The 288,358-nt window shown below is 43.3% G+C and overlaps 1 protein-coding gene across 1 annotated transcript; it reads right to left on the minus strand.

The window, feature by feature from the left end:
* Positions 1–36,800: 36,800 nt before the first annotated feature.
* Positions 36,801–224,638, minus strand: BMPR2 (bone morphogenetic protein receptor type 2). Its single transcript, XM_056534226.1, has 13 exons — positions 223,476–224,638; positions 149,214–149,387; positions 146,358–146,537; positions 98,883–98,993; positions 93,017–93,108; positions 91,071–91,301; positions 85,709–85,823; positions 84,883–85,043; positions 72,679–72,826; positions 61,956–62,092; positions 46,278–46,450; positions 44,076–45,328; positions 36,801–38,397 (listed from the first exon to the last, which is right to left on the minus strand). The coding sequence occupies exons 1-13, from the start codon at positions 223,546–223,548 to the stop codon at positions 38,147–38,149; spliced, it is 3,099 nt and encodes a 1,032-aa protein (XP_056390201.1). The 5' UTR covers positions 223,549–224,638; the 3' UTR covers positions 36,801–38,146.
* Positions 224,639–288,358: the final 63,720 nt, after the last annotated feature.

Consider the following 288,358-nt stretch of genomic DNA (forward strand, 5'->3'; position numbering starts at 1 on the left):
TAGTTCTATGGCAGAGACGGAGATTGCCGAAAGCAGCGCTCCGGCTCTCCAATAGAGCTGTATGGACAGGGCATGTCGGCCGCCGCTTCATGCGGTGGTCAACATGCCCCATTCATGCTGAGAACCGGTGTGCCGTTCGGGAGATCGTGGGGGCCCCCAGCAGTCGGACCCCCCACGATCTAACACTTATCCCCTATCCTTAGGATAGGGGATAAGTTGTACATCCCGGAGTTATCCTTTAACCTCTTCATGACCCAGTGAATTTTGATTTCTGGCTCACCTTTTCTTCCTCCTTACCTTCGAAGACCCATCATTTTTTTTTGGTACCGATAAAAACTTCATATCACGGCGCAAAAAATGAGCCCTCATACTGCCCTGTACGTGGAAAAATAAAAAAGTTATAGGGGTCAGAAGAGGACATTTTTAAACGTATAAATTTTCCTGCATGTAGTTATGATTTTTTTCCAGAAGTACGACAACATTAAACCTGTATAAGTAGGATACCATTTTAACCGTATGGACCTACAGAATAATGTCATTTTTACCGAAATATGCACTGCGTAGAAAGGGAAGCCCCCAAACATTACAAAATGGCGTTTTTTCTTCAATTTTGTCGCACAATGATTTTTTTTTCCGTTTTGCCGTTGATTTTTGGGTAAAATGACTAATGTCACTGCAAAGTAGAATTGGTGATGCAAAAAATAAGCCATAATATGGATTTTTAGGTGGAAAATTGAAAGGGTTATGAGTTTTAAAAGGTAAGGAGGAAAAAACGAAAATGCAAAAACTGAAAAACCCTGCGTCCTTAAAGGAGTACTCTAGTGTAGAGTATTCCTGCTCCGTCCTGCCCGGGCTGCAAAATAAATGAAAATGAACCATCACTCACCTCCATGGGTTCCCGTGGAGCGCCACTACAGCTGATCGATCCTCCAGTCCATCTCCTTCATACTTCCGGGTGTAACGAAGCATCACATGGCGCTCAGCCTATCGCTGGCCGCCGCAATGTTCTGCCTCGGCCGGCGATAGGCTGAGCGCCATGTGATGCTTCGTTACACCCGGAAGTATGAAAAAGATGGACCGGAGGATCGATCGATCAGCTGTAGTGGCGCTCCGCGGGAACCCATGGAGGTGAGTGATGGTTCATTTTCATTTATTTTGTAGCCCGTGCAGGACGGAGCAGGAATACTCTGCACTAGAGTACTCCTTTAAGGGGTTAAAGAACATGGAATTGCACGATTTTGTGGGGCAATTATTTTTTCTGGCTTTTTGATCAGAAACATAATAATTTAATAGTTCAGACAATTACGCAGGGGAGGTACCAAATATGTGTATTTTTTTCACTGTTTTCACTGTTTTATTTTAAAAAATGACATTTTTATTAGGGAATGGATTTTGTATTATTTTTTATAAAAAATGTTGACTTTTTCTACACAGTTTTTTTGCCCCAACCCAGGGGAATGTAATAAGCCATCATTAGATGGCTTACATAGATCAATGCATAGCTATTACATTACATTGATCCATGAAATCTGTGCTTGATTGCTGAGCCATCACAGAGCCATGGAAGACGCCAAGGACCAGGTAAGGCCTCTGGCTTCTCTAGCAATGTGATGGGGGGGATGCTATGAGACCACTAGACACCAGGGAATAGCGACATTTAATGTTTAAATGCCGTCATCTGTATAGACTGTATAGATTGCAATTTTTAACCAGTTAAATGACAGACATCAGGGAGATCTCCGATGTCCGACAGCAGATGCAGGCCGTCATTACCAGCAGACGTCGACCCGCGTCATGACTGCTCACCCGACCCATGACGTACATGTATGTCATGGGTCGGGAAGAGGTTAAAGGGGTACTTCTGTGGAAAATAAATGTTTTTTAAATCGACTAGTGCTGGAAAGTTAAACAGATTTGTAAATTACTTCTATTTAAAAATATTAATCGTTTCACTACTTATCAGCTGCTGTATACTAAAGAGGAAGTTGTGTAGCTCTTTCTAGTCTAACCACAGTGCTCTCTGCTGACACCTCTGTCCATGTCAGGAACTGTCCAGAGTGGAAGCAAATCTCCATAGCAAACCTATCCTGCTCTGGACAATTGAGTCAGCAGAGAGCACTGTGGTCAGACTGTAAAGAACTATACAACTTTCTCTGTAGTATACAGAAGCTGATAAGTACTGGAAGGCTTGAGATTTTAAAATTGAAATAATTTAATAATCTTTTACTAATAATCTTTTTATTTTTCTACCTACAGACCCATATGAGGGCTTGTTTTTTGCACGACTAATTGTACTTTGCAATGACACCTTTTATTTTATCATAAAATGTAGGATGAAACCGAAAAATTATTCTATGTGAGCGAAAAGAGAACAGCAAATGAGCAAATTCTGTTTTTTACGCAATGCACATTATAGTAAAAATGTTACATTGTTCCTCATTTACTAAGAGTGTAGGGTTTTTACTAATGTGAAATGTTGTTTCAGACTTGTAGGATTCCTCTCTTTTTACAATGGCAATTCACGGTCGGGAAAACTTTCTGACTAGCTTTTTCTAGGTGTAAATTTACAGCCATTTATTCACAGGATTTTCTGTGAATTCAATAGTAAATAGTTCCGGTTGTGAAACCACTCCCCTTTTTGGAATGGCCACACCCCCTTTGCGACAGACCACGCACCCTTTTCGTCTTTTCAGGATGCAGTGTCGGGTTAGTTGGATTTTTCTGGTGCACACTGTCTCACACTGTCTCAGACAGTTTCAGACATGTCTCAGACAATATGCACTAAAATAACTTGATAAAACCCGACAAAAACTAACGGGTTTTAGCTTAGTAAATGAGGGCCATTATCATTATTCTGTAGGTCAATGAGATTAAAATGATACCCAATTTATGTCGTTTTTCTATTATTGTACTACTTAAAAAAAAAAAAGCAAACTTTTTTTTTTTTTTACACAATTGGTTTGCATAAAATTGTAATTTTCTGACCCCTATAACTTTTTTATTTTTCCGTATACAGAAAATTTGGTGCCATTTTAGTTTGGATGGGGCTTTTTGATTGGTTTTTATACATTTTTTTCTGATATATGATGTGATTAAAAATCTGTATTTTTGGTGTTTGGTATTTTTTACTTTTACGCCGTTTACCGTTCAGGATCATAAACATTATATTTTAGTAGTTTTGACAATTATGCACGCGGGATACCAAATATGTGATTTTTTTATTTTTAAATAATGGTGATTAGATTTTTTATCAGAGGAGGGGTTTTTATATAGTGTTACAAACACTCTTTTATTTTTTATTTTATACTTTTTAACCCCTTGGGGTTTTTCCACTTTCGTTTTTACATCCTCAATTTTGCACCTACAGACTCATATGAGGGCTTTTTTTATTTTGCGCCACCAATTCTACTTTGTAATGACATCAGTCATTTTACTCAAAAATCTACAGCGAAACCAATCATTGTGTGACAAAATTGAAAAAAAATACGCCATTTTGTAACTTTTGGGGGCTTCCGTTTCTACGCATTGCATTTATCGTAAAAATTACACCTTCTCTTTATTCTGTAAGTCCATATGATTAAAATGATACCTACTTATATAGGTTTGATTTTGTACATGCACGAAAATGAATATGTTTAAAAATGTCCTTTTCTGACCCCTATAATTTTTTTTTTTCCGCATTCGGGGATGTATGAGGGCTAATTTTGTGCGCCATGATCTGAAGTTTTTATCGGTACCATTTTTGTTTTGATCTGACTTTTTGATCGCTTTTTATTCTTTTTTTATGGTATAAAAGGTGACCAAAAATACTATTTTGGACTTTTTTTATGTGTACGCCATTGACCGTGCGGTTTAATAAATGATATATTTTTATAGTTTGGACATTTACGTATGTGGCAATACCACATATTTTTTTATATTTATTTTTATTTACACAGTTTATTTTTTTAAATGGGAAAAGGGGGGGGGGGGTGATTCAAACTTTTATTAGGGAAGGGGTAATTAACTTTTGTTTCACTTTTTTTTGGCAATGTTATAGCCTCCATAGGGGACTATATCATGCATTACACTGATTGCCAGCACTGATCAATACTATGCCATAGCATTGCATTCATCAGTGTTATCTGCAGTCGATTCTAAAGGGTGATGTCCGGTATTAGCCACAGGTCCCGGCTACTGACCCGATATGACGTGGGGTCACCGTACAGGTACGCCCTGCGTTCCCAAGAGATTAAGTACCCCATAGGGGACTTTTATATGTAATCATTAGATTGCATTCACTGTATAATGTTATCCCTATGGCATAGCATTACACAGTGAGATTGGCGATCCACTGATATAGCCTGGCTAAGCTAGGGTACATCATTGGATTGGTGGCAGGTGAGGGGACCCTCCTCTGCCATTTTAGCCCACCGAATCCCTGCGATCACGTTGCGGAGGTTAGGTGAGCTCCACTGAGCTTTCGGCAACTTTCATTTTCACTTTAGATGCCTTGATCGGCATTGATCACGGCATCTAAAGGGTTAAATGCCAGGCAACAGTGGGAATCGCCATTGTCTGTCATTAACAGTGAGTGTCTGGCTACTGATAGTAGCTGACACTCACTGCTATGAAGCGTGTGCAACTTCTGCATTCGCCTCAAACCCTGGGAGTACAGAGAGTAGCAGGGCACAAAGGCGTACCTGTACTTCTGATGTCCTGAACAGGATAAAGGGTTAAAAACTGTTCAAGAGAGAAGTGTTTTTTAAATAAGAAACCAAACACAAAAACAAGGGGGCACAGTATGAGATTAGTTGAGGGAAGTAATTTCAGAAAATATATATTTTTTTCGTATTCAAAAGCTTTATTAAACAAAGAAATGTCATACAGGCAAAGACATTGCAGAATGGATATGCAAATGGGAAAGTCACATTATCAAAACGATGGATGAGACAATATGAAACAACAGTCATCTCAATGGTGGTGACAACAGTAACCAACACAAAGTATCATAGGAGGAGAAGAGAAGGGGCTGGGCTGGATAGACCACTAAAGGGAGGGGTTGGGGGGAGGAGTGGGAGGGAGGGAGGGGTGGCGGGGAAGGGAGGGGGTTTGAGATTTCAGGGAGGTGGTTGCGAGTTGGAGGCTAGACCATATTGTAGAAAGCGGGGGTTGGGGGCGTAAAGTCCAACCAATGGCGCCAGCGAAGTATAAATTTATCTGAAGTTGCATTATGATCGGCCAAACACTCCTCAAGGCCCTGTATATGTAGGACCTCGCAGAGCCAATCAGTGGTGGTGGGGGGGTTGTAAGACTTCCAACGTCTCGGTACAACCCTTCAAGCAGCCGCCAGTAAAAGAGCAGTGAGACCCTTACGCAGTGATTCTGGGGAACCTTGTAACATAGAGAGAAGGAGAGATTGGGGAGTCATCTCAAGTGTAGTGCCCGTGATTTCCGCAATTAGATAGCAGACCGAGGACCAGAAGGGAGATATTAAGGGGCAGGAAAGCCAGATGTGGACAAGAGTACCCCCGGCTTGGCCGCACCTCCAGCAGACATCCGGGACTGACGGATAATAACGGTGGAGCAGGGAGGGGACCCTGTACCAACGAGAGAGCAGTTTGTAGTTCGTCTCCTGCAATGCTACAGCTCTGGAAACTTTATGACACAGCAAGAAGGACATATCCCATTCAGATCTGCCGGGTGTGTAGCCAAGGTCTCTGATCCAACCCTGTTGATATGGTCATAAATCAAAAGGGGACTTCCCGTTCAACATAGAGTACAGGAGGGAGACTGTGTGGGACGGGGCGGTTGAGGATAAACATAGGTGGGTGGAGATCTATGGAGATCCCCAGTAGTCCGCCATGTGTCATAGAAATGCCTGAGCTGAGTATATTGACATAAGTGACGGGGCAATTGAGCGGCATCTCCCAGGATGTCCGACAGAGTCATCAAGGAGGAGGACTGGAGGACTCGGGTAATGGGTAAAGGGGATGCAGCGGGAGTTAGCAGAAAGCCAGACGGAGAAGATCCGGGGGGGAAATCCGGGTTATTAAGGACTGGGGTTAGGGGTCCGAGGGGTCTCAGTAAACCAGCCTTCGGAAGATGGTGCAAGCAGACAGACAGGACTACCCTGGGTACAAAGGGAAGAGGGGCTCGAGTGGCCGTCGTCCAGTAGGACGGATGTATCCAAGGGAGAGAGGTGAGGGGAAGGGAAGAGAGCATAGTTTCTAAGCGTACCCATAACTTAGACCGGGTAGCATGGTACCCGTCCAGTATACGGGTCGCCACGGAGGCTTGATAATAGGTATAGGGGTCCGGGAAGGCCAAGCGACCATCTGATTTAGACCCGGCCAGTGTACCCCTCGAGAGCCTATGACGCGCGGTCAGGGGTTTAAAGAAAGCATGGGACAAATACACTGGAAGGGTCTGAAAAAGATACAATAGTCGTGGGAGCAGATTCAGTTTAAGGATATTGACACGGCCTATCCAGGAAAAGTCCTTGCGGTCCCATTACGTCAAGTCACCCTTAAATCTAGAGAGTAAGGGGGTTAGGTTCAAATCAACTATTTTAGAGAGGTCCCTGGGAATGAGTACTCCCAGATAGCGGAAGGAAGAAGGATGCCAGGAGAAAGGGTACATATTATGAAGTCGAAGGGCCGTCGCCGAGTCAAGAGAGACATTCATGGCAACACTCTTGGAGTAATTAATCTTGTAGTTGCTGAGGGCACTGAAGTCGTCCAGGACAGACAGCAGAGCCGGGAGCGGTTGCTCTGGAGAGGAGATATAAAGTAAGAGATCATCTGCAAAGGCAGAGCATTTAAAGTGGACGTCTTTCACTGGGATGCCACGAATGTCTCGGTGGAGTCGGATAGCCTGCAGGAAATGTTCCATTACTAAAATGTACAGCAGAGGTGACAATGGGCACCCCTGTTTGGTGCCATTGCGAATAGACAGGGGCACGGAGAGATCCATTGATCCGGATTCTAGCAGAAGGGTTGCGATATAGGGCCATTATTCGACTGAGGGCCAATGGGCCAGGCCCAACTGCCGCAACACCCCTCCCATGAAGCCCCAGCCCACATGATCGAATGCCTTTTCGGCGTCTAAGGACAACACCATGCATGGGAATTTAGTTGATTGAGCGTAATGAAGGAGAGAGAATGTCTTGAGGGTGTTGTCGCGGGCCTCCCTAGAAGGGATGAAACCCACTTGGTCTAAGTGGACCAGGGACTCCAGGAGAGGGGTGAGCCGCAGCGCAATAATTTTGGCATAGAGCTTGGCGTCCACGTTGAGTAACGAGATCGGCTGGTAGTTCTGGCAAAGATTGGGGTCCTTGCCCTCTTTGGGAATGACTGTGATATAGGCGGCCTATATTTCTTTTAAATTTAGATACGTTTATGCGGAGGACTATGTCAGATTTTGAATTTTCAGGCTTAGTAGTGGAAGGCGTCTTGTAGACAGAATCCATCACTAAGCCGGGGCTTAGCATTAGCCCCAAAACTGCTAGTGCTAACCTCCAAGACCATTGTTGCTGGCCCTCCCCAGCCTAAATAACGCCAGCCTGTTACCGCCTAGGCCCAGGAGCGCCATTTTTGACACTCCGGGCCTGTTGGTAGCGGCTCTTCCCAGCACCCCTGTGGCGGTGGGTACTGGAGTAATAATTGGGGGTTAGCGCTAGCTGATTTTTGGGCTAACGCTAAGCCCCGGCTTAGTAATGGATTCTGTCTATAAGACGGCTTCCACTACTAACCCTGAAAATTCAATTATAAAAAACACAACACATTGAAAAAAAATGTTTATTAAAAAAAATCACTCCCCCACAGCCCTCGTTAACCATTTTATTGAAATAAAAAATGCTGGTCATCGTCGCAGTCCACCGAATCCGACGTAGTCCTCCGCATTCACGTATCTGAAATGAGAAGAAAAGAAAAACAAGAAATATGGGTTAGTACATTTTTTGCGCTCTCCCCTGGGAAGCGCACATAATGCAGCATGTTCCTAAACAGGGAGCCTCCGATTGTTGCTAAACTACAACTCACATCATGGGGGGCTGTAGTTAAGCAACAGCTGGAGGAACACTGGTTGCAAAACACTGAGAATTTGTTACTTAACTCAGTGTTTACCAACCCGTGCGCCTCCAGCTGTTGCAAAACTACAACTCCCAGCATGTACGGTTTGTCAGTGCATGCTGGGATTTATAATTTTGCAACAGCTGGAGGCACACAGGTAGGGAAACACTGAGTTAGGAAACAGACAATGTTTCCCAACTAGTGTGCATCCAGTTGTTGCAAAACTACAACTCCCGGCATGCCCAGGCAGCCGAAGGGCATGCTGAGAGTTGTAGTTTTGCAACAACTGGAGGAGAACAGTTTGGAGACCACTGTGTAGTGGTGTCCAAATTGTAGCCCTCCAGATGTTGCAAAACTACAACTCTCAGCATGCCCAGACTGCCAAGGCATGCTGGGAATTGTAGTTCAGCAACATATGAAGGGCCAGATGTTACAGAACTACAACTCGCAGCATGCCTGACCTGTCTGGGCATGCTGGGAGTTGTAGTTTTGCAACATCTGGAAGAGCACAGATTACAGTGGTCTCCAAACTGTGGCCCTCCAGATGTTGCAAAACTACAACTCCCAGCATGCCCAGACAGCCAAAAGGCTGTCTGGGCATGCTGGGAGTTGTAGTTTTGAAACTACCAGAAGCAGCAGTGAAGAGCTTCACTGCTGCCTCTGATGCAGATGCCGCCGCCGCTGATCCACATGTCCACTGATCCACATGTCTGCCTCATGTCAGTCTTTCAAACAACAAATGACCTGCTGCGTTCTGCACCTCAGCCCCTGGACTACAACTCCCATCATGGGCAGAGTCTGTCCATGATGGTAGTTGCAGTCCTTACTTTGTGAAAATACACACTTTGGTATGTGTCCTCCGAGGTGTTGTATATTTGCGCAAAAAATTATACTTGCGTTCTTTTTGTGCGTCCCAAAAAAAATGCAGTTAGTAAATCAATGCCTACAGGAAAAATAGCTCTACGTACACGCGAAGGGTGACATCTTTAGAAAAAGTTCCACCAAAAAAGATGCACAAAAAGAATGCAGAAAATATAATTGTGCAATATTTTGCGCAAGAAAATACACTTAAAATTACTCTATATAGGTTGATGAATCCCCCCATAATGTGTAGCCGAGTAAATTTGGCGATATTTATTATGCTTTTTATCAATGAGGACCTGGATGTCCCCTCGAACCCTAAGCAGTTCCCGGAAATCTTCCTCCGCCAACGTCCGTTTATGACGGACCTCGAGGGTATGTAGATGTGACATGAGGGAGGAGAGTTTAAAGGATGCTTCCCGCTTGCGTCTGGCACCATGTCGGATCAGAGTTCCCCGTAGAACACACTTCAACGCTTCCCATTGAATCTGTGGTCGAGTGGTGTCAGGGGCATGCGTGAGCGCAAAGGAACTGACAGCTGACTTTAGGTCAGCAAGGCAGAGGGGGCCCGCAAGGAGCCCCTCGTTTAGGTGCCAAGTGAATTCCACCCGGGTAAGAGCTGGAAGGTGAAAAGAGAAAGAAACTGGAGAGTGGTCCGAGTGAACCATTGGTGCAATCGACGCAGAGGTAAGGGTGGGAAGAAGATGGTGTGATATGAGGACATAGTCGAGTCTGGAGTACACTCCCCTCACATGCGAGTAAAAGGAGTAATCCCGATCAGTGGGGTGTAGAAGACGCCAAGCGTCACACAATTGATGCAAGTGTAGGGATCTCTTGATGCCCCTCAACGCAGCAAAAGGGAGTGAACTCGAGCCTGAGGACGTGTCTAGAGGGGGGTTAAGGGCCACGTTGAAGTCACCACAGACGATAAGTTCGCCCTGCGAGAAAGAAGCTAAGTCCTCCAGTGCCCTCTCCACGAACGACCTCTAGCCATGGTTCGGGGCATAAATTGAGGCCACAATGTATGCACGACCCTGGATAGTACATTTCACAAACACATAGCGGGCGTCCAGATCGATTCGGGAATCCAATATTCTAACAGCTAGGGATTTGTGGAAAAAGATAGCTACGCCTTTAATTTTCTGGGAGGGGGAGCTACTATGAAACCAGGTTGGATAATAGCGATTATGAAAGCCTCCCAACTGATCCCGACGGAGATGCGTCTCCTGGAGACAGACTATATGGGACCTCAATATATGGAAATTGTAAAGGATTTTAGCACGTTTACCAAGGACATTAAAACCTTGGACATTAAGGGAGGTGACCTTTAGGGAAGCCATCACAGAGGCAGGGCAACAATGCAGGGCACCACAGGGAGGGAGTGGGTAAACCGAGTGGCTGGGCAGGAAGAGGGGGCAGAGGGAGAGGCACTAGGCAGGGAGGGAAAAGAGGGGGGAGAGGAGGAAGAAAAGAAACAATAGCGCGATAAACCAAAAACAATGCGCACAAACTAAATAGTGAGCCTAAGGCTAGAACGTAGTAGACTACAAATCTACACACAACCTACTTGGGGCGTAGGAAGAACACTAGGTGATACGGATAATGTAAGCCACGGGCAGTGGAGGAGCACAGAGTGAAAGGGGAAGAAGGGAGAAAAAAGAGGGAAAGGAAAAAAGGTCAGTAGAGGCTTAGAGTATCCGTATGACCGCCAATAAGCTAGCACCTGAAATATAAGAAAAACAGGGAAAATTGACAATAAGCAAATATTCAATGTCAGAGGCACAGAGGGCACAAATATACTCATCGATCTCGACTGCAGGTGGCAGGAACAGTCCATGAGAGGTCAGCAAACTGGTATCATAGTCCACAGGAACCGACTGTTTCCGGAGGGCAGAAGACAGGACCAGGTCCATAGGTAGTCCAGTGGAAGCTGAGCTGCAATGGAGAGCCCACAGTCAACAGATCATTGGGAGCGCTGGGAGCCCCTTCCGGAACGGGAAGAGCTGCGTGGACTCTGGCGGGATCTCTGCGGGTGAGGGGTCACCGGTTTCAAGGAAGAGACAATTGCTGGGGTTCCATCAGATGCGAGTTGTAGTTACGGGTTCCTCAGGAGTTCAGCCCATTGGGGCAAGTCCACAGGGGGTAGCCCTAAAGTATGTAGGAAAAGTGGCAAATCCGAGGGATGACGGAGGGTCACCAGCTTGTCATCCATGCGGACCGATAGAGCGAACGGGAAGCCCCAGAGGTACGGTATGTTTCGGTCCTGCAGGATAGTGAGTAGGGGTTTCAGAGAAGCAAGTTGCCTGAGCGTAAAATGAGAGAGGTCCGGGAACAGCTGGAGGCGCATTCCGTTGAACACCAGATCTCGTGTCTGACGGGCTTTCCGCATAATGTCCTCTTTGATCGTATAATAGTGCAGGCGACATATCACATCCCTCGGTTTCATAGGGTCATTGCTCTGCGGGCCCAGAGCCCGATGCGCTTTGTCCATTTCAATAGGGGTGAAAGGCGGATGGCTCAGAATGGAATTGAAAAGTTCCGTGAGGACCTGCAGAAGGTCTTGGGGCTGGACAGATTCAGGAAGGCCCCTCACGCGGATGTTGTTCCGCCTGTTGCGGTTTTCCAAGTCATCAAATTGGGAGTGAAGTAACTGCTGGTGCTGAATCTGGGTGTCAAGGTCCGAGCGGAGAGAGTCCACAGCCCCCTGGACTGAAGTTTTGAGCGGAGAGAGTCCACATCAGTTTGGACCTCCTGGAGGTCCTGACGCCAGGAGGTGTGCAGGTTTGTCGCCAGAGAGTAGAGATCCTGCTTGGAAGGTAGGAGTGTCAGGAGCGCCTGAAGCTCCGGGTGACCTTTCAGTATATGGTGCGCAGTTGCGGGTGGTAGGATAGGTTGCGCCGGATCCTGAGCGGGCAGAGAAGGTGCCACATCTAGGTGTTGTAGCTGGGCACCCTCATGTGAGGAGCTGATGGCACGCACAGGGGTGAGTGGTGCCCGACGGTCATCACCCCCATTTAGGGGCCAGGAGGAGGGGCTGGAGGACCCCCAGGAGTGGGCTGGGGAGGCAGCAGGACCCGCAGGTGGAGACTGTGGAGGAGCAAATGGATCCATGGAGGTGGGGCCCAGCAGGGAGGGGAGTCCAGGGCCAGGTCTCAACAGAGAACGGAGTTCAAGGGGGTCCATAGTGGGAAACAGGAGCAGGGACCCCTGTGAAGAGGCCTGGGGACTGGGTGGGGGCTGTGTCACAGGGGAGTCAGGGGCTACTGCAGCAGATTCGGCCTGGTCCTCACCCTCTAGCAGTGAGGGAGATAGAGGCACAGAGTCCAGCTGAGAACCCAGAGAGGGTGGTCCGGGAGCAGGAGAGCTCGATAGGAGCTGTGACGGAGCCCCAGCTGTGAGCACTGGCCCTGAAGATGGCGCCTGAAAAGCCCGGGATGAAGGGGGCGTGGTGAAGAGCGCCTGGCCTCATGGGGAAGAAGATGGCGCTGGGAGACATTGGAGGACCGGGGCCAGGCACACGGGGGACTCTACGTCCAGGAGGGAGATGTCCCGTGGGGAGCACGGCAGCCCCGACTCAGCCTGGGAAGATCGCGGCTCCGGGATGGCAGGTGAGTCACAGCGCACAGCTTTCTTTGCGCTCGTCGGCAGCAGTGGTGTGGGAGGACGGGAGTCCCGGGGCAGGGCCACAGCGTTGAGGGCTGGTTTGCTCCGACTGGAGCACGGAGAAAAAGTTTGAGATGGGAACCCCCGAGGCAGCAGGGGTTTCCCTTGCCTTAGAGGACTTTCTGTGCCCCTTATACCTCATGAAAGCGGCTGTTTTCCCCGTAGGAACGGCGGTAAGGGACGGAGCTCAGCAAAGCAGCGTCCTCACGGCAGCATGGCAGGTCACGCCCCCCTCAGAAAATATTTTATTCAAGAAGTAATAGATGCTTTCAAGAAACTTTCAGCAGATGTGATTGGTAAATCCACAGTAGGTAAATTTAACGTCTTAATGACCACTAATATGCCTTTTTACAGTGGTCATTAAAGATCCTTCTTCTAGTTTGCCATGTTTTTAAGACAGTGCAGTAATCATGGAAGCTCAGCTGGGCTCCAGCTGTAACTTTCAGGAGCAGAGAAACCTCCACTCCCGGTAGAGTAACCCTATTCATGCTACATGCATCATCTCATGCAGAATACATGTTGAAATGCCTATAATAAATGATCCTTGTGAGCAAAGGCTTTTATTACAAAATAAATCAATAATATGGCCATGCAATGTACTAAAAACGGATTAAGGCTGCTTTCACACTATAAAATACTTCCGTTATAAACGCCTGTCATAAAAACCTTGAAAATCCGCCGTTAAACGGCAGTTAGAAAATCCCTAACAGCCGTTAGAAAATCCCATTATAGTCTATGGAATTTTTCTAATAGCCGTTTTACCATTACCTATTAACATTTTAACTATTTCTCCCATTACTATCACCCGTCACTAAATAATGGCTGTTAATAATAACGGGCGATAACGGGTTAGAACGGCTATTAGAAAAATCCCATAGACTATAGTGGGACATTCAACCCCTAACGGCCGATTTTCAAGATTTTTATGACGGGCGTTTATAACGGAAGTATTTTTATAGTGTGAAAGCAGCCTAATCTGTACTCTTTGGGGGTAATTTATCAACCAGTTTACAACACATTCTGGGCATATGGGGTGGGGGGGATTTATCAAAACCTGTTCAGAGAAAAAGTGGAGAAGTTGAGAAGTTGCCCATAGCAGCCAATCAGATTGCTTCGTTAATTATTAATTGCTTGGTTGCTATGGGCAACTGATCAGTGTTTCCTGTGCACAGGTTTTGATTAATCTCCCTCATAATGTGTACAATTGAACAAAATAATAGCATACATCATAGAGATTTCTGGCATATATTGTATAATCTGTGAACAGGACAGGTTTAATATGCGGCAATACATAATACTGCCACATAATAAATATATGCGTGACAGTGGACTAAGGGAGACCCTTTATTACAAGGAATTAGATCATTTAAAATGGCCTGACGAAGCGCTGCGGCGCGTAAATGGGCTGTCTCCGTTCTATGTACCCCCGCATCTTTTCCATCCTGCTCCCCTGCATGTAACTTGTAAGAACACTACAATAAAGAAGCCTCTGACTGAACATACTCGGTGAGTGCTCCACAGTTCTTTTTCTTCTTGTTCAGTATTCACTTGCTGTTGTGTGGATAGCACCGAAGAGGTGTCAGGTACGGCTTCAAGGAGACTGTGTGAAGCAAGTGTGGTTGTTTGCCGTATACCGTGCAGCTTAGGGAAGGTACCGAGACCACCATCTTCTTTGCATAGATCATTTTAAATCATTAAATGTCATCGTTATCCATGTAGTTTGTGTTTGTACACCCAGCATTGCTTGCATACATTGATACAGGAAAATTGGCATGTATAGTAAGGGACACATATGCACCTTCAGTACTGATCTGATCCATGTATGTATAGCACACAACAGCCCCAAGACATCTTATCCCCTATCCAAAGGATAGGGTATAAGATGTCTGATCGCGGGGGTCCTGCCGCTGGGGAGCCCCGCAATCTAGCATGCAGCACCCACCTGTAAGTACTGCCGGAAGCGCTGCAGGTTCTCAGTCTTTTGCCTCCCGACCATGGGGACGGATTATCGTGACGTCACGACTCCGCCCCCATGTGACGTCACACCCCGCCCCCTCAATGCAAGTCTATGGGACTCCTTTGGATAGGGGATAAGATGTCTTGGAGCCGGAGTACCCCTTTAATCACAAGAGGAAATTTATTTATTTAAAAATAACAAGAAAGATACATCCACAATGTTTTTCTGCAATAACTTGACTGACAAAAGTAATAATGAATAAAAATGTAAATGAAAATTAACTGATGAAAATCAGACATTGCTTTTTAACAGAATCATTTTGAAAAAAAAAAGAATAATGAAACTGGACAAAAATTATAGTTCCTAAACTTAATCTTTTGTTGCACAACCTATTGAGGCAGTCACTGCAGTCCAGCGATTTCTGTAACTCTTATATTCTATAACTCTATGTTCAGATGTCAGAATGTCCGCTCGGAAAATCACAGTGTGGACTGTGGGTGCCAGCAGGAGATGCCGGCACAAGGACCACTCGGGAGGGTTGTAAGGGGTTAATGTCTATCCCTGGTGGTCTAGAGCAAGGAGTTAAAGGGGTCCTTTAGGGGTCAAATATGTTAATATATATATATATATATATATATATATATATATATATATATATATATTACATAACATGTTAACATAGGTAAGATAATTTTCCATAACCAATAATACCAGTATACAAGGAAGAAATATATAGCACCACAACTGGATAATACCACCATACTGTACTAAATAAAACCACTTTACACAGACCAGTATTCATACAGTGATCATATAGAGGTAGATACCAGCTGTACACAGGATCTGTATACCTTATAAGTAATTATATACAGGACAATATAGAGGTAGATACCAGCTGTACACAGTGTCTATATACCATATAAGTGATTATATACAGGACCATATAGAGGTAGATACCAGCTATACACAGGATCTGTATACCATATTAGTAATTATATACAGGACCATATAGAGGTAAATACCAGCTATAGGCAAGATAAGATGATTACATCCAGGGACTCACAATTACGTCTTTTCTTATCGGCACCATCCTCTTTTCTTCTCCATCCGGATCAGACCACCATGTTGACTTTTTCTAGCTGAAACATATCTTTTAACATCTGCAAGACAAACATTTTTTTAAGTGCCCTCCCCTGCTCTACACAATTTCTCCATCTATAGTTCCCCAAACTGTAATAATGCCCTCCTAGGTGTCCTGCACAGTAAAAGGACAGGTAGGTAGGTAGCCAGATAACAAGGTAGGTAACCAAGCAGGTAAGTAGCTAGCTAGAAAGTTAGGTAGCCAAGTATGTAATCAGGTAGTTAGGTAGACAGGCATGTCAGTATCCATGTAGCTAGCTAGGTAGTTAGGTAACAAGATATGTAGGTAGGTAGATAGATATCAATTTAGGTAGCAAGGTCTGTAGGTAGGTAACTAGGTAGGTAATTAGGTAGCCATGTATTTAGGAAGTTTGGTAGACAGGTATGTAGGATGGTAATTCTGTAGCCAGGTATGTAGGTAGGTAGTTGGGTATCCAGGTAGTTAGATAGGCAGGTATGTAGGTAGATAGTTAGGTAGCCAGGTATGTAGGTAGGTAGTTAGGTAAACAGGTGTGTGGGTAGTTAGGTAGCCAGGTTGGTAGGTAGTAAGGCAGTAGGTAAGGTATGTAGGTAGATAGGTAAACCCCCAACCCCTTTTGTGCCAGGTTGAAGTAAAAAAAAAAAAAAAAACAGATACTTATCTATCCCACGCAGCAATCTCCTCTGCACTACCACCGGGCGTACTCTTCTTTTACAATGCAGGCATCGATGAGTGACGTCATTGGCGCCTGCACTGCTCAGTGGGCATGGAGGTCACATCTCCTCTCAGTGTAGGTCGCAGATGCGGCTCACACTGAGAGGAGGCTTACAACTGAGCCATGCATACAGCTAAAAGTGTTAGCCTGGCGATCCGGGACAAGTGTCCTGGATCCCCAGTAGCTGGGGTGGATGTGGGTGTAAATTAAGTACTTTACTGAATATTCTCTCCATGGTGTCTGTGTGCCTCTGACCAGGTGCACAGTGCACGAACAGGAGCTGTCATGCTGCCATTACTGCTTACTTCCAAGCTGTGTCTTAATTTTCCCCTTAAAGGGGTACTCCACTGGACAGCGTGTGAAACATTTAGTTCCAAATGCCAGACTATTAGCGGGGGGGGGGCCAGGGGAGCTGTAGCTCCTTTTACACCCGAGGCAAGCCCCAAGCCCAGAAAAGTCTAGATATAACTTTTTGATCACCTTATAAAAAATTTCTCATATGAAGTGACCAAAAATGAGCAATTCTGGACTATTTTTTACATTTACACCGTTCACCGTACGGTTTAATTAACATTATATTTTAATAGTCTCGACATTTCCACATGTAGCGATACCACTTATGTTTATTTTTGTACATTATTTTTATTTAAAGAAAATTGGAAACTTTTATTAGGAAAGGGGCTTATTCACATATATACGCACTTTTTAAAATATTTTAATCACTATTTTTCAGTCTCAATAGGGACTTATGTGTTACTGGGGGGTGTTCTACTTCTCCAGTTTATGTGGTGCATTTTGTGGTTGGGGATGGAGCTGTGTACCGAGCTGTGGACGTCCTTTCTCTCCCCCTGCTGTGTCTTCTGAGCTGCGTTCTCCATCCCCCGGGAGGGGAGATAAGGGGGCGTGGCTTAATTATGTTATGCAAACGTGCGACCTCGGGCTCTGCTGTCAGCTGGGGGCCGCCGCCCCCTCCATACACCCTGAGCGCCGGTGTGAGGTGCAGACTTGCATCCGCTCCTGCGCCTCACACCGCCATTAAAGAAAATAAGGGGGAAGTCGGTCTGTCCCTGCTTGCCCGATACAGAGCTATATCTATAAAAAATTCACCTGCCCGGCGCCCGAAACTACTTGTCCCGGGCGTCGGGTTATAGGATTTCCACATCCCTGCCCTAGTGATGTCACGCCACACCCCCTCAATTCAAGTCTATGGGAGGGGGCGTAATGGTGTTGCCAACTAAATGTTCTGAATGCTAGCCAGTGGAGTACCCATTTAAATATAACAGAATCTGCAACAGAGGCTTATTGTTACGCCGAGCGGTCCTGGTCCCCGCTCCTCCCCGGAGCGCTCACAGCGTTCTCCTGTTCGCAGCGCCCCAGTCAGACCCGCTGACCAGGTGCGCTGCGATAATGTCCCCAGCCGGGATGCGATTCGCGATGCGGGACGCGCCCGCTCGCGGTGCGCGCCCGCTCGCGGTGCGCATCCCGACCCGCTTACTATACTCGCTCCCCGTCTGTGCTGCCCCGGCGTGCGCGGCCCCGCTCCCTAGGGCTCGTGCGCGCCGGGTCTTTGCGATTTAAAGGGCCGGTGCGCCACTGATTGGCGCATGGGTTTTAATTAGTGTGTTCACCTGTGCATGTTCCCTGCATCTGGAGATGATGTCGGACCAGTTTCCAACTGAAAGGTCAAAGGTGGCTTTCGTGGTCAGCCTTCTGTCTGGGAAAGCCCTGTCATGGGCCACACCGCTCTGGGACCACAATGATCCTGTCACTGCCTCTGTACACTCTTTCTTCGCGGAGATTCGAAGTGTCTTCGAGGAACCAGCCCGAGCCTCTTCTGCCGAGACTGCCCTGCTGAACCTGGTCCAGGGTAATTCTTCTGTTGGCGAGTACGCCATCCAATTCCGTATTCTTGCCTCCGAATTGTCCTGGAATAACGAGGCCCTCTGCGCGACCTTCAAAAAAGGCCTATCCAGTAACATCAAAGATGTGCTGGCCGCACGAGAAATCCCTGCTAACCTGCATGAATTTATTCATCTGGCCACCCGCATTGACATGTGTTTTTCCGAAAGGCGTCAGGAGCTCCGCCAGGATATGGACTTTGTTCGCACGAGGCGGTTTCTCTCCCCGGCTCCTCTCTTCTCTGGTCCACTGCAATCTGTTCCTGTGCCTTCCGCCGTGGAGGCTATGTAAGTAGACCGGTCTCGCCTGACACCTCAAGAGAGGACACACCGCCGCATTGAGAACCTATGCCTGTACTGTGCCAGTACCGAACACTTCTTGAAGGATTGTCCTATCCGACCTCCACGTCAGGAAAGACGCACTCCGACTCCGCACAAAGGTGAGACAGCTCTAGGTGTGAACTCTGCTTATCCACGTCTTACTGTGCCTGTGCGGATTTCTTCTTCTACCTTCTCCTTCTCCTTCTTGGATTCCGGATCTGCAGGAAATTTTATTTTGGAACAGGTTCAACATCCCAGTGATCAGCCTCGCCAGGCTACTCTACATCGCCTCTATTAATGGTGAAAGATTGGACTGTACTGTGCAGTACCGCACGGAACCCCTCTTAATGTGCATTGGACCCCATCATGAAAAGATTGAATTTCTGGTCCTCTCTAACTGCACTTCTGAAATTCTTCTTGGACTACCTTGGCTTCAACGCCATTCCCCTACCCTCGATTGGACCACCGGGGAAATCAAGAACTGGGGTACTACTTGCCACAAAAAGTGTCTTATGTCTGCTCCCAGTCCTGTCAGTCAAAACCCTATGGCTCCTCCGATACCAGGTCTCCCCAAGGCCTATCTGGACTATGCTGATGTTTTTTGCAAAAAACAAGCAGAGACTTTGCCTCCTCACAGGCCTTATGACTGTCCTATTGATCTCCTCCCTGGTACTACTCCACCCCGGGGCAGAATCTATCCTCTGTCTGCTCCGGAAACACAAGCCATGACGGAGTACATCCAAGAACATTTTAAAAGAGGATTTATCCGCAAGTCTTCCTCCCCTGCCGGAGCTGGATTCTTCTTCGTCTCCAAAAAAGATGGCTCCTTACGACCATGCATTGATCACTGCGGTCTTAATAAAATCACTATAAAAAACCGCTATCCCCTACCTCTTATCTTGGAACTCTTTGATCGCCTACGTGGCGCCAACATATTTACCAAATTGGATTTAAGAGGTGCATATAATCTCATCCGCATCAGGGAAGGGGACGAGTGGAAGACGGCATTTAACACCAGAGATGGACACTTTGAATATCTGGTTATGCCTTTTGGGCTTTGCAACGCCCCTGCCGTCTTCTAGGACTTTGTAAATTAAATTTTTCGTGATCTATTATATACCTGTGTTGTGGTCTACCTGGACGATATTTTGATTTTTTCTTCTAACCTAGAAGAACACCGCCGGCATGTCCGCATGGTTCTTCAGAGACTTTGGGACAATCAGTTATATGCCAAGATGGAAAAATGTCTCTTTGAATGTCAATCTCTTCCCTTCCTAGGATATTTAGTCTCTGGCCAGGGACTCCAAATGGACCTGGACAAACTATCAGCCGTGTTGGATTGGCCACGCCCCTCCGGACTCCGAGCTATCCAACGTTTCTTGGGGTTTGCCAATTACTACAGACAATTTATTCCACATTTTTCCACTATTGTGGCCCCAATTGTGGCCCTAACCAAGAAAAACGCCAACCCTAAGTCCTGGCCTCCTCAAGCGGAAGAGGCGTTCAACCGTCTCAAAACTGCCTTTTCTTCTGCTCCCATACTCTCCAGACCTGATCCATCTAAACCCTTCTCTCTGGAGGTAGACGCCTCCTCGGTGGGAGCTGGAGCTGTACTCCTACAGAAAAATTCTTCCAAACATGCTGTTACTTGTGGTTTCTTTTCTAGGACCTTCTCTCTGGCGGAGAAAAACTACTCCATTGGTGATCGAGAAGTACTGGCCATAAAACTGGCTCTCGAGGAATGGAGGCACCTGCTGGAGGGGTCCAAATACCCAGTTATTATATACACCGATCACAAGAATCTCTCTTATCTTCAGTCTGCCCAACGGCTGAACCCTCGCCAGGCTAGGTGGTCGTTGTTCTTTGCCCGTTTTAACTTTGAGATTCATTTTGGCCCCGCTGACAAGAACATTAGGGCTGACGCTCTCTCTCGTTCCTCGGATGCCTCTGAAATGGAAGCCTCCCTGCAACACATTATTCCTCCTGACTGTCTGATCTCCACTTCTCCAGCTTCCATCAGACAAACTCCTCCAGGAAAGACCTTCGTCCCTCCACGCCAGCGCCTCAGGATTCTAAGGTGGGGACACTCCTCACACCTCGCCGGCCATGCTGGCATCAAAAAATCCACCCAACTCATCTCTCGTTTTTATTGGTGGCCTACCCTGGAAGCAGATGTTGCTGATTTTGTTCGGGCTTGTACAGTCTGTGCCCGGGACAAGACTCCTCGCCAGAAGCCTGCCGGTCTCCTCCATCCTCTGCCTGTTCCCGGGCTACCATGGTCTCAGATTTCTATGGACTTTATTACAGACTTACCTTTATCCCATGGCAACACAGTTGTTTGGGTGGTCGTTGATCGTTTCTCCAAGATGGCACATTTTATTCCTCTTCCAGGTCTTCCTTCTGCGCCTCAGTTGGCGAAACAATTTTTTGTGCACATTTTTCGCCTTCACGGGCTTCCTACGCATATCGTCTCGGATAGAGGCGTTCAATTTGTGTCGAAATTCTGGAGGGCCCTCTGTAATCAGCTTAAAATCAAATTAAGCTTCTCGTCTTCTTATCATCCCCAATCCAATGGGCAAGTGGAAAGAGTTAATCAGGTTCTTGTTGACTATTTGCGACATTTTGTTTCCTCCCGCCAGGATGACTGGGCCGATCTCCTACCATGGGCCGAATTCTCGTACAATTTCAAAGTCTCTGATTCTTCCGCTTAATCCCCATTCTTTGTGGTGTACGGCCGTCACCCTCTTCCCCCCCTCCCCACTCCCATGCCTTCTGGTTTGCCCGCTGTTGATGAGGTGACTCGGGACTTCTCCACCATCTGGAAAGAGACTCAAAACTCTCTCATACAGGCCTCATCCCGGATGAAGAAACATGCCGACAAAAAAAGAAGAACTCCTCCTGTCTTTTCTCCTGGAGACAAAGTGTGGCTCTCCGCCAAGTATGTCCGCTTTCGTGTCCCCAGTTATAAACTGGGACCACGTTATCTTGGTCCTTTTAAAATCAAATGCCAAATCAACCCTGTTTCCTACAAACTCCTTCTTCCTCCTTCTCTCCGTATTCCTAATGCTTTTCATGTCTCTCTCCTTTAACCACTCATTCTTAACCGCTTCTCTCCTAAGGTTGTTGCTCCTACTCCTGTCTCCGGGTCCTCTGACATCTTCTCGGTTAAAGAAATTCTGGCATCCAAGACGGTCAGAGGTAAAAAAAAAATTCTTTTAGATTGGGAGAATTGCGGCCCGGAGGAGAGGTCATGGGAACCCGAGGACAACAACCTTGACAAGGACCTTATCCACAGATTCTCAGGTTCTAAAAAGAGGGGGAGACCCAAGGGGGGGGGTACTGTTACCCGGAGCGCTCACAGCGTTCTCCTGTTCGCAGTGCCCCGGTCAGACCCGCTGACCTGGTGCGCTGCGATAATGTCCCCAGCCGGGATGCGATTCGCGATGCGGGACGCGCCCGCTCATGGTGCGCATCCCGACCCGCTTACCAGACTCGCTCCCTGTCTGTGCTGCCCCGGCGTGCGCGGCCCCGCTCCCTAGGGCGCGCGCGCCAGGTCTTTGCGATTTAAAGGGCTGGTGCGCCACTGATTGGCGCATGGGTTTTAATTAGTGTGTTCACCTGTGCACTTCCCTATATTACCTCACTTCCCCTGCACTTCCTTGCCGGATCTTGTTGCCATTGTGCCAGTGAAAGCGTTCCTTGTGTGTTCCTAGCCTGTGTTCCAGACCTCTTGCCGTTGCCCCTGACTACGATCCTTGCTGCCTGCCCTGACCTTCTGCTACGTCCGACCCTGCTCTTGTCTCATCCCTTGTACCGCGCCTATCTCAGCAGTCAGAGAGGTTGAGCCGTTGCCGGTGGATACGACCTGGTTGCTACCGCCGCTGCAAGCCCATTCCGCTTTGCGGCGGGCTCTGGTGAAAACCAGTAGCAACTTAGAACCGGTCCACCGACACGGTCCACGCCAATCCCTCTCTGACACAGAGGATCCACCTCCAGCCTGCCGAATCCTGACACTTATGACGGTAGTGATAGTATGAACAGAGCCTTTACCTGTATGATGGGAACTATTAAGGGGTTATCCAGCATTTAAAATACTGCTGATTTATTTATAAAACTGTACCACAATTGTCTACAGTCTTGGTTGGGTGTGAGTTTGCAGCTCAGCTGTATTGCAATGAATGGAGCCAAGTTCTAATACCACACACAAGCTGTGGACAGATGTCAGTAATTAGTTCTGTTTTGCTGTTGCATGATAACCCCTTTAACATTAATATTAAAGGGGTATTCCAGTTAAAAACTATTTTTTTTTTCATATCAACTGGCTCCAGAAAGTTAAACAGATTTGTAAATTACTTCTATTAAAAAAATCTTAATCCTTCAAGTACTTATCAGCTTCTGAAGTTGAATTGCTCTTTTCTGTCTGACAACAGTGCTCTCTGCTGACAACTCTGTCTGTCTCAGGAACTGTCCAGAGTGGGAGCAAATCCCCATAGCAAACCTCTCCTGCTCTGGACAGTCCCTGAGACTGACAGAAGAGTCAGCAGAGAGCACTGTGGTCAGATAGAAAAGAACAACTCAACTTCTGCAACTGATGATCGACGGAGGAGCACGTGACGACAGGATGTGAGGTCGTCAGCTCCTGAAGGGTCCGGGGCTTCGCCGCTGCCCCACCGCCGTGCCTCCCCGCCAACCCCCCCCCCCCCCCTACGCCGGCAGATATACAACAGCCGGCCCTAAATGATAACAGAAGATCTCTATACTTACCCCCGAGCTGGAAGGTGGGTACAAGGTACCTGGGAATATGATGAAGGTTCCCAGGGAAGACGGGGAACCGTTACCTGGACGGGTCCACTCCGGGTTTTCATCCTCGCCAGCGCTGTCCTCCAGGACCAGAGAGAGCGGACTGCAGAGGGGCTCTCAGGAAGCAGTCACGTGACCGGCCCGACAGGAAGTGTGTCCGGCCTCACTCCACAACGGACCCGGCGGCTGTATGGATCCCGGCAGCTACGGAACTCCCCTTGACACCATGGCGTGAAGTCCACAAAGTCTGGGTATGTAAGTACCCTTAATAAGAACATGTAAGAGGGGGAATGTTGGACTGTAATATGGCCTGACACCTCGGAATATCAGGTGGAATAATGGGTGGACACGCTCTCTCTCTATCTTGAAGCGGTATATGAACGGAGCGATATATTAGAAAAATGATCGCTTAGCTTGCTATTGGGCTTAAGGGATGGAAGATGGCTGGTCTGTGGAATCATTAGGGGGAAATGCAAAAGAGTCATGGTGTTGCATCTGAAGTGGAGTTTGGTTATATGTGGGAAAAGGGATGCCATTTGAAAGATTGTATGTACCCACCTGCCTTTTTTGTAATTATACAATATGTGAGGCAGCCAGAAGCTGTAGTAAAGAAAATGTAATGCTCTGAATATAAGGACTGCAATTGGAGGAAGAGAATTCTGCATTACTGTCCTGGCGAGCCTGAATGAATCCTGCAAGAGGCTGAGTGATAAATCAATCTTCACGATATTCAAGGTATGGCATCGCACCACGCTGAGATACTAGGGGGGGGGAGGAAGAAGGAGTAATTCAAAAAAAGTGTAACTACTGCCCCCCAATAATCAGTATCTGCAGGGGAGCAAACTAATAAAGATGCCACCAAACCCAATCAGAGGAAATCTGGCAGGGGTGGAATGGAGACGGCACTGAGTTCTAAAATGGATAAATATTTAAAATCCCCACACAATGTAATGAAAACAAGGACCCAGAAATTAATAAACCATGACCCTGAGGATAGCGTGGGATCCAGATATGTACCCCTACATATAGAAGGAAGTACTCAGGAAGATCTAGAGAGAGAAGGGCAGAACCCGCAAGTGTTAAGTACAATCCTGGCCGGAGTGGACAGATGTAATAAAGCCCTGGAGGACTTGTCAGGCAAATTTTGCTCTATGAGCTCTGATCTGGCTTCTATAAGAGAGGACACGGTTAAAATCAAAGACAGAGTAAAATAAATTGAAAAAGCGGTCCCCCGAATAGAAAAGGAAGTGGGGGAAATGAAGAAAGAAAGGCAAGAGGTTTTTGAAGACAACAGACTACTGAAAGACAAAATTACTGACTTGGAGGATCGGTCGCGCCGAAACAATCTGCGGATTGTCGGCTTTCCCGAAGGGGAAGAGAAGGGGACAGCACAGTTTTTTGAAGATTGGCTTAAGGGGGCATTTGGAACAACGGAACTCTCTGCGCTCTTCCATGTTGAACGAGCGCACAGGGTACCAGGAAAACCCCCACCCCCAGGCATGCCTCCTAGAACGGTCCTGATTAAAATTCTTAGTTCACGGTACAGGGACGGGCTTTTGAAACTATCTAGGGAGAAAGGTGCAATTACAGTGGGGAATTCTAAGGTTTACTTATACCCTGATTTCTCCAAGGCTACACAACAGAAAAGAATGTCCTTTTCAGCATACAGTTTTCCCTACTGTTTCCGGCAAGGATGAGGGTCACCTATGAGGGGCGGACCCTCTTCTTTGATTCCGGACCAGAGGTTTTTAACTGGCTGGAGGGGCTGGGTCTGAATCAAGGGAAATAGATGGGTTGTTGGCTTTCCTCCTTTCTTTTATTCTTTTTTAGGGTGGTGGGGCAGGGGGGGCAGATACCCAGACGTGTAGGGAGTAAGTGAAGTTAGGAGATTCATGCGTAATACATGGATCTGTATTGTTAAGGGGGTGGGAGGGGAAACCAGCCGTTGCACCTGACCTAAGTGTTCTGCTCCTGCTTAGTGATAACTATGGGGGCGAAGGTTCAACCTCAGTGAAAGGGGAAAGAAGGTGAGAAAGGAGAACAAAATTATAGTCTGGACTATACGAGGGGTTAAGGAAAAATGTAAAAGGATAGCAATGTTTGACAGGATTAGGAACTACCTTCCCGCATTAGTGTGTATTATTGAGACACACCTTACAAGAGAAACGGAAAATCTTCTTACACGTAGCTGGGCAAAAGAGATTTATCACTCCACCCACTCAAACTTCTCCGCAGGGGTGACAGTAATAATTCATAGGGGGATTGATATACATGTTACAAGGTCTGTAAAAGATGGAAGTGGTAGATATATATTCTTACAAGCTATTTGGGAAGAAAGGAAGGTGGTCCTTGCATTCGTATATATATCCCCCACCCTTTACAGCTGAGGTTTTTGGGAAGCTATTAGAATTTGTCGGGGATATGGAGAGTTACAGTTTATATGTGCTGGGGGATCTAAATGGAGTGATGGACAAACAATTAGACTGGCAGGGTAGGGAACTACCAGAAAGAGAAACACAAATGAAAAAATGGTGTAGAGAGATGGGGTGGTTAGATGCCTGGCGGGAATTGCACCCAGCAGAAAAAGTATATTCATGCTTTAATAAAACACATAAGACAGCCTCCAGAATAGATTATGTATTGGTTTACAGCGAAGCGATGGGGGAAATTAGTGAGGTAATAAATGAACCTAAAAGTCTTTCAGATCACACAATGGTGGTTTGTTCCATAAAAAGAAGGGTAAATGAGGAAGGGGTAGTAAGGAGTATGTACATTAACCCCCACTGGCTAACAATAGAGGAGGTGGTGGGAGGAGTGAAAGAGGAAATTATTTCCTTTTGGGAAATCAATAAGGGGTCGGCGGACCTACTTGTTGTCTGGGGGTATACTATGCAGAAATATTGCAAGATTCAAGAAGAAATGTAAACAGAATGAAATAGAGTTAAAGGGAAAAAATTAGACAAGCAGAACAAGAATTCACAAACTCCCCCTCCAGAGAGAATTGGGGAAAACTTAGTCAGGAACAGGACTTATGTCAGAAAATGTTGTTGGAAAAGGCGCAGCATGCTCTTTTCTTTAAGGGTTATAAAACGTACTCAGAAGCGGGGAAACCAAAAAAGTTAGTATTAGGCATGATTAAAAATAAAAAATAAATCCTAGGAGTATTCATATTTTAAGAAATAAAGAGGGAGTGGAAGTTAGGGACCCTGTGGAGATGGAAAAAACAGCAGTAGAATACTATCAGAAACTATACTCGAATGAAGGATAGGCTTCGGAGAGGGAGATACAGGAATATCTGTCGAAACTTAATTTACCAGTCTTGGAGAAGGAGGAAAAAGATATTATGGAACGGGATGTCGGCCTGGAGGAGATCAGAGAAGCACTTAAATCTTCCCCGCGTAACTCTGCGCCAGGATCAGACGGTATGGTTTTTGAAATCTACAAAACTTTTGAGGATTCGCTACTTCCTTTATTACACAAAGTTTTCAGTGAATCTTTAGTGAGAGGGGTGATGCCCCTATCAATGTCTGAAGCAATCATCTCCCTGATTCCAAAGAAGGGGGGGGGGGGGATGGTGATGATATGGACTCCTTCAGGCCGATGTCCCTCTTAAATACTGATTTAAAGATTTATGCGAAGGTATGGGCTAGACGTCTGCAAAAAGTAATTACCAGTCTGATAGGTGAAGAACAAAAAGGATTTATCCCAGGGAGAAGTATGTATAGTAATATTAGAAGAGTCTATTTAAACATGCAATGTGCAGAGGGGGGGGGGACCCCACTCCATCCTGTCGCTTGATGCGCTAAAAGCGTTCGACAGGGTGGAGTGGGATTTCCTCCTCGGTGTTATACAGGGAATTAATCTGGGGAAATTTTTATTGAGGGTAGTGGAGATGCTATATAATAAACCCAAGGCAAGGATTAACCTTAATAATAGATTAACTAGTAACATGGTGGAAATGCAAAGGGGCACAAGGCAGGGGTGTCCATTGTCCCCAATGCTATTTGCATTATGTGTAGAACCACTGGCGCAAAAATTCAGAGAAAGGGATTTGGTCTTGGAGGGAAGAGCGAAAGCATTGTACTCTATGCAGATGACATAATTCTGTTTATTAGGGATTATGAAAAGAAAATAACAGGAGTAATTAGTATGGTAGAGGAATTTGGCAACCTATCTGGATTTAGAATTAACTGGGGGAAATCAGCAGTATTGCAGTTATCTGAAAGAAGAGTAGATGATAGAGATGAAACATTGATTATACAGAAGAGGGACAGAATAGAGTACCTAGGGATAAAAATCACTCGGGAAATATAAGATTTTACACAATTAAATATAGTCCCCCTAAAAAATAAGATCAGAGGGAAAGTAACGATCTGGAAAAAACTTCCCCTGGGTATGGCAGATAGGATATTAATGGCGAAAATGATACTATTGCCAATGGCTCCACATGTGATCCGAGCAGCACTGGTATGGGTTAGTGATAAGTATTTTAAACTGCTACAAAAAGAAATAAATGAGTTGGTATGGGGTCATAAACAAATTCGTATGAAAACAGAATTATTATGTTCCCCAGTTCAAATGGGAGGTTTGGGTATCCCTGTATTTAAATGGTACTATATAGCGTCACAGGTAGAGTTTATGCAGAGGGAATCGACACAACTCGCTGGGGACAGGCCGTGTTGCGCAGTCTCGCGAGACCCTGCGTGCTCACGTGACGCACTGACCTAGCGTGTACGAGAAGCGCGCAGGGAGCGAGAAGAGGGCGGAGACGACCGGCGTAGAAGAAGCGCCGACATCACCGCAATGGCAAAGGCTCAGAGAAACGGGTAGGTTAGAGGAAAACGAAAGGCGGGACGCCCGAACACCGGCAGGGGCCGGGAGGGGTGGGAAAGTCGGAAAACAGAGCACTAGCGCCAGGGAAGGAACAACTGCTACAAGAGTGGGAAAATACAATAGAAAAAAAAGACAATAGGAAATGGAAAAAACACAGGGCCCGGCGTATGAAGTATCTACACCGGGTACAGAAAAAGAATATAGGGTGACATAAGAATATGAAACAGTTATCTCTGTCACAAGATCTAAGATACTGGAGCAATACTTATCTGATGTTACCACTGCTACTGAGCAGAAAGAAAGAGGAGGAGGTGGAGCTGGATTCGGTTAATATGGAGCAAGGTGGAATAGAATTGGTCGGAATGTAAAGGGGGTGTAGGTGGTTGCTAGGTGACCAGCACTTACCCCTTTTTTTTTTCTCGTGTTATTACATTACATTGCATTTCTTTCTGCTATTGGGCTGAATAAAGAAGGATAATGCATTTGATATGAGCCGCCTGTCTGCCATAAAATCGATAAATATTAAAAAGTTTTTAGATAAAGGGGAAGTCACGGAGTTGAGCGTATTTGAATTAGTGGAGAGTGGTAGAGTGAAACACTATGAAAAAAATTAAGTATATTTGGTAAGATTACTTATTAAGTCATGGGATTAGTTGAGGAAAGCACTAGGGATAAAAGGTAGTTTATTGTACACAGGGCTCTGGGAAAATTTTAACTTCCGAGAACTCAATAAAATAAGTCATTATGTAAATTGGGAAAAATTAGAAATTAATCGAGTGGCACAATTAGTTTTGGATAAAATAATAATTGGGTGGGACACATTGGCAGGAAAATATAGATAAAAAATCCTTTTTTGAATACACACAAGTAAGGGATGCATGGGTTAAAGATAGACACAATCCAAGATGGTTAGTGGAGGAACACATAATGATGGACACTATTTTTAGTTTACAGGATAGCACGAAAAAAATAATGGGTAAAATATACAAGGGAATTGTAGAAGCAGTATCTAGCCGTAAGACCTCAAAAAGGAGAGATAAATGGATGGGAGAAGTAGGTGAGATTTCTGATGAAGAATGGAGAGAAATCTTTCATAACATTAACCTTGCATCAGCAAATGGAAATCACAAAATATCCTTAATAAAAATAATTCACAAATTACCATATACACCGAAATTTCTGCATAGTATGGCAAAAAGCGGGGACTCTGACTGCCCCAAATGCCTAGCACCTGATGCAGATCTGATACATATGCTTTGGGGCTGCCCCCAAGTACAGAAATTATGGGAAGAGATCTTTAATAAAATAGACCAAAACTTTAAGACCCAACTCCCCAGGGATATTAGAACAGCTATCCTAGGAATAGGACTGAGTAAACAAAAAAGTAAATTGATAATCAATAAACTGTTAGGTATTACGAAAATCTGTATACTTAGGAAATGGTTTGCCCCTGAAGGTACGAATATAAAGGAATGGAGCTGTGTTGTGGAAAAAATTAAAATTTACGATATAAAATATAATAAGAACAGAAAAAAAAGGCAACAGAGTTTGTTTAGAATGGAAAGAATGGAAGGGTTAGGGGAAACGGCTGGTGTGAGGGGGGGGGGGGAGGAGGTGGGAACTTGAGCAGGGTTCGTTGTTTGTATTTGAATGCAATTTTGTAACTGTAATGTAAAGAATTAAATTTTTGAAAAATAAAAATTTAATATATAAAAAAAACTTCTGCAGCTGATAAGTACTGGAAGGATTAAGATTTTCTAACAGAAGTAATTTACAAATCTGTTTAACTTTCTGGAGCCAGTTCATATGAAAAAAAAAAAGTTGTTTACTGAAATACCCCTTTAAAGGGGCATTACAGCATTTAACAAATGATAATATATTTCTGGGGCTGCATAAAAATAGCAAAACTACACATATCTACCCCCCCCCCCCCCCCAGTCCCCATAGTTCCTTTTTGTCTCTTTCCAGTTCCAAATGCTTCTGTCTTCTTTATGCTTCCAAAAAGAGTGCTTGGAAGAGGGACCTTCCCAATCACTGACTGCAGGGATGTCCAATTTCGGTCAGTGACCTCTATACTTGTCAAAAAGCAATATACAGTTTTGATATGCATTCTGTTCTACTGCTGTCACACACACACGTTTTGCAAAGGAAAGAAGGCTTTATGTGTGGTGTCCCGGCTCCCCTTTGCGTCCCCCTGACTCCGAAATTGTGATACAGACAGGCATGATGACATGCATATGGTGATCTGTAACCATATTAAGGAGACGAGACACAAGATTGGGAGTCAGGTTTCCTTTACCACAGCCAATCTGAGGTCAACATAAGCCACTGGTCAGAGGAGAATGCAAATGGTAGTCTGTACCCAACATGTGGCTGCCCCTCCCTACAGTTTGGCAACTGGCTCACTTTGTGACTAGACAGGCTGTGCATAGCTTAGACTGGCCATACATCTGACTCTCTGCACCTCAGTGAGCACCACCATTGTGCCTGATAAAAAATAAAGGTGGCATGGCCCTTTCAGTCATTTAATTGGTCAGTGTGTCAGTAGCCAGCCCCTTACTGATTTCACATTTATGGCCTATTACAAGGATAGGTCATCATGTGCCTAGCCCAGGAGAACCCTTGTAACCTGTTTACACCAAGCTTCTGTACACACACAGCAGCTGGGCATAGGGTGAGAATATAGTGGGCTTAGGAGCTGCTACCTGCAGCTGACAACTGTCAGTAATGTCTGGCATTGGTGATCACTCCAATGAAGGTCATTTAACTGTTTAAATTCTGCAATCAATAGTAATCATGACATTTTAACAATTTTGGCATGCATCATTGATGCTTAGTGTGTCCAATGGCCCTGATTGGTTGCCAAGGCAGCCCGAGGCCTTGGTGCCTCCCATGACAGATCTATAGATTGCAGATTACATAGATCAATGCAATGCATATGTATTGCTTTAACCCCTTAAGGACGCAGGACGTACTCAAACGGCCCCTTTTCCGAGTCCTTAAGAACTCAGGACGTTTGAGTACGTCCTGTCAAATCCCGGCCCCCCGCCGCTAGCTGGAGGGGAGCCGGTGCCCAATGCCTGCGGAAATCGTTCAGCAGGCATCGGGGCATATCGCCCAGGGGGGTCATTATGCCCCCCCCATGTCGGCAATGGCCGCAGAGCGCTGGACAATTCAGTCCAGCGATCTGCGGCAGATTCCGGGTCAATCGGGTCTCCAGTGTACTCCCAGCATGTACGGTGCATGGTGTACATTGACTGCTGAGAGTTGGAGTTTGCAACAGCTGGAGGCACACCGGTCGTGAAACACTGAGTTAGGTAAAAAAAAAAACTCTAAGTTTCACAACCAGTGTGCCTTCAGCTGTTGCAAAACTACAACTCTCAGCAGTCACCGACAGCCAACGGGCATGCTGGGAGTTGTAGTTATGCAACCAGCAGATGCACCACTACAACTCTCAGCATGCACTTTAGCTGTTTGCGCAAGCTGGGAGTTGTAGTTATACAACAGCTGAAGGTACACTTTTCCATAGAAAAAATGTGCCTCCAGCTGTTGCAAAACCATAAGTCCCATAAGGCAATGCTGGAAGTTGTGGTGGTCTGCCTCCTGCTGTTGCATAACTACAGCTCCCAGCATGCCCTTTTTGCATGCTGGGAGCTGTTGCTAAGCAACAGCAGGAGGCTGTCACTCACCTCCAACGATCCACGCCGCGCAGGTCAGTCCCTCGTCGTCGCCGCCGCTGCTCCTGGGGCCCCGATCCCAATATTGACACCAGGGATCGGGGTCCCCAGCACCTGGGGTGCACGTCCCGCACCCGCTCCCGTCCTCCGGAAGAGGGGCGTAGCGGGTGCGGGAGTGACAACCGCAGCAGGCGCCCTGATTGGTCGGCCGGTAATCCGGCCGACGAATCAGGGCGATCGTGAGGTGGCACCAGTGCCACCTCACCCCTGCAGGCTCTGGCTGTTCGGGGCCGTCAGAGACGGCCCCGAATAGCCAGTAATTCCGGGTCACTGGAGACCCGATTGACCCGGAATTGCCGCAGATCGCTGGACTGAATTGTCCAGCGATCTGCGGCCATCGCCGACATGGGGGGGCATAATTACCCCCCCTGGGCGATATGCCGGGATGCCTGCTGAACGATTTCAGCAGGGATTCGGCTCCGGTCCCCAACCGGCTAGCGGCGGGGACCGGAATTCCCACGGGCGTATGGATACGTCCTCGGTCCTTAAGGACTCGGAATGTATCCATACGCCCTATGTCCTGAAGAGGTTAAACTCACCTGGGGCAAGTGACAAGGGTGGGCAATATAAAAATCACACCTGAAAGCAGATACAAAGGAGAGAATTACAATTAGTTTTTGCATTGTTTGTGTCTTTGGGGGAGATTTATCAAAACCTGTCCAGAGGAAAAGTTGCCTAGTTGCCCATAGCAACCAATCAGCTAGCTTCTTTAATTTTTAACAAGGCCTCTGCAAAATGAAAGAAGGGATCTGATTGGTTGCTACGGGCAACTGAACAACTTTTTCTTTGCACAGGTTTTGATAAATCTCCCCCGTGTGTGCCACACTAAGCATGGACAACAGAAAGAGGAGAAGAGAACTGAGGACTTGAGAATCAAAATTGTGGAAAAATATAAACAATCTCAAGGTTACAAGTCCATCTCCAGAGATCTAGATTTGCCTTTGTCCACAGTGCACAACATTATCAAAAAGTCTGCAGCCCATGGCACTGTAGCTAATCTTCCTGGGCGTGGACGGAAGAGAAAAATTGATGAAAGGTGTCAATGCAGGATAGTCCAGATGGTGGATAAGCAGCCCCAAACAAGTTACAAAGATATTCAAGCTGTCCTGCAGGCTCAGGGAGCATCAGTGTCAGCGCAAACTATCCGTTGACATTTAAATGAAATAAAACGCTATGGCAGGAGACCTAGGAGGACCCCACTGCTGACACAGAGATATAATAAAGCAAGACTACATTTTGCCAAAATGAACTTGAGTAAGCCAAAATTCTTCTGGGAAAACAAGAGCAAGATAGAGCTTTTTGGTAAAGCACATCATTCTACTGTTTACTGAAAATGGAATGAGGCCTACAAAGAAAAGAACACAGTACCAACAGTGAAATATGGTGGAGGTTCATTGATGTTTTAGGGTTGTTTTGCTGCCTCTGGCTCTGGGTGCATTAAATGTGTGCAAAGCGTCATGTAATCTAAGGATTACCCAGATTTCTGACACTGGCCTGTACAGTGCGAACCAAAACAGATTTTGGTTCCCACTGTACAGGCCAGTGTCAGAAAGCTGGGTTTGCGTCCGAGATCTTACGTCTTTCAGCAGGACAATGGGGGAGATTTATCAAAACCTGTCCAGAGGAAAAGTTGCATAGCAACCAATCAGATCGCTTCTTTCATTTTTGAAAAGGCCTCTGCAAAATGAAAGAAGCAATCAGATTGGTTGCTATGGGCAACTGAACAACTTTTCCTCTTGACAGGTTTTGATAAATCTCCCCCAATGACCCTAAACATACGTCAAAAAGCACCCAGAAATGGATGTCAACAAAGCACTGGAGAGTTCTGAAGTGTCCAGCAATGAGTCCAGATCTAAATCCCATTGAACACCTGTGGAGAGATCTTAAAATTGCTGTTGGGAAAAGGCGCCCTTCTAATAAGAGAGACCTGGAGAAGTGTGCAAAGGAAGAGTGGTCCAACATTTCAGCTGAGAGGTGTAAGAAGCTTATTGATGGTTATAGGAAGCGACTGATTTCAGTTATTTTTTCCAAAGGGTGTGCAACCAAATATTAAGTTAAGGGTGCCAATAATTTTGTCCAGCCCATTTTTGGAGTGTGGTGTGACATGTCCAATTTGCTTTTTCCCTCTCCGTTTTTTGGTTTAGTTCCAATACACACTATGGAAATAAACATGTTTATAGCATTTCAGGGGTAAATATCATGACTGTAAATATTCCCTAGATGGCCTAAAGTAGTATAAAATAGAAAGTAGAAAAATTATTTTTAAACATATAAAAAAAAAAACATCCCTAATAACTCTCTTTTTCCGTTTTCCATTTACATAGTTATTGTTGTGTGTTAAGTTTTCTGATGTAATATAATATATACATACTGTTATTGATCCTGCACGGTCAACGGCGTAAACAAAAAATGTTACTAAATTTTTTTTTGGTAACATCAAATCCCAGAACAATGTAATAAAAAGCGATCAAAAAGTCTCATCTACCCCCAAGTAAAAAAAAGAAAATACAAAAATAAATATTTTCATGGCCTATAACCCCTTAACGACGCAGGACGTATATTTACCTGCATCATATCGCTTCGGTCCCGGCGCTCATCAACGGCCGGGACCCGCGGCTAATACCACACATCGCCGATCGCGGCGATGTGCTGTATTAACCCTTTAGAAGCGGCGGTCAAAGCTGACCGCCGCTTCTAAAGTGAAACTGAAAGTATCCCGGCTGCTCAGTCGGGCTGTTCGGGACCGCCGCGGTGAAATCGCGGCATCCCGAACAGCTGATCGGACACCGGGAGGGCCCTTACCTGCCTCCTCGGTGTCCAATCGACGAATGACTGCTCCGTGCCTGAGATCCAGGCAGGAGCAGTCAAGCGCCGATAATGCTGATCACAGGCGTGTTAATACACGCCAGTGATCAGCATAGGAGATGAGTGTGTGCAGTGTTATAGGTCCCTATGGGACCTATAACACTGCAAAAAAAATGTAAAAAAAAAGTGTTAATAAAGGTCATTTAACCCCTTCCCTAATAAAAGTTTGAATCACCCCCCTTTTCCCATAAAAAAAATAAAACAGTGTAAAAAAATAAATAAACATATGTGGTATCGCCGCGTGCGTAAATGTCCGAACTATAAAAATATATCATTAATTAAACCGCACGGTCAATGGCGTACGCGCAAAAAAATTCCAAAGTCCAAAAAAGCGTATTTTGGTCACTTTTTATACCATTAAAAAAATGAATAAAAAGTGATCAAAAAGTCCGATCAAAACAAAAATCATACAGATAAAAACTTCAGATCACGGTGCAAAAAATGAGCCCTCATACCGCCCTGTACGCAAAAAAAAATAAAAAAGTTATAGGGGTCAGAAGATAGAATAGGGGTAGAAACGGAAGCCCCCAAAATTACAAAATGGCGTTTTTTTTTCGATTTTGTCGCACAATGATTTTTTTTTCCGTTTCGCCGTGCATTTTTGGGTAAAATGACTAATGTCACTGCAAAGTAGAATTGGCGATGCAAAAAATAAGCCATAATATGGATTTTTAGGTGGAAAATTGAAAGGGTTATGATTTTTAAAAGGTAAGGAGGAAAAAACGAAAGTGCAAAAACGGAAAAACCCTGAGTCCTTAAGGGGTTAAAGGGTTAAAGCAGCAATGTCACACCATAAACCCTTTAGGTTCACATATCATTACTGTGAAGTTGTAGGGTAGGGTCCTAGGTGCTCATAGGAGTGCCGGAGATCCCAGATCGCTGTACTCTGCTATCTTGGTGTGTGTGCTTTTAAGGGGAGGGTTACAGGTGCTGTATTCTGTTGCATATTTTCTGCAGTTGATTTTTCTACTCATTGACTTCAATAGGTAGAAATACACAGTAGCAAATATATAGCTAAATACAGCACCTGTACCCTTAAAAGGGTTCTCCACTGCCCTGTTTTCCGGAGCTCCGCTCGCAGCATCCGGAAGTTTATTACTCCGGACGCTGTGTGCGGGCTTCTGTGTTCGAGGCCGCCCCCTCGTGACGTCACGCCTGCCCCCTCAAGGAAAGTCTATGGGAAGGGGGCGTTAAAAGCACACCCTCCATGCATTGTCATTGTGAGTACCGAAAATAGCAGCGTGCAGCACTCTGGGTGCAGATCTCGGGCGCTCCCATGGACAATGCATGAAGCACATGTCAATTCACCACTCCATGAAGCAGGCAGTGCCAGGGCCCTTTTTGGTAATCTTGGATGGATTGCATTTGTGTGGATTGCACTAATACATAATAATAAATGTATGTAATAATACACTGAGGTAAATTTATCAAAACTGGTAAAAACAAAAGTGGAGGAGTTCTCACAGCAGCCGATCAGATTGCATTTTCTATATTCAAAAGGACCTCTGGAAGAGAAGACCTGGAATCTTGTTGCTTTTTTAGATAACTGCTCCACATTTTCTTTGCACAGTCATTCTGTACTGTGTGTGTGTGTGTGTGTGTGGGGGGGTGGGGGGGGGGGGTGGGGGGAGTGTAGGGGGTGGGGGGGTGTATCCTCAATCTGCATGACTCATCTTCTTCCCTGGGTCTGCTGTGCTGTGCTGTGTCTCTTTATCCAATTACTGCAGGCTGCTATGAAACTCCCTATGTTTTCATGCTGCAGTCTAATAGGACAAGAGTTAGCACAGAGGTCTGCTAGTCCAGCCCTCACTTACTGGACTTTGTCCATGGCTGTGATACAGCTTGGACACAGATATATTCTAGATGGTATGAGGACCCCTAGTGGTGTTTTTTTGTATAAACCATGACTAGAAATAACATTTTCTCAGGAAGTATATTAGAAAGTTAATGTATTGCCAAGATGTACAGTGCCCATTAAAAGGTATGAGGATAGACCTGGGTTTTAGAATCTGCATTTTGCATACATTTATTCTGTATATATTAAAAGTACAAAGTAAAGCATATTCACAGGACAAAACCAGCAACGGGCGGCTTCCAGATACAAAGAGCAGCTCGTGGGAAATGATTCAAGAAACAAAAATTTCCACAGAAAAAAAATCACAAACATGACAGAAAGTGATTTAGTGTTAGTGAAGTGTATTTTCCAGTAAAGCGTGGCAAAAAATATATAAACCATTGCACATTTCAACCAAGTACATCAAAAGCCAGAGCCGAGAAATCCACTCAGTTAAACAAGTGTTTCACTCTTGCACAGATAGGCTAAAATATCACTTTTATAAGCTCTTTTCTTGTTATAATCACTTATATATATATTTATATAATCTTTTAATCTATTTCTTTTTTTTTTTTAACATATGCTTTAAAGCCTTATGCATCCTTCCTCTCCCTCTATGTGTTTTCATCTAAGAATGGTTGTCCAATACGCAAATAAGCCAGATGAAAGGAAACATGTTGCTCAAAAGCCCAAAATTCATGAACTACCGTACATTGTCTCATGTTGTGCCTCTGTTTCTCCAATTCCTGTGGCTCTTTATAACAAATGGCTAAAATCTTTCATAGGTATGTAAATGGAACATAGAGGATTTGGAACTGGAAAATTTTGGGGAGGCAGCCATTATACTTATGACTTGTAGTGCTTTCACCTAAAAGTGCAAAGTCTTTGCTACTAAAAGAAAAGGCAGAAAATAAGCATTTCTTTGTATACTTCTCCTTGAACGAATGCACCCTCAACACATCAACATACAGACTAGACACAGCTTAGAAATAAAAATTGCGTGCACAAGACTGCTGCAGTTTATCCTGTCTCACAGCTTTCATTTTAGAGACCACAGTGGTCAAAGGTATCATCTTCTTTGTCATTTTAACAATAGAGATATCAGGTGCTGTTTCGTGTTTTTTCTCTTTCTTGCTTTTTTCATCTAATGTTCATACATATAACATGATGTTCTGGGCAAACAACATGCAGAAATGTTCCAAAAGTTAACAGAACAAAAATGGTCAAAATAAAACCATGGAAGCATAAAATGTTTATCTGTGTGTTTAATCTGCATAGCTGAACCTTGTGGCTTTGGAGGGACTTGAACCGCAACTGCATGCAGTTTTCTCTAGATCCATGAGAGTTATGTAAAGTCCTTTTTAGATTTGATGGTAGAAATAGGTTTTCCGTGTCTTCTTTCCACTTGATGATACAAAAAGAACTGGATTTGGAGGCATTCAAAATTCAACATAAAAAAAGAACAAGGGAAAAAAAGAGATGATTGGTTATTTACAAGCAGCTCATTCTGGCATCCTTAGAAAGGGCAGCAGTGGCAGTGCCACCATCTATAAGGTATACAGCTGTGCTCGATTTTGAGTGGCTGAAAGATTCACTGCCCCCATTATTGTTGACCTCACAGTCCTGGCGTTCAGTGGGGATGACCCATGTAGAAGGGCGCCACCTTTTAAGGGAGTAAGGCGTCTTCACTCTCTTCTTAATCTTCTCCCCTGAGCCAGCCCGACTGTCAGATAGTGTCTCACCTAAATATGAAAAAAGAAATTCAGTCTAGCAGATGGATGTGAGCAAATAACATTGTTTTAGCTGTGCCTGTCTCAGTCTATTCACAGATAAATATAGAGATAATCTACTGGTCAAGTAAATTTCTCGCATAGAAAAAAAGCTTTCAACCAAAAATCCAGTCAATAAAGATTTATGTCAAAAGGTACACGTACAGTGGGGCAAAGAGTATTTAGTCAGCCACCAATTGTGCAAGTTCTCCCACTTAAAAAGATGAGAGGCCTGTAATTTTCATCATAGGTATACCTCAACTATGAGAGACATAATGAGAAAAAAAATCCATAAAATCACATTGTCTGATTTTTAAAGAATGTATTAGCAAATTATGGTGGAAAATAAGTACCGTATTTATCGGCGTATGACAGCATTTTTTAGGCAAATTTTTTTAGCCTAAAGTCTATCTGCATGTTATACGCTGATAAGCCACTGCAGTTCAATGATTTAAAGCGGGCGCTTTAAATCAGTGAACTGCAGCGGCTTTTGCAGGTCCAGAGACCTGAAGTTTGCTAGAGAGCATTTGGATGATCCAGAAGAGGATTGGGAGAATGTCATATGGTCAAATGTTACCAAACTAGACCTTTTTGGTCAAAACTCAACTTGTCGTGTATAGAGGAGAAAGAATACTGAGTTGCATCCAAAGAACACCATACCTACTGTGAAAAATGGGGGTGGAAACATCATGCTTGTAAAAGAAAGAATGAGGGGCCATGTATCGTGAGATTTTGAGTGAAAACCTCCTTCCATCAGCAAGGGCATTGAAGATGGAAGTGGCTGGGTCTTTCAGCATGACAATGATCCCAAACACACCGCCTGGGCAACAAAGGAGTGGCTTTTCAAGGTTTTGGAGTGGCCTAGCCAGTCTCCAGATCTCAACCCTATAGAAAACCTTTGGAGGATGTTGGAAGTCCGTGTTGCCCAGCGACAGCCCCAAAACATCACTGCTCTAGAGGAGATCTGCATGGAGGAATGGGCCAAAATACCAGCAACAGTGTGTATAAACCATATGAAGACTTACAGAAAACGTTTGACCTCTGTCATTGCTAACAAAGGGTATATAACAAAGTATTGAGATGAACTTTTGTTATTGACCAAATACTTATCTTCCACCATAATTTGCTAATAAATTCTTTAAAAATCAGACTATGTGATTTTATGGATTTTTTTCTCATTATGTCTCTCATAGTTGAGGTATACCTATGATGAAAATTACAGGTCTCTCTCATCATTTTAAGTGGGAGAACTGCACAACTGATGGCTGACTAAATACTTTTTTGTCCCACTGTACAATGACATTGGTGAAATCTGTAATCCTGCACCACAACCAAATTCTTTAGGCATGGCTAATAGATTTCTGCTACAACTTTTTAACCATCAAATGACCATTTAGATTAATGACAGTTTGCTAATAAGGTGTGTCAGATTTCCATTTACAAGTCTACAGTCATGGCCGTAAATGTTGGCACTGAAATCTTTCTAGAAAATTAAGTATTTTTCACAGAAGAGGATTGCAGTAACACGTTTTACTATACACATGTTTATTCCCTTTGTGTGTATTGGAACCAAAAAAGGGGAGGAAAAAAAGCAAATTTGACATAATGTCACACCAAACTCCAAAAAGGAGCTGGACAAAATTATTGGCACCCTTTCAAAATTGTGGAAAAATAAGTTTGTTTCACGCATGTGATGCTCCTTTAAACTCACCTGGGGCAAGTAACAGGTGTGGGCAATATAAAAATCCCACCTGAAAGCAGATAAAAAGGAGAGAAGTTCACTTAGACTTTGCATTGTGTGTCTGTGTGTGCCACACTAAGCATGGACAACAGAAAAAGGAGAAGAGAACTGTCTGAGGACTTGAGCATCAAAATTGTGGAAAAATATCAACATTCTCAAGGTTACAAGTCCATCTCCAGAGATCTAGATTTTCCTGTGCACAACATTATCAAGAAGTTTGCAACCCATGGCACTGTAGCTAATCTCCCTGGGCGAAGAGAAAAATTGATGAAAGGTGTCAAGGCAGGATAGTCCAGATGATGGATAAGCAGCCCCAAACAAGTTCCAAAGATATTCAAGCTGTCCTGCAGGCTCAGGGAGCATCAGTGTCAGTGCAAACAATCCATTGACATTTAAATGAAATTAAACGCTATGGCAGGAGACCTAGGAGGACCCCACTACTGACACAGAGACATAAAATAGCAAGACTACATTTTGCCAAAATGAAGTTGAGTAAGCCAAAATCCTTCTGGGAAAACGTCTTTTGGACAGATGAGACGAAGATAGAGCTTTTCGGTAATGCACATCATTCTACTGCATACTGAAAATTGAATGAGGCCTACAAAGAAAATAACACAGTACCTACAGTGAAATATGGTGGAGGTTCAATTATGTTTTGGGGTTGTTTTGCTGCCTCTGGCACTGGCTGCCTTGAATGTGTACAAGGCATCATGAAATCCGAGGATTACCAACGGATTTTGGGTCGCACTGTACAGCCCAGTGTCAGAAAGCTGGCTTTGCGTCCGAGATCTTGGGTCTTTTAGCAGGACAATGACCCCAAACATACATCAAAAAGCACCCAGAAATGGATGGCAACAAAGCGCTGGAGAGTTCTGAAGTGGCCAGCAATGAGTCCAGATCTAAATCACATTGGACACCTGTGGAGAGATCTTAAAATTGCTGTTGGAAAAGGGCGTCCTTCCAATAAGAGAGACCTGGAGCAGTTTGCAAAGGAAACACTCGTCCAGCATTCTGGCTGAGAGATGTAAGAAACTTATTAATGGTTATAGGAAGCAACTGATTTCAGTTATTTTTTCCAAAGGGTGTGCAACCAAATATTAGGTTAAGGGTGCCAATAATTTTGTCTAGCCCATTTTTTAAGTTTGGTGTGACATTATGTCCAATTTGCTTTTTCTCCTCCATTTTTTGATTTAGTTCCAATACACACAAAGGAAATAAACATGTGTATAGCAAAACATGTGTTACTGCTATCCTTTTCTGTGAGAAATACTTCATTTTCTTGAAAAATTTCAGGAGTGCCAACATTTACGGCCATGACTGTATGTAAAGAGTAGTATTAAGCTTTATATAGAGTCATTTGGTGGTCTGAGATCACAGATTCACCAATCTGATCTTCTTCTTTTGACTGGATTATTTTGACTGGATTTTTTCCCTTTAAGACCACATGGTTAGTGTGTCACTTTGTTATCTTAAGGCTAGGTTCACACTACGGAATTTCTGCCTGCAATTCCGCTTTTAAATTGCAGGCACAAATTCCGCTTACTAAAATGTATAGTAAAGTGAATGGGTTTCCTTTCACAAATTCACACTTCGGAATTTGTGAAGCAGAATTTGTGAATGGAAAATCCGCTTGAAAATTTCCGCCTGAATAATGCCATTGCTCATTCTTCAGGCGGAAATACTCGCGGAACACATTGCAGTCTATTGCAGTGGCCGCACTCAGAATCTCCGGGTGGAGATTCCGCAGTGTGTACCTAGCCTAAATGTGCCCCAACTTTATTTATTATTTAGCTTTGAATTCCAAGTCAGCAATGCACCCCTTCATGTTTTCTTGACTTCTCTGGTGGTTTAGTATTGTAAACAGTACATTGTTAAATACTGGTTGTAAAACAACTAAAGAAGACTGTTAACTATAGAAAAGTATAAGTGGCTTTCCAGTTGTTACCTATAATATAATTGTATCAATATACATAGCATGATTTGTGGATAAAGAGACTGGCCGCAGTGTTTCGAACCAGAATTAAAAACATCACACTTGAAAAAACTATCCCCCCCCCAATCAAAAACTTGTATAAAATGTATAGTTTATATTTGCTAAAAGCTTTCCTTTAGGCCCCTTTCAAACTGCCGTTGTGCCCCGGTGGCAAACGCCCGTCAGGCACTTTTCTTTTTTTGTGCCTTAACGGACGTTATTTTTGACGGGCAACAACGGGTCCTCACAGATCCCATTTACTATTATGGGGTCTGTCGGGCGCCGTTGTTTTCTGACGAGAGTAGCGGGAGGAAAAAATTTAGCATGATGTATTGTTTTTCTCCTGCTATTCTCCAATAGCTACACAATATTACCAGTATCTGCTACATGGGATTATGCCTTAAAAATGTAAACTGGATTTACTATACACAAAATGTAGCTGGAAATCCATCTTTCTTTCTGTTCATATACATTAAAGAAGACCTATAATGCAGGACAACTTATACCCTATCCAAAGGATCTGATCACATGAGAACTGACTGCTGAGACCCCCCGTGATCTCCTCTATGGAACCCCAGCTCTTCCCAGGAACAGGGCTTGCTGACCCCCGCACAAAGCGGTGGCCGATATGCCCCATCCATGTATCTCTGTGAGAGCCGGAGATACAGCGTTCGGTATCTCTAGCTTTCCCATACATGAAGGGGAGATCAGGGGGGTCCCCACGGAGAGGGGATAAGTTGTCCTGCATAATAGTTCTCCATTAACAACAATAATAAAAATGCACTAACAGTGAAAAAGAAAACGTCACAGTACTTCTGTATACTTCTCTATTCACTCTTAAGTTTTTATATTCCTGACATATACCTCTGACATGTCCCAGTATACACTTTCTGCATAGGAAAGTATAGTAGATTATGATTTTCTATACATAAAATAAAAGATAAGCTGCTGGATACTGGTCCCACATATAACAAAAGGACACTCTTTTGGCTGTGTGCATTAGGGCCTATATTGGACACACATGTCGATTGTGTAAGCAAAGAACAGAGTGTGGACAAAGGCCTAGATTTATAGTACATTTATGAAGCCTTTAGGGGAGATTCATCTTGTGAAGAGGAAAAGTTGACCAGTTGCCCATAGCAACCAATCATATCACTTCTTTTATATTTGAAAAGGCCTCTGAAAAATAAAATAAGCACATGTCTTGATGCATCTCCCCTTTGTCTCTATTTGCTAACAACCTATAACATGCATGCAGTCCCTCAAAAAATATTCCCTCATATGGCTCTGCAGATGATAAAATAAAAATGTTACGTTAGACATATAAATGAGTCATACTCACCTTTCTTGATCTCCTGAAATTATCTGACCCTGCCTATCAACCCTTTGTCCTGGTTCTGAGACAATCACAGCCAATTACTGACTAAAGCAGGACACTGCTGCTACCAATGGTTGGCTGACCTGGTATTACTTTTTTTTTTTCCTTTTAATGTTTAACATTTTTCTCAGCCATATATTAAATATAACTTATGTCCGCAGTGAATCCCTTTAGTGGGTTAAAATTCAGCCAGCTCACAAACAGAAAGATAGAATCTTTGTCTGTCATGTTCCATACGCAGTGGGTCTATTCACATGTACAGTATCCTGTGCATATTCAATGTGCAGGATTTGAAGCTTCAGATTTCAGTGTAAACTGATTGAACACAGCTTCAAATCTGAAGCATAGAATATGCACAGGAACCTGTACATGTGAATACACCCTTAAAGAATAGACAAGTACATAACTTGACTGTTGTTTACTATGTGCATTGTTGTAATTCTTTCTTTAATGAATCAAAATGAAAATACCACAACTGAGCTAATCAAAGGAATATATAACATTTCTGTTGATTAATATGTTAGAAAACTGGTTTGCATATTACAATATATGATACTTACTCTGCATGCAGCAGTTATCCGTAATACTGGTGGTGGACAAGTCTAGAGAGTTTGGTCTCTGTGCTCTTCTTGTGTGACGCTGCCTAGATTCTACAGCTACAGCTTGTGTCCCTGGGTCTTGAAGAATACACTGGCTGCTGTTATTATTGTTATTTGAGTTCACCCTGCTCTCCGAAGGGCAATCCCTTCTTTCCACCAGTCGGTCCAGCACAGACTCATCCTGTCCAACCTGCTGCTCTCGTCTCAATAACGGCTCATTCTCATCAGGGCTGGAGTTGATATTCAGGCGGCTGTCCTCACCTCTAAACTGGCTCTGTAGCATCTCCTGGGCCCTTTGAGCCATTGAGTTTGTACTGGGTCCTAAGGCTGTGTTAGAATTTGGAGCTAAAGGACCTTGAGTGTTCCCATAGCCTGTCCTGCCCCCGATTGTTGATGTAGTGACAGTGACCACATGAGGTTCTGCAGCACTCACTGTGTTCATTTTGGCTACTCCTGTTTCAACATGCTTCAAGTTAGATTTGTGTTTGCTGCCAAACTTGAGCCTCGACTCTTTACCAGAGGATTTCGTGTTAAGTGGGAGGGTGGTAGGTCTCTTAGGAAGGTTTTGTTGCTTAGGAAGAGGATAAAGTTGTGCAGGGTGAACATCCTGAACTAAGCAAACTTGACCATTCCCTGATTGGGTAAAGTCCTGTTGTCCTGTGGACTCCACAGCCAGCTTTATTAGTGGGTAAAATAAGTTGGAGCTTGTGCTACTCAGAGGATCAGACCCGCTGAACTGCTTAAGGGAATGTTCCATAAGGTTCTCATCTGAACTTTCCTTTAGATTTTTATCTACCTCTTTTGGGTCCAGCTTGTTTGTCTCTAAATCTTCCTCTGTCAGCTGCAGACACACAGGAGTAGGCCCATTGGGCGGTATGCCATGCATTGTTTCATCTAAGTGCTGAATCTCAGAAATTGTAGTCATACCAGTACTTGGTGTGAGTCCGGTGGTGTTGGTAGTGGTAGTGTTGGTTGACAAACTGGTAACACTAGTCTCTGGGCTGGGAAGGCGAGCCTGAGCCTGCTGACGCTCATAATTTATGGAGTTCCGGTTCTTCTCACCAGAGGTAAGAGGAGTGCTGGACATGGAGGTCTCAGATGAGATGTTCTTCAATATACTGTCAGAATTGTGCACAGAGTCTTCAATAAAAGAGGATGACGAATAATCAGGGTACGGTCCAATCTTTGGGATTCGCCTGCTTTGTGAAAGATTGCTGGGATGGAAGAAAGAGGGAAAAAATGTTTACTCTTAAACAAAGCAAAGCAAATATACCATAATATCTAGCTGGAAAGATGGAACAACAGATGCATAGATAGATAGAGAAACCTAAAGAGCAAAATTGCTGGGTAGCAGTGGCAATAACCATTTGATCCCAGGTCCATGGTTCACATACAAAGATACAGTATGGACCACAGCACTACGAAAATAGTGTTCAGAAAAGTGATTTATTTATCCAGGATGGTGCATCAACTGCATTATCATTAACATTAAGCACCATTATCTTGGATGAATTAATCACTTTTTTTAACGACATAACGAAATACGAACTGCTCACAAGCGACACACGTTGGAGCCACGCTAGAGACAATTAAAACATTTTTTTTGCCTGTTTCTACTGGGAGTCAGCCCATGATTTACTGGTCTGTCATGCTTTCTTAAGATGCCCAATATTCCCCTAAGGATCTTCCTGTACATAGCAGTGAGCTGACCGATGTTTTGTCTTTACCTTTCTAAACACCATTTTTAGGAATGCTGCATCAATACTTTCTTAGATAAGTAGGTAGATGTATGGACAGATAAATAATAAATAAATAGTCACACACAGATGTATAGATACAGCTGGTTAAATAGACAGAGATAATTTTACTTTGTATAATTATGATCACACAGTATTTAGTTAAAATATTTTGTATATTATGTCATGTATCTTATATGTTGTTTATACTTTTAAATCATTACACATATACAGTACATGAGAAAAGACTTGTTTCCAGTTGAAACATGTGTCATATTCTATTCGCCAGAGATAGTGGCAACACACTGTGACACAACGTGTTTAATAGTTTACTGCCAAAAAAAACATATCAGTGTAGGAATTTCTATTGAATACAACAAAAGGAACAGCTCTGTCCTTGGCACCAGTTCAGTGACAGTGCACGTACCGTTCATTCTGAACTGCCGTAGATGTTGGGTTGATGGTTGGGCTCACTGACTTGTTCCTTTCCCAGATCATCATCAGCTCAGCCATTCTCTCTTCTGCACATTGAGCTGTCAGACGGGCCTCTGCATCTTGATCCCAACAATCATCAATGGTTTCTTTTAGTGACCTGACAGCCTGTGGAAAACAAAAAAATCTGATAAAATATAACTAAAATAAATCAAGTCGATTAGGAACCCAGTGCAAACACCTATTGATTGGCACTAGGAGATTCCTCATGAGTCAAGTTCTTTAAAGAATAGTAAAAGTGTCTCCCCTAAACTGTGCTGTATGCAGTACAAGTTATACCTTGCCACAATAATGGTATACCAAAGTCCCTTCTACCCAACAGGCCAGGCACTTAATATAACATTATAGGAATTTGATAATTGCATCAATGACAGAATCTAGCATCAGAAGGTAATAAAACATGTTCTTATTTGCTTTTCAAAAAGCGAAATCACGCTCCTTTGTTTTGCCTCAGGCAACATTTATACTGCTACATAACCTAGGTCCCTTCCCTGTTTATTATAGGGTGGTGTGACCCAACCTACAGAACTTTAGTACTGACAATGTGCATGGTGGAGCAAGAACCAGAAAGACTACTGTGACGGATCCTAGAGTCACCCTACCTACTTGGATGGACTTTAGGACATCACTATTTGTACCCCTCAGTTGATGTCCAGTGACATAAAGCTCAGAGTTAAAATACTTTTATTTACTGTTTTCATACACTTTCTGCATACGGTCCACTTTCTGTGCACAATACACCTTTTGCACTCAAGGCACTGTATAGGGAGAGCTAATCACCTTTGTTGGATTATCTCCCAGACTACCTGTCACCTGTATTACCTTTATTGGATTATCTCCCAGACTACCTGTCACCTGTATTGCCTTTATTGGATTATCTCCCAGACTCACTGCCACCTGTATTGTCTTTACTGACCCTTCCCCCTGTGATGTCCTTCCTATAAAAGGAGACACTTGTTCCACAGTTCTGATTTTATACCTGAAGACTGGTGTTGCCTGGTTCTTTGGGTACAAGGATGCAATAATCTCTAGTTCTGCCTGGGGATATTGCTTGTGATATGCTGGGGCTCGTCATCTGGAAGGTGAAGTCACATTTGGCGGAGTCAGTCCGTCACAACTACATATATATATATATATATATATATATATATATATATATAAAACTCAATGGCCTTCATTTACTATTGCAAACCTGATATGTTTTTTTCTGTGCCAGAATTTGTGCCAGAAATGAGAAAAACCTGACTAACTCTCCATTTTACTGAGAGAACCCAGGGCGTGGCCGTCGGGAAAAGGGGGGTAGCCACAGAAAAGGGCAGTGTTCCCAACATTTTCACAAAAACCCAACATATTTACTAAGGTTTCCACAGAAAATGAAGTGGATTTGAGCTGAGGAAAACCTGACAGATCAGAGCATGTGTCAAAATGTGTAAAAATGTAGGGAAACCTTAGTAAATACTGTGGAAAAAAAATGTAGGATATTAAAATCCACAAAGAAACCTACAATCTGTTATGTTATGCGCTCCAGCTGCACATGCTGGCCGTGAGCGCATGGTCCCATTACCTGCTGCTGCCGCGCCTGCTTGCGAATCCCAGCCCGTCACTCCCCTGGTGCTTCTCCTGCCCCCGTCTATTCCTCTTTGCTCCGGCACGCGTGTCCCTGTCCCCTAGGGTGCGCGCACGCCGGAGCTTTAAGATTTAAAGGGCCAGTGTCCCCATTAGTGAAGTAACACCTGTGGCTCATTGATAAATTCCTCCACCTCCCACACTTCACTGCTGGATCTTTATTGCCCTAGTGCCTGAGAGAAAGCGTTCCTGAGAGTTGCCTTGCCGTGTATCATACCCTTGCTCCGTGACCTGACCTTGCTCCTTTGCCGCCTGCCTACTGACCACTTGCTAAGTTCCTGACTACACTACTGTGATGCCAGCCCTGACCTTCTGCTATCCTGACCACGAGTTGCCTTATCCCACCTGTGCCTCGAATCTTCTCAGCCGCCTGTGTGATCGAGCCGTGCCAGGGGTAACGACCTGGGTGCCGCCTGCCGCAGTAAGTCCATCCTGCTTTGCGGCAGGCTCTGGTGAAAACCAGCGGCACCTTAGACTGCACTCCCTGGTATGGTCCGAGTCATCTACCACACATGTCCAGCGGATCCACTATCATCAGTGTTCCAGTCTACTGAAACGTGAGTGTTTCAGTAGGATATGGCCATGGATCCCGCTGAGGTACCCCTGCCTGAAGTTGAGGATCTTTCCTCCGTTGTGGTACGTCAGTCTCAGCAATTGGCGCGACAGGCGCAGCAACTTACCCAACTGTCTGCTATGATGCAACAGCTATTGGCCTTGCAGCAACAACTGCAGCAGGTACCGCAACCTGGCCCACTCCCACCACCAGTTCCTGCAGTGTTTCCTGGCTCCCAGCTACGTCTGCCTTTACCTAAATATGATGGTGATTCCAAGTTATGCAGAGGCTTCGTCACACAGTGCTATGCACTTGGAGCTCATGTCTGAACAGTTTCCGACAGAACGTGCGAAGGTAGCCTTTGTCATTAGTCTACTGTCCGGAAAAGCCTGGGACTGGGCTACACCCCTTTGGGACTGTGGTGATCCGGTATCCTCCAATTTGTCGGCTTTCTTGGCAGAATTTCGCAATGTCTTTGAGGAACCCGCATGTGCCTCTTCTGCTGAGACGGCTTTGCTGAACTTCTGACAAGGGAATTCTTCCATTGGTGACTACGTGGTTCAATTCCGCACTATAGCCTCAGAACTTGCATGGAATGATGAAGCCTTGTGTGCCACATTCAAAAAAGGACTGTCAAGCAGGATTAAAGATGCCCTCGCAGCATGTCATACTCCATCTTTTTTGACTGAACTTATCCGCTTGACCACACGCATTGATGTGCGTTTTGCTGAGAGACAGGAGGAACTGAGCTTAGAGAGGGAACCAGCCCGGACACGGAGATATCCTCGCCTGGCACCCGTGTTTCAACGTCCACCTCTTCAGTTTCCTGCGCCTCTTGCATAAGATGCTATGCAAGTGAATCGTTCTCATCTTACGTAACAGGAGAGGTCACGACGACACTGAGAATTTGTGATTGTATCGTGCTAGCCCGAAGCACTTACTTAAGGACTGTACAGTTTGCCCACAGTGTCCGGGAAACGCCCGCACCTAGGGTTCGTGGGAGAGTTGTCCCTGGGTGTGAATACTACCTCTCCACGCTTAACTATTTCTGTACAAGTTTTCGCTTCAGCCATGTCTTCCTTCAGTGCTAAAGCATGTTTGGATTCTGGATCAGCAGGTGACTTTATTGACGCCTCTTTGACAGTGGCGTTGCGACCGGGGTGCGGGGGGTGCGGGCCGCACCGGGTGATACCATCCTGATGGGGTGACACCAGGTACGCCCCCGGACCTCAGTTGCGCTGTCTCTGTACTAGTAGGACCATCCCTCCCCCGTCACCTGCACAGTGAACCGGCATGCACCCCCACGTCTTCTGTTGCGCCAGCCCGACGTGCCTCCACAGGGCCGCGCAGGAGGACGTGACGTCACTCGCAGAGCGCCCGGAGAAAGGAGCGCTGTGCTGGATGGGTGAGTGAGTGTGTGTCTGTCTCACACTATCTCTGTTTGTGTGTCTCTCTGTGTGTGTGTGTGACTCTATGTGTGTGTGTGTGTGTGACTGTGTGTGTGTGTGACTGTGTGTATCTCTGTGTGTGTGTGTGACTGTGTGTGACTGTGTGTGTATGTGTGTGACTGTGTGTGACTCTGTGTGTGTCTGTGTGTGTGTGACTTTGTCTGTGTGTGTTTGTGTGTGTGTCTGTCGCTATCTCTGTCTGTGTGTAGCTCTCTGTCTGTGTGTGGCTCTCTGTCTGTGTGTGACTCTCTGTCTGTGTGTGACTCTCTGTCTGTGTGTGACTGCGTGTGACTCTGTGTGTGTGTGACTGTGTGTGACTCTGTGTGTGTGTCTCTCTGTCTGTGTGTGTGTGTCTCTCTCTCTCTCTATCTATCTATCTATCTATCTGTGTGTGTGTCTCTTTGTTGTGTGTGTATGTGTTTTTTTTGTGTGTGGGGGGAGGGGGATTTGTTTGAACCAGCGATCTAATGTGGGGAGACTTTGACCTATTGTGGGGAACATGCAAGGGAACCTGCGGCCTAATGGGGGGAAACTACTACCAAATGTGGGGAATCTATGCTACCTAATGTGGGGAAACTGCTACCTAATGTGGGGAAACTGCTACCTAATGTGGGGAAACTGCTACCTAATGTCGAAAGCTGCTACATAATGTGGGAAAACTGCTACCTAATGTGGGGAATCTGTGCTACATAATGTGGGAAAACTGCTACCTAATGTGGGGAATCTGTGCTACCTAATGAGGGGAAATTACTACCTAATGTGGGGTAACTGGTACCAAATGTGGGGAATCTATGCTACCTAATGTGGGGAAACTGCTACCTACCTAATGTGGGGGAACTGCTACCTACCTTAAGTGGGGGAACGGCTGTCTACCTAATGCTCCCCCCCTGGCAGTAGCACCCTCATCATCCACCAGCAACCCCCCCCCCCAGCAGCAGCACCTCCATCAGCAGATCCTGATGTGGATGATGGGGGTGATACTGCCAGGGGGGATGGCCAGTAGCACCCTCATCATCCTCCAGCAACACCCCCCCCCCAGTACTAGCACCCCCATCATCCACTAGCAACACCACCAGATTTATATTCAGAGGGTACAGTATGTGGCAGATTTATATTCAGAGGGTACAGTATGTGGTAGTATGCTATTCAGAGGGTACAGTGTGTGGCGGTATTATATTCAGAGGGTACAGTATGTGGCAGATTTATATTCAGAGTGTACAGTATGTGTTGGTATTATATTCAGAATGTACAGATGTGTGGTAGTATTATATTCAGTGGGTATGGTGTATGGAAGGTTTATAATCAAAGAGTGTAGTGTATAGTAGTATTATATTTAGAGAATACAGTGTCTGGCAGGTTTATAATAATACTTGTTTTCATATAGAGGATGAGAATGCGCTGACATAGTGAGGAGACGTCTGGGCGTCACATTCTACAGACAGAAGTTATAGCTGGACCAGGCGGTATGTACCATCTGAATTAGATAAGGAAAGACTATATAGAAGACTTCACCTGTAGTCACTGATATAATTGTGTATTCTCCACACTATAGAGAAGACGTCACCTGTAGTCACTGATATCATTGTGTATTCTCCTCACTATAGAGAAGACGTCACCTGTAATCACTGATATCATTGTGTATTCTCCACACTATAGAGAAGAGGTCATCTGTAATCACTGATATCATTGTGTATTCTCCACACTATAGAGAAGACGTCACCTGTAGTCACTGATATCCTTGTGTATTCTCCTCACTATGTCCTATCAGAGCTGTAGTCACTTGTAAGTTCTACAGTTATGGTGAGTGAAACTACAACTCCCAGCATAACAGAGCTGTAGTCACTTGTAAGTTCTACAGTTATGGTGAGTGAAACTACAACTCCCAGCATAACCTTACCACTGGATAAAGGGGTACTCTACTGGAAAACATTTTTTTTTATCAACTGGTGCTACAAAGTTAAACAGATTTATAAATTACTTCTACTTAAAAACCTTAATCCTTCCAGTACTTATTAGCTGCTGTATAAGTGATTCACAGGAAGTTCTTTTCCTTTTTAATTTATTTTCTCTCTGACCACAGTGCTCTGTGCTGACACCTCTGTCCATGTCAAGAACTGTCCATAGTAGGAGCAAATCCCCATTGCAAACCTATCCTGCTCTGGACAGTTTCTAACATGGACAGACAGAGCAGTGGACAGACTGGAAAGAACTACACAACCTCCTGTGGAGAATACAACAGCTTATAAGTACTGTAAGGATTAAGATTTTAAATAGAAGTAATTTAAAAAATCTGTTTAACTTTCTGGCACCAGTTGATATAAAAGTAAATGTTTTCCAGTGGAGTACCCCTTTAAGTAATTCTGGGAGCTGTATATTTAAATGGTGAAAATTTCTTTAACACTTTCCCATTCTGTGGCAACTGGTATATCTGATTATTATACTGGAATTTCTCACAATGCGCTACACCAGTGGTGTCTGTCACAACAGGCTAAAAACTTACTGGGGGGGGGGGAGGTATGGGGTGACACCATTTTCTACCGCACCGGGTGACACCAACGCTAGCAACGCCACTGCTCTTTGGTCCACAAATATCATCTTCCTGTCACTCGGCTTGCCAAGCCCTTGTTCATCTCCTCTGTTAATGTACAAAATCTGGACTGTATGTTTCACTTCTGTACAGAATCTCTTGTCATGCAAGTGGGTGTATTGCATAAAGAAAAGATTGAATTCTATGTTCTGCCACACTGTACTTCTGAGATTCTTCTTGGCCTTCCTTGGCTGCAACGCCATTCTCCGGAACTGGATTGAAGAACTGGAGAAATAATTTGCTGGGGACAAAATCTTTGCCTCTAACCAGTTCAGCCTAAAGTTGTTTCTCATCTTCCTCCTTTACCTGGCCTGCCGCCACTAACCAAGATTTCTCTGATGTATTCTGCAAGAAACAGGCTGAGTCTCTGCCTTCACATCGTCCTTAAGATTGCCCTAGTGATCTTCTGCCTGGTACCACTTCTTCTCGTGGAAGGATATACCCTCTATCGGTTCCTGAGACCAAAGCTGTGGCTTTTTATAAGTTTATCCAGGAGAATCTCCAAAAGTGATTTATCCGTAAGTCCTCTTCTCCTGTTGGAGCTGGTTTCTTCTTTGTAGGGAAGAAGAATGACTCATTCCGTCCATGCATTGACTACAAGGGACTTAACAAAATCACGGTCAAAAACCGTTACCCACTACCTCTTATCTCAGAACTTTTTGACTGCCAAGGGTTTTTCCAAGTTAGACTTACGTGGAGCGTATAACCTCATTCGTATCCGCAAGGGAGATGAATGGAAAATGGCCTTTAATACTCGTGATGGACATTTTGAGTACCTTGTTTCTGCCGTTTTTCAAGAGTTTGTCAATTATATCTTCTGTGATTTTCTCTACACCTGTGTTGTCGTATACCTAGATGACATCCTGATCTTCTTTTCCAACTTAGAGGAACATCGCACTCATGTTTGTCTGGTTCTTCAGCGACTACGGAAGAATCATCTCTACGCCAAACTGGAGAAATGCCTGTTCGAGAAGTCTAGTCTTCCGTTTCTTGGCTCTCATCTGGACCTGCAGATGGATCCAGATAAATTGTCTGCAGCATTGGATTGCCTCGTCCTTCGGGCCTACGCGCTATTCAACGCTTTCTGGGATTTTCTAACTATTATCGTCAATTTATCCCACATTTTTCATCCTTGGTTTCTCCAATCGTAGCTCTCACTAAGAAGACTACTAATCCTATATCGTGGCCTCAAGAAGCTGAAGAGGCCTTCTCCCATTTAAAGTCTACGTTTGCCTCTGCTCCTGTGCTTACAAGACCAGATCCGGAGAGGCCCTTTGCTTTGGAGGTTGATGCCTCATCTATTGGAGCGGGTGCCATTCTTACTCAGAAAAATGCCAAGGGCATTACTGTAACTTGTGGGTTCTTCTCCAAGACCTTCTCTCCTGCTCAGAGGAATTGCTCCATTGGAGATCGTGAACTCCTCTCTATCAAGCTAACCTTGGAGGAATGGCGACATTTATTGGAGGGTTCTTCTCATCCGGTCAGCATCTACTCCGACTATAAGAATCTTCTATACCTTCAGTCTGCTCAACGTTTGAACCCCCGCCAGGCAAGGTGGTCACTGTTCTTTTCTAGGTTCAACTTCTTCATCCACTTCTGTCCGGCAGATAAGAACATCAGGGATGATGCTCTCTCTGGGTCCTCTGACGTCATTGGTTTGGACTCCACGCTTAGGCATATTATTCCTCCTGAACATTTGATTCCTGCTGCTCCTGCTGAAATTCTGCAAGTTCCTCTGGGAAAATCCTGTGCGCCCAGCAGATTGAGATGCAAGGTACTGAAATGGTGTCATTCTTCCTTGACAGCAGGACATCCTGGAATAAACAAGACTCTACTTCTAATCTCCCGTCACTACTGGTGGCCCCATCTTGAACGTAATGTTTCTGATTTTGTTTGTTTCTGTTAAAATTGTGCCCATGACAAAACTCCTCGACAGAGACCTGCAGGACTCTAACAGCCTTTACCCATTCCGGAGACTCCCTGGTCCCATATCGCCATGGATTTCATCACCTATTTGTCACCATCTCATAATAACACTGTCATTTGGGTAGTTGTAGATCAGTTTTCCAAGATGGCCCATTTATTCCTCTACCAGGTCTTCCTTCTGCCCCACAGCTGGCAAAGTACTTCTTGTTGCATGTCTTTAGTTTACATGGTCTTCCTCTGCATATCGTTTCGGATCGTGGTGTGCAGTTTGTCTCTAAGTTCTGGCGAGCCCTTTGTAACTGTCTGGACATCAATATGGACTTCTCCTCGGCCTACCATCCTCAGTCCAACGGTCAGGTGGAGAGGGTTAATCAAATTCCTGAGGCTTATCTTCAGCATTTTGTTTCAGCTCGCCAAGACGATTGGGTCGACCTTCTTTCCTGGGCTGAAGTCTCATATAATCATAAGGATTCCAAGTCCACGAGGTCGTCTCCCTTTTTTGTTGTCTATGGACTCCATCTCCGTTCTCCTCTTCCTCTCCCAATTTCCTCCGGTGTTCCTGCTGTTGATGAGCTGGTCCGTGACTTCTCCACCATCTGGCAACAGACCCGACAGTCGTTATCCCAGGCTCCTTCACACATGAAGGCGCAAGCTGATAAGAGTAGAAAACCTGCTCTGTCCTTCTCTCCTGGTGACACGGTGTGGCTTTCATCCAAGTACATCTGCTTCAAGATACCCTGTTACAAGCTTGGTCCTTGCTACCTTGGTCCCTTCCAGATTCTACAAAAAAATTAATCCTGTCTCCTACAAACTGCGTCTACCTGCTACGTTACGTATTCCCAATTCCTTCCATGTCTCTCTCCTTAAGCCTCTTGTGATAAACCGGTTTTCTAAAAAGAATTTTGTCCCCACACCTGTCTCCATCTCTTCTGACGTCTACAAAGTTAAAGAGATTCTTGCCACTAAAACCGTGAGAGGTAAACAATTTTTTTTGGGAGGGTTACGGTCCTGAGGAGAGATCTTGGGAGCCTAAGGAGAAATATCCTGGACCGTGAACTTCTCAGGAGTTTACTGAATCGTAAAAAGAGGGGGAGACCAAAGGGGGTACTGTTACTTTATGCGATCTGCTCCTTTTACCTGCTGCTGCCAGCAGGGCTGGGACTCGCATCGCGGGACACACCCGCATGCGAATCCCATCCCGTCACTCACCTCGTGCTTCTCCTGCCCCCGTCTCTGCCTCTCTGCTCTGGCACGCGTGTCCCCGTCCCCTAGGGGGCGCGCATGCAGGAGCTTTAAGATTTAAAGGGCAGTGCGCCCATTAGTGAAGTAACACCTGTGGCTCATTGATAAATTCCTCCACCTCCCACACTTCTCTGACGGATCTTTGTTGCCATAGTGCCTGAGAGAAAGCATTCCTAAGAGTTGCCTTGCCGTGAATCATACCCTTTGCTCCGTGACCTGACCTTGCTCCTTTGCCACCTGCCTACTGACCACTTGCTACGTTCCTGACTACGCTACTGTGCTGCCAGTCCTGACCTTCTGCTATCCTGACCACGAGTTGCCTTATCCCACCTGTGCCTTGAATCTCCTCAGCTGCCTTTGTGGTCGAGCCGTGCCAGGGGTAGCAACCTGGGTACCGCCTGCCGCCTGCCGCAGCAAGTTTGTCCCATTTTGCGGCGGGCTCTGGTTAAAACCAGCGGCACCTTAGACTCCGCTATCTGGTACGGTCCGAATCATCTACCACACAGGTCCAGTGGATCCACTATCATCAGTGTTCCAGTCTACTGAAACGTGAGTGTTACACAATCCACTCTTAGTAAATCAAAGCCAATGTGTGCGTGTATGTATGTGTACAGTGTCCATTTTAGGACATCGTCAGTCGTCAGACGTAACTCTGTCCTCTGTCAGGTGAAACGCTGTCCCGCCTCCTCCCCCGGGCCAATCTCTGTCAGGCGTCAGGCGCAACTCCCTCCACCCTCTTTTGTCATCCTAAAGTCTCTCATCCAAAACTTTGTCATCCCTCAGACTAAAAACTTTCCTGCTGTGTAGCAGAGCCGAGTCAGTGTTGGCTCTCTGCTATACGGGTTCTGCTGTACACGCTATTCAATGTCAGCTCTGCTATACAGACTCTGTAGCACATGTAGTGTCTGTAGTATACACATGTGCAAGTTTCACAGTTTAGACTCTGCTATACAATGCTGTGCAGCGTCGGCTCTGCTATGCAGCAGGAAGTTGCATCTGAGGAAGAATCGTCTGAGGAAGGACGGCGATTGGTCCGAGGGAGGAGGTGGGACGCCATTTCACCTGACATGACGGAGTTATGTCTGGCATCTGACGATGTCCTAAAATTGACACGTATATGTGTGTTTGTTCCAGCATCACTTCCAAACAGTTGAAGATATTAACATAAAACTTGGCACACATGTTACTTATATGTCAACAACAAACAGGATAGGTAATTTAACCCTTACCCACTCCAATTTGCGAGAGTCTGGGTTTTTGTTTAAAGTCCAATGCAAATCTATGGGAAATGTATGTTCTACATAACTTCTGTACGGCTGGAGAAATTTCGATAATACTTGGTCACGTTACTTATATGTCAAACATAAATATATATTAGTTAAATTAACCTTAACCTGCCCCATGCAAGTAGGACTTCTGGTACCTTACTCACCAAGCTCCGCCCTGCATCTCCTGGTGAATGTGCAGTCCGGCTGGCAAGCCACACCCTCCCCGCATTCCATACCCCATCTTGAAAATACACGCCCACCCTTAAAGCCACACCCTTTTATGGGATATGGGGACGGGATGCGGGAAAGGGATATGAGGTCGGATATGGGGACGGGATATGAGGTTGGGATATGGGAACAGGATATGGGGACGGGATATGGGGATGGGATATAGGGACGGAAAATGAGGTTGGGATATGAGATCGAGATATGCGGTCAGGCTATAAGGAGGGGATTTGGGAGTCTGGATATAAATATAGCATATGGGGTCAGGATTTGAGGACTAGATATGAGGACAAAAGTTTTCTCCTTTGTTGCTTTTCCTCCCCCAGGGTTAGGTAGGAAAAATTGGGCAGCGCCGATAACTGGCTGGCTACACTTTGTTTTCATACTTCAGCGGTGTCTTAGTGTCTCTTACAGGTATCAAGTAAAATATTTGAATTAGTACAGCAAAGGATGAACCCATTAGGGCCCATGCACACTGCCTTGAAATTCTGCTTGGAACGTTTGGTGTAGCAGAGTCTCATGGCTGTCATTGGGATTCTGCTACCCAATGCACACTAAGGTATTTCAGCGATAGAGTTTTCTGCTGCTATAATTCATCTGCAGAAAGAATGAACATGTAAATTTTTTTTTGAGAGGGGTAGGGGAGAATACCGAGAGAAATGCATTGCTAGCTATGAGGACTGGCAATGTCTACGTGGTACCCTAGTGAACTGATTTAGTCGGCGTTGACCTCCCCCAAAATTTTGTAGTGTGCATGGACCCTAACACTATATGGTAAAACACTGATGAGAAAGCACAGTTTCTCAAATATTTATTTTTCCTTTATTATTGCTTAGGCTGCTTTCACACTATAAAAATACTTCGGTTATAAACGCCAGTTAGGAAATTGGCAGTTATACGGCCGGTACAAAATCACTAACGCCCGTTAGAAAATCCCATTATAGTCTATGGGATTTTTCTAATAGCCGCTTTAACCCATTATCGCCCATCCTTAATAACGGCTGTTATTTTGTGACCGGCAATAGTAAGGGGAGAATTAGTGCATGCATTATTTCTCCCGTTCATTCGCCCGTCACAAAATAACGGCGGTTATTAATAACGGTGGATAACGGGTTAAAACCGCTATTAGAAAATCCCATAGACTATAATGGCATTTTCTAACGGCTGTTAGTGATTTTGTACCGGCCGTATAACTGCCGATTTCCTAACGGGCGTTCATAACGGAAGTATTTTTATAGTGTGAAAGCAGCCTAAGAAATTATTTCTACACCCAGTGGTGGAAGAATAACGTTACTACTAAATAACTTTAAAGGAGTACTATCATGCAAGAAAATGTATCACTTATCCGAATGATAGGTGTAAGTTTTCCCACCCGCAATCACCTGCGCGGAACCCGTCTCTCCCCAGGAACAAGGCGTGTCACCCCTGCACAAAGGGGCAGTTGACACGCCTCTCCATATATCTATATATACAACATTCAAGTATCTCCGGCTCTCCCATAGAGACACATGGAGGGGGCGTGTGTCTCTATGGGAGAGCCGGAGATACTTGAGGGGGCGTTGGGCAACTGGCCAACTTTTCCTCTGGACAGGTTTTGATAAATCTCCCCCTCTAAGTACAATATTAGTATTTGTTCTGCCTCATGTGGATTGGGTCCAGGCAATACATTCAAAATGGTTTTCCTTACAATCTGTCAAGATACGTCACATTTACTCAAAGCTCATAATACAGGTTTTGGCTGTCCAGTCAGGCTGGGAGTTGTAGTTTTGCAACATCTGGAGGTTCACAGTTTGAAGAGCACTGATATCTTATTTTTATGTACTGAAGAATTATCCGGCTATACTATATTTCACCATTCATCAGCAGATCTGATACTGTTTAGTGTTGGTTTTGTGCCCAATACTTAGGAGACCTTTAAAGCAGATCTGTCATCAGACTATACTGCCCTATGTAAAGCCCTTGTACAGTAGTAGTGTTGCTCGCGAATATTCGCAATATGAATATTATTCGCGAATATCGCATATTCGCAAATTCGCGAATATTCGCGAATATAGCACTATAAATTCGTAATTACGAATATTCATTTTTATTTTTTTTCACAGTACACATCACAGTGATCATCCCTCTCTGCTTCCAGCTTGTGTGGTGTAAAGAAGGCTCTAATACTACTGTGTGAGACTGGCGAGCGAATTTTCGCACATGCGAAAATTTGCATATGCAAACATTTGCATATGTTAGTTTTCGCATATGCGAATTTTCGCTTACGGTAATTTTTTTAATGCTAATTTCCGCATATGCTAATTTCCGCATACGCGAATGTTCGCATATGCGAAAATAAAACGCAAATATTACGAATATATATTCGCGAAATATCGCAAATTCGAATATGGCCTATGCCGCTCAACACTATACAGTAGTTTGGGGACAGATCCACTCTGTTACTAAAAAAATGGATATTAACATATTCTTTTTTTGGTATACACAATTGCGTCACAGGCTAAGGCAGGCATCACTGCAGACGATAATTGGCTGAGAGGGCCGTGAATTGCGTTCATCCGCACAATTTTTCACTGGTCTTCCTACAATAAGAAGTGTAACCTGAGGGGTCCATTATGCATTTTTTATAGCTCCCCCTAAATAGAACTTTTTTACCTGTATTTTTTCCCTTTACAAGACATGTGATTATGTGGGGTATTTATCAATTTTGCCTGTTGACAGTTTCTTTTTACCCTTCTTTTTTTCACTTTGGTTTTCGTGGACATGCACCAAATTTATCATTTGGTGCAAGTTGTTAGTAATTTTGGCTCAAATGTTGAAATCAGCTGTTCACAGCGCCTTTTACACAGAACTTACCACCACAGAGGATGCGTATTTTACCCTGTAGAGCAGCCATTTCGGGGTCCCTCCTGCTGTATATCAGCAAGCGACATGAATTATTTTCTTTTGTGGGGTTTATAGCCACCATGTGAAATGGATTTTATTTTCAACTTGAGAAGTTTTTTTTTGGTTACTTTAGTGCAGTGGTCTTCAACCTGCAGACCTCCAGATGTTGCAAAACTACAATTCCCAGCATGCCCGGACAGCCGTTGGCTGTCCGGGCATGCTGGGAGTTGTAGTTTTGTAACATCTGGAGGTCCGCAGGTTGGAGACCACTGCTTTAGTGCTTACCTTTCCTGAACCTGTGTGGGCATGTCCAATGCTGGCTCAACGGAGGGTGAAGGTCCCTCAGAGACAACTATGTCGCAGTATAGTATTAAGCAGCCCTGGAGGCGTTGCTGCTTTCACACAAAAAATGTTTAATGTATTTTGACGCCGGTACATTTTCTGACATTGCTAAGTGTGTTTTCCATGAGCAAAATTTCTTGGCGGTGATTTGCGCCCAAAAAAAACTAAAGACGCAAAATTGCGCCAAAGATCGATTGATGAATTACTGACTAAAGTTAAAATCACACACAGGACCGTGTGATTTTGAGAAAGTTGTAAAAATGACAGTGGAGAAGATGCGCCAAACTTTGGTGCAAAAAAACACTGCGCCAAAGTTACGTGAAAAAAACCCCACATAAATCCTTTGATAAATACCTCCCTATGTCATTTAAGGATTTCTATTAACAATTTTAAGAAAAAATGCCAAAAACACCACTCATCCAACAAATAAACACACACACATTTTTAATGCATTGTTTTCCAGCCTATAGAGGTCTATAGGAGGAAAAACACCACAAACTAGGTATAAAAATACAAGATACAGAGTATACAGCATTTTGTAAAAACTGCTGACTCCCATCTGACAAAAGGGGAATGGTTTAGGTAAAAAAGAGGTGTGGCCATGTAAAAAGAGACATGGTCTAAGTTAAAGGGGTACTCCGGTGAAAAGCTTTTTTCTTTTAAATCAACTGGTGGCAGAAAGTTAAACATATTTGTAAATTACTTCTATTAAAAAAATCTTAATCCTTCCTGTACTTATTAGCTGCTGAATATTACAGAGGAAATTATTTTCTTTTTGGAAATCTCTCTGATGACATCACGAGCACAGTTCTCTCTGCTGACATTATTATAATAATAATAATGCTTTATTTATTGTTGTCCTTAGGGGGATTTGAACCCAAGTCCCCAGCTCTGCAAGGCAGCAGTGCTAACCACTGAGCCACCATGCTGCCCTTAGCATACATCTGCCATACATCTGCTATGCATCTGCTATGCATGGTTGCTAAAATGGACAGAGATGTCAGCAGAGAGCACTGTGCTCGTGATGTCATCAGTGTTCCAAAAAGAATGGAATTTCCTCTGTAGCATTGAGCAGCTAATAAGTACTGGAAGGATTAAGATTTTTTAATAGAAGTAATTTACAAATATGTTTAACTTTCTGCCACCAGTTGATTTAAAAGAAAAAAGGTTTTCACCGGAGTACCCTTTTAAAGCTGCCATCATGGTTGCTTGATCCCGGTTTGCAGTAAGCCAACCAACAGTTGCTCTAAACATAGGCTAGACAGTCTTCAAATGTATTAGCCTGATACACCTTGATAGATCTAGCACATTTATAGACTATACATTTTTTGTAAATCTGGGTCTCTGTGTGAACATTGTCTTAGTAAGGGTGCAGCTAATAAGGCCATTCTGAGAGATTTATTTAGTTCCCTTATTTTACACTGACTGGGGAGATATACAGTCACCTAAAAGCCGTGAACAACTATAAATACATTGATACATATAAATATCATGTCTCCAGATTTGAGCTTACCAGGCTGTTCTCCTTCCATGCCTCTGGAAACTTGGGCCGTTGTTTCTCTCTGGAAACCAATACCTGCATATCTTCAAATGTAGGGTGGTTACCCGCTTCTGCCTGAAATGCCATCTGATATTCGGGCACAGATTCACCTATGCAAAGATCATTGTATTAGTCATAAAGTACTGTGCTGTTTAACACTTACATAAAGGTAACATAGTCTGCATTCATGAAACTATTGTATATTTCCTTTAGATATTTTCATTTAAACATACTGGCTAGAGATGAGTGAACTTACAGTAAATTCGATTTGTCACAAACTTCTCGGCTCGGCAGTTGATGACTTTTCCTGCATAAATTAGTTCAGCTTTCCGGTGCTCCGGTGGGCTGGAAAAGGTGGATACAGTCCTAGGAGACTCTTTCCTAGGACTGTATCCACCTTTTCCAGCCCACCGGAGCACCTGAAGGCTGAACTAATTTACACAGGATAAGACATCAACTGCTGAGCCGAGAAGTTCGTGACGAATCGAATTTACTGTAAGTTCGCTCATCTCTAATACTGGCCATTACTCTAATTTCTAGGTTCTCGTTCATTTGTGTATTAAAGGGAACCAATCATCAGATTTTTCCCTATATAACCCTTGGCAAAGCGTTATATAGGGTAAAATCTTTATTCTCCCCATCCCCGGGGGACGTTCCTGTCCCCAGGGATGGTGAGGATATGAACTTATAAACTGCTCACCACCGCACCCGTAAGTAGTCCCCTGGGCGGGGAGCTCCTCTCACCTAGTCCCGTTACTTTGGCCAGCAGCAACTCCCCCTCGGCTTGATTAACAGGCCGCGTCATCGCTCTGCTCACTGAACAGACTGAGCATAGCGATGACGCGGCAAGTGAAGCAAGCTGAGGGGGCGTTGCTGCCGGCCGAAGTAACGGGACTAGGTGAGAGGAGCTCCCCGCCCAGGGGACTACTTGCGGGGCCGGCAGAGCCTAGTTTATAAGTTCATATCCTCACCATCCCTGGGGGGCAGGAGTGTCCTCTTGGGATGGTGAGGATAAATATTTTACCCAATATAACCCTTTGCCAAGTGTTATATAGGGAAAAATCTGATGATTGGTATAGTGAAGTATATTGGTATAGTGGTATATATGAAGTATAGTGCTATATACATGATTCTATCATTTGCTAAAGAAAGTCCAGATGGCTTCTACTGTAAATTACCAGGACTCTAGTGAGGCTGGGTTCACACTTACGAATCTCCAGACTGAAAACTACCATCTAGAGCAGTGTTTCCCAACCCAGTCCTCAAGGCACACCAACATTCCGGGTTTTTTCAGTTACTCCATTGGAATAGAACAGGGAAAAATTAAAATCCTGGACTGTTGGTGTGCCTAGAGGACTGGGTTGGGAAACACTGATCTAGAGCTTTCAAGTGCAGCCAGCACCGACTGAATCAGTCTGCCCTAGGACCACACGGACATTGCCGTCCTGACAGCACGGATTCCGCCAGAACATTGAGCAGGTTCAATGTTCTGGTGGAATTATTTAATCGGAAATATAATGAGAGGTTTGCTATGGGGATTCGCTCCTGCTCCGTATAGTTTCTGGCAGGGACAGAAGTGACAGCAGAGAGCACTGTGGTCAGACTGGAAAGAACTATACAACGTCTTCTGGAGCATATAGCAGTTTATGAGTACTGGAAAGATTAAGATTTTTAAATAGAAGTTATTTACAAATCTGTAACTTTCTGGCACCAGTTGATTTGAAAACATTTGTTTTCCACTGGAGTACCCCTTTAAGCACTTAGTGGCATCCGTCATACAGAGGGTCCCATAGTAAAAACATGTATTCCTTGCATTATACATCTTTTTCCTGTATATAGCTCAATGGAATAGCATTGATGTCCACATTATTCCATCCAGCAGACCCTGCCGCATACAACCCAAAGTGAGGACAAAATGACACACTTTTGGTCTGCATCTGACATGTTGGGGTCTACAATGTGTTAAACGCATGCGCTGGGACCTATTCTTTTGCTTACATTAAAGGAGTAGTGTACTGAAAAGAATTTCCACTCTGTTGTGCCTGGGCTGCAAAAAAAAGAAAAAGAAAAGAAACTTTAACTCATTTTCTTCTGTTCCCCCATTAGCGTGGCTACAGCTGTCGTCATGCTGCACTCAGCCTATTACTGGCTGCAGTGATGTCCCACCTCGGCCGGTGAAAGGCTGAGCACAGTGTGAAGATCCGTGCACACGGAAGAAGGAAGAAGACCGGAGGACCGAACAGCTGTAGCGGCACTACGGGGGAGGAGGAAGGTGAGTCAAAGTTTTCTTTCCTTTTTTCATGCAGCCTGGGCACAATGGAGTGGAAATTCTTTTAGTACACTACTACAGTACTTCTAAGACAGTTTTCCTGATCACTGGCTTAGAGGCTGCATGTGGTCTCTTAGCTGTTGGCAGCTAAAGATATCATAGAAATGCTGTAACCTGGCACCAGGATCAGAACCATGTGATTGGCAGCTGAAAACAGGCTACAAACCATATCACTGTCTCTTGGCTCTTGGCTCGAGATCATGTAACAGGCACTTGACATTATACCTAGCATTGTAGAACTGGACTTTGCACCAGTACTTGCTAATGTTTTTAGTTTGGTTGTTTCTAGTGGTTGCTAACATACCATTTCTTTGTTTTAGTCACATTATTTGTATTATATACTATGGGGGAGATTTATCAAAACCTGTCCAGAGGAAAAGTTGCCGAGTTGCCCATAGCAACCAATCAGATCGCTTCTTTCATTTTTGAAAAGGCCTCTGAAAAATAAAAGAAGCAATCTGATTGGTTGCTATGGGCAACTGGGCAACTTTTCCTCTCAACAGATTTTGATAAATCTCCCCCTAGATACAAAAAAAAAAAACCATTGAGAAGATTTACTGACATACCAGCCCATAGCTGGCTTTTGCATTGTAGCATATACCATGTCCCACAACAAGGTGCACACCAGCTGGGGAATACTGCACACAATGGAAGGAATTTATCATTGGTTTTACACAGTTTTTTTTTTTTTGTGTCAAACAATTTTTTGCGCATTGGGTCAAAAGATGCAACCTTGTGAAATGCATGGCCAGGTTCTTGCAGTGTTTGGGAATTTATCAACTACGACTTTTTAAGAACTTGAGTTACACAAACAATGATACATTCCCCCAATATAAACAATGCAAACTTTGAAAACTCAGCAATGAGTCATTACAAAAGTCAGTCAATAGTCATTACAGCAGCACGGCATCTGCAGGGTTAATGGTGATATCAGGGATTGCTAATGTGTGCCGTTAGCAGGGAGTCTCTGCTGCTCATAGCAGCTGAAACGCACTGTCTATGAAGTGAGCGCTGCTCCTGTGCAGGTCGTAAATATACATCATGGTGCACTAAGTAATAAAGGACCATGACGTACATTTACATTCTGTGTCCTCTTGGGCTTAAGAAGGGCCAGATTGTGATGGCAAGATGATGAACCAGAGCATCTCTAAAATGGCAGGTCTTGTGTCTGCAAAAAGTGGTCCAAAAAACCACAACGGGTTAACTAGTGACAGGGTCATGGGCACCCAAGAATGATTAAAATGCATGAAGATTAATGGATAGTCCATCTGGTCTGATCCCACTAAAGAGCTACTGTAAAAAAAGTTGCTGAAGAAGTTCCTGCTGGATATGTCAGAAAGCTGTCAAAACCCACAATGCAATGCAGTGCAGTGTATAGAGCTGTGTAGCCCCATATTACATAATATTAGGCAGGTGGTTTTAATTTTATGGCTAATCAGTGTATTCCAATAATATATATATACAGACATGCCAGTGTTCACATGGTTAGAGAACGCCCAAAACGGAGGTTCAGTGGCCTGTATGCATAGAGCTGTTTTTCTGATGTTTACCACTAGATGGCAGTACAATATTAGGTCTCGACACTTTGAACTGTCCATATAGTGTTATGCAAATTTCTCTCTGAAAGATACTTGTTTTTATTCATGTAATGTATCAGTACAAATGGTTGCCGGACATTTTTTTTTTTCATTCACTAGTTGCATTTGGTTTATTTAAAAATAAAAACAACAGATAAAAAGAATTTATATTTGTGTGAAGCTGAGGGTTCAGAACACACCGTTTTTAGCCCCCTCAAAAAAAAATGTGTGTATTAGTACAGGTGTTTTATTTGGTATTTTATACCTCCTGCTAATTTCTCATCACAAGTCATGTGATTCTATTCACCTGAAAATACTCCAATGCATAAGCACATGTGATGTTTTTTTTGAATTTTTTTCCTCCTATAAGGCATCTTCACATACTGGAATTTCTGACCGGTCCTAGCACTGGCAGGACATGCAGATTTGCAGTACGTATGCATGGGCGGACATGCCACACATTTTCTGCTGTGTGAATGTGGCTATAGAAGCCTGAGAGAAAAAAGTCAAAATTTCTTAAAAAACTAAAAAAAAAACTGTCAAAAAGGGCACTTAAGGGTGAAAAAATGAATTCATTAATTAATTTTAAAAAAACCACCACGTGGGTATGGCATTTTTTTATATTTCCCTATTGAGTCCCAGCTAACATCTAACTCTTGAATTGAGATAGACCCACTTGGACAGTTTAACCTTTACAGGAGGTAGCCTTTATACCTGCCTTTATGGACTACTGTGACCAGTGCATATCAAACAAGCATAAATGTACACTAATAAAATAAAAAAACAGCACTCCAAAGACACTTCTTTGAGTTTTATTCCATTTTGTGCATTAAACAGACCTGCAGTGGGGAGCTGCCACAGACAAACAGGGAAGTACAATCATTAACAACTGTTTCATATGTATCCACATCCTTTGTAATGCTTGACAAGGTTTGTGGTTATGTACGAAACTGCTGTCGCTGATTGTACTCCCCTGTTTGTCTGTGGCAGCTCCCCACTGCAGGTCTGTTTAATGCACAAAATGGAATAAAACGCAAAGAAGTGTCTTTACAGATGGTGAGTGCTGTTTTTTTCATTCTTCTTCAAAGATTGTTGGATATTGTCAATGGCTTAACAAGCAACTCCATAAGAGTGATTATCAGTGCACGCTCAAGGTAGCGCACCACACCTATTTGTGTGAACAGAACCTTAATCTTAAAGGACAACTGTAGTGGTACACATTTATATATGCCCGTGCCTAAAAAATATACAAAATAAACTCATACATACCTTCCAACGAGCCCCCGTTGGTCCGGCACTGGCAGTGCTGATGTAATTCCACTTCCTGGGGACGGGGACGCCGCAGAACCGTCGGTGTATCACCGGCTGTAGCGATGTCCCGCCCAGGTTGGTGATAGGCTGAGCCCACTGTCATGTAAGGAGCTCTGGCCGGCTTCAGGGGGGCCCGGCCGTCCCTGGCCCTTTTTTTTTGGTTGTCAGTGTCAAGTCAGCAAGTCAGTGAGTGGGCCACCACCACCCATGACTGATAACTTACAGGGATCATGGGACAATTCTGCGCTTACATGCAGGGATACCTCCGGGCCAGCCTGTCTCTTTAAATTTGCAGTGGCCTGCGGGAGGTACTACTTTCCCCTGCACGCCTGCTGCGCATTGATACAGCCGCCGTGCCACCTCACAGTAGCCCTGTGGCGGAGGCTGAGCAGAGGGGAGTCTCTCTGCTGCCTGCTGAGTGAGGAGGTCAGGTGCGCTGCAGCTCCGCGCTCCGCTGGCTGAGGTGATTGGTGAATTTAGCAGAGCGCCGGCGCAGATAAATATATATAAAAAATAATATATATAATGGTTATTTGGGGCTGGGGGGTGGGGGCCGGAGGAAAGCAGTTGCAGAAGTTACTATAGCGCAGGTGGCAGGCAGCTGAGCTGCGGCCTGCTGCCTGTGCAAAAGATTTGATGAGGGCTCGGAGGCATTCTGCACTAGAGCGGCGCCGGCACTATAACTGCATATAAAAAATATGAGGTGTAGGGGGGGTTATGGGGGTGATAAGAGATGCAGGGGGGGGGGTGTTATGGGGGTGACAAGAGGTGCAGGGGGGTTATGGGGGTGATTAGAGGTGCAGGGGGGGGCGATTATAGTAGTGATTAGGAGAGGTGCGGGAGGGGGGTATAGTAGTGATGAGGAGAGGTGCGGGGAGTATAGTAGTGATGAGGAGAGGTGCGGGAGAGGGGGTATAGTAGTGATGAGGAGAGGTGGGGGGGTCAGCAGTCGGACCCCCACCAAAAGAAATGGGCTGCTTATTATAAAATGCCCGGGGGGGGGGGGGAAGGCAGGGGGGCCCTGGCCTTGAGCTGGGTAAGGGGCCCCATAAATTTCTGATGGCAGCCCTGACGAAGAGAGAAGGACGGAGGAGATCTTCTACATCAGCTTGTGCCTTCATGCGTGTGGAGGCTTGAGAAAGACATTGTCGAGTTGTTGGAGTTGTTCCTTTCAGCAGGAGAGAAAGTCTTGGAAAAGAAACCACAAGTTACAGTATTTCCCTTGGCGTTTCTGTTGGCACCGGCTCCAACAGAAGAGGCATCAACCTCCAAAGCGAAGGGCTTCTCCGGATCAGGTCTAGAAAGCCCTGGAGCAGAGGAAAATACAGACTTTAAATAGGTGAAGGCCTGTTCAGCCTCAGGAGGCCATGACTTGGGATTAGAGACCTTTTTAGTGAGAGCCACAATCGGGGCAACTAAAGAAGAGAAATGTGGGATAAATTGACAATCGTAGTTAGCGAATCCCATTGAATAGCCTGTAGGCCAGAAGGACGAGGCCAATCCAAAACCACAGACAATTTATCTGGATCCATCTGCAGGCCTTGATGAGAAACAATGTCACCGAGAAACGGGAGACTTGATTTCTCGCATAGACATTTCTCCAGTTTGGCATAAAGATGATTTTTCCAAAGGCGTTGAAGAACCTGACGAACATGAGTTCAATGCTCCTCTAAGTTGGTAGAGAAGATCAAGATGTCATCTAGGTATACAACAACACAGGTGTAGAGAAGATCTCGTAAAATGCAATTGACAAATTCCTGAGGAGATTCGAGGTACAGAAGAAGAACAGCAACTCATAGTCAGGATAGCAGAAGGTCTGGGCAAGCGGCACTGGTGCGTGGTCAGGAACGAAGCAGGAGGTCAGTAGGCAGGTGGCACAGGTGCAAGGTCAGGAATGTAGCAGGAAGTCAGTAACAAGGAAAGGCAAAAGACAGTAACGCTTTCTCAATGGCACAGGGCAACAAAGGTCCAGCAGTTATGTGGGGTAGGAGCAGGAACTTATGGAGAAGGCACAGGTGAACACATAATTAAGGGCGTACTAACCCTTTAAATCTTAAAGCTCCGGCGCTAGGAGACGGGGACACACGCGCCGGAGGTTAGAGGCAGGAGAGGAGGTGGCAGAGGACCGGTGTGATTGATGGGCTGGGATTCGTATGAATCGCGATGCGAGCCCCAGCTGCACCAACAACAGCAGATGACATGGAAATGCGCTCACGCACAGGCAGCCAAAGCGCAGACCGTAACAAGTACAAGGCTTATACAGTAACCTGACCTCTATGACAGAGGTGACTGTGGAACTTTAGTGCAGCTGACAGAGAAACGAGAAGGAGATTACATCTACATCTTCCTTATCTAAGTCCTTACAGTTTACGTGAAATGTAAGGACTTAGATAAGACTGCTTTACAGATCTTCACAGGGAAGAAAGATGTACATGCTGTTGCAAATACAGAAGATATGCAGGTACTAAAGTAAAAGGTTATGTTATGGAACATGTACTTGCACATTGCACACGTGCTCATTTCCTAAGTGGGAGTGATCTTCATTATAGGCTGCACAAACTCCCTTCTGGTGATTTGTGAGCCTCCTTTTTATTCTGCCTAAGGGTCTATTCACACGGGTGGAATTTTTGCACCCATTCCACTTCCTTGGGTGGTTTCTGGCTTGTGCAGATTTTGTGTGGAATTGGTGCGGAATTTGTGCTGAAATTCCACATGCGGAAATTCAAAGGTTTGTAATCCTATAGAAGTCTATTGGGCTTTCATGTACGGCGGCATTCAGCAGGTGGAAATTCTGCTGTGTGAATAGGCCCTAAAGGTCTATCCACATGGCAGAATTTCCACTTGCAGAATTTCGCTTCAAATAAAAGGCCAATAGATTTCTATGGGATTCCGCACTCCCATTCACACTTCTGAATATCCGCATGGATTCCGCAGAAGCCAGAAACCGCCCAAGGAAACCAGAATTGGTGCAGAACCGCCCAAGGAACCAGAATTGGTGCAGAAATTCTGCAGTGTAAATAGACCCTAAGGGTCTATTCACATGGCAGAATTTCCGCTAGTGGAATTCTGTCTAAAATTAAAGCTCATTTATCAAAATGTTATCAAAAAGATTTATCAAAACCTGTCCTGAGGAAAAGTTGCCCAGTTGCCCATAGCAACCAATCAGCTCACTTCTTTCATTTTAAACAAGGCCTCTGCAAAATGAAAGAAGCAATCTGATTGGTTGCTATGGGCAACTGGGCAACTTTTCCTTTGCACAGGTTTTGATAAATCTCCCCCATAGACTTCTATGGGATTCCGCACTCCCATTCACATTTCTGAATTTCCACTTGTGGAATTCCGCAAGCGGAAATTCTGCTGTGTAAATAGACCCTAAGGGCTTGTCCACACTATGGACATTCAGCCAATGGGTCATTCCACTGGCTGCATTTCTCTTCTGCAGGCACCGATGAATACTTTGACGGTAGGACCGCATGGACAATTTTGCTGCTGGAAGTCTGTGGTCCAAACAGAACAACAGAATTTCATTAAAAACAATGGGATTCTGCTGCAATTTGCAGAATGTCCGCAGTGTGAAAGAGCTCCGAGGGGCAGCAATATACAGATAGGCCCCATTCACATAGTGAAATTGTTCTCATTACTGGTAAGCATTACTGGTAAGCATTACTCAGTAAGCAAGGGCCAACAGAACAAGCCGATGTTAGGACCGCCAACTCAATAGAAGGCAATGCATTTTTGAACGGATTCTGCAGAAAGAATTGTCATATTAATTTTTTCTGTGGAATCTGGAGTCCGGAACTTTTTTAGTGTGAATGGAGCAAATGAATCCCATTGGAAAGTCTTCTTCAACTGAATTTCTGAGCAGAATTTTTTTGTCGGATTTCGCTAAGAAATTCTGCAGTGTGAATGGGACCTTAGTCAGCAGCTTCTAACACAGTGAAATAAATGTGACAGTTTGCTCCAACTACATTGCAGTAGCAAACTTGGCCCAGATGTTAGCTTGGAATTTGGCGTTTTTTTCTTGAAATTTTGACTTTTTACCTCCCATAGATTTCTATGGGGGCTATACAGTTTACAGTAATCTAAAGAGATAGCTTTATATTGTATACAGTGTGGACAGATGTCCACTTACCGTACCCTCCTGGTTCCTGTCTGTACTGGAAGGACTGTAGAAGTATGTGACAGACAAGAACGAGGAGGGTGAGAATAAGGCTGTGTTCACATAGTGAGTTTTTGACATGCCTTTTTGGTTAAATAAAAGACATGTTAAAAATGTAATGTGTGAACACAGCCTTCATGCACTTTATGGGCGCTCTTCCCTGGGGAAGTGCATGAAGGCTGTGTTCACAAAAATGGCGCACCGAGCCTGGGCTGTAGCAGGCTGACGTTATTTAGGCTGGGGAGGGCCAAAATAAATGGCCCTTGCTACCCTGGTACTGATACTTGTTTTGTATCTGGCTGGTTATTGTAAATAAGAGGAACCCCACAGATTTTTATTTTTTTTATTTAGAAAAATGCCAAAAAGGCCAATGTTAAAACCCCATGGTGTTTTTCGTGACTTTTTTTTTTTCTCGTATAGAAGCCTATGAGAGAAAAAACACCAAGATTCTGAGATTTTAGGAAACAGCCAGTTGGCCAAAAAGCAACAATGAGCAATGAAAAAATGCCAACGGAAAAAAACATGGGTTTAATGTTTATATTTCCCTACTGACTCTCATCTAACTTCTGGCTGTAAAATTTGACATTTAAGTTTTTTTTTTTTGGCATTTTTTGTAACAAAAAAAACAAATGGAAACCTAGCTTTAGGGTCTATTCACACGTACAGTATTCTGCGCAGATTTGATGCGCAGGATTTCAAGCTGTGTTCCGTCATTCAGTTTACATTGAGATCTGCAGCAGAAAATCCTGTGCATCAAATCTGCGCAGAATACTGTACGTGTGAATAGACCATTAAGCAGGTTCTTACCTTCCCTGTGGCTTTTTTGCAAGTCCAGAACCACACAAAGTCACACAATTGGATGACAATTAGAGTATCATTCATTTAGCAGTAACATAATTACTTGACTTAAAACAACTTAAATATTCCAGGTTTGCCCTATTTTGCCGTCTGACAGTGTTATATGGTCTTTTTGGGGTTTTCTTGTCACAAGAAATTGCTTTCATTATTAGTAATCCGCTACTATCTCACCATTTCAATTAAAAGTATATATTATAGAATTGCTCTGTATGCAGTCCTAAAAGAGAACTTACAGTGTAAAAGCATACTACTAAGTAGACAGCTATTCTAAGGTTCGAGAGGACTTTGCTGAAGGAGATTTCCGTAGATAAAGGCCTTTCCTGGTATTAGTAGTTGCCTATACACATCCATCAGCGCTGTGCCATCACATTTACACCTTTTTATCATCACGGCATTGCAGTAAACGATACTAGAAATAACACCTGCCATATCCATTCCCAATATCTCAAGAGAATATCTTACCTGGGAAAAGGTCAGTGCATCTCATGAAGATCTCCCAATAGATCAGACCCAGAGCGTACATGTCCACTTGTTTCAGTGCAGACTCACAGTCTCTCAGGTTCACCGCCCCTTCTAAGACCTCGGGCGCCATGTAACGGATAGTGCCAACCTGCAGAGGAACAACGCATTGTCATAATCCGACTACAGTGAGGAAGATGCTGTGTCTAGTATAAACCCAGGACTAGATAATGATTCTACTATGCCCACAACATTTGTGTTAGGGCAGTGGTCTCAAACTGTGGCCCTCCAGATGTTGCCAAACTTCAACTCCCAGCATGCCCGGACAGCATGCTGGGAGTTGACATTTGGCAACATCTGTAGGGCCACAGTTTAAGACCACTGTGTTAGGGTATATTCACACTTAGCAGTTGTTTAAGATGTTATGCATGTGCAGCCAGTCATTCCAAGACTACACCATGGATAATAGTAGAAGTGAATTCAGCTTTTTTCAAATGCAGCTTTTACTGACTCTCAAATGCTACATGTGAATACACACTTATCATACTGTGGTAACGGGATGTGATGAGGTCAGATGTTGTTACCCTAGGGGCAGATGGCATTAACCCCTTGTATTCGTGAGGCCAGGGCATGGTTTATCCTCGATACCACCTGAAGGTATACCGCTGGATCCTGGGCTAGGCACGGGGGGCAATAATGACTCTGACGCCAAGTTACGGATAACTGTAGCTTTACTGAGGGTAGACAGATGGTAAAGTCTATACAGTTCAGCCATTGCCCACGGAGGTGACCAGTGACTCAGAGACCTTAAAGGGGTACTCCACTGGAAAACATTTTTTTTTTACATCAACTGGTGTCAGAAAGTTAAATAGATTTGTAAATTACTTCTATTAAAAAAAATCTTAACCCTTCCAGTACTTATCAGCTGTTGTATGCACCACAGGAAGTTCTTTTATTTTTTAATTTCCTTTCCAGTCTGACCACAGTGCTCTCTGCTGACACCTCTGTCTATTTTAGGAACTGTTCAGAGAAGGAGAAAATCCCCATAGCAAACCTCTCCTGCACTGGACAGTCCCTGAAATGGACAGAGGTGTCAGCAGAGAGCACTGAGATCAGACAGAAAGGAAATTCAAAAAGAGATTAACTTCCTCTGGAGCATTCAACAGCTGATAAGTACTGGAAGGATTAAGATTTTGATATAGAAGTAATTTACAGTAAACATCTGTTTAACTTTCTGGCACCAGTGGAATACCCCTTTAAGGGCTTGCTGGGACTTGTAGTAGATATGGTCAAATTAATGCAGGCCATGTTGACTTATCAAATGATGACTGTGACTGATGACTGATTGACTTGACTGATGACTGACAATACTGAGACTGTGGTTACTTGTAGCTGCTTGTAGCTGCATACTGCATACTAAGACTTAATGTTTTTGCACCCACCGAATAGGGTACATTCCGTTTAACATGTTTTTTATTGTTTTTTTTCAAGGAGTTAATTAAAAGGAACAATGTAACAATGAGGTTGCAATGTAATATATAACAAATAAGTATGCTTCGTCCATATAAAGACAATAGGGGACATTCCCAATAGCGGATGCGGACACACCCGATAGGGGACAATAGGTCACAAAACATTCCTATTAGGGGACAATCAGGCTTATGTGCTGGCCCTACCTTGTACACAGGGCCGCCATCAGGGGGTACAGTCAATACCTCAGTAAGGGGCCCAGACCCCCACTGCACCCCCATGCGGAAGCCCCAGCATAGAAGCACAAGACCGATGTTTAAACAGTGGTCTCCTGCTTCTGTACGTCCGCCGGCCACATCATTCACCCCCCTCCTCCCCTGATCCCCCCCATGCCACTTTATTCCCCTGTGCCAAATCACCCCCCCTTTTATTACCCCCCTGTGTCAAATAATTTCCTCTTGATCCCCCTGTGCTATTTAATTCCCCCTCTATCCCCCTGTGTCACTTAATAAAGAGGGGGTGATGAATTTACACAGAGGGTAATAAAGGGGGAATGAAATGTCTCAGGGGGATCAAGAAGAAATGATATGGTACAGGAAGTAAGGGGGGGGGTAATTTGGCACAATGCACAGGGGAATAACATGGAAAGGGGAAATAAAATGATACGTGGGAGGGATAAGGAGGGATTCTACTGTAATATTTCATTTTATCATGTTTTATAGGTAATTACACTCTGGAGTGGGTACAGTACACTGTCATTTAGGAAGATTTTTAAGCCTTTTTCCCCAATAAGGGACATCTCTCAATAGCGGCACTTTTTTATTCCCCGTTAGTGTCCGCTATTGGGAGGTTCTACTGTATATACTTCTGTTTCTGGTGCACATGTCAAGTATTAAAAAGTGTTGCAAAACATACAGAACACACTACTTGCAAAATCTTTCAGAAGCATCTTAGTCACATTTGGAGATTAATGAATTAATCGAATTCACCAATACACCTTCACTGTGTAATACTTAGGGGGGTAGTTATCATCTGAAATTTTTTTTTGAACTGGCGAAAATGGTAAATTTTGCGATTATTTGTAGTTTTCCCAGGCACTCATAAAAGGGGCATGTCCGATTATATCTCAAAAGATTTATGGCTGTCTATGCTGGCAAAACAGAGTAGACTGCTGTCGAAATTATGGAGGCACAGATTCTGGATTTATGTAAATGCTCTTGGGGGTCCTGTGCGCCAAGGGAGGCCCCCTCATTGTAAACTTAGAATACCAGTCTATAGGTATGTTTACACTGAGTAAAGTTGTCTAGCTGTTTTAAGAACAACAATAAAACTCCATTCACATAGTGCCAATGTTTTTTCTTCTTCTTTCTTTTAAGTCTCTTTGAAAAAGTACACCAAACTGCCATGTGTCCTCCACAGGCATTAATCACATATTTATCATGCATTTTGGGAATATGTTGCAGATAGTTTTTGGTAAAGTGACCTTGTGTGTACTAAACAGAAGGCAAGCCCTCCAAGGACAACATGTTCTCAGATGATATCCTAATCTTAGTGTATAAGAATGTTCAGACTGAGAACTATATGACACTTAGGATTTTATCTATAGTATTTTAACCCACAAAATTGAGATATAATTGTTTTCATTTTTAACATCATCCCTAGAGATAGTTAAAGGGGTACTCCAGTGGAAAACAACTTTTTTAACCCCTTAAGGACCGGAGGTTTTTCCGTTTTTGCATTTTCGTTTTTTGCTCCTTGCCTTTAAAAAATCATAACTCTTTCAAATTTACACCTAAAAATCCATATGATGGCTTATTTTTTGCGCCACCAATTCTACTTTGTAATGACGTCAGTCATTTTGCCCAAAAATCTATGGTGAAGCGGGAAAAAAAATCATTGTGCGACAAAATTTAAAAAAAAACGCTGTTTTGTAACTTTTGGGGGCTTCCGTTTCTACGTAGTACATTTTTCGGTAAAAATGACACCTTATATGTATTCTGTAGGTCCATACGATTAAAATGATACCCTACTTATATAGGTTTGATTTTGTCGGACTTCTGGAAAAAATCATAACTACATGCAGGAAAATTAATACGTTTAAAATTGTCATCTTCTGACCCCTATAACTTTTTTATTTTTCCGTGTATCGGTCGGTATGAGGGCTCATTTTTTGCGCCGTGATCTGAAGTTTTTAAAGGTACCATTTTTGCATTGATAGGCCTTATTGATCGCTTTTTATTCATTTTTTCATGATATAAAAAGTGACCAAAAATGCACTATTTTGGACTTTGGAATTTTTTTGCGCGCACGCCATTGACCGTGCGGTTTAATTAACGATATATTTTTATAATTCGGACATTTCCGCACGCGGCGATACCATTTATGTTTATTTTTATTTTTATTTACACTGTGTTTTTTCTTTTATGGGAAAAGGGGGGTGATTCAAACTTTTAATAGGGAAGGGGTTAAATGATGTTTATTCACTTTTTTTTGCACTTTTTTTTTGCAGTGTTATAGGTCCCATAGGGACCTATAACACTGCACACACTGATCTTTTACATTGATCACTGGTTTCTCATAAGAAACCAGTGATCGATGATTCTGCCGCATGACTGCTCATGCCTGGATCTCAGGCACTGAGCTGTCATTCGGCGATCGGACAGCGAGGAGGCAGGTAGGGGCCCTCCCGCTGTCCTGTCAGCTGTTCGGGATGCCGCGATTTCACCGTGGCTATCCCGAACAGCCCACTGAGCTAGCCGGCATGCTTTCGGTTTCACTTTAGACGCGGCGTTCAACTTTGAACGCCGCGTCTAAAGGGTTAATAGCGCGCGGCACAGCGATCAATGCCGCGCGCTATTAGCCACGGGTCCCGGCCGTTGTTAGAGGCCGGGCCCGAACCGCTATGACTCGGGGCCACGCCGTGGCCCCGCGTTATAGATCGGGAGTGGACACATGACGTTCCAGTACGTCATGTGTCCTTAAGGGGTTAAATCAACTGGTGCCAGAAAGTTAAACAGATTTGTAAATTACTTCTATTTAAAAATCTGAATCCTTCCAGTACTTATGAGCTGCTGTATGCTCCACAAGAAGTTCTTTTCTTTTTGAATTTCTTTCCAGTCTGACCACAGTGCTCTCTGCTGACACCTCTGTCTATGTCAGGAACTGTCCAGAGTAGGATAGGTTTGCTATGGGGAATTGTTCCTGCTCTAGACAGTTCCTGACATGGACAGATGTGTCAACAGAGAGCACTTTGGTCAGACAGAAAAGAAATTCAAAAAGAAAAGAACTTCCTGTGTAGCATACAGCAGCTGATAAGTACTAGAATGATTAAGATTTTTAAATGGAAGTAACTGACAAATCTGTTTCACTTTCTGGCACCAGTAGATTTAAAAAATATGTTTTCCACCAGAGTACCCCTTTAAATTTTGACTACAATTTACAGGTGTATTCCCAACTTGCAAAGTTACCTCATATACAAAGGTGAACAGATAATAAGCTGATTGATCATAAGAATGGAGGAAAATTATGCCCGAAATTAATGGTCCACACTGTGCTTGTGCGACCATCGCTCTGTTCATTCTCTATTGGGTTTTCTAACATTGTCAAGCACTGAGCTAAATTAATTTGGGGGACAGTTTTCCTTTATTCTCATGATTAGTGGGTGTCTTAGGCAAAGTTCACATCAGCATTGTGCTCTGTCCCATTCAATTTTATTTATTTTTTGCGCCAAACAAAACCTGAGCACAGTGGGCAACATCGGGTGCCAGTGAGTCCCATTTAGCAGAGAATTTTTTTTTGCTTGCAGTCCTGTAATTTAGATGGACTCAATGACGGAGCTCTTTACAACAGAGGACAACGCTGATGTGAATGAGGCCTTAAGGCTAAGTTTTCCGAGCGGTGGAAACATGTTGCACGGAAATCCTGATTGAGGCATCCGCAGACACAATGAACTTGTTCATTTGTTTTGCGGATTTCACTCGATATATTGATAAGTTTGAATAAATCTGTTTACATCATTTTTTTGTCCCTTTTCTTTCTCCTAAGCATGCTCAGTTTGAAAACTGGATATAACCATAAAGTAAAAAATCGGATGTGAACCGATGCATACTGAGCCCATTTCAGCACCATAGACAATAATGTTAATTGTTATCGTACGTTAGAGTTCCCTTTATAGTAAGGTTGTTTGACTGGACACAAAAATAGTTCATGCTATGGTTTTTCAGGCAAAATTTTTTTATAAATTACTGTGAACTGAAGCAAACTGAGATGACCTGATCAGAACAATGCCCTATAGACATCAATGAGATCACTTCATGTCAGTTTTTTTTTCTTGGTCGTTTCACTCAGAACACAGCAGAATACCAAAATGCTGATGTCAAACTAACCTTACTGACTCTTATTTGTCTGATCGGTGGGGGTTCTGATTGTTGGGCTATGTTCACAAAACGCCATAGTTTCAGCATCGGAGGGAAGTAGGGATGCATAGAATCTCTACTTCCCTCCTCCGCCATACAGTATCCAGTGCAGCATAGCTGTGCTGGAAACTGTCTTTGCCAACATTGAGACTGAGCTGTGCTTGCAGCTATACAGTTCTGCGCACTGCTGATGCTGACCAGGAGATATACATCGTATATCTCCTGCCCAGCAATAATTTAGTGTGAAACAGCAATGTGTATATATTGCTGGTTCACTGTAACCCCTTGCAGGACTGAGCGCCATGCGCCAGCCCAGCAGCTAAAGAGTTCACCAGCACTGCAGCACTTTCGGGCTATACAGTATATCCAGCTACTCTGTTTCCCCGAAAATGCACCCTACCCCGAAAATAAGCCCTAGCTGGATTATTGGGGTGGGCTGCAATATAAGCCCTACCATGAAAATAAGACCTAGGGCCAGGGGTACTCAACTGGTGGACCGCGGCCGCCAGTAATGCGATGCGGACCCCCCCCCCGCCCCCACCTTTGGCTGGTCCCTTGGTAAGTTAAATGAGCCGGGGCAGGGATGCTGTCGCTTTAAAATGTCTACGCGTATGCACGCCCGACGTCACGGATGTGTCCCTGCCCCGACTGCTACCGGTAAGCAGCAGGGAGCTGCAGCTTCAGTTGCGGACGCTATGAAGGTGGGGAAGTGCTGGTTTATTATGGCAGAGGGGTGGGGGGCACTGTAGGAGTGTGGAGGATAATGGGGGAAGGGGAGGATGGGGGGCTGTAGCAGTGTGGAGGATGGGGGGGGGGGGCTGCAGGAGTGTGGAGGATCGGGGGGCTGCAGGAGTGTGGAGGATGGAGGGCTGCGGGAGTGTGGAGGATGGGGGGCTGTATAGCAGTGTGGAGGATGGGGGCTGTGGGAGCATGGGGGGCTGTGGCAGTGTGGAAGATGGTGGGGGGGTGTGGCATCCTCCACACTGCTACAGCCCCCCATCCTCCACACTCCTGCAGCCCACCGATCCTCCACTTACCTCCCTGGCTGCTGCATAATGTGAACAGACCCTTCTGGTAGTGTTTTTCCAGCCACAGGCTGTCTGGGAATGATGGGGGTTGTAGTTTAGCAACAATTGGAGGCTCCCTGTTTAAGAAGACACTACATTATGGGCACTCTCAATTTTTCAATGTGTCATGTTTTTTTTATAATTGAGTTTTCAGGCTCAGTAGTGGAAACCGTCTTATAGACTGAATCTATTACTAAACCAGGGCTTAGCCCCCAAAACAGCTAGCCCTAATCCCCATATATTACCCCGGTACCCACCGCAACAGGGGTACTGGGAAGAACCGGTACCAACAGGCCTGGAGCATCAAAAATGGCACTCGTGGCCTTAGGAGGTAACAGTCTGTCAATATTTAGGCAGGGGAGGCCCAATAACAATGGTCCTCGCCCACCCTGGTAACGTCAGGCTGTTGCTGCTTGGTGGTTTCTGGCTGAGAATGAAAAGACCGGGAACCTTTTGTGTTTTTCGAATGAATGAATGTATTTATTTATTTTAAAAAAACGCAAAGGGTTCCCTGACCAGAGCCACTAGCTGCAGCCTCTTCAATGTTAACATGGGCTGTAGGCTGGCTTCTACTTTGCAAACATCATACAGAGGAAATGATTTTCTTTTTGGAACACGGTGCTCTCTGCTGACATCACGAGCACAGTGCTCTCTGCTGACATCTCTGTCCATTTTAGGAACTGTCTAGAGCAGCATATGTTTGTTATGGGGATTTTCTCCTACTCTGGACAGATCTTAAAATGGACAGAGATGTCAGCAGTGAGCACTGTGCTCGTGATGTCAGCAGAGAGCTCTGTGTTACAAAAAGAAAATAATTTCCTCTGTAGTATTCAGCAGCTAATAAGTACTGGAAGGATTAAGATTTTTTCTTATAGAAGTAATTTACAAATCTGTTTAACTTTCAGGCACCAGTTGATTAAAAAAAAAAAAAAAATTCCAATGGAGTACCCCTTTAACCCCACGGCTCCTGTGTGAACAGCTTATCTGTAATCTATGGCCTATTCTAGGAATTTCAATTTTAAATAAAAATAATGGCACGATAACTATTTAGGGGAAGTCTTGAGCTTACAAGAAAAAGAGACAGCCCAACATTTATAGGGGATTTTAGGTAGCATAATATTAATTGAAACAAATAGAAATAGTTTGTAACACAAAGTTATTGAAACCTATCAGAGAATGTTTCTTTACCACCTGCTGTGGAAACACAAATCCAAACAGTTACTCAGTCTGGTGGGACACATGCATAGACTTTAACCCCTTAAGGACTCAGGGTTTTTCCGTTTTTGCACTTTCGTTTTTTCCTCCTTACCTTTTAAAAATCATAACCCTTTAAATTTTCCACCTAAAAATCCATATTATGGCTTATTTTTTGCATCGCCAATTCTACTTTGCAGTGACATTAGTCATTTTACCCAAAAATGCACGGCAAAACGGAAAAAAAAATTATTGTGCGACAAAATCGAAAAAAAACCCCCGCCATTTTGTAACTTTTTGTAACGTTTCTACGCAGTGCATATTTCGGTAAAAATTACACCTTATCATTATTCTGTAGGTCCATACGGTTAAAATGATACCCTACTTATATAGGTTTGATTTTGTCGCACTTCTGGAAAAAAATCATAACTACATGCAGGAAAATTTATACGCTTAAAAATGTCATTTTCTGACCCCTATAACTTTTTTATTTTTCCATGTACAGGGCGGTATGAGGACTAATTTTTTGCGCCGTGATCTGAAGTTTTTATCGGTATGATTTTTGTTTTGATCGGACTTTTTGATCACTTTTTATTCATTTTTTTAATGGTATAAAAAGGGACCAAAATACGCTTTTTTGGACTTTGGAATTTTTTTGCGCGTACGCCATTGACCGTGCGGTTTAATTAATGATATATTTTTATAGTTCGGACATTTACGCACGCGGCGATACCACATATGTTTATTTATTCATTTTTTTAAACTGGTTTCTTTTTTTTATGGGAAAAGGGGGGTGATTCAAACTTTTATTAGGGAAGGGGTTAAATGACCTTTATTAACACTTTTTTTTAAAAAATTTTTTGCAGTGTTATAGGTCCCATAGGGACCTATAACACTGCACACACTGATCTCCTATGCTGATCACTGGCGTGTATTAACACGCCTGTGATCAGCATTATCGGCGCTTGACTGCTCCTGCCTGGATTTCAGGCACGGAGCAGTCATTCGTCGATCGGACACCGAGGAGGCAGATAAGGGCCCTCCCGGTGTCCGGTCAGCTGTTCGGGGCGCCACGATTTCACCGCGGCGGTCCCGAACAGCCCGACTGAGCAGCCGGGTCACTTTCAGTTTCACTTTAGAAGCGGCGGTCAGCTTTGACCGCCGCTTCTAAAGGGTTAATACCGCACATCGCCGCGATCGGTGATGTGTGGTATTAGCCGCGGGTCCCGGCCGTTGATGAGCGCCGGGACCGACGGGATATGATGCAGGATCGCGGCGCGATCCCGCTTCATATCGTGGGAGCCGGCGCAGGACGTAAATATACGTCCTGCGTCGTTAAGGGGTTAAAGGGGTTATCCAGGATAATTTTTTTTTATATATATCAACTGGCTCCAGAAAGTTAAACAGATTTGTAAATTACTTCTATTAAAAAATCTTAATCCTTTCAGTACTTATGAGCTGCTGAAGTTGAGTTGTTCTTTTCTGTCTAAGTGATCTCTGATGACACGTGTCTCGGGAACCGCCCAGTTTAAAAGCAAATCCGCAAAGCAAACCTCTTCTACTCTGTGCAGTTCCTGAAACAAGCAGAGATGTCAGCAGAGAGCACTGTTGCCAGACAGAAAACAACAACTCAACTTCAGCAGCTGATAATTATTGAAAGGACTAAGATTTTTAATAGAAGTAATTTAAAAATCAATGTAACTTTCTGGAGCCAGTTGATATAAAAAAAAAAAAAAAGTTTTTTCCTGGAATATCCCTTTAATGTACAGTGGGGATCCAAAGTTTGGGCACCCCAGGTAAAAATTTTTATTAATGTGCATAAAGAAGCCAAGGAAAGATGGAACAATCTCCAAAAGGCATCAAATTGCAGATTAGACATTCTTATAATATATCAACAAAAGTTAGATGGATTTTGAGGTGTGTTTAGGATCATTATCCATTTGTAGAAGCCATCTTCTATTTAACTTCAGCTTTTTCACAGATGGCATAAAGTTAGCATCCAAAACTTGCTGAAATTTTATTGAATCAATTTTTCCTTCTACTCGTGAGATGTTCCCTGTGCCACTGGCTGCAATCCAGTTTTGATTGATCCACCCCCATGCTTAACAGTTGGACAGAGGTTTCTTTTCATTAAATTTGGTTCCCCTTCTTCTCCAAACATACCTTTGCTCATTCCGGTCAAAAAGTTCAATTTTAACATCATCGGTCCACGGAACTTGTTTCCAAAATGCATCAGGCTTGTCTATATGCTCATTTGCAAAGTGCAAGTGCTGATTTTTGTGGTGAGAACATAGAAGATGTTTTCTTCTGATGACTCTTCCATGAACACCATATTTGTACAAGTATCTCTTTATAGTGGAATAGTGTACCACAACTCCAGTGTCTGCCAGATCTTTCTGGAGGGATTGTACAGTCAAACGGGGGTTTTGAATAGTTTTTCTCACAATCCTGCGAGCTGTTCTGTCTGATATTTTTCTTGGTCTTCCAGATCTTGCTTTAACTTCCACTGTTCCTGATGACTGCAATTTCTTAATTACATTCTGAACAGAAGATATTGACATCTGAAAATGTTTTGCTATCTTCTTATAGCCTTCTCCAGCTTTGTGAGCGTCAACTATTTTCAGTTTCAGATTTCTAGACAACTGCTTAGAATAACCCATGGTGCTGATTGTTGGGGCAAGGTCAGATGAGTCTGGGCATTGAAAACCTTTGAGATTGACATCCCCTGGTCTTCCTAGATGATGATTGAGAACAATCCATTACACTGGCAGGTCTCAGCTTTGCAAAGAGGGCAGTGCATGCTATAAATTCTGCAGGGTGCCTAAACTTTTGCAGATGCCATTTTTTTGTTTTCTGTTATTTTGAAAGTGTAAATGATGGAAATAAAATCGAACTTTTGTTGACATATTATAAGAATGTCTAATCTGTAATTTGATGCCTTTTGGAGATTTTTCCATCTTTCCTTTCCTTGGCTTCTTTATGCACATTAATACAAATTTTTACCTGGGGTGCCCAAACTTTTGATCCCCACTATACACAACCTGTTCCTGCAGAACAGCTTCCTGAAGAAGCTGCAGTTTGAGCAGGCAGTAAGCATTCTCAGGGAACACTTTTCCTCAATATCAGCTTTTTAATTTACAATACCTTGCACTATATGCATTCTATAGCTGCATTGACATGGAACAATTTTTCACACAACCATAGACTCGTTCTAAGTATCTGGAATATTGGACTTTCCCAGTCCCAGTTTTAACATACAGTATGCCATCATTTTAAAATGTAAACTTAAAGGGGTACTCCGGTGGAAAACATTGTTTTTCAAATCAACTGGTGCCAGAATGTTAAACAGATTTGTAAATTACTTCTATTTAAAAATCTTAATCCTTCCAGGACTTATCAGCTGCTGTGTATTACAGAGGAAGTATTGTAGTTCTTTTCAGTCTGACCACAGCGCTCTCTGCTGACACCTCTGTCCATGTCAGGAACTGTCCAGAGTAGAAGCAAATCCCCATAGGAAACCTTTCCTGCTCTGGACAGTTCCTGACACAGAGAGCACTGTGGTCAAACAGAAAAAAACTATACAACTTCTTCTGTAGTATACAGCAGCTGATAAGTACTGGATGGATTAAGATTTTTATATAGTAGAAATTTACAAATCTGTTTAACTTTTTGGAACCAGTTGATTTGAAAAAAAAAAAAAAAAAATCCACAAACGTACCCCTTTTAATCACATATTCTAGGCTATAAGCTGCATTTACAGATGCAGACCATCACTTAAAATGTTTTTGTCATTATACAAAACTTTTGACATGTGGCAGAAGCATGTCAAAAGTCTGAGTGTACAGACCCCAACCGTTCACTACATACACCCGGCAATATTTAAAGATCTGTAGGAGTCTGAACTCTCAGACAATGACCAATCAAAACTTTTGACATCAAAAACATTTGATGTAAAAAAAAAGAGACTTTAAAAAGAAATTGACAGAAAATAGCACTTCTTATAGTTGACGCACTTACACTAGTATTTATTTATCTATCTATCCATTCATTGAAAGTCTCACCTCACTGATGGCTGCATTATCTTCATCTCCAGGCCTCACCAGCCTGTTTCCTGTCAGGCGCATGGACAAGCCAAAGTCACTGATAACACAGGAGCCATCACTTTTCACCAGAACATTGCGGCTGTTGAGATCACGGTGAGAAATAGCAGGTTTATAGTGATCTGTTTAGGAAGAGATTGACAAAGAATTGTTATATGCCTCCATGTGCATCTTATAGGTTTATAAAAGATTATCCATGATCATATATACCAGCCAATATTTATTCAATAGGGCTGTTTAATAAATCAGTTGCATGTTAAGACTGTCTAGTCTAAGTTTGCATCTTCTATTAGTTGGCAGACTTTCATGGGAAAAATATTTGCAAAAAGTGGGAAATGTTTGTTTCATAAGACCACCCGTTTCAATAAGACCACACCATTTTCCGGTAAATCAAGCCTCCTTTCAAGTGTGGCAAAAATGTGTCTATAAAATGTCACATTAAAAAAAATGTGGTGCAAGTCATGTAAGCTAGTTTTTATTTTTACGTGGACAGCTTTGATTAACTTCTTCTTTACCACTATTGCCACTTATGTAGTGACTGGGAAAAAACATGTGACCCAGAAATGTATATTATTGAAACAGATTAGTTAATTTTTATATAATCCAGATATTATTGTTTTTTACATTTGGGTACTGATGAGAATGATTTGCTATCTCGCTTTCACACCAAACTAGTATCCAAGTATGTACCGTACTTACATTATACCTGTAGACTAATACTGCTATTCTTACTCACTATGTGACTTTTCCTTCTTTGTATCTATTACAATCTGAACTCAGTACTCACCTCCTCGTAATAACTCTGTGTGCATATACGCCAGTCCCCTGGTAACCGAGTGTGCCAGGCGACAAGAGCCAAGCCAGTCATTAGTGTGAACACTTAAATACTTGCACAGAGATCCCTACGGACAACAGAAGAATTCAATGTATTTGTAGCTCATATGATTGCAGGAAAACATATTAGTAATGTTATTCATAAAGAGGCAGCAAAACAACCAAACTTTCTATACTACACAAAAAAGAGTAATATTTTACAATCTAGGAACAAAGCAGCATCTTCTATTATCTAAGCTTTGTGAGATTAGAAGAAAAACTGTCCCTTTTAATTCTGTTGCCATTGTCTTCTGGCTAACTTAAAAAAACAGTGTCCCTCGAGATCCTGTCTGTAAACAGGACAGAAAAAAGAATGTGCAACATTGTGGTGTCCAGTTGCATCCTGTTTTATTGGTTAATTTACCCATCAAATAAAATAGCATCTTTCAATGGGATGCAAATACACAGGATGAACCCAGCCTAGTTGTGTTTAAAGGGGTACTCCACTGGTCTGCGTTTGGAAGTAAATGGTCCGAACGCTATTTTCGTGCTGTGGGGGTCGGCTGTCATGCCCCCTCCCATAGACTTGCATTGAGGGGGCATGGCCGTGACGGCACAATGGGTGTGGCCAACCGCCGCAGCACGAAAACAGCGTTTGGAACATTTACTTCCATATGCTGGCCAGTGGAGTACCCCTTGAAAGGCTGGTGTGAGCATAGTCTAACTGAACAAAAGCGATGCAGGAGTTAGGCTGGGTTCACACCACATTTTTGCAATACAGTTCCCATATCAGGTTTTTGATTAAGGAATGGATTCCTCAAAACCTGACTAAACTGTACAAATGTTAATCCGTATACGGTTTAAGAAAAAAAAAATTCTACGTTTTTAACTTTTCACTCCATTATGAATAAAGTTTCGCTTGTTTGATTGAAATTCCAAGAAAAAAAAACTTTGCAAAGTCAAAACCCGTATGGTGAAAACCGGATGGAACCATACGCACATACGGTTCTGTATGGTTCCCCTTGACTCCCATGTTGAAAAAAAAACGTATACGTTTCAATAAGGTTTTTCACCCAGACCAAAAACCGTGGTAGGCTACGGTTTTGGGTACGGGAAAAAAAAAGACAATATGGGAACTGTATTGCAAAAACGTGGTGTGAACCCAGCCTTACTAAAGAGGTAGTATGGGAATCCCAGTTCCCTTTATTAATTATAATACATGCAGACTTCTGAAATGTATCAGTATCCTGAAAGTGGTGATCTTGGTTTATTTGCATACTAAAGGTATGTTGACACAGAGTATTTTTCAAGTGATTTGCGGTGTGGATTCCTCTGCTGGTGAGTTATGTTGAGATGCAGCATGCCCAATCTTTTTTTTTCCTGACATAGTTGTGATGATTTGGGAGACCCCAATACTTATTAAAGGTTTCGCCTACATATGTCTATTAGGGGGGGGGGGGGGGGCTTTCATCTTGACCCTGATATTGTAAACATAATATATATAATGTACCTCCCAACAGTTTGGTTGTTCAAAAAGAGACACTTATGTTTTGATGTGTGATGTCCCAGTACGGGATATGCATCTCACAGTCCTATCAGCTTGAGTCCTTGCATGTCCCCAGGGCTCACCTGCATTGTACCCCTATAATCTGTATAATTGTATATTGTGTGTAAAGGACCTTTGATATGGTCACATGGTTATTAGTCACATGATAATGGTTGTCACATGTTAAAGTCACATGTTTTGTTACCCAGAGAGCACCAGGTGACCCGTAGCTAGCCTATGGGCTCCGTGCTCAGCCCCCCTTTATAAGAGGGGGAGGTACTACAAACTCTCTCTTCCACCACACTTTCTGCTGAGGTCAAGTCCAGTTCAGACGTCTAAGAGCCAGTGTTCAGCACATCTGGAGGCCTCAAGCCTAAATTACAGCCACAAGTCAGTAAGTCAAGTCATCTATGTCTGCTGTCACTATCTTCAGTCAAGTCTATTATAGTCAGCGTGGCTGTGCTAAAGTCTGTCAAAGTCACTGCAAGTCCCAGCAAACTGCGAGGTCCCCTGTGTTACTGGTCACCTCTCTGGGATCCTGGCCTAGCTGTAAAGACTGTACCATATGTCTACCTCAGTAAAGATACCGTTAACCCTAACCTGACCTTGGACTATTATTTGCTCTGCGTAAACTAGGACTAGCGGTGCTACCGTTTGGGTGGTTCTGGGTAAAACCACGCCTTGGCATCACAAACATTTAGGGCCATCTGCCCCAGGGCTACAACATCTGCCCCATACACCTCACATGATGGCACCCCCGTGGCTCACCACAGATATACGAAAGGTCAATTATTTTCATTATTTTTATATTTATACACAACCAATAAACATATGTAAATGGTGCAAAATAGTAAGGGCTGTTCCCCAAGAGAGGGTAACTATGCAAATATTCACTGACATATAGGGGAAGATTTATCAAAACCTGTCCAGAGGAAAAGTTGCCGAGTTGCCCACAGCAACCAATCAGATTGCTTCTATCATTTTTTAGAGACCTTTTCAAAAATGAAAGAAGCACTCTGGTTGCTATGGGCAACTCAGCCACTTTTGTTGGTTTTGATAAATCTCCCCCATAAAGGTTGTTCTTTTCTGTCTAAGTGCTCTCTGATGACACCTGTCTCGGGAAACGACCAGTTTAGAAGAGGTTTGCTATGGGGATTTGCTTCTAAACTGGGCGTTTCCCGAGACAGGTGTCATCAGAGAGGATTTAGAAAGAAAAGAACAACCTTAACTTGAGAAGCTCATGAGTACTGAAAGGATTAAGATTTTTTAATAGAAGTAATTTACAAATCTGTTTAACTTTCTGGAGCCAGTTGATATATTAAAAATTTTTTTTTTCCTGGATAACCCCTTTAAGGCTTGCAGAGTAGGGAGCAGTCTTGGAAACCTCCCTCTGTGACTACTTCCCCTGGTCCCAGCGGCTATTTAAAACTATGATATCTCTGAAATACCTGAGCATCTTGGAGTAAATCATAATGTCCCGGCATCCCACTGACTGTATCTATTTTAAGCTGAACTTGGTTTGGGCAGCATGAAACAGGTGACGGGTTGTCTTTAAAGGGTACCTCTCATCAAAAAAACTTTTGATATATTATAGATTAATGTATGCAGAATAACTTTACAATTGCATGTTATTAAAAAATATGCTTCTTTCTATTTCATTTTCCACTTTGAAGAAATGACCACTAGGGGTCTCCCTACCAGTCCTGGCAGCAAGCATTTCAGACTCATGCTGGAGTCCTAAACACTACGAGCGGCCAGTCTGCTTTGTTCACAAAGGAGAACACTCAGAGGTGCCAGCCTGCTTTGTTCACAGCCTGTTTGGCCGTGAACAAAGCAGGCTGGCAGCTCTGAGTGTTTAGGACTCCAGCATGAGTCAGAAATGCTTGCAGACAGGACTGATCGGGAAAAATACAATAGAAAGAAGCATATTTTTCCTTAACATGCTATTGGAAAGTTATTCAACATTCATTAATCTAAAATATATCAAAAGTTTATTTGATAAGAGGTACCCTTTTAGCCCAGATTTCTTAAATCTCCTCATTATGGGTTAACATTCGGCACAGAAGGTTAAAAAGTAAGTAACACAAAGTGAAAAGTCTTATCTTTCTTACTATTTTCCAAAACAAAATGGAACAGCCATGTTCTGTAAGTTTTTGTCAAACGAGCTAAACTCCGCAGCAGACTGGCACCAGTATATAAACAGAACACATGCCAAATGTGCTTGTTCTCAGTATTTTTCTCCTTATCTGTACAATGGATTTTTAAAAGTCTATGCACTGAGTACCATTGTGTATACAGGAGCTTAACAATATTTTTGTGTCTGTCATAAACACAAACCTCTAGTAAGATGCTGGCAATCCATTTAGTGAATAGCACGTGTATGAATATTATGTTTGGCACGATCTAAGGCTGGGTTCACATCTGTGCTGGATGCTCTGTTCTGTTTTTAATTCAACAGCAGTAAACACAGTACATTAATGGGGTTCATCAGATTTCTGGTATAGTTAGAAGAAAGATGATACCTAGCACTCACCAGTAATGCACAGTGAAGATGTATTATGCCATAGTGTAGTACAAGGACGCGTTTCAGCGTGGGAGCCTTCCTCAGCTGTCTGCCTAGGCAGACACCTGAGGAAGGCTCCCACGTCGAAACGCGTCCTTGTACTACAATATATCCAGACCAATTTCCTCCAAAATGGGCAGAGTCAGGAAGGCGCTTGAAACCAAAGTGAGGGTAAAACTTCTACTTTATTCCCATAATCCAATGCGTTTCACGGAAGTTCCGCTTCATCAGGCATTCGTTGCCTGATTAAGCAGAACTTCCGCGAAATGCGTTGCACTATGGGAATAAAGTAGAAGTTTTACCCTCACCTTGGTTTCAAGCGCCTTCCTGACTCTGCCCATTTTGGAGGAAATTGGTCTGGATCTGTTGTCTGTGAAAGTTCGAGCGGCTGCTGAAACCCCACATTCTATGCACTTTTATCCATGGTTGTACTTGGACGTAGTACAACCCGACTTGGTAAGCGCACATTCACACTTCTGCGTTACCTTTACTCATTACGGTATCACACTAGGGAGCATCAGAACAGTAGCTGTGGATAGTCGAGAAAGGTGAGTGTACTTTGTATTTTATTTTTTAAACACCCTGAGTCAGTTATAAATAAAATGGTATTGTCGGAATAGCCCTTTAAAGGGGTACTCCAGTGGAAAACTTTTTTTTAAATGAACTGGTGCAAGAAAGTTAAACAGATTTGTAAATTACTTCTATTTAAAAATCTTAATCCTTCCAGTACTTATTAGCATCTGTATGCTACAGAGGAAATTCTTTTCTTTTTGAATTTCTTTTTTGTCTTGTCCACAGTGCTCTCTGCTGACACTTCTGTTCATGTCAGGAACTGTCCAGAGCAGCATAGGTTTGCTATGGGGATTTTGTCCTGCTCTGGACAGTTCTTGATACGGACCTCAGGTGTCAGCAGAGAGCACTGTGGACAAGACAAAAGAGAAGTTCAAAGAGAATTTCCTCTGTAGCATACAACTGCTAATAAGTACTGGAAGGACAAATATTTTTTAATAGAAGTAATTTACAAATTTGTTTAACTTTCTGGCATCAGTTGATTTAAAAAAAATGTTTTTCCACCGGAGTACCCCTTTAAAGATTGGCTCTTAGATGCAGTCATCATCCATCCTATATAACAGTAAGAAGCACCGGTCATTTTAAAATCCAGGACAGTTCTCATATTACACAGCTGCATTAAAATAGGACAAATGATGAAGACTAGACAAGACTTACATTTGCGTAATACTCCATTACTAGAAGGTATTCCAGACGCCCATCTGAAGTCACTCTCTCATCAGCCACAATAAAATGAGCTATGTTATCATGTTCCAGCAAAGGAGTGCGGTAAATACTCCTTTCATTGATGAAGTTCTGACGGTTGTTGAAAGAGAAGACTTTTACTGCCACTGGACGCTCATCCAATGATCCTTTGTACACCGAGCCATATCGGCCACGGCCAATGAGCTAAGGACATTAAAGAGAAATAAATTTCTTATTACTTCTTTGGTTAATTGTTTGATAATCTCATTGCTTAGTAATCTACTGAAAGCAATCACTCTTGTGTGACTAACCAATTACTAAGATTTAAAGAAATAAGTGACTGAACAAAGATTGACTGAAACCTGCATTAATAGCCGTGAGTGGTCAGTATCATCGTATGATAGACAGAGTAAGCATGTGGCAGACATTTCTATATATGTATAGTTCTTTTGTCTCAATGGTGGCCACAACATGAAATTTATATTTTTCACATTGGTGATTATTCACTTAAAGGAGTACTGCAGCCATAGAAACTTATCCCCTATGGGATAAGTGTCTGATCGTGGTGGTAGTGGTGGTGGTGGTGGTGGGGGGGGGGTCTCCCGTACGGGGACCTGGCATTACAACTGCTCTGCATGGCTAATCTTGCGCATAGGGGATTAGTGTCTATGGCTTACCTCTATCCTTACCTCTCTGATAACACAGCCGTCTAGTGCAGAAGCTCCAGTGGGCACCCTGGTCTCTGTTTACTAGCCACCAACATGTGACCACTGCAGCCAATCGGTCACCTCAGAGGTCACATGCAGTACAACTAGCAATGAAAGTAGTGTCTACAGCATAGCTGATGAATATAAGATTGCTAGGGGCCCCACTGCTAGGACCCCTGGGATCATTAGAATATGGATCCTGAGTTACCCTGTGTTGAGGAGGAGTTTGAATGTCATCTTTAAAATTATGTCACCAATACAGTGATCAAAACGTTTTGCTGGGTCTCATTTTGCTATGATGGGAACAATTGTTCAAATGACTGTTGTGATAATTAATAGTAATTAATTGTTGTACATGTTGCCTGTAGTTTGCAAATGGTGTTGATAACACAGCAGCGGGGACTAGATTTTCCCGCCCCACCCTATTAGTGAAATTGGAAGAACTCCAGTAATATGGAAAAATTGAATTTGTTATATTAATTAAAAGACTTTAGGAAAGTGTGATGTACTATTATACCAGTACAACAATATTGTTACAACTGATGCTTCTTTCAATGCACCCAATTGTGATATGTAATATGACTTCAGTTTGGCATCTAGTGGTTATAAGACTAAATAGGGCCACACCTGTCTATGGGTTGTATCTCTTATTGTATTATAAATCTATTGAAGGGAATGAGGCTGAGCTGCAATACCAAACACAACCTGTGGAAAGTTGTGTCACTATTCTTTGGAAGTGGACAACCATCTTGAAATCGCAAAATTAAACAGTGACTGACCTAAAGACCTTGTTCATACAGAGTTTTTTCTTCTGCTGCTCTGGAATACACATGAATTCCATATTGGTCCAACTTCTCACTTTTTGTGATAAGGAACTGAAATCCGCATCACAAAAACAGAACTGTCATTGGCATTGAGTAGAGCAAACCCATATCCTAAACAAGCATACAAATTAGAAGTCCACAGTAGAAATCCGAAGGTACATTATGTCTTGGGTTTCTCCCATGGATTCCAGAATAGATCATGTTGTGTAAACATACACTTATTCATAGTATGAGCAATTGGGTGTTTTACATTTTTTTATTCAGAGAAGAGAATGGAGTTCTCTATAAAACAATATAGGTTTTTTTTTTTTTTTTTAATCAGTCAAAATCTTCCAACATGACAATAAATTTATAGATTTTTTTTTATTTTTATTTATTTATTTTTTACCTCCAATAGCTTCAGGTTGTCCAGGTCCAGGGATGGCTCTGAGGTTGCAGCTTCCATCATATTCATACTGTGAAGACTTTGTTTACGGTCGTCTAAAGAAATGAAATAGAGGAGTCAAGAATCAGAGGATGAGTCCACTGAACTTACTGTGAAATTGGCACAATACCATTACATGTCTATCTTGATCATTGTAAGATCTGATAGATTTAAACCATGTATGGCTCTTAGTCTGCTTTACAACAACAGATATTTGTAAAAAAAAAAATAAAAAATCCATGTCACATATTGTCTGCACTTGTCAACTGCAGTTTTTAGCAATACTTTAAGTGCCCACTTTAAGGCCACTGATGTGCACCCAATCAATAAAAGCCTAACCCAGGCTACAGATCAAGGCAGAGTTTAATCTACAATTTGCCATTTTAATTATGACAATAAGCAACAACCTACATTAGCCAAATGACAAAATCTTTAGAAAAACCACATTTTGGAATTCCCATTGTTTGGTCAGCTTAAAGAGGTTGTCCAATCTTAAAAACCCATTTTCTAATATTATACATTAGGTTATAGATGGGGGGTCCCTTTTTCTGGATTTTCATCTGATGGCCATGTTAGAGAGCAGTTACAAACACAATTTCTCGCTCTGGAGGACGTGTCCTGCATTACACAGGCATCCTGCTGTATTGAATAGACACTGTGTAAGGGTACATTCCCACACGGCGTATTTGCTGCGTATTTGCTGCTGCGTATTTTATTTTCTCTGTTGAAGTCAATGGGTAGGAAAATACACAGCACCAAATACGCAGCAAATACGCAGCAAAATAAGCCGTGTGGGAACGTACCCTTATGATACATTTTCCCTGTCTTGGCACTGCAGGAAAACAGAACACTGCCCCACTGAAAATAACAACCGGGGTAAACCTTGTGGTAAGTTTACTGTAATGGGGCCTTCTATCAAGTAAAACTGCCAAAAATTGAAAAAATGACCAGCACTGCCACAGGTCATGGAGTGAGGGGACATTCACATTACAGAATTTCCGAGCGGAATTCTGCTCAGCAATTCCACTGCAGCAGCCTCGAACAAAGAACAAGGTCCAGCGCTGCTCCCTTTAAAGCGTAGCTTTTTACTGCATAAAACACCACAGGTACAAAAACGTAGTAGTCACAAGTGACGCGTTTCAGCTCGTCAAAGAGCCTTAGGCACTGCAGCAGCCTCATATTTTTTTAATGGGATTGTGCTGCACTGTGCACACTGCTGAAGTTCATAAAAAGAAAATTCCATGGGAGAGCATGTTCATTCTTTTAGCAGATCCGCTTGGATATTGTCACAGCGAGCGCTCCGGTCTTCACCTCCGGACCGGAGCGCCCGCTGCCTCTGTCCTCTGCTCCGGGGCCTCAGCGTCTCCGGGAGCGCAGGTCTCACAGTGGCAGGGACGCGGCTAGCGTGGTGGCTGGTCCCCGCTCACGCGCCGCGTCCCTGTTCGACTTACCTGCTCTGCTCTCCTGGATCCCGGCGCTCTCTAGGGCGCGCGCGCGCCGGCTTCAGTAAATTTAAAGGGCCAGCGCACCGGTAATTGGTGCGCTTGTTCCTCACCTCCTACTGGCCCTTCCCAATAAAAGGCACCTGTCCCTTCCTGCCCTTTCCGGATCTTTGTGCCTAGTGCCTTTGAGAAAGCATTCCCTACTGTGATATTGCCTTGCCAGTTGCCGAACCCATTGCTACTGTATACTCGCCTGTGAACCCTTGCTGCCTGCCCTGACCTCTGCTACGTCCGACTACGCTCTTGCCTGCTCCCTGTGTACCACGCTATATCAGCTGCCAGAGAGGTTGAGTTGTTCCTGGGGGATACGACCTGGTAGTTACCGCCGCAGCAAGTCCATCCCGCCTTGCGGCGGGTTCTGGTGAAAACCAGTAACTGCTTAGAACCGGTCCTCCAGTACAACCCGTGCCATCGCCTCTCTGGTCCAGAGGATCCACTACCTATCCTGCCGGTATGTGACAGATATGCATTGCCGTAAATGGTGATGGCCCAAGTCCAAGCAATCCTAGCTCAGATGGCACTGCTGTGCTCAGAATGTCCACCCCTAATACCAGCCCATTTGTATTCCGTAGTGTGAATGTGCCCTTTGGGTGTTGGTTAAAAAGACAGTATTTATTTCCAAGTTGAATGTTTCAGACAATTTATTTTAACAATGTTTTGTGGACATTGATATTAAAGGGGTACTCCGGTGGTCAATGTGTTTTTTTAGTTTCTACTTACCCTTGCAAGTGAGTTTTCTTGTTATCTCTGGTCTTGTGCTTGCTCTTTGTTTGTCTCTCTTTTCCTTTTTTGCACAAGTGTGTCTATGTAGTGTAGCATCTATTTCCGTTTTGCCTTTGTTTTAGAAACTACAGCTCCCAGCATGCCTTGTAGCCTGCCCAACTTGTTTTGCGTTGCAGCTTTTTTTTTCTTTCCCCTTTAGCACTCCCTATCCCCGCCCTGCTCATTAGTATAGTCCTCCCACCCACTGTCACCCCACAGTCCCCACATCAGGAAATGAATGGTCAGAGGGGGGAACTGATCTTATCTGACCCGCGGGGGCTGCTCTCCCCCGCCCCCTCCCAATGAATTGTCAGCCGCAGCGCTGTCCCCACATTAGGGAGCTAATGATATGTGACCCGCGGGCACTGCACTCCTTCTCCCCCCCCCCCAATGAATTGTCATCCGCAGCGTTGTCCCCACATTAGGGAACTAATGATATCTGACCCGCGGGCGCTGCTCTCATTCTCCCCCCGCCCCCCCCGCCCCAATGAATTGTCAGCCGCAGCGCTGTCCCCACATTAGGAAACTAATGATATGTGACCCGCGGGCGCCTCTCTCCTTCTCCCCCCCCCCAATGAATTGTCATCCGCAGCGTTGTCCCCACATTAGGGAACTAATGATATGTGACCCGCGGGCGCTGCTCTCCTTCTCCCCCCGCCCCCCCTCCCCCCCAATGAATTATCAGCCGCAGCGCTGTCCCCACATTAGGGAACTAAGAATATATGACCCGCGGGCACTGATCTGATTCCTGCCCTTCCACTACTCTCTCCCAAAAGCGATGTCCCTGCAAGGGTTAAAGGACACCTGTACTGCTAAATTTTCCATTTTCCTGTGCCCGGCTGCAAAATAAACTAAATAAACTTTGACTTACCTTACAGCGTTCCCCCGTTGCTACGGAAACGGCCTCACGGTCACGGGAACGTCACACAGCCTGTCACCAGCCGCAGAGATGTCCCGCCTCGGCCGATGATAGGCTGAGCACACTGTCATGTAAGGAGCCAGCCGGCTCCTTACATGACAGTGCGCTCAGCCTTTCACTGGCGGAGGCGGGGCATCGCTGCGGCCAGTGATAGGCTGACAGCTGTGTGACGTTCCCATGACCAAGGAGGCCATTTCCGTAGCAACAGGGGAACGCTGGAAGGTAAGTCAAAGTTCATCTAGTTTATTTTTGCAGCCGGGCACAGGAATATGGAAAATTTTGCAGTACAGGTGTCCTTTAACTCTAGCGGGGACATCGCTTTGGGGGAGGGGGGGGGTGTGGAAGGGCAGTAATCAGATCAGCACCCGCGGGTCACATATGCTTAGTTCCCTAATGTGGGGACAGCGCTGTGGCTGAAAATTTATTGGGGGGGAGGAGAAGGAGATCGGCACCCGCTGGTCACATATCATTAGTTCCCTAATGTGGGGACAGCGCGCTGCGGCTGACAATTCATTCCCTGATATGGGGACTGTGGGTGAGAAGCTGACAGTGCGCCAGAGGGGGGAATCATGATAGCTGATACCCCTGATTCCCCCTGCGGGCGCACGGTCCTCATGGCGGGGAAGGGGTTACGTAAATTGTGACCCAGACGCAGGGCAGGCTGACAGCGGGAGGAGACATCCATCCTCCCCAACAATTCAATGAATATTCATTACAGGGGTGTGGAAAAGGGGCGAAACCATTGCAGGAGAAGAAAAAACAGCAACGCCTGCAGCAATTACGTCTTGTCCACAACAGTGAACAAACATGGCTGCAGGTGTGCACAACAGTCAAAAGCAACCAGAAAAACGACTGAACTTCCTTCACAGAAAAGAGGTCAGTAAAAAACATATATGCTGTGGACAGATGTATAACATGTGAATTACCAAAGTGCTAAACTTGCTACAAACACGCTAGATAACCATGAAACTGTGGTACCGGAGTACCCCTTTAAGGGATTACCCTCAGGATGTGCCATCAACATCAGACATCAACCCCGTTTAGGTTAATGGAACTGTAATGCAATTCCATGCATAGCTGCTAAAATATTGTAGGCAACTATTATTTCACTGGATGCCCAGGGTCCTCCAGAACAAAGAGGTAGGTTGTGTCTAATGTTGCCTAAGGCTTATAATGTTGGGGGAGTCTTCCTGATCAGTTTATTATGCTCTTTAAAGAAAATCTGTCACCAGTGTCACCTGCACTAACCTGTCGGTACAGACAGGTAGTGTAGGTGACACTGATGACAACAATACTTATCTGGTCACATTCCATGCCGTGGGTCTCCGGCTACCCTTTTCGGTATCTTCCGTTAACCCCTTCAGTATCTTCCGACTTGGAGTATGTGCGGAGCTTAGTGGGTCCCACTGCTGGGTCCTGCGGCTAACATAGAGCAGTAATGGCATCACTAAGCTCTGCCCTCTGAAGTGGAAGATACAGATGATGATAGCCAGAGAACCACGACATGGAACAGGTAAGTATCATTGTCATAATTGTCACCTGCACTACCTGTCTGTACTGACAGGTCAGTGCAGGTGACACTGATGACAGATTTCCTTTAAGGGAATATAGAAATAACTTTAGGTTGGCATTTTCCTAACTCATAAACCTGACAGCATATTACCAGGATATGCCAGGTCTTTATGATTGGTGAGGGTGTGACCTTTGGGACCTTCACTGATTGTAAGAATGATGGGGGAGCAGTGCAAAGGAAATACAATGAAATGGATAGGTATACAGCTTTATGCTGAAAGATGAACCAGCTTGTGTTGTCAAGAGATAATGTTTTAGAGACAAACTTGTGATGTAAACTCAAGACCATTGCAATACAACACTATTTTAGACATAACAATATCAAATATTTGATAGGAGATAAACATGTAGCCTTGACAATTCACAGAGGAAAGTTCTGTATAAAAAGAATGATGTAAACACAAGTGCTGTATGTAACTCTTTAACTAAAGTCTGTGCCTGATTAACCTTATAACTAGCCATACTTTTCCATCTTGTCTTTTAATTTCATTTTTAATTTGCATGTTATCTAAGTTAAATTTGTGTTTTAGTTCTTTTGCAATAATAGGGACTGGAATTTGCAGAACAATCTAATCCAGAATCTGTATTTTAGAATGATGACATTGTGTAGTACAAATAATAAAATATGGTATATACAGGTATATCACATTTTTAATTTTCTTCTAGAATCACTTTATTCATTTTACTTTTAAAATAAACATTCCCTTAGTTTGGAATACATTTAAACATCCCTATACAGAGATAATTTTATGTGTTGATTGTTGAACAACACAGGGTTTATCTCTGAATACATTTATAGCTGTTCAGTTAAGGCCCCTATACACACAAAAGAAAAGTCATTTGAGCCCACAGATTTCAGCAGCAGAAGAGTGTCTAATGTTTATGAGGGTTTCCCAACGTGCACCAACTGATTTTGGCATGTCTGCTTAATGTTTATGGGGCCTTCCAACCAATGATATTGGAGAAAGAGTAGGATCGGGCATGTTGAAATAATTGTTATGCATTTAGTTATTATATAATGACACAGTGAACCATGTACATTATTAATTAAATGAAAATATTGGGTGTTACATACCTCCAAATATTCTGTATGTGAAGAAGAAGACAGCAATGAGTACAGCCAGGACTGATACAGAAGCGAGAGCAATGATGACTGTCAACTCACGATGCTCCCAACCTGGACGAGCTGAAAAGAGAAAAAAGATACTGTTATTCTACTCTGTAAACACTGCAACATTATTTCTGCAATTAAACCTCAAGCTCATTGCATGTATAGCTTTTTTAGATTTTAATGGTGTAGAAATATTATTTACCTCTTTTTGGATTTAGTTACTATTTCCGACCAGGAATTCGATAATAAGAATATAATAATAAGAAATAACTCTGCATATAGTCACAATAATACAGTGTCACAGCGTGCGCTCCGGTCCCCTTCCCCGGACCGGAGCGCCCGCTCCCTCGGCCTACTGCCTCGGGATCCCGGCGTCCCCGGTGTGACTGACCGGGTTCCGCGGCTGCTGTGACGGCTGGTCCCCGTTCACGCGCCGCGTCCCTATTCCACTTACCTGGCTCCCCGCTCCCTGCGCCGTCCACCTCTGCCTCCCGGCGCGCACGGCCCCGTTCTCTAGGGCGCACGCGCCCCCGTCAATAAATTTAAAGGGCCAGCGCACCGGTAATTGGTGCGCTGGTTCCTCACTTCCCCTGTCCTTCCCAATAAAAGGCACCTGCCCCTTCCGGCCCTTGCCAGATCTTTGTGCCCTAGTGCCTCTGAGAAAGCGTTCCCTATTGTGTGTATTGCCTTGCCTGTTGCCGAACCCGTTGCTACCGCCTACTCACCTTTGAACCCTTGTCGCCTGCCCTGACCTCTGCTACGTCTGACTACGCTTCTGCCTGCTCCCTGTGTACCACGCCATATCAGCCGCCAGAGAGATCGAGTTGCTACTGGAGGATACGACATGGTGGTTACCGCCGCAGCAAGTCCATACCGCCTTGCGGCGGGCTCTGGTGAAAACCAGTAACCACTTAGAACCGGTTCTCTGGTACAACCTGCGCCATCGCCTCTCTGGTCCAGAGGTTTCACTACCAGTCCTGCCGGTACGTGACATACAGTATGTCATGAAAGCAGGGCTAAACTAATAACCGCAAGTATAAGGTTATATAGAGATACTGCCTATCTGGTTATTTTGTAAATACATTACCTTCCTTATCTTGTGCTGTGTTTAACCTTATCAAAAGATATATCCCTGACAGCTGAATTCCTATAATTCAGAGCTCTGTGCTGCACTACATCTAAGAAGTATTATGGCCATAGACAGAAATCTATTATAACACAGAAAACTGAAGAAAAACTGCAGAAAAAGTTGAGTTAGCTCACAACTTCTGATTTAATCAAGCAATAATCTATTTGGCTGAAAAAAATCCAACACAGATTGTAGCTGTATGCAAATTGTCTAAATTATTTAATGGATCTGTAAAATAAAAAAAGTCTATCATTTCTATATATATTACATGTAATTCCGGTTTCTTCCTTAGTTTATCTAATAGTTATACAGAGTTACATCTCTAGGAATAAAATGTGCTATTGCAGACATCATCACCATGGTCCACCATGGCTAACTGGTTGACATAAACCACTGTTATATATTCAATAAGCAAATATGTCCAGATAACAGCTCCAGGAGGGACATAAACATATAGGGGGACACTTATTAAGGTATTTAGAGCCTTTTTTGCTTACAAAAGTCGCACAAAAAGTCGCACATGCACCTAAGCACTTTTTTGTGTGACTTTTGTGGGTAAGCAAAAAGTCACAAACAGCCTTACAGGAATGTGTTCTAAAAAAAATGGTATTCAAAAGTGATTTATTGGTTTTTGCTTATGTAGGTTACAGTTATCAACCCCTTGTGATAGTATGATAAATATGTCACACATAAGCAAAAACCAAAGCAAGAAAGAAATGGCTACAGAATTTACTTACCAAAGCAACAATGATAAATGTCCCGATTATTTCTAAAAATCCCAAATAATGCTTGAAATGCTAAAATGAAGAATCTACGCTAGGGTGTTTTGACAATGGAGCAACTATGTTATAAGAAGTACAAATAACAGAACTAAAGTTTTCCTGGCTCCAGACTGTTCGACTTTTCCCCATACCAGGAATCCCAAATAATAACACAAAGGAAGCAGCCAGGAAGGAAATGTGTTAATGAGGATCTTTGTGTGTAATTATCTGATGATCTGGCATTGAAAAATAACACTGACGTAGGCAACTAAATATTTGCTGGTATAAGATCGGTGAAAGCCCCCATGTAAAACAAGTCATCCTCTCCTGTCAAAAATTATAAATTATGTGCAACTGTTTCTATTCCTGGTAGACTGGGTAACAACCATCACAACTTCCACAGGAGATGTCACCCATATTTCCCACTGTCCCTGTCATTTAACAAAACTTTTCACATATGACAGAGTCACTCCCTGTGATCTCCATTCAGTTACAGGAGACAGGCTCCACTATGAGCCTATAAAGCCCGTTTCCTGCAATTGAATAGCTATTGCACAGAGTCCGGAGTGAAGTGCTCAGCCGCACACTTTGTTCTCATGATCATCTGAACACCCAGGCTCTGACTGATCAAAATGTTTGACATGTCTCTCTGACTTGTCAAAAGTTTTGTTAAATGACATTTACACTTTTAATCATAGAGCATCAGGCTAGTGAAATTGTATTGGATTCCCTACTTAATCCCTTAAGGACAATGGGCGTACAGGTACGCCTTGACGTGCGGGGACCGGACCGGGATGACTGCTGATATCTATCAGCAGGCATCCAGTGCCAATGCCCAGGGGACCAATGCCCATGCCTGTGCCAATGCCCAGGGGACCCCCACACCGGTGATTTGCAGCGATACCGGATCATATGGGTGTCAGGTGACCCGAAAAATAAGGGGGATCGGGTTGTCCAACCCTCCTATCCCTGCTATTGGTCTGTCAGAAGCGACAAACCAATAGCAGATTGGGGGCGGGGGGTTAAAGTATGGTTCTGCCCACCCACAGCAGTCCGGGCAGAACATGGGAACCAACGGCGACCGGCGACGGAGGTCCATTTACCATCGGCGATCGGTGGCGGGCGGCAGATGACGGCGATGTGGCTCCCTGGTGCGGCGATCCTATGGAAGCTGTTTGCTGTTTGGGCATGCTGGGATTTGCAGTTTTGCAACAGCTGGAGGGCTACAGTTTGGAGATCACTGTGCAGTGGTCTCTAAACTGTGGCACTTCAGATCTTGCAAAACTATAACGCCCAGCATGCCCAAACAGAAAACAGCTGTCTTGACATGCTGGGAGTAGTAGTTGCATACCTCCAGATGTTGCATAACTACATCTCCCAGCATGCCCTTCGGCGATCAGTACATGCTGGGAGTTGTAGTTGCGTGTCTCCAGCTCTTGTATAACTACATCTCCCAGCATGCCCTTCGGCGATCAGTACATGCTGGGAGTTGTAGTTTTGCAACAGCTGGAGGCACACTGGTTGGAAAATACTGAGTTAGGTAACAGAACCTAACTGAAGGTTTTCCAACCAGTGTGCCTCCAGCTGTTGCAAAAGTACAACTCCCAGCATGCACGGTCTGTCAGTGCATGCTGGGAGTTGTAGTTTTGCAACAACAGGAGGTTTGCCCCCCCCCCCCCTTCATATTAATGTACAGGGTTTACAGTGAGTTTCCTGCTTCAAGTTTGAGTTGCTGCAAACTCCTAGCGTGAAACTTACTGTAAACCCCTGCCAGTGCGAATGTACCCTAAAAACACTACACTACAATAAGTTGGGGTCTACACCAGCCTGTTAGTGTAAAAAAATAAAAAATAAAATACATGGGGGTTGCCCCATACTTTTTATTTTCACAAGAGGTAAAAGAAAAAAGAGACCGCAAAAATTTGTAACACAATGGGGGAGATTTATCAAAATCAGTGCAGAGGAAAACTTGCCCAGTTGTCCATAGCAACCAATCAGCTTGCTTCTTTCATTTTTATGAAGGCCTGTGAAAAATTTAAGAAGAAATCTGATTGGTTGCTATGGGCAACTGGGCAAGTTTTCCTCTGCATAGGTTTTGATAAATCTCCCCCTATGTCTATTGAGTAAGGAAATACCCCATATGTGGGCGTAAAATGCTCTATGGTCGCAAAACAAGGCTCAGGAGTGAGAGCGCACTATGTACAATTGAGGTCTAAATTTGTGATTTGCACAGGGGTGGCTGATTTTACAGCGGTTCTGACATAAACACAAAAAAAATAAATACCCACGTGTGACCCCATTTTGGAAACGACACCCCTCACAGAACGTAACAAGGAGTATAGTGAGCATTAACACCCCACAGGTGTTTGACGAATTTTCGGTAAAGTTGGATGGGAAAAATGCTGGTGTTACCCTACATTTTTCATTTTCACAAGGGAAAATAGGAAAAAAGCCCCCCAAAATTTGTAACCCCATTTCTTCTGAGTAAGAACGTACCCCATATGTGGATGTAAAGTGCTCTGCGGGTGAACTACAATGCTCAGAAGAGAAGGAGAGAAAAAATGTCCGGAATTGAAGACCACGTGTGTTTACAAAGCCCTCATAGTGCCAGAACAAAGGACCCCCCCCCCCATTTTGGAAACTACACCACTCACGTAATTTAATAAGGGGTGCAGTGAGAATTTACGCCCCACAGGTGTCTGACAGATTTTTGGAACAGTGGTCCGTGAAAATGAAAAATGTAATTTTTCATTTGCACAGCCCACTTTTCTAAAGATCTGTCAAACGCCAGTGGGGTGTAAATGCTCACTGCACCCCTTATTAAATTCTGTGAGGGGTGAAGTTTCCAAAATGGGGTTACATGTGGGGGTCCACTGTTCTGGCACCACGGGGGCTTTGTCCCTGACTTCCATTCCAAACAAATTCTCTCTCCAAAAGCTCAATGGCGCTCCTTCTCTTCTGAGCACTGTAGTGTGCCAGCAGAGCACTTGACATCCACACATGGGGTATTTCCATACTCAGAAGAAATGGTGTTACAAATTTTGGGGGGCATTTTCTCCTATTACCCCTTGTAAAAATGTAAAATTTGGGGAAAAAACAGCATTTAAGTGAAAAAAAGTTTTTTTTCATTTACACATCCAACTTTAACAAAAAGTCGTCAAACACCTGTACCCCTTGTTACATTCCTTGAGGGGTGTAGTTTCCAAAATAGTATGCCATGTGTTTTTTTTTTTTGCTGTTCTGGCACCATAGGGGCTTCCTAAATGCGACATGCCCCCCAAAAAACATTTCAGCAAAATTTGCTTTCCAAAAGCCAAATGGGACTCCTTCTCTTCTGAGCATTGTAGTTCTAACATGGGATATTTCCAAACTCAGAAGAGATGGAGTTACACATTTTGGGGGGCATTTTCTCCTATTACCTTTTGTAAAAATGGTACATTTGGGGAAAAAAATGCACTTTAGTGGAAAAAAAAAAGGTTTTCATTTACACATCCGACTTTTAATGAAAAGTCGTTAAACACCTGTGGGGTTTTAAGGCTCACTGGACCCCTTCTTATGTGCCTTGAGGGGTGTAGTTTCCAAAAGAGTATGCCATGGGGTTTTTTTTTTTTTTTTTTTTTTGCTGTTCTGGCACAATAGGGGCTTCCTAAATGCGACATGCCCCCCAAAAACCATTTCAGAAAATTTCACTCAAAATCCCATTGTCATTCCTTCCCTTCTGAGCCCTCTACTGCGCCCGCCGAACACATGACATACACATATGAGGTATTTCCTTACTTTTTTCCTAATACCCCTTGGAAAAGTTCAAAAATTGGATCTACAAGAACATACGAGTGTAAAAAAAAGATTTTGAATTTTCTCCTTCAATTTGCTGCTATTCCTGTGAAATACCTAAAGGATTAACAAACTTTCTGAATGTCATTTTGAATACTTTGAGGGGTGCAGTTTTTATAATGGGGTCATTTATGGGGTATTTCTAATAAGAAGGCCCTTCAAATTAACTTCAAAACTGAACTGGTGCCTGAAAAATTCCGATTTTGGAAATGTCATGGAAAAATTTGAAAATTACTGCTATACTTTGAAGCCCTCTGATGTCTTCCAAAAGTAAAAACATGTCAACTTAATGATGCAAACATAAAGTAGACATATTGTATATGTGAATCAATATATCATTTATTTGGAAGAGAAGATCCTGATCCCCTATATTTATATAGCACACTCTTAGAAGCAACAGCATGGAGGACATTATACAGGAGTACTAAGTAGTGTAGGCTATAAATCAATACTGGGAGAACATAGAACACCTTATACAAGGTGCTACAGGGTCCTCATAAATATGGAAGAAACACTGCATATAAAATTCCATCTTTAAGGCTGAAAAGACTGTAATATCTCAAAGTAAAACAATTCACGGTGTGCTTAAAATAAAAGCAGAACAGAACAGAGAAAAAGTAGGGAAGCTCCTGTGAATGTTAATTTGAGTCATTTAGGCTGGCTTCACACCACGATTTGACCTTCCGATGCATAGATACGATTTCGGAAGCTCAAATCGCCTGAAATCGTATCTGTGCAGGGACAGGTACTGACAGATACGGAGCCATTAACTATTATGGGGCTGCGGACCCGATCGTAGTCTGCTAGTGACTACGATCTGGTCATTTTCTCAGCATGTCAGATTTTTGACACGGACTGAAAATCATGGCAGACCACAATTTTCAGTCTGTGTCAAAAATCTGACATGCTGATAAAATGACCAGATCGTAGTCACTAGCAGACTACGATCGGGTCCGCAGCCCCATAATAATATATATATTATATTTATACAGCGATGCTTGTCCAGATGGAGAAGTCTATGCATGAATCTTTTCCAGGCAGCCTTTGTATTTGTATGAAGTCTAATAAAACAAGCGCTGTGTTTGCTCATACATTCTAACATAGATTCTGAAATTATGAACTAATTTCATTACAAGAGCATGACTCCACATTGCAGTGCAAGAAGATAATCCCATATGTGTGCATGGTTTCGTCTGAACACAGTATTCCCATCATGCAAGCTGACCCTTATAGTGACAGGTACACATGGCTCACCTAGCCTCCTTATCCCAGCCCTCCTCACCATAATGACAGTCTCTGTGTTTCTGTCACTATATATGGTAGCCATCAGATAACAGTGAAAGGGAGATAGGAGGTAGGGTTAGACCCTACCTCCTACCCTACAGAGTCTGCTGTACTCAGTTTCTGGTGCTATTAACAAAATGGCACCAAATGGCCTGGTTTACCAGTCTCTTTGAAGTTCTACAGTTTTCTATGTTTTATTGGCCAATATCTTGCGCACTCACCATTACTAGTCATAAAGTGCCATGTGTTTCATTTCAGGACAGCTGCAGCCATGGGTTTTATTACTGTAACTGGGTCATGCAATCACCAGCCTGACACACAGAATATTACAGTGTTTATATGAGGAAGTGGTCAGTCTTGGGTCAGCAGACTTTCTTTTAACTACAGTATTACATCATCATCTATTAGATCCCTTCGCACCAATCAGAAAATATGAAAAATCTTTATCACATGTCAGAAGTCTGTAAAATTGGTATCCTTTAATCACTTATTCCAAAACCCCAAAATACATTACCCTTCAGGTGCAGAAAACACATCAATCCAGAAATATTTCCATGAAATTGGCATGTTACGGTGTTTTATATTGGGACTCATTCCACTTTTGTATAAGCAAATTCATCCATTCACAATACGTAATAAGTCTTTCTGCAAGCATATCAAATAGACAATAACCGGTATGATGTCTGGACAATACCCACACATATTGGCCCTGATTTATAAACTATCTGAGAGAAAAACTGGAGAGATTTTCCCATAACAACCAATCACAGCTCAGCTTTCATTTTACCACAGCTCATTAGCTGAGCTGTGATTGGTGGCTGTGGGGAAATCACTTCAGTTTTTCTCTCACACAGTTTGATAAATCAGGGCCATTAAGTGCAATCTTCTATATTCCGGCTGATTCACATCTTCACCAATCTACCTTCTACATAACCTGTATTCATTTCAATAACAGATGGTAAAGGGCTTTAGGCTTTTTCTCACATATCACTGCACACATATCTCATAAAGAGAGGTATGTGATACATTTGAATTCTGCAAAGGATCTGTTAAAGTGTACCTGTCGTCAACAAAACCTTTTACATAATGTAGATAATACCATTATATGTATATATGTATATTTGTAATAAACATTGGTTATTAAATATGTATATTTTTTCCCTGCATCCTGTGTGTCTCTATGAGGAGTCCAAATACAGGAAGTGAGGGTGGACAAGCAGGGCTCTGTGCACTGAGGACAAGCAGGGCTCTGTCCACTGAGGACAAGAAGGGCTTTGTACACTGAGGACAAGCAGGGCTCTGTACACTGAGGACAAGCAGGGCTCTGTACACTGAGGACAAGCAGGGCTCTGTACACTGAGGACAAGCAGGACTCTGTACACTGAGGACAAGCAGGGCTCTGTACACTGAGGACAAGAAGGACTCTGTACACTGAGGACAAGCAGGGCTCTGTGCACTGAGGACAAGCAGGGCTCTGTGCACTGAGGACAAGTAGGACTCTGTACAGTGAGGACAAGCAGGGCTCTGTACACTGAGGACAAGCAGGGCTCTCAGCACTGAGGACAAGCAGGGCTCTGTACACTGAGGACAAGCAGGGCTCTGTACACTGAGGACAAGCAGGGCTCTGTACACTGAGGACAAGAAGGACTCTGTACACGGAGGACAAGCAGGGCTCTCAGCACTGAGGACAAGTAGGGCTCTGTGCACTTAAGACAAGCAGGGCTCTGTGCACTGAGGACAAGCAGGGCTCTGTACACTGAGGACAAGCAGGGCTCTGTACACTGAGGACAAGAAGGGCTCTGTACACTGAGGACAAGCAGGGCTCTCAGCATTGAGGACAAGCAGGGCTCTGTACACTGAGGACAAGCAGGGCTCTGTACACTGAGGACAAGCAGGACTCTGTGCACTGAGGACAAGCAGGGCCCTGTACACTGAGGACAAGCAGGGCTCTGTACACTGAGGACAAGCAGGGCTCTCAGCACTGAGGACAAGCAGGGCTCTGTACACTGAGGACAAGCAGGGCTCTGTACACTGAGGACAAGCAGGGCTCTGTACACTGAGGAAAAGCAGGGCTCTGTACACTGAGGACAAGCAGGGCTCTGTACACTGAGGACAAGCAGGACTCTGTGCACTGAGGACAAGCAGGGCCCTGTACACTGAGGACAAGCAGGGCTCTGTACACTGAGGACAAGCAGGGCTCTCAGCACTGAGGACAAGCAGGGCTCTGTACACTGAGGACAAGCAGAGCTCTGTACACTGAGGACAAGCAGGGCTCTGTACACTGAGGACAAGCAGGGCTCTCAGCACTGAGGACAAGCAGGACTCTGTACACTGAGGACAAGCAGAGCTCTGTACACTGAGGACAAGCAGAGCTCTGTACACTGAGGACAAGCAGGGCTCTATACACTGAGAACAAGCAGGGCTCTGTACACTGAGGACAAGCAGGGCTCTCAGCACTGAGGACAAGCAGGACTCTGTACACTGAGGACAAGCAGAGCTCTGTACACTGAGGACAAGCAGGGCTCTATACACTGAGGACAAGCAGGGCACTGTGCAGTGAAGCTCTGTGACATGCTACGGGCTCACACATGAGGATGATTGACAAGCCAGGAGCCTGCACAGAGCCCTAATTGTCCTGTCCTCACTTCCTGTATTTGGACTCCTCACAGAGACACACAGGCAATAGCTGCAGGGACAGCTTTTTATACCCCAAAATATACACATTTATTAACCAATGTATATTACAAATATACATATAATGTTACTGTTGACGACAGGTACACTTTAAGGATTCTTCTTCACACAACCACTCTGACCATTATTATTGTATAAAGACTGGCAATAATAATAAGAAAACAACTGGTCCTTACAAGTCATCAACTGTAACCAAAATTGTCTGTAAGGCTCAGTTCACGTTTTCTGGTTGCCAGATATACATATACTCGAGTGTTACATCTATGAACCCGATGTATGTTCCAAGAGTGTCCTATAGGCCACATTCACATTGTTAAATCTTACATTTGTTTCTTGCTTTCTGAAATACAGAGCAAATGGGGTTATTCACATGAATGTATAAAATATGTGCAAATGTTTTAAAGGCTATATACTACTTTCTTTGTTTTGCTTAGGGATGCCATGGACAGTGATCGGAGAACATTCGGACCCAGACTGATCAAAACTTTTGACACATTTTAGGACATGTTCAATGTTTTTTAAAGCAGCAGGTACACTTTGAGGTAAAGCCATCCAGTTGCAGACATCAGCAGCATACATTCTTTTTTACAAATACTTTTGTTGTGTTTACCAAAAGGGGTAAATCTCTTGTGCAGAAAGCGCTTGGTGTGGCTTATAAGGTCAGAAATACAGGGAAATAGGTACAATTATATGCAGAGCAGGAAATACATTGTTAACTGATTGTATACTGATCCAGAATAGTGCTCAGCTGGAATATTTCCAACCAAGGTAAGGTTGCTGGGATATACTGCATGCATAAAAACACGTCAATGTCCCTTTAAGTTATTTTTTTTTCACGGTACGTGGGACTGCCCTTTAAATAGAACTGAGAGCATATTTTATTCCGGATGCAGACATGGAGTCCACTTTGTCTGGAAGGGTCCCAACACCACAGCCCTTCTTTGGAATGAAGGGAGGGCTGCGATTGTCTGATTCCCTTACAGACAGCACAGGATGGACTTTTATGAAAGATTGGCATGAGGCGCTTTCTTTTAAGCCGCATGTAAATGACAAGAATTCATAGCTAAAAAGCTTAAGTGGGAAGCCAGACATTTTACCCGGTTAAGCTGCATTTCTGTTGTGCTTCCACCATGAAAGGTTTCCTTTATGCTTCAAAATAATGTCAAACAATAGTGGAAATGTTTACATCCAGAATGACATTTCTGGCACAGATAGGGAACGGAGGATTGTGACTCTCTATAACCAGAGTATGTTATATAAGGCAACATTATTTCCTCTTCAGTAAGAAAATTGAAAGAGAATTAGCAATGCTTAAGGAAAAAAGAAAGGCGGTGAGATAACCCTTATTTTTCACTACTAAAACTGACACTTAACATTTAATAAAGAATGTCAAAAACAGCTAATTCCTATAAATACTTACAGCTCATAACAATCCTCATGGTTTACAAGTCACCAGAGGACAGATTGTGTTACAAAGCCTGTGTTTGCTGCTCTCCAGGCACAACATACTGCTCCATATATGGCAACTAGTGTTCTGCAAAAGTGAGCCTATATTTTACAGTATATCTATTTAAATATATATATATATATATATATATATTAATTATATACTATACTATAATATATATATATATATATTAATTATATACTATAATATATATATATATATATATATATGTCAGATCTTAGCAAATTCTCACAATGTGTCCACTATTTAGATAAGCTCAATGATCTCCAACATGCCTAACAACTTCCTCGTTACTATCCCCAGATAACTATCATCACAGATATCCTCAGACAATTATAGAATGCTGATTTTAACAACTAGGATAGGGAAGGGGTAATAAGGCACCTACATGACTATGCAAAATAAACACACAACACAAACTACTTTGTGGGTGGGGGTCAGCCACAGTTTTATTTTATTTATTTATGATATATGATACTTTTTGATGTTGATATTTATGATATATTTATGATGTTGATATTTATGATATATGATATATGATACTAGCTGAGTACCCGGCGTTGCCCGGTTTTTCCTTCCCAATCCTTGTTGGGGAGGAAAATAAACAAAGGAGGAAGCTTTTGACTTCATATCCCGTCCTCATATATTGTTGTCATATCCCGACCTCCTATCCTGACCTCCTATCCCGACCTCCTATCCAGACCTCCTATCCCGACCTCCTATCCCGTCCTCCTATCCCGTCCTCCTATCCTGTCCTCCTATCCCATCCTCCTATCCCGACCTCCTATGCTAACCTCCTATCCCGACCTCCTATCCCGTCCTCCTATCCCGTCCTCCTATCCCGTCCTCCTATCTCGACCTCCTATCCCGACCTCCTATCCCGACCACCTATCCCGTCCTCCTATCCCGTCCTCCTATCCCGTCCTCCTATCCTGTCCTCCTATCCCGTCCTCCTATCCCGACCTCCTATCACGACCTCCTATCCCATCCTCCTATCTCGACCTCCTATCCCGTCCTCATATCTCGACCTCCTATCCCGACCTCCTATCCTGACCTCCTATCCCGTCCTCCTATCCCGACCTCCTATCCCGTCCTCCTATGCCGTCCTCCTATCCCGACCTCCTATCCCATCCTCCCATCCCAGTTATTGAAATATCTCCAGCCATACGGAAGTTATGTGACAACATACATTTCCCATTGATTTGCATGGGACTTTAAACAAAAACCCCGACCCTCACAAATGGGGGTGAGTAAGGGTTAAATCACCTATCCTATGTTTGTTGTTGACATATAAGTAACATGTGTGCCAAGTTTCATGTTAATATCTTTAGCCGTTTGGACGTGATGCTGGAACATACATACATACATACACACACACACACACACACACACACGTTGAGTTTTATTTATATATATATATATATATATATATATATGTATATCAATGTGTGTGTATATATATATATATATATATATATATATATATATGTATGTATGTTCCACAAAAACTATATTATATATATATATAGATATGTATATATATATATATATATATATATATATATGCTGAGTACCCGGCGTTGCCCGGTTTTTCCTTCCTAATCCTTGTTGGGGAGGAAAATATACAAAGGAGGAAGCTTTTGACTTCATATCCCGTCCTCATATATTGTTGTCATATCCCGACCTCCTATCCGCGTCCTCCTATCTGCGTCCTCCTATCCGCGTCATCCTATCCGCGTCCTCCTTTCCCGCCCTCCTATCCGTGTCCTCCTTTCCCGTCCTCCTATCTCGTCCTCCTATCCCGGTCCTCCTATCCCAACCTCCTATGCCGTCCTCCTATCCCGTCCTCCTATCCCATCTTCCTATCCCGTCCTCCTATCCCTTCCTCCTATCCCGTCCTCCTATCCCATTCTCCTATCCCGACCTCCTATGTCGACCTCCTATCCCGACCCGTAATATGTGTACCAGTTATTGAAATATCTCCAGCCGTACGGAAGTTATGTGGGAACATACATTTCCCATTGATTTGCATGGGACTTTAACCCCTTAAGGACTGAGCCCTTTTTCACCTTAAGGACTCAGCCATTTTTTGCAATTCTGACCACTGTCACTTTAAACATTTATAACTCTGGAATGCTTTTAGTTATCAATCTGATTCCGAGATTGTTTTTTCGTGACATATTCTACTTTAACTTAGTGGTAAAATTTTGTGGTAACTTGCATCCTTTCTTGGGGAAAAATCCCAAAATTTGATGAAAAATGTGAAAATTTTGCATTTTTCTAACTTTGAATCTTTCTGCTTGTAAGGAAAATGGATATTTCAAATAATTTTTTTTTTATTCACATATACAATATGTCTACTTTATGTTTGCATCATAAAATTGACAAGTTTTTACTTTTGGAAGACACCAGAGGGCTTCAAAGTTCCGCAGCAATTTTCCAATTTTTCACAAAATTTTGAAACTCGCTTTTTTTCAGGGACCAGTTCAGGTTTGAAGTGGATTTGAAGGGCCTTCATATTAGAAATACCCCATAAATGACCCCATTATAAAAACTGCACCCCCCAAAGTATTCAAAATGACATTCAGTCAGCGTTTTAACCCTTTAGGTGTTTCACAGGAATAGCAGCAAAGTGAAGGAGAAAATTCACAATCTTCATTTTTTACACTCGCATGTTTTTGTAGACCCAATTTTTGAATTTTTGCAAGGGGTAAAAAGGAGAAAATTTTTACTTGTATTTGAAACCCAATTACTCTCAAGTAAGCACATACCTCATATGTCTATGTTAATTGTTCGGCGGGCGCAGTAGAGGGCTCAGAAGGGAAGGAGCGACAAATGGTTTTTGGGGGGCATGTCACATTTAGGAAGCCCCTATGGTGCCAGAACAGCAAAAAAAAAAACACATGGCATACCATTTTGGAAACTAGACCCCTCGGGGAACATAACAAGGGGTAAAGTAAACCTTAATACACCACAGGTGATTCACAACTTTTGCATACGTAAAAAAAAAAAAACAACAATTCCCTAAAATGCTTGGTTTCCCAAAAGTTTTACATTTTTAAAAAGGGTAATAGCAGAAAATACCCCCCAAAATTTGAAGCCCAATTTCTCCCGATTCAGAAAACACCCCATATGGGGGTGAAAAGTGCTCTGCTGGCGCACTACAGGTCTCAGAAGAGAAGGAGTCACATTTGGCTTTTTTGAAGGAAATTTTGCTCTGGGGGCATGCCGCATTTAGGAAGCCCCTATGGTGCCAGGACAGCAAAAAACCCCAGATGGCATACCATTTTGCAAACTAGACCCCTTGGGGAAAGTAAAAAGGGGTAAAGTGAACCTTAATACCCCAAAGGGGTTTCACAACTTTTGCATATGTAAAAAAAAAAAAAAAATTACCTAAAATGCTTGGTTTCCCAAAAAATTTACATTTTTACAAAGGGTTAAAGCAGAAAATACCCCCCAAAATTTGAAGCCCAATTTCTCCCGATTCAGAAAACACCCCATATGGGGGTGAAAAGTGCTCTGCTGGCGCACTACAGGTCTCAGAAGAGAAGGAGTCACATTTGGCTTTTTTGAAGGAAATTTTGCTCTGGGGGCATGCCGCATTTAGGAAGCCCCTATGGTGCCAGGACAGCAAAAAACCCCACATGGCATACTATTTTGGAAACTAGACCCCTTGGGGAACGTAACAAGGGGTTAAGTGAACCTTAATACCCCACAGGTGTTTCACGATTTTTGTATATGTAAAAAAAATAATTTTTTTTTTACCTAAAATGCCTCTTTTCCCAAAAATTTTACATTTTTAAAAAGGGTAAAAGCAGAAAATACCCCCCAAAATTTGTAACACAATTTCTCCCGAGTACGGCGATACCCCATATGTGACCCTAAACTGTTGCCTTGGAATACGACAGGGCTCCAAAGTGAGAGCGCCATGCGCATTTGAGGCCTAAATTAGGGACTTGCATAGGGGAGGATATAGGGGTATTCTACGCCAGTGATTCCCAAACAGGGTGCCTCCAGCTGTTGTAAAACTCCCAGCATGCCTGGACAGTCAGTGGCTATCTGGCAATACTGGGAGTAGTTGTTTTGCAACAGCTGGAGGCTCCGTTTTGGAAACAGTGGCGTACCAGACGTTTTTCATTTTTATTGGGGAGGGGGGCTGTGTAGGGGTATGTGTATTTGTAGTGATTTTTACTTTTTATTTTATTGTGTGTTAGTGTAGTGTTTTTAGGGTACAGTCACATGGGCGGGGGTTCACAGTAGTTTCACGCTGGCAGTTTGAGCCGCAGCTCAAACTTGCAGCCGGATACTTACTGTAATCCTCCGCCCATGTGAGTGTACCCTGTACGTTCACATTGGGGGGGGGGGGGAACATCCAGCTGTTGCAAAACTACAACTCCCAGCATGTACGGTCTATCAGTGCATGCTGGGAGTTGTAGTTTTGCAACCGCTGGAGGCTCCGTTTTGGAAACAGTGGCGTACCAGACGTTTTTCATTTTTATTGGGGAGGGGAGGGGGGTTGTATAGGGGTATGTGTATACGTAGTGTTTTTTACTTTTTATTGTGTGTTAGTGTAGTGTAGTGTTTTTAGGGTACAGTCGCACAGGCGGGGGGTTCACAGTAGTTTCTCGCTGGCAGTTTGAGCTGCGACAGAAAATTTGCCGCAGCTCAAACTTGCAGCCGGATACTTACTGTAATCCTCCGCCCATGTGAGTGTACCCTGTACGTTCACATTGGGGGGGGGGGGGGGAACATCCAGCTGTTGCAAAACTACAACTCCCAGCATGTACGGTCTATCAGTGCATGCTGGGAGTTGTAGTTTTGCAACAGCTGGAGGCACACTGGTTGTGAAACACAGAGTTTGGTAACAAACTCAGTGTTTTGCAACCAGTGTGCCTTCAGCTGTTGCAAAAGCTACAACCCCCAGCATGTACGGACAGCGGAAGGGCATGCTGGGTCTTGTAGTTATGCAACAGCTGGAGGCATACTACATTGGCTGGGGATGCTGGGGATTGTAGTTATGCAACAGCTGGAGACACACTGGTTTGCTACATAACTCAGTGTGCCTTCAGCTGTTGCAAAACTACAACTCCCAGCAGTCACCGACAGCCAACGGGCATGCTGGGAGTTGTAGTTATGCAACCAGCAGATGCACTACTACAACTCCCAGCATGCACTTTAGCTGTTGGTGCAAGCTGGGAGTTGTAGTTACACAACAGCTGAAGGTACACTTTTCCATAGAAAGAATGTGCCTCCAGCTGTTGCAAAACTACAAGTCCCAGCATGCCCATAAGGGCATGCTGGGAGTTGTGGTGGTCTGCCTCCTGCTGTTGCATACCTACAGCTCCCAGCATGCCCTTTTTGCATGCTGGGAGCTGTTGCTAAGCAACAGCAGGAGGCTGTCACTCACCTCCAACGATCCTCGCCGCACAGGTCAGTCCCTCGTCGTCTCCGCCGCCGCCGTCGCTCCTGTGGCCCCGATCCCAACATTGACGCCGGGGATCGGGGTCCCCAGCACCCGGGGTGCACGTCCCGCACCCGCTCACGTCCTCCGGAAGAGGGGCGGAGCGGGTTGCGGGAGTGACACCCGCAGCAGGCGCCCTGATTGGTCGGCCGGTAATCCGGCCGACGAATCAGGGCGATCGTGAGGTGGCACCAGTGCCACCTCACCCCTGCAGGCTCTGGCTGTTCGGGGCCGTCGGAGACGGCCCCGAACAGCCTGTAATTCCGGGTCACCGGGTCACTGGAGACCTGATTGACCCGGAATCTGCCGCAGATCGCTGGACTGAATTGTCCAGCGATCTGCGACAATCGCCGACATGGGGGGGCATAATGACCCCCCTGGGCGATATGCCCCGATGCCTGCTGAACGATTTCAGCAGGCATCGGGCACCGGCTCCCCTCCGGCTAGCGGCGGGGGGCCGGGATTTGACAGGACGTACTCAAACGTCCTGAGTCCTTAAGGACTTGGAAAAGGGGACGTTTGAGTACGTCCTGCGTCCTTAAGGGGTTAAACAAAAACCCCGACCCTCACAAATGGGAGTAGTTAAGGGTTAAATTAACTATCCTATATTTTAAGTGGACATATCAGTAACATGTGACCAAGTATTATCGAAATATCTCCAGCCGTTTGGAAGGTATGCAGTAACATATATTTCCCATTGACTTGTATGGGACTTTAAACATAAACCCCGCCCCAGGCAAATGGGGGTGAGTAAGGGTTAAATCACCTATCCTATGTTTGTTGTTGACATATAAGTAACATATGTGCCAAGTTTCATGTTAATATCTTTAGCCGTTTGGACGTGATGCTGGAACATACACACATACATACACACACACACACGTTGAGTTTTATATATATAGATAAGATAATAACAGTACAAATGCAGGCACACAGCGTTATACACCCCATACTCCGGGGGTGCAAATCAGCCTAGGTGCCCCCTCAAACAAATATTTACATAGACCCGCCATGACTTCAAAATTAACAATTACAACCTGGGAGGTAGGGAGGGAAAACAGGTTGAGGAGAGACATAAAAACTGGGAAACAAGGAATAATATACCGTATTTTTTGCCATATAAGACGCTCCGGCATATAAGACACACCCAATTTTAAAGGAGGAAAATCTAGAAAAAAAAGATTCTGAACCAAATACTGTAGTAAAATATTTTATATTAGTATAGTTCCCTCACAATAGTTGGCAGTATAGTTCCCCCACAATAGTTGGCAGTATAGTTCCCCCACAATAGTTGGCAGTATAGTTCCCCCACAATGGTAGGCAGCTCCTCCCCCCTCCCCCCCACAATGGTTGGCAGTATAGTTCCCCCACAATAGTTGGCAGTATAGTTCCCCCACAATCGTAGGCAGCTCCCCCCCCCCAATGGTTGGCAGTATAGTTCCCCCACAATAGTTGGCATTATAGTTCCCCCACAATGGTAGGCAGCTCCCCCCCCCCCAATGGTTGGCAGTATAGTTCCCCCACAATGGTTGGCAGTATAGTTCCCCCACAATGGTAGGCACTGGCAGCTCCCCCCCACAATAGTTGGCAGTATAGTTCCCCCACAATGGTAGGCAGCTCCCCCCTCCACAATGGTTGGCAGTATAGTTCCCCCACAATAGTTGGCAGTATAGTTCCCCCACAATGGTTGGCAGTATAGTTCCCCCACAATGGTTGGCAGTATAGTTCCCCCACAATGGTTGGCAGTATAGTTCCCCCACAATGGTTGGCAGTATAGTTCCCCCACAATGCCACAATGGTTGGCAGCATAGTTCCCCCACAATAGTTGGCAGTATAGTTCCCCCACAATGGTAGGCAGCTCCCCCCCCCCACAATAGTTGGCAGTTCCTCCCCCCCCCCCCCCCCACAATAGTTGGCAGTATAGTTCCTCCACAATGGTAGGCAGCTCCCCCCCACAGACATACAGCTTCCAGCCATATACAGTGTATGGCTGGAGGCTGTATGTCTGTACTGCTGCCCCCACAGTGTTCCGGTCACCGCTCCTCTGGCCCGGTGTCACAATCTACTGCTATGGCCTATGGACCATAGCAGTAGGTGACGGGACCGGAGGAGCGGTGACTGGAACACTGAAGATTACGCGCCGCCGGTCACTCACCAGGCCCCGGTCGGCGCGCGTCTTCCTCCGGTCCTCCGGCGCCTCTATGGTTGTACGCACGTCGGGACGTCACTGACGTCCCGTGCGTACAACCATAGAGAGGCGGAGGATCGCAGGAAGACCGCAGGAGGGCACGCATCGGCCGGGGAATGGTGAGTGACCCGAGGACATCCTTATGTCCCGAAAAGATTTTTCGGGACATAGGGATGTCCGGCATAGGAATACCTATGATTTTATCTGCCCGGGCCGGCTCCTGTGTGTGGCTGCAGGCGGGGGCCGGCCAGAGCAGGTAAAAACTAATACTGTACAGTATATTAAAAACCAGGGGGCCTCCAGCTGTTGTGAAACTACAACTACCAGCATGCCTAGACAGCCTTTGCCGGTCCGGGCATGCTGGGAGTTGTAGATTCAGAACAGCTGGAGGCACCCTGGTTTTTAGTATACAGTTATTAGTAATTCACCTGCCCGGCGCCCGGAACTGTATGTTCCAGGCGTAGGGCAATAAACATAGCCGGTGTGAGGGGAAAAATTCACCGGCGGTCATGAGGCTGCTGCGGGCGGGAAGCGGGTAGTCAGCGCTGTACCGCACTGCCGCAGCCTCTGTACTTACAGCTGACTTCCCGCTCTCGCCTGCAGCAGCCTCGGGCGTATATTCGCCGTATAAGACGCACCAACTTTCCCCCCCACGTTTTGGGGAAGAAAAAGTGCGTCTTATACGGCGAAAAATACGGTACATTTGGGTGACAGATGATTGGCTAAGGATGATAAAACCTGATAGGTCACTGTAAATTAACAACCAGTAATTGGCCAAATTGACCTGCACAGCAAAGGGGTCATGCTAAGGTGGCAACAACAATAACTAAAGGAGGGAGGGGGAGACCACAGCTGTCTCCAGTTTCCTGCAGTCCAGTGCCCAGCACTCACAGCTATCCTGAGACAACTATACTCACAGCTATCCTGAGACAACTATACTCACAGCTATCCTCAGACAACTATACTCACAGCTATCCTGAGACAACTATACTCACAGCTATCCTCAGACAACCATACTCACAGCTATCCTGAGACAACTATATTCACAGCTATCCTGAGACAACTATATTCACAGCTATCCTCAGACAACTATACTCACAGATATCCTAAGACAACTATACTCCGATATCCTCAGACAACTATACTCACAGATATCCTAAGACAACTATACTCTGATATCCTCAGACAACTATACTCACAGCTATCCTCAGACAACTATACTCACAGCTATCCTCAGACAACCATACTCACAGCTATCCTCAGACAACCATACTCACAGATATCCTAAGACAACTATACTCCGATATCCTCAGACAACTATACTCACAGCTATCCTCAGACAACTATACTCACAGATATCCTCAGACAACTATACTCACAGCTATCCTCAGACAACTATACTCACAGCTATCCTCAGACAACTATACTCACAGATATCCTCAGACAACTATACTCACAGCTATCCTCAGACAACTATACTCACAGCTATCCTCAGACAACTATACTCACAGCTATCCTCAGACAACCATACTCACAGCTATCCTCAGACAACCATACTCACAGATATCCTAAGACAACTATACTCCGATATCCTCAGACAACTATACTCACAGCTATCCTCAGACAACTATACTCACAGATATCCTCAGACAACTATACTCACAGCTATCCTCAGACAACTATACTCACAGCTATCCCCACAGACAACTAGAGTGACTACATTCCCCAGAAAACTATACTTGCAACTCTCCCCAAAAATCTATAGTTATAATTCTCCCCAAATAACTATACTCACAGTTATCCTTAGACAACCATACTTACAACTATCTCCACAGACAACTATATCCACAACTATCGACATACAACTATACTCACAGCTATCCTCAGACAACTATACTCACAGCTATACTCGGAAAACTATACTCACAGCTATCCTCAGACAACTATACCCACATCTATTTACATACAATTATACTCACAGCTATCCTCAGACAACTATACTCACAGCTATCCTCAGACAACTATACTCATAGCTATCCTCAAGCAACTATTCTCAAAGCTATCTTCAGACAACTATACTGCTGTAATGTCTGTTTTGGGTTATTTTCAGACTGCCGTTTGATTTTGGTGGTCTGAACAGTTTTATGTTCCCTGGCCAGGGAATAGTTAAAATCTTTGGCTTTTTCATCCAATAGCTCTTTGAGTGTGTCTAGATATGGCCAGCTCAGTCTAGCTTCTGAGCTAGTGATTGACATCCTTTCATGCTTGACATGCTGCTATGGAGCTCTTGGTGAAACACTCTTTGTTTGAGTTTTAATCTACTATTTTTTCTTTAGCACGCACTTTGTATGTTCTGGTTTTAGCCATGCTTATGTAGCATGCTTATAGTAGATTTTAATCTGTTTGTTTAGTCGATTTTAGGATTTGTATATCCTTTCTGTTATGTATCTGTTCACACTGTGTCTGAGTCTTGCTTGTTACCTGTACTTGTTCCTGTTTGGTATTCTGGAGTCTATTCAGACTCATCCGGTTCTAGTCTAGTGTTTCATGTATTATATTTCTGTTTCCTACTGGAGTGTGTCCACTAGCAAGTAGCCTATTTGGCTTTATTATTAATGGTTACTCCTTTTGTGGAGTGTCCAGTTTGTTTGTTCTGTGTCCCAGTGTGAACAGTATCCTATATTTATATACTGTTTGGTTTATCTGATCTTTGTCCTTTGTATTTGTACCTGTTTGTGAACAGTGTCCTATGTTACGGGACACGCACGGGACATCAGTGATGTCCCTGCTTGCGCTACCTCCCGGCGGCCCCTGCGTTTTTAAAGTTAACGCAGGGCCGCAGAGAGGTAACCGGGGCATCCTTGTGTCCTGAAAAGATTTTTTGGGACACAGGGATGCCGTGCCGCAAAGATATTCATTGTGGGCCACATGCGGCCCGCGGGCTGCATGTTTGACACCCATGTTCTAGATCCATACGTGCTTCATACTATAAAAAGACCAAAATATATAGTGTAAACCTGGCCATGAGAACAGGAACTTTAGAAATTAGATATCCAGCAGGAATCTGGTTGTCAGAACAGTAAATGTTATGCAGATAGGGCAGAAACTGACTATCAATATTATTGTGGTGGCCCAGTACAGGAGTTAAAACAGATCCCTCCAGGACAGCACAGGATAGAGCTGGCGCACAAGACTTCAAGGTAAAAGTAGATTTATTTTACCCGGCATGCAACGCGTTTCGCTGGATAACCAGCTTCATCAGGCATGCCTGATGAAGCTGGTTATCCAGCGAAACGCGTTGCATGCCGTGTAAAATAAATATGCTTTTACCTTGAAGTCTTGTGCGCCAGCTCTATCCTGTGCTGTCCTGTAGGGATCTGTTTTTGCTTCACGTTGTGTTGCCAGGATCGGCTGCCGAGTTTTTGCCCGAACAGGGTCTATGCCTACACCATTGTTGTACTTGGTGGTAGTACAACCGACATCGGTGAGCAATATTGCTTAAATCCTGTGTGGCGGCTTTCATATTAGTGTTCCCCTGGGTCTACATCCCTCCTAAGAACTAAAAAGTGTCATAAGTTTTCATGTTATATGCTGGTTAATCTTTTGAGGCATTTGTCTCTTTAAATCTTGGTTGTCAAGGCCTATGTTACCAAGGAAGGTGCAATGTGAAAAGGTGACTTGTTGGTGACCAATGGGAAATCTCTAAATTGTCAAGTCACTAAAGTCAGCACGGGTTCCACAATTCAGTCCAAGTCCACTACAAGTCCCAGCGAGCCAAAAAGCTCCCTAAAGTTCACTGAGCATCTCCTTGGGCCTAAACTGAGCTGTAAAGACTTTAACACCTTGTCTGCCTGGGTAAAGTGCCGTTGTTCCATAACCTTGTTATTATGATTAACCTTATGATTATTTGCCCCATGCCTGGCCCAGGAACCAGCGGCCATACCTCGGGTGGTGTAGAGGATAACCACGCCCTGTCATAACGAACACAAACGGTTAATGCCATCTGCCCTAAGGGTTAATACCATCTGCTTTTCCAACACCCTCACCACAACATGAGAAAAAAAAGCCCAGTATCATACAGAAAAACCTTCTGCTTCCCTTTCCCTATGCCCGGTATAAAATGTTACAACTGAGAATTCAGGGAAATAATTCAGTCTATCTCCATTTTATTCAGATTTCTGGAGTGGCAGTGGTATAAGGTTTCACAAATCAAGATATCAATGCATTATTCATTCTGTCTTGACATTTACTATCCAGGTCATATTGATGATCTCAATTTGTTTTCCTGGACACTTCCAGAAAATGATGCTGTAGATAATATTATTGTCAGTTCACTTAAAGAGAACCAGTCATTACATTTTTAGCCCCTAAACTGCCACCATAGCGTTTAACATGAATGTGTTAGGCTTCTAAAGATGACACAGTCTGACATGTCCCCCGCAGCATAAATCAAAAAACTTAACATGTCAGTTTCGGTGGTCTCTAGATCCTACAAGATACACAGCACCTCATGACTCTTCAGGAGATCAGGACTACCCACTTGACTCTTAAAGAGTAGCATGCCTATTTTGTAACTTTATTTATTTCCTATATGCTGCAAGAAACATTTCAGACAGTAGGATCTACAAACCTATTACCATCAAAAGGTAAAAATGCTTAGGGCAGTGATTCCCAACTGGGGTGCCGTTTGACAGTGCCGCGGTCTCCGGAGGGGAAAACTTTTTTTTTCAATTCGAATTTCCCTCCTGGCGGAAGCGTCATACGCTAAACCCTTCCACCAGAGAGGATCCTGCGTCGGGACGCCGGGCGGGGAAGCGTCCACGTCACTGCAGCGATGGCACTTCCCCAGCATCCCGTGTACCTTACATCGCACATTCCAGCGCACAGGTGAGTGTTTGAGGAGCGGGGCTTTTTGCTGAACGGCACAAGGGAGGGGAATTGAATTGTAAGCAGGGGCAGGGACAGAAGCAGGGAGGTGGTTTGAATGAAAGCAGGGGCAGAAGCAGGGGGTTGAATGAAAGCAGGGGGGTTTTAATGAAAGCAGGGGCAGAAGCAGGGGGGGGTGGAATGAAAGCAGGGGGGTTGAATGAAAGCAGCGGCAGAAGCAGGGGGGGTTTGAATGAAAGCAGGGGCAGAAGCAGGGGGGGTTTGAATGAAAGCAGGGGCAGAAGCAGGGGGGTGTTTGAATGAAAGCAGAAGCAGAAGCAGGGGGGGGTTGAATTAAAGCAGGGGCAGAAGCAGGGGGGTGTTTGAATGAAAGAAGGGGCAAAAGCGGCGGGGGGGGGGGGGTAAATGGAAGCAAGGGCAGAAGCAGGGGGTGAATGGAAGCAGGAGCGGTGGGGTGAATGGAAGCAGGGGCAGAATCGGTGGGGTGAATGGAAGCTGGGGCAGGAGCGGTGGGGTGAATTAAAGCAGGAGCGGTGGGGTGAATGGAAGCAGGGGTAGGAGTGGTGGGGTGAATGGAAGCAGGAGCGGTGGGGTGAATGGAAGCAGGAGCGGTGGGGTGAATGGAAGCAGGAGCGGTGGGGTGAATGGAAGCAGGGGCAGGAGCGGGGTGGTGGATGGAAGCAGGGGCAGGAGCAGTTGGGGTGAATGGAAGCAGGGGCAGGAGCGGTGGGGTGAATGGAAGCAGGAGTGTTGGGGTGAATGGAAGCAGGGGCAGAAGTGGTGGGGTGAATGGAAGCAGGGGCAGGAGCGGTGGGGTGAATGGAAGCATGGGGGTGAGTGGAAGCAGGAGCAGGGGACTGAATGGAAGGAGGAGCAGGAGCGGTGGGGAAGCAGGGGCAGGAGCAGGGGGGGTGAATGGAAGCAGGGGCAGGAGCAGGGGGGTGAATGGAAGCAGGATTTTTAATGAAAAGCAGGTGGGGTTTGAATGAAAGCAGGGGCAGAAGCAGGGGGGTGTTTGAATGAAAGCAGGGACAGAAGCGGCGGGGGGTTAAATGGAAGCAAGGGCAGAAGCAGGGGGTGAATGGAAGCAGGGGCAGGAGCAGTGGGGTGAATGGAAGCAGGGGCAGAATTGGTGAGGTGAATGGAAGCAGGGGCAGAATCGGTGGGGTGAATGGAAGCTGGGGCAGGAGCGGTGGGGTGAATTAAAGCAGGAGCGGTGGGGTGAATGGAAGCAGGGGTAGGAGAGGTGGGGTGAATGGAAGCAGGAGCGGTGGGGTGAATGGAAGCAGGGGCAGGAGCGGAGGGGTGGATGGAAGCAGGGGCAGGATCAGTTGGGGTGAATGGAAGCAGGGGCAGGAGCGGTGGGGTGAATGGAAGCAGGAGTGGTGGGGTGAATGGAAGCAGGGGCAGGAGTGGTGGGGTGAATGGAAGCAGGGGCAGGAGCGGTGGGGTGAATGGAAGCATGGGGGTGAGTGGAAGCAGGAGCAGGGGACTGAATGGAAGGAGGAGCAGGAGCGGTGGGGAAGCAGGGGCAGGAGCAGGGGGGGTGAATGGAAGCAGGGGCAGGAGCAGGGGGGTGAATGGAAGCAGGATTTTTAATGAAAAGCAGGTGGGGTTTGAATGAAAGCAGGGGCAGAAGCAGGGGGGTGTTTGAATGAAAGCAGGGGCAGAAGCGGCGGGGGTTAAATGGAAGCAAGGGCAGAAGCAGGGGGCAAATGGAAGCAGGGGCAGGAGCGGTGGGGTGAATGGAAGCAGGGGCAGAATTGGTGAGGTGAATGGAAGCAGGGGCAGAATCGGTGGGATGAATGGAAGCTGGTGCAGGAGCGGTGGGGTGAATTAAAGCAGGAGCAGTGGGGTGAATGGAAGCAGGGGTAGGAGAGGTGGGGTGAATGGAAGCAGGAGTGGTGGGGTGAATGGAAGCAGGAGCGGTGGGGTGAATGGAAGCAGGGGCAGGAGCGGTGAAGTGAATGGAAGCAGGAGTGGTGGGTGAATGGAAGCAGGGGCAGGAGCAATGGGGTGAATGGAAGCAGGAGTGGTGGGGTGAATGGAAGCAGGGGCAGGAGTGGTGGGGTGAATGGAAGCAGGGGCAGGAGCGGTGGGGTGAATGGAAGCATGGGGGTGAGTGGAAGCAGGAGCAGGGGGCTGAATGGAAGGAGGGGCAGGAGTGGTGGGGAAGCAGGGGCAGGAGCAGGGAGGTGAATGGAAGCAGGGGCAGGAGCAGGGGGGTGAATGGAAGCAGGATTTTTAATGAAAACGGGCAAAAGGGAAGGGCTTTGAATGTGAGCAGGGGCAGAAGCAGGGGGGGGGGGTTTGAATGAAAGCAGGGGCAGAAGCAAGGGGGTTTGAATGAAAGCAGGAGCAGAAGCAGGGGGGTGTTTGAATGAAAGCAGAGGCAGAAGCAGGGAGGGTTTGGATGAAAGCAGGGGCAGAAGCAGGGGGGTGAATGGAAGTAGGGGCAGGAGCGGTGGGGTGAATGGAAACAGGGGCAGAATAGATGAGGTGAATGGAAGCAGGGGCAGAATCGGTGGGGTGAATGGAAGCTGCAGCAAGAGCGGTGGGGTAAATGAAAACAGGAGCGGTGGGGTGAATGGAAGGAGGGGTAGGAGTGGTGGGGTGAATGGAAGCAGGGGTAGGTGAGGTGGGGTGAATGGAAGCAGGAGCGGTGGGGTGAATGGAAGCAGGAGCGGTGGGGTGAATGGAAGCAGGGGCAGGAACGGTGAAGTGAATGGAGGCAGGGGCAGGAGCGGGGTGGTGGATGGAAGCAGGGGCAGGAGCGGTGGGTTAATGGAAGCAGGGTCAGGAGCAGTGGGGTGAATGGAAGCAGGAGTGGTGGGGTGAATGGAAGCAGGGGCAGGAGTGGTGGGGTGAATGAAAGCAGGGGCAGGAGCGGTGGGGAGAATGGAAGCATGGGGGCGAGTGGAAGCAGGAGCAGGGGGCTGAATGGAAGGAGGGGCAAGAGTGGTGGGGAAGCAGGGGCAGGAGCAGGGAGGTGAATGGAAGCAGGGGCAGGAGCAGGGGGGTGAATGGAAGCAGGATTTTTTTATGAAAACAGGCACAAGGGAAGGGCTTTGAATGTGAGCAGTGGCAGAAGCGGGGGGGGGGGGGGTTGAATGAAAGCAGGGGCAGAAGCAGGGGGGTTTGAATGAAAGCAGGAGCAGAAGCAGGGGGTGTTTGAATGATAGCAGAGGCAGAAGAAGGGGGGTTTGAATGAAAGCAGGGGCAGAAGCAGGGGAGTGAATGGAAGTAGGGGCAGGAGCGGTGGGGTAAATGGAAACAGGGGCAGAATAGATGAGGTGAATGGAAGCAGGGCAGAATCGGTGGGGTGAATGGAAGCTGCAGCAAGAGCGGTGGAGTAAATGAAAACAGGAGCGGTGGGGTGAATGGAAGCAGGGGTAGGAGTGGTGGGGTGAATGGAAGCAGGAGCGGTGGGGTGAATGGAAGCAGGGGTAGGAGTGATGGGGTGAATGGAAGCAGGAGCGGTGGGGTGAATGGAAGCAGGAGCGGTGGGGTGAATGGAAGCAGGGGCAGGAGCGGGGCAGTGGATGGAAGCAGGTGCAGGAGCGGTGGGGTGAATGGAAGCAGGGGCAGGAGCGGTGGGATGAATGGAAGCAGGAGCGGTGGGGTGAATGGAAGCAGGAGAGGTGGGGTGAATGGAAGCAGGGGCAGGAGTGGTGGGGTGAATGGAAGCAGGGGCAGGAGCGGTGAGGTGAATGGAAGCAGGGGGGTGAATGGAAGCAGGAGCAGGGGGCTGAATGGAAGGAGGGGCAGGAGCGGTGAGGAAGCAGGGGCAGGAGCAAGGTGGTGAATGGAAGCAGGGGCAGGAGCAGGGGGGTGAATAGAAGCAGGATTTTTTATGAAAACGGGCACAAGGGAAGGGGTTTGAATGTGAGCAGGGGCAGAAGCGGGTTGGGGGGTTTGAATGTAAACAGGGGCAGGAGCAGTGGGGTGAATGGAAGCAGGAGTGGTGGGGTGAATGGAAGCAGGGTCAGGAGCAGGAGCAGGTTTAAATGGAAGCAGGGGGGGAGTTGAATGGAAGCAGGGGCAGTGGAGGTTTGAATGGAAGCAGGGGTGGGTGGTTGGGTGGCTGTGGGTGAATGGAATCAGTGGCAGGGGTGGATGGGTGGCTGCAGGGTGAATGGAAGCAGTGGGTGGCTGAGGGGTGAATGGAAGCAGTGGCAGGGTGGATGGGGGGTGAATGGAAGCAGGGGTGGGTGGCTGAGGGTGAATGGAATCAGTGGCAGGGGTGGATGGGGGGGTGAATGGAAGCAGGGGTGGGGGGTGAATGCAAGCAATGGCGGGGGGGGGGAATAGCACTAGGAAGCAACATGGGAGGCTGAAGGCAAAATGTGTGAGTGGGTGGGTGGCTGGAGGCACTGTGTGTGTGTGTTTGAGGCTGCTGGGGACATTGTGTGCATGTGTCAGGCTGCTGCGAGCATTGTGTGTGTGTGTTTGATACTGCTGGGGGAATTGTGTGTGTGTGTGCGTGTGTGTGTGAGGCTGCTGGGGGCATTGTGTGCATGTGTCAGGCTGCTGCGAGCAGTGTGTGTGTGTTTGATACTGCTGGGGGAATTGTGTGTGTGTGTGTGTGTGCGTGTGTGTGTGAGGCTGCTGAGGGCATTGTGTGCATGTGTCAGGCTGCTGCGAGCATTGTGTGTGTGTGTTTGATACTGCTGGGGGCATTGTGTGTGTGTGTGTGTGTGTGCGTGTATGTGTGAGGCTGCTGGGGGCATTGTGTGCATGTGTGCAGCTGCTGGGGGCATTGTGTATGTGTGAGGCTGCTGGGGGCATTGTGTGCATGTGTGCGGCTGCTGGGGGCATTGTGTGTGTGTGAGGCTGCTGGGGGCATTGTGTGTGTGTGAGGCTGCTGGGGGCATTGTGTGTGTGTGAGACTGCTGGGGGCATTGTGTGCATGTGTGAGGCTGCTTGAGGCATTGTGTGTGTGTGTGTGTGAGGCTGCTGGGGGTATTGTGTGTGTGAGACTGCTGGGGGCACTGTGTGTATGTGTGAGGCTGCTGGGGGCATTGTGTACGTGAGACTGAAGGAATTTGTGGGAAAAAAGATAGGATGATGCTGGAAAAGTACGGAGCCTAATAGATATATATATATTTTTTAAAAAGTTCTGTGGTGAAGAGTTGTGACAGGAAGAAAACATCATGACGGTCCGGGCCAGATGGAAAGAGAAGTGAACGATCAGAGAAGACATCACCTGTGAGTCCTACATATAGCAGCACTGTAATCTACATAGCTAACAGATATATATAGGTGGTGTGTATTGCTTCTTTTTAGCCATTTTTTCTCGCAAGTTGAATATTATTTGGTAGGGGTGCCCCACGGAAATTTTGTTTAGTGAGGGGGCCCCGAGCCGAAAAAGGTTGGGAACCACTGGCTTAGGGGTAAAAATGTGATGACAGGTCACCTTTTAGTCAGAAGGAACCTTCATAGTCCTATATAAATATCTCTGGCTGATCTTTTCTCCCCAGACATGATAACAGACGCCCTTTCCTGATGTGTCTCATATTTGTGGTTTTCCTGACCTTGTGGCTTGACAAGTCTGTGAACACAGCAAACCGAATTATTCCTCAGTGCTCAGCACATCGACTTTGAAATGAATAGTGGTATCCAATTTCTGCAGTGACTAAATATCATTTTACGCTCACAAGCTGATTCATAGTAAACCAACATTCACACTACTATCTGTAGACAGATACAGCAGAGCTGAACTGGTAATTTAGCACAACTCATAGGAATCCTCCGAGTCACAGCTCACTGAGTTGCTGTATTGCACTGAGAGGGACAGTTAAGTAACAAAATGCATGGAGACAAAAGGGAAAAGTAGAGGAATGCACTCACCCAAGACACAATCTTGCTTCAATCCGCTTTATTCTTCAATACACGGGACATACAGTGCAGTGCAGGTACATCGCAGAGCGAGCGGGGAAAGTTCACCTGGCCACAGCAGCCGTTTCACGCTACCTAGCGTTTTATCAGGCCCCGTGGCCTGATAAAACGCTAGGTAGCGTGAAACAGCTGCTGTCACGAACGTCCCCTGCTCCCTCTGCGATGCACCTGCACTGAACTGTATGTCCCGTGTATTGAAGAATAAAGCGGATTGAAGCAAGATTGTGTCTTGGGTGAGTGCATTCCTCTACTTTTCCCTTTTGTCTCCATGCATTTTGTTACTTAACTGGTGAGTGCATTTTGATTGGGACTTACGTCTGAGAATTGGGTAGCACACCGACACATTTAGCCAGCACAGTCCTCCCATTGCCTGCCAGAGCATATCCCCAGTACATGAGCAGTGCCGAGTCCTACGTTTTTGTCATAGCTTACACTTAAGTAACAAATTAAACTCTGCTGCATCATTAAGAATAAAATTGGAATCTTAAGGGTTAAAAAGAGACATAGGGGGGGGGGGGGGGGGGGGGGAACTACATTTTCTCCTTGTTCTGGATGGCTTCCAGTGTCGTCTGTCTGTTTCCATAGACTGTGTTTTTTTCAAATAAATTCCTGAGCTTTGTGTTTAAAAGAAAAACCTCTTTCATCTGTCATCCTCCCTATCAAAGAAGAGACTTCATGCAGAATAGAAATAGAAATGTGCTGCAGCAGGCCGTGGACAGGGAAGGATGGACTCAGTTTGTTGCAACGCGCAGAAACCACATTTAAAAAAAAACTAAACAAATACCAAGAGAAAATAAAGGATACATTTAAAGCAAATTTGGTTTCTGAGAGCAGAGCAGGAGCAAATCCCCATAGCAAACCTATCCTGCCCTGGACAGTTCCTAACATGGACAGAGGTGTCAGCAGAGAGCACTGTGGTCAGACAAAAGAAATTCAAAAAGAAAAGAACTTCCTCTGGAGCATACAGCAACTGATAAGTACTGGAAGGATTTTTAAATAGAAGTAATTTACAAATCTGTGTAACTTTCTGGCACAAGTTGATTAAAAAAAATGTTTTAAAGCTTAATGATGACATAGTTCTCAATAAATGTATCTACAATTAGCTCTGTCCCTGGAGACATCATTAACAGTCACATGTGAATTATCAGATTGGAGCTGTATATTAATAATGGGCTAAAGAGATCTAATACAGCGATCTGGTGTTATAAGAAACGCATAGGCCATAATGCTGCTGTGGAAGGTTGGTTATGTATCTTCTCCTTTATCAATGTTTACTACATCTGGCATTCACTTCATTACTGGGGCAGAGCAAGTTTTAACCCCTTAAGGACCAGGCCATTTTATACCTTAGGACCAGAGCGTTTTTTTGCACATCTGACCACCGTCAATTTAAGCATTAATAACTCTAAGATGCTTTTACCGAGACCCCCCTAGGCATTTGCACGGCATGCCTGCTGAACGATTTCAGCAGGCATGCCATTCCGATCTCTGCCTGGCGAGCGGCAGGGACCGGAAAACGCCATGATGTTGTGGGACGTCATTGGTCCTTACAGCCCAGGGTGCCATGACGTTCCACAACGTCATTGGTCCTTAAGAGGTTAATGGGTCTATGAAAACTGATGTTAATTATTGCTCAAAACTGAGTTTCCTTTTTTTATTTAGTTTAGAAGTAGTACATGTTGGGCCTGGTAGATGAAATGTGATTAAGTAAAGGTTGGACTATATTTTTTCTGCTAATACAGGTCCACACTTCTTTGACTGTAACACTATAGACATCTACACTAACTGGTCAGTTGTAATATGGATGTTTCATGAAACGTTTGTCGCTTTGGTCCATTCCAAAAATAGTGATGTTCTACCTTAGGCAAGGGGGGTACCTGAGCGCTACAAGGTTAGTGCTCATGTCTACTTCTTGTCTGGGCCATGTGTAAGTAGATCTACATTTGCCCTTTGCCCAAGGTTGGACTAACAGATTTTTGTGACCTTTTTTAAGGAATTTTTCTATTATGTACTAAACTCAATAAGAAGACAGTAAGCTCTCTTTCTCCACCTAGTGGAGGCTTCAGGCAGCCAGTACATTACATTTAAAATCATGCCTGTGCAAAATATATATACTTTGTATTAAATAAACAAAGCTTTAGAAACACAAAAGTATAATAAGCAAATGATGAACGCATAAAAATAGTATTAGAAAAGATGGAAATTGAAGAACTTTAAATGGGCACTGTCACCAACTTTATTGTTTGATATGTTGTAGTACTTATGTACTACAACATATCTCTAATATACTTTTATTATTATTTTTTTTTTCGTTAAAATGGTTTAATTTACATTTAAAAACCGGCCACTAGGGGTCTCCCTCCTAGTGGCCGGCTGCAGCCTGGCGTGACGTCACGCCTGAAAAAGGACTGATTTTGGAGTGGCAATCAGTCCTTTTTCAGTTAGGCTGCACTCGCTCCCAGCCTGTCAATCAGACAGGCGGGAGCGAGCGCATTGGCTCCCCGGCCACTGGCTGGGAGGCCATTCCTCCCGCACATCACCGCCGCCTCGTCGCCGCCGCTGTCCCTGCACACCCGCTGCCTGACTCTGCAGTAACTGCAAGTGTAATGAGGGAACGGGGTATGCAGGAGGGGGGTTTGTGATGGAGGGAACAGGGTATGCGGGGGGGGGGGAACGGGCTAGCGCCGTAGCGAGGGGGGGAAACGGGCTAGCGCCATAGCGCCGCAGCGTAACTAATAGTTTATCTATATATGCCTCCAGCTGTTTCAATACTACAACTCCCAGCATGCCCTGACAGCCAATAGATGTCAGGGCAAGCTGGGAGTTGTAGTGGTGAAACAGCTGGAGGCACCCTGTGTAGATGAACTAAGGGCGGAAGTCGCCCCCAGCAGGCATCAGTGACGTGGTGCCTGCTGGGGAAGTCTGCTTGGTAGTGAGCACACTGCCAGGCAGACAAAAGGCATTTTTTATATAGTAAAAATAAAAATTAAAAGCAGGGAGGGGGTTAGGGATAGATTGGCAATAGGCAGGGACAGAAAAAAAAATAGGATGGTGGGAGCTACCCTCTAAGGGTATGCACACACAACTGACAGGGGGTGTGTGCATACCCTTAAAGTTCTTAAATTTCCATCTTTTCTAATACAATTTTTATGCGTTCATCATTTGCTTATTATACCTTTGTAGAAAACTGAAAAAAGAAAATACACATGGAAATGGAGCAGATTATAGATCCACAGCATGACAATTTATGCAGCAGATACTCTGCAGATTTATTGAGAGTTTACCCCACTGAGTTCACAGGAAAGTCAAAATCCACAATAAATCCCCCATTATTTTCTTTGAATCCCCAGCAAAACTTGCAGCTGCATAATTCCAATGCACTGATTTTTTTTTATTTTTTAAAGCATTGACATATTCTGTTCTCAGATCTCCAGTGATGGTTCCGCAAAAAAACAATAAAACCACATGATTTTGGTTCAGAAAATCTGCAGCTTTTCTGCTACAGAAAATCCACAGTGAACCTGCCACATGTAGCCTTACCATTTACCTAAAAAATATTATGCACCCTAAGTAATATGTCATCAATAGATTTTAAAGACATAACTAGAAATACCCTTCATAATAACTTTACTACTCAGAAGAGTCAGTATTCATCTGGACTGGATTAGAGATTGAGGGAGGATTCAGCAGAATGGCACATGTGTAATTACATATTTACTACATCTCATCCTATGGTGAAAAGGTTAAGGGAAACAGGTTTTGATGCAGCTATACAGACTCCATCCATCATCACACAGAAATAACCAGCAGGGACTATTCATAGCTCTGTAAATCCCTTCAATGGTTTTCGGTGCTGCCTGCTGATTGCAGTGTTGGTGCAAAAACAAAATGGCTCAAAAGGAGGCCGAAAATAGCGCAGCCACTCCGCGAAAAGAGAACATTTTCAGTATTTCCAAAATATAAAAATATTGATAGAAAGAAGAATTAATTTTTAGCATGATTAAAAAATGTAAACTGTAACGCAACATTTCAACAAAAAGGCTATGTACACACTATGTTCATCATATTTTTTCATTGTATGCTTGGAGAAAGCTCCCGGCACATGTTCTAAATGCAAGTGTAGGGGAAACCGATAGCCTCTATTGGGTAGTATGCCTTGGTATGTTTTCTGTTCCGGAAAGCACAGCAGTCTGAATTTTCCTAAACAGCCTGCCACTGCAACAAAACTAAACAAAAAAATACTGTACAGTGTACTTGTATTTTCTTTGCATAATGGGCAATAGCAGATGTATGCCACTCTATGTCATCGCTTCTGTAGACTCCCCCCCCCATACACTTGGATTGGCTGAACATGCATGTGTTCTGAATGGAGATTGGGTGAGAAAAGGATAGGCTAATCTCCTGAAAAGCAAAAGGGTCGGGCAGTTGAAAACCACAATGTCTGATCTAATGTATGCCATTTGGGGACAGTCGGACAGGACGGCCTCTATACACATTTGGCCCTTTTAATGGTGCGGTGCTCTCACTCTCAATGAGCTCCAATCTATGAAGGCGCCTATTACACAGCCAAGTTATCATGCAGGCAGGAGTGCACAAGCGATTGTTGGATCATCTGTGCCGTCCTTCATTTCTATCATTTGTCAGCTTCATGCAGGGTGATGTTCAGCCGGAAAATTTGATTATTTGACTTGTCAAAACAAGACTATGTGATCAGCCAATGAGTAAGCATTTGCTTGATCATTGGCTGATCACTGTGCCTATTTGGCAGATCCACATTGACTAGTTCGATGTGAAAACCCACCCATGTAATATGGCCTGTAAATGGCCAATCCTACTGAAGCCTGTGGGTTTGACCAATATATACGGTATCTACTGTGTATGGCCTTCTTTACACTCCATTCACTCAGCATGTACACCAGCATATGGAATCCCTATTACAGACACATAGATTATCACACAATGGGATATTATGGAACACATTTACTAATAGTATCCTAATTTGTAGACAATGCAAACCTTGACTACATGGTCTAATAATTCTCATGGCTGTTTCCATAGGGTTGTGTGTCACGCCATACATCTTTCCTATTGGTAAGGAGAAATAGAAGTCCCTGCTGTAGGACCCCAGTAATCTAACAACTTTATTTAAATAGGAAAACTCTTAAAACCGTGACTTTTCTAAAAGACATTGTCATAAGTTGTACCTAAATTTAAACAACAGTCTCAGGAATCCCCCTTGGTATAACTATGGCTCTCACAATGCTAGGTAATTGCCTCTCCTCGTGGAGATCCCGGGATTACTGAGCTCCTTCACACAAGGGTTAATTCATTTTCCTCCTCTCCTGTGACGTGGAACAGATAGAGCCACTGAGGAAGCAGACAGCCTGCCTCCAGGCTGGGCCATATCCAGGCTCCAGTGTTCATAAACATCCCAGGCTCCAATAAGCTAAGGAGTGATACTCCCCCACACACTACTATTTCCCCCACTGCCATCCTCACCTCCCCTCCTTCTGCCTTCAGGAAACGCTAGCTCTGTAGCAGCTTTACACCACTCTTCTAATAAGTTGGTCCGAAAACATAAACTACAGAGACCTAGAAAGACCTCACGTAAGCCTGTTTTAGTGAGGCATCTGGTAGCTTTATTAAAAGTTTAGACACCTTTATATAACCATGCAAATTCTTCAGACAACCCTGCACATGAGGGTCAATGGCTATCAATTCCTATACGTTGCTTTTAGTTGATGTATCCAGGAAGAAATGAACGAACCCTTATGTACCCCCAGACAATTGTTATGTGTATGGTAGGCTATAAAACAAGATTTCACAATGCTTTTCCAGGAATTATGAAATCGCTAGAAAAAAACACTCCATCTCAAAAGTGTTTTAGGGTACGTTCACACCTGCCTATTTTTCCATATCTTGCTACAGATTTTCTGCAGCAGATTTTGCTACCCATGTCTGAGTTGTTTTAGCAGCCTTTGGATATATGCTTTACAGTAGGCCATATGGACATTGGCACAGTGGTCTGGAGCAGACTCTATTCTTTAAATGGAAGTGTTTTCTAATAATGCTTTGCAACAAGTCATATCACAAAGAAGAAAGCTTATCAGCTACAGTTAATGGTGTGTTATCTATCTACCGGTGTCACCTATCTACTGGTATCACCTTTTACTGTAATCCTGCCAGTCACAAGGAGGACACTGTACAGATCAAGAAATGTCACCTTATTATGAGAACCAGTGGCCAGTAGTAGTAGAATGACAAATAAAATATAAAAATCCCTAAAAATTGTTAAAATATATATTTAACAAAATAACTTGATTTGAAAAGTAGGTCATTATCTGATGCCCAATTTCCTCTCTAAGAGATGGAATTCTATTAGTTTTGTAGAAAACATATTTGCTCAGAATAGCGGGTATAATAATGTTTCCAGTCATGTACATTGCAGGCTGGATAAGTCACGTTGTGTAGAAGAAGCCATTCAATTTACTATATAAAAGACTGTTTTGGGAAAGAAAAAGAAAAAACAGGCTGTCCCAGAAAGTCACACTTACTATTTTGCATGCTTACAGGCAGTTTAATGCCTTCTGAAGCTTTTACTTGTTGCTTAGATATTCAGCTCATCCATTCCAAAAATGACAAGGAACATTAGCATGGGGTTCATATTAACGTGATCTTTGTCCTGGATCCCCTAATATTGCTCCGGTCAAGGCACATTTACCATATATATTGAATGCACTGGTTATGAATGCATTTAGTGACTGTGCTTTGCATTTCATTGTGTGTTCATGAACTTGACCTTACTGGTTCAGTGAACATTAAAACTGCATAGTTAACCACACTTCTAAAGGCAGGGCGAAGGCATTCAGAACACACACAGCCATGAATATGTGCCACATTCACTGCTGTGTTTTTTCAAAGAATGTTAATCAGTCTAAGACAGGGCACACTGTGTCTATGCAGACACAGGCAAAGCTATGTAAAGTAAATGGCTTTACAAAATCTGCCATATCACTTTAAAACTTCATTAAAACCCCATTAACTAGCATAGCCTACTCTAAGCTCTCTGTGCTCCTAAAACAATCACAAAATACATATAAAATATTGCCAACATCATTATATTCAAAGATGTCCTTAACTTATTCCAGTGTGCAAATATAATTATATAACAAAAGGTGCCACTGCCCATATTATTCCAGCATTGCAAGTAAGTGGGGGAGTTCGTGGACATCTTCCTAGGTTGCTTTTTGGGTCATCAGATTATCAGCTTAAAGAGGAAAAAGTATACTTAAAGGGGTATGTCCAAATAAAGAAATGCAAAAGAATGGAGCACTCACCAGGTCCTTTATAGAGAAAACTTCTTTATTTCATCCAGACATAGTTGGTGTTCTCGTGGAGTGCGGGAGAGCGGACAGGAACAAGGGGGGTGGGGGAGTGGGATGGACGATGGTCCATATCGCGCAGTCAGCGCTTCGTCAGGTCCCTCAGTGGGGCCTGACAAAGCACTGTCTGCGCGATACGGACCGTTGCCCATCCCACTCCCCTACCCCCCTTGTTCCTGTCCGCTCTCCCGCACTCCACGAGAACACCAACTATGTCTGGATGAAATAAATAAGTTTTCTCTATAAAGGACCTGGTGAGTGCTCCATTCTTTTTCATTTCTCTATTTGGACATATATCTTACCTTTGATGTGAGCACCGGAACTGTGTATCAGCTGCAGGAGTTACATGTTTGGTCCCTTGTTATAGTCACAGTGCCGGGTAACCTTTGTATTGGACTGTTTATACTTAAAGGGGTATTCCACCCCTAGACATCTTATCCCCTATCCTTTGGATAGGGAATAAGATGTCCGATTGTGAAAGGTCAAGCTGCTGGGACCCCCGGCGATCTCCAGGCTGGCACCGTGGCATTCTGAACATGGAAGCTTGGGGTTTCCGTGTTCGTGACATCACACCATGCCCCCTCCATTCACGTCTATGGGTATGCGGCTATTACACAGCCATCACGCCCCCTCCCATAGACATGAATGGAGGAGGTGTGATGGCTGTGGTTGCTCCGTGCAGCGGATTTCTGGGTACCATGCTGGAGATCGCTGGGACCCCAGTGGCCAGACCCCCAGCAATCAGACATCTTGTCTATTATCTTATCTCTTATCTATTGGATAGGGGATAAGATGTCTAGGAACAGAGTACCCCTTTAAAGGAGATAGAGGTGGGACCCCTCGCAATCTCCCATGCAAGGCCCGGCTTGGCCCCGGCTCTGCTCCTCCATTCATCTCTCTGGGAGAGGTGGAGACACACTGACGCTGTGTCTCTGCCTCTTCCATAGAGATAAATGGAGGGGGGGAATGTTTCGACCAGCTTCCGTGCTTGGTACGAAACGCACATTAGAGGAGCAGAGCCAGGGCCCTGTATGGGTTATGCGGATAAGAGATACGTTTTCTTCTGCTGCATATCTCCTTTAATTCTTATTATATGATTTTTAAGCGAAGGGCAAAATGAAACACTGTTGTGAAACCAACTTGGCATAGTCTTTACTGGGTACAATTGGAGCCAGAATCACAATCATCCACATTACTTGGAAATGTAAAATATGTGTAGCTCACTTAGGATAAAAGAAAGATTTAGGATAAAAGAAGACTCTGCCATATTCCAATTGCAACAGCTGGATGCCCGCGATTCCGGGACCACTGCTGCACGCGCGCTGTTAGCACCTTATTCATACGTGCAATCCGCACCACCTGTTACCTGCATCCACTCACAGCCCCGGTCCTCAGAGTTACTCCTGGACATCATCCTCCCCAAGGCCGGACGCCTCCCGTGCCAGCCCAGGACACTTGGACCCCCGGAGATTCAGCCACTCACCCAGCATACCACCCAGGCGGGCATTGATATCCAGAGTGCCGGACTCAGCCGTGCCAGCCCGGACCTGAGGACTCCAAAGGAGGGTGAGTGGTGCTGTGCACCGAGACTTGACATCCTCATCGCTGACAGTGTTTGCCACATTGTCTGCATTACCTGTCCATGAATTTCCTATTGTAGCTATTGTGGCTACACTCACTACCATATACCGTTACTCCGGATACACCCAAACTAATTGTGACTTTTCATTCTGGACATTTCTTGTGGATTTTTCATTGAAATATCCCTATGAATTATATGGACTGAGAACGTTTTCTCCTGATATATGCAGCAGATATTTAATTAATGATTTTTCTTTGGTGCTACTTACCCATCATATTTATTTCATTTTAATCCTACTATATTCTGTATTTTTTATTATATCTATTTTTTACCCAGTATATTCCATTCGCCTTTAGCAAGGGCCCTGCTGGGCGATTGGTCATATATATCCTTTTTATATAATAAAGACCATTTCTTGGATCCCATCTCCACTAGTCTTTTCCTTCTTCTCTCCCCTGTGCTTTTGAGGACTGGTTCACATAAATATTTTATATTTATAATTTCTACATCCACATTACTTGGCTACATGTATCAGGGCAGCTCACACAAACCCTGCATAGAGTGCCCACAAAGGATGCCAACAATCTTCAAAGTACAATCCATCACCAGCAAGTTGGCACAATAAGGGAAATAGCACCAAACCATCAGGGCCAATCAAAAATCATATTAAAATGCACTGTCAGCAGGCTTTTAGGGTATAACATAAGGGCAGGGCTGTATAGGGCTTTTAACACTGAATCCATATATACCCCTCATTACTTAATTGACTCCTCCAGAACTGTACAGATTTAGGATCAAAAGACCTATGCAATCACACCCTTACTATACCCCAGGTACACTGTCAGCAGGTTAAACCAGGGGATAAAGGCTTAGAGGCCTTCCATCTACTCTGAGCAGGACCTGTACTTCACATGTCTTTTTGGGTTGTTGCCATTGGTATCCCAGAACATGACTGAGGTGAGGGACATGAAAATGAGTCATCTCACTGAAGGGGAAGGTAGTACTGTAGCCTTAAATGTTTATTACCAGTAAAAGCAATGGAGAAGACAAAGCTGTAACAATGGTGTTAGCTTGCAACATGATAGGAGTGCCATCACTGCCCATTCAGTCAGGGAGATCACCGGTCCTACCTCCACACCCTTGTCCACTGTGACCTTACCTGCATTTCCTACTACAGTACCTACCTTCATACCCTAATTGCTTCCTATCATTGTCATCCTCTCACTTTTCCCTCCATTGGCATTTATGCTGGCCGCTCTCTAAAACCCTCAAACCTTCAAAGAAGTGATACATTTCAGGTATGTTCACACGTGCATGAAATAACTTTCCTCCTCAAAAATCTCAATTGGTATCTCTGACATGCCTGATACCTATCTGTTTGCCTTTTCTGTCCACTATTCTTCACAGTGAGAACAGTACAGGATGATAGGAATGTATTCATATTAATGGTGGATCGAGACACATCATAAAGCATGTGTTTTGAATTATCTAGGCATGGGCCCAAATGGAAACATAAGGGAATGATTTATACAGACAGTCTAGAGACGGCACAAATTAGCTCTCCATGGGGAGGAGGGTACATAAAAAGACAATCCGTGGTACCAGAGGAAAAATTCTACCAAAAAGGCAAAAACATCTCTCTTGCGACACCAATCTAACAGAAAACAAAAAAACCTTTAGAGATTTCATTACCTTAGCAAGATATAAAATGTTACAAACTGAGAAAACTTTATTTGAATTGAGCATTAAAAGTCCAGCAACATTTGAACTGTGAAAACTTCTTCCCAGAGTTAAGATCTCAGGGACCGCTGCTACAGGAGTGTACTGCAAACTCATTTCTATGGGCCTCTGCATACATACATGAAAGCATTTTTATTAAACCCAGAGAACCACCTTAACACATATCCGATATAATATATTTAGGTCAAATAGTAGTAGTAGTGTAAATGAAGTGGTTATAACTAAGACACATCTGTTTTGCTGTTAGTAAAAAAGCATAGTACTTATCTAATAAGCAGAAAGAAACATTTTAAGATCATATACAACCCCTGTAAAGCTGGTAATGCATTACATAACTGCCAGCCAAATTTGACTGACATACACATGCATAAGTGTGTATGTACACTGCTCAAAAAAAAATAAAGGGATCACTTAAACAACACAATGTAACTCCAAGTCAATCACACTTCTGTGAAATCACACTGTCCACTCAGGAAGCAACACTGATTGACAATCAATTTCACATGCTGTTGTGCAAATGGAACAGACAACAGGTGGAAATTACAGGCAATTAGCAAGACACCCCCAATAAAGGAGTGGTTCTGCATGTGGTGACCACAGACCACTTCTCAGTTCCTATGCTTCCTGGCTTATGTTTTGGTCACTTTTGTATGCTGGCGGTGCTTTCACTCTAGTGGTAGCATGAGCTGGAGTCTACATTCCACACAAGTGGCTCAGGTAGTGCAGCTCATCCAGGATGGCACATCAGTGCGAGATGTGGCAAGAAGATTTGCTGTGTCTGTCAGCGTAGTGTCCAGAGCATGGAAGCGCTACCAGGAGACAAGCCAGTACATCAGGAGACTTGAAGGAGGCCGTAGGAGGGCAACAACCCAGCAGCAGGACCGCTACCTCCGCATTTTTACAAGGAGGAGCAGGAGGAACACTGCCAGAGTCCTGCAAAATGACCTCCAGCAGGCCACAAATGTGCATGTGTCCACTCAAATGGTCAGAGACAGACTCCATGAGGGTGGTATGAGGGCCCGACATCCACAGGTGGGGGTTGTGTTTACAGCCCAACACTGTGCAGGACGTTTGGCATTTGACAGAGAACACCAAGATTGGCAAATTTGCCACTGGTGCCCTGTGCTCTTCACAGATGAAAGCAGGTTCACACTGAGCACATGTGACAGACATGACAGAGCCTGGAGATGCCGTGGAGAACATTCTGCTGCCTTCAACATCCTCCAGCATGACCGGTTTAGCGGTGGGTCAATAATAGTGTGGGGTGGCATTTCTTTTGAAGCCGCACAGCCCTCCATGTGCTTGCCAGAGGTAGTCTGACTGCCATTAGGTACTGAGATGAGATCCTCAGACCCCTTGTGAGACCATATACTGGTGTGGTTGGCCCTGGGTTCCTCCTAATGCAATACAATGCTAGACTTCATGTGGCTGGAGTGTGTCAGCAGTTCCTGCAAGAGGAAGGCATTGATGCTATGGACTGAACCGCCCCTTCCCCAGACCTGAATCCGATTGAGCACATCTGAGACTTCATGTCTCGCTCAATCCACCAACGCCATGTTGCACCACAGACTGTTCAGGAGTTGGCGGATGCTTTAGTCCAGGTCTAGGAGGACATCCCTCAGGAGACCTTCCGCCACCTCATCAGGAGCATGCCCAGGCATTGTGGAGAGGTCATACGGGCACGTGGAGGCCACACACACTACTGAGCCTCATTTTGACTTGGTTTTAAGGACATTATATCAAAGTTGGATCAGCCTGTAGTGTGGTTTTCCCCTTTGATTTTGAGTGTGACTCCATATCCAGACCAACAGGGGTTGATAAATTTGATTTCCATTGATAATTTTTGTGTGATTTTGTTGTCAGCACATTCAACTATGTAAAGACAAAAGTATTTCATTCGATTAGTTCATTCTTTCAGATCTAGGATGTGTTATCTTAGTGTTCCCTTTATTTTTTTTGAGCAGTGTACATCTATTGTTATCAGTGTTTTCCAACCAGGGTGCCTCCAGCTGTATAGGCTGTTTGGGCATGCTGGGATTTGTAGTTTTGCAATATCTGGGGGCATCTTGATTGAGAAACACTGATTTATGCATGTGTGTGTGTGTATATATCAATTTTTCGCAACCAGGGTGCCTCTAGCTGTTGGAATACTACAAATCCCAGCATGCTGAGAGTTGTAGTTTTGCAACAGCTGGATACACTGTGGTTGGGAAATATATATATATTATTTTCTTTCCTATGATACACACACACACACACACACACACACACATGCACAGTAGTGTATTTCAGGGGGTGTAATCCAAACTTCTCTCTCCGGCGTGTCCAACTATCTGGCGTCATATATGTGAGAATATTGGTTTATGTATCGTGGTTTTTATTTAGGAACAATATAGCGGTATTGTGTGTCTAGCAAATATTGTGTGTCTACAGGGACATAGAGGCTTCCGTTTCTACGCAGTGCACTTTTCGGTAAAAGTGACACATACTGTATTTATTCTGTAGGTCCATATGGTTACAAGGATACCCAATTTATGTAGGTTTTATTTAACTATACTAATTTTTTTTAAAATACAACTACATGCACATATATTAACCCTATAACTTTTTAATTTTCCGTATATGGGGATGTATGAGGGCTAATTTTTTTTGCGCTGTGGTCTGTAGTTTTTATTGGTAAAATTTTTGTTTCGATGGAACTTTTTATTAGCTTTTTATACATTTTTTTAAAGGTATACAAAATGGCCAAAAATACAAAATTTTGGACTTTGGAATTTTTTTTTTTATGTATACGCCATTGACCGTGTGGTTTAATTAGCATATTTTTATAGTTCGGACATTTATGCACGCGGCAATACTACATATGCTTATGTTTATTTTTGTTTACATATGTTTTTTTAATGGGAAATAGGGGGTTGATTTAAACTTTTATTAGGGAAGAGGTTAAATCACATTTATTAACAATATAATTTTTTTTACAAAATTTTTTAGTCCCCATAGTGGACTATTACATACAATCTTCTGATTGCATACACTGTTCAATGCTATCCCATAGTATAGATCAGTGTTATCGGCGCTCTGCTGATCCAGCCGATTTCACCGCGGCAGTCCCAAACAGCTTGACTGAGCTGCCGGGAACAGTTTTACTTTCACATTAGAGGCGGCAGCTCAGCAGGGGAGTGGGCGCAGGGCATACAACCTACATACTTAAGAGGTTAATAAACTTGCAACACTCTTGGCATGTTACATCCTGAATTAACTAAATGTGACTGACATGTTCGGCTTTTGGGGCCCCACTTAAAATTTTGCCCAGGGCCACATTAAGTCTAAAACCGGCCCTGCTTGCAGCAGAAATTCTGCTGTGTGAATGGAACAGCATTTCCCATTGAAGTGTATTGGCTTTACATGCATGCAAAATTTTCATGCAGAATTCAGTGCAGAAATTCTGCTGTGTGAAACCGGTCTCTGGGGACAGCAATGTCCATGTGGTCCTAGCGCACTAGGACCTGGGCACACTCTGAATCTCTGGACGAATTTTGTATAGTTAAAAATTCCAAAGTGTGAACTCAGCCTTAGAGTTCCAAAAATGTTTTTAACTGCTTATGCGGCAATACGTTACCATTTAGAAGTCTGGAAAACTCAATGATAACAGTGAAAATGTCTTTCAGCTTCTTCAGAAATAAAATAATTATCGCAACAACATTCTGTAGTAATTTTACTATTGTGGAAATGTTACTTTTGGCTTTTTAAGAGAGCATGCAAACTCTCTTAAATATACTACTATCAGTTGCCGAAACTCCTCTACTTGTTTAGAACTTTGCCGATTGCCATCCCAAAATCCTTTTTTGCCTCCCTAGACAAGTCACTTTTTAAGTACGTTTGGGCAGGCAAAAAACCCAGGATTGCCAGGAAACTTTTGATGTCCAATGTTTCTGCTGGCGCTTTAGGCTTCTGCCATATTGAGGACTACTATAAAGCCTGCATCTTAGACCAGCTCCAACATTGGTGGTCAAACAATAGATCCAAACTTTGGATTGGGGTCGAAGCAGCCTCTTCACGCTCAATTCCTCTTAAGTCATCTTTTTGATGATCGGCGTACCATTCACTTTCCCCACTTCAGAGTGAAGTACGATCTACCCCATGCAGATTTCTACAAGGGGCTTCAGATCAGGAGTTTGTTGACACCAGATTTTTTCCATGACTCTCATACCACCACGCATTCTAGCCTTTTTCCAACAATCGTCCTCCAACAAGAAAGGAATTGCTCAATTTTATGATCTACTTAGCGACCGTTGTGACAAGGCTAGACAACCCTTTATGGACAAATGGGAAAAAGACTTGGGGGAAACCTTCACTGTTGACCAGTGGCTTAGCGCACTGGAGAGCTCCCGCACACTATTACGCTCAACCAACCATAGAGAGGCGATTCTGAAGACCATCTACAGATGGTATTTCACACCCTCCAGGCTCCACTATCTTAACCCGACCTGTACTGACCTCTGTTGGAGAGGGTGTGGTCATAGGGGGACCCTCCTTCATGTTCTGTGAGACTGCCCGAAACTAAGGCCTCTATGGCAGGGGACACAGCTCCTTGTACAAACCTCCTGGGTGTTCCCTTTACCCTACAGCCTAGCTTGGCTTTATTACTAATCAATGTGGATCGATTGCCGGGGGGACTCCGTTCGCCCATTGCCCATATCCTCATGTCGGCTAAACTCCTTATAACTAGAAAATGGCGATCCCAAGAAGTACCCACGCGGATCAAAGTGGTCAATTTGGTGAACCTCATGTGTGGCTATGAGAGATCCTTTACGTTCACCCACTCCCATTATCCCTCTTTTTTGAAACGCTGGGGACGGTGGCTTGCAACCCCCGACTGCCTATATCTAGGGGCGGAGTACGCCTTTAAAGACAATAAGACAGTGCAGCTTCTCTTTTCTCTCTTGTCCCCTAAAGCTTTAGTAATGCAAACCACAAAAATGTGGAACGTCATCAATGATGTTTCTATTATTTAGCCTGTGTTGAACTGATATTTCAGGCTACAGCTGCCTTTACTTTACATCCGTGTTCCTATGAGTAAAGCTGCATCATGCAGAGCGTATAGTTTTAAAACGAGTAGAAAAGTATACAAGTCATACTTGGAAAGCCAAGGAAGTAGACAGAACCTACTCATAAATCAGAATTGTTTCTACAGAACTTTAAATGTTCCAAGCATGAAACTTTTATGCCTTTTTCAGACTGAATAGCAATGTTATACTTCACATAATAATATTTATTTATTCTGCATACAACATTCAAGAGATGAACAATAGATTCCTATGAAAGTTAGTCACTGGAGGAGCAGTGGATGCCTAGCTATTGGCACAGTGTAAAGGAGGTAACAGCAATAGATTTCTTTACTCTCTTGTTGCCATCTTAGAGAAGGTGGAAAATAATGCAATGTCATATGCATAATAAGAATCCTCCCAAGTAAACTGGAATAAGGACTTTAAGGTAAGCACAGATTTTTTATTTTTTTATTTGGACTGTTCATTGGAAGGTGTATGTTGACCTAAACAACATCATGTACAAACACAAAGCTCTACACCATAGCGTCTCGGTAGAGCTCTGCTAAGTTATACACATTACAGTTCATCCATCCTGCAACCACAATGGGAAATAATACTTGAGTTCACAACCTGTCTATATCAGGTACAGGTTTTTCCAGAAAGAGGAGCCAGATGGTATTGTCTCAGATGACAATAAAGCAGGCAAAAAGGGATGACTGAGCATTCATGTCTCTACAGAGACAACTGTAAGTTATGGGTTATATAAATGCAGTGCCCCGGTACCCATACAACATATAAGAAGTTGTCATGTGGCTGAAAACCCTTTCCAAAATCTGTGTATGGAGTATTGTGAGCTCTGAAAGTGTAAGGGATGAATACTTGCATATGCTGTACAAGATGAGTGAAGTATTGGTCACATGACACACTCCCCAGCCAGCTTCTATGAAGAATTTTCCAGAAAGGCTATGAGAAGAATCCCTAGTCCAACATCCTTACCCCCAAAGGCTGGACCCAATAACCAGTTAAATGTTGTCAAAGTCTGGCTAAGGCCAGGGAAGAGTAAATATCTGTCCTAGCTCTACTCCTGCTAGGCAGACAAGTCAGACACAGTAAAGTATATACACCTAGTTAAAGTGTATGCTTTAGGATTGGTACAGTTCAAGCCTATACTATATTATGTTCAAGCCTGCTTCAAGCAAGTCTTAAGTCCTGTTCCAGTTGCATGTACCATCTCAATTAAGACAGACCTGGTCTGTGTGTGCAGTGATTATGGTAATGCAAGGAGTTTGGGGGATTTCACCCACAAGGTCATCTCCAGTCCACACTGTAAGCCAACCTTCTTCCTGTATCCTGTCTCTATCCCCAAGAAGGAGTATATGCTAGCAATAGGAAAAGGCCCTTACTGAACAAGACCCCCTCTGTATACAGTAATCTCTTTGTGGACCTACGGTCTGAGTTAGTGCTGTGTGGCTAACAGGACAGAGAAGTTTCTTCTGCGTATACCCTGCATGAGAGGCGTCTTGCTTCACTTCCATGAGGAAAGTACAAGTTTGTGTACCACAGTGAGCCAACCTGTATAGAAACTTTGCAGGGGAGAGTTTCCATTTCAATTGCTCCTGTATTATATCTGCAACTGTATTTTTTTAGTAATAACACTACCTATGCAAAACATATTAGAGACTTTCCATTCAGTATGTCTACCATTTAAAAACTCTTAAAGGAACAGTACCAACTCTTCACTTGTGTTCTTAAAAGGAAACTGACTGCAGGTTAGAAGAATCTATCCTGTTGATATTGGCTAATAGGTCAGAGGACACTTTACAAAGTACCTTTATAATCCATGCCATTTTTGTGTAACATAAATATTTAATAATATGCAAATTAAGGCGTTTGGTGCACTGGGTGTTACTTTACCCCTAGGTGCACTGATCCGCCTGCCCACTGCTGGTTATTGACTCAGCGCTCAGCGGCCAGAGACAGTCACAATCTGGAGATTGCAGAGTCCCCCTTTAATAAATGAGGTAACATACAAATTCGTATTACATAAATCCAGTGCTCAACAAAAAATTAACTTTTTACTTACTGATGGGTGTTGTGTCTGGAGGATCTGGTGGTGTGAAATTCTCTGTAAAGTTGACATTGCACATGTCTGCACTACAGCAACAAAAACGATAAGTCCCATTTTGGATGAGTGGTGGGTTGGTAGTGACCACACATTCTTCATGGTTACAATCATGTGGGTCACCTATATATGACCAGCAACCTGAAATAATTTGAGTAAAGTTAATGTCTTGCATAAACATGTCTATATGCTCCTAAAAAAATTATTTATTGTACAATCCCTAAAACTGCTTTGGCTAGGCCATATTACAGTATATTTTTAGAACTTTTAATAGAGGCACAACACCTGAACCTCCTGTGGTTCATCAGAACTGGAGTGTGGGCGCTGTCAGTTTCTGTGGTGGGTTAAAGGGGTACTCCAGTGTTTTTTTCAAATTAACTGGTGTTAGAAAGTAAAAAAATTTGGGAAATACAACTATTAAAAAATCTTAATCCTTCCAATACTTATCAGCTATTGTATGCTACAGAGGAAGTTGTATATTTCATTTCTGTCTGACCACAGTGCTCTCTGCTGACCACTCTGTCCATGTCAGGAACTGTCCAGAGCAGGAACAAATCCCCATAGCAAACCTATGCTGCTCTGGACAGTTCCTGACATGGACAGAGGGGTCAGCAGACAGCACTGTGGTCAGACAGAAAACACATTCAAAAAGAAAAGAAAGCCCTCTATAGTATCCAGCAGCTGATAAATACTGGATGGATTAAGATTTTTAAATAGAAGTAATTTACAAATCTGTTTAACTTTCTGACACCAGTTAATAATAAATAAATTTAAAAAATCCAATTTCTACAGGAATACCCTTTTTAAAACTAATTTCATGCAGTTGTATTTCAGTTAGTATTTTGCATCAGTAAGCCAGTGAGGTCAGATCCAAAATGCCAGAGATACAAATCTGTCCATTATAGTTTTTCTCTATGTAGCTTCTATGCTTAGTGGCCTAACTCTGGATGTGATGAACTGCGGGAGGGCACAAATCCCAGTTCACTCCCCCATCATAATAAACCACATCCTGTCTTTATTTTTTTTTATAATTTTTTTATTTTCTATCTTGATATTGTGCTGTATTTTCTGCTCCGACTCAGTCAGCTCCACAGACTGGGAAGGGTCGTTCCTCAGCAGGCGTGACATCATCTGAAGCCCTGCTGGAGAGAATTTCCTGCCCTCTCTCTGCTATGCTGCTCTGAACATACAGACTAGAGCAGTTCAGTGTGTCATAAGCTGTGATTGGCTGAGACCACACACACACCCCCTGCTCCGAACTCTAACTGAACTCTACAGTGTGCTCAGATTTGCTCAGCAGCTGCAAAAGGGAGCAGCAATATCCTGCACAGTGGCTGGCATTCATCATTGTAGGTGCGAGTGAAGCATTTTTCTACACCTTTTTTGTGTGCTGGTAATGTGCAGGAGATCCACATTTATTATATGGTCACAGAGTATTTGATACATTTTGTGCAGGTCACATTTTCTGAAATTTCTCTCTTCACATACAGCAAAAAGCTACACCATGTCTGGGCTTTTGTAGTTTTAGAGACTTTTCAGTGGCTTTGTACCTTTTTTGCACCTTTTCACAAAAAGGTGCAGTTCATAAAACCCTTCTATATCATGTGCATTGCCAAAATCAGTGGATTGCAACTCAAAATCAGCAGAAATCAGTAAACCAAAAGGCGCAAAAAAATTGCTAATAAACCCTGCTTGTGCCTTTTTTGTGCCTTTTGTAGACACAAAAAATGGTCTAAAGACAATGATAAATGTCGGGCAATGTTTAGCACAATTTTTAGCACTAGGCACTGAAGGCATCATCACTCTACAGCAATGTTTCCCAAGCAGGGTGCCTCCAGCTGTTGCAAAACTACAACTTTCAGCCTTTGACTGTCCAGGCTTGCTGTTGGGATTTGTAGTTGTGCAACAGCTGAAGTCATCCTGGTTGGGAAACCTTGCTCTACAGTCTAGCTCAGCTCAAAGGGAAAGGGAGCAGAATATTCAGCTCTATACACTCTATACACTGTTCTGAGCTGAGGTCCCACCTGCATTTCCTGACTTTTGTCTCTGCCAGGCTGCTGCATGAGACAATCTGTTTGCAGGACCAGAAGGAATTTTATTAAGAATTTTATAAGTAGTATATTAGCAAAGTAATTCAAAAGGGCTAATTTATAACATGTTAAGTTTCATTGGTAACAGGTATTTTGTAAAGAGCTTTTGGGATCCTTTTACAAAAAGAGCCAGCTAGCAGAGAATGGTAGAAAGTGTGTCAGAGTGATTTCACCAAACACTGTGCAGTGTCTGCTGCAGCCAACCACTGGTCTCAGAGGTCCAATGCATGTCCTTTTGCATGTGACCGCTGAGGTCAGCGATTGACTGCAGCATCTGTACATAGTGTATGGCTCTGCAGCCAATCACTGCACTGCACTGTACCATTGCCAATAAGCCCATTGCAGCAGCAGCACAGGAGTGGAAAATTGCTAACAAGACAAGTTTTTAATAACATTTAGAAATGTTAAATACATAATAATAAAGGGGTATTCCAGCCTTAGACATCATATCCCCTATCCAAAGGATAGAGGATAAGATGTCTGCTCTCAGGGGTCCCGCCGATAGGACCCCTCGATCTCTGTGCAGCCTGCATTCTGTGCCAGGTGCTGCCCCGAGACGTGATGTCACGGCCACTCCCCTTTCATTCATGTCTATGGGAGGGGATCCTTTGGATCGGGGATAAGATGTCAAAGGCCGGAATACCCCTTTAAGTATATAAATGCAGATCTGAATGAAGCTTTGTACTGTTTGTATTTAGTTCTAAGTTAATAATTCCATTTTACTTGCCTTGTTTGACAAGATTGATTTCACCATCTCTTGTTTTTTCCCATAATCCAAAGCAGGTACTGCCCTTAGAACATTCCACTGTGCCGTTCTCTGGGGATATTTGGCTTTCACTGACCCCATGGTCCATATGATTAGGATCTTTGTAGGCACACAAACGCTCTTCATTCTGAGCCGCTAAAAGAAAAGAATGAGAGAGGGGGTCAAAGAGGAATTTTGGTTTCAAAATGTTTTATTTAAATAATAATAATAATATCAACCTAGACATATAACATACTAATATAGTCCTATCAAAAATTATATTGGCTTTAGCATGCTTTAGCGTGATTCAAATGTGACAGGAAGTTGTGTAGTCCTTTTATTTTGAGCGTGATATTGACTGATTCTCCCTATCATATATACAAATTAAAGGGGTTGTCCAGGAGTAGAAAAACAGAGATAATTTGTAATGTCCCAGTACAGGTACATGGTCCTATACTACCTGTAGGTCCTGTCCGGTTGAGTCGCTCAGTGACCTGGGGGCTCCCCTGTAGGGTCTCCCTTTGCTTTCTCCCTGTTGTTTTATATGGTGTATGTATCCCTTTAATGCATAGACAGGATCCCTATGTATAGATAGTCTACAGGACTTGTGGGAGGTCTCAAGGACCTGTGAGTAAGCCTGTCAGATGTTATGTTATGCAGTCACATGATCTGTTGTCACATGTATTCCCAGAGAGGACCAGCTTTAACCTATGACCCACAGCTTGACCAATAGGCTTTAGTCCAGCCCCACTATAAAAAGAGGCGGCCATTGCAATTAGCTCTCTTCCCTCAGACTCTTCTAAGAGTAACATCTAAATCTTTGCTGAGGCAGCAGCTACCAGAGATCTCAGGACAAGTGTTCAGCGTCTGGAAGGCCACAAAGCTAAAGTCTATACAGTAAGTCTCAAGTCTATGTCTGCTCTCACTACAAATAGTCAAGTCCTGCACACAGTCAAGTCAAGTCTAATTACAAGTCAAGTTTATTACAAGTATTGGTCCAGCAAGCTGGGAGGTCCTCTCGGTCCTGGCCACCTCTCTGGGAAATCTGGTCTTAGCTTTGAAGATAATTACATCTGTCTTCTACTCAGTAAAGCCTCCATTTGACCTGAACTGGTTGTGGACTCTTTATTCACTACTAGCCCGCGGGATAAGGGAGAAGCCGGGCGTGTGGTGTACCGGAACCCGAAAATCACACTGGTGTCACGAACACATAGGGATTAATACCATCTGACTCCCGGGGTTATTAAAATCTGATCCCACCACTCACACTGCAACACCCGTGGTCCCGCCATTTACACCGGTTATTACCACAAATGTCTTTCAAAAACAGCTCCATGTCTGTCCCCAGGTTGTGTGTGGTATTGCATCTTGGCTCCATTCACTTCAACAGAACAGAACTGCAGAACCACACCCAACCTGGAGACAGACCTGGAGTGTTTTTATTTTATTTTTTTCTAAAGAAATTAGCTTTGTTTTTCTATACCTAGACAACCCCTTTAATCTTTTGACTCACTAAGCAATAGTCTTCTGTGATATGAGATGCTTTGCAATAACTCTGGGCAAAGAACTGACAGGATTTCTGTGGGAGGGGAGTAGGCAGGTTGGGAGGGCTGTGATGAAGAGTTGAGGAAAAGCAATGGATTCTGGGTATTGCAGTAGTAAGGAACTGCTCAATCACGAAGCACAATCAGGAAGTACAGAACTAAGACCCCCCAAAACAAATGTTTATTGGTTTAAAACTGGGGAAGACAGATAAGCAATGCTATATGCCTCTGCAGCATTTGTATTTATTTATCTTTTACCTTCTGTTGGAGTAGAATATAAAGGTGTAGACAATAAGATAAGCATTCTCCATGGAGATCTTGTAGTGGCTGCCCACGTGAAATGTAAGCCCTCATTAGATATCAGGCACTGGTACTAATGGCACTGCTAGCTAGTAATCGGGGGAAATAGATAATATAAAGCAGCAACTTTACATGGAAGATGACAGGTGACATTTTTAGGCAAGCAAGCATTTGGCATTGAGAAGATTTGGTTTAAGCAACCAAACAGTATTTTGTTTGCAAATATCTTAAGTTTTTGAAATGATTTATAGTGGGTGTGAACTAGCCAATAATTCATGTAAGAGAGAAGAAAACTCTTCATGTAAGATTTAAAAAATAAAGAAATGTTGTGACTTTTTTGCTTTCACACCACTTTTTTTATTTTTAGAACTCCTAGAAGGATGAAGTCAAATTTATGTAGTGGTAGATGATTTATCAAATGTGATAATTTTAAATTGCTGTCTCGCTACAGCCAGGACCACACTTTGAAACTTACTTAAAGGGGTATTCCGCCCCTAGACATCTTATCCCCTATCCAAAGGATAGGGGATAAAATGTCTGATCGCGGGGGGTGCGGCCACTGGGACCCCTCACGATCTCTGCCCCCCACCGGCATTCTGAACATTAATGTTTAGAATATTGCTTCAGACATCTGTGGTCGTGATGTCATGCCCCCTCCATATATATCTATGGGAGGGACGTGATGGCTGAGGTTGAGCGAGAAGATATGAATGGAGGGGGCATGACATCACGACCATGGCCGCCTGAAACCAGTGTTATGAACATAAATGTTTAGAATGCCAGGGTGCTGGGCTGGAGATCGCAGGGGATCCTAGGTGTCTAGGGGCTGAGTACCCCTTTAACCATTTAGCTGAAGAACATGTGCCATTTTGTTAAATTTTAGTGCAGGTACACATGATGTATAAGGGGCAAAAAAGTATAAAAAAAACAAAAACACTTCAAATACACAAACAATGATAAATTATTCCCAAAGATGTTACAGTACCCCTTCTCTTGACTACTGTACTTTCTCTGACCGCTAGCATATGGCACATGTAAACAATATGACCCAAGACAAAACTATGTAAACCCTACTTTAATTTCTACTTTATTAAGTGCAAAAATACACATGGCTATCATCTAAAAATATTCAATACTTGATGATTTATATGAAAGTAAGCCACAGTCAGACACCATACTGTGCGCAGAAAGTCACATGATGATATTTCACCCTCAGTGACAGATGTATCAGCTGGAATACTCAGCTGTTCCTACTACTATGACAGGTCACTACTCCAACATGAAAGACCTCAGGTCTAAAGCCTATTAAAATCATCTTTAATTGTAATTTGAAGTCAAATATTACATCTATCTGAACTGAAAGGATGCAGACCAAAGTAACTGAATACACCAAATGTAGTAACTTTTCCCAGCACGTTCAAGCAGTCGTGTTACACTTCTGCAGTGGATAAATAGACAAGATGTACTGTGCAAAACAAACAGAATCAGGCAAAAGTTCAAGTTAACAAAAAGGCACTACCCTATGTAGAGATGTTAGGAGATACAGTTCCTAGTAATACCAGCACGTGTACAAAATGAAGCTGAGATTTTCCTATATTTGAATATAGGTTAGTAGCATATTTTGTGCATATTTTGTTTTTGTTACCTTTTTCCACTAGGCAAGGTATTTATTTATTTTTTGTAGTTTTTGAAACCATGTGTATTTAAAAAGAATGAGAGGACTAATACTTCTCATTCCTGCTGTATCCACTACTGGCTTTAGCTCAAAAACTGCAGTCATAGGCCCTCATTTACTAAGCCAAACCCAACATTTTTTATCGGGTTTTGCGGACTTAATTTAGGCGTAGGCCTAAATGTCAGAAATCACTCGGAGAGTTTTAGAAAATCCTACTAAGGGGCATGGCTTCTCAGAAAATGGGCAGAACACAACATTTTCCCAAAACCCCAAATTTTTTATTTTATTTTTTGTCCAAAACCCGACAAAAAAGCGGAGAAGCGTGGATTGTGAAAACCCCATTGCCAAAGGCTGGTGTAAAAACAGGTAAAATGGTGAGGACTTTCCAAAGCATGGTTATTATGGCCAATATGCATAACTAAGGTAAACCCAAATTAGAAGACTTGTTCACTTAACTTGCCTTTCATCCTGATATATCTTCCTGAGTTTATAGTATATATGGACAAAACGGTGCAACCAAATATAAAGATATTTTCACTAAATGTGTATTTTAAAGGGGTACTCCGGTGAAAACCTTTTTTTTTTAAATCAACTGGTGCCAGAAAGTTAAACAGATTTGTAAATTACTTCTATTAAAAAAATCTTAATCCTTCCTGTACTTATTAGCTGCTGAATACTACAGTGGAAATTCTTTTCTTTTTGGAACACAGAGCTCTCTGCTGACATCATGACCACAGTGCTGTCTGCTGACATCTCTGTCCATTTTAAGAACTGTCCAGAGTAGGAGAAAATCCCCATAGCAAACATATGCTGCTCTGGACAGTTCCTAAAATGGACAGAGATGTCAGCAGAAAGTACTGAGCTCGTGATTCAGCAGAGAGCTCTGTGTTCCAAACAGAAAATAATTTCCTCTGTAGTATTCAGCAGCTAATAAGTACTTGAAGGATTAAGATTTTTTAATAGAAGTAATCTACAAATCTGTTTAACTTTCTGGCACCAGTTGATTTAAAAGAAAAAAGTTTTCCACCGGAGTACCCCTTTAAATGCTGTTGTCTTTGATGTTTACATTGTTTCATGGTAGTACTTTTTAAACATTATCTGTGGTCTATTAAATAGGTAGTTTAAAGGGGTATTCCAGTAAAAAGCTATTTTTTTTTATAGATATAGATATATATATCAACATGCTCCAGAAAGTTAAACAGATTTGTAAATTATCGTGCAAAAGAAGAGGAGCCAATGTCCGGCACTGCAAAGGGTACTATATTCGGATGCAGGATATAATGGGCAACTTGTGTGAGAACTGAATACAGGTGCAGGGTTGTGCTCAGGTTTAAAATATGCAGCAAATAATCCAACTTCTCAATCCAAGGATAATGATGAAAAACCGGCACTCACCCTTCTTCTCTTTAATTTTCTTTCTTTATTGCAAAATACTCACAGGTAAAAACGTAGATGGGGGAGAGGGATCGACAAGGGGGGGGGGGGTACACAAACAGACGACAGACTCTGTTTCACTCGGCTAGCAAGCTTCTTCATGGCCAGAAGAAGCTCGCTAGCCGAGTGAAACAGAGTCTGTAGCCTGTTTGTGTACCCCCCCTTGTCGATCCCTCTCCCCCATCTACGTTTTTACCTGTGAGTATTTTGCAATAAAGAAAGAAAATTAAAGAGAAGAAGGGTGAGTGCCGGTTTTTCTTCATTATCCTTGGATTGAGAAGTTAGATTTGTAAATTACTTTTATTAAAAAATCTTAATCCTTTCAGTACTTTTGACAATCTGAAGTTAAGGTTGATCTTTTCTGTCTGTGTACAGGAGATCCCGGGGGGTCCCAGAGATTAGACCCCACGTGATCTATAATTTATCCCCTATCCTTTCACTGCACTAATCCTTTAAGCCTGCTGACAGCAGGACCCAGCAGACTGGATAAAAGAAGATAACAGATAAACAGTACCACGGATAAGGGGTAGGTAAGTATCATTATAATGAGTGTAAGCCGCACTACCAACCAACAGGTTAGTGCGGGTAAACCTGATGACAATTTTCCTTTAATGAATGCTGTATAATATAAAAACTCTGCAACCTATAAGCACCTTCCAAACCTTCTCTAATACCATAAATTTGCATATCTTTCTACCCATTGAAGTCAATTGGTAGGAAAATCAGCCATAGGAAATCTGCAGCAAAATACGCACATGTGAATGTACTCTTTTATATGACCCTTAAAATGAGTTTTATAGTTTTAAGAATTATGTTTATTTTGCTTGTAATATTTACCTTTTGCTGTATGGCTACCTAACAACACAACTTGATTTCCCTTTTATATGACCTTCACTTGAATACATAAAAAATGCATGGGCATTGTCATATAAAGTTCTACCTGCTTCTATCCACAATACACAGGTTGCCCCCCCCCCCACCCCCTTTTATTAGAGAGAACAGGGCAGGACAAGGATTGCACAAGAAATTAAAAATAAGAAGCCAGAACAAATGCTTTGTGTTTTTATTGGACAACGGAAGGTTTGGAATCCAATTTGTAGCATATTAACATTTGAAATGGTGGAAACAAATGTCATTGAGAAATAGTGGCTTTCATTCATAAGCATTTCACTGGAAATTCAATACCAACCTCTTCCTACCTTTTACAGGAATAAAACAACAGAAAATATCTGTTAGATTTCCCATGAGACCCAGACTATATCTCTTATCGGCAGACCCATTACTAGAACATTTGTAGACATGATAATAATGTTAAGATAAACGGATGTACTGTGGCAGTGAAGTCCTGAACTACATCAATATACTATGTATGTAAAAGATGTCTATGCCTTTCAGTTTTTGCAAAAATAATATTGTATTTTATTGTACCTTTTTGAAAAGTTTAATTCATTACATTGTGATTCTTAGTAAGGTCAAAATCTCAGTACAAAATCTCAATACAAGAAAAGACAACTCCAATAAATAACAAATAAAATCAAATATCAACAAGTGAAAGGGAATCTGATTGTAGACAGATAATGAAATGTTCTTTTTTTCTAATCTGTTTCTATTTTCTGATTGTATTTTTTTCTATTTGTTGTACATTATGGGTGCTGCATCTTGCCTGAGCTGTTTTTAACAGCATTTGGTGATATGCTTTACAGCAGGACCCATGGACATAGACAATAATGGACAGGACCTGTACCATTCAGATGAATTGGAGACACTACTGAGCATGCTCTGTGACCTTTTCAGAGGTCAGTCTACAGGGAGGTTGAGGCTGATCTCTGCTGTGAATAGTGGTGGATCCAGTGTAATTTCTCAACCGGTGACACCTTTTTCCGCACTCTTTGTCTGCTCCTAGAAGAAGTGCATTACTGGGAAATTATATGAACAGAACAGGAAGTCTCAGCTTAGTTTAAGCCAGATTGGAAACTGCAAGATTTCAGGATTATTTTATAATATAGATAGAAAAATGGAAAATTAGAACAAACCACCCAAAATTCCTAAAAAAAAATATGGTTAACATAAAAACTTGATTTAAACTTTAGGGGGGGGAGATTTATCAAACCTGTGTAGAGGAAGAGTGGGGATGTTTCCCATAGCAACAAATCAGATTGCTTCTTTCGCTTTTAAACAGGCCTCAGAAAAATGATATAAGCAATCTGATTGGTTGCTATGAGCAACCGCATCACTCTTGCTCTACACAGGGTTTGATAAATCTCCCCCAAGATCTTTTTCTGATGACACCTTTAAAGTACAGGTACTGTAGAAATTAGGTTTAGGTGCTTAAATAATGAGGTAGGGATTCTTTTTTAAGGGCCTGGCTAAGTTAAAAATAGCACTACTCAATCCCCCAGCACTGCCTTTCCAATGCTCACAGGTCACTGCTGATCTTCATTTCCCGGTCTTGTCTGGATACATGGGACATGCCTGCTCACAGGGCCAGTTTTAGGCTTAGCGTGGCCCTAGGCAAAATCAAAAGAGGGGCCCCAAAAGTCGTAATAGTGAACTAACCAGATTTGCACATTTTTGGTCACTTCAAATACCATAAAAATATCTAAAAAGCAATTGAAAATTCCCATGAAAACAAAAATGGTACCAATAAAAACTACAAATCACAGCGCAAAAAATTACCCTCACATCCCCATATACAGAAAGATAAAAGAGTTATAGGGATCAGAATAGAACAATTTAAATTTTTTGTATAGTTCCCCCACATTAATTAGGTTGGCAGTATAGTTCCCCCACATTAGGTGCAGTATAGTTCCCCCACATTAGGTTGGCAGCATAGTTCCCCCCACATTAGGTTGGCAGTATAGTTCCCCCCACATTAGGTTGGCAGTATAGTTCCCCCACATTAGGTTGGCAGTATAGTTTCCCCACATTAGGTGCAGTATAGTTCCCCCACATTAGGTTGGCAGTATAGTTCCCCCCACATTAGGTTGGCAGTATAGTTCCCCCCACATTAGGTGCAGAATAGTTCCCCCACATTAGGTTGGCAGTATAGTTTCCCCACATTAGGTGCAGTATAGTTCCCCCACATTAGGTTGGCAGTATAGTTCCCCCACATTAGGTTGGCAGTATAGTTCCCCCACATTAGGTTGGCAGTATAGTTCCCCCACATTAGGTTGGCAGTATAGTTCCCCCACGGCGACAGGGATGTCACTTATTATTTCCTGCAGCCGCGGCGGGACTGCTAAACTTAAGCAGCCGGCACTGCAGGGAATTATAAGTGATGTCCCTGACGCCGCGCAGAGGAGCCGCAGGAGGCGACACTCGTCATATTATCCACACAGCCCACAAGACCCCCCGCATTACCTAAGCCTGCCGAGCACCCTTTTTCATCTCCCCCAGACCCCTCTGCACCCTTCTTCATCTCCCCCAGACCCCTCTGCACCCTTCTTCCTCTCCCACAGACCCCTCTGCACCCTTCTTCATCTCCCCCAGACCCCTCTGCACCCTTCTTCCCCTCCCCCAGACCCCTCTGCACTCTTCTTCCCCTCCCCCAGACCCCTCTGCACTCTTCTTCCCCTCCCCCAGACCCCTCTTCACCCTTCTTCATCTCCCCCAGACCCCTCTGCACCCTTCGTCATCTCCCCCAGACCCCTCTGCACCCTTCCTTATCTCCCCCAGAGCCCTCTGCACCCTTCCTTATCTTCCCCAGAGCCCTCTGCATCCTTCCTTATCTCCCCCAGAGCCCTCTGCACCCTTCCTTATCTCCTCCTGAGCCTTCTGCACCCTTCTTAGCCTCCCCCAGACCCCTCTGCACCCTTCTTCAGCTGCGAGGCCCCTTTAGTGCGATCTGACTGAAAAGGGGACCTTGCGCGGGGGACCAGGGGCCGGACAGCGGCCCGGTGCACCTGATGACGGCCGTCTTTGAACTGTGTGCGTGCATGCGCACACAGTTCAAACAGGCTCTGCAAATAGCCAGCGGTGCGTGACCGGCAACGGATGTTCCCTGGGTTAAATGGACCCAGGGAGCATTTAATTCGATACGCCCCTGCGCTGGTCACTGTTTTAAAGTTGCAGTGGCCGGGCTGCAGCGGGCTACTGATCCACTACTGAGCAGCCGGCAATGGGCCCCCTGGGGGATGGGGGCCCTAGGCAATTGCCCGGTTTGCCCCGCCCTAATGCCGGCCCTGCCTGCTCAGCCAATCACAGGCCACAGTGGTGACTCTATGATTGGCTGTGCCAGCATTTCTCCTGTGCCCAGATAGGATTTGAAAGTGGAGATAAGAGGGAACACTATAATAGTTGGAACAGCAGCAACAAGGGATACGGGCAGGTGAAAAGTATCTTTTTTTATTCTTTTCACGACTGACCGCTTAAAAAAGGACATATAACCGATCTAATTAAAACTGGTGTCATTTAAAAGTAAAAAATACGATCATTAGAATTTCTGAACCAAAGGATTATCAATAGATTTGGTAGAAATTTCTAGGTGTCCCAAAGAAACTTTTCGCCAAATCACATTGTATACTATGCAATGACATGCAATGAGAGCATAACAACAAATGAACATGTAGAATCACTCTTGGGTTCCAAGAGTTGTCATTCATTTTAAGGTTATGATAACACCTGTCGGACTTAATCTGACACATACTTACTGCCATCACTCTGATTTTTGCAATACATGAGCCGTGGGTGTGTAATCTGACCTGTGTGAACTGACTCTAAAGGTAAATTCTGTGAATTGACAGGCCGCTGCACTCCAGGTTTCACTAATGTTTACACTTTAGACTACTGTGTAGTGACCTGTAACCTTTCACCTTCTCTTACATGTGACCTAGATAAAGAGTACAACTATTCCTGGAGAGATAATGCTCTGTTTGCTCAATACACGTCAATAGTAGAGTCTGACTGTATATTTCTGACCTGCTAGTTACACTTCTTTATGCCCATTCAATTGCACAAGTAACTTTTACTTACCTTACCTGTTCCGGTCCCCGAGTATGCTCCCCTTCCAGTCCAGAAATCGTGACGCCCGGGCCCTGAGTGACATCAGGGCTCAGAGTGTCACACAGCACCTGAGACAATCACTGGCTGCAGCGATGTCCCACCTCACCAGTAATTGGGGGCAGTGTGACACTCCACATAAGAAATAGTCTATGATGCAGTGACAATACTCTGGATGCACTTAAATGGGCACTGTCAAATCTAAAAACTTTTTATTGTACATTTCACATTTTATTAAAGAAAACTGCCTTCGAAAATCCCACCACTAGGAGTCCCCATACCTCTTGGGACACTGATGAGTCCCACAGAAGCATCAGCTTGTCCAAGGGTCATGGACACGAGATGGCTGCAGGAGGAACATGGCTTGCAGGAACACTGCTGTAACGCAGAGTTTTACCAAGCATGGGCCTCCAGGTGTAGCAAAACTACAACTGCAAGCATTACAGGACTGGCAGAGGATGATACAATTGGGTTTGTGCCAGTCTGTGAATGACATAGAAACTTATAGAAAATGTATGCATAAAAAAACACTGTATTTTTGGCACTAATCCTTTGCACTAAATTAAAATGGAAAGCAGAGGCACTCCAATGTGAAAAGCACCACCGTACAATGGTAAGGGAAATTATTAACCCTTTAAGGACTTTTTTGGCCTTAATGGGGCTGGAGCATTGTGACATCACGGCCCCACCCCCATTTGATGTCATAGGCTTGCATTGAGGGGGAGGAGCGTGACGTCACACGGGGGTGGGGCTGTGATGTCACAATGCTCCAGCCCCCCGTGATCGCCAGTAATCAGACCCGGAGCGAATGTGCTCCTGGGACTGATTCTAACGGGGTGCTGCGTGCAAGATCACGGGGGTCCCCAGCAGCGGGACCCCAGCAATCAGGCATCTTATCCCCTATCCTGTGGATAGGGGATAAGATGTCTTAGCACCGGAGTACCCCTTTAAGGACTCAGCAAATTTTATTATTATGTTTTTGTTTTTTCCTCCTTGCCTTCTAAAAATCATAACTCTTTTATATTTTCATCCACAGACGAGTAAGAGGGCTTATTTTTTGCACGACCAGTTGTCCTTTGTAATGACATCACTCATTTTACCATAAAATGTATGTCGTAACTAAAAAAAAATACTATTTGTGTGGTGAAATTAAAAAGAAAACCACAATTTTGCTAATTTTGGAAGGTTTAGTTTTCACGCTGTACAATTTACGGTAAAAATTACCGTATTTATCGGCGTATAACACGCACTTTTTAGGCTAAAATTTTTAGCCTAAAGTCTATGTGCGTGTTATACGCCGATACACCCCCAGGAAAGGCAGGGGGAGAGAGGCCGGCGCTGCCCGCTTCTCTCCCCCTGCCTTTCCTGGGGTCTAGAGCCCTGCTGCCGCCCCTTCTCTCCCCCTAGCTATCGGCGCCGCTGCCCGTTCTGTCCCCCTGACTATCGGTGCCGGCGCCCCATTGCCGGCGCTGATAGCCAGGGGGAGAGAAGCGGCGCCAACAGCCAGGGGGAGAGAAGGGGCAGCGGCACCGATTGCCGGCGCCGCTGCCCCGTTGCCTCCCCCCATCCCCTGTGGCATAATTACCTGGGTCGGGTCCGCGCTGCTGCAGGCCTCTGGCGTGCGTCCCCTGCGTCGTTGCTATGCACGGCGCGGCGCACTGAAGTCATGCGCCGCGCCGTGCAGCGCATAGCAACGACGCAGGGGACGCACGCCGGAGGCCTGCAGCAGCGCGGACCCGACCCAGGTAATTATGCCACCGGGGATGGGGGGAGGAAACGGGGCAGCGGCGCCGGCAATCGGTGCCGCTGCCCCTTCTCTCCCCCTGGCTGTTGGCGCCGCTTCTCTCCCCCTGGCTATCGGCGCGGGCAATGGGGCGCCGGCACCGATAGTCAGGGGGACAGAACGGGCAGCGGCGCCGATAGCTAGGGGGAGAGAAGGGCCGGCAGCAGGGCTCTAGACCCCAGGAAAGGCAGGGGGAGAGAAGCGGGCAGTGACGGCCTCTCTCCCCCTGCCTTTCCTGGGGGTATATCGGGGTATACACGCGCACACACGCACCCTCAATTTACCATGCATATTTGGGTAAAAAACTTTTTTTACCCAAATATCCTTGGTAAAATGAGGGTGCGTGTTATAGGCCGGTGCGTGGTATACCCCGATAAATACGGTACATGTTTTCTTTATTTTGTGGGTCGATATCATTAAAATGATACCCATGATTACATACTTTTCTATTATAGTACTGCTTTAAAAAAATAACAAACTTTTTAACCAAATTAGTACATTTAAAATTCCTCTATTTTGCTGACCTATAACTTTTTTATTTTTCCGTATAAGCTGCGGTATGAGGGCAAATTTTTTTGCGCCATGATCTGTACTTCTTATTGATTCCACATTTGCATATATAAAACTTTTAATACTTTTTTATAAATTTTATTTGGAATAAAATTTTACAAAAAAGCTGCAATTTTTGGACTTTTTTTTAAATGCTTTTAAGCCATTCATCGTACAGGATGATTAACATTATATTTTAATTGTTTGGATATTTACACACACGGCGATACAAAATATGTTTATAATTTTTTTTTACACTTTTTGGGGGTACAATGGGAAAAAGAGACAATTTACATTTTTATTGGGGGAGGGGATTTTTCTAATTTTTTTAACTTTTTTAAATTATTTTTTTAAATTTTATTTTTACACTTTAATAGTCCCCATAGGAGACTAGCTATAGCAATCACTTGATTGCTAATACTGTTCAATGCTATGTTCGATCTCAGACCTGAGAAGAAAACCCCTGGAGACGGCCGGAGGCAGGTGAGGGGACCTCCGGCCGCCATGCTGGATGATCGGATCCCCGTGGCAGCGCTCCTGGTGATCCGATCATCCATTTTAGTGACCGCACTCTAGCAGATGCCGTGATCTGTATTGATCACGGCATCTGAGAGATTAATGGCACACATCAGCGCGATCGCTAATGTGCGCTGTTACTGGCGGGTCCCTGGCTGCTCATAGCAGCCGGGACCTGCCGCGCAAGACCCGAGCATCGGTCCGATGCTTGGGGTCATATACAGAACGTAAATGTACGTCCTGGTGCGTTAAAGAGTACCTATCATGATCTAAACTCTCCCTAATCCCCCCCATCTGTCCCTTACTCTCACTGACACTATCCCTGTGTTTCTTTTCATTCAAAACCCCTCAATCTTCTTGGCTGCTCATTCAGCTGTCCTAGTATGAGGGAATAAGCGGGGCATGGCCCAACATAGAGGCTATGAACACAGCAGCCGGCAGCTCTGAATCTTCTCTCTGTTTACAACTGCATGTGCAGAGAGAAGAAAGATTGGAGCTCAGATTGTAAAATGAATAAGGGCATGCAGTAAGGCAGATTCAGGAGTATGCCCTGCTGTGCTATAAACACAGTGCTGGCTCCTGCCTGTCTGATTGACAGGCAGGGAGCAGTGCTGAGCTTGTCTGTGTCCCAGCTGCAGTCTGAGATTTAGGACTCCAGCCTGAGTCTGAAATCTATAAAAAGGGCTTGTGGCCAGGACTGGTAGGGAGACCCCTAGTGATCATTTTTTCAAAGTGGAAAATTAAATAGAAACAAGCATATTTTTTAATAACATGCAATTGGAAAGTTATTGTGCATACACTAATTTATAGTATATCAAAAGTTTTTTGATGAAAGTACCACCGCACCAGGAAGTACATTTACGTCCTGCGTCGTTAAGGGGTTAAAAAACTTACCGAACGGGATTGTGTAGCCACATACACAACAATGGATTACATATGTATTCGTGAAGGAGTGCAGTCTGCAGCCTTCCTGCATGTGAACAGAGCAATAGAAGAACTTCAAAAAAGGGAAGGAACCAGGAATTCAAACGGCGCTGATGAGGAACAGGACATCAGCGGTGATAATGGTAAGTACTTTTATTAACCGACATGTCGGTTAATAAAAGTACTTACCTTTATCACCGCTGATGTCCTGTTCCTGGTTGGCGCATTTTGAATGACTGATTCCTTCCCTTGTTTGAAGTTCATCAATTGCTTTGTACTAAATTAGGAAGATGTGAGTTATACAGTCACCATATTGTCTTTGGTGGTAGAGTACAGACAATCTTCAATCATCATTGTGTGTGTGTGTGTGTGTGTACAGCATAAAACCGGGGAGGAAAGGCTTAAAGAGCAGTGCTTCCAGGCTAGCTCATCAGGGCAGTGAGTCAGCAGAGTGAGGGCGGGGGAGGAGTCATCACAGTGCCAACCAGAGAAGGACACCCCCTCCCTCTGGACAGTAGGCATCTGTAATATGCTATTTTTTTTTAGTGAAATATTGGTTATAGATACATAAAAATTACATGTATGATCAGGATTAGGTATTGAGAAACATATAACAATATTTTTTGTGGGATCTGACAGATATACTTGAAAAAAATAAATAAAAAAAACTATAATCTGCAACATTTTGTATACACACAGAGATAATAGGACTAAAGGTGCTAGTGGTGGAAAATTGGCCATAAAATGTTTCCGCTCCAGAAACTTCTTGACTGATAAATATTATAACAATAAAATCACAGCCAGGAAATAGTGTTAGCTTTGAAGACCATGTATATGAGGAAAGGAAGTGTTTTCTGTCTTGTTATGACACTTTTATTATTGCAAGGTCACATTCATCTTCCTAGATTAAGAAAAAGGCATATCTTCAGACCTCAGCATGTAAAAAATGGCAAGAGACATAATCCAGGAAATAGATATGCATTTGCTGACTCTAAGGGTCTATTCACACGGCGGAATTTCCGCTTGTGGAATACCCTTTAATTAAAGCCCATAGGCTTCTATGGGATTCCATAATCCCATTCAACCTTCTGATATTCTGCTTGCGGAATTTCGCTAGCGGAATTCCTCAAGCCGAATTTCAGAAGGTTGAATGAGAGTGCGGAATCCCCTAGAAGTCTATGGGGTTAAATATGAGGCAGAATCCCGCAAGCGGAAATGCCACCGTGTGAATAGACCCTTAGGCTGTATTCACATCACGATTTGTTCCTCGATATCACGAATAGGATATCTGAAACTAAAAAAATAATCTGCAATCGTATTCATGCATGGACTGGCACAGACCCCATTCAATCTCATGACCTGAATGTAGTCAGATAGTGACTACATTTGGGTAATTTTCCGTGTGCATTCGACTTTTAGATTGGAGTAAAAATTGTGGTCTGCCATGTTTTTCAGTTTGATCCAAAAGTCAGAAAATGACCTGAACGTACTAACTCGCTGACTACACTCAGATCTTAGGATTGAATTGGGTTTGTGCCAGTCTGTGAACAGATATGACTGTAGCCAATTTTGAGCTTCAGAAATAGTATCTGTGCCACAGAGACATAAGTCATGATGTGAATGCACTGTTATAAAGACTTACTGTCATACTGAGGCTAATTTCACACTGTCAGCAGTGTCCCCGATGTATATTTCCCATGTTCCTTATGATGGGTCATATGCTCAAGAAAAGTATACCTTGTGTAGTATACATTATGTTACAGGATAAGTCACTGTATGTGATCCTATTATGTGTGATACTGTCTACTGAATTGATGTATGTAATTCTATCACGTGTGATAATAACCAATGAGTTGCTGTATCTAATCCTATCAAGTGTGATACAGTCTGCGGAACCTATATTTGTTCTTTGTAACTTACATTGGTTTTTACATCCATAACAATTATCACCCAGCTTTCTACAGATCCTGAATGTAACATACATACAAAAAAAAATTGTAACATAGTTGGTATCAAAGAGTGCGGAAATGTGCAACCTAAATGTGCGATTAAACTATAATATTATTTATCTCACTTAGTGAATGTTGTAAATGGAAACAATACCAAAAGCTGGGATTGTGGTTATTGTTCACATCACATCCCACAAAAGGTGTAATAAAAATTCATGAAATCCCATCAACCCCTGGCTGGAATTTCTTCTTAAAGGGGTACTCCGGCCCTAAGACATCTTATCCACTATCCAAAGGATAGGGGATAAGATGTCTGACCGCGGGGGTCCCGCCACTGGGGACCCCCGCAATCTTGCATTCGGCACCCACCTCTTTGAGCTGCGTGCGGAATCGTGATGTCATGATACTCCGGCCCTGTGGTTGGCACCCGGCAGTTTGTGAGCTGGCAGCGTGGCGTGCAGCTCCTTTGGATAGGGGATAAGATATCTTAGGGCCGGAGTACCCCTTTAACAAGCAGGATCTGTAGGAGCCGTCCTAGGACTGTGGGACATCACCCCCAATAACAGGAATGTCCTGCTGGATCCAGGATGGTTGGGAGGTATGGACACAGGTGTCCCCTTCTTTATGGAGTATATGAAATGATTTTGAAATATTTATATAACATGTATAGGCTATGAAATAGTTAAGCTTGCAGACTGAATGAAATGCTTATAAAATATGCATTGCTTTGCCCAGCTTCTCAGCTTGCTCCGAGCAAACATCAGAATGACAAACTACAATATATGGGAACATGACAAGATCTTAATGAACCTGCTGTCTGTTCACCTTGATGTGTACATACTGTATATCTGAAATCACCTTGTGTAGCCACAAAGTGCTTTGTATCTGTGCAACAGATTCCTTCCAAGGAAAGTGCTAGGTTATTCACTGACGTTGTGCCCCAGAACATCCGTCAGACACTTTTTTGTGTGCCTTAACGGACATTCTTTTTGACGGGGCACAACGAGAAACTAAGGGTCACTCCGGACCCATTTACTTTTATGGGTCCCTCAGTCGTTTTTCGATGGGTGTAGCGGGAGGAAAAAACATTGCATGATGCATTTTTCCTCTCGCTATTCTTCATGGCTTCCCCAACGGACATCACACTGCTGTGTCGGAACGGCAGTGAGAAAGAAGCCTAAACTGGTAATAGAATACCAAAATTGTAGCTATGTCTGTATACTCTATGTGCATTAAAGCAAAGCAACATATGCAGACAACCGAACAGAACAGGCAAAAGTCCATGATCTGCTTTGATGACCATGATCTATGTTCTACTTTCTGCCTTACAAGTATGAATGTGTGAATCAATTACCCCAATGCCCATATATTTTCGAAAAATAGACACCTAGAACATTGTTAAAATGCCACCCAGCACTTTGCTGCCACAAAGATACAAAGATCTGAAGTCTAGTCCTTATATTCGGACACAGCTAGCATTTATAGTCAAGACATATTACAGGCACCTTCGGAAGTGAAAGGGTTAAATGATAAATTCAGATCTGTATACACAATCCACTTTTCCATATTGGGATTCATGCATATTCTTATTTCCCTAGGATTCAAAGCTATTGCAGCCTATTTTTGGCTTGTAGTAGTTTGGGGGCAGGCAGGAAGAGCAGACAGAATACGTCTCATTACTGTGACAACCTCCAGTGTTCTGGCACAATGTAACAGCAGTAATCTCTGTCCCGGAGGCTACAGCCTGTTTTTCCAGTAGCAAATTAGGTTCATTAGTAAGGGTTGGAGGAGGACTGGTCTTATCTTCTTAGGATGCTGGAGTCCATGGACTTTGCTACACTGACCGTCTCCTGGGCATTCCCATATCTAAATGGTAGAATTAACATGTCTGCTCTGGAGGAAGTCTGTATCCTGGAGAATGGAATGATCATTTAGACAAAGCAAGATAATGCATTCATATGTTAGATGTAAATAGGGAGGAAGTGACAGGAGCCACATTTCGCTTTTTTTGGGTCATTTTCTTTATACCACCCACAGCACTATGTTTCTAAGATTTCATGCACTTTTTACTGTGCAAATAAATGGTCCTAGTAACATCTCAGAATAATAAGTATTGAGATGGTCGATGGCTTATCCTCTACATTGGTGATGATTGGTGGGGTGATCAGTTGTTCAGCACCCACAATGCACAGTGAACCGGGCTGCAGTTGGCTCTATTCATTGTGTAGTGGTGGTATATGTAACTGCAGCTAAGCTCATATACCAGTAAATAGGAGCTGGGCTGCAGTAACCAGGCCCAACCACTATACAGTGGACAGAGCTAACAGAGCTAAGGGGGGGACCTGTGGTTGGCATATAAAATGTAGTTTTATGTATAATTTTGTAGCCTCTGGTGCCCTAATTCCAGTGCTGTGTTTTGTTGCTACACCCACCCCCATTCCTGAAATATAGGGATTTTACCATTTGGTTGACTCTCTGCATTTTTCCCTAGTCAGGTGGGCGTGAACTTTCTTTCAAAAAAAGAGTGTGAATGTAAGGCAGAGGGGAGTTTGCATATGAAGCTGTCTAAGGGGGCAGTGAATCAGGCTCTTGGGTGTTAATAAGGCTAGGTCAGAGGGTGTGAATATGAGGCTGAGGGTGTGTGAATCAGGATCAGAGAGTGTGGATATGAGGCTGAGGGGGTGTGAATCAGGATCAGAGAGTGTGGATATGAGGCTGAGGGGGTGTGAGTTGGGATCAGAGAGTGTGGCTATGAGGCTGAGGAGGTGTGAGTCAGACTCACCACCCCTGAGTCAAGCAAATCAGGGAAAATACAGATAATCAATCAAAGTGTTTAAAGGAAAACTGTCAGATATTTTCTCCCGCACTATCCACAGTACTTGTGGATAGTGAGGGAGACGCTGATTAAAATGAGCCCTACCTTACCTGGATCCGCCTGGCCGTTCGCCCACAATTGTAGTTTTATTCTATGTGTATATCTTGCTGTAACTGGCATGGACGGGGCTTCTGCAGGTTAACTGGCACTGACGTCAGCGCCACTTATGAATATTCATCCCCCTTCCCCCCAGTTAGGAGCGGCGAAGAGAGGGAGAACTGGATGGAGGAGGGATGAATATTCATAAGCGACAATGACGTCAGTGCCAGTTAGCTGCAGAAGCCCTGCCCGTGCCAGTTACAGCAAGATATACACATAGAATAGAACTGCAATTGCAGGCGAACGGCTGGGCGGATCAGGGCAAGGTAGGGCTAATTTTACTCAGCGTCTCCCGCACTATCCATCAGTACTGTGGATAGTGCGGGAGAAAATATCTGACAGTTTTCCTTTAATCTCTAGACTGTATATTGGAAACAAAGGTGGAGCGACAAAATAAATTCACCATTGGATCAGGGCATCAGAGGCTAGAAAATGATTTTATTCATGTGTATTATTCTGTCTGATTTAAGTTTCTTAAGAGTTTGTTTACATGTTCAGGTTTTTCATTGCAAGTATTGAACACAAAACAAGGTACATATAAACTAAGGCTTCCCATTTCAGATCCATTCCTGCCTTTGTATTTAATCATTGCAATTTAAAACCTGAACATATGAACACAGCATAGGGGCTTTTTACAGAGGGTGATTATTAGCCAAACGAGCCAGTTATTACCGTGTGTAAGAAACCCAGTGATCAGCTGACAAACAAGCACACAGATTACTGAGATTGTGTGGCCCTAATAATCATTGTTAGTCAGTAACCCATCTCTCTGTGTAAACGGGGTATGCTGCCGATAATAACGTAAATAAACAGCCTTCATTTACAAAAACTGGTCATGCAAGGCTACTTTCACAGAAGCCTTTTTGTATCCTGGCAAAGAAACAAAAAAACTAACATGAACAGATCCCATTGATGCCAATGGGTTATTTTTGTGATCAGGTCATCTGTTTCATTGGCAGTCCGTTCCAAACGTACATTAAAAATAACTTTACAGTCCATGGTGCCGGATGTGACCAAAATGGGTCCATTTTTAGACATTCCAGTTTTTAAACTGAGCATACTTAGATGTAATCTGATTGAAAAAAACTGAAGCAAACTAAAACAAATGTTACTTTTTTTTCCAGAACATGCAAACTTTCTGTTTTTTTAAGCCCTTCACAACAAAGCGAATTTTGATTTTTGGCTTATGTTTTTTTTCCCTCCTTACCTCCTAAGACCCATAACTTTTTTATTTTTCATTGACAAAGTTGTATTAGGGTTCGTTCACACATGCATATTTTCTGCTAAAGATCTGCTGTAGCAGATTTTGCTATACATTGGTCAAGTCAAAATGCTGACCAAGTCAATGGCCAGCAAAATCTGCTGGAGCAAATCTGCAACAGAAAATACGAGGTCAATGGGCGGTAAAATCTGCAGCAGATCCTAGACACTAGGGAATAGTGGGGTTTAATGTCTAAATGCTGTTATTGCTATTTATCACAGCATTTAACCAGTTAAATGAGGGACATCAGAGCAGTCTCTGATGTCCTTCATTACTGGAAGATTCAGCTGCTGATAGCGGGCCCGCACCATATTCCCCTCACCCTACCTATGATGTCAGGAAGGGGTTAGTGGATCAGTTTCAATCAAACTGCATCATTTTATCATCCATTCAAATATGATCTGTTCAACTACATAAACTGATCATGTCTGCACAGATCACAAAGGCTACTTTTATTGTGCGCTGAACACAAAAAAAAAGGATTTTCCCAGCATACTTAAAATAATTCTGCAAAAATCATGCGCAAAGGAGAGCTAGGTGTCTTGCCATCTCTAAAAGAGACACTCCCTAGCATTGCAGGTGATACCAAAATGGTCTCATTTCACGAACCAACAAGCAGACATGTTTACACCTGTGGAGAACTGAGGGAGATTATGCGCCAAAATAAATGCATTCTTGTGTCTGAACGCCCATAGTGAAGTTCCAAATATGTGAATTGAGGACATAAAGCATTGTGAAAGTATCTTGCTGTATTTTTTTTTGTAAATTCTTGTTTGTTAGTTTCTCTAAATATTGCAGCATTTTTCTCCTCAAAACTCTCCCTATGGATGGCCATATTGGGGGCACATTTTCTGTTTTTAAATAGCAAATACAGCATTCCAGATTAAAAAGGGTGACAGCAGACCCCTGTAATCAATAATGAGAGGGTTTATCCCTTAATAGACCTTTACTTCTGGAGCTGTTTTGCTGGTTGTCACTGTTATCTTAATATAAGTATAATAAAAGCTACATTTTAAGGGGGGGGTTCACGAAAGGGATCTTGTGCCCTGGGTTTTGGTAAATTCAACATGAGACAGTTTACAAGTCTGTTTGCCCAGAACTATGTTTCCAAACTGTATCAAAGGATTAGTGTACTAGTGTGTTTTATAGAAAATGCCATCTGGTTGTCCCACACTCTTACTACTTATACAGATATAGAAATGTCATCCAGACTGACGTAGACAATGCATTATGTTGTAACTAGAGACACTGTTGTGTGTTGTGTAGGTGATCGTTTGTATTTCCCTTTCATGGTAATTAGCGCAATGTGTTGGCATATGTAGTAATGCAGGAGTTAATGAGACTTCAAGACTGGTAAGAAGCGACAACCCAATCATAATCTCACAGAGTCAGAGCTTGTTTTCTCTCATCCAAAATCTTCTCATAGGAATTTTTTTTTGCTAATAACATAGTAACAAAATCCAAAGGCAGAATACAGGGGAGGTGTTGCAGCCCTAAAAGAATCAGCAGAAAGGAGGAGGAGGCAGAGGAATTGGCAGTGGGTAAAGGGCAGTGAAGAAAGGGGGGGACATCTAGCACTAAAACCCAGGGGTCAAACCTGGAGCATCAGGCATGACAAGGATGCAGCAGTAAAGGAATGCCGGTGTGAGGTGAAAATTTGCGCCCCCGTGAAGACTTACATCCGCTCCTCCCCCAGCCGTCCGAAGATTTCCGAAGCTAGAGCTGGGGGATGGCAGAGCAAGGGGAGAGAGGAGGTTCACGCCCCCTCCCTCATCTCCCTTCCCTGAGCGCGCAAATTTTCACCTCACAGCGGAGGTATAATCTACTTAACAGGTACTCTGAACACACCCAAGTTGTTATTTGGTCAAGAAGTGAGTACAATTCAGGGTATTTGAATGGTCTCATTATTTCTTGGATTTGATAGCGTATAGTGGCATTTAGCATCAATCCTGTCCACATCTAGAAATGTTTTAGATCCACAATTACATCCTTGAACTCATTTCACATCAGCTTTGCCACTAATTAAATGGTGGTTTTGGAGGGTCAGAGGCCAAACGGACAGCCAACATTAGAAAAAGCATTGTTTGTGGTTCTAAGGGCAATTGCAGATGCGAGAGACCCTTATTGGATCGTTAGCCAGTCTTGCAAAATGCTTGAGTTTTCTCACACGGCCATATTCCGTGCCATAGATATGTGGCACTGTCTTCCAATTCAGGCAATGCAACATTCTGTTGTGGAAATTCGCTGTTCTCAGAAAATTAAGGAGTGGGATTATTTAAGTGCGGTAGAGGAAGCCATATCCCTAAGGATAAGAGGGGTAAATGCACATACTGTGTCAAATCAAAGAGAATCTTGTCTACAAGGGGCAAATAATTGAGCTGGTACAGAGAGGCAAAGTCCACCCCAATCTTGATTCCCCAAATAGGTGAGGCTAGGTTTGGCAACTCCTTCAGTTAGTCCAACCTCCTGCCAAAAGTAAGACGGCAGTGTTCTGCCCAATTCCACAACATCAGAATTCAGATCAAATGTCCAATAGCTCAAGAACAAATCATAATGTGAAATAGCAGATAACATTGGACCCGATAAAAACAGAAGTGTGTCTTCAGAAAACATGAATAGCTTAATTTCCTGCTTATATATCTTAATCCTGGGAATCCTGTTTCTGACTGTGGCACGGTAGATAGCAGACCATAAGGTGACAGACTAGGTTTGTAGCCACCAGGCAGCATAAAATGTAGCACCCGAGGGGTTGGAACAGATAGCTGTAATGCTTTAGGGCAGTGGTGGGCAGGAGCTCCAGAGCTTGGGGCTTTACATGGCAGCGCCGGAGCCGGAAGTCCCAAATATTCCATTCATCTCAGTTTGTTAATCTCAGAGGTGCTGGATTCTATAAATATTTGTGAGTCAAAAGCATGTTCATTTCTCAGAAAGCACGAGGACACAGACTTGGCTTTAACCACTGGTCTGGAAATAGGGCAACAACATAATATAACTCCAGCATTGTACAAATATATTAGGATAGGGTGAGAGGTTTGTCTGGCACCCAGAGCAGCCAAGCTGCAATGTCTTTCATGCAAGCAATTGAAGTAGCAGTTAAATAGCAGTAGACAGGGGATAGTTAAGGGTGCAGCATATAAAGCAGTCATAGATACACAGACAGCTTGCACGTAGAACAACAAACAATATAAAATACTGAATGTTAGGTCAAGATACCAAGGAATTAGATAACATGCTTTTGTATCTCTTAGGCCACATTTATATCGCAGTGTGAGGATCCGTGCACATGGAAGCAGGAAGGAGACCAAGACCAGAGGACCGAAGACTGATATTGGCGGAAGGTGAATTATGTTTAGTTTTTTTTTACTTTTTGCAGCTCGGCACCATGAAACCATAACAATTCCACCTACACTACTCCTTTAACTTTAATGGGCACTTGTTGTTACTGATATATATTTTTTTAATTTAATTTAAAAAAAAGCAGCTCCTGAAATGAGTCATGGGCAAGTGAGGACTCATGGACTAGGCTGCATGAGCAGCCACACCAATCACCTCCCACCACAAGGGAGGGACACACCCCCTTCCTCTAAGAGGCTTTCTAACACTGTGAGCAAAGGAAAAGAGGTATTTTTATAATAAAATAGCTGAGTACCCGGCGTTGCCCGTTTTTTCCTTCTTAATCCTTGTTGTGGAGGAAAATCAACTAAAGAGGAAGCTTTTGACTCCACATCCGATCCTCATACATTGTTGTCAAATGCCAACCCCATATCCCGTTCCCATATCCTTTCCTCATATCTCAACCTCATATCCCCTTCTCACATCCCGACTTCATATCACAACCTCATATCCTGTCCTCATATCCAGACCTCCTATCTCGACCTCATATCCCCACCTCATATGCCGTCCTCATATCTCATCCTCATATCCCATCCTCATATCCCGTCCTCATATCCCCACATCCTATTTCAACCTCATATCCCGTCCTCATATCCCAACCTCCTATCCTGTCCTCCTATCTCGACCTCATACCCCAACCCCATATCCTGTCCCCATATCCTGTCCTCATATCCTGTCCTCCTATCCCGTCCTCCTGTCCCGCCCTCCCATCCCATCCTCATGTCCCTTCCTCATATCCTGTCCTCAGGTGGGACTGATTTGTGATGAAGATATTGTAAGCTGAAAATAGAAGGGGATGTGGCTTTGTGGTACTGGGCGTGATTTGCAAGCCAGACCGATGCACAAAAAGGGTAGATAATAAAAGGGGTGAGGCTTAAACAGTGGGCGTGTGTGTGTGATGGAGTGTGGCTTGCAATGGGACAGACACATTCACCAGGAGATGCAGAGCGGAGCTTGTGGAGTAAGGTACTGGAAGTCCTATACTTTTATATAAGGGTGTAGGTAAGGGTTAATTTAACTATCATATCTTTTTATTTGACATATAAGTAATATATGTACCAGGTATTATTGGAATATCTCCAGCCGTACAGAAGTTATGTGGGAACATACATTTCCCATTGATTTGCATGGGACTTTAAACATAAACCCCTACCCTCACAAATGGGGGTAGTTAAGGGTTAAATTAGTGGGCATATAAGTAACATGCAAGAATTCTCGAAATATCTCCAGCCGTTTGGAAGTTATGCAGTAACATGTATTTCCCATAGACTTGTATGGGACTTTAAACAAAAACCTCGACCCTGGCTAAGGCTGGGTTCACACCACATTTTCAGCCATACGGGACCGCATACGGCTGGGGGGAGCTAAAAACGGGCACTCCCATATCCCTGCCATATGCATTTCATTTCAATGAGCCAACTGGAGTGAAACGCTGACTCTGGTCGGCTCATTTTTGCCCCGTATGCGGTTTTCCCATCGGACCTAGAACTGTGGTGGACCACGGTTTTACGTCTGGTGGAAAACCGCATACAGATCCGGTGAAAAACCGCATACTCTGTTTTCCAGCAGAGTACCCCTTTAACCCCTTAAGGACCCAGCCCATTTTCCCCTTAAAGACCCGAGCATTTTTTGCACATCTGACCACTGTCACTTTTACCTTTCATTCTGATTCCGAGAATGTTTTTTTGTGACATATTCTACTTTATGTTAGTGGTAAATTTGCGTCAAAACGTTTGCATTTTTTTTAACTTAAGAAACTCTCTGCTTATATGGAAAATGGATATCCCAAATAAATTATATATTGATTCACATATACAATATTTCTACTTTATGTTGGCATCATAAAGTTGATATTTTTCAAAATCTGTATTTTACAAAGACCAGTTTAGTTTTGAAGTGGATTTAAGGGGCCTTCATATTAGAAACACCCCATAAATTACCCCATTATACAAACTGCACCCTCAAAGTATTTAAAATGACATTCAGAAAGTGTGTTAACCCTTTAGGTGTTTCACAGAAATAGCAGCAAAGTGAAGGAGAAAATTCAAAATTTTCATTTTTCACACATTTTTTAGACCCAGTTTTTTAATTTAGGGGGTAAAAGGCGAGAAATCCCCCTAAAATTTTAAACCCAATTTCCCTTGAGTAAGGAAATACCTCATTTGTGAATGTCATGTGCACTACAAGGCTCAGAAGGGAAGGAGCGACAATGGGATTTTGGAGAGTGAGTTTTTCTGAAATGGTTTTTGGGAGGCATGTCACATTTAGGAAGCCCCTACGGTGCCAAAACAGCAAAAAAACTAAAAAAAAACACTAAAAAAAAACACATGGCATACTATTTTGGAAACTACACCCCTCAAGGAACGTAACAAGGGGTACAGTGAGCCATAACACCCACAGGTGTTTGATGACTTTTTGTTAAAGTTGGATGTGTAAATGAATAATTTTTTCACTAAAATGCATTTTTTTCCCCAAATGTTACATTTTTACAAGGGGTAATAGGAGAAAATGCCCCCCAAAATTTGTAACCCCATCTCTTCTAAATATGGAAATACCCATGTGTGGACATCAAGTGCACTGCAGGTGCACTACAATGCTCAGAAGAGAAGGAGTCACATTTGGTTTTAGGAAAGCAAGCTAATTTGGCTGTGCTCGAATGTTGTTGTTTTTTTTTTTGTTTTTTTGGTGGTGGGGGGGGGGGATGTTGCATCTAGGAAGCCCCTATGGTGCCAGAACAGCAACAACAAAAAAAGCCCCACACGGCACACTTTTTGAGAAACAACACCCCTCAAGGAATGTAACAAGGGGTACAGTGAGCCTTTACCCTCCATAGGTGTTTGACAAATTTCTGCTAAAGTTGGTCGTGAAAATGAAAAATTTGATTTTTTTCACTAAAATGCTGGTGTTATCCCAAATTTTCACAAGGGCTAATAGGAGAAAAAGCCCCCCCCAAATTTTTAACACCATTTCTTCTGAGTATGGAGATACCCCATATGTGGATGTAAAGTGCTCTTGGGGTGAACTACAATGCTCAGAAGAGAAGGAGCACCAATGGGCTTTTGGAGAGAGAATTTGTTTGGAATGGAAGTCGGGGGGCCATGTGCATTTACAAAGCTGCAATGGTGCCAGAACAGTGGACCCCCCCCCCCCCATATGTGACCCCATTTTGCAAACTTCACCCCTCACAGAATTTAATAAGGGTGCAGTGAGCATCTACACCTCACTGGTGTCTGACAGATGTTTGGAACAGTGTCTGTGCAAATGAAAAATTACATTTTTCATTTTCATGGACCGCTGTTCAAAAAATCTGTCAGACACCAGTGGGGTGTAAATGCTCACTGCACATTTTGTTACATTCCTTGAGGGGTGTAGTTTTCAAAATGGGGTCACATACTTTCATTTGGGTGGCAGGCCTGGTGAGCAGGTGGAGCATCATGAACCAGAACAAGCGAAGAAGCAGCAGCGGTGATGTCATTGTGCTCCTGAAGCTCCACTAACGCGCCTAGCCTGCCACCCAAACAAGAAAGATAGTGGGCCAATGGGAATATGGATCAGGGACAGGTAGGTATCGTTAGCCTTATAATCAGTGTCACCCGCATTACATGCCTGTACCACCAGGTTAGTGCGGGTGAAACTGATGACAGTTTCCCTTAAAAAATATATAATCATTTCAGTTTAGTACAAGTATCAGCTTATTTTTTAATTTGCTTCACCAACAATTTTTGTATATCACCCTCTGTATCATCCTCTATTTCACCCTCTGTATCACCCTCTATATCACCCTTTTTCATGGTTCACAGAGCTGATGAACCATGGAGAAATTCTATCTCATGCATGTAGCACTTTATGAGTGCAGCCTTTAAAAAGAAAGTATTCATTTTGGCTGCCATTCACATTACGTGTTCTTTAATATGCTGCATGTCGTAAAAAACACGAACTCAGTGCTTTCTTTTTTCATGACATCACTGAAAAATGCCTGGGGAAAAAAGATCGGTGACTTGCCAGTTACTAAATGAAGCTATGAGACTGGGATCAAGTGACAGGTGGCAGGACTGAAGGAAAGGCTGCATATTTCTCACTACTTTTAGACAAAACACAGACATTCCAGCCAGGAGGTAAAAGCTGGCTCCATCCTATAGAGCAGCCGCAACAGTGGAAGAAACATTAACACTTCCATTGCCATCATATGACACATAAGCACAAGGCCAGTATTGCTTATGAAAGTATATTCCCCAATTGGAAAGATCTGTAAATTATCCTGAAAATTTTTGGCAATTATGGGGACAAGTTTCTACAGGTTATTATATGGAGCGGTTATCAGCAGAACGCGGTGATATCGCCCTTAGGATCAGCAATCAGCTTTTTCATTGGCTAAACAATAATGTTTTTTAGTTTCACATCTTTTCATGTAATAGGGGATTTGTGGCCAATAAGTGAGGGAAGCAAAGGGCTAGCCAAAGCAATCGTATGTGGGACCCTGGTTGCCCGTTTCTGATAAACTAGCACAGATCTACAAGAATAGCGCTGGATTATCCAAGACATGCGCTGGATTGTGGGCGGCAAAATTAGCTTTTGCCGAGGGTGGCAAAAATCCTTACACCAGCCCTGTTTGTGAAAGTTTTCTTCATGTTGATCTTAAACTCATAGGAAAGCTTTTACAACTAATCTAAAGGGTCTTACATGTGTGCATTCATATTTTTCTAACATATGTTACAAAACAAGATACAGTGGGGATCAAAAGTTTGGGCACCCCAGGTATAAATTTGTATTAATGTGCATAAAGAAGCCAAGGAAAGATTTAAAAATCTCCAAAAGGCATCAAATCACAGATTAGACATTCTTATAATATGTCAACAAAAGTTAGATTTTATTTACATCATTTACACTTTCAAAATAACAGAAAACAAAAAAATGGTGTCTGCAAAAGTTTGGGCACCCTGCAGAATTTATAGCTTGCATTGCCCCCTTTGCAAAGCTGAGACCTGCCAGTGTCATGGATTGTTCTCTATCATCATCTAGGAAGACCAGGGGATGTCAATCTCAAAGGTTTTAAATGCCCAGACTCATCTGACCTTGCCCCAACAATCAGCACTATGGGTTCTTCTAAGCAGTTGTCTAGAAATCTGAAACTGAAAATAGTTGTCGCTCACAAAGCTGGAGAAGGCAATAAGAAGATAGCAAAACGTTTTCAGATGTCAATATCCTCTGTTCGGAATGTAATTAAGAAATGGCAGTCATCAGGAACAGTGGAAGTTAAATCAAGATCTGGAAGACCAAGAAAAATATCAGACAGAACAGCTCGCAGGATTGTGAGAAAAACTATTCAAAACCCACGTTTGACTGCACAATCCCTCCAGAAAGATCTGGCAGACACCGGAGTTGTGATACACTATTCCACTATAAAAAGATACTTGTACAAATATGGTCTTCATGGAAGAGTCATCAGAAGAAAACCTCTTCTACGTCCTCACCACAAAAATCAGCATTTGAACTTTGCAAATGAACATATAGACAAGCCTGATGCATTTTGGATACAAGTTCTGTGGACAGATGAGGTTAAAATTTAATTTTTTGGCCAGAATGAGCAAAGGCACGTTTGGAGAAGAAGGGGAACAGTATTTAATGAAAAGAACCTCTATCCAACTGTTAAGCATGGGGGTGGATCAATCATGCTTTGGGGTTGTATTGCAGCCAGTGGCACAGGGAACATCTCACGAGTAGAAGGAAAAATTGATTCAATAAAATTTCAGCAAATTTTGGATGACATCTGTGAAAAATCTGAAGTTAAAGAGAGGATGGCTACAAATGGATAATGATCCTAAACACACCTCGAAATCCACGGAGGATTACATCAAGAGGCGTAAACTGAAGGTTTTGCCATGGCCTTCACAAACTTCTGACCTCAACATAATTGAAAACATATGGATAGACCTTAAAAGAGCAGTGTGTGACAGACAGCGCAGAAATCTCAAAGAACTGGAAGACTTTTTTAAGGAAGAATGGGCAAAGATACCTCAAACAAGAATTGAAAGACTCTTGGCTGGCTACAAAAAGCATTTACAAGCTGTGATACTTGCCAAAGGGGGCAGTACAAGATATTAACTCTGCAGGGTGCTCAAACTTTTTCAGACGCCATCTTTTTGTTTTCTGTTATTTTGAAAGTGTAAATGATGGAAATAAAATCTAACTTATGTTGACATATTATAAGAATGTCTAATCTGTAATTTGATGCCTTTTGGAGATTTTTCCATCTTTCCTTGGCTTCTTTATGCCCATTAATACACATTTTTACCTGGGGTGCCCAAACTTTTGATCCCCACTGTATTATAACATATTCCTATAGTCTGAGATGTCAGTATTTGGGTTTGGGGTGGCACAGCATGTACTAATACAGAGCATAGTTTACGTGTTGAGTCATTTTGTGACACGAATAGATTGATGCATGTGTCTTATTATTTGCTTCCTTTTAGTCACATACAAAAAAAAAAAGTAAAATCTGCTGCGGCCTCTTTCCCTGAACACATGACATAATCTTTCCCAGATGTGGTTGTAATTCTGCCAGGCTCCTGGACCATTCACATTTCAACAAGGAGAGCACTATCTGCCTGCTACCCAGTCTCTGCAGAGAGTAGACTTCTGTCTAAGGCCAGTGTTTTGACTATGACGGGATTTCTAATGGGTGTTGGAGCCAAAATATAGTCACTTTACCCTCATTCAGTCTGTTCTCTTGTTCCTCAGATGCAAAGCTTCATTTTTAACTATTGTGTTGCCGAGGGATAACAAGTTACATTATACAGATAGAGAATACATGCTTATAAATACAAAAATAATACAGCCCATTACAATGTGTGCAGCATGGTCAGATTGTACTGTACAAATTAACAACATACAAAATAACGCATCAAATGATCTACACAATCATTATATCATGGAAATTCACTTTAAACACATAACAAATATATATATATATATATATATATATATAAATATATATGTCCCCTGTCAGTCGTGGATTGTGTTATAAGGAGCTTTATGAATACATTCAGACCACTGTACTAGTACTAGGACCTTTTCACTAGCTCTAGTTACTCCAGGGTAAAAGCTATATCCTTCAGTCATTTATTTCCGTTTTTTTTTTTTATGTAGCTTCTGAATTCAAGACTGGGAAAGGATTTTTAGGAAGAGAATTAGAACCTTTCTATAGATGTGCTCAGATGTTGAGGCTCCTCAATACAGGCAGAATTGTGCAGCCATGTGGGAGAGGTTTTGTCGGCATGAAACTGCCATAACAAGAGAGGCACCCTATATATACCAGTCCTTCATTTACAGGACACACCTGGGATTGGCTTAGAAAACTGTAATAGACCTCATCACTTTTATGCTCCCACTCATTTGTTTGGTCTGTATTTTCAGCCTTATGTTTAGTTGTTTATTGTATGAGGCTATGTACTCACAGAGTTTTTTAAGAAATTTTTTTGGTCAGTTTTTTTTTAGATGGCTAAAAAAAAAAAGCCCAATATACAATATGGCTCACCTTTCACAAGTAATGGGGTACAGATGCTCTACATTATGCTAATCATATGTTGAAGCAGTGTTCTCCACCTAGTGGCTTGGGAGTTTCATGTGGTTCTTGAGCCCCATGCATGTGCCTCCCCAGTCATTGGCAGATTTTGTTGTTCACTGGCGACACAAGGGAGGTCATTTCAATGCTAGAGCTACAGCTGTGTCCTCAGGATGCAGATATAGTTGAATACTATGGCAGAACACACTCTTGGAGGTCACAGTCCATCATGATGCTGTGACATAATTGTGCCAACCTGCACTATGCCACTTAAAATGCAGGCCATAGGCCAGGGAGTTCTATGACTTGACCTTATCTGCTCAACGCGATAGTGGAGGCTGCGTAGTTACAGTTTTCAGGGCCATACTAAAGGGCACTATTACTATGTAGGGGCAGTAAAGAGGCACTGCTACTGTTAGGAGGGCACTAAGGGGCATTGCTGCTGTGTAGAAAAAATCTGCACCGGTTATGGCCAGAAATTCTTCTAGACATTCTGGGCCAGTTGAAAATGGAAAATGGAATGTGAATGACTTTGATCAGTTTTTGGAGCAGTTTAAGCTATGTTGACATCAGTGTGCAGAACTCCATTTGCTGATTCCACTGAAATAATGGGACCCTAACAAAGAAAAATATTTGGACCCCATTTAAAATGAATGGGACTGTCGAGATGTTGGTGTCCGGTGTCACAACCTCCATCTAGCCCTGTTTTAACGGTGATGTGAACATAGCCCTACAGGAGTGGATACAAACAAGAGGAGACATAAAAGTCTTTCCACATGTCCTGGCCTGGCCACAGGTTTATTGATCTGAACTGAAAGGATCATAAGGTTATAAGATAACTTCATTTCAGGTCAGTAAACCTATGGTTGGGTCAGGACACTTATCTGGAATACAGGTACTTATGTACATCTGGCCTAAATGCACCCTACATATCGGTAAAAATGGTTTCTTTGTTACTCTAATTTTTCATTGACAAAATGAACAGGCACTGAACTAAGAAAAGATCTATCTGATATGTATAAATTCTAGACATTGTTTATGTCAAAGTATCTACAAAGGGCTCATAAAGTCCATTTCTGAATGTAGCAGAAGTTCATCCTTCCATGCTGAGTGATGTAATGTACAGCTTTTATCTTCAACCCAAAAAAGAGCGTAAACACCTAATTCAGTGCCCCGAATTGTTGGATGAGTCTTCAAGTTCAATGCAAATTACAAATATTGAGGTTAAGTCCATGTGTTTTATGTTTCTTTTTTTTAAACCAAGTCTTTGTCCAACCAACGATAAAGCAATGTGCCATGACAAATTCGATTTGATGTATTCAACAGTCAAACAGAACCCTCTGGCAGGGGGTTGGACTGACATGGTGTGCTATTGAAGAGGGGCAGAGTATTTACTGTCTACCTCTAATTCCCAGAAACACAGCGGTGCTGTCATATTGCTTTGGCAGACAAAAAAATCAAAGACAATCTTCCTCTGCCTCAAGATAATTCACTTGAGCTTTAGGAACAAAACTCTTTACAGTCCATTAATGACAAAATGTAACCCGTTCTTTCTTATTTGTTTTGTCTCTCTAATGGAATAAAGCATGGGTTAAAAATGATTGTGCCCACTGACTGACTGTTCTCTTGATCCCATAACTGGTGCATAACATTTTGGGAAATGCAAAAGTTAAGACCGATAACAGGCAGACATTTCTATATAATATTAAAGATGAACAATACTGATACAGGTGCCCTGACAATTCTAGGCTGTCATCGCGAGTCTCATTGGTATATACGTTCACAAATGCCCTGCAATGAATATGGTTGTGTCAGTGGCATACATAGTATGCTTCATAGCAAAGATCAAAATGGGCTCCTCTTTACAGTGCTTGGTTTTGCCCCCCATGACTGAAGGGCATGGAATTTATTTTTTTGTTCCATATATATTGCCGACATATTCTGCATTGCTGTATAGAGTTTGTCATTGCTCACTTAAGCCTCCCCAGTTGGCACCCCAGTCATCTGTGCACGGAGCGAATTCTGCTCTGTTCTGGGTAACTGGTGAGTGGCGACTACAGCTTAGTACTAGCCTTCATGCCCCCTCCCATATACATGAATGGAGGGGAAGTGGTGTGACATCACAAACGCGGAAGCTCCAAGATTCCTTGTTCTGAACGCTGCCGCTGCCAACCCAGAGATCCCCAGTGACGTGACCCCCGTGATCAGTACCTGAAGGAAATAAACACAGGGTACTCCAACACAAACTCCAATGCAAATGTTGTCCTTGGATAGCTCTAAACCCAGGCATCACTGCTTATTACTGAGTCGCTGTGTTTACCTAAGATTCATGGCTGGTAGTATGTCATTGGGCTGTGTAACTAAAGCCATTCCTGAACACATGGCACAGTGTCTGAATTTTAGCACGTTGAGCGTTGAGCTCTTTACTTTGCTTCACTTCATGTTTTTTTCCTCTGATTTACAAAGCTAAGAAAAAAAATAGAAACTATTACATTGTCTTTAGGGGCTGTCATAGTTTTTTTTAATTCTTGAATGGCACATACAGCTATGTTGAGGAAAGCAAATATGTTTGTATGGTCAGATTGGTATGGAATCTAACAATGACAATTGACTTTACTCTTCCGTAGCATTGTAATATGGTGCCATATTTAACACCATATGGCAGCTTATCGAGTGCCTAAGGCTTTGTACTATGGAGCTGCAGTGACTCTGTCTGCCTTCATACAGCCTCCATGCATGTAAGCCCTGGTCCTATGCATGAGGCCTAAGAGTCTAGGACAAATGAGATTACAAATAGTTAGAAATCTCTAAAGAAAAATGCTAAAACTTATATTTACTAGGGATTTGTTTGATTTTTGGAGGGAAACTTCTTTGTGTTTTGACTGAAATACAAACGAACACTGTTAGATGTAGGTTTACGGCCAGCTGTATTGGCAGGCCAAATAAAGCTAAACCTCGAAGCTGAACTGTGCTCACAGTGTATAGAGGTAAAGGCTTCAGGAATCAAGAACAATTCTTGTTGTGACTCTGTGGTGTTGACAACTCTCCTGGACGTGCCCCAGCACAGCTTGGCTTTTAATCTTACCATGTGGGAAGGAGCCTGGAGGATTTTAGTGTGAGAGACTCGCCTGATGAATGAAATGATTACAAGCCTTCACAGTGGCTGCTTTCAACAGGCTTTGGGGGTGTAAGGTCTTTACTGATCTGTACTTTATAGCAGCTACAACTAAGTGTTATTTGCTTATTTACTTTAGTAGGCCTTAATATAACTAAATGACATTATGCATAGTCTTGCCTTTTAGGGCACTTTCTCACACTAATATTTTGCATCAATAGTTGTATCTAATTGTAGTGATTGTGGTTGTGCAGAAATCTGGCAGGTTTGGCTCTGATAACTATTGTGTTGCAGTTATGGTAACTTACGAGCCCCAATGCTATCACATGCATCTTTAGTAGCAATGTAGCAGAGAAACATTGCAATGTATTGTTGTGCCTCTAAATGCTTCAGTTGTGCTCAGTTTTTGCCCCAAAACACTGAACCTGATGTACTGGATATATGTGAACCAAGTCTTGGTGATTGTTTTAGTTATTTATGTTTTAATGCAATAGTGTTTACTGTTTATCTTACTATCAATGATTCATCCCAGTAACCATATTGTTTGCACTTAAGTTATATTTAGTGCAGGGCATTGGGTACATATTAAAGGAGATATCCAGTGCTGAAAAAACTTATCCCCTACCCCTATCAGATCTCAGGGGGTCCAACCCCAACCACTGGGGCCCCCCGCGATCTCCTGTAGGGCCCCGGCAGCCAGTGGGAATGGGGTATGTTGACCACCGCAAGAAGCGGCTGACACGCCCCCTCAATACAACTCTATGGCAGAACCGGAGCGCCGCCTTCGGCAATCTCCGGCTCTGCCATAGCAATGTATTCAGGGGGCGTGTCAGCCGGTGCTTCGTGCGGTGGTCGACAACCGCTATCTGGCCAGCGAGCCAGAGCCCCATACAGGAGATCGCGGGGGGGCCCCAGCGGTTGAACCCCCCCCGCGATATGAAACCTATCCCCTATCCTTAGGATAGAGGATACGTTTTTAAGCACTGGACTACCCCTTTAATCCATGTTTATTTTTTTATATCAACTGGCTCCAGAAAGTTAAACAAATTTGTAAAATTACTTCTATTAAAAAATCTAAATCCTGCCAATAATCATCAGCTGCTGAAGTTGAGTTGTTATTTTCTGTCTGGCAACAGTGCTCTCTGCTGACATTTCTGCTTGTCTGCACAGCGTAGAAGAGGTTTGCTATGGGGATTTGCTTCTACTCTGGGCAGTTCCCGAGACAGGTGTCATCAGAGAGCACTTAGACTGAAAAGAACAACTCAACTTCAGCAGCTCATATGTACTGAAAGGATTAAGATTTTTTTATAGAAGTAATTTACAAATCTGTTTAACTTTCTGGAGCCAGTTGACATATCAAAAAGATTTTTCCTGGATAACCCCTTAAAAGGGGTACTTCGGTGGAAGACAATTTTTTTTTTAAATCAACTGGTGGGGTGCCAGAAAGTTAAACAGATTTGTAAATTAGGTGGTTTGGATCGTTAGTGGATCCAACATGTCACCCAGCCTGAGGTAGGTAAGTGTTTAGGGTGGATGGGGGGACACGTTTTGATCAAAAAGTGCGCTAAGAGCCTCCATTTTGTTGACCAAGTGTGCTGCTGCCATTTTCTTTTTTTACATGTTTTGTACTTGCCACAGCAGCGTGCACCCGTGTATTGGGTTTAGGTGCTGGCTACATTTTCATTTTTTTTTTCTTTGCTGTGCAATTTTGGGGGGAGTGGCTCCCTCTGTAGCCGTGCATCCCCTCCCCTATTTTCACAGGAGGTGGTTTGGATCGTTAGTGGATCCAACATGTCACCCAGCCTGAGGTAGGTGAGTGTTTAGGGACCCATCCGATAAGAGGCCACCTCCGCGTGGTGGATGGGGGGGACACGTTTTGATCAAAAAGTGCGCTAAGAGCCTCCATTTTGTTGACCAAGTGTGCTGCTGCCATTTTCTTTTTTTACAAGATTTGTAAACTACTTCTATTAAAAATCTTAACCCTTCCAGTATTTATCAGCTGCTGTATGCTCCATGGGAAGTTGTATTTCTTTCTGGAATTCTTTTCACTCTGACCACAGTGCTCTCTGCTGACACCTCTGTCCATGTCAGGAACTGCCCAGAGCAGGATAGGTCTGCTATGGGGATTTTCTCCCACTGTGGACAGTTCATGATATGGACAGAGGTGTCAGCAGAGAGCACTGTGTTCAGACTGAAAAGAACTCCAGAAAGAAATACAACTTCCTCTGCAGTATAAAGCTGCTGATTAGTACTGGAAGGATTAAGATTTTTAAATAGAAGTAATTCACAAATCTGTTTAACTTTGTGGCACCAGTATTTAAAAAAATGTGTTTTTCACCGGAGTACCCCTTTAATGTAGGAGGCTGCTGGAGCAAGCGTGCGCTGGCAATAAAAATTTGCTTCTAGCTAAGGCTGTGCTCCAGCAATGTTGAAGGCTTGAGATGTAGCCAAAGTTAAAACAACCTTCGATTGTTCTAGACTTCCCTATATACAAACATCCAATAAAATCTGTCGTGTGATGCATCTCTTTCCAATTGGGATTGTCATATGCCATATGCCATGTAGCCTTTGGTTCCTATGACAAAGCGCTTCATGCAAACCTAGCCAACACTGACCTTCTTCAGAATATTGTTAGCAGAAAGATAATATTGCTTAAAGGGGTAGTCCAGTGGTGACTCAGTGGTGAGCAACTTATCCCCTATCCTAAGGATAGGGGATAAGTTGCAGATCGCGGGGGGGTCCGACCGCTGGGGCCCCCTGCGATCTCCTGTACGGAGCCCGACAGCCCGCGGGAAGGGGGCGTGTCGACCTCCGCACGAGGCGGCGGCCGACACGCCCCCTCAATACAACTCTATGGCAGAGCCGAAGCGCTGCCTTCGGCAATCTCCGGCTCTGCCATAGAGATGTATTGAGGGGGCGTGTCGGCCGCCGCCTCGTGCGGGGGTCGACACCCGCTATCTGGGCGGAGAGCCAGGGCCCCGTACAGAGAGATCGCAGGGGGCCCCAGCGGTCGGACCCCCCGCGATCTCAAACTTATCCCCTATCCTTAGGATAGGGGATACGTTTTTCACCACTGGACTACCCTTTTAAATCCAAAAAAGCCTTTTTAGACATTACGAGTTCTTTACGTTTGCCATATGCATTTATTTCCTGTTCTCTGGTTAATATCACCCATGCAGCTAATGCATATTTCAGAGTATCAGTCAACACTCAACTGTGGTTTTAATGCAGAGAAAACCATTGTCTATTTCATATGCATTATTTAATCATACTTCTGTTAAAAGATCTGCACTGATAGCCTTGGAAATAATTCATGAGATGGCTGAGGGAAAAACACATTGTAATTTATTAGGAGATAAATGTTGTCAAGAAAGCTTGCTGGATATGTAAATTTTTAGCATCCCATCATACCAAAATTTGGATGTTAAAAAGATCAATTTCGTGTGAAGAGGAAAATATCAGATTTGGGGTGATTTCATATGTGACAGATTTGTTGCAGAGGTTTTTTTTTTGGCAGCAACCACATGGATGTTTGCAAACCCTGTTCAAATAAATGTGCCAGTCACGGAAATGTATGCAGTAAATCTTCCATGTGTCATTTCCCCTTTAAGGTACATTAAAGGGGTATTCCTGGAAAAAAACCTTTTTTTTAATATCAACTGGCTCCAGAAAGTTAAACAGATTTGTAAATTACTTCTATTATTAAATCTTAATCCTTCCAGTAGTTATCAGCTGCTGAAGTTGAGTTGTTCTTTTCTGTCTGACAACAGTGCTCTCTGCTGACACCTCTGCTTGTCTCAGGAACTGTCCAGAGTAGGAGTAAATCCCCATAGTAAACCTCTAATGCTTCAGATAGTTCCTGAGACAAGCAGATGTTTCAGCAGAGAGCACTGTTGTCAGAAAGAAAATAACAACTCGGCTTCAGCAGCTGATAACTACTGGAAGGATTAAGAGTTTTTAATAGAAGTAATTTACAAATCTGTTTGACTTTCTGGAGCCAATTGATATATTAAAAATATTTTTTTCCTTGAATACCCATTTCACACATATGCTGCATATTTGATGCTGCAGGTTTGATGCTGTGAAAATAAATGTAATTTAGGGCCCTTTTACGGCACTGCCTTGTTAAAGTGTACCTGTATATTTTTTTCCCTGCAGCCTGTGTGTCTCTGTGAGGCGTCCAAATACAGGAAGTGTGGGTGGACAAGCAGGGCTCTGTGCACTGGGGACAAGCAGGGCTCTGTACACTGAGGACAAGCAGGGCTCTGTACACTGAGGACAAGCAGGGCTCTGTGCACTAAGGACAAGCAGGGCTCTGTACACTGAGGACAAGCAGGGCTCTGTGCACTGAGGACAAGCAGGGCTCTGTGCAGTGAGGACAAGCAGGGCTCTGTACAATGAGGACAAGCAGGGCTCTGTGCACCGAGGACAAGCAGGGCTCTGTACACGAGGACAAGCAGGGCTATGTGCATGGAGGACAAGCAGGGCTCTGTACACTGAGGACAAGCGGGTCTCTGTACACTGAGGACAAGCGGTGCTCTGAAAAACTGAGGACAAGCAGGGCTCTGTACACTGAGGACAAGCAGGGCTCTGTGCACTGAGGACAAGCATGGCTCTGTGCACTGAGGACAAGCAGGGCTCTGTGCACTGAGGACAAGCAGGGCTCTGTACACTGAGGACAAGCAGTGATCTGCACACTGAGGACAAGCGGGGCTCTGTACACTGAGGACAAGCGGGGCTCTGTACACTGAGGACAAGCGGGGCTCTGTACACTGAGGACAAGCGGGGCTCTGTACATTGAGGACAAGCGGGGCTCTGTACATTGAGGACAAGCTGGGCTCTGTACACTGAGGACAAGCTGGGCTCTGTGCAGTGAGGACAAGCAGGGCTCTGTGCACTGAGGACAAGCAGGGCTCTGTACACTGACAACAAGCAGGGCTCTGTACACTGAGGACAAGCAGGGCTCTGTACACTGAGGACAAGCAGGGCTCTGTACACTGAGGACAAGCAGGGCTCTGTGCACTGAGGACAAGCAGGGCTCTGTGCACTGAGGACAAGCAGGGCTCTGTGCAATGAGGACAAGCAGGGCTCTGTGCACTGAGGACAAGCAAGGCTCTGTGCACTGAGGACAAGCAGGGCTCTGTACACAGAGGACAAGCAGGGCTCTGTACACTGAGGACAAGCGGGGCTCTGTACACTGAGGACAAGCGGGGCTCTGTGCACTGAGGACAAGCAGGGCTCTATGCACTGAGGACAAGCAGGGCTCTGTACACTGACAACAAGCAGGACTCAAAGGACAAGCAGGGCTCTGTGCACTGAGGACAAGCAGGGCTCTGTACACTGAGGACAAGCAGGGGTCTGCACACTGAGGACAAGCGGGGCTCTGTACACTGAGGACAAGCGGGGCTCTGTACACTGAGGACAAGCGGGGCTCTGTACACTGAGGACAAGCGGGGCTCTGTACATTGAGGACAAGCGGGGCTCTGTACATTGAGGACAAGCTGGGCTCTGTACACTGAGGACAAGCTGGGCTCTGTGCAGTGAGGACAAGCAGGGCTCTGTGCACTGAGGACAAGCAGGGCTCTGTACACTGACAACAAGCAGGGCTCTGTACACTGAGGACAAGCAGGGCTCTGTACACTGAGGACAAGCAGGGCTCTGTACACTGAGGACAAGCAGGGCTCTGTGCACTGAGGACAAGCAGGGCTCTGTGCACTGAGGACAAGCAGGGCTCTGTGCAATGAGGACAAGCAGGGCTCTGTGCACTGAGGACAAGCAAGGCTCTGTGCACTGAGGACAAGCAGGGCTCTGTACACAGAGGACAAGCAGGGCTCTGTACACTGAGGACAAGCGGGGCTCTGTACACTGAGGACAAGCGGGGCTCTGTACACTGAGGACAAGCGGGGCTCTGTACACTGAGGACAAGCTGGGCTCTGTACACTGAGGACAAGCGGGGCTCTGTGCACTGAGGACAAGCAGGGCTCTATGCACTGAGGACAAGCAGGGCTCTGTACACTGACAACAAGCAGGACTCTGTACACTGAGGACAAGCAGGGCTCTGTACACTGAGGAAAAGCAGGGCTCTGTGCACTGAGGACAAGCAGGGCTCTGTGCACTGAGGACAAGCAGGGCTCTGTGCACTGAGGACAAGCAGGGCTCTGTACACTGAGGACAAGCAGGGCTCTGTACACAGAGGACAAGCAGGGCTCTGTGTACTGAGGACAAGCAGGGCTCTCTACACTGAGGACAAGCAGGGCTCTGTACACCGAGGACAAGCAGGGCTCTGTACACTGAGGACAAGCAGGGCTCTGTGCAGTGAGGCTCTGTAACATGCCCCTAGCTCACACATCAGGATGATTGACAAGACAGGAGCCTGCACAGAGCCCTGCTTGTCCTGCCCACACTTCTTTTAGACACATAGGCAATAGTTGCAGGGACAGCATTTTTTTTTGTCACCCAAAAATATACACATTTTTTAATGTTTTAAACAAATAAATAGAAAAAAATTGAAACAGAAAAATGACAGATTAGAAAAAAATAACGTTTCAAAATCTGACAAAATTTGAAACAGAAAAATGACAGATTAGAAAAAAATAAAGTTTGAATATCTGACTGTGATCTGTAAAAAAAAAAAAAGTCTGGGTGATAAATTCCCTTTAAGTAAGTGTAGTAAATTTGCCTCAGGTTGAGTAGACAAGCCAAGTCTGTCTGCTGGAAAGCTGCCAGCAATCTCTCTCTCTCTCTCTCATTTACATTCCCTTCCTAAACCACCTTCCATTGTTCCTCAGCCTCAGGCTGCTTTCCTTCTTTGACAGGGAAAGCCCTTGCCAGACTAGCTCTGCTTTTAAATTATGTATCAAGCTTCTTCACAGAGTACAGAAAAGGAATGATACCATACAGAACCCCCAGCAGGGTCACTGGAAAAATAGAAGACTTTCCGAGCATGCAAGAATGTGCACATAAAATAAAATACTCAGCAATCTCAATTCTTACTATTATAATAGTCACTTAAAAAACAATCCATACAGGACAAGACAAACCCAAAAGTCATAGGACTGATGTGGTATTATTTTAATGACTGAAAGGGAAAGATTGGGCCTTCAGGGGCCACTTCACTGCACCCTTAAATGGGCACTGTCAGATACAAAAACTTTTTATATGTTGTACACCTTGGCAAAACATTAACCTTTCTAATGTACTTCATAAGGAAATTTTATTTTATTTTTATAGAAATTATGGCATATAAAATCATGGCTTTGTCCAAGCTGAAGCACAGGCATGGAAAAAGTCCAGTAAGTGAGGGTGGGCTAGCACTGATAGGACAGGAGAGAGCACAGAGGAGTCCTATCAGATAGGAGAGAGCACAGAGGAGTACTGTCAGACAGGAGAGAGCACAGAGGAGTCCTGTCAGACAGGAGAGAGCACAGAGGAGTCCTATCAGACAAAAGAGAGCACAGGGGAAAACTGTCAGACAGGAGAGAGCACAGAGGATTATATCAGAAAGGAGAGAGCACAGAGGAGTGCTATCAGACAGGAGACAGCACAGAGGAGTACTGTCAGACAGGAGAGAGCACAGAGGGGTACTATCAGATAGGAGAGAGCACAAAGGAGTACTATCAGACAGGAGAGAGCACAGAGGAGTACTATCAGACAGGAGAGAGCACAGAGGAGTGCTATCAGACAGGAGAGAGCACAGAGGAGTACTATCAGACAGGAGAGAGCACAGAGGAGTACTATCAGACAGGAGAGAGCACAGAGGAGTACCATCAGACAGGAGAGAGCACAGAAGAGTACTATCAGACAGGAGAGAGCACAGAGGAGTACTATCAGACAGGAGAGAGCACAGAGGAGTACTATCAGGCAGGAGAGAGCACAGAGGAGTACTATCAGACAGGCGAGAGCACAGAGGAGTACTATCAGACAGGAGAGAGCACAGAGGAGTACTATAAGACAGGAGAGAGCACAGAGGAGTACTATCAGACAGAAGAGAGCACATAGGAGTACCATCAGACAGGAGAGAGCACAGAGGAGTGCTAACCCACCCTCATTTACTGGACTTTGTCCATGACCGTGCTTCAGCTTGGATAAAGCCATGATTTTATAAGCCATGATTTCTATAAAAATGAAATAAAATTTTCTTATGAAGTATATTGAAAAGGTTAATGTTTTGCCAAGATTGGTTGGAGGATAACTGCATGCACTGTCAGATCTGATAGCAACTGTTTGTCTAGGAGCCAACTGCTGGTTTTATTCAGCTCAAATGTTATTCTAGCTTTAGGAGAGAATCTTCATACTGTCAACTATCTGTTTAAACAACTACTTAAAGGTTTTCCATTTCAGATCCCATAACATTATTTTCAATATTCTTATATTACTTCCCTTGATGAATCTTGTGACCATGCCCATGCAAGCTGCCATTTCATACAAAACACATCAGTCGACTGTGGTGGCCGATCACTGCTTGTGAAATAGTAGTAGGAGAAAGAAAAACTTTTAATGACAAGGCACTGCTAAATCTTGTTAAATAAGGTAGCAAGTTGCAAATATTCTTTAGATCCGGAGAAGGGCCTGTTTATTGGTGAAAAAATAAACATTAACACATTTCGGGGCTTGCCTCCCCCCTTCCTCGGAAGTCCTCTCCTTACCGATCCCCTGCTGCTCATGTTCTAATGCTTCCAAAGTGGGGTAGTCCAAATAGAACAATCTCTTGAATTACTTGCTAAATGTTTGCTGTGAGAATTGACTACAGTACATTACTTTGTGATGCTCTGTAACACTCTGGAGTAAAGGGATTAGATCACATTATAATGTTGCCTAAGCAACTCAAGCTGCCAAGCTGTCCACCTGAAGCTTGCTGCTGTGTACCAAATGGCACTTAGTCTGGCATTATTTAGCAGTCTTGAAAAACAGAACAAATAGTGCTCTACACCCACCAGGCTTGTAACCATGTCTGATGTAAGCCTAATTGCTAGACACTGCAGTTGCTGTCTGTTATTTACGTCTCTTTTTGTACAGCCTATGATAAACACAACACAGGGATGCTTATTTCTTCATGAAAACAGTTATCATTTCTGCTTTTAATCTTTGTATGGTCTATTATGCAGCAAACTAGATTGAGAAAACTGACTTCCCACCCATCTAGGAACAGGTTTACCTGACAACCTTAATCCACAGGAATACAATAATTTGTAATCTGAGTTTTTTTGTAATGTTTTTTTTTGTTTTTGTTTCATTTGCTCACTGTACATGACTTTAGACAGTAAATGTTTCCAACTGATTTCTAGTAGTAAAGGATTTGATGTCTGTTGACATTGAATAACAGGGAGTTCTTTTACATAGGATATTGCTCCCCTGAATGATAGCGTCAGGGAATTCACATTCTTTTCTGCTGCCCTGAAAAGCTATCAACATAATACAGACTTCCATTCAAGTTCACTTACATTCTGTCTGTAGAATGGCTCTCATAAAGTGTCTTGTGTCTGTTGGAAGGCTCACATAAAAGCTTCAAGGGATTTGGATTTCTTCTATTTTTCCTGTATTGTGAGAATCCTCTAGCTGCTTAGAGGGTAATTCTGGTAACAGGAGTATATTAATGAATTGCTGTTGATACAGACCTGATTTTGACAGGTTAGTTAATTCACTGTTACAACCTTTACCCAACTATATCAATAGCAATGCCAGAAGGATTAAGAATACAGAAGAAAAACAATTTTAGCAATTTTCCATTAAGTTTCTAGGGATGCAGAGGTCCAGAAAATTCTTAAAGGGGTATTCCAGGCCAAAACTTTTTTTTATATATATATATATATATATATATATATATCAACTGGCTCCGGAAAGTTAAACAGATTTGTAAATTACTTCTATTAAAAAATCTTAATCCTTCCAATAGTTATTAGCTTCTGAAGTTGAGTTGTTGTTTTCTGTCTAACTGCTCTTTGATGACTCACGTCCCGGGAGCTGTGCAGTTCCTATGGGGATATTCTCCCATCATGCACAGCTCCCGGGACGAGACATCATCATTGAGCAGTTAGACAGAAAACTTCAGAAGCTAATAACTATTGGAAGGATTAAGATTTTTTAATAGAAGTAATTTACAAATCTGTTTAACTTTCCGGAGCCAGTTGATATATATATATATATATATATATATATATATATATATATCAAAGGTTTTGCCTGGAATACCCCTTTAAGATCCTTATAGCGTAACTAAAATCATACTTTAATGGCAGTATATTTGTTTAAACGTTTTGCAACTTTGTAGCCCAAGACTACAGTGATCAGGATACTTATTTACCTAAAGTCCCCTAGATGTGCATAAGGCCAATCCATATACTGATCACTGTAGTCTTACACAAGTCTTGGACTTAGAAGTTGCTTGAAATTTAGACAGATATCCTGCCACCAGAGTGTGATTGCAGTTATACTTTAATAATTTGAAAGATATGTTGCAACACATTAACCACTGTACATATGCCCACAGGAAATGTGGCAAAATAGGGTTCCTTATCATCATTAGACAGAAAGAAGAGTTGCTAAAGGGGTATTCTGGCCAAAGACATCTTATCCCCTATTCAAAGAATAGGGGATAAGATGTCTGATTGCGGTGGCAACGCCCCCCCCCCCCCGGGACCTCCTTGTGATCCCTGCTTTGAGTGCTGCGTTTACGTGACATGCGACTCATGGCACTAGGACTTGAGTAGCTGAATACGAATATAATAATAGAGAGGCCAGCTGAAGAATGGGCTAAAAGAAGCAGGGGGCGGGCAGTCGGTGGGGCCCCGCCTCCTGAGTGCAATTAACTCAATGGAGCAAAGGAACTTCTTCGGGCAATATCAAAGGAACCACTGGACCGATTTTGGTAAGTAACACCTTCTTGGACTCCTGGTCAACCACACTATAACCGAGTGTATTGGGTTTAGTGTGGATGATCAGGGGGACAGCTTTCCTTTAAAAAGCGGGTGTCATGTTAAAATAAAGCTGTACTGTGTATAGAGAAATACTAACCACATCTGATGTCCTTTTAAAAAGAAAAAAGCTCAAACTCAGTTTTTACCAGGAAGCAGGAAAAAATCTTTATCCCAACGTGCTTTATCAGCTTTGGATTCTAATATATGACGGAATGTACCATAGAATCTATGTACAGGGTGGGCCATTTATATGGATACACCTTAATAAAATGGGAATGGTTGGGGATATTAACTTCCTGTTTGTGGCACATTAGTATATGTGAGGGGGGAAACTTTTCAAGATGGGTGGTGACCATGGCGGCCATTTTGAAGTTGGCCATTTTGAATCCAACTTTTGTTTTTTCAATAGGAAGATGGTCATGTGACAAACTTATTGGGAATTTCACAAGAAAAACAATGATGTGCTTGGTTTTAACGTAACTTTATTCTTTCATGAGTTATTTACAAGTTTCTGACCACTTATAAAATGTGTTCAATGTGCTGCCCATTGTGTTGGATTGTCAATGCAACCCTCTTCTCCCACTCTTCACACACTGATAGCAACACTGCAGGAGAAATGCTAGCACAGGCTTCCAGTATCCGTAGTTTCAGGTGCTGCAGAATGGGCAAAACAAAAATTGGAACAGGACCCTGAGTTTACACAGAAGATTTTGTTCAGTGATGAGGCAAACTTTTATGTGAATGGTGAAGTTAAACCACCGCTATTGGACTGACACTAACCCACATTGGATAGATCCCTCCAAGACTGTTGGAACACGAAAATTGATGGTATGGTGTGGTATATGGGGTACAAAGATAGTGGGGCCATTCTTCATCAATGGAAACCTCAAGGCCACTGGATATGTGAAATTGCTACATGATGATGTGTTTCCCTCTTTATGCACTGAAGCTGGCACGTTCCCTGAGTTTTTCCAGCAAGATGGTGCACCACCACATTATGGGTGTCAGGTCCGAGCATTCCTAGATGAACAGTTTCCTGGAAAGTGGATTGATTGTCGTGGGCCAGTTGAATGGCCCCCAAGGTCTCCTGATCTGACCCCCTTAGACTTTTATCTTTGGGGTCATCTGAAGGCAATTGTCTATGCTGTGAAGATACGAGATGTGCAGCACCTGAAACTACGTATACTGGAAGCCTGTGCTAGCATTTCTCCTGCAGTGTATATAGTAGTATATAGCAGTGTATACGGATACTGGAAGCCTGTGCTAGCATTTCTCCTGTGGTGTTGCTATCAGTGTGTGAAGAGTGGGAGAAGAGGGTTGCATTGACAATCCAACACAATGGGCAGCACATTGAACACATTTTATAAGTGGTCAGAAACTTGTAAATAACTCATGAAAGAATAAAGTTACGTTAAAACCAAGCACATCATTGTTTTTCTTGTGAAATTCCCAATAAGTTTGATGTGTCACATGACCCTCTTCCTATTGAAAAAAGAAAAGTTGGATTCAAAATGGCTGACTTCAAAATGGCCGCCATGGTCACCACCCATCTTGAAAAGTTTCCCCCCTCACATATACTAATGTGCCACAAACAGGAAGTTAATATCACCAACCATTCCCATTTTATTAAGGTGTATCCATATAAATGGCCCATCCTGTATATAAAACTCAATGTATGTATGTATGTGTGTATGTTCCAGCATCACTTCCAAACGGCTGGAGATATTTTGATAATACTTGGTCACATGTTACTTATATGTCCACTTAAAATAGAGGATAGTTAATTTAACCCTTAACTACCCCCATTTGTGAGGGTCAGGGTTTTTGTTTAAAGTCCCATGCAAATCAATGGGAAATGTATGTTCCCACATAACTTCCATTCGGCTGGAGATATTTCAATAACTGGTACACATATTACGGGTTGGGATAGGAGGTCGGGATAGGAGGTTGGGATATGAGGACGGGATAGGAGGTCGGGATAGGAGGTCGAGATAAGAGGACGGGATAGGAGGACAGGATAGGAGGATGGGATAGGAGGACGGGATAGGAGGTCGGGGTAGGAGGTCAAGATAGGAGGACGGGATAGGAGGTCGGGATATGAGGTCAGGTTATGAGGACGGTTGGGATATGGGGTTGGGATATGACAACAATATATGAGGACAGGATATGAAGTCATAAGCTTCCTCTGTTGATTTTCCTCCACAACAAAGATTAGGAAGGAAAAACCGGGCAACGCCGTGTACTCAGCTAGTAATAATATAAATGGCACACTTTTACCCGAGTAGCAACTTGAGGAAAATCTCTTATATTTAAGTAATCATTACTTGCTTAGACATATTCCTACAGACACAGCAGGTGCCCTTCCACTGAAGGACAGTGCTATTTAGAGGTGATAAGTTTCTCTAAATATTAAACTATGGGAGTGATATCAGTTTCCTCTCCAGTTAAAATTCCCACTTACTGCAGATTAAATGGAATGTGTCGTCAGAAAGTGACCTATTGTTTACATCATGCTCTTAGGTTAACCATATTCTGAAAGAATTGTTTTGTGATTGTTTAACTATATTATCAAATAATCCTGAAAGCCTACAGTTTGCATTTTGTACAGATCATTTCCCAGCTAAGTCCTCCTGATCAGTGGTGTATATATGAGCAGTGTATAGATGTATGGATAACAGAGGTACGCAAAATAATTGCTGCTCACACCTCAACCTCCCATATCTTGGGGAAATCGTCCGTAATGTTTTCCATTAATTTATGGGAAAAAAATATATAATATTGTATTGACATAAGTATTCAGACCCTTTGCTATGACACTTTACATTTAGCTCTGAGGGCCTCTTGATCCTCTCTGAGATGTTGCTACACCTTGATTAAAGTTAACTGTGGTAAATTAGTTGATTGGGCAGGATGTAGAAATATACAGCCCTGTCTATATAAGGTCTCACAGATGACAATACATATCAGAGCAAACATCTATCCATAATAGGGAAATAACTGCCTATAGAGAGAGAGACAGTGGAGGCACAGGCCTGGAGAAGGGTGCAAAAACATCTCTGTTGCATTCAACACTCCCAAGAGCACAGTGGCCCCCATAATTCTTAAATAGAAGTTAAGAACAACCTGGAATCTTCTTAGAGCCCCCCCCCCCCTCAAAGTGATTGTGATAGAAGAGCCTTGGTAAGAGAGGTGACCTGAGTTCCAAAGCTCCTGTGTGCAGAGAGGAGAAACTTCCAGAAGGTCAACAATCACTGCAGCACTTCATCAATCTGGGCTTTATGTCAGTAAGAGACACATGAAAACTCATCTGGTGGTTGCAGAAAAGTACATGAAGGACTCTATGACTGTGAGAAACAGGATTATCTAGAATGATTAAACCAAGATTGAACTTTTGAGCCTCAATTCTATGCGTCATGTCTGAAGGAATCCTGGCATTGCTCATCCCCTTCCCAATACCGGGTGACTCGTCAGGGTTGCAAGAAAGCTTAATGGAGAAAACCTGATCCTGAGTGCTCTGGACCTCAGACTGGGCTGAAGGTTCAACTTTCAACAAGACAATGACCCTAAGCACATAGCCAAGACAACCCATGAATGGCTCAGGGACAATGCTAAAAGTCCTTGAGTAGCCCAGCCAGAACCCTGACTGGAACCCAATAGAACATCTCTGGAAAGACCTAAAAATGACTTCCACTCATGGTCCCTATCCATTCTGACAGAACTTGAGAGGATCTACAGAGAAGAATGTGAGAAAATCCCCAAACCCTGGTTTGCGAACATTGTAGCATGATACTCAAGAAGACCGGAGGCTGTAATCGCTGCAAAAGGAGCTTCTTCTAAGTACTGTGTAAGGAGTCTAAATACTTATGTCAATGCAATATACAGTGATCCCTCAACTTATAATGGCCTCAACATACAATAGTTTCAACATACGATGGTCTTTTCTGGACCACTGTAACTTGAAACCAGACTCAACATACAATGCTACAGACAGTCCATTTCTGTGAAATGTGTCAATGGCTGGAAGAACTGACCAATCAGAATGTGCATTTTACTGGTAAAACCCCTTATTACTGAAGTGTCTGCACTGACTGGCTGTCTGGTAGCGCCCCCCCCCCCCCTCCCCCCACACACACACACACACAGTACAGGGTGGTGCTACATGTTCTGTACTACTCTTTACCTGTGCCCTGGTTATCTTCTCCTTTGGACACCAGGTAAGGGCAGCTTCATTTTATTTTTTAGGACACTGCGTGTACTGTACAGGACCCTGAAGAAGTTCCTGTCCTCTACATAGACAATGCTTTACGGCTCTGAGCAGCTCTTTCTTACTTTTAGAAGTAAGGATTTGCTTTATCTATATTAGTTACCTACTTATTTTTCTTTAATCCTCACTTTTTCCTATTTTTGGATGACATTTTGGGGGCTTCAGAACCAATTATCAGGTTTCCATAGAGTTAAGGTCTCAACATACAATGGTTTCAACATACAATGGTCGTCCTGGAACTGATTAATAGTGTAACTTGAGGGACCACTGTATTAGTTTTTCCTGTTCAATAAATAAGCAAATGTTTCTAACATTCTAACATCAATTTAAAGGGGTACTCCACCCCTAGACATCTTATGCCCTATGCAAAGGATAGGAGATAAGATGTCTGATCGTGGGGGTCTCACCGCTGGGGACCCCCACAATCTCTCCTGCAGCACCCCCGTTTTTCAGCTGCACAGAGCGATGATCGCTCTGTGGCTGATGACGGGCGATGTAGGGGAAGAATTATCGTAATGTCACGGCTCCGCACCCTCGTGACGCCACACCCCGCCCCCTCAATGCAAGTCTATAGGAGAGGGCATGGTGGCCGTCACACCCCCTCCCATAGACTTGGATTGAGGGGGCGGAGTGTCGTCACTATACCCCGTCCCTTGCATCGCCCATCATCAGCCACAGAGCGATCCTTGCTCTGTGCAGCTGAAAAACGGGGGTGCTGCAGGAGAGATTGCGGGGGTCCCCAGCGGCGCGACCCCTGCGATCAGACATTTTATCCCTTATCCTTTGGATAGGGGATAAGATGTCTATGGGCAGAGTATCCCTTTAACTAGTAATCTAGTAAATGACAAGGCATATTGTTTGGAGCCTTTATGATCATCAGGCACTTACATTGAGAAGAAGGGCTGTGACAATGCTGCTGCTCCTGGTTGCCAGAATAAGTAGTATGGTGACTATTAGATACTAGCTGAGTACCCGGCGTTGCCTGGTTTTTCCTTCCTAATCCTTGTTGGGGAGGAAAATAAACAAAGGAGGAAGCTTCTGACTTCATATCCCGTCCTCATATATTGTTGTCATATCCCAACCCCATATCCCATTCTCATATTCCGACCTCCTATCCTGACCTCCTATCCCATCCTCCTATCTCGACCTCCTATCCCGATCTCCTATCCTGTCCTCCTATCGCGTCCTCCTATCCCGTCCTCCTATCCTGACCTTCTATCTCATCCTCCTATCCCGTCCTCCTATCTTGACCTCCTATCCCGTCCTCCTATCCCGTCCTCCTATCCCGTGCTCCTATTTTGACCTCCTTTCCAGACCTCCTATCCCGTCCACCTATCCCGACCTCCTATCCCGACCTCCTATCCTGACCTCCTATCCCGACCTCCTATCCCGACCTCCTATCCCGTCCTCCTATCCCAACCTCCTATCTCAACCTCCTATCCCGTCCTCCTATCCCGACCTCCTATCCCCTCCTCCTTTCCCGTCCTCATATCTCGACCTCCTATCCCATCCTATCTCGACCTCCTATCCCGACCTCCTATACCGACCTCCTATCCTGTCCTCCTTTCCCGTCCTCCTTTCCCATCCTCCTATCTCGACCTCCTATCTCGACCTCCTATCCCATCCTATCTCGACCTCCTATCCCGACCTCCTATCGCATCCTCCTATCCCGACCTCCTTTCCTGTCCTCATATCTCGACCTCCTATCTTGACCTCCTATCCCGTCCTCCTATCTCGACCTCCTATCCCAACCTCCTATCCAGACCTCCTATCCGGTCCTCATATCCCGTCCTCCTATCCCGTCGTCTAATCCTAACCTCCTATCCCGACCTCCTATCCCGACCTCCCATCCCGACCTCATATCCTGACCCATAATATGTGTACCAGGTATTGAAATAGCTCCAGCTGTACGGAAATGATATGGGAACATACATTTCCCATTGATTTGCATGGGACTTTAAACAAAAAAAAACACTCTCACAAATGGGGGTAGTTAAGGGTTAAATTAACTATCCTATATTTTAAGTGGACATATAAGTAACATGTGACCAAGTATTATCGAAATATCTCCAGCCGTTTGGAAGGTATGCAGTAACATATATTTCCCATTGACTTGTATGGGACTTTAAACATAAGCCCCGCCCCTGGCAAATGTGGGTGAGTAAGGGTTAAATCACCTATCCTATGTTTGTTGTTGACATATAAGTAACATGTGTGCCAAGTTTCATGTTAATATCTTTAGCCATTTGGACGTGATGCTGGAACATACACACATACATACACACACACACACACACACAGTGAGTTTTATATATACAGATTGTTTTTGCCAGCAAAATAAAATGTTACTCAAGCAATAAATATTTGTAAACCTATATATATATATATATATATATATATATATATATCTATATATCTATATATATATATATATATATATATATATATATATAGATATATATATACATACACAGAGGGGCAAAAGTATTTAGTCAGCCACCAATTGTGCAGGTTCTCCCACTTAAAAAGATGAGAGAGGCCTGAGAGACAGAATGGGGGGAAAGAATACAGGAAATCACATTGTAGTATTTGTAATGAAATAATTGGTATTTGGTCACCTACAAACAAGCAAGATTTTGGGCTCTTACAGACCTGTAGGATAGGGGATAAGATGTCAGATCGCGGGGTCCCGTTGCTGGGGACCCCCGGGATCTACCATGCAGCACCCACCTTCCGTAACCGCTGGAGGTCCTCAGGCTGAGTCCATCTCGACCACGAGGACGGAGCATAGTGACATCACGGCTCTGCCCCATGTGATGTCATGCTCCGCCCCCTCAATGCAAGTCTATTGAAGGGGAATGACAGCTGTCACACCCCCTCCCATAGGCTTGCAATGAGGGGGCGGAGCGTGATGTCACACAGGGGCAGCAGTAATCAGACCCGGAGCGAACATGCTCCGTGGACTGATTCTGACGGGATGCGGCATGGAAGATCACGGGGGTCCCCAACAGTGGGACCCCCGCGATCAGGCATCTTATCTCCTATCCTTTGGATAGGGGATAAGATGTCTTAGCACCAGAGTACCCATTTAAGAGTCTCCTCTGTCCTCCACTCGTTACCTGTACTAATGACACCTGTTTGAACTTGTTATCAGTATAAAAGACACCTGTCCACAACCTCAAACAGTCACACTCCAAACTCCACTATGGCCAAGCCCAAAGAGCTGTCAAAGGACACCAGAAACAAAATTGTAGACCTGCACCAGGCTGGGAAGATTGAATCTGCAATAGGCAAGCAGCTTGGTGTGAAGAAATACTCTGTGGGAGCAATTATTAGAAAATGGAAGACATACAAGACCACTGATAATCTCCCTCGATCTGGGGCTCCCCGCAAGATGACATAACATCCCTGCTCTAGAGGAGTTCTGCATGGCGGAATGGGCCAAAATACCAGCAACAGTGTGTACAAACCTTGTGAAGACTTACAGAAAACATTTGACCTCTGTCATTGCCAACAAAGGGTATATAACAAAGTATTGAGATAAACTTTTGTTATTGACCAAATACTTATTTTCCACCATAATTTGCAAAAACAATTCTTAAAAAATCAATGTGATTTTATGGATTTTTTTTTCCTCATTATGTCTCTCATAGTTGAGGTATACCTATGATGAAAATTACAGGCCTCTCTCATCTTTTTAAGTGGGAGAACTATTGGTGGCTGACTAAATACTTTTTTGCCCCACTGTATGTGTATATACATATATATATATATATATATATATATATATATATATATATATATATATATATATAAATTCACCAGTGCTGCAAACACTGAAAATGTCTGTAATGTTAAACCAGGGGATTATGTATATGATGGCCTCCAGTCAGGAACAAATGTATTGATTGCCTGTTCCATCATCACTTCTAATTGTGGCACTGTGGCTTCCATTTGACCTTCATTACATTTAGCACCCTTACACTATTGTCCTAGCAAATTATTGATGAGACATTGATTACAAGATGCTCCAAATATTTTAGTTGTATTACATACATGATAACATATTGGGGAGATATATCATGGGGGAAAAACCTTTCCCCTAGCCAAAGGGTGGGGGATACGTTTTAGATTTCCTGTACGGGGCTCCAGCTCTCCAATGGAATGGAGCTTTATGATCCCCGCACCAAGCAGGGTTAGCCATCCCCTCCATAAATCTCTATGGGAGAGCCATTCGGCTATCTCCGGCACTCCCATAGAGATATATGTAGGGGGGTGTGGCAGCTTCTCTTCATGCTGGGGGTCATGACGCCCCACTCCTGTGGAGAGTCGGGGCCCCGTACAGGAGATCGCAGGGGATCCCAGGGTTTGGACCCCTGTGATCTAAAACTTATCCCCTATCCTTTGGATAGGGAAATATTTGTCCCCCTGGATACTTCTCGTTTAAGAGAGGATCTGTGGCCTTCAAAAGAAATTCAGATATTGTAATCCATGACCAATGCTGTCAATTGGCAGTCACCACCACTCAGTTCTCATCAGGGAGAGTGTTCAAGTTCACATCTAGCTGAGAGCAGTAATGTCCATTCCTTGATAAGCAAGAAACTGTCAAAGGGGTGGTCACTATTGCCCAAAATGAGGTAAACCTGACTGCTCTCCCAGTTGAGACCTAAGAGGTGGTGACCACTCAGTTGACAGTCTGTGTGCTATGAAGCATATCGGTAGAATAAAAGTCCTGCCCAAAAAAAAAAAGGAAATAAAGAGTCCTGTATGAAAAAAAAAAAGATGAAAATGAAATACAAGTTCCCTTTGTAAAAGTTTTATAGTACTTTGTCTAATACTGATCTCAGATGGCATAGAAATTTCTAGCATAAGGGTACTTTCACGCGCGCGGATTTACGGCGTATTTTACGCTGCAGATCCGCTGGTGAAGGCCCCCGCTCTATGCTGGCATTACATGTGCCTGCTGGTAGCGGCAATACACCGCTACCAGCAGACACCCTGCGATGCGCGAGTCGCAGTATACTGGCACATCGCGGGAGTTCTCTGCCTAGCTCAGAGCAGGGAGAGTGGCTGCGATGTGCGAGTACGCCGCGCACATCGCTGCACTGTGTCTGCTGGCAGCGGCGTATTGCCGCTACCAGCAGGCCCATGTAAAGCCAGCATAGAGCGGGGGCCTTCACCAGTGGATCCGCAGCTAAATACACTGCGAAATACGCGTGTGAACGTACCCTCAAGGAGTGTTATTCTGTTAGAAAGTGCAGTTATGTATGCCATTCAGGATATGTGGAAATCTGGTTCACAGCTTCAATGAGCGACTCATGAGCCAATCTCTGCTTGCACCACAGTAAACACATTTGTAAAAATTATCCTCAGCCCATTTTCTAAAAGTGGCACCTGCTAAACTTAAAAAATAAAACACTTAAAAAAAAACCTTGACACTATATATTGATTCATTTATGCTATATATTTGCATCTAAAGATAGACTTCCAGTTATCAAGCATACATCTATATCAGTATGACAGGCCCGATCAGCATTGCAGTCTTCACAAGCGGACTCCTGTGAATCTGCAGAAAAGGCGTTTGACATTGTCATGGCAACCTGCTTCGCTTTCCGGTGACATTTTATCATGTCATTCTACTCGTGGTGCACTTCATTAAAAAGGCAAAACATGATCGTCAGACGGAGATGGTTTATTTTTTCTGTGTATTAATTTGCTTAATTGCACCAAGTACAAGAGCAGATCGTGCACATTTTACTCTGGTGGAGAATAATTATACAATATGCAGCAATGAAACTAACATGATTAAGTGAACAAGAAAAACAGCCTGCCGAGAAATACATATATATATAGAAAACCCCAGGTCAACAAAACAACAGCGCTGCTATTAATGGCGGCCTGTCAAGTGTGCAATCTTCAAAATTATCTTCAAAAATAAAACATGAAATTTAAAAGGAATGTTTCTCCTAGATTTTTTTTTTTAAACTGAGTAGCACCAGATACTGAAACATCTTGTTTTTTCTAATCTGTTTTTGTTTGTATTATTATGGCTGCCATAATTTCTGTGTTGTTTATAACAGCATTTAGAGATATGCTTTATAGCAAGCCCCATGGACATAGGCAACAATAGACTGAAGCTGTCTCATTGGCATGAATGGGAAACATTACTTGGCATGTTTTGTGACCTTAACAGAGGTCATTCCATAGGGACAAGGAGCCTATTGTCTTCTCTATCTACTGGTGTCAACTTTCACTGTAATTTTGTGCAGGCAACTTTTGAGCAACAAAAAAAGAAAGTCTCAGTTTAATTGTAGTCTTAGCGGTGAGAATAAAAAAAAATGCACGTTTCCAGGATTATTTTAAAATAAAGATAGTAAAATAAAAATAAATAAATATCACCAAAAATTTTCATAAAATATGTTTAACATAAAAATTTGATTTAAACTATTGGGCATTATCTCATGACACATTCTGTCATGACTCGACCTGGTTCTGGCAGAAGGGTTACGTTTTCTGGTGTTTGGCTAAAGCATCATGCGTTACTGTGACAACACTTGGGCAAATCATATCTGGTCTCAGCCTGTATAGCATAGATTTTTCTTCTCAGGTGGATATAGCTTCCCAGCCAGCCTGTCATTCCTTACTTGTGTTTGAATCTGTTTGCACTAGCTCTTACTGAGTACAGTGTGGCTGCAGTTGGCTCTTGAGTCAGACACTTTACGTTGGTATTATTTGGGTACAGTACTGCATTGTATTGAACAAAAAGGGGAGGAGGGGGTCTAAACCACTGCCACACTTCTTTAACGATTATTATGATAATGACTAGTCATACAACCCTTTTAAATAAAAGCTGCTGTAAATTGCTTCATACAGACTGAAGTTGACAGAAGATGGACGGATACATACATTTTATTTTGGAATCCTGCAACTGCTTGGACACTGCAGTAGATTTTTCATATGCATTTTTTTTATTGTCAATTTCTGTATAATTTTCATCTTATATACTTCATTTTTCCTTCTATAACAGATATTTTGTACAAATTTACACATCAGTATTGAAAATTGTAGCATGTTTTGTGCACATAAAGCCAATTGATGATACAGCAATGCATATATGATAGGTGGGAAAGACTGTGACTGAGAAAGATGATAGGGTGACAAACCGATTGTAATGCTTTGGGAAGCAAAATGATATGAGATTTTATACTAAGGCCATATGAATCAAAGTGGCCAAAGCCCTCATCGTTCAGAGCACATTAATCTGTTCTCTGCTTGCAGTTCTATTGATCACAATATTAATTTGGTCTGCTGAACTTTAAAGGGCAATTCCAGAAAATAAAAAAAAGGACAAAGCAAAAAGAACACAAATCTATAGCGCTGCCATTCCGAAGGATGTGGGTGTACTTGTAGATCACAGACTAAAGAACAGCATGCAATGTCAACAGCTGCTTCTAAGGCTAGAAGGATATTGTCATGTATTAAAACAGGTATAGACTTGTGGGACAGGGACATAATATTACCGCTTTATAAGGAATTGGTGCGGCCTCACCTAGAATATGCTGTTTGGTTTTGGGAACCGGTTTATAGAGAGCATGTCCTGGAGCTGGAAAAGGTACAGAGGCTGCAACTAAACTAACAAAAACTAGAGGCATGGAGAATTTTAGTTAGTCTTGGGAAGAGACGTTTAAGGGGAGTATGACCAACTTATTGCAGTATATGAATGGACCAGCCAAAAAACACTCCCTTCATCAGGAGAAAAAAAAGATTTAATCTCCAGGGGTGAAAAAGCTTTCTTTACCCCTTGCCGTCATCTGTCTTCTCCCCTCCTTAGTTGAACTTGGTTGACATGTTTTTTCTCAACCGCACTATCTATGTAACAGTACTATCTAGCTGCCAACGTTTTAAGAAATGTCCTGTAGATTAGAACAATGCAACTCACCATGATACCAAATAAATATTGTAATTCATCTGTGGCTAAAAAATCTTATTGGCTCAAAAAAGTTTAAAGGAGTATTCCAGCCAAATACATCTTATCCCCAAAGATAAGATGTCTGATAGCGGGGGGGCGCCGCCGGGACCCCCTGCGATCTCCGTGCAGCACCCGCACCAATGCCACGTCCCCTCCCATAGACATGAATGGAAAGGGCGTGGCGTTACGTCACGTCTTCAGTCCCGGAAACAAAGAGGTTTCGCACATAGATTGCGGGGGGTCCCAGTGGCGGCCCCCCCACGATCAGACATCTTATCACCAATCTTTTGGATAGGGAATAAGATGTATTTTGCTGGAATACCCCTTTATGTTTTATTTGGGGGAAGTTATCAATGGTTTTTGTGTAAGTTTGTCACCAATCTTGGAGCAATTTATTATTTGCAAAAAACTTTGCAACCTTTGCGTAAAAATGTAAAGTGTTTCCCAAAAATGTGTCATATTGTTACAACAGTTTTAGAGTGAAAGCATTGATAAATTCCTCCCACAGTCCCAATGTAGTTAGGAAGTGACTGTAACGTAACATGGTGGAGATAACTTGATACAATGTAAAATATTTTACATTCACAAGGAGAATTATGCTTAATGAAATAACTCACTCTTATGACTTACTTCACTTGAGTAATACTGTGGCTCAGCCTGTATAGCAGTTGGTCATTAAGCTAATAATCTAAAAAAAAGATATAATACTAATAACTTATTTTAAGAGATATGGATCAGTTTAATAGTGTTCTCGGTTACTATAAAATTGATAGCCTGTCTATAGGATAGCCCTTCAGAATCAGTTTATTGGAGTCAGGTCAGATGATTGAATGGGCCATAGCACTCACTTTATTGTGTACTTTTAGTTGGGGCTGTGTCTATTATTACAGATCAGAGCAGCTCGCCCCATTTAAATAAATGAGACTGAACTGAATTACCTAGTACAGAGCTATAGAAGTTAATTCGGCTTACAGTATCCCTTACCATTCACACATAAAAAATGTTTGGTTCCGCTAAACATTCATATGAAACAAAAAGAGAGAGGGGAGGGGTAAGCCGTTACCTGGCAGTTCTAGCCAGGTTGAGTGGCAGTTTACCTTTCCGAATTAAAGTAACTAAAGATATATGACCAAAGTGGCTTTCCAATTGGAAAAGTAAATTGTGTTTGGTGCTTAACACTTTAGCAATACCTCCAATCAATAAATGCGCCAAACATAGAAGTATGAATATAATAACAAGCTTTATTAAACTTTATTTGTTTAATAAAGCTTGTCATTATATTCATACTTCTATGTTTGGCGCATTTATTGATAGGAGGTATTTCTGAATTAAAGAGTCGGATAGTTAAAATCCATCATGCCCGATACTTTCAGACCGAATGTAAGACAGTCCCTTCAAAATCAGCAGGCTCAGATGACTTTTCAATAATGTATATGGAGGCCATTATAAACAATAAGGTGAGCCCTACAGGCCCTTTAATCACCTGTGGGGGTGCCAGAGATTGGGCTACCACCAAGCTGATATTAATGGCTTAGCCTGTACTTTTAACTGACTATTAATAAAGATATATATATATAATTTCTTCAGGTGGTGAGAATATCTTAAGAATAGGACAACGATTTTATAGAGCTGGGAAACCCATTTACATTCAGTAGGGTTAAGTACATATCACATGTTTTGTCCTTTTTTGTTGGATCAAACTAAAAAGGAGGACACAAAAGTAAGTCATCAGGCAGCATGAGGATGCAAAGGTTGGATCATATTTTGAAGGTACTTTTTCTACTCTTAAAAAACTAAACAATACCTGACAGCAGGATGAAAAAACCTGTTGTGAACCTAGCCTAAACCTTTTTGGTCACACCTGTCTATGTATTTGAATACCCTCAGGTGGCAAAGCTCCTCTATCACATTCCTCCATATAGGTGTAGTTGCCAAAATATTTCAGTCATTTTGCTGTTTACTGTTACATCTTCAGTTTACCAACTTTTATTAGAATTACTTAGGACGTGCATTTTTCTCTACAAATTTATGGTGCACTAAAATAGCTTATCAGATGTCCTGCATAAGAACCTGACACCATTTGAGTCAGTGTTCAGGCACTCCCATCAGTCCCATGAACATGTCCATGCATGAGGAACCATAGCGCTATAAAAGCTATACATGGGCATTACAACTTGCAATGCTGTATAATATCTAAATATGTTGTAAAATGTATATAGTAAATGTATATATATTTGTTGCATCGGTCTTCTTCCTGGTACTGAGGCTTAATACATCACACGGCCGCTCTGTCAATCACTGACTGAGGTTTGACACCGCTGTAAACAGCGATTAGCTGAGCTGCTGTCTAATTGTTTAAGCGCAAATAAAACATAGCAAACTTAATTTTTTTTAACCAAAGTATATTAGAAACCTTTTTTATTTACCATAAGGAGTGCAACAGCAAAAATTGGTTTTAATGAGAGTGCCCATTTAAGGTCAGCCATGTTTTCTGAGCTTCTGTTTTGCTCCAGTAACATTTAAAGATATGCATTTCCATGGTCCATGAGAAACAATATACTGAAGGGGACTTAGTGACATATGGAAAATTTGCAGGCATGCTCTATGACTTGTGCAGAGGTCATTGTGCCAAGAGAGGGAGAAGGAAAGCTCTGAACATCACCTACTGTGAATGGCCTGATCCTTTCTTATATATCTACTGTGTCACCTTTACCTGTAATCCTGTCTGTGATGATAAGGAGGAGAAGGCTAAAAAGTTTTAGGGAACTTTATTAAAAGCTTTATTATTTGACTTAGGCCCCTTTCACACTATAAAGTTGTTCCGTTGAAAGAACCGTTATAAACTTCTGTTAGAAAAGCCTTAAAAACGGATGTCACACGGCCGTTACAAAATCCCATTAAAGTCTATGGGATTTTTTGATTATCCGTTATGACCAGTTATAGCCCGTCATGAATAACGGACGTTATTTGTGACAGAATAAGAAGCGACACATGCACTAATTTTTCTTCCGTCACAAGAAACAGGTAAATTAACAGCCGTTATTTGCAACATTGCAGTCTATGGCAAACGGATGAGCCTTTATGTCATCTGTTTTCACCCGGTTTATAATATCCGTTAATACTTCTTAGCATGCTCAGAAGAGGTGACATCAGCAGACTCCTGCAGTGCTGAGGGACTACTACTACCATCATGGAACAGACTTGTTTTCATGATGGGAGTAGTAATTCCCTGGCTGCGGGAGTCTGCCGGTGGCTGGGGAGGCTACATTAGTGTTTGAACTACAACCACCCATCATGGAACAGACTCTGTTTCATGATGGGGGTTGTAGTACAGGGGCTTGAGCGATTGATCACACCATTATTAAACAGGGGAGCAGACGGCATGCTCCACTCCCCTGCGATATATGATGTATTTTACTTTCATTTTAAAATTTCCCGCTGGGAGCCCTGAACGGCCAGTACGGATGGGCCATTCAGGGCACCCGGCTGGGTTTTTAAACTTCAGAGTTCCTTACTGTATAATGACATTCCCCCTTAAGTAGGTTCATGTTATTCCCCCCATGTGTATATGTATGATTCCCGCCCTGCCTGCTGCCTGGTCTTCTAACGCTGTCACAGTGCACAGCAGGGACATGCCATTCCATTCCCTGCTGCTCATCTCCGTATCTGACAGAGAGGAGCAGCGGAGAGTGGAGGGACCTGTCTCCCCTGTGTGCTGTTATAGCACTCCATTCCCTGCCGCCGGTACCTGACCTGTACCCCCAATGCGCTGCCTCATTCATATATTCCCCACCGCCGCCCCCCACATGTCCCACATGTCAGTCTATTCCCCACTGCTAATCTCTGTCGGGTACAGAGATGCTGAAAATCAGCCCGATTGGCGATGTCCGGCATTAGCTGTGGGTCCTGGTTGCTTATAGTAGCCGGGACCCACCGGGTATGATGCGCACTCGTTGGCTGAGCGCGTGTCATACATTGGAAGACACAAATGGACATTAATGAACGTCCATTTGCGGCAAGGGGTTAAGGTTGAAAAAAGTCCATCAGGTTCAACCTATAACCCTATTTTGTCCCTAATGTGTTGATCCAGAAAAAGGCAAAAAATATGGCAATCTGAATAAATCCCTGGATCAATGTTCTGTTTAATGTAATATTTAACATAAAAACTAAATTGGTTTAAACACTTTTCCTTTAAGCTATCAATACACACAATAACTGTCCTTTAAAATGCTTTTGTGGCTGTTGGCTTTGTTCCTTTATTCCTTCTGAGAATTCCTTCTAAATTTTAGCTCATGAGAATTGCCATCTGTTGGATTTTTGCATTGTTTTTCCAGTGTGTATGAGCAATCCAAAACACACGTGTTCCTACTGTAGGTGCACATAATAGTTATTCAAGCATGTATTCACATTCACAGTATAATGCGCATATTTCATGTACAGAATTTGAAGCTGCAGATTTTATGCTGCAGAGTTCAATGTAATAATTAAATAACTGGTCACAGTTTCTAATCTGTTATGCACATGATACTATATGTGTGAATACACCCTGAAAGAGTAATATGAAAATTCCATAATTTAGTAGCAGCTTAAATAGGCACTGTAAGATACAAAAACCTTTTATATGTTGTACAACTTTTCATGGCTTATAAAATCCATGCCTTTGTCCAAGCTGAAGCACAGGCAAGGACAAAGTCCAGTAAGTGAGGGTGGTCTAGAACTCTAGTGGTCTAGTGCTCTCCCCTGTCTGATAGTATTCCTCTGTGCTCTCTCCTGTCTGATAGGACTCCTCTGTGCTCTCTCCTGTCTGTTAGGACTCCTCTGTGCTCTCTCCTGTCTGATAGCACTCCTCTGTGCTCTCTCCTGTCTGATAGGACTCCTCTGTGCTCTATCCTGTCTGATAGCACTCCTCTGTGCTCTCTCCTATCTGATAGCACTCCTCTGTGCTCTCTCCTGTCTGATAGGACTCCTCTGTTCTCTCTCCTGTCTGATAGCACTCCTCTGTGCTCTCTCCTGTCTGATAGTATTCCACTGTGCTCTATCCTGTCTGATAGGACTCCTCTGTGCTCTCTCCTGTCTGATAGAACTCCTCTGGCTATATAACCTGTGTGATTGCCCTACCTTACATGCCTGATGAAGCTGTGCATGCACATCGAAATGCATTGCATCTATGCTGAATAAACCCACCTGGTTATTTTACCTGCTGCTCTCCTGCAATTTATCCTCCAGGTGCCTACACTAGTCCTGATTTTCTCGGTCACTCTTTGGTCCATTCGACGTCCAGGAAGGCTGCGGACGAATTGTTTATACCTCCATACGCTAAACATTGATGTGTGTGATTCCACACAACTCTATCTGGTAGGTGGCTGTGGTTGGTTTCCAACCCCTACCTCATGGAGCGCCTTCTTCTCTTGCTCTCCTGTCTGATAGGACTCCTCTGTGCTCTCCACTGTCTGATAGGACTCCTCTGTGCTCTCTCCTGTCTGATAGGACTCCTCTGTGCGCTCTCCTGTCTGACAGTATTACTCTATGCTCTCTCCTGTCTGATAGCACTCCCTGTGATCTCTCCTGATAGGACTCTTCTCGCTGAAAGGACTCCTCTGTGTTCTCTTCTGTCTGGTAGGACTCCTCTGTGCTCTTTCCTGTCTGATGGTACTCCTCTCTGCTCTCTCCTCTCTGATAGTACTCCTCTGTGATCTCTCATGTCTGATAGTACTCCACTGTGCTCTTTCCTGTCTGATAGCACTCCACTGTGCTCTCTCCTGTCTGATAGGACTCCTCTGTGCTCTCTCCTGTCTGATAGCACTCCTCGGTGATCTCTCATGTCTGATTGTACTCCTCTATGCTCTCTCCTGTCTGATAGGACTCCTCTGTGCTCTCTCCTGTCTGAAAGGACTCCTCTGTGCTCTCCCCTGTCTGATATTACTCCTCTGTGCTCTCTCCTGTCTGATAGTATTCCTTTGTGCTCTCTCCTGTCTGATAGTACTCCTATGTGCTCTCTCCTGTCTGATAGGACTCCTCTGTGCTCTCTCCTGTCTGATAGGACTCCTCTGTGCTCTCTCCTGTCTGATAGCACTCCTCTGTTCTCTTTCCTGTCTGATAGTACTCCTCTGTGCTCTCTCCTGTCTGATAGTACTCCTCTTTGCTCTCTCCTGTCTGGTAGGACTCCTCTGTGCACTCTCCTGTCTGACAGTATTCCTCTGTGTTCTCTCCTGTCTGCTAGCACTCCTCTGTGATCTCTCCTGTCTGATAGTACTTCTCTGTGCTCTCTCCTGTCTGATAGTACTCCTTTGTGTTCTCTCCTCGTTGATATGACTCCTCTGTGTTCTCTTCTGTCTGGTAGGACTCCTCTGTGCTCTTTCCTGTCTGATGATACTCCTCTGTGCTCTCTCCTGTCTGATAGCACTCCTCTGTGCTCTCTCCTGTCTGACAGTACTCCTCTGTGCTCTCTCCTGTCTGATAGGACTCCTCTGTGCTCTCTCCTCTCTGATAGGACTCCTCTGTGCTCTTCCCTGTCTGATATAACTCCTCGGTGATCTCTCATGTCTGATAGTACTCCTCTGTGCTCTCTCCTGTCTGATAGTACTCCTCTGTGCTCTCTCCTGTCTGATAGGACTCCTCTGTGCTCTCTCCTCTCTGATAGGACTCCTCTGTGCTCTTCCCTGTCTGATATAACTCCTCTGTGCTCTCTCCTGTCTGATAGTACTCCTCTGTGCTCTCTTCAGTCTTATAGATGTGGTAGCGGGGTGTGATGAGGGCAGATGTTGTTACCCTAGGGGCAGATGGCATTGCTGGGACTTGTAGTAGGACTGGACAATTGAATGTAGACCACGCTGACTTGACAGATGACAGGGACTGACTTGACTTGACTCATAAAGCTGTGACTTTAGCTTACTTGAAATGATGGTGGCTGCAGGACTTGACTTTGAGGCCTCCAACACTCTGGACACACACACTAGACACAACTACACTGGAAATCAGCAGGAAGCAAGAGCTCTAAGCTCCAAGAGAGCAAGAAGAAGGAAGCTAGCTCCACCCAGGGCTTATATGGGGGAGACTAGCAGGGAGCCCATAGGTCACTCTTGGGATCACCTGGTCACTGATACCTCCTGGGTAACAATCGCATGACATAACTCTTAAAGATGCAACACATTTTAGAATACAATACACTGCAGAACATAATTACAGGGGGCAAACAGGTGCAAGGGGCCCTGGGGACACTGAAGGAGGCTGCCTGACAGGGCAGCAAGGGTACGGGGTAACATCTCCTGTACTGGGCCACCTCATTGGACTCCTCTGTGCTCTTTCCTGTCTTATCAGTGCTAGCCCACCCTTGCTTCCTGGACTTTGTCCATGCTTGTGCTTCAGCCTAGACAAAGCCATGATTTTATAAACCACGATTTTTATAAAAAGGAAATAACATTTTCTTATGAAGTATATTAGAAAGGATAATTTGTTGCCAAGATGTACAATATATAAAAAGTTTTTGAATCTGACAGTGTCAGTTTAAAGAGTAAATCTACTAAGGCCTCTAAAATAATAATTGAAGCAACATGATGAAAAAATATTGTTTCGCTTTGTGCCTAGAGCTCCTGTGCAGGCCTATGTGCCTCCATGGTTACACACTGCACCAGAACCCTTCGTAGTCTGTTCCTGCAGTCATGCTCGCTGCCTTCTGTCCCCAACCTCTTGCTATCCAACCAAATTTTCTACTTCAATTATAGTGGTTGTAAGGTTGACTGATGTCACCACAGCTACAAACTACTTCCCTGTATGGTAAATATTAGGAAGTGATAGCCCAAAACAGTTTCCACAAACTTGCTGATGCATGTACTACTATGGTTTATGTGCTAAATGCACTAACAAGCAAATCTCTAGTTCAGGGGGCTTAAATGCAAAAGAAGTAAGGCAAAACAAGCAGATGTGAGACTGTTTTAGATGCTCTGAAATGATCTTATTAAAATATGATTATGATTATTAGAATGAACAATGCTCTATAATACTATAAATATTATAATATAATAGTATTTTACTAGAAATGTTCTTGTAGAACCAGTTCAGGCAGAGCAAAATAAAGACACATTTTTATTGAAAGCTTCAGTACTTTGTTTGAACTTGCTTGTAAAGTCAAGTAATACAAAAGTACAAATAGTTATATCACCAAGTGGATAAACCACTTAGTGCCCAACTAGTCACTTAAAAATAGTATCATTTAGAGCTAGATTATGGTCAAGATTAACATAAAACATTTTCTGAACATTACTAATAATACATCGATCTAATGCATAAAACTGTCTTGGAGAGATCTTGTTTCTACAGTCAGTCAATTCCTATGATGCTGCCCCTTCTTTATATTTAATGAAATAGGGAAATCTTTCACCGCAACATTTTTGTAATTTGCGTGACACTAAAAGGATCCACTTTGTAAACTACTGGTGGAATTAGAGGTACAAGTAGGTGTTAATACTAAAAGCCTCAAGCTCTACGAGTGCCCTTGATATGAAAAATTGTTAATCCAAATGTAGAGTCCAGCACGCAGGATGGTTTTGTGTTTCACGCCTGTGAAAAACATCCACATCTGAAGTGCGTTCGCTGGAGGTAAGTGTCCTTCAATACGACACAGTTGGTTCTCATGGAGATTTACAGCTCTACTTATGAAGGCTAGGTACATGATAGGCTGGGAGGTGATTATAGTGGGAGGTGAAGTACAAAGCTGTTCTTCCTTGCTCGCTGAATGTGCTACCCATCACCCATCAAGTAGAAATCATCTCTAAACATTTCAGATGGTAGAGCCAATGCTGTGCTATAAGTATTAATGCTATAAATATTAGTTCAGTGGGGCAATCCTGGCACCCCCAACAATCAATTGTTTGAAGGAGTTGCAGCACTTTCGTGAGCGCTGCAGCCTCTTCAGTGTTTACCAGCACCAGTGTGTACAGCCTGGATGGGCATATTTTGTGTGTCGGGACATGGGCAAAGAATTGCGGATTAGTGGGGACCCAGCAACATTAAAATTGCATTAGCAGGGGATTGGGCATCTGCGTGTTGCTTTTCTTTTTAAACCCCTATAAATGTTTTTCCTATTCCCTTCAACAGACAAGCTCATCTTGGCCAAATATACATGTAAATGTCTATAAAAGAGAGTTGATAATCATCTACTATATCCCTCTAGCAAAATTTATGTTACAGGCATTTTATTTATATTTATTTAAAAAATAATATAAAATATTATATATATATATATATATATATATATATTTACCTAGCCCCAGTCCCTTGCTGGTCCCCCACAGATCCTATTGGCCCCCAGATCTTCCTGCTTCAAAAAAGTATGTTTGGTGCAGGACCTGCACCAAGCTGGAAATGTCAGGATCCTCTCATAACAACCTAAAGCAGGCAACTCACAATCTTTATTTCCATATACATTCAACTGAGGCTAGGACAGGAGGATAAGTCTACCGAACACTTATAAAGCCATTTATCTTCTAGGGGGAAAAAGGATTTGATATATTAGAATCCAACCTTGCAAATCCTTGCTTAGCAAATAGCAGATATCAAGACACCAACCCCCATGTTACATGGTGTTTGGTGCTGGTGCATAGGATATATGTCTGGAAGTAGCTTTAAAGGATTAAAGATTTGCTAATCTGGCTTTGTCTCATCCTTGTTGCTCCCTTTACAAATAATCAGCAGTGTAAATATATATATATATATATATATATATATATATATATATATATATATATATATACACACAGTCACAATACTGTGTATGTATTTACATTGAATATTTCTACATGGACCACATTAAATATGTGATCTATCACACTCAACAGCCCAGCCTTGATTTGTAGCAGGGTCAAAAAGTTACTAGTACACCAGAAGCAGCATTACTGTAATAGTCAGGAAGACTCTCTGGCCTCCTTTTAGAAGTCAGAGTTGGCCCCTAAGGCTGTGCACATATTAGTGGTGGTAAGAGACATCCCATTGATGTGCGAGACTTGGAGGTTCCAACATTAAAAGCAAAATCAAGTGACATATGTCAGAGGGGTTTGTGATATTTTATGTGTGCTGCCAAATACTGCAAACAAAGCATGCGCTACCCTGTTTCCCTGAAAATAAGACATACCTATAAAATAAGCTGTAGCAGAATTTCTAAGCATTGGCACAAAATAAGCCATATCCCGAAAATAAGACATAGTGGTAGGTGTGGCTAAGTGTACCAGCGCAGAGCGGTAAAGACAGGCAGCCCTTCTCATCTGCCCCATCATTACAGTAGTTATCTCGGAGGGGACCGGAGAAGTTCCGTCAGCCCCATCAATAAGGTTGGCTGCCCCTGTCAGGTCCCGGTCCTTCTGTTCGCGCTGCCAGCTGCGGTATAGAGGGAGACAGAGTGTGAAAGTAAAAGTCTCAGAGAAGTGAGGAACAGAAAGTTCTGCTTTGTGGGTCCTCAGGGGGAAGCATAAAGCTGTGGCTGCCATTTTACTCAGCACTGTGGGTCTCTCTTACCCAGCACCAACCAGCAACAGTCTGTCGGTCTCTATATTGTTGTAACATACTAAATAAAAGAAGACATCCCCTGAAAATAAGCCATAGTGGGTTTTCTTGAGGAAAAATAAATATAAGACAGAATATTTTTAAAAACACAATTTGTGATTTATAGTGTATACAACCACTGGCAAAAATTATGGAATCACCACACGACGAGGATGTTCACCCAGATTTTTACTTCCTAGCAAAAACACACATTTCAGATAAGATATAAAAATTTTTGCTTAATAACAGAACATTCTTATTTTTTGGCCCTTTAAAATGCCAGCTTTTTTTTATACATATTGTAAGCATTTCAAGAGGTATTTTAGTGCAACTTTTTACTTAGTAGTACTACCATTTTTCCTTTTTTTTTTTTTTTTTTACATCCTTTATGACCAGAGTATTCTGCATTAATAAGTGGCACTGACGTCAACACACTACGAAACAAAATAAACTGTATGTAATGCATTTTATATTTTAATACAAACTTCAAAGTAATGTCCAGCCACCGCAAGATACAACAAAAATGCCACGTGCGAAGCCAGCCTTAAAACCTAAAATTGGAATGCAGTCTAAAACGAAAAGTGCTTACATATTTAACTGAGCTGTGGAACTCGGCTAATTGTAAGAAACCATGGCCCCAATAACAGAGTTGTCAATGGAATCTATTTTCTGCAGCGGAGATTCCACTGCCAAAAATTTGCCATGGACAGCCCGCCCATTTCAAACTCGCAGCGGGAAACACGCTGAGAGTTTGAAAGAAAATGCACTGTAAAAGCACCCTTAGAATGCAAATTCTACATGGAGTGTGGCACATGATATTAGTTGTTCCCATTTAGTTCTGTGTAAAATCTGGAGCGAGTATGACCACAATGGGGAGGTTATAACAGTAAAACATACTGCTAGACCAAGTAAGATGTTTAAGTGTCATTAAAGAAAATTCTAAACAATACTAACCTATCTTGAAACTAGAAAATGAACAACAAAATAAGCATAAAAAAAGGATGGAAATAGTCAATGTTTATATAAGAACTTTAAGAAATTGGCTAAATGAAATAAGATTTAAATTTAGAAAAGCCAAAATGCAGCACTAACACCTCCTCTTCATCCACCCATAGCCTTCTTCAACCATACTATGTCCTCTAAACAGAATAAAACTAGGTTATAGTGGGCTAAAGAGAAGCAATGTGTAGAGGATTGGATGGAAGTGATATTCATCTGCATCTGCCAATGCAGATCTGTAGTGGCCAGAGGGAAGATGCTGGGACTTGTATCTGATGCTATTCAAGTGAAATATATATAAAAATCTTTCTTGAAGAAAACAATCGGATTTCTCACTAATTTAATATACAGATTATATTTGAGTTGAATGACCAGGGCAGATGGTCACTTTTTTCATTCTATTGAATTGGTTTGGTGATGGTAAAGTCATTTTTCAGAATGATAATGCATCTTGCCACAGACTTGACCATAAATAGTCCACATCTTTAAGGAATACTGTAATGGATGGGGATAAGTTATATTCCACTACAGTATTCCATTAAGATGTGGACTGGGGCCGTGGCAGTCCGCAGAATGGGGCTCCATACCATCTACTGCCCTTCCGTTCCATCTGTATAGCCACTGTCATTATTGTTGAATAGAGCACAGCATTGAAGTCATGGTGAGTGATCCGCTCTGTTCTTTATTGTGAATCTGAATGATCGTCTAGCTATATCTGTTAGTGTGAGCACCACTAATGCACCGGCTGATGCTAATAAGCGCTCAATCCACGGACAGCACTATATATTCTACTAGTCATCCTAAAGCAGTGCCAGGTGTGCTACTTCTCTGTGTCTTTGAATATGTCATAATGGAGGCCTACTATGGAGCAGAGGCACAGTAAGGGAGTATACTTATGAAGCAGGGGTACTGTATGGTGGGGCACAAGTACATAGCAAAGGTCCATTAGGTCTACACTTTTTGGGGGTACAGTATGGTGGGTGCCTTATTATGAAGCAGAGCACAGTTTGGGGACCTATCTATGAAGCAGGGCACAGGTTGGGAGCCTATGTATTATGCAGGACACAGTATGAGGGCCTAAGAAGTGGGGGAACAGATTGGTTGGTGCCCAATTAGTAATCAGTGCACAGTATAGGAGCCTATCTGTGAACATCAGCATAAATTATTTTAGGAACTTGCAAAAAGTCAGGGATTTTGTAGGATTATAGTCAGGTGTTGATAAGCCAATTATACAAATAAGTCATAATGATCATCATTTTCATATGGAGGTTGAAGAACAGTCATTTACTGAAACATACATAGCTGTGTAGTACATGTAGGTGTATCAGCAAGCCTCTTCCAGGCAAATGTTGATGACTTTAGACGCAGTGGTTGGCCAAGGAAACCAAGAATGCATCATGCTTACTTCCCATCAAAATCAGAAGATGTCCAGCAGCACCATTAGCTCAGAACAGGCAAAAACCAGTGGGACCCAGGTATCTCCATTTACTGTTCGGAGGTGTCTGGACAAAAGTTTTGCTCATGGAAGAATTACATCCAAAAAGCTGTTTGTTCAGCTTAAAAACTAGTCTAAGGAACTCAACTATGCATAAAGACATAGGAACTGAGGTACAGAAAAATGGCAGCAAATGCTCTCGACTGGTGAGCCAAAGTTTTAAATATTTAGCAGTAACAGAAGGCAGCTTGTTAGCAGAAGAGTTGGAGAACGGTACAATAATTAATATCCGCCAAGAAGCATGGTGGAGGTTTCTTGTGATTTTTGGGTTGTATTTCAGCAAATAGAGTTGGGGATTTGGCTAGGATTAAAGGGGTACTCCGGTGAACAATATTTTTTTAATCAACTGGTGCAAAAAATGTAAGCAGATTTGTAAATTACCTCCATTTAAAAATCTCAATCCTTCCAGTACTTATCAGCTGCTGTATGCTCCACAGGAAGTTCTTTTCTGTCTGACCACAGTGCTCTCTGCTGACACCTCTGTCCATATCAGGAACTTTCCAGAGCAGGAGCAAATCCCCATAGCAAACCTATAGTGCTCCGGACAGTTACTGACACGGACAGAGGTGTCAGCAGAGAGCACTGTGGTCAGACAGAAAAGAAATTCAATAAGAAAAGAACTTCCTCTGCCGCATACAGCAGCTGATAAGTACTAGAAGGATTAAGATTTTTAAATAGAAGTCACTTATAATCTTTCTGGCAACAGTTGATTTAAAAAAATAGTTTTCCACTGGAGTACCCCTTTTATGGTGTCCTCAATGCTAAGAAATACAGACATTTCCACCTGATTGGCACCAGATTTATTCTGCAATAAGACAACAATCTCAAACACACACCCAATATCATTAAGAACTATCTTCCAGTAAAGAGGAACACGGAGTCCTGGAAGTGATGATATGGCCCCCACAGAGTCCTGATTTCAACATCATTGAGTCTGTCTGGGATTACATTAAGACAAAAGAATTTGCGCAAGCCTACATCCACAGAAGACCTGTTAGTTCTCCAAGATGTCTGGAACAAACTCCCTGCCGAGTTTATTCAAAAACTGCATGCAAGTGTATCTGGAAGAATTGATGCTTTTTTGAAGGAAAAAGGTGGACACACCAAACATTGATTTGATTTATATTTCTCTCCTGTTCATTCACTTAGCATTTTGGTAATTGATAACAAATGAACCATTAACGCTTCTATTTTTAAAAGCATCCCTACTTTGCTGCAATGTTTACACATTACTGTATATATGAAATATATATTAATTGCGAGGGGGGGGGTATAGGGTATCCTTTAAACTAATAATACTTATGTGGGAAGGGGGGGGGGGGGCATCAGGGTGGATGCCAAAAATGGTTTCTTCTGGTTTACCTGTGGTACTCCAGTCTGACACTAAGTCGATTTTGCTGCCTGAACCACAGGCAGTGCTAAGTTACAAAAGGCTAGATCCTCACAAATGCGTAAGCTTTACTCTAAAAATGCTGCAGCATTTCTGCTGTGTAATCTGCCCTATTTGCTAAGACCTCAAGTTCCCCTATTTCGCTTATGGCAGTTCTGGCATTTGTGAATATACACTTAGGCCTCCTTTACATTTGTCCGTCATCTTTTCCCTCTAATCTCTTTCATTTAAATGGGACAGTTCACATTCATCCAGTGTCTCAGTTTGGACGCCAAATGATTGGATTTTCCGGACCGGCACCAGACAGGTGAATGCATCTTGCTGCGTTCCCCCTTTCACAAACATTGGCGCCAGATGCTATACACCTCCTGACAACTGATGTACATTCCATCAGTTGTGGCATCAGTTGTGTCAAAATTTAGTCTGGGTTTAGGTATGCCGGACTCCGGACTATGTAATCCTAGCCTTTGAGTTGCCATCAAATTTTTCGCAATCAGTTTTATAGATGCAATTTCTAGAACTTTTGTAGGCACATTTATCATCAATATCGGTTATTATCATCTTATTAATGTCAATAGCCAAATTACATATAAAGAAACAAACAAATGAGTTTCAACAACAACAGTACAATAGAAAAGATCACATGTGAAGTAGACAAAATACATTTTGGTAAAATTGCTTTTCCCTAAACAAAATTCAATGTCTCAGTAACATAGGGGGAAGGACAATGATGCCTGGAATAATAGGACACAACCTTCTTCTTTGGTGCAGTGACTTTAATTTCAGTGATTTGGAATCTGTAACACAGCCCCTGACCCTGTTATCTTCTGAAATGTCTTAATGACGTGTAAGGAGATTGTTTAAAAAGGAATTCTCCTTTAATCTCAGCCTCTTGTGTTCTATCTAGACTACCTGGCTCCGATGTTTTGCAAAGTTTTTCTAGTTCCTATGGCACTACCCTAAGGTTTACCTTGTTATACTGTACCTGGTGTAGATGAATAGTTCTGATTTGAACATGTTGAATACTCAGACAGTTTTATAGCAAATATTATTCTTGAAGAATTTCCTATTTTACATCCAAATATTTTATGGTACAGGTCACGGGATGTATTTTCAAAAGATTGAAAGATATGCCTTTGTGAGCCTGCCAGCTTTGCCCTTGCATTGTTATGCAAATGAACGTCATGTTATCGGTCTGGTTTCACATGGTTTAGGTTTTTAAGACAATATCTAATTGGTAAAATAATGGGTTCCTGTAAGAACATTTGGCAAAATGATTGATTCAAGAGCTTCCTTAATAAAGTAATCAGACCTGACGAATCTTGTCATGTGGTGGTCAGGACCACACTGCAGGCACTAGCATTAACTATTTCAATGGAGATCCAGCCAAACTGTACTTGGGCCCTATAAGCTGTAAGTAATGTGTGCAAGGGCTCATTGCATGTGTCTCATACAATGTGATACAATAGATAGATAGATAGATAGATGATAAATAGATATAGATATGAGATAGATAAACAGATAGATAGAAGATAGATGATAAATAGATAGATAAATAGATAGATTAAATAGATAGATAAATACATCGATAGAATCTGTAGATAGATAGATAGATAGATTAATAGATAGATAGATAGATAAAAACTGTAGATAACTAGATCAATAGATGATAGTTGGAAGATAGATAGATATTAGTCAGTTAGATAGATGATAGATACAGAGATAAATAAAAAGATTGATAGATAATAACTAAATCAATGATAGATAACAGACAAATGTGAGAAAGATAGATCAATGGATAGTCAGATAGATAGATAGATAAGATAAATACTAAATAGATGATACATTGATTGATAAAAATAACGAAAGATGGATATGATAGATATAAGACAGATAGATAGCTACATAGATAGATAGATAGATAGATATGTGATAGATAGGACAGAAACTGTAAATAACTAGATCGGTAGATACTTATTTTTTTTATTGTTTTTTATGTTTTTGTTTTTATTGTTAAGTATATGTAATATGAAAGACTTTACCACATACAAGACAATTCATCCTATGCTTAGTTGTGTCCATAGTTAATCATTTGGTAAAGATGAGGATACACAATAAGACATGTGAGGGGCCTAGAACTGCAGAACAGCATTCATCTCCTACGCCAGCACCTCATGCTACCAAAAGGCCATACTGAAGACAACAGCATCATAACTGAGGTATATGGGTACATTTTCCCTAAAAAAAACAAGACTGCAGCAAAGAATCCCAATATATAAACTAATTTTCTCCCTGTGAACATATAGCTGACATGTCTGCATTGACTGCACTCTTTGCGGCTATTGAGGTGGCCACTGGCTGCCACTCCCACCCACTCCCTTGCAACATGCTACCTACGGTAATACCATGACCTGACACATCCTACAATGCATTTTCTAGCCACCTTATTAATTCCCCTTTTCCTTTTTACTTTGATCGCACTCAATAACAAGTATTTTGTTTGTTTTTTGCCTATTATGATGAACAATGTATCATTTGCACACATGATGTAATAAATGGCAGCGTGCTGCTAAAGCCAGACATGAGCAATACCTAGACACGTTTTACCTTTTGGCTGGTCTTCAGGTCAATATATTCCCAGCTGAAAATAGCCATGAAATTCTACACCTGAGCCAAGAAATATACCAGATGTACATGTCACTTACCGGCAGCTGTGGCCAGCAGCAGAGTAGAGTGTAAGCCAAGGAGGAGAAGGACCAGACTCTGATTTGGAGCCATAACCTGAGTTATTCCACAGATATGGAAGATATTATGGAGACACAGTAAATATTACAGCGTATCCAAGTCTTCTGGGTGTAATCCGATTTTCCAATAACGGTACTTCTATCTGCTAATCCATAAGGGTAGAGGGCCTGGAATTGCAGGATCCTCAGTGGACTAGATCTTCTTCTCCTGCTGGAGAATGCTCATTCTGGTGGAGGCTTATCCCTGAGAAAACCAGTATGATCCCCACTCTTCTATAGCATCCTAATAAACTTATTACACGGTCCTAGTAATGACATATCCAAATAAGAAAATCACCAATGGGGGTCTACAGCCATGTCTTCCCCCTCGTAGGGGTAAAAATAAATACCATTCTGCCTCTATAGTAATATTTTTTATGGATTGTCCTCTCTTGAATAAAGTCTAATCTAAGATTGTTTTAAATAAATGATGTCAATATTTCAGAATTCTCAAGCAAGTCGTTTCTTTATGGATTTTTGGTTGTGCTTTATCTTATTCCTATATAAAATATGAGCCCCTTTTTCTTCTCTTTTCCACGTTACTCAGTTTTCTTCCTTCTAGCCTGTAAAAAGATTGTCTTCTTTATCCATAAATCCCATTTGTGTGATACACAGATCTTGTCCTGGGAGGGTTTTGCAGCAACTCAGATGATAAATTTGATTGTCCAGCCAAAAAACAGACCTCATCGGTTTAGGCAGCTGTGTGTCCCAAATCCAAGATATTCCCAGCTTGCTTGGAGTTATCCTCCCAAGATGAGGCCCTGCTCAGGCTGCAGTAGGATGTGTCTTGCAGTTTTCCAGCTGTATGCGAGAACAGGATCCTACAAGGAATAAGCCATCTCAGGACCCTGATACAATTAGGCAGCAGCTCCCCACTCCTCCCTTGGGGAAGCCACCTAAAGGGGTGTTCTGCTAATGTGAGAGGCTTGAGAAGGAGGGGGAGGAGGAGGGGGGCTGGAGACTGAAGTGTTGATGAGGAAGGCACCGACTCACCTCCCCTCTTTCTCTCACACATAGACCTCCTCCTCCTGCTGCTGCTGCTGCTCCTGTGTCACAGCCAGACACAAAGAGGCCTCTCACACCGCCCAGACTGAGGGAAAGGAGGAGGAGGAGGAGGGAGGCAGCCGGGGAGGGGAGGGCACAGTCCTAGGCCTCCACTTCTTTTTTTTTATAGCCCTGTTTCAATCAACTTTATTTTAAAGAGACAAAAACCAGCACAAAATATATACAGCATATGGGCTAGCAGTACTTCTCGGAGATCTTACATTCATACAATGCTCCTTTCTGCTTAACTTGAGTGATGTCACACTGCATAGGTTTTTCTAGGTTTGCATTGTAATTGTGACAACTTTTATACACCACAGTTGCAGATGGACAACTAGGTTGTATAACATTACATGCAGGAACCTCTTTTTGCATAGTTTCCACCTCTTCTGAATCCACAAGTTTCAGATTTTGGGCACTGTCCCATGAGATCTGCCACATGTCCTGAGAAGGCCTGCAGAATGAGCTGCTCCCTACATCCCGGGAACAGGTCTAGAGGAGTAATCATTTTATTGTTTTAAGGGCATCTGCGTGGGAAGGCACTGGGGGGGGGGGGGGCATCGATACTGAGTAATGGGCAATAAAGGTGGGCATCACTACTGTGTGGAGGGCATTAAGGGGATATCACTACTGTGTGGAGGGCATTAAGGGGATATCACTACTGTGTGGAGGGCATTAAGGGGGTATCACTACTGTGTGGAGGAAAGTTAGGTGATATTACTACTGTGTGGAGGGTAAAAAGGGTACATCCCTATTTGTCGAAGGCACTAAAGGGACATTACTACTGTGTTGATGGCATTTAGGTGAGATCACTAATGTGTGACGGGCATTCAGGGGCATCACTACTGTGTGGGACCATATAGTGGTTGAATGGCACAGCCTGGAGTTGGCAGCAGCATGAGGAGACCATATAGTGGCCGAATGACACAGTCAGGAGTTGGCAGCAGCAAGAGCAGATCATATAGTAGCTGAATGACACATTCTGGAGTTGGCGGCAGCATGAGGAGACCATAAAATGGCTGAATGACACAGCCTGGAGTTGGCGGCAGCATGAGGAGACCATATAGTGCCTGAATGACACATCGTGGAGGTGGCGGCAGCATGAGGAGACCATATAGTGGCTGTATGACAAAGCTTGGAGGTGGTGGCAGCATGAGGAGACCATATAGTGGATGAATGACACAGTCTGGAGTTGGCGGCAGCAAGAGCAGACCATATAGTGGCTGAATGACACAGCCTAGAGTTACAGGCAGCATGAGGAGACCATATAGTGGCTGAATGACACAGCACGGAGGTGGCAACAGCCTGATCAGACCTTAGGGCCTCACAATTGAAAAGATTAAACTTATTTTTTAACATTTAAATTGAAGATTTCAAATAGATGAACCTAAAAAGTTTTATTTAATGTACCAGCAGCATGAAGAGACCACATGGCGGTACAGTGACACAGTCTTGAGGTGGCAGAAGCATGAGGAGACCATATAGTGGCTGAATGAAACAGCCTGTAGTTGGCGGCAGCATGAGGAGATCATATAGTGGCTGAATGACACAGCCTGGAGTTGGTGGCAGCATGAGAAGACCATATAGTGGCTGAATGACAGCCTGGAGTTGGTGGCAGCATGAGGAGACAATATAGTGGCTGAATGACACAGCCTGGAGGTGGCGGAAGCATGAGGAGAACATATGGTGGCAGAATGAGACAGCCTAGAACTGGCATCAGCATGAGGAGAACATTTGGTGGCAGTATGAGACAGCCTGGAGGTGGCATCAGCAGCAGAGTTGCACACTGTCACGGGACCAACGGCCTGAGAGCGTGGAGGAGGAAGCGGTGTGACCTGTCCAAGTTGCTGTTGTGGCTGTGCAGGAACCACATTCACCCAGTGGGCCGTAAAGGACATGTATTGTCCCTGACCGTAGTTACAGCTCCAGACGTCGGCGCTGCCGTGCACTTTGGTACACACCGACAGGCTCAAGGACTGGCCCACCTTCGCTTCCAAAAAATTGTGCCGGGCTGGTACTGCCTTCTTCGCAAAGAAGTGACGGCTTTGGACTCTCCACCTCGGCTCGGCACAAGCCATCAGTTCTCCGAAAGGTGCAGAGTCCACAACTTGAAAAGGGAGGGACTGCAGCAACAGCAACTTGGACAGGAGCACGTTCAGCTTCTGCACCGTTGGATGAGTGGGCGCATACTGTTGTCTCTTGGACATGGCTTCGCCGATGGATTGCTGGCCTAATGACTGACTAAAAGTAGGAGGACCAGTTGCATCTGGAGCAACAGAAGATGGGTATGACACACAGCTCCCTTCAGCTGAGGTGGTGGAGCCTTGGCTGGCTTAAAAAGGGAGCAGCGTGCCACTGGGTGATGCAGCAGGCTGGACCACATCGGAGCCTCGGTTCTCCCATGCCGCTTTATGGTGACGCTGCATATGTTGATGCAGGGCTGTGGTGCTAACATTGGGACCCTGGCCACGCTTCATCTTCTGCACACACATCTTGCATGTGGCCAGGTTAACATCCTCCGGATGCTTGATGAAAAACTGCCACACCGCTGAGTAGCTGATTTTCCAACCAACAGTCCGCACTGATTGACTGCTACTGCCGCCGACTCCAGGAACCCCTGTTCCACTACCTCCCGGGAAGGTAGGCTGCCGCGAAGCAGGTAGTCTACCCGGGCACGTTTGGCTTCAGACTTTCCACTTCTGCCACCATGCTGACTGCCAATCATGCTACCACATTTCTGGCTCAACTGCTTCCTCACCGGTAACCTGCAACTTTCTTTTCCTGATGATGAGGAAGCCCCTTCTGCACCCTGCTCCCAAGTGCGATCAACTTCATCATCATCGAGTTGTGTCTGCACTTCACTGATGTCCTCCTCAGGTTCCTCAACTGTGTCTGCTTCAGGAGCCTGAATGCTCGCAACACCACCTCCCACTCCACTTTCCTCATCACTAATTGCTCGCCTAGCGGAGGAATCGGCGGATGTCTCCTCCACTTCTTGGCTGGGCAGTAGCTGCTGACTGTCCTCTAGATCATCCTCACTAAATAGTGGAGCTGAACCCACAGCATAAGATGCTTCTGTGGGGGAGGGAACAGCATAGGACAGAGGCAATGGGAGGACAGGGACTGCTCCCGGGCCATGCCAACTGAGTGTTGTGTCTGAGGAACCCACCGACTGTTGACTGGGGGTGTCAGATGTCACTTGCGATGAAGTGGATGACCGTGTTAACCAATCAATGACGGCAGAGGGGTTGCTGGTTGAGACGTGACCGCTAGCTTATACCGTGAGCTCAGGCCTCTCGCTCCTGCTGCCACTCACCCCTAGTCTGCTGCGCCCTCTGCCTGAATCATTTAGGCCTCTGCCCCCCCTCTGTCCATGTCCTGGCACTTCTCTGCCTGACATACTTAGTGTGTATATGAGGGGAGGACAATATGCTCCACTACACTTAAAACAGTATTTGTGTACACCAGCAGGTGTGTACTTTTGGCTGGCCTTTCACAGTATCTAGGCCCTTAAGACTTTAACAGGAACAAAATGGTACACCACTTAGATGTACACATGTGATATGCACTTATGAGGGGAGTACAATGCGCTACAGTACACTTAAAACAATATTTATCTACAACACCAGCAGGTGTGCACTTTTGGCTGGCCCTTCACAGTATCTAGGCCCTTAAGACTTTAACAGGAACACAATGGAACAGCACTTAGATGTACATGTGTGGTATGCACTTATGAGGGGAGGACAATGCGCTCCAGTCCACTTAAAACAGTATTTGTCCACAACACCAGCAGGTGTGTACTTTTGGCTGGCTTTTCACAGTATCTAGACCCTTAAGACTTTAACAAAAACATAATGGTACACCATTTAGATGTACGCACAGGTTACACTTAATAGAGGACAATACGCTTTTAGTGCTCTGCTCACCCAAACTGGCTGGCTACTATTAGCTTTTCAGTTGTTGTACACACCAGTGCTGCAGCACACAGTCGCTGTGTATTACACCCAAAATGGCACTTTCTCTCTCAATCTCTCTCTTCCCTATCAGTGCTTCTAGGCTGGATTTGGGCTTGAGGTGAATCATTACTGTAAAAAAGCTTTTCTGTGCAACACGCTGCTCTCTGTCCCTCTCTCTCTGCAATAGAACACTGATGTGACTGGGAGGTGAATAGCTGCTGTAAAAATGCTTTTCTGTACAACACACACTGCTGTCTGTCCCTCTCTCTCTGTAATAGAACACTGATGTGACTGGCCGCAAGATGGCTGCCGATTATATAGGCCTGTGACATCACAGGGGTGGCTGGCTGCTGATAGGCTGCATGCTGCTTGTGATTCAGGGACATCTTGCCAACCCTTGTTTCTACCTTCCTAGGATTCCTTGCCCCATGTCCTCACATGTGGATCCACCATTTTAGATGCCCTGGAGCCTGGACCACACTAAATGGAGTTTAATAAAGCAATTCACACAATTGAATCGTGGCGATATTCACATTCGTTACGAATCAAATTTTTCCTGAAATTCGTAATGAATTCGGATTCGTCACATTCAATTAGCTCATCCATAGCTGCAGTAGAACACTGCGATAGGGGACAGCAGGATGAGCCATTAGAAGTTAGTAAAGGTGCTTTTAAAAGGCAGAGCCAAAGATATCTGGGCAGCAAACTCTGCAGAGACAAGTCTGTGCATAAGTTTTTATAGTGGTCAGGGGGAGATAGATAGAAAAGAAAGAGTAAGAATCTACAGTTAGAGAAGACGTCCCTTAAGAGTCACTGGATTTATCTGTACTTTATACAGGCTCTGGCAGACTTTGGTGTTTATAAAGACAATCTCCATACTGCATTTCTTTCATTGTTTTTTTTCCTGTACAGTGACACCAGGCTGGATAGGATTTGTCGGGCATAGACAGGGTTATATTTTTAGTTTTTTTTAAGTTGGGCATTATGTGGCACAAATTGCCAAGTGCCATGCTAAAGGGAACTTATCGCAAGTTTAATGCTGTCTTAACTACAGGTAGCATGGAACACTAGCAGGCTCCCTTATCAAAATTAATAATGATTCATGCTGAAAAGAAGATCTGACAATCAAGGCCAGGGACCACCCCAAAAACTTGAAGCACTGCTCCCTGCTAAAGTTGTATGGCCATTCAGTGTGAACCATAGATCACTGTGATAAGGAAGCCTGGTAATAATTCTTTTAACATTCATTATCATATAATGGAGTATATTTCATCATTATTATTGTTAAATTTTATATAAAATGAAACAGCATATTTTTAACAATACATACTGTTTTATCTTAACCATGTAGGCTGTGGTACCTATTTAGTATGGGGGAACCCCTGAAAATAGAAACCACTCCTGAGGAATTACTACTCAAATTTCTAGCTCAAAGAAGTATTGTATAGCTGTTGGTAAAGCTTTTTATCATTCTAAATTTTGTCTGAGATACATTCTCTGCTTTGCTTTTAATTCATATTGTAGACCACACTGAAGGGCATCATTATGTGAGAAAATAGTTAAAATCACAAGTAAAGTAAAAAAAATTTGAAAGATCAGGCACTCTTATACCAGATGATACATGGTACATATCCAACTCAGTAGAGGATGATCCTGCCGATGGATGATGAGGGTGCTACTGCCCCCCCCCCCCCGGCAGTAGCACCCCATCATCCATCGGCAGGATCATCCTCCTGGCAGTAGCACCCTCATCATCCACCATCAGGATCTGCTGATGGAGGTGCTACTTCTGGGCTGGGGGGGAGTGTTGCTGGTGGATGATGAGGATGCTTTCCCACATTAGGTAGCAGGTTTCCCCCATTAGGTAGCATAGATTCCCCACATTAGGTAGCATAGATTCTCCACATTAGGTAGCATAGATTCCCCACATTAGGTAGCATAGATTCCACACATTAGGTAGCATAGTTTTCCACATTAGGTAGACAGACACACACACACACACATAGACACACTTACCTGGCAGCGCTTCTTCTCTCCGGCGGCGACCTGACAAGTGACATCACTGACGTCCTCCTGGGTGGGTTTGCGCAGGGATGTCACTAGCGCGACATCCCTCATCAGCTGTAAACGGGGTCCGGCGGTGCCGCAGAGGCAATGGGGTGGTAACGGACGGGAGCGAGCACAGTTGAAGATGAGGGGGGGGGGGGGGGTGCTAAGCAGCATGGTGTCACCCCAGCTGAAGACGGGGGTCGCTGTCGCGGTGCAGCAGTGGATGGGGGGTGACTCCGTCATGGCACCATGTGAGACCATATGCTGGTGCAGTTGGCCCTGGATTCTTCCTAATGCAAGACAATGCTAGACCTCATGTGGCTGGAGTGTGTCAGCAGTTCCTGCAAGAGGAAGGCACTGATGCTATGGACTTGCCCGCCCGTTCCCCAAATCTGAATCCGATTGAGCACATCTGGGACATGTCTCACTCCATGCACCAACTCCATGTTGCACCACAGACAGTCCAGGAGTTGGCGGATGCTTTAGTCCAGGTCTGGGAGGACATCCCTCAGGAGACCATCTGCAACCTCATCAGGAGCATGCCCAGGCATTGTAGGAAGGTCATATGGGCACGTGGAGGCCACACACACTACTCAGCCTCATTTTGACTTGTTTTAAGGATTACATCAAAGTTGGATCAGACTTTATTGTGGTTTTCCACTTTGATTTTGAGTGTGACTCCATGTTTGATTTTGAGTGTGACTCCATATCCAGACCTCCATAGGTTGATGAATTTGATTTCCATTGATAATTTTTCTGTGATTTTGTTGTCAGCACATTCAACTATGTAAAGACGAAAGTATTTCATAGGATTACTTCATTCATTCAGATCTAGGATGTGTTATCTTAGTGTTCCCTTTATTTTTTTGAACAATGTAATTGGGACTTTTTAGAGATGCCACTAATCCTTCTATGCATCTGTACTTGTATAAATGAATGTTTTCCAGGACTATTCTTCTAATGGCCTATACCAGTGATGGCGAACCTTTTTGAGTCCGAGTGCCCAAACCGTAATGCACGCCAACTTTTTTTTCCCCTCAAAGTGCCAGCACAGCAATTAAATTAGAATACTGAGGTTTAAGTTTAGAAAAAACAACTTAGGTAGGCAGTATGTTCCCCCACATTTGTAGGCAGTATGTTCCCCCACATTAGGTAGGCAGTATGGTTCCGCCACATTAGGTTGGCAGTATAGTTCCCCCACATTAGGTTGTAGTTCCCCCACATTAGGTTGGCAGTATGTTCCCCCACATTAGGTTGTAGTTCCCCCACATTAGGTTGCAGTTCCCCCACATTAGGTTGCAGCTCCCCCACATTAGGTTGCAGTTCCCCCACATTAGGTAGGCAGTATAGTTCCCCCACATTAGGTTGTAGTTCCCCCACATTAGGTAGGCAGTATGTTCCCCTACATTAGGTTGCAGTTGCCCAACATTAGGTTGAAGTTCCCCCACATTAGGTAGGCAGTATAGTTCCCCCACATTAGGTAGGCAGTATAGTTTCCCCACATTAGGTTGCAGTATGTTCCCCCACATTAGGTTGTAGTTCCCCTACATTAGGTTGCAGTTTCCCCACATTGGGTTGGCAGTATAGTTCCCCCACATTAGGTTGGCAGTATAGTTCCCCTACATTAGGTTGGCAGTATGTTCCCCCACGTTAGGTTGTAGTCCCCCCACATTAGGTGCAGTATAGTTCCCCCACAGACATACAGCCTTCAGCCATATACAGTGTATTTCTGTGTACTGCCTCACAGTGCTCCATCCACCACTCCTCTGGTCAGGGGTCCCGACCTACTGCTATGGCCTATAGGCCATAGCAGTAGGTCCCGGGACCGGAGGAGCGGTGGTCAGAGCATCGAAGCTGACGTATAGCTGGTAACTTACCATGCCGGCCAGCGTGCATGCTCTTCCTCGATGCTCCACTACTCTGTTCCTATTGGCGCACACACAGGACATCATTGACGTCCCTGCGTGCGCTACCTCCCGGCGGCCCCCCCATTTTTAAAGTTAACGCTGGGCTGCAGAAAGGTAACCGGGACATCCTTGTGTCCCGAAAAGATCTTTCGGGACACAAAAATGTCCCGGTTTGCCCCGCCTGGCGAACTTTGGCTGTGTGCCCACAGAGGGGGCTCGGCGTGCCACCTGTGGCACGCATGCCATAGGTTCGCCATCACTGGCCTATACTATCCATCAGAGCAAATTTGTTTATGTAATTTGTTTATCTAGATATAAGGCTGTTACTTGTAATGCAGCTCACCTCTTACAGGGGTGTCTGTTTTTGAGACTAGCTGCAGCTCAAGCTCCTCCTGTCCTCGGCTAAGGCTTCGCTCATTGCCATGACAACGCCTGGACCTATCAGGAGTAGATGACAAGCCAACTGTAATTGGTCACACTGTCCAAACCTTCCTGATGTGAGCTACTTAAAGGAGTACTGCAGCCATAGACAACTTATAAGTGTCTGATCGCAGGGGGTCCGACTGCTGGGACCCCTGCGATCTCCCATACGGGGACCTGACACTTTCACAGCTCTGCGTGACTATTGCCATGGGTAAGCTCAGGGTTGCACATATCCCTACCCAACTTCACATCAGTCCTTCTTCCTAAGGATAAGCTATCAATCTAGTTAGTCTTGGGAAAAACACTTTAGGGTGGTTTCATTGTCTTTTGGGGAAAAATGCTACTGTAGTACTTAAGTTTATGAAAAAAAGACATGGCCGCACATCCACACATTGTAGTTAGTATACATTTTGATCATTGTATACAAGCCCACTCACCATGTCATGGTCACCTGATTTAAGGTGCAATTGTCACCAAGAACATGCTTGTGAAGCTGCACACACAGTGCCCTAGGGCTTCACAAGCATGTTCTTGGCATACCTTTATAAATAAGTTAGGCTGTGTTATACTTACCAAAAAACAACTTTATAATTCCTCCAGGAGTCAGGCCAGCAGTCAGAGGAGCCTGGGGTCCGCTTTGCTCTGGGGCCATGCATTTGATAAACACACAGGGCTTGCCTGCCTTTGGCGGCCCTGTGTAACTCTGCTGGGTGCATCGGCTGTGAATTAACTGTGCAACATAAGCCGGGCTCTGCCTCTCTGATTGATGGCTTGACTCCCTGAGAGATTTTGAAGTTATTTTTTTGTTAAAGGAATTTTGTATTGAAATATAACTTATCCCTATCCAAAGGATGCTGGAAGGGGGGGGGGGGGTGTCGACCCAGTACAGAGTGGCGGCCGACACGCCCCCTCCTTGTATCCCATAGAGATACATAGAGAGGGCGTGTCAGCCACAGCTTCCTGCGGGAGTCAGAACAGCCACTTCCGGCAGACTCCTTTGGATAGGGGATAAATTATATTTCACTGCACTATTCCTTTAAGTATAAAACAACCTAATTTATTTTTAAAGGTATGCCGAGAGTTTGCTTGTAAAGCCCTACACTGTGTGTGCAGCTTCACAAGCATATTCTTGGTGACAGTTATGCTTTAAGTGTGTCCATAACTAAAAATAACATGGCACTGGGTGAAGACCACCACTGCTACAACAACAGTGTTCATAGGGCAAATGATCCACTGGACCGTAACCTCATTGCTGCCATACCTAGCCCCAGTCTCTGGGCCAAGCTGTCCCACAAAGTGCCACAGTAATAATGGCTGCCGCACAGCACCACACCAGTGTGAACAGATCACCTACCATATGCTCTCAGTGTGAATACATTAGCAAGTTCACCTACCAAGGTAAACCAGGTGATCTGTGTGATGGTCATTGTTCATGTGGCACTGTGTCTGTGGGGTGGCTTGCCACAGAGCCAGGGGGTGGGGAGCATGGCCCAGTGCCAATCCATTAGTATACCTGCCGAAGACCTGCCGAAGATCATGGTTCAATGCATTGTTCTACCAATAAACTACATCCTTTTACTTTACCAACATTGAGGAGAAGCGCCACCTAATAAGCATCAATATTGAGGCTCTTTATAGCTCGATTTTACATGAAAAAGGCCTGATAGCAGTAGAGCACAACTTAACATCTCGAGTAAATTTTTTCCAAGCACATAATGATTTTGTCATCAAACTTGAATATATCTTGACCCACAATGTCTTTACTTTCAATGGGAAGATCTATCACCAGCTCAGGGGGACCACAATGGGGAGCACTTGTGCCCCCAGGTATGCAAATCTCCTCCTGGGCTGGTGGGAAGACACCGTGGTCTTCCCACTGAACAATAACTGGACGTCTAACATCTTGATGTGGGCAAGATATATCGATGACATTTTTGTGCTTTGGTCTGGGAATCGAAAGGAGTTTCTTGATTTTATGAAGTTTTTAAACTCCAACCAACTTGGTCTGAGATTTACGTACGAGATTGGCCAGAATTCACTTCCTTTCCTCGATATCCTTATACAGAAAAGTGAAGGCAGTTGTTTGTCGACCACTCTATATCATAAAGCTACAGCAATAAATAGTTTGCTACATTGGCACCCCCTGGCACTGAGAAGAGGTATTCCTAAGGCACAGTACCTCCGTGTATGTAAAAACTGTTCCTCGGAAGTGGAGTTCTACAGTTAGGCCAAGAAACAACAAAGCAGGTTTCGACAACAGGGTTATCCTGACCGATTTTTTAAACCTGCTTTTGCGTATGCATGAGACCAGACCAGAAATTATCTAATAATACCATGATCAAGGGGCTCAGGATGACACTTTCACCTGGATTATCGCCACTTATGATGATCAATCAGCAGAGATTTATAATATCTTAAAAAAATACTGGTCTCTACTACAATCAGATTCCGATTTGGATAGGGTGGTTTCCACACGTCCCATAATTACCTATCAAAAAGGCCGAAGCCTTCAGTACCGTTTGATACACAACCACTACAATCGATCCACACCTCGGTCATCATGGCTTCAAAGCCTCATATGTGGGAATAAGCTAAAAACAAAAAGCAGTACAAGTTCAGCAACAGGAGCATTATCCACCATTAGGGACTTTGGAAACTGTCAGTCCAAGTGGTTATCCAATGTAGTTGTCGCCTGGACTACATTGGCAAAACCATAGTTTCACAGATGGATCTGGGAACACCTGAACGATGTTAAACACGAACGCACCACCCCCATAGCAAGACATGTACATGATGTCCATCAAGGCGATCCTCAACATCTAAAATTTTCTACAATTGCAATTGTACGTCCATCCAATAGAGGGGGCGACTATGACAAACAACTCCTTCGTTTAAATCTGTGGCCCTGCGGTGTCTCAATGAGGTCCTTTTCTTTTCTAGCTTTATTTAACCTGTTCAGGACGTGGGGCATATGCATACGCCCTGTATCCCGAGTCCTTAAGGACGTAGGGCGTATGCATACGCCCGTGGGAATTCCGGTCCCCGCCGCTAGCCAGTTGGGGGCCGGACCGGGATGCCTGCTGGAATCATTCAGCAGGCATCCCGGCACATCGCCGAGTGGGGTCCTGTCCCCCATGTCGGCGATCGCAGAAAATCGCATGTCAATTCAGACATGCGATTTTCTGCTATTCCGGGCTGATCGGGTCTCTGGTGACCCCATCACCCGGAAAATAGGGATGATCGGAGTTGTCAGTGACACCCCCGATCATCCTGCAGGATAGGAGCGAGGTCACAGTGCTGCGATCTCCTCCTATCCCCTGCCATTAGTCAGAACTGAGTTCTGACCAATGGCAGCGCAGGACATGGGGTTGCTATGGAAAACCCCCGTTCTGGGGGCTATCTGGGCATGCTGGGAGTTGTAGTTTTGCAACATCTGGAGGGTCACAGTTTGGAGACCACTGTTACAGTGGTGCCCATACGGTAGCCCTCCAGATGTTGCCAAACTACAACTCTCAGCATGCTTCGACTGCCCAGGCATGCTAGGAGTTGTAGTTCTGTAACATATGTCCCTTCAGATTTTGCAATTTTCATGACATTTTTGAAAATTGCTGCTCTACTTTGAAGCCCTCTAATTTTTTCAAAAAGTAAAAATATGTCCATTTTATGATGCCAACATAAAGTGGACATATTGTATTTGTGAAGAAAAATAAAATTTATTTGGAATATCCATTTTCCTTACAAGTAGAGAGCTTCAAAGTTAGAAAAATGCTAAATGTTCATGAAATTTTGGGATTTTTAACCAAAAAAGGATGCAAGTAACGCCGAAAATTTACCACCAAAATAAAGTAGAATATGTCACGAAAAACAATCTCAGAATCAGAATATTCGGTAAAAGCGTTTTAGAGTTATTAATGTGTAAAGTGACGGTGGTCAGAATTGCGAAAAAGGGCTCAGTCCTTAAGGTGAAAAAGGGCTGCAACCTTAAGGGGTTAAGCACTCAGTACTTAGGTCTATAACCATCTAGCTGTTACATCGCAATAAAATGACACTTTAACACGCCTTTGGCATAAGGGTGGTTAATAGTCCCTCTATTCCAGCCATGGTCTATCAGCACTGAATGTGCACGTCTAATTAATGATTGCTTTAACCTATCAGGGTTAAGAGAATATATTTGTGGTGGGTGACCACTATCAATATCAGGTGCCATCCTCATTTTCTCCTTTTTTCTTTTATTCAGTTTTAGTTACTTACCTTGTGTATTGCTTTACTCGGAGTCTCGTAACCAATCCCTATAGTACTGATTATTATGATCTCAAATCTATGTTTATAACTTCGGACAAAGTATACATGTCCCGCAATTAAATACTGACCCACTGATCCTGCCAGTGGTCTTTATTTTATCTCCTTCCATTTTTTGTTGGGGATAATAGGGAGAGAGCGCAATTCCTTATCAATATTAACACACAGTGTGCTTGCGCAAAAGATCTTGATGAATGCAGCACCTGCTGTGGCCGCGTCATCAGTAGTCCATGGTAACTATGGGCGGTACATTCATTCACCTGCGTCACATGACGGGAGAGAATCCTTACTACCTGAGTCAGCTGATCTGCCATTTCATGTCACTGGACACGTGATGAACCACGTGATTCAAAGCTAAACTCAGATGGAAGTGATGCACCTCCCTTATCACCTGATCGGACATAGGTTGGAATAAAGGATTTCCTATGTTACATGATCGGATGTGACACAACCCAGCGGCTCACTTCGGGAGGATTGCACCTCTGCCGATTGCATATGGTGACGATGTGGTAGGCCATTGGACAAACCATCTATCGATTACAGGTAATGAACCACTTGGTTGGCTAACTCATTTAGATTCACCATTTATAAAAAAGGAGATTAGCCTCTTTCATTATGGCTGCGGGACATCCAATGTACGCTTCAGTTCGAGACCGACCATCATCCTCATGAACATGACCATAAGATCATTAATGCCCCCCATCGTCACCCAGTTGAGTGGGGCCAGAAACACGTCAAATCACTTTGCACGTTCCTGATAAATGACAAAACATCTACCATGGTCTACAGTATTTCTATATTGTAATTTATCAGGACAGTTCTTGCATGCGCTACACCTCAGTCCTAAGATTACCCAGTGGGACATCTTTTGTAAATCCTTTGCATGTTCCAGTTGAGTTATAGTGACAGTATTCGTTTAGGGCAACATGGCAAAAGTGGGTTGCACAGTCAAAGATCGCCATGTTGTACTCCTTGAATTGTGCTGAATCTAAGCTAAGTAAATGTGGTCACATGAAGAGAAATTCATCACAAATCAGTTCTCGCTCTTTAGGTGGTTTCTTAAACCCTTAAAACGGCATCATAAAATGTATGGCTTTCTGTGACCCTGTGGTTTCTTGTGACCATACATTTTATGATGCCGTTTTGCTCTGGATTTCTCTACGTGTGTCTTTACAAGTTGCTGTTGCTCCACAGCTGTCCGTGCATTTCGTTCTTGCAAAGGGGGGAGCTGAGCTGATCTGCACTAAATGGGGTCACATAGCGACCCCCAAATTACCACAGCCACAAATTCATCCTGGATGGAATTATTACGTTTCTCATGTTGTAGTCACAGCCATTTGGGATTTGCAACGCAATCTCATTGGCTCACATTAGCTAAGATGCAGCACAATTCAGGGAGCGCAACATACTGATCTTTGGTCACACAATCTGGGGGCCCCATTTTTTATTTTTGCCCAGGGCCACACACAGTTTAAAACCGGCCCTGCATTTGATACTTACCTGGACCGATCATAATTGTAAGTCTCCCAATTGTGGGAGCATGTGGATTGTCAGTCTCCTGATTGGAGCATATACATTTATATATCTATTTTTGTACCATTGACAAGGATGCTAAGTCACTGTGTCAATAGTAGTTGATTGACTATACCTTTGGTGACGTGAGGTTCACATCTGGTGATGAAAATATTGTGTGCTTTTTGGCAATTTTAGTGGATTCTATTAAAGGTTATTGTGGTGGCCCAGTACAGTAGTGGCCCTTCTGTACACTGTTTGGTCCATTCAGGTATACTCAGTCCCAGTCCCCTGGCACCACACTCCTCAGGACTCTCGTCACACTATCTAAAGGGTTATTAATGTGTTGTATTTAAGTGCATATGTCTTTAAGTCCTGTTGCTAAGTAATGTAACCAAAGATGGTGTCAGTGACCAGGAGACTCGTGAGTGACCTATAGGACCCCTCCAAATTGCTCCTTATATACTTGGGAGGAGCTAGTACTAGTCGGATTTTGCTGATTTACAGTACAATCAAGACCGGAGAGTGTCTGGTGTCCTGAGGGAGACCAAGGCCTAACCACGCAGCCACGCTTCCATCATCAGTGAACCCCCTTCATTTGGTAAGCAATCACAGGGGAGAAGTCTAGTCAGGCATAGTCAAGTCTATCAAGTCTGCTAAAGTCAGCATGGGATTGCATAATTAAGTCCAAGTCCACTACAAGTCCCAGCGAGCCCGCAAGTCTCCTAAAGGCACTGGTCATCTCCTTGGGCCTAACTGAGCTTTAAAGACTATAACACCTGTCTGCCTCAGTAAAGCTGCCGTTGTTCCGTAACCTTGCATCGGAGTAATTATTTGACCCGTGCCTGGCCCAGGAACCAACAGCCATACCTCGGGTGGTGTAGAGGATAACCACGCTTTGGCATCACGTACACAAGGGGTTAATGCCATCTGCCCCTAGGGTAATAACACCTGCCCTTTCATTGCACCCTCACCAAAACTTTTGGCATCCTACGAACAGGATACGGGTGTGCGCCTTATGCGAAAAGTACCCACCTAGTCTGAACTGTGTCTGTACTGCCGAAAATTTGCACGCTGATACGAAAATAAATTGCGCCAGAAAGTGTACAGGACTTTGTAAGTAAAACTTATATGTTGAGAGGCGCTTGTGAAATAAAGGGGGAGGTGAAGAAACGTTTATTGTCTGCCATTATGAACCGTGTAAAAGTTGTGCTCGCCATGTGTAAGATTACATGATAAAATGCTTGCTGTACCTGAAAGGGTTAAAGATGTAGAAGAAAAACGCGCAAAAAAGTCCCCCGCTGGTCATTGTCCCACCCCTGGGCGTGGAAGTCAAGATGCAGTCTCGAATCCTATGTGGAACCAGAAAGGTCCACCCCTTGTTGCCAGGGGGGAGCGGAAGTAAGGGAGGCACCGGTGACATACTTCCTGCCGGCAGCCATATTGCCGAAGCCCACTATAAAAGGAACAGCGCCTTTGGACCTCTTCAGTCTGCAGGAAGTTAGTGAGCAGAGCAACATGGCGGAAGCACAGAAGAGCACAAGGTCTGTGAGTCCCAAGATTGCGCCCATCGCCCGCAAAGTCAAGTATTCCAAGAGCTGGCGGACCGGCTGCAGAAGATATAGATTGGGTCCGAAGAAGCCTGCCTGAAAGTGACACTGCAGGAAGATGATGGAGAGTGGCCAGCCACTCTGAAGGGTGGAACGCCTGTGTCATCCAGAGGAGCGTCCCAGGTGAGACTGTCTCCACACCACCGACCCTGGGGGTCCTGGCCTGAGATACCAACCGAGAAGTCAGATGTGAGTATTCCGGAGGAAGCCGCGTTTTCTACCCCTTCCAGCCAGTCCAGCCCAAAGTCTAACCCCAGGCCCAAATGTCCGCAGCACGCCCCAGATCACCCCCACTTCCAGAATGGGTGTTTGGTGATGAGTCACAACTTGTTAGATGCACCATATCTACTCCCTCTGCCAGGCAAGGAGCATCCCCCTGTCCCAGCAGCAGTGTCCAAGAGGGCCAGACAAGAAGCCCAGATGTCTGCATCATAGAAGAGCTGAGGCACAGAGGAGGCGGGAGTACAGCCCAAAAAAAATGCCCTACGAGGTGCGACAGACCTTACAATCTGACACTAAGAATTTGGAGCGCCTGTACATTCATATGTTGGACCACCCCAGAGCAGGAGAACCACTCCTTGAGAGGCGACGAGCCACAATAATCAAATTTGACAGAGTCCGGGGGTTCGGAACCTTAATGGACTGCTACCATGGGGGCACTGTCCTTTTGAATTGTCGGGCAGTCAAGAGAGTTATCTCCCCACACAGTTACACTCCTTAGAGAACGGGGAGATAGTGGATTACACCCCAGTCCACAGTGCAAGAGGAGAATGGGCGGCAGCGGTGACAAGACCGAGGAACCCCACACAGCTCCCCTTTGTCTGCTTCCCCTCGGAGGATTGGGAGTCGGATCCCTTTGGACTACTACCTCCACAAGTCAGAAGTCAAAGTCAAGTCAAGGAGGAAGAATTTCTGCTCGAGGTGCCTGTCATGGCACCTAAGTATTACCCCGGCTTAAATAAGAAGTCTACAGATGTGCTCAGGCCTACTCCTGGTGTTAAGGAGGTTTGGCTTACCCAACAGGCACCAACTAAAGTGCCTCAGCTTACTCTTGCTGAGGAGGAGGTGTGGCTGGCTCAACAGGCACCAACACTTTGTCCCCCAGTGGCGCAAGCTGCTGTGGTACAGATGGTGGTAATAGTGAGCCCCACCATCACTAATTTGAAGCTTTCCCAAGTGTCTTAGAAAACACGATTTAATCCCTTGGAGGGGGCACAGTCCCGTGGTCCCCGCTACATGTCCCAACCTAGAAAGCATCCTGACAGGCGAGGTTGGGATGGAAAATTTCCAGGATGAGCTCACATGTGTTAATCTTGTTTCTTGTCATTATCACTAAGTCGTGAGACTGACAATTGTTTTGTGGGAGTACCACTACTGTTTTACAGGTTCAACGTAACGTTCAAGAAATGCACCAGGCGGACTAACCAAGAACTACTTGTAACCATTCTGCATAAGTTTATGTGCCTGGCGCAAGCCATGATCCTTTACTACAGACTCTTGGGTACCATAACTGTAGGTACTATTGGTACTATCATTTACCTGCCAAAAGTAATACAGTGTTTACTGTTTTTGCACAAGTATATGCAATCCTAAGTATTATTCTGAAGTTGATTCACTGGAACACCTTATAATAAAGTGTATATAGAATGTTTGCACATGTCTATAGTGTCTAATGTTCTTGCTAGCTATGGTGGTTATACAGGAGGTATCCTGAGCCTATCAGGAAAAGCATATCTCCTTACCTCATTGCCATAGAATGCATGTTAGTGTGTATAGCGTTTATGTAGTCAAAAACATGCTATTATTGTCTAGTCATTAGAAAGTATATAGTTTCATTTACAGAAAAGTCAGTAAAAATACAAAATAGTCAGTAATGTACATACTATATTTTGTGTACATAAAATGTTCATATGTCATATTCAGTCAGGACTGTAGCCATATAGTCAATGTATATTCAGTCCACAAAATGTGTCATGTCTAATCTCTATTATTTCCTATCCACTGCGCACAGGGTTCTCTTGTGACTAGAGAGATTACCTGAAAGTGTAAGTAACACATAAAAGTGGCAGAGCTATTGTGTACATATATTTTGTTGTCATGTATTGTGAAAAAGTAAATATAACTTCTATTCCATTATTATGGGGAGAAGTAGCATTTGCCAATGGGCCCCGTTAGCACAGGCATCAGAGTTGAAAGCTTCAGTAGTAAAGCAGTCGTAAGGTGAAAAAGAACCCTCCTAGCGAAGTGTCTGGTTTCCTCCAGGTTGAGTACCCCTTTTTGCACATGAGCGTGTAAGGACATTGCATGAAATGCCACATGGACTCTTTCCCCAGTTCACCAGCCCTGTGCAGGACATTCACTAAAAATGCCCCAGGAACTGTTTACTCTTGTTTTGGGCCAGTGGCCTAGTCCCTCACCCATCTTCAAGGACTTTACACCAAGGACGGCTTCATTTAAGAGGGGGAATTTGTGGTGGCCCAGTACAGAATAGCTATAGCACCCCTCCAAATTGCTCCCTTATATACTTGGGAGGAGCTAGTTCTAGTCAGATTCTGCTTAGCTACAGTACAGTCAAGATTTGAGGGTGTCTGGTGTCCTGAGGGAGACTAAGGCCTAACTACGCAGCCATGCTTCCATCATCAATGAACCCCCTTCAGGTGAAAGTCAAAACCTTGTAAGCAACCACAGGGGAGAAGTCTAGTCAGTCAAGTTTATCAAGTCTGCTAAAGTCAACGTGGGATTGCATAATTAAGTCCAAGTCCACTACAAGTCCCAGCGAGCCCACAAGTCTCCTAAAGTCACTCCTTGGGCCTAACTGAGCTGTAAAGACTATAACACCTGTCTGCCCCAGTAAAGCTGCAGTTGTTCTGTAACCTTGCATCGGAGTGATTATTTGCCCTGTGCCTGGCCCAGGAACTAGCGGCCATACCTCGGGTGGTGTAGAAGATAACCACGCCCTGGTGTCATGAACCCAAGGGATTAATGCCATCTGCCCCTAGGGTAATAACATCTGCCCTTTCATCGCACCCTCACCACATTATGTTTTAGTGTTTTTCTGTGATTGGGTATACCATATACTGACCTGAAGTGCACTAAAATAGTCCATGTGCATGCCATGGATACTCTGCCATTTGCATGTGGTCTATGGAATGTTTCTGATGTGGACATTCCCTTAGCCTGACTCACATATAGGGGGTGTGAGCACTAAAAGTACCTAGGAAAGCACTATCACTAAATAGGCCCCTGGTTGCGTGGAATAGAGACAGCCAGACACCCACAATATACGATCAAAAAATAAAAATTTTATTTTAGGGTTTTTACTATCACCCACAAAAAAAACCACATAGACATAGAGTGGAAAAAGACACTTGGTCTGAGTCTAAACACTCCCTAGGAAACATATATATATTTTTAAATAATAGATAAACAGTTATTTAATATATAGCAGATTATATGGGGATCACAAGTTCCTTTTCTGTACAAAGAGGCATGTAAAAGTGTTCAACTAATAATAAATGTTCAGCTACAGTTTGTTAATTAATGTCGCCATCTACTGGCAGGCTGCTTCATAACAATATTCATTGTCTAAGGCAGTGTTTCCCAACCCAGTCCTCTAGGCACACCAACAGTCCAGGATTTAAATTTTTCCCTGTTCTATTCCAATGGAGTAACTGAAAAAACCCGGAATGTTGGTGTGCCTTGAGGACTGGGTTGGGAAACACTGGTCTAAGGTACCATGAATTAGGAATAAAAAGTAACAATGTTACTGCTATTTATGCCTTCCCTTATCATTCTTAACAGCACTGTAGATTTTAGTTTTGTTTGCCTTTTACCGGCTAGGACAAACGAAATATACAGAGTGGTTAATAACTGAATGATTGACTTACTGCCCCCTATGAAATTCCTTTGTTCAGATATAATGATCTTCCCTGTGCAGTTTCCCTGTTTCTTTGAATATCCTTAGTGTATGCTTGGTGCAGACATTTTTAGCTGCCTATGTAATCCTGTGCTGGTAGGCACATTTAGAATGACTTGGCTCAGCTTTATGGGTGATGCAGTATGGTGTATATATGGCCTTGCTCTATCCCAGCGTTCTGTGTTGATTCCCCTGTTAAAGAGGAATTTTTTTTATTTGACTATGCTACAGGGGCTGTAAAGTTAGTGTAGTTCATAATATAGTGTCTGTACCTGTGTGTGATGGTTTTCTCACAATTCTTATGTGATTTTCACCCCAATATTTATTTTTAACAGCAAACAAAATGACTGTTGTTTCAGATTTTTCCCAGGTTGCAATGCGGCCAAGACCTGACATCACTAGTCAGCTGATGACAGGGAGCCTGTCTGCTTCAATGGGTGGAGGGATCGCTTGGTGGGAGAGAGATCATTTTACAACTAATTGTATTTTTGCAACAGCTGTAGGCACCCTGATTGAAAACCACAGGTCTTTTGAATGGATGCAGCTCATTTACAGTGGGGATCAAAAGTTTGGGCACCCAGGTAAAAATCTGTATTAATGTGCATAAAGACGCCAAGGAAAGATGGAAAAATCTCCAAAAGGCATCAAATTACAGATTAGACATTCTTATAATATGTCAACAAAAGTTAGATTTTATTTCCAACATTTACACTTTCAAAATAACAGAGAACAAAAAGATGGCGTCTAAAAAAGTTTGGGCACCCTGCAGAGTTACTATCTTGTACTGCCCCCTTTGGCAAGTATCACAGCTTGTAAATGCTTTTTGTAGCCAGCCAATAGTCTTTCAATTTTTGTTTGAGGTATCTTTGCCCATTCTTCCTTACAAAAGTCTTCCAGTTCTTTCAGATTTCTGCGCTGTCTGTCACGCACTGTTCTTTTAAGGTCTATCCATAGATTTTCAATTATGTTGAGGTCAGGAGATTTTGACGGCCATGGCAAAACCTTCAGTTTACGCCTCTTGATGTAATCCCCCGTGGATTTTGAGGTGTGTTTAGGATCATTATCCATTTGTAGAAGCCATCCTCTCTTTAACTTCAGCTTTTTCACAGATGTCATCCAAAATTTGCTGAAACTTTATTGAATCAATTTTTCCTTCTACTCGTGAGATGTTCCCTGTGCCACTTGCTGCAATACAACCCCAAAGCATGATTGATCCACCCCCAAGCTTAACATTTGGACAGAGGTTCTTTTCATTAAATTCTGTTCCCCTTCTTCTCCAAACGTACCTTTGCTCATTCTGGCCAAAAAGTTCAATTTTAACCTCATCGGTCCACAGAACTTGTATCCAAAAGGCATCAGGCTTGTCTATATGTTCATTTGCAAAGTTCAATCGCTGATTTTTGTGGTGAGGACGTAGAAGAGGTTTTCTTCTGATGACTCTTCCATGAAGACCAATTATCTCTTTATAGTGGAATAGTGTACCACAACTCCACTGTCTGACACATCTTTCTGGAGGGATTGTGCAGTCAAACGTAGGTTTTGAATTGTTTTTCTCACAATTCTGCGAGCTGTTCTGTCTGATATTTTTCTTGGTCTTCCAGATCTTGCTTTAACTTCCACTGTTCCTGATGACTGCCATTTCTTAATTACATTCCGAACAGAGGATATTGACATCTGAAAACGTTTTGCTATCTTCTTATAGCCTTCTCCAGCTTTGTGAGCATCTACTATTTTCAGTTTCAGATTTCTAGACAACTGCTTAGAAGAACCCATGGTGCTGATTGTTGGGGCAAGGTCAGATGAGTGTGGGCAATTAAAACCTTTGAGATGTACATCACCTGGTCTTCCCAGATGATGATAGAGAACAATCCATGACACTGGAAGGTCTCATCTTTGCAAAGGGGGCAGTGCATGCTATAAAGTCTGCAGGGTGCCGAAACTTTTGCAGATGCCATTTTTTTGTTTTCTGTTATTTTGAAAGTGTAAATGATGGAAATGAAATCTAACTTTTGTTGATATATTATAAGAATTTCTAATCAGTAATGTGATGCCTTTTGGAGATTTTTCCATCTTTCCTTGGCTTCTTTATGCACATTAATACAAATTTTTACCTGGGGTGCCCAAACTTTTGATCCCCACTGTATGTTTCAATGGGTGGGGTGGCTGATGTGTGGGAGGGAGGAAAATGGAATTTGTAGGGATTGTTTGTATGGGATTTGTAGGCAAAGAAGGGAACTCAAACAGTAAATACCAGTTCATAAAAAGCTAGCCACATTGTTATGGTAATCTCACAACATAGCCATTTTGCCCCAAGACAAGCGCAGATCCTTCCTAAGCATGTCCATTACTGTCTGCCAGGTACATACTAAAATCACCTTATGATGGAGAACCCCTTTAACCCTGGCTATTCTATTATGCATCGTGAGGTCTCAGCTACTGTTTCTATTATCAGAGGATCTTCCTGGCTCAAAAGTATATTGATGTATGCACATTAATGACAATTGGATTTCTATGATTCCAGGAATGTGTTATGGCACTTGTGCGAAATCAGGTAAAATGTCTAATTTTTGTGTCTTTCAGACTTTTTTTGCTGTTAATTTATTTAACATGTGTTTTTATTTGTTTTTTTTTTTACTCAGACTAGCTTCCTTCTTAAGACTAAACACTGTTTTTGAGGGAAGGAATGCTGCCAAAATATAGTTTGAAATAAACAGATGAGGAAACTGACCCTCACACAGGCTGAGAAAAGCACTTGCAGCTTCTAACATGTATTAAAATATGTAACAATTATTAAGGCATGATTGTAAAGTTAGATGAAAAATGTTTACAGTGCAGCATTGTGCACAATAATCGTTTTTCAAAGTTACTTTTATTTCAAATTTAGCATGTAAATAGCTGTACAGAGCCACTGTTGCTGGCAGGTTGTGACGTGAAATGGAACAAAAAGTGGCCTCAAAATCATGACTTCCAGGTTACACAAAAAAAAACTTAAATACTTAAATCAAAGTAAACTACCATACCAGTCTGTTTCTTAACCCCTTAAGGACACGTGCCATAAATGTAGGGCGCAGGTCATGCCAATGTCCACCATTAACCCTATAGCTACCATGATCAATGCTGATCATGGCATCTATAGGGAAACTGGAGGTTCTGGTGGTCTTATTAGACCCCCGCTGTGCATTCAGGGCAGGATGGTCGGATAAGCACAAAAGGTCGCTTGAGATCTTACCTCCAATGGCGTGCAAGATTGCAGATTCTTATGTGCAGCTTAGAATGCCAGGCTGTACAAGAAGATCACTAATAGTACTGAACAGTACATAGCAATCTGATGACTGTTAACTACTATTAATAGTTCCCTATGGTATCCTGGTACTTAAGGATTCAAGGCGTACCTGTACACCCCGACGGCTGAAGTAGCTTTGAAGCAAGTGCAGGAGCTGTGCTTGCTTCAGATCACAGACCCTAATTGCTTATGCCAGGCATTGGCGACCCTTTAGACGCCGTGATCAATGCCGATCATGGCGTCTAAAGCGAAAGAAAAAAATCTAGATATAGAAGTAATTTATAGACGTAATATATAATAAATATAGAAGTATATATAATATGTAATAAATATAGAAGTAATTTACCAATCTGTTCAAAGGACAAGTATCACGAACAAAAACGTATCCACTATCGGAAGGATAGGGGATAAGTTTCAGATCACGGGGGGTCCAAGCGCTGGGGCCCCCCTGCAATCTCCTGTTTGGAGCTCCGGCTGTCTAGCACAGGAGCATGTCCATACCACAGCCCGAAGCGAAGGCCACCATGCCCTCTCTCTATAGCACTATGGGAGAGCCGTTCGTCAATCTTTGTCTCTCCCATAGAGCTTTATGGAGTGGGTGTGGCGGCCTTCGCTTCGGGCTGTGGTATGGACATGCTCCTGTGCTAGACAGCCGGAGCTCCAAACAGGAGATTGCAGGGGGGCCCCAGCGCTTGGACCCCCCGCAATCTAAAACTCATCCCCTATCCTCGGATAAGGGATACGTTTTTCTTCATGATACTTGTCATTTAACTTTCTGGCTCCAGTTAATTTGAAAAAAATTTGTTTACCACAGGAGTACTCCTTTAATACCTGACCTGCATTATGTTATACATTGTGTCTATCTTGCTGTTGATTAATCCAGCATTAGAATCACAATGACCATTTTTTCTACTGCATTCTAGGTCATGGAGAGCTTTGTGTTACGCAGTGATGTCATTTTAGGAATACAGATAAGTATCCCTTATTTGTCTGTGCTATTGTAAGCCATTAAAGGGGTACTCCATCCTAGACATCTTATCTCCTATCCAAAGGATAGGGGATAAGATGTCTGATCTCGGTGGTCCCGCCGCTGGAGACCCCTGCAGTATTGCATGCGGCACCCACCTGTTTTTTGTCCTGAAGCGCTGAAGGGTCTGAGTCGCGACTATGTCAAGACTCTGCCCCCGTGTGACGTCACGCCAGTCCCCTCAATGCAAGTCTATGGGACGGCCCCTCCCATAGACTTGCATTGAGGGGACGGGCGTGACGTCACACGGGGGGGAGTCCTGACGTCACGTCGCGACTCAGACCCTCCAGGACAAAAAACAGGTGGGTGCCGCATGCAATACTGCGGGGGTTCCCCAGCGGCGGGACCACCGAGATCAGACATCTTATCCCCTATCCTTTGGATAGGGGATAAGATGTCTAGGGTGGGAGTACCCCTTTAAGAATGCATAAGGTCAGTAATGTTTGTGAATGCAAGTTATTGCTCCCTGTTGTCAACCATGTAGCCTGCATAAGGCCTATAATTTTGTGGATACAAGCTTTTACTCTTCATTCTCCGCCACAGCTATATAGTCTGCAGTAGGCCTGTAGTGCTTGTGAATAGAAGCCATTGCTTCCTGTTGTCAGCCATATACTGTAGTCTACATAAAGCCTGTAATGCTTGTGAATATACACTATTGCTCTCTGTTGTCAGCTATATAGACTGCTAAAGCCTGTAATGCTTGTGAATGCAAGCTATTGCTCTCTGTTGTCAGTCTGAATAGAGCCTGTAGTGCTTGTAAATGCAAGCTACTGCTGCCTGTTATCAGCCATAGTTTGCATAGAGATAGATATACAGATTATTGCTCTCTGTTATCAGCCATAGTTTGCATAGATAGATATACAGATTATTGCTCTCTGTTATCAGCCATAGTTTGCATAGAGATAGATATACAGATTATTGCTCTCTGTTGTCAGCCATAGTTTGCATAGAGATAGATATACAGATTATTGCTCTCTGTTGTCAGCCATAGTTTGCATAGAGATAGATATACAGATTATTGCTCTCTGTTATCAGCCATAGTTTGCATAGAGATAGATATACAGATTATTGCTCTCTGTTGTCAGCCATAGTTTGCATAGAGATAGATATACAGATTATTGCTCTCTGTTATCAGCCATAGTTTGCATAGAGATAGATATACAGATTATTGCTCTCTGTTATCAGCCATAGTTTGCATAGAGATAGATATATATAGATTATTGTTCTCTGTTGTCAGCCATAGTTTGCATAGAGATAGATATATATAGATTATTGCTCTCTGTTATCAGCCATAGTTTGCATAGAGATAGATATATATAGATTATTGCTCTCTGTTGTCAGCCATAGTTTACATAGAGATAGATATACAGATTATTGCTCTCTGTTATCAGCCATAGTTTGCATAGAGATAGATATACAGATTATTGCTCTCTGTTGTCAGCCATAGTTTGCATAGAGATAGATATACAGATTATTGCTCTCTGTTATCAGCCATAGTTTGCATAGAGATAGATATACAGATTATTGCTCTCTGTTATCAGCCATAGTTTGCATAGAGATAGATATATATAGATTATTGCTCTCTGTTATCAGCCATAGTTTGCATAGAGATAGATATACAGATTATTGCTCTCTGTTGTCAGCCATAGTTTGCATAGAGATAGATATACAGATTATTGCTCTCTGTTGTCAGCCATAGTTTGCATAGAGATAGATATACAGATTATTGCTCTCTGTTGTCAGCCATAGTTTGCATAGAGATAGATATACAGATTATTGCTCTCTGTTGTCAGCCATAGTTTGCATAGAGATAGATATACAGATTATTGCTCTCTGTTATCAGCCATAGTTTGCATAGAGATAGATATACAGATTATTGCTCTCTGTTGTCAGCCATAGTTTGCATAGAGATAGATATACAGATTATTGCTCTCTGTTGTCAGCCATAGTTTGCATAGAGATAGATATACAGATTATTGCTCTCTGTTGTCAGCCATAGTTTGCATAGAGATAGATATACAGATTATTGCTCTCTGTTATCAGCCATAGTTTGCATAGAGATAGATATACAGATTATTGCTCTCTGTTGTCAGCCATAGTTTGCATAGAGATAGATATACAGATTATTGCTCTCTGTTATCAGCCATAGTTTGCATAGAGATAGATATACAGATTATTGCTCTCTGTTATCAGCCATAGTTTGCATAGAGATAGATATATATAGATTATTGTTCTCTGTTGTCAGCCATAGTTTGCATAGAGATAGATATATATAGATTATTGCTCTCTGTTATCAGCCATAGTTTGCATAGAGATAGATATATATAGATTATTGCTCTCTGTTGTCAGCCATAGTTTACATAGAGATAGATATACAGATTATTGCTCTCTGTTATCAGCCATAGTTTGCATAGAGATAGATATATATAGATTATTGCTCTCTGTTATCAGCCATAGTTTGCATAGAGATAGATATACAGATTATTGCTCTCTGTTGTCAGCCATAGTTTGCATAGAGATAGATATACAGATTATTGCTCTCTGTTGTCAGCCATAGTTTGCATAGAGATAGATATACAGATTATTGCTCTCTGTTGTCAGCCATAGTTTGCATAGAGATAGATATACAGATTATTGCTCTCTGTTATCAGCCATAGTTTGCATAGAGATAGATATATACAGATTATTGCTCTCTGTTATCAGCCATAGTTTGCATAGAGATAGATATATACAGATTATTGCTCTCTGTTGTCAGCCATAGTTTGCATAGAGATAGATATACAGATTATTGCTCTCTGTTGTCAGCCATAGTTTGCATAGAGATAGATATATACAGATTATTGCTCTCTGTTGTCAGCCATAGTTTGCATAGAGATAGATATACAGATTATTGCTCTCTGTTATCAGCCATAGTTTGCATAGAGATAGATATACAGATTATTGCTCTCTGTTGTCAGCCATAGTTTGCATAGAGATAGATATACAGATTATTGCTCTCTGTTGTCAGCCATAGTTTGCATAGAGATAGATATACAGATTATTGCTCTCTGTTGTCAGCCATAGTTTGCATAGAGATAGATATACAGATTATTGCTCTCTGTTGTCAGCCATAGTTTGCATAGAGATAGATATACAGATTATTGCTCTCTGTTGTCAGCCATAGTTTGCATAGAGATAGATATACAGATTATTGTTCTCTGTTGTCAGCCATAGTTTGCATAGAGATAGATATACAGATTATTGCTCTCTGTTGTCAGCCATAGTTTGCATAGAGATAGATATACAGATTATTGCTCTCTGTTGTCAGCCATAGTTTGCATAGAGATAGATATACAGATTATTGCTCCCTGTTGTCAGCCATAGTTTGCATAGATAGATATACAGATTATTGCTCTCTGTTGTCAGCCATAGTTTGCATAGAGATAGATATACAGATTATTGCTCTCTGTTATCAGCCATAGTTTGCATAGAGATAGATATACAGATTATTGCTCTCTGTTATCAGCCATAGTTTGCATAGAGATAGATATACAGATTATTGCTCTCTGTTGTCAGCCATAGTTTGCATAGAGATAGATATACAGATTATTGCTCCCTGTTGTCAGCCATAGTTTGCATAGAGATAGATATACAGATTATTGTTCTCTGTTATCAGCCATAGTTTGCATAGAGATAGATATACAGATTATTGCTCTCTGTTATCAGCCATAGTTTGCATAGAGATAGATATACAGATTATTGTTCTCTGTTGTCAGCCATAGTTTGCATAGAGATAGATATACAGATTATTGCTCTCTGTTGTCAGCCATAGTTTGCATAGAGATAGATATATATAGATTATTGCTCTCTGTTGTCAGCTATAGTTTGCATAGATAGATATACAGATTATTGCTCTCTGTTGTCAGCCATAGTTTGCATAGAGATAGATATACAGATTATTGCTCTCTGTTGTCAGCCATAGTTTGCATAGATAGATATACAGATTATTGCTCTCTGTTGTCAGCCATAGTTTGCATAGAGATAGATATACAGATTATTGCTCTCTGTTGTCAGCCATAGTTTGCATAGAGATAGATATACAGATTATTGCTCTCTGTTATCAGCCATAGTTTGCATAGAGATAGATATACAGATTATTGCTCTCTGTTGTCAGCCATAGTTTGCATAGAGATAGATATACAGATTATTGCTCTCTGTTATCAGCCATAGTTTGCATAGAGATAGATATACAGATTATTGCTCCCTGTTGTCAGCCATAGTTTGCATAGAGATAGATATACAGATTATTGCTCTCTGTTATCAGCCATAGTTTGCATAGAGATAGATATATATAGATTATTGCTCTCTGTTGTCAGCTATAGTTTGCATAGATAGATATACAGATTATTGCTCTCTGTTATCAGCCATAGTTTGCATAGAGATAGATATACAGATTATTGCTCTCTGTTGTCAGCCATAGTTTGCATAGAGATAGATATACAGATTATTGCTCTCTGTTGTCAGCCATAGTTTGCATAGAGATAGATATACAGATTATTGTTCTCTGTTGTCAGCCATAGTTTGCATAGAGATAGATATACAGATTATTGCTCTCTGTTATCAGCCATAGTTTGCATAGAGATAGATATACAGATTATTGCTCTCTGTTATCAGCCATAGTTTGCATAGAGATAGATATACAGATTATTGCTCTCTGTTGTCAGCCATAGTTTGCATAGAGATAGATATACAGATTATTGCTCTCTGTTATCAGCCATAGTTTGCATAGAGATAGATATACAGATTATTGCTCTCTGTTATCAGCCATAGTTTGCATAGAGATAGATATATATAGATTATTGCTCTCTGTTATCAGCCATAGTTTGCATAGAGATAGATATATATAGATTATTGCTCTCTGTTGTCAGCCATAGTTTACATAGAGATAGATATACAGATTATTGCTCTCTGTTGTCAGCCATAGTTTGCATAGAGATAGATATACAGATTATTGCTCTCTGTTATCAGCCATAGTTTGCATAGAGATAGATATACAGATTATTGCTCTCTGTTATCAGCCATAGTTTGCATAGAGATAGATATACAGATTATTGCTCTCTGTTGTCAGCCATAGTTTGCATAGAGATAGATATACAGATTATTGCTCTCTGTTGTCAGCCATAGTTTGCATAGAGATAGATATACAGATTATTGCTCTCTGTTATCAGCCATAGTTTGCATAGAGATAGATATACAGATTATTGCTCTCTGTTGTCAGCCATAGTTTGCATAGAGATAGATATACAGATTATTGCTCTCTGTTGTCAGCCATAGTTTGCATAGAGATAGATATACAGATTATTGCTCTCTGTTGTCAGCCATAGTTTGCATAGAGATAGATATACAGATTATTGCTCTCTGTTGTCAGCCATAGTTTGCATAGAGATAGATATACAGATTATTGCTCTCTGTTGTCAGCCATAGTTTGCATAGAGATAGATATACAGATTATTGCTCTCTGTTGTCAGCCATAGTTTGCATAGAGATAGATATACAGATTATTGTTCTCTGTTGTCAGCCATAGTTTGCATAGAGATAGATATACAGATTATTGCTCTCTGTTGTCAGCCATAGTTTGCATAGAGATAGATATACAGATTATTGCTCTCTGTTGTCAGCCATAGTTTGCATAGAGATAGATATACAGATTATTGCTCCCTGTTGTCAGCCATAGTTTGCATAGATAGATATACAGATTATTGCTCTCTGTTGTCAGCCATAGTTTGCATAGAGATAGATATACAGATTATTGCTCTCTGTTATCAGCCATAGTTTGCATAGAGATAGATATACAGATTATTGCTCTCTGTTATCAGCCATAGTTTGCATAGAGATAGATATACAGATTATTGCTCTCTGTTATCAGCCATAGTTTGCATAGAGATAGATATACAGATTATTGCTCTCTGTTGTCAGCCATAGTTTGCATAGAGATAGATATACAGATTATTGCTCCCTGTTGTCAGCCATAGTTTGCATAGAGATAGATATACAGATTATTGTTCTCTGTTATCAGCCATAGTTTGCATAGAGATAGATATACAGATTATTGCTCTCTGTTATCAGCCATAGTTTGCATAGAGATAGATATACAGATTATTGTTCTCTGTTGTCAGCCATAGTTTGCATAGAGATAGATATACAGATTATTGCTCTCTGTTGTCAGCCATAGTTTGCATAGAGATAGATATATATAGATTATTGCTCTCTGTTGTCAGCTATAGTTTGCATAGATAGATATACAGATTATTGCTCTCTGTTGTCAGCCATAGTTTGCATAGAGATAGATATACAGATTATTGCTCTCTGTTGTCAGCCATAGTTTGCATAGAGATAGATATACAGATTATTGCTCTCTGTTGTCAGCCATAGTTTGCATAGAGATAGATATACAGATTATTGCTCTCTGTTATCAGCCATAGTTTGCATAGAGATAGATATACAGATTATTGCTCTCTGTTGTCAGCCATAGTTTGCATAGAGATAGATATACAGATTATTGCTCTCTGTTATCAGCCATAGTTTGCATAGAGATAGATATACAGATTATTGCTCCCTGTTGTCAGCCATAGTTTGCATAGAGATAGATATACAGATTATTGCTCTCTGTTATCAGCCATAGTTTGCATAGAGATAGATATATATAGATTATTGCTCTCTGTTGTCAGCTATAGTTTGCATAGATAGATATACAGATTATTGCTCTCTGTTATCAGCCATAGTTTGCATAGAGATAGATATACAGATTATTGCTCTCTGTTGTCAGCCATAGTTTGCATAGAGATAGATATACAGATTATTGCTCTCTGTTGTCAGCCATAGTTTGCATAGAGATAGATATACAGATTATTGTTCTCTGTTGTCAGCCATAGTTTGCATAGAGATAGATATACAGATTATTGCTCTCTGTTATCAGCCATAGTTTGCATAGAGATAGATATACAGATTATTGCTCTCTGTTATCAGCCATAGTTTGCATAGAGATAGATATACAGATTATTGCTCTCTGTTGTCAGCCATAGTTTGCATAGAGATAGATATACAGATTATTGCTCTCTGTTATCAGCCATAGTTTGCATAGAGATAGATATACAGATTATTGCTCTCTGTTATCAGCCATAGTTTGCATAGAGATAGATATATATAGATTATTGCTCTCTGTTATCAGCCATAGTTTGCATAGAGATAGATATATATAGATTATTGCTCTCTGTTGTCAGCCATAGTTTACATAGAGATAGATATACAGATTATTGCTCTCTGTTGTCAGCCATAGTTTGCATAGAGATAGATATACAGATTATTGCTCTCTGTTATCAGCCATAGTTTGCATAGAGATAGATATACAGATTATTGCTCTCTGTTGTCAGCCATAGTTTGCATAGAGATAGATATACAGATTATTGCTCTCTGTTATCAGCCATAGTTTGCATAGAGATAGATATACAGATTATTGCTCTCTGTTGTCAGCCATAGTTTGCATAGAGATAGATATACAGATTATTGCTCTCTGTTATCAGCCATAGTTTGCATAGAGATAGATATACAGATTATTGCTCTCTGTTACCAGCCATAGTTTGCATAGAGATAGATATACAGATTATTGCTCTCTGTTGTCAGCCATAGTTTGCATAGAGATAGATATACAGATTATTGCTCTCTGTTGTCAGCCATAGTTTGCATAGAGATAGATATACAGATTATTGTTCTCTGTTGTCAGCCATAGTTTGCATAGAGATAGATATATATAGATTATTGCTCTCTGTTGTCAGCTATAGTTTGCATAGATAGATATACAGATTATTGCTCTCTGTTGTCAGCCATAGTTTGCATAGAGATAGATATACAGATTATTGCTCTCTGTTGTCAGCCATAGTTTGCATAGAGATAGATATACAGATTATTGCTCTCTGTTACCAGCCATAGTTTGCATAGAGATAGATATACAGATTATTGCTCTCTGTTGTCAGCCATAGTTTGCATAGAGATAGATATACAGATTATTGCTCTCTGTTATCAGCCATAGTTTGCATAGAGATAGATATACAGATTATTGCTCTCTGTTGTCAGCCATAGTTTGCATAGAGATAGATATACAGATTATTGCTCCCTGTTGTCAGCCATAGTTTGCATAGAGATAGATATACAGATTATTGCTCTCTGTTATCAGCCATAGTTTGCATAGAGATAGATATATATAGATTATTGCTCTCTGTTGTCAGCTATAGTTTGCATAGATAGATATACAGATTATTGCTCTCTGTTATCAGCCATAGTTTGCATAGAGATAGATATACAGATTATTGCTCTCTGTTGTCAGCCATAGTTTGCATAGAGATAGATATACAGATTATTGCTCTCTGTTGTCAGCCATAGTTTGCATAGAGATAGATATACAGATTATTGTTCTCTGTTGTCAGCCATAGTTTGCATAGAGATAGATATACAGATTATTGCTCTCTGTTGTCAGCCATAGTTTGCATAGAGATAGATATACAGATTATTGCTCTCTGTTATCAGCCATAGTTTGCATAGAGATAGATATACAGATTATTGCTCTCTGTTGTCAGCCATAGTTTGCATAGAGATAGATATACAGATTATTGCTCCCTGTTGTCAGCCATAGTTTGCATAGAGATAGATATACAGATTATTGCTCTCTGTTATCAGCCATAGTTTGCATAGAGATAGATATATATAGATTATTGCTCTCTGTTGTCAGCTATAGTTTGCATAGATAGATATACAGATTATTGCTCTCTGTTATCAGCCATAGTTTGCATAGAGATAGATATACAGATTATTGCTCTCTGTTGTCAGCCATAGTTTGCATAGAGATAGATATACAGATTATTGCTCTCTGTTGTCAGCCATAGTTTGCATAGAGATAGATATACAGATTATTGTTCTCTGTTGTCAGCCATAGTTTGCATAGAGATAGATATACAGATTATTGCTCTCTGTTGTCAGCCATAGTTTGCATAGAGATAGATATACAGATTATTGCTCTCTGTTGTCAGCCATAGTTTGCATAGAGATAGATATACAGATTATTGCTCCCTGTTGTCAGCCATAGTTTGCATAGAGATAGATATACAGATTATTGCTCTCTGTTATCAGCCATAGTTTGCATAGAGATAGATATACAGATTATTGCTCCCTGTTGTCAGCCATAGTTTGCATAGAGATAGATATATATAGATTATTGCTCTCTGTTGTCAGCCATAGTTTGCATAGAGATAGATATACAGATTATTGCTCTCTGTTATCAGCCATAGTTTGCATAGAGATAGATATACAGATTATTGCTCTCTGTTGTCAGCCATAGTTTGCATAGATAGATATACAGATTATTGCTCTCTGTTGTCAGCCATAGTTTGCATAGAGATAGATATACAGATTATTGCTCTCTGTTATCAGCCATAGTTTGCATAGAGATAGATATATATAGATTATTGCTCTCTGTTGTCAGCCATAGTTTGCATAGAGATAGATATACAGATTATTGCTCTCTGTTGTCAGCCATAGTTTGCATAGAGATAGATATACAGATTATTGCTCCCTGTTGTCAGCCATAGTTTGCATAGAGATAGATATACAGATTATTGCTCTCTGTTATCAGCCATAGTTTGCATAGAGATAGATATATATAGATTATTGCTCTCTGTTGTCAGCTATAGTTTGCATAGATAGATATACAGATTATTGCTCTCTGTTATCAGCCATAGTTTGCATAGAGATAGATATACAGATTATTGCTCTCTGTTGTCAGCCATAGTTTGCATAGAGATAGATATACAGATTATTGCTCTCTGTTGTCAGCCATAGTTTGCATAGAGATAGATATACAGATTATTGTTCTCTGTTGTCAGCCATAGTTTGCATAGAGATAGATATACAGATTATTGCTCTCTGTTGTCAGCCATAGTTTGCATAGAGATAGATATACAGATTATTGCTCTCTGTTATCAGCCATAGTTTGCATAGAGATAGATATACAGATTATTGCTCTCTGTTGTCAGCCATAGTTTGCATAGAGATAGATATACAGATTATTGCTCCCTGTTGTCAGCCATAGTTTGCATAGAGATAGATATACAGATTATTGCTCTCTGTTATCAGCCATAGTTTGCATAGAGATAGATATATATAGATTATTGCTCTCTGTTGTCAGCTATAGTTTGCATAGATAGATATACAGATTATTGCTCTCTGTTATCAGCCATAGTTTGCATAGAGATAGATATACAGATTATTGCTCTCTGTTGTCAGCCATAGTTTGCATAGAGATAGATATACAGATTATTGCTCTCTGTTGTCAGCCATAGTTTGCATAGAGATAGATATACAGATTATTGCTCTCTGTTGTCAGCCATAGTTTGCATAGATAGATATACAGATTATTGTTCTCTGTTGTCAGCCATAGTTTGCATAGAGATAGATATACAGATTATTGCTCTCTGTTGTCAGCCATAGTTTGCATAGAGATAGATATACAGATTATTGCTCTCTGTTGTCAGCCATAGTTTGCATAGAGATAGATATACAGATTATTGCTCCCTGTTGTCAGCCATAGTTTGCATAGAGATAGATATACAGATTATTGCTCTCTGTTATCAGCCATAGTTTGCATAGAGATAGATATACAGATTATTGCTCCCTGTTGTCAGCCATAGTTTGCATAGAGATAGATATATATAGATTATTGCTCTCTGTTGTCAGCCATAGTTTGCATAGAGATAGATATACAGATTATTGCTCTCTGTTATCAGCCATAGTTTGCATAGAGATAGATATACAGATTATTGCTCTCTGTTGTCAGCCATAGTTTGCATAGATAGATATACAGATTATTGCTCTCTGTTGTCAGCCATAGTTTGCATAGAGATAGATATACAGATTATTGCTCTCTGTTATCAGCCATAGTTTGCATAGAGATAGATATATATAGATTATTGCTCTCTGTTGTCAGCCATAGTTTGCATAGAGATAGATATACAGATTATTGTTCTCTGTTGTCAGCCATAGTTTGCATAGAGATAGATATACAGATTATTGCTCTCTGTTGTCAGCCATAGTTTGCATAGAGATAGATATACAGATTATTGCTCTCTGTTATCAGCCATAGTTTGCATAGAGATAGATATACAGATTATTGCTCTCTGTTATCAGCCATAGTTTGCATAGAGATAGATATATAGATTATTGCTCTCTGTTGTCAGCCATAGTTTGCATAGAGATATATATAGATTATTGCTCTCTGTTATCAGCCATAGTTTGCATAGAGATAGATATATATAGATTATTGTTCTCTGTTATCAGCCATAGTTTGCATAGAGATAGATATACAGATTATTGCTCTCTGTTATCAGCCATAGTTTGCATAGAGATAGATATACAGATTATTGCTCCCTGTTGTCAGCCATAGTTTGCATAGAGATAGATATATATAGATTATTGCTCTCTGTTGTCAGCCATAGTTTGCATAGAGATAGATATACAGATTATTGCTCTCTGTTATCAGCCATAGTTTGCATAGAGATAGATATACAGATTATTGCTCTCTGTTGTCAGCCATAGTTTGCATAGAGATAGATATACAGATTATTGCTCTCTGTTGTCAGCCATAGTTTGCATAGAGATAGATATACAGATTATTGCTCTCTGTTATCAGCCATAGTTTGCATAGAGATAGATATACAGATTATTGCTCTCTGTTGTCAGCCATAGTTTGCATAGAGATAGATATACAGATTATTGCTCTCTGTTATCAGCCATAGTTTGCATAGAGATAGATATACAGATTATTGCTCTCTGTTGTCAGCCATAGTTTGCATAGAGATAGATATACAGATTATTGCTCTCTGTTGTCAGCCATAGTTTGCATAGAGATAGATATACAGATTATTGCTCTCTGTTGTCAGCAATTAGTTTGTATAAAACCTGTGGGGCTTGTGAATATATGTCCGTGCTCCCTGTTCCCGGTCATATAGACTACATAGAACCTGTTGAGCTTGTGGATATAAGCTATTGCTCCCTGTTATCTGCTCTAGTGTATCTGTTCTATCACCTTCTACTCTGGTGGTTGTGTGATTGTATGTCATCACTATGGTGCACTAATATGCATATTTCATCCTGAGCCTCTGTGTTGGAATAGATAGGTCTAGGCATGTAATGTGGCCCAGAAATCTGCTTCCTGCATTCATTGACATTTTATTATTGTTTAATATCCAGCACTTACCGTATTTTTCGTCCTATAGGACGCACCGGCGTATAAGACGCACCCAATTTTTAGGTGCAAAATCTAAAAAAATTAAGATTTTGAAACCAATATTGGTCTTCAATCTATGGACCTCCAGATGTTGCAAAACTACAACTCCCAGCATGCCCGGACAGCCGTTGGAACATCTGGAGGTCCGCAGATTGAAGACCACTGCATAGGAGGTAATACTCACGTGTCCCCGCCGCTCCGGACCCGTCACCGCTGCCCTGGATGTCGCTCCATCGCTGTCGCCGTGTCCCCGTCACTCCGGAACATCTCTGCTGCCGGCCGGGTATCCTCGCTCTCCGTCGCCGCCATCACGCCGTTGCGCACGCGACGACGTGATGACGAGGAAGGAGAGCGCCGGCCATACAGGGGATCCCTGAACGGAGAAGACACCGAGGAGGCAGGTAAGGTCCCTCCCGGTGTCCTGTAAGCACTAACGCGGCTATTCAGTCGGGCTGTTCGGCTGAACAGCCGGGTTAGTGTCACTTTCCTTTCAGACGCGGCGGTCAGCTTTGATCGCCGCGTCTGAAGGGTTAATACAGGGCATCACCGCGATCGGTGATGTCCTGTATTAGCCGCGGGTCCCGGCCGTTGATGGCCGCAGGGACCGCCGCGATAGGGGTGTATTCGCCGTATAAGACGCACCAACTTTTCCCCCCCAGTTTTGGGAAAGAAAAAGTGCGTCTTATACGGCGAAAAATACGGTAATTATTAGAATATTCAATGGGAATATTTGCTTGGGTCCTGGGCTCCGAGCAGCAGAAGTCTTCCTCAAAATGTATGAGAAGCGCAGTCATCCTCTTTTGGCTCCAGTGTTTAGAAGTTCAGGAAAAATAGAGCTCAGTTTATACATTGTCACTACAAGTTCTCCTCTCATTGTAGGCATCAAACTAAAGTAGTTAAATTGGGTATGAATGACATCAGGCAGATGATTTTATACATTATCAGGCAACAGGTTCTAGTTTGGCACATGGCAGTCAATGTGAATATCGATATTCACAACTTACCGTATTTTTCGTCGTATAAGACGCACTTTTTCTTCCCGAAAACTGGGGGGGAAAAGTTGCTGCGTCTTATAAGGCAAATACAAATTAAAACCCTGTCCTATCGCGGCGGTCCCTGCGGCCATCAACGGCCGGGACCCGCGGCTAATACAGGACATCACCGATCGCGGTGATGTCCTGTATTAACCCTTCAGACGGGGCGATCAAAGCTGAACGCCGCGTCTGAAGCGAAAGTGAAACTATCCCGGCTGCTCAGTCGGGCTGTTTGGGACCGCCATGGTGAAATCGCTGCGTCCCGAACAGCTTACAGGACACCGGGAGGGACCTTACCTGCCTCTTCGGTGTCCGATCGGCAAATGACTACTCCGTTCCGGGATCCCCTGCATGGCCGGCGTTCTCCTTCGTCGTCATCACGTTGTCCCGTCATCCAATAGGAGCGGCGTGCATAGCGGCAACGGAGAGCGAGGATACCAGGCAACAGAGACGTTCCGGAGCGACGGGGACACCCCGGGGACGCGGCGATAGCGATGGAGGGCGATATCCAGGGCAGCAGTGACGGGTCTGGAGCGGCGGGGACACGTGAGTATTACCTCCTATACCAGTGGTCCGCAGGTTGAAGATCACTGTCCTATACTTTACATTGTATTTGGTTCAGAATCTTTTTTTTCTAGATTTTCCTCCTTTAAAATAGAGTGCGTCTTATATGCCGGAGCGTCTTATATAGCGAAAAATACGGTACATCTTTGATACTAATATTTTAGACTTTACTGTACTGAAAAGTTTTATAGCCTTCTCCTTCGTCTTCTCAGATACAGAATTGGGGGAAGAAGTCATAATAGTAACCAAGGATCATGTTTGTTCTCTTCCTTGTCTTGTCTCTGGTCCCAAGGATCTTTAGGAAGTTCCTTTTGTGGTAATAGCAGTTCTCTGTCTCCAGATCATTCTTGTGGTGCTGTAATTAAAGGGGTATTCCAGGAAAAAAAAAATTATAGTAACTGGCTCAAGAAAGTTAGACAGATTTGTAAATTACTTCAATTAAAAAATCTTAATCCTTCCAATAATTATTGGCAGACTTGACTATGATGTAGCAGCTTGACCTTTCGGTCCCTATGGGAGGGGATCTGCGAGGTCTTGGTTTGAATTTGCTATCATTATGTTTGGTTGTATGCAGAAAACCGGTCGATTTCACCACTGCTCCCAAAAAGTCTGATTGGCTCCTATCAGTTATCTGGCTGTTTTCTGGCACTTTGGACTTTATCAAATGAAATCTAGTCTTGATCCATACAGAAAACCAACAACCAGTTCATACCACAAGCAGGGACGTGCACAGACATTTTGGGGAGTAGGGGCTTAAAGGGGTACTCCTCCCCTAGACATCTTATCTTATAAGATGTCAGATCGCCGGGGTCCCGCTGCTGGGCATCCCGCTATCATTACTGCACAGAGCGAGTTCGCTCTGTGCGTAATGACAGGCAATACAGGGTCCAGAGCGTTGTTACGTCACAGCTCCGCCCCTCGTGACATCACGGTCCGCCCCCTCAATACAAGTCTATGGGAGGGGGCGTTGCGGTCATCACGCCCCCTGCCTTAGACTTGCATTAAGGGGGCGGACCGTGATGTCACAAGGGGCGGAGCCAGGAGCTGCTCCGGCCCCTGTATCGCCCATCATTACGCACAGAGCGAACTCGCTCTGTGCAGTAATGATAGTGGGGTGCCGCAGTGGCGATCCCGGGGGTCCCCAGCAGCGGGACCCCCATGATCTGAAATCTTATCCCCTATCCAAAGGATAGGGGATAAGATGTCTAGGGGCGGAGTACCCCTTTAAGTAGAAAAAAAAGAGCACTTCTAATTAAAAAGTGTTTGTAAAAACCTTACATATGTTACCACAACAAAATTCCTGAGGTAAGGTAAATCTTTCAGTCATAGGGGTGATGGGACCTGCACCACCCCCCACGGAGGTCCCAATCAGTGAGGGCATTAAAAGGCAGGGGCTCAAGCCCCCTTTTCAGCCTATGTATGCATGTCCCTGACCACAAGTATCCAATGATCTTAAAGCAACATATTAGAAGATCTTCTGTGACAGAAAAGACTATACCCTCAGAGTGTGACTTGAACCTCTACAATTTCTAGCAGACTGTAGAATTAAAGGGGTACTCCGGTGAAAAACTTTTTTTTTTTTTTTTTCAAATAAACTGGTGCCAGAAAGTTAAACAGATTTGTAAATTACTTGTATTAAAAAATCTTAATCCTTCCTGTACTTATTAGCTGCTGAATATTACAGCGGAAATTCTTTTCTTTTTGAAACACAGAGCTCTCTGCTGACATCACGAGAACAGTGCTCTCTGCTGACATCTCTGTCCATTTTAGGAACTGTCCAGAACAGCATATGTTTGCTATGGGGATTTCCTTTTACTCTGGACAGTTCCTAAAATGGACAGAGATGTCAGCAGAGAGCACTGTGCTCATGATGTCAGCAGACAGTTCTGTGTTTCAAACGGAAAAGAATTTCCACTGTAGTATTCAGCAGCTAATAAGTACAGGAAGGATTAAGATTTTTCAATAGAAGTAATTTACAAATCTGTTTAACTTTCTGTCACCAGAAAAGTTTTTCACTGGAGTACCCCTTTAAGGAGTTCCAAAAATTGTCTTGTGCCTCCAGGCTCAACAGAAGATTGGAGAAGTTGCACTTCTGCAGGATGCCGATCAACCAGCGGTAGATGTTCTCTGTTGGTGAAATTGCTTTTTAAATGATCTTTCCTCAATCTCCCTTCATTAACCCCTTAAGGATGCAGCCTGTTTTTACCTAAAAATAACCGGGTCCAATTTTTCTAATTTGGCATGCGGCTCTTTAAGTGGTAATACTTCTGACATGCTTATACTTAGCGATGCGATTCTGAAATAGTTTTTTCATAAGATATTGTACTTTATATTAGTGTACAATATTTGTTGATTCAAGCAGCATTTTTGTCAAAAAATCCCAAAAATTTTTAAAATTTCTGACGTTCTTTTTAATGGCATTTACTGCACGGTGGAAATTATGTTATTTTTATTCTGTGGGTCGGTACAATTATGGCAATACCCAATTTATATAGCTTTTTACTTTTCACTCCAAAATCTTTTTTTTCCCTTTTTGTGTGTTGCCATGTTCTATTTTTGTCCAACGCCATTGTGTCAGAGTTTATTTTTTGTGAGACAATTTTTTTGACTCATGCTTCCTTTTGATCTTTTTTGCTCCACACTTTGGACCAGAATTTGCGATTTTTTAACTTGCTGTTCACCATGTGGGAAAATACCTATGGCAATACCTACTGTATGTATAGGTTTGAGTGTTTTTTGTTTTTTTTTAAGGCGTTCACTGTGTGAGATAAATACCATTATCATTTTATTGTACAAGTCATTACGGAGTGGCAATACCTATTATCTATAGGTTTAGGTGTGTTTTTTTTTTTTTTTTTTTTTTTTTTTTTTGGGGGGGGGGGTGATATTGGGAAAGGGGCATTTATTTTATACTTTGTTAATTTACTAGCTTAGTACCCGGTGCTGCCCGGTTTTTCCTACCTTATCCTTGTGGGGGAGGAAAAGCAACAAAGGAGGAAGCTTTTGTCCTCATATCCCGACCCCAAATCAGAGCGAAGCTTGTAGAGTAAGGCACCAGAAGTCCTATATACTTGCATGGGACTTGAAACAAGAACCCCATCCTTCACATATGGGGGCAGGTTAGGGGTTAATTTAACTATTATATATTTTTTATTGACATATAAGGAACATGTTACCAATAATTATCGAAATATCTCCAGCCGTTTGGAAGTTATGCAGTAACATATATTTCCCATAGACTTGAATGGGACTTTAAATAAAAACCCTGACTCTCACAAATGGGGGTGGTAAGGGTTAAATTACCTATCCTATGTTTGTTGTTGACATATAAATAACATGTGTGCCAAGTTTCATGTTAATATCTTTAGCGGTTTGGAAGCAATGCTGGAACATACACACATACGTTGGGAGACATTTATCATTAAAAGTGTACCCTACTCTTTTTTTTAGCGATCATTTTCCTTCTAACTTTTTGCTTATCAGCGTGTAATTTATCATCTGTGTCTACTAGAGATGAGTGAACTTACAGTAAATTCGATTTGTCACGGACTTCTCGGCTCGGCAGTTGATGACTTTTCTTGCGTAAATGAGTTCAGCCTTCAGGTGCTCCGGTGGGCTGGAAAAGGTGGATACAGTCCCAGGAAAGTGTCTCCTAGGACTGTATCCACCTTTTCCAGCCCATCGGAGCACCTGAAAGCTGAACTAATTTATGCAGGAAAAGTCATCAACTGCCAAGCCGAGAAGTTTGTGACGAATCGAATTTACTGTAAGTTCGCTCATCTCTAGTGTCTACCATAGATAATGAATTCCCCGCTGCTGTGCACGTTTGTTTGTTTTGCGCAGGGTAGAGAGGTTTTGCACGTCTGCTTTTGGTATGCGTACTTTTGCGCCTAGAAATCGGGGTTAGCGCAATATTTTGTGACTTATTACAAATGTCGCATATGATAAATAAGGGTGCAGTGCATGTCTAAATCAGAAAACGGTGTACTGCTAGACAAAACGCTCTGAAACTTCTATTCAAAAAGTCGCATATAAGTCGCTAAATTTACATAACTGCGACATTCAAGCGCCAAAGATAGAGGGAAAAAAATGTCTATATTGAATGATAAATGTCCCCCATTGAGTTTTATGTACACTGCTCAAAAAAATAATGGGGATCACTTAAACAACACAATGTAACTCAAAGTCAATGACACTTCTGTGAAATCACACTGTCCACTCAGGAAGCAACACTGATTGACAATCAATTTCACATGCTGTTGGGCAAATGGAACAGACAACAGGTGGAAATTATAGGCAATTAGCAAGACACCCCCAATAAAGGAGTGGTTCTGCAGGTGGTGACCACAGACCACTTCTCAGTTCCTAAGTTACTGGCTGATGCTTTGGTCACTTTTGAATGCTGGCGGTGCTTTTACTCTAGTGATAGCATGAGACGGAGTCTACAACCCGCACAAGTGGCTCAGGTAGTGCAGTGGCACATCAATGCGAGCTGTGGCAATTAGGTTTTCTGTGTCTGTTGGAAGTGATGCAGTAACATATAACATGCATCAGGAGACGTGGAGGAGGCCATAGAAGGGCAACAACACAGCAGCAGGACCGTTACCTCTGCCTTTGTGCAAGGAGGAGCACTGCCATAGCCCTGCAAAATGACCTCCAGCAGGCCACAAATGTGCATGTGTCCACTCAAACGGTCAGAAACAGACTCCATGAGGGTGGTATGAGGGCCTGACATCCACAGGTTGGGGTTGTGCTTAAAGCCCAACACGGTGCAGGACATTTGGCACTTGCCAGAGAACACCAAGATTGGCAAATTCGCTACTGGCGCCCTGTGCTCTTCACAGATGAAAGCAGGTTCCCACTGAGCACGTGACAGGGTCTGGAGACGCCGTAGCAAGTGTTCTGCTGTCTGCAATATCCTCCAGCGTGACCGGTTTGGCAGTGGGTCAGCAATGCTGTGGGGTTGCATTCCTTTAGGGGGCCGCACAGCCCTCTATGTTCTTGCCAGAGGTAGCCTGACTACCATTAGATACTGAGATGAGATCCACAGACCCCTTGTGAGACCACATGCTGGTGCGGCTGGGCCCTGGGTTCCTCCTAATGCAATGCAAAGCTAGACCTCATGTGACTGGAGTGTGTCAGCAGTTCCTACAAGAGGAAGGCATTGATGCTATGGACTGGCCCGCCAGTTCCCTAGACCAGAATCCGATGGAGCACATCTGGGACATCATGTCTCACTCCATCCACCAACGCCACGTTGCACCACAGACTGTCCAGACTGCCACCTCATCAGGAGCCCAGGCGTTGTAGGGAGGTCATATGGGCACATGGAGGCCACACACACTACTGAGCCTCATTTTGACTTGTTTTAAGGACATTATATCAAACTTGGATCAGGCTGTAGTGCGGTTTTCCACTTTGATTTTGAGTGCAACTCCATTTCCAGACCTCCATGGGTTGATAAATTTGATTTCCATTGATAATTTTTGTGTGATTTTGTTGTCAGCACATTCAACTATGTAAAGACAAAAGTATTTCATGTGATTAGTTCATTCATATCTAGGATGTTTTATCTTAGTGTTCCCTTTATTTTTTTGAGGAGTGTATATAGATTGAAATTTTTTTTTTTTATATTTTTCACTTTTTACAGGTTATACTATGCTGCAGTACATCTGTACTGCAGCACAGTATAACTGTCAGTATAAACTGACATGTAACCTGTGTGAACCAGCCTATGGCTTGACCTCAACAGGCTGCCATATTACGCAGAAAGGAGGCCATCAGCTGGCCTCCTGCTGCCATGGCAACCAACAGGCTCCCATGATCGTATCACAGGATCGGCGTTGGGGAACAGGGGGAGCCTCCTCCCCTTCTCAATCCCATAGATTCCATGATCAGGACTGATCAAAGCATCTATGGGGTTAATGCTGCCGAGACCAGGATTGACAACCAGGTGCCACCGGCATTCTCCTGCAGCGCATCGCGCTGAGCAGGATATCACCAGGATATATGCATACGTCCTGGGGCAGGAAGGGGGTTAAGAAATCTTACAGAAGCTCTCCACTGAAGATTTGTGATGGTCATCCTGTATGGCTCTGAGTCTGGTTTTCAAGCTATTGCATATATGAGGAAGAATTCTGGAGGTTTCCTCTGCACCAAGATTAACTGTAGACAAGATTGCTATTACCTTTGCAACAGGCTTCAATAGTCAAATTTGAAGTGAACAGAGAAAATACTCTTTTCTGATCATTCAACCTTCATTGTCGATTCCTTGCTTCAGAAAATAAGCTATACATTGGGTCCATTAACAATTACATTTTCTCTTCTGAAGTATCATCTGTTATATAATGACTGCAGAATGTGAAGTCACTATTTATTTGTTTATCATAAGATTCCTAAAAGTGATGAGAAAATTGTAATCTGATTTGGGTCCTTCTGAGAATTTCTCATGTTCTGAGAAAGATCTACTAGAACGATGAAAGAAATGTTAGACTTCCTTCATATATCCTAGGCCAGTGATGGCTAACCTATTTTTATTATTATTATTATTTTTTTTAAATACATTTTATTCCAAAAGTATGCAATATACAGATCTGGATGACCGGATCCAACATCAAGCAAAAATAGCTGACATGGTAATCTATAGTTGTTACAAAAATCACTGACATAGGATATAGGCATGCATATCTTCTGGTATTTTACATACAGTATATGAGAGAAATAAGAGGCAGTTGTGCAAAAATGTACATAAACCATGGAATAAAAACAACATTAAACAAAGAAAACCAAATAACCTTCCCATTGCGGTGTGGTCAGAATAAAAGAAAAAAGAAAAAACTGTGACACTATGCAAGACCCCGAGTGGCCCATTATATTGCGAGAACTTGTAGCAATCTATCAAAAGCCATTGCCCGCTCATCTTCTGTCTCCGTACCCCTTGGCAAAAAATGGAAACAGAAACATCTATTACCAAAGCTCTAAGAGCTCACACAAAGAGGGTCTTAGGATCATTTTAGTCTGGTAATTTAAGGTTTCCCAAGAAGTTCCTCAAACTTTCCAAGCAATACCAAGAGGTAGATTTAAAATGACCCACTATTCTATAACGTTCCCCAATATCAGAGAGGTAGTGAAGGTAAGCCCTCCACTTTTGAAAAAAGGATTTGGCATGTAATTCTCAATTACGTATGGCTAACAGCATTTCTTTATGTAAAACTGAATGGAACTCAGACTTAACAACCTCTAAGTGCGGTACCGATGGCACCAACCAGTGACGCAGCAGGCATTGTTTTACAACCAGGAATAACAGATGAATACCTTTAGACAACCCTCCACGGTCAGGGGGGTCTGATTCCCGGACAGGTACATAATGGAACAAATACGGTTCTGGAGATAGTGGCAAAGAGCAGCCCCAGATTTGCAATAGTAAGTCCCGAACTTCACCCCACAAAACCCCAACCTGAGGGCAGTCCCACAGACAGTGCCATAGATCTGCTCCGAAAAATTGACATTTCGGACAATGGGTAAGATAAGGGGGAGGGGGGGTCCCACCATGCCACTTAAATGCATATGTTGCTTTGTGTACTACCCTCCAGTGCATTTCTCTCAACTGTGCATTTGGAGTAGCGCCAGCCACCGCAGTCAAGCCGTCTTTCATATGTGCTTGTATGTCTGTGCCATCCAAATGAGTTGACCATTTGATGAGTGCCCTCGCCGCCGCTCCCTTTAACGCTACATCCCTGATGGTTGCGTAGATGAACGAAAGGTTATAGTGTGTCGCCCCGGCACCCATCAGCCTGTCAAAGTCATTTCGTCTTTCCACCACCGCATATCCCCGTACCAAGGCACCAAAATAAGAGCAGAACTGATTGTACAGCCACCGGTGAGAGGACGGTAAGTCATATTTAGTTCTGAAATCTTCCCAGCCTAGGAACACTCCACTGACCTCGTTCAGAAAATCTTTAAAGGAAAGAATGTTTTTAGATTTCCACAAACTACCAATTGGGTTTCTGGCACAGTGCTGCAAAGCCGGTGTGTGCCATAACTGGTAAAACTTTGATAAACACCATGGTAATCCGTAGAGTTTGCGGACTGCTTTCCAAGTGGCTAGGGTGTCACTAAACAACACATTGGTACGTATGGCACGGGGCATATCTTTATACGAAAGATGAAAAAGCGTTTCTAGTGACCCTAATGTACAGAGTTGTAGCTCCAAAGTTGTATTAGAAAAATATGAAGTAGTATGGGCCCAGTCCCTCACATGTCGTAAAAGTGCTGAAAGGTTATAGAATCGCACATTGGGTACCTGCAACCCTCCATCACTCCTACTCAAACACAGTGTGTCATATGCCACTCTAGGTCGTTTTCCGGCCCATATAAATTTAGTGAAGCTGCCGTGAATGCGTTTAACATCTACATGGCGTAAAAGTATCGTTTGCAAGGGATACAATAATTTTGGGAAAGACATAATTTTAATGAGATGGACCCTACCCGATAAAGACAGAGGCAGAGACACCCAACGGTCCAGTTCTTTCTCTAGTTTTGCTATTAAGGGTGGATAATTTAAATTATATAGAGACAAAGGTGTACTTGTATCTTTATGCCCAAGTAAGTGAGATATTGTTTAGCTATTTGGACTGAGGGAACTGACAACGGTGTTGGTGAGGGGTGACCCAGATACAACAGCTGACATTTATCTATGTTGACCTTGTTACCTGAGAAAGAGCTAAATAAAGAAAGCACGTCAAAAACATCACTAAGCTGTGCAGTGGGATCCTGTAAGTACAATAAAGTGTCGTCGGCAAAGCAGCTTATTTTAATTTCAGATGTGCCCACCTTTATACCCTGATATACAGGCATCTGCAGGAAGTACTGGGCCATGGGTTCTAAAGCTAAATTAAATAACAGGGGTGACAAAGGGCAACCCTGCCTAGTCCCCTGATGGAGAGGGAAGGGAGCCGAAAGGTATCCCGGTATATGTACTCGGGACAACGGGGCGCTATAGAGAGCTGACAAAAACGTTCGGAAGGGTCCCACTATACTCGCCCTTGAAAGGACCACATCCAGCCAGGCCCAGTCAACGTTATCGAAAGCCTTTTCGGCATCTAAGGCCAAGAGAGCCGGGGCCTGGCCAGAATATGACCCAGAGTTGACCGCTCCCTGTACAGCTAGGACCGTTCGGATGTTAGATACCGCCGCTCTACCCTTTATGAAACCAACCTGATGTGGGCCTATCAGGAGGGGCATCAAGGTGGCAAGTCTATCTGCGAATATCTTTGAAAATATTTTGACATCAACATTTATCAATGAGATGGGGCGGTAGCCCCCTGGAGAGTTTGCATCTTTACCCTGTTTATGTAATACCTTAATGTGAGCCATATTACTTGATTGTGGGAGGGATCCTGTTGCTAGAATATTAGTGTATACTGTCTGTAAGGTAGGGCTAAGTTTATCTTTTAGTAATTTGAAAAATTCCCCTGCATATCCATCAGGGCCTGGCGCCTTATTGTTTTTTAGTGAGTTAATAATTCCCAATATCTCCTCAGATGTAATCGGGGCAATAAGAATATCCCTATCTTCATCAGATAAAGATGGCATAGAAATGGCATCTAGGAATTTCAATCCCGCCTCTCCATCCAAGTGCCTTTTAGCGTAAAGATCCTGATAGAATTGTTTAAAAATATCAACAATTTTCCTGGGATGTTTGTGCAGTATCCCCTGCCCGTCTTTCAATGGTCTAATCGGCTCCATCAGTCTCTGTCCCCTCGCCAAATTAGCTAAGAGTCGCCCAGATTTGTTCCCGTGTCTGTAGAACTCAGCCAGGAATCTGTGCTTATGGTAAGTGTCCACCGCCGCCTGAGCTGTCTCAAAAGCACGTTGAGCCTCTACCCAAGCCCTTTTAGTTTCGTCAGATGGAGAAGTCAGGAAAGTAGTATACGCCCTTCTCAGGTCAGATGTCAGGGTGTCATATTTTTCCTTGGCCTTCTTTTTATGATATGAGACATGAGCTATTATGTTCCCCCGGAGCACCGCTTTCCCCGCTTCCCAGAAGAGGAAGGGGTCAGAAAAATGTTCTAAATTATTTAATGAGTATTCCTCCCACCAATGTCCTAACAGTTGCGTGAAAGATTCGTCTTTCGACAAATAAGTAGGGAATCTCCACACTATATCCGAACCCGGGGGTAATGTCGGCGCTAGTTCCACTCCCACCAGTGCGTGGTCAGAAATAACCAAATCATATATGTGGTCTCGTGTCACCTTCGAGAGTAAAGAGTGCGATAACAAGAAATAATCTAACCTGGACCACGACCGATGGGAATGGGAGTAGTGTGTGTATTCTCGTTCCGTCGGATTATGGTGTCTCCAGGAGTCACACATCCCCGTCACGTCAAGAAAAGATTGTAGGTAAGTCTCATCCTGTATTGAGGTAATAAGGTTAGTACGTTTTCGATCCTCCTGTGTATGTAATACAGTATTGAAGTAGGTTCTAAATCCCCCTGAACGCGTGTGGCAAGGGCATCAAAATATGAAGATTTGTGTACCTGAGGGCCATACACATTATACACACTAAATTTGGTCTCCCCCTCCCCCAACAACAAATGTTGCAACATGCCCTCCCCATCCTCCCAGTGTGACAGTATGGATTGGGCTTTGTTTCTATGTACCAGAATCACCACACCTCCCTTCCTACCTACTGCCGGTGATCCCAAGACCGCCCCCACCCACCTCTTTTTAAGTCTAAAAAAAATCTTCCTTTAATAAGTGGGTTTCTTGCAACAAAGCCACATCCGCTTTCAGTTTCTGTAAATGTCTGAGCACTAAGGAGCGTTTCCCTGGAGACCTCAAACCCTTCACATTCCACGTAACAAATTTCATGTCACGATGACAATGGCCACATGGATGTACATGCAAGTCAAAATAAGCATATTCAGCATTAGAGTGAGCATAAGAGAACTCAGAACCCGGAAGAGTATCACAGTAGGAATGAACACCATTGCATGGGAAGTAAACCATATAAATAACAGCATAAACAACTGAGAAAACCCCCACAAAACCCCCTCCCCCTCTAAACAAGTGGGTATCCCCCTCCCCAGCAGGTAACAAGTAATTAAGACTTCACTTTTTTCGCAGATGTCCACTGGGACCCCGCTTTCCCAGTGTGTACTACCATCATAGCCGGACATCCGTACCCAGTGTGCGACCAACCTCCCCCCGACCATTAGAAGAAGATGAGACCAGCATTAGGTAGAAAGTGGTTATAGAAGCAAGGAATCAGATTTTAGTTAGTAAACGGAGAGAAAAGAAAGGATGAGAAAAAGGCAGCCAAATTACGGAAGCATGAGGAAAGCATGGGAGATCCCGCACGAGAAACCCCAGAGAAGGAGTATAGTAAAAGAAAGATTAAAAAGGAAGACGTGGGAAGAAGAACTAGGAGAAATAAAATATAAGAGGAACAGAGCTCGGTCTCCCTGTTCTACGCACAATGGCAGTCGTACATATCAGACAGCACACTAGTAATTCCGTAGTGCCATAGATGGAAAAAAAATAGAAAAAGTGGGAAATAATAATGGGAGATAAAAAATAAAAGAAAGAAAATAAAGAGTCAAGTGCGGAGTCCCCACAAAAAATCATCCAGGGGTAGTCTGCCAGGTACAAAAGAAAAAAAAAATAATCCAACAGTCAGACTTCATGCAGTCCAGAAAAATATCAAGTGCAACAGTCCTCCTTCGTGAGAGAACAAAAAAGGTGTGAATCACAGGATGTGAGGAGCTGAAGAATCTTCAAAATTTATGTTCCACCATGGAGGAGAAACAATAAACCATCTCACTCCATCATAGTGACCGCCTGTGGCGGGCTTGTGTGACGTCGTCTCTTGTTATGTTCCGTGGCAGTATTAGCCTCCACCGCCGCTCTCAAAGCCAGCACCGCTTGAGCCTCCTCAGGTGTGCGGTAAGTGTCAGTAGGGCCATCTGGTTTGAAAATGCGCAATGTGGCTGGGTACTGTAAGACAAATTTTCGTTGCTGAGCAATCAGCTGGGAACAGATGGGTGCAAAAGCCTTTCTTCGTTTAGCCACCTCGGCCGAGAAATCATTGAAGAGGAGGACACGGTGCCCCCGTATGAGCAGTGATGAGGTCATCTTCTTGTATGTAGACAAGATGAGTGCTTTGTCCGCATAGTTGAGATACTTGGCGATAGCTTGTCTCGGCCGGCCAGCATCAGAGGAGGACGCAGCAACACCCTGCGATTTCTGTGGCCCCAATCTATATGCTCTTTCAACAACATACTTTGTAATCAGTCCCAGCGCCCGAGGCAACTCCTCGCCATAGATAGATAGCAGCTGGTGTGCTGGGATTGTTTCAGGTAAGCCCACCAATCTCAGATTGCTCCTTCTGGAACAATTCTCTAAGTCATCTGTCTTTTCTTGTAGGGCTTTAGTGAGTTTCAATGACTGTTGAAGTTGCTGTTTAGTGGACATTATTTCCTCCTCTGCTACACTCAGTCGCTCCTCCAACTCTGCTATCTGCCCAGTATGGAGCACCACCTCCCCCTGGACAGTGGAGAGCGCTGCAGCGATGGTGCCTTCCAGCTGCTGTTTTATGTCAGGTAATATAATCTTCGCTACCTCTGCAGCCATTAACGTGGCCAGTGTTTTAAAAGACATAGGCAGTCCAGGTATGAGCAGTTCATCAGTATCTGAGTCTGTAAAGGGCGCCATCTCTCCTGTCTGCTGCGCAGCCTCGCCTGCGGCGCGAACCGCCGCCATCTTACAGACACTCGTCTCCCCCTGCTGTTGCGATGTGTTGTCTGCACGCTGGCCGTGACCGGTCCCGCTCCGGTGCAAAAACTTGTCCATCCGGTCCTCTGGACGTTCCGGAATCTGTTGAATACGGGTAGGGACCCGAGAATGCCGATAATAGCAGCGGGGGACGGCTGAACAGTCACGGTCGGTACGGAGCTCAGTCGCTTCGCTCCCTACATCCGCGCGCCGGAACCGGAAGTTATGGCTAACCTATTGCACAGGTGGCACGCCAAGCTCCCTCTGTGGGCATGTGGCGTTAGTTCACCATCAGCCCATTCGGAACATCCCTGTGTCCCGTAAGAACTTTTCGGGACACAATTATGCCCCGGTTACCTTTCTGCGGCCCCGTGTTAACTTTAAAAACGCAGGGGCCGCCGGGAGGTAGCGCACGCAGGGACATCGCTGACGTCCCGTGTGTGCGCCCATAGCAACAGCAGAGCAGAGAAATGAGGAAGACGCGATTGCATGGTAAGTTACCTGTATGTTGTACATCATCTTCAGTATTCTGACCACCACTCCTCCGGTCCCGGGAACTACTGCTATGGCCTGTAGGCCATAGCAGTAGATTGTGACACTGGACCAGAGGAGCGATGGTCGGAACACTGAAGTGGGGCAGTACACAGGCATACAGCCTCAAGCCATACACTGTATATGGCTGAAGGCTATATGTTTGTTAGTGCAGTATAGTTCCCCACATTAGGTTGGCAGTATAGCTCCCCACATTAGGGAATAGTACTGCACCTAATGTGGGGAAACTGTACTGCACCTAATGTGGGGGAACTGTACTGCACCTAACTATACTGCACCTAATGTGGGGGAACTCTACTGCCAACCTAATGTGGGGGAACTATACTGCACCTAATGTGGGGAACTATACTGCTCCTAATGTGGGAAGCTATACTGCAACTAATGTGGGGAGAACTATACTGCACCTAATCTCGGGAAACTATACTGCACCTAATGTGGGGGAAATATACTGCACCTAATGTGGGGGAACTATACTGCACCTAATGTGGTGGGAACTACAACCTAATGTGGGGGGGACTTATACTGCAAGCCTAATGTGGGGGAACTACAACCTAATGAGGGGGAACTATAAACTATCAATTGAAAAAAAAAAAAAGTTTGGATCATTGAACTCTGTTGTTGTGTTCTTTTAAAACAAAAGATGTTAATTAGTTATGGTAACTATATGAGTTGTTCTTTTCTAAACTTAGTATTCTGATTTAATTGCTGTGTTGGCACTTTGAGGGGAAAAAAAGTTGCCGTGCATTACGGTTTGGGCACTCAGGCTCAAAAAGGTTCGCCATCACCAGAGGGTGGAGTTTTTAGGACTTTGACCCTCTATTGTACCTGAAGTCTCTTTATTGCAGAACAGTAGAAGAATAATCTTCCTTGGATGTCAAGAGTGCTCTCTAGTCTTGTCCAAATAAAAGTGTTGACAAAACGTTTGTGTTCCCAGGCCAGAAAAGTTGAAAATGTCATAGATCTGGAGTGAAGTTAGTGTTCTACCATCTCTCATCTCAAATTTTGTAATTCTTCTTTATCCTCAGGCAGTACAGATGGGATCTAAAATAGAAAACCATAGGGGAGGGTAAATCTTAAAAAGGACAGCAGCATCACAGGCTGACTTCTTAGAAGCCTATACTTAACCCCTAAGGACCAAGCCCATTTTGACCATAACCTCTTAAGGACGCAGGGTGTACCTGTAAGCCCTGCGCCCGGTCACGGTATTAAAAATGGGATCACGCCGGGTCGGTCCCGGCTGCTAATGATAGCCGGGACCCTGGTGTAATAGCACGCAGCACAGATCGTTGTGCAACACGCTATTAACCCTTCAGATGCGGCGATCACACAAGTTGATCGCAGCGTCCAAAATGAAAGTAAAAGCTTCGCGGCAGCTCAGTCGGGCTGATCGGGACTATCGCGATAAAATTGCGATGTCCCGATCAGCTAGGACGTGAGCGGAGGCCCCCTTACGTTGCTCCGTCGCGTCCAATCGGCGTTTGATTGCTCCAAGCCTGAGCTTGAGCATTCGAGCCCCTAGAACGCTAATCCAATATAAAGCTATGGCTTTGCAGGGATCAGTGTAAAAAAAATCAGTGTGTGCAGTGTTATAGGTCCCTATGGGAGCTATAACACTGCAAAAAAAAAAAGTGAAAAAAAAAAAAAGTTAATAAAAGGTCATTTAACCCCTTCCCTAATACAAGTTTGAATCACCCCCCTTTTCCCATAAAAAAAAAACCTGTGTAAATAAAAATAAACATATATGGTATCGCCACGTGCGTAAATGTCCGAACTATAAAAACATATCGTTAATTAAACCGCAAGCGATCAAAAAGTCCAATCAATACAAAAATGGTACCTCTAAAAACTTCAGAACACGGTGCAAAAAAAAGAGCCCTCATACCGGCCCATACGCGGAAAAATAAATAAGTTATAAGGGTCACAAGATGAGAATTTTTAACGTATACATTTTCCTGCATGTATTTATGATTTTTTTCAGAAGTACGACAAAATCAAACCTATATAAGTAGGGTATCATTTTAACCGTATAGACCTACAGAATAAAGATAAGGTGTAATTTTTACCGAAAAATTGTAGAGTAGAAACGGAAGCCCCCAAAAGTTACAAAATGAAATTTTTTCTTCAATTTTGTCGCACAATAAATTTTTTTCCGTTTCGCCGTGGATTTTTTTTGTAAAATGACTAATGTCACTGCAAAGTAGAATTGGTGGCACAAAAAATAAGCCATCATATGGAATTTTATATCTGACCACTGTCACAAACTCTCTGCTTGTAAGGAAATGGACATTCCAAATAAATTATATATTAATTTACATATACAATGTCCACTTTACATTTACATCATAAAGTTGACATGTTTTTTACTTTTTGAAGACAGAGGGCTTTAAAGTTTAGCAGCAATTTGCAAATTTTTCACGAAAATTTTAAATCAGAATTGTTTTAGGGACCAGTTCAGTTTTGAAGTGAATGAGGGTCTTTATGTTAGAAATACCGCACAATGGACCCCATTATGAAAACTTCACCCCTCAAAGTATTCAAAATGACATTCAGAAAGTTTGTTAACCCTTTAGGTGTTTCATAGGAATAGCAGCAATGTGAAGGAGAAAATTCAAATCTTAATTTTTTTACACTAACATGTTATTTTAGCCATTTTTACAAGGGGGTAAAAGGAGAAAAAGCCACCAAAATGTGTAACCAAATTATTCTTGAGTATGGAAGTACCTCATATGTGGATATACAGGGCTCTGCAAGCGCACTACATGGCTCAGACGGGAAGGAGCAACAATGGGATTTTGGAGAGCAAATTTTGCTGAAATGTTTTTTGGGGGGCATGTCACATTTAGGAATCCCCCATGGTGCAGGAACAGCAAATTAAAAAAAAAAAAAAAAAACACATGGCATACTATTTGGAAAACTACACCCCTCAAGGAATGTAACAGAGTATAGTGAGCCTTAACACCCTATAGGTGATTGACATATTTTGTTAAAATATGACTTGAAAATGAAAAATTATTTTTTCACTAAAATGCTGGTGTTATCCCAAATTTTTGACAAGGGGTAATAGGAGAAAATGTCCCCCAAAATTTGTAACTCCATTTCTCCAGAGTACGGGAATACCCCATATGTGTCCCTAAAATGTTGCCTTGAAATACAACAGGGCTTCAAAGTGAGAGAGTGCCATGCGCATTTGAGGCCTAAATTAGGGATTTGCATAGCGACGGACCTGGATGCAAGCATTACACTTGCCTCCAAAATACCCTACAGCAATGTTTCTCAAACAGGCCACCTCCAACTGTTGCAAAACTACAACATCCAGCATGCCTGGACAGTCAGTCGCTGTCCGGCAATACTGGGAGTTGTTGTTCCGCAACAGTTGGAGGCTCCGTTTTGGAAACAGTGCTGTACTAGACAATGTTTTTTTTTATTTTTATTTGGGGGAGGGAGATAACTGTGTAAGGGTGCGTGTATATATGTGTTTTTGTGACTTTATTTTGTGTAGTGTAATGTAGTGTTTTTAGGGACATGCACACTGGTGGGGGTTTACAGCCAGTTTCCCACTAGGAGTTTGAGCTGCGGCGAAAAATTTGCTGCATCTCAAACGTGTAGCAGGAAACCCATTGTAAACCCCCGCCCGTGTGAATGTACCCTGTACATCCACATAGGGGAGGGGGGTGCTAATCTCCAGCTGTTGCAAAACTACAACTAACACAGCATGCACTGACAGACCATACATGCTGGGAGTTGTAGTTATGCAACAGCAGGAGGCACACTGGTTGGGAAACACTGAGTTAGGTAACATACTCTCAGTGTTTCTCATCATGTATTGACAGCCTAAGGGCATGCTGGGATTTGTAGCTATGCAACAGCTGAAGGTACACTACTACAACTCCCAGCGTGCCCTTTGGCTGTCTGCGCATGCTGGGAGTTGTAGTTATGCAACAGCTGGAGGCACACTTTCATAGAAAAAAATCCAGCTGTTGCATAACTACAACTCCCAGCATGCCCTTTGGCTATGCATGCTGTGAGTTGTATAATACAACAGCTGGAGGTACACAGCACTCGCCTCCTGCTATTGTATAGTACAACTCCTAGCATGCAAAGCCACAGGGCATGCTGGGAGTTGTAGTTATGCAACAACCGGAGGTACAACTCTCAGCATGCCCTTTGGCTGTCTGTGCATGCTGGGAGTTGTAGTTACGCAACAGCTGGAGGTGTGCCTCCAGCTGTTGCATAACTACAACTCCCAGCATGCACAGACAGCCAAAGGGCATGCTGGGAGTTGTAGTTGTGCCTCCTGCTGTTACATAACTACATCTCCTAGCATGCCCCTTTGGCTATGCATGCTGGGAGTTGTTGCCAAGCAACAGCAGGAGGCAAGGCTTTACCTGCTGCTGCTGCAGCACTCATTCAGTCCCTCACTGCCTCATCTGGACCTGGGGCCCTCCTGCTGGCTAAGAGTGATTGGGGCTGTCTTGGACAGCCCTGATCACCCTTTTTTTTTCTGGGTCACCGGAGACCTGATTACTGTTCCGTTCACCATCCAGTTACCAGAAATGTCCAGGGCGTACAGGTACACCCTGGGTCCTTAAGTCACAGGACACCAGGTACACCCTGTGTCCGGGACGGGTTAAGAAACAGAATTTTACAGGTTAACAGTGGACCAGGAGGCTCCATTATAGACTCTAGGGCTAGGTTCAGACTACGGAATATCCGGGCAGAAAATTTCCGCCCGGAGATTCCGAGTGCTGCCAGCGCTGACTGAATCAGTCAGCGCTAGGACCGCGTGGACACTGCAGTCTCCAATAGACTGCAATGTGTTCCGCACGGATTTCCGCCTGAAGAAAGAGCAACCCCTTTCTTCAGGCGGAAATTTCCAAGCAGATTTTCCGTTCACAAATTCCGAAGTGTGAATTTGTGGACGGAAACCCATTCACTACACTATACATTTTAACAAGCGGATTTTCCAGTTTCTTAGGCTAGGTTCAGACTACGGAATTTCCGCCTGCAATTCCGCTTTGAAATTGCAGGCGGAAATTCCGTAGTCTGAACCTAGCCTAAGAAACTGGACCTACTTTGCCAGTCAGTTGGAAGTTGAACTGGCAGAACAATCCTTGCTGGAGAAAAAAAAAAGTTCCCTTTTCTCGAGTCAGAACATTTTTTTTATAGATTTTTCTGTGACCCGTCTCTATTTAATACACATATGTGAGCCGCAGGAGAGGGTTTCTATTAGGCCAAGGATTGTTCTGCCATTGTTCTACTAATTTCTTGATTTATCTTGCTAGGTGGACGGTTTTAGAGTGGAGTCTGGATGAAATATCCAATCTGTGCTGCTCTCAGACTCGAGGAAAGCATAATTACATGTAAGACAAATTTTGTCAATATAAGTAGTTGAACAAAAGATTCTGCTCACTGGGGCTATGCACCACTCACCCGTCTGTATAGTATGCACTTTGCTACGTTTACGCCAATCAACCATCTGTTTGGTCCGCTTGCTGGCTGTGATGTGTGCTCCCTGTTGTGTTTCTGCTCAGGGTTTCAAAGCCTCTAAACCTATTCCTAGCAGCAAGGCCATTGCTAGGTCTGCAAAGACCAAAGGCTAGAGCCCAACCGCCATACTGTTAGTGACCATATCTAACCAAAACTAAGACCAATATTACCAATAATACTATTACAAAAAACAGAAATTCTCAGCATCTCCAAACAAATGAAACACGTGCACAGGGGCACACGGTTAGTTTTGTGTGTTACCAGTAGGGACAAATAATACCGCCATACAATGACCACAACCACCATTACCACTGACTAATAATACTATTTGTTACTGAATAAAATTAACCCCTTAATGACGAAGGGTGTTTTCCGTTTTTGCATTTTCATTTTTTCCTCATCACCTTCTAAAAATCATAACGCTTTCAGTTTTGCACCTAAAAATCCATATTATGGCTTATTATTTGCACCACCAATTCTACTTTGCAGTGACATTGGTCATTTTACCAATGACCAATTGGCTTCCATTTATATGCAGTGCATTTTCTGGTAATAATTACACCTCTTTATTCTGTAGGTCCATACGGTGAAAATGATACCCTATTTATTAAGGTTTGATTTTGTCGCACTTATGGAAAAAATCATAACTACATGCAGGAAAATGTATATGTTTAAAAATGTCATCTTCTGACCCCTACAACTTTTTAATTTTTCCACATATGGGGATGTATGAGGGCAAATTTTTTGCACTGTGATCTGACATTTTTATCGGTATCATTTTTGTTTTGATTGACCTTTTTGATCGCTTTTTAACTTTGGAATATTTTTACATGTACGCCATAGACCGTGCGGTTTAATTAACTATATATTTTTATAGTTCGGACATATACGCACATGGCGATACGACATATGTTTATTTTCAGGTTTTTTTTATTGGGAAAAGGGGGGTGATTCTGACTTTTATTTTGGAAGGGGTTAAATGATCGTTATTAACACTTTATTTTACTTTCACTTTAAACGCGGCAATCAACTTTGCATCTGAAGGATTAATACCGGGCATCACCGCGTAATACTGGGCGATATCCGGTATTAGCCGCGGGTCCTGGCTGTTGATGGCCGCCGGGACCAACGCGATATGACGTGGGGTCAGCGTGTGACCCCGTGTTCTATCGCGGGAGCCCGCTCATGACGTATGCATGTGTCCTGTAGCAGGAAGGGATTAACTATACAAAAGACCAAATTACATTCACGATACCAGGTGTACAAAGGATCTGTATACCATATAAGTGATTATATAGAGGACCATATAGATATATATACCAGCTGAACACAGGCTCTGTATACCACATAAGTGATTATATACAGGACCACATAGCGGTAGTGAGCAGCAAAATCTACTAAAGCAAATCTGCAGCAGAAAATACACACGTGTGAACATACACATAAAATTACATCTAGGGACTCAGATGGTGTCTTTTTCTTCTCTATTTGGATGAGACCAACATGACAGTTTCTTCGAGCCATAACTTCCTCTCTTCGGCATCCGAAGGACAAACAAATTAGACTCTAGTGTAGAGGAGGGCAGTGTGAAAATTAAATTTCCCCAACTATAGGCCTCCACACTATAAAAAAAAAACTTGCCCCCTTGTTATCCCGCTCAGTAAAAATGGGCACGTAGGTAGCCAAGTAGTCAGGTAAGTAGGTAGGTAGGTAACTAGCCAGGTATCCAGTTTTTTATTTTATTTAGGTAAGTAGTCAGGTATGGAACTACAATATACAAACAAGGAGAGCGCTCCTAGTGTGATACCGTAATGCAAAGAGAAGATGAACAAACAAGAAAAACTTGCTCACCAAGTATAGTTGTACTGCAACCAAGTACAACTATGGTGAAGGCGTGAAGTAACCCTGCAACGGGCGAAGAACGGCAGCTGCTCCTGGACACACAGGTGAAGCACTCAGACGGATCCCTCCAAGGAACAGCCCAGGATAAAGGCAGCGCCACAAGACTTCAAAGGTAAAATGGTTTATTTACCTGGCATGCAACGCGTTTCACTGGATAACCAGCTTCATCAGGCAGGACTGATGAAGCTGGTTATCCAGCGAAACGCGTTGCATGCCGGGTAAATAAACCATTTTACCTTTGAAGTCTTGTGCACTGCCTTTATCCTGGGCTGTTCCTTGGAGGGATCCGTCTGAGGTATGGAACTAGGCAGTTAGGTAGGCATGTATGTAGATAAGTTAGGTAGCCTGGTATGACAGTAGGTATTTCCCAATCAGCTCTTGCAAAATTATAACTCTCCGCATGCTCGAACAACCTTTGGCTGTCTAAAGCATACTGGAAGTAGTAGTTTTGCAACACCTGGAGGTACACTGGTTGTGATAAACTGTCTTGGAAGGCTTCTAAGGCAGCGTTCCCCAACTAATGTACCTCAAGTTGTTGCAAAACTGCAATGCTCAGGTTTCTCAAATAGCCTGTGGAGACACCCTGGTTGTGGAACATGGTCTTGGAAGCCTTTCAAAGCAGTGTTTTTTTTTTTTTTTTTTACAACCAAGGTGCCTCTAGATGTTGCAAAACTACAACTCCCAGAAAGCCCAGTCTGGGCATGCTGAGAATTGTAGTTTTCCTACATCTACTAAGAGACATAAGATGACGGTGGGATTGTGGTGTGACCAACATCTTTACCCCACCTCTTCACCAAGTTGGTCAATGTAGGCAGCATAGTTTCCCCACATTAGGTAACAAAGTCCCCCCCACAGACAGACAGATGCACTCACCTGGAAGAGCTTCTTTTCTCCGGCGGCGGACAAGTGACGTCACCGATGTCCTCCTGCGTGGGTCGGCGGAGGAACGTCACTTGCGCGACATCCCTCGCCAGACCCGGACTAGCCGGCAGGCTCACTGGCTTAAAGTTGCCTCTGCGCAATAGCACAGCGGCCGCTTTAAAACAGTGAGCAGCAGCGCTGAGACCCAGGGCTATAGCCCTGTTAGCCCCCGCCCTGGCGATGCCCCTGCCTAGCAGATTGACTAGGGAGTTTATTAGATAATATTTTGTGGACCAAGATCACCAGCTTTTGTGAAGGCTCACTCAATTTGCTCAGTGGCTACCTCCTGTGTGGAAAGAAGTCTTCTTCCCTTGGACCAAATCTGTGATGCAGCCTCCTGGAGCTCTGTCAGTCATTGTCACAGATGCCAGGATTTCCAAATACTCTGCCTTTGAGCAGACTATTCTGAACTCTGCTTTGAATGAGTGCCCTGCCAAATCCTGTGGGCATGACGCATCATCAGTAAACAGGAAGTAGCGGAGAAAAATTGGTATGGCGGCAGGTGAGTATACATTGTTTATTTTTATTTATTTTTTCCCCTAAACTCACATCCCAGGCATGTTAAAAAAAAAAATAAAAAAAAATAAAAGGCTACTTTCACACTGAGTATTCAGGGCATATTCATCCATCATGTACTGTTATTTTATGGCGTTTTAACACCTCTGCCTACAGAATCCCACAGCCGGGACTACTACTACTCCCATCAAGGAACAGACTTGTTTCTATGATGGGAGTAGTAATTTCCCAGCTGCGGGAGTCTACCCCCATCATGGAACAGACTGTTCCATGATGGTGTTTGTAGTCCACGGGCTGAGGGATTGATCTCATCGGGTCTAACTTCATTGGCCCCAGTGTGCTTACCCTTAATCTCTCTCCTCCCCCAGTATCCTTATTTCCCCTCCCGGTGCCTGCGCATCTTCTTGTGCAGGGCAGCAGCGGGAGATGTCGGGAACCAGGGTCGGTAAATGAATGAATCCGACATGTCCCGCATGTAGGCTTCATTCATTCTCCTCTGCTGCTAGCGCAATCAGCGCACCGCCGGGACATGTCTATTCTCTGCGACTCATCTCACTGGGACCAATGAATTATTATAAAAATGCATGTGGGGAAGCATACATTTAGGGGTCAAAGTAGTAGTTTAAAAACCCCGCTGGGAACCCTGAATGGCTGCTCGGTGCCAGCCATTCAGGGCTCCCGGTGGGGGATTTTAAAATGAAAGTTTACAAAGTAGTATGTACATCACAGGGGAGTACAGCATGCTGCCCGCACCTTTGCTTTATAACTGCTGATTGCATTGGGTCTCAAAAGGGAGACCCAGTGTGATCAAACACTTATCCGCTGTAAGACTCTGTTCCATGATGGGGGTAGTAGCACAAACACTAATGTAGCCTCCCCAGCCACCGGCAGACTCCCGCAGCTGGGGGAACTACTACTCCCATCATGGAAATGAGCCTGTTCCATGATGGGAATAGTAGTACTCACTCACCACTGCAGGGGTCTGTTGATGTCACGCATGCTCAGAAGTAATAACTGATAATATAAACCGGGTGATGTCACAAATAACGTCCGTTATTCATAATGGGTGATAACTGATATTAAAAGAATGCCATAGATATGAATCAGATTTTTTAACGGCCATTTTTAAGGGTTTTCTAATGGAAGTTTATAGCATATCTTTTAACTGAGCAAAAGTGTGAAAGCAGCCTAATACCTCGAGAACCCCTTTAGATCGTAAGGAATGTGGAACCTGACGGGGACAAAATTAGTAGCCTTTCCAACATGACAAACTAAAGAGGAGTTGCTAATTCTGCCAAAAGGGGGCACTAAGGGCAGATATATGCACATTAAGAATATTTCACCTAATCCCTTGTCTAATCCTTCCTATGAGAAATATTTTGCAGATGTCAAGGTTTTTGTGGAGTGGAGGGGCTGAGGTAGGAGGGGCTTATGGATGGTAGATATTGATAGATTCTGAAAAGGTAAACCCCATTTTCGAGTAGTACCTGAAGGACTGCTAGGAATATTTCAGACAGTTAATGTCAGTAGAGAGGAGCGAACAGTAAATTCGATTCGTCACGAACTTCTCGGCTCGGCAGTTGATGACTTATCCTGGGTCAAATTAGTTCAGCCTTCAGGTGCTCCGGTGGGCTGGAAAAGGTGGATACAGTCCTAGGAAAGAGTCTCCTAGGACTGTATCCACGTTTTCCAGCCCACCAGAGCACCTGAAAGCTGAACTAATTTATGCAGGAAAAGTCATCAACTGCCGAGCCGAGAAGTTCGTGACGAATTGAATTTACTGTAAATTCGCTCATCTCTAAATGTCACCATAATGGGGTTTTTCGCTTCCTGATTTTCTTCATAGCTCTGGGAATCAAAGATGAGGCGAAACATATATTCCAGCACAAACTCCCAGAATATATCTATCCGTCAGACAATCCAAAAATTCACTAAGGCTACTTTCCCACTGCCGTTATGCCCCGTCCCATTAAGAGTCTGTTAGGCTTTTTGTGTATGCTAAACAGACCCTGAATGGGTTGAAGAACGGGCATCCCCAGGTCTCATTGACTTTTGCATTGGGTTCATAAGAGTTTTTTTTTTGGAGGAGTTGAGCGGAGAATACCAGACATGCAGTCATTTTTTTTCTCCATCAGGACCAATGGCCTGACTGGTCCTGATGACCTGACAGGCTTTCTTTAAATCTATGTCCTTATACAACTAATATTTACTTTTAAAACAAAAAAACTGTAAAAAAAACTTAGGAATGAAAAATAAACAGTAAACAGACTAATCTTGCTTCCACGGTTTGTCAGTCACATTTTATGTATGATCCGCTCCAGCAAGTTGTCTTACAGGCACAAAAGTAAAAAGCTGATCCCCAGAGACTTGCAAAGATGATTTTTTTGATAGCTCATTTTTCATTCTCTGTTGTTGCTCAGGACCAAAAGCCTTGCAAGTTTTCTTTTTTTTCATACAGATAAACCAATATGTAATTTAGGTTTCCAAGCCCAGATGTATATAGGCATTTTCAACCATTCGTGAGTGACTTTTGTCCTTTGCTGGTAGTCATGGCTGCGCAGTTTTACAATGGAACGCAAGATAGCTTCGGCAGCCGCGTGACGGGAAGTGTTGTGAGCTACTTTTGGGCCACAATCTAAATGTTTATTTTTCTACGGTTACTTTTTCAGTTCTTACTTTACTATTTATTTATGTTTTACGGTGTATTCACACAAACCTTATCCTGTGCGTATTTCAGGATTGGAAGCTGCATTCAATCGTTTAGATTACAATCCTGCATATTAAATATGCACAGCATACTGTAAGTGAGAATAGACCCTTAATTTGCATCATCAGAAAACTGGGACACTACAAGCCTATACCATTACACTAGTGCGGGTGATGCTGATGACAGATTTCCTTAAAAGGGTACTCCGGGATAGAAAGATGTATCCCCTATCCTAAGGTACACCGGTACCCCTCGTCCCAAATCTCTTGCCAGGTGCCCCGACTTTCCTCCTGTATGGAGTGAGTTGACCACTGCACAAAGCTATAGCCGACGCACCCCACTTTATGCACCTCATTAGGAGAGCTCTACGCTGGTATCTCCGGCTCTACCATAGAGCTACATGGAGTGTCGGACACCGCTTTGTTTGCCATTTAGGAGTTCACAAGGGTCTTAGCGATTGGTACCCAGCAATCTAACACTTCTCCCTTATCCATAGGATAGGGGATACATTTTTCTATCCTGGAATACTCCTTTAAAAGCATAACTGTCATTACAAACAACTTTTGACACGTGTAAATTTGTTGACCGCCCCGTGTCTGACTCCTGAGACCTGCTGTGATTGAGTTAATAACCGGGGAAGCCAGCGAAATTGCGCTCCACTCCTCAGCCTGTCGAAAGATCCATAAATTTCTCTCCATAGACTTCTATGCAGAGAAGTGGATGGACCTCTCAGCTTTGTAATTTAAAATATGCACCCAGTCAGCCTCAGACCAGTAAGCAGTCCTTTTGCAAAAAATTTTCCTCACAGAGGTCCAGACAGCAAGGTTGCGGCAGAGGTCCAGACAACAAAAAAGGCACATCCAAAAATACATACAAGGCAGATTTCTGACGCCAGCCTCCTGCCTATGGACGGCCATCTCTTACTTCTGCCTAGCTTGGAAGAGATTAAAGGATCAGAAAAACAGTTGATTTCTTCAAAAAAGACTTGTTTCAAAAAGTTAAGGCATTTGTA

This window comes from Hyla sarda, chromosome 8 (genome assembly GCF_029499605.1).
Source record: "Hyla sarda isolate aHylSar1 chromosome 8, aHylSar1.hap1, whole genome shotgun sequence".
In the NCBI taxonomy this organism is placed as follows: domain Eukaryota; kingdom Metazoa; phylum Chordata; class Amphibia; order Anura; family Hylidae; genus Hyla; species Hyla sarda.

Bases quoted from the DNA above. Each gene is read 5' to 3' on its own strand.
- BMPR2 (XM_056534226.1), bottom strand. From the start codon at position 223,548: ATGGCTCCAAATCAGAGTCTGGTCCTTCTCCTCCTTGGCTTACACTCT. The intron at 149,388-223,475 runs GTAAGTGACATG...CTTTTCTTTTAG, and splicing joins GCTGCTGGCCACAGCTGCCG to CGGCTCAGAATGAAGAGCGT. The intron at 85,824-91,070 runs GTAAGTCTTGTC...TGTTGTCCGTAG, and splicing joins TAATGGAGTATTACGCAAAT to GGATCTCTGTGCAAGTATTT.